This window comes from Panthera tigris, chromosome X, assembly GCF_018350195.1.
Source record: "Panthera tigris isolate Pti1 chromosome X, P.tigris_Pti1_mat1.1, whole genome shotgun sequence".
NCBI lineage: Eukaryota > Metazoa > Chordata > Mammalia > Carnivora > Felidae > Panthera > Panthera tigris.
The window spans coordinates 11,187,423-11,475,780 of record NC_056677.1 but is presented as its reverse complement, the minus strand read 5'-3'; the positions used below and the strand labels follow the sequence as shown (position 1 = coordinate 11,475,780).

The 288,358-nt window shown below is 40.3% G+C and overlaps 2 protein-coding genes and 1 non-coding gene across 7 annotated transcripts; 1 reads left to right on the top strand and 2 right to left on the bottom strand.

Moving 5' to 3' along the window:
- Window positions 1-108,172: 108,172 nt before the first annotated feature.
- Window positions 108,173-108,279, bottom strand: LOC122235655. The gene has a single exon (XR_006213681.1). It is a non-coding gene; the product is annotated as a U6 spliceosomal RNA (small nuclear RNA).
- Window positions 108,280-131,385: 23,106 nt separating this feature from the next.
- MOSPD2 (motile sperm domain containing 2) lies at window positions 131,386-189,529 on the bottom strand. Of its 3 annotated transcripts, none has more exons than XM_042973806.1 (15): window positions 189,269-189,528; window positions 189,040-189,109; window positions 172,708-172,863; window positions 170,529-170,615; window positions 169,165-169,319; window positions 166,406-166,466; window positions 163,676-163,714; window positions 154,461-154,585; window positions 151,005-151,181; window positions 150,260-150,372; window positions 147,693-147,789; window positions 146,732-146,828; window positions 146,237-146,366; window positions 138,382-138,484; window positions 131,386-131,591 (listed from the first exon to the last, which is right to left on the bottom strand). In XM_042973806.1, the coding sequence occupies exons 1-15, from the start codon at window positions 189,275-189,277 to the stop codon at window positions 131,559-131,561; spliced, it is 1,452 nt and encodes a 483-aa protein (XP_042829740.1). In that variant the 5' UTR covers window positions 189,278-189,528; the 3' UTR covers window positions 131,386-131,558. The 3 variants fall into 3 exon arrangements, with proteins under 3 accessions (XP_042829740.1, XP_007090132.1, XP_007090131.1); XM_007090070.3 differs by lacking the exon at window positions 131,386-131,591 and adding an exon at window positions 135,459-136,246 and having other exon boundaries at window positions 189,269-189,527; XM_007090069.3 differs by lacking the exon at window positions 131,386-131,591 and adding an exon at window positions 136,318-137,809 and having other exon boundaries at window positions 189,269-189,529.
- Window positions 189,530-189,767: 238 nt separating this feature from the next.
- On the top strand, window positions 189,768-282,155 carry FANCB (FA complementation group B). 3 transcript variants are annotated; one of them, XR_006213496.1, is made up of 13 exons: window positions 197,592-197,673; window positions 200,320-200,385; window positions 201,599-201,691; window positions 207,007-207,135; window positions 210,661-210,827; window positions 211,394-211,866; window positions 211,985-212,222; window positions 212,740-213,061; window positions 239,799-240,060; window positions 249,375-249,477; window positions 250,083-250,132; window positions 251,147-251,273; window positions 282,113-282,155. XR_006213496.1 is itself a non-coding variant. In XM_042974827.1 (10 exons), exons 2-10 carry the CDS (start codon window positions 197,592-197,594, stop codon window positions 239,970-239,972), a joined length of 2,676 nt encoding a protein of 891 aa, XP_042830761.1. In that variant the 5' UTR covers window positions 189,768-189,851; window positions 197,508-197,591; the 3' UTR covers window positions 239,973-240,076. The 3 variants fall into 3 exon arrangements, 2 of the variants coding, with proteins under 2 accessions (XP_042830761.1, XP_042830762.1); XM_042974827.1 differs by lacking the exons at window positions 249,375-249,477; window positions 250,083-250,132; window positions 251,147-251,273; window positions 282,113-282,155 and adding an exon at window positions 189,768-189,851 and having other exon boundaries at window positions 197,508-198,518; window positions 200,233-200,385; window positions 239,799-240,076; XM_042974828.1 differs by lacking the exons at window positions 239,799-240,060; window positions 249,375-249,477; window positions 250,083-250,132; window positions 251,147-251,273; window positions 282,113-282,155 and adding an exon at window positions 189,768-189,851 and having other exon boundaries at window positions 197,508-198,518; window positions 200,233-200,385; window positions 212,740-213,426.
- Window positions 282,156-288,358: the final 6,203 nt, after the last annotated feature.

Below are 288,358 nucleotides of genomic sequence, written 5' to 3'. Positions count from 1 at the left end.
CTTGGTCTAGAACCTTGCTCCTTAAAGTGTGATTCATGGATCAGAGGCATCAGTGTCACCTGGAAGCTTGGCAGAAATGTAACATCTCAGGTCCCGTGTCACCCCTACTGAATTAGGGCCTACATTTCAGCAAGATACCCCGGCCACTTATGTGAACATTTATTTTTGGAAAGCACCGATCTACACATGATCTTTTAATGATGGAGTTCTTGTCAACCTTTAGTTTTTTTGTTTTGTTTTTTTTAATTTTTTTAACATTTATTTATTTTTGAGACAGAGAGAGACAGAGCATGAACAGGGGAGGAGCAGAGAGAGAGGGAGACACAGAATCTGAAACAGGCTTCAGGCTCTGAGCTGTCAGCACAGAGCCCGACGCGGGGCTCGAACTCACGGACCGTGAGATCATGACCTGAGCCGAAGTCGGACGCTTAACCGACCAAGCCACCCAGGCGCCCCTACCTTTAGTTTTTTTTTAAAAAAATTTGCACCTTTGGGGTGCCCGGGTGGCTCAGTTGGTTCAGTGTCCGACTCTTGATGTCGGCTCAGGTCATGATCTCATGGCTTGTGAGATTGAGCCCCACATCAGTGCAGAGCCTGCTTGGGATTCTCTCTCTCTCCCTCTGTGTCTCTCCCCTGCTCATGCTCTCTCTCTTCTCTCTCTCAGAGTAAATAAATAAACTTAAAAAGTTCTTTCATCTTTTTTTTTTAGTTCGTGGAAGTAGTAATACTTTGTAGTAAAAATTTCAGTAGAACAAAGACATTCTAGTGAAAATATATAGAATTCTTTTTATTGCTTTTTTTTACCCAAAAAGAGTGATACTGTATACATTGTTATGTATCTAGCTTTTATACACAATAACATTAGAGATAGTCTCATCAGTACATAAATCCATCCCAATCTTTCACATGGGCGCATGGGATTCAATTTGCATATATACCATATAAAGCGTTTTCAGTGATAAAATTTTCATTTGCTGAAGTTATTTTTATGATCCCTGTTTTTCTTGGGGAAGCTTCAAGGTCATCATTGTATTCTAGGCTATGGTTAGTCCAAAACGGGATCCCTGGAGTTTCCCAATATTGGCAGTTTCAAAGCACTCATCAGGAAATCATATCATAGAAGCAAATATGGTAGAACTTGAAGTTGGTTTTTGGGGTTTTTTTGTTTTTGTTTTTTTGTTTTTTGTATGTTTTTTGAGTTGCTGAGAGAGTCTGAATCAGCACAGCTTCACCAGGATCCTTGGGCTGGAATCCTCCCATTGCCTTTCCAGATACACATTCCACCTTTTCTCTTCTGCTTTCTGCCATCTTTCTTCCAGTTTAGTCGACAAGGAACCCTGCAAGAGGCTGGAGGCTGGAGGAGTGTGAAATCAGTGTTTTTTCTCCCTGGCTTCCTCCTAGACCTCCACTGAAAGTCAATGTTCTTTCATAGGTGGCTGTTTCTATATGACTCAGCATCTTGTATTCTTAATGTCACTTCATCCTTGTAGACCTAAGAGTGTCAGTGGCTGACCCACACCCAGACCTGTGCTCTGCTTGTTCCTTTGGTCCTTTTGACACACACTCCACAGCTTTGTAAATAATCTCTTTATAAAGAGATTTGCTCAAATTATTCTACATTGAGAGTTGGATTTCCCGTGGGGTCATTAATATGGTCTCTTTCCCTTCTGCACTCCCCAGCACTCCCCCAAGTGACGAATGGACTAGGCTCTACATGCAGGCAATCCCCTTGGTAATGCAGTTTGAGGGATACTAGAAAATATTTTACTATTGGGCCCCAATGACATTTTATCTTTGACTCCTGAATCAGGTAGGATTTTCTGGTCGCGTGTGACAGAAAACCCAACTCACGCTCGCTTGGAACCGAAAGGGGACTAAACTGACTCAGGCACGTGAAAAGTGCAAGGGTCAGTTTTTCAGCCAACTGACAAACCCGGGAACTCTCTCCAGTCTCTTCTTCCTTGTGTTGGCTCATGTTCAGGCTCCCATCGGGTATCAAGACATAGGCTTCGGACCTACATCCTCCTGATTTAAGATCCGCAAGAAGGAGTGTTCTCCAAAAGCTTTAACAGAAGCCTTAACCTTCATTCCCACTAGCTTAACTTGGTCGTGGGCTCATCTCTGGAAGTTAACAGTATGGGCAGGTTCGTGGAAGAATTATGAAAGTTAACATGGTGCCAAGCACTTTTCCCATGTGATAGGCATTACTCTTCTGTCAATTTTACTCAGGAAGAAAATGAGACATAGAAAGACTATGTCCCTGAGCTGATAAGTGGTAGAATGGAAAGTCACACTTGAGTAGTTTCGCTCAGCCCCGAATATAAACCACTATACTCTGTTCACCTTCATGGAGTGGGGTGGAGGCCCCTTCATGTAAACTGCAACGGACTTGGCATAGTGGAAGGGTACTCACCACGGAAAATGTTGGGAATTGTTGCCAAAATTAAAAATTGGATGCCTGCCAGCTGTAATCAGTAAATTCCTACTTTAGCAAGTCACAATATATTCTTAAGTAATAGTTCTCATTTCCACCCCCCCAATCAACACACCTTAAGGCTGCTATATGCTACCATCAGTAAGAATGCTAGTCGCTCACCTTTAGGGGTACCCCCCCCCACACACACACCAAATACTCTGTGTTAAAGAATAACTTTCAGAAAAGGTAAAATCATGACTCTTATACGTATATAAAAATGAACATGTGTTAAGGATTTTACTTAATTAATTCATGAAGAAACTGCAGATATTAAAACCAGTCCAGGGGCGCCTGGGTGGCACAGTTGGTTAGGCATCCGGCTCTTGATCTCAGCTCAGATCTTGATCTCAGGGCCATGAGTTCTGGCCCCACATTGGGCTCTTTACTGGGTGTGAAGCCTACTTAAAAACAAAAACAAAACCGCTCAAAGTAAAAGTCAAAACACAAATTTATATGCAACAAAGAAATTTTTAATTGAATGTGCAAGCGGACACAAAGCTTGTTTTTCCACGAGGGACAAAAAAGTCAGATCTCTATCAGGACAGAATTTGCATATCTATAAAAATTATTTTACATTGGCATTGCCTACCTTTTACAGTATTGTAAAATAGCTCAGAGACAATGGCAAGGTAGAATCTGACAACTGGAAGGGGTACGACAATGCATAGTTGCTCACTGAAAGACAACATTTTCCTACAATTAAAGAAAAATTGTATTTTATTATGGTAAGAACACTTAAGAGATCTGCTCTCATAGCAAATTTGTAAGAGTACAGGTCAGTGTTGTTAACTATAGGCATAACGTTGTATAGCAGATCTCTAGAACTTATTCATCTTACATAACTGAAACTTTATTATCTGTTGGTTAGCAACTTCTCGTTTCTCCTCAGCCCCAGGCAAGCACCGTTCCATTTTCTATGAGTTTGATTATTTTATAGACTTCATATCAGTGGAATCATGCAGTTTTTCTCCTTCTGTGACTGGCTTGCTTCACTCAGCATAATGTCCTCAAGGTTCATCCATGTCACGTACTGCAGAATTTTTTTTAAAGGTTGAATGCTATTCCATTGTATGTGTATACCACATTTATTTACCTATGCATGAACCAATGAATATCTTCGTTTGTTTCTGTCTCTTGGCTGTTGTGAATCGCGCTGCAGTGAACCTGAGAGTGTTAATATCTCTTTGAGACCTTGATTTCAATTCTTTTGGATAAATACCCAGAGGTAGGATTTCTGGATCATATGCTAGTTCTATTTTTAAATTTTTGAGGAACCTCCATACCGTTTTCCATAGTGGTTGCACCATTTCACATTCCTATTAACAGTATGTAAGTGTTCCAATTTCTCTACATTCTTGCCAACACTTGTTATCTCTTGTTGTTTTGAAAACAGCCATCCTAGGAGGTGTGAGGTGATACTTCAACGTGGTTTTGAATCATATAGGGCAGAGATCAGGAAAAGTGACAAATGCAAAACTTCCATTGCCCTCTTCCTATGGAGTCATGGACAGGGTTACTTTCCCAGCACTGGTGTGTGACGATATATATGGAGTATCACCAACCAGGGCAGCTCACTTGAGCTTTGGTGTCCAGAGTTTTTAATGAGGTTTGGTCACAATACTGCCCATGTGGCTGACCTTATATCTTGAGCCCCTCCAAAGGTAGAACTCATACCTCATGGTCCATAGCTCCTATTATAAATTACATTATTAGACTGTCTGTTGGCCAAGGTTCCAAACAAAAATGTCCCAATCAGAGATGGCATTTCAAAGGCCTAGCAATCGCCTCCCAGTAGCCCAAAGGCAAAGGCCAGACCTCTTTTAGGGTAAGGTTAATTCGACACAGCAGGGAATAACCAAATTCTTTAAAGTACTTTAACTCAGGTCTGCAAATTGCAAATATGAGTAGCCATATGAAATGCTCTCACGTGTTACTGCTTACCAAGTGTGATACTTAGAGTTAAGACTTATACATATATTACTCAATATTGGATTGTATCGTTCCATTTTATGAGGTAGATACTGTTAGCCCTGATTTCTGCATGAGGAAATGATACTCAGAGAATTTGGGTAATTTGGCAGGGAATCCCAGTCATTGATAGAGTTAAATTCTAGTATTTGTTGGACTGACCCCAAGCCCTTTCTCTTAACTACAGGATTCCATGCCTTCTAGTTAGCGTGCTGTGAATGAAATAATTCAGGCTAAGGTGTTGGCATAAAATAGGTTTAAGAAAACTAAAGAATTATGCTAGTAAAAATGGCTTCTTATATCCTCTCAACCTATAGATGGTTGATCAAAGAAGATGGCTGATCACTAACTACTTTGCCGGGCACAACACAGAAAGCTCTTGGGCATTGAAATATCAGCTTTGTGGGGAGAGGTGAGCAGAGCATGAAGGTAAAGGGACTGTTTATCTTTTTTCTTGAGCTGTTGGCAGAGTCTCAATTATTACAGAGAAGTTAAAATCTAATCTGTCCTGTGAGGTAGCCATAGTGGGCATTTGTCTGTCTCCATGTGGGCAACTTCAATAGTGTCATTTTCACCTGCCAAACTTCTACAGGGAGATTAGGAGAATAAACAATGTGATGTGAAAGAGCTTATAGCTCTTGTTCATAAAGGTGAGAAATAAAAACAAAGTGTTCTCAGAGAAGCGAGTAAATATGCATGTTGCTCCAAGGTTCATTTTCGCCACTAATTTGTGGGCTGGTAGAATTATCTTGGTGTAGTGTCCCTTTGAATGTCATCTGAATAATACATGATTTTGGTGCTTTTGTTATCTGCACAGTTGTACATCTGAGAGTTTTGAGGGAATGAGATGTTCTCTACTTAAAAAAATAGCGTGAGGAGGCATGCTAACAAGCTGAGCATTCACAAAAATAGATCAGAGATGAAGAAAGCTCTTATTTTGTTTAAGTGCTATTTACAGATATGATAGAAATGCTATGAGAACCTAAGATTAACTCCTCGTCCCAGGACCTTCTCTCTTTTCCAGAAAGAACAAGTCAAAGACACAATGTCTTTGGAATATTCAATACCCATCGCTTAAGCGATAGGCCATTTTTGGAATGGCCAGCACTATCACTAATGACCCTGACTCTGTTTTAATACATAACAATGTAATCCCACATGTTGCTATGATTTGAAACTAGTATTCAAACACTATAATAAACTAGCTGTGATGAGATTATTAGTTTTGTGTTGTTTCATGAGGTTGGTTTTCCTCAGCAACCCCACTTCTGAGAATCGCTCTCATGTATGCACTAGCAAATGTATGAAAAGATATTTACGCCAGGCTATTCACTGAAGCTCTATTTATAATAGCAAAAGACTAGAAACATCCAAATGCCCATCATTAGGAGACTGGTTGAATAAACTAGGATACATCACACAACAGAGGACAGTACAGTTGTGGAAAGGAATGTGGTATATCTCTAAATATGACTTTGGGATGGTTGCCAAGATATGTTACCAAGTGAAAAAAAAAAAGCAAAGTATAAAAAGCAGATACAACATTCTACTAACTTAACGTAAGATAGTAACTACACGTTTGTTTATAATAAGAAAAATAAAAGCCAAATGAAAACTTGTTAAAAGAATGTTACCCATAGAGAGAGAGGGGAAGAGGATGAAACGGGCATAAATATAAGCTAGGCTTCTATAACTAGGCCTTGCTTTGTAGACTCGATAAAAAAAACTTAACCTAAAATAATCGATACGCAGTTTCTTTTTTTCTAAAACTAGTCGCAAATCAGCTTCACTGGGCTTAAACCAAAATGTCAGCAGGGCCATGCTTCCTCTGAAAGCTCTAGCAGAAAATCTGTTTTCTTGTGTTTTCCTGATTCTAGAGCTATATACCATAGCTCATGGCCTCCTTCCTCCATCTTCAAAGCCAGCAGCATAGTATGTTCTAATTTCTGCTTTCGTTGTCACCTAGCCTTCTGCCTTCTGTGTCACATCTGCCTCCTTTTCTTCTTCTTTTTTGTTGTTGTTTTGTTTTAGAGAGAGAGAAAGCACGTGCCAGTGGGGGGAAAGGGGCAGAGGGAAAGAGGGGGAGAGAGAGAGGGAGAGAAAGAATGTGAAGCAGGCTCTACGCTCAGCCCTATGTGGGGCTCAGTCCCACAACCCTGGGCTCATGACCTGAACTGACCTTGAGTCAGATGCTCAATCGACAGAGCCACCCAAGTGCCCCTCTCTGCTTCCTTTATATAAGAACACCTGTGATGGCATTTAGGGCCCATCCAGCATATCCAGGATAATTACCGTGTCTCAAAATCCTTGACTTCATCACATTGGCACAAACCTGTTTTTCCATATAAGGTAACTTCAACAAGCTATAAGGCTAAGTACCTGATATTTGGGGGGGGGGGCATTATTCAGACTACTGCAGAGGATATTAAGAAATTATCTATTAAGAAATACCAGTAAGTTTGATACTAGTATAATGGCTATGTTATCTTCAAAGCTCCTTATCTCTTACAAATTTATAATGAAGCATTTATATATAAAATAGTATGTTGACAGATTTGCTTTAAAATATTTGAGCAAAGGGAGAAATGAAAGAATGGCAGAATGGTGATAATTTTTGAAGCTGAGTGAGTGACATGGGGTTTATGTTATTTTCTCTAGTTTTGCAGATGTTTGAAATTTGCCAATGAAAAAATTTTAAATAAGTAAGTTAATAAATAGTCTTCTTTTCCAATGGTATGTTGTTAACTATTCTGAGGCCATCTATTCTTTTTTTTAAATTTTCTTTTTTTATTTTTTAAAACTTACATCCAAATTAGTTAGCATAAAGTGAAACAATGATTTCAGGAGTATATTCCATAGTGCCCCTTCCCCATTTAGCCCATCCCCCCTCTCAGCACCCCTCCAGCAACCCTCAGTTTGTTCTCCGTATTTATGAGTCTCTTCTGTTTAGTTCCCCTCCCTGTTTTTATATCATTTTTGTTTCCCTTCCCTTAGGTTCATCTGTTTTGTCTCTTAAGGTCCTCATATGAGTGAAGTCATATGAGTTTTGTCTTTCTCTGACTGACTCATTTCACTTAGCATAATACCCTCCAGTTCCATCCACATAGTTGCAAATGGCAAGATTTCATTCTTTTTGATTGCCGAGTCATACTCCATTGTATATATATACCACATCTTCTTTATCCATTCATCCATAGATGGACATTTGGGCTCTTTCCATACTTTGGCTATTTCTGATAGTGCTGCTAGACACATGGGGGTGCATGTGTCCCTTCGAAACAGCACACCTGTATCCCGTGGATAAATGCCTAGTAGTGCCATTGCTGGGTCGTAGGGTCGTTCTATTTTTAGTTTTTTGAGGAACCTCCATACTGTTTTCCAGAGTGGCTGCACCAGCTTGCATTCCCACCAACAATGCAAAAGAGATCCTCTTTCTCTACATCCTCGCCAACATCTGTTAGTTGTTAATGTTAGCCATTCTGACAGGTGTAAGGTGGTATCTCATTGTGGTTTTCATTTGTATTTCCCTGATGATGAGTGATGTGGAGCATTTTTTCGTATGTCGGTTGGCCATATGGATGTCTTCTTTGGAGAAGTGTCTATTCATGTCTTTTGCCCATTTCTTCACTGCATTATTTGTTTTTTGGGTGTTGAGTTTGATAAGTTCTTTGTAGATTTTGAATACTAACCCTTTATCTGATATGTCACTTGCATATATCTTCTCCCATTCTGTCAGTTGCCTTTTAGTTTTGCTGATTGTTTCCTTCGCTCTGCAGAAGCTTTTTATTCTGATGAGGTCCCAGTAGTTCATTTTTGCTTTTGTTTCCCTTGCCTCTGGAGACGTGTTGAGTAAGAAGTTGCTACAGCCAAGATCAAAGAGGTTTTTGCCTGCTTTCTTTCTCCTCGAGGATTTTGATGGCTTCCTGTCTTACCTTTAGGTCTTTCATCCACTTTGAGTTTATTTTTGTGTATGGGGTAAGAAAGTGGTCCAAGTTCATTCTTCTGCATGTCGCTGTCCAATTTTCCCAGCACCACTTGCTGAAGAGACTGTCTTTATTCCATTGGATATTCTTTCCTGCTTTGTCAAAGATTAGTTGGCCGAACATTTTTGGGTCCATTTCTGGGTTCTCTATTCTGTTCCACTGATCTGAGTGTCTGTTCTTGTGCCAGTACCATACTGTCTTGATGATTACAGCTTTGTAGTACAGCTTGAAGTCCGGGATTGTGATGCCTCCTGCTTGACTATTCTTTTTTTAATTCCACTATAATTAACATACAGTTTTATATTAGTTTCAGGTGTACAATATAGTGATTTGACAATTCTATGCACATTACTCAGTGCTCATCATGTTGAATGTACTCTCAGTTTCCTTCACCTGTTTCACCCATTTCCCCAACCACCTCCCCTCTGGCAACCATCAGTTTGTTCTCTATATTTAAGAGTATGGGTTTTTTTTGTCTCACTTTTTCTTTGTTCATTTGTTTTTTTTTTAATTCTACATATGAGGGAAATCATATGATATTTGTCTTTCTCTGATTGACTTATTTCACTTAGCATAATACCCTCCAGTTCCATCCATGTTGCTACAAATGGCCAGATTTCATTCTTTTTTATGGCTCAGTAATATTCCTTTGTATAAATATATACCACTTTTTTATCCATTCATCTATGTGTCCATCTATGGATGGACGCTTCAGTTGCTTCCATAGTTTGTCTATTGTAAACAATGCTGCAATAAACATAGGAGTGCACATGTCTTTTTGAATTAGTGTTTTCATTTTCTTTGGGTAATTTAGCAGAATTACTAAATCTTCTGGTAATACTATTTTTAATTTTTTGAAGAACCTCCATACAGCTTTCCACAGTGGCTGCACCAGTTTGCATTCCCACTAACAGTGCAAGAGGGTTCCTTTTTTCCATATCCTTGCCAGTACTTGTTGTAACATGTGTTTTTGGTTTTAGCCATTCTGACAGGTGTGAGGCGATATCTCATTGTGATTTTGATTTGCATTTCCCTGATGATGAGTGATGTGGAGCATCTTTTCATGTGTCTGTTGGCTATCTATATGTCTTCTTTGGAGAAATGTCTGTTCATGTCTTCTGCCCACTTTTAATTGGATTATTTCGGGTTTTTTGGTGTTGAGTTGTATAAGTCCTTTATATATTTTGGCTACTAACCCCTTATTTTCCAATACTTTCTCCCATCCAGTGGGTTGTCTTTTTGTATTGTTGGTAGTTTCCTTTGAGGTGTAAAAGCTTTTAATTTTGATGTAGTTCCAACAGTTTATTTTTGCTTGGGTTTCCCTTGCCTTAGGAGACATATTTAGAAAAATATTGCTATGGCTGATGTCAGAGAAGTTACTGCGTGTGCTCCCTTCTGTGATTCTTACAGTTTTAGGTCTCACATTTAGGTCTTTAATACATTTTGAGTTTATTTTGTGTATGGTATAAAGAAGTGGCCCAGTTCCATCTTTTTGTATGTAGCCATCCAGTTTTCCCAACACTGTTGAAGAGACTGTCTTTTTCCCATTGGATATTCTTGCCTCCTTTGTCATAGATTAATTGACCATACAATAGTGGGGTTTTTTTCCTGGGTTTTCTATTCTGTTCCATGGATCTGTGTGTCTAGTTTTGTGCCATCACCATACTGTTTTGATTACCACAGCTTTGTAGTATGTCTTGAAATCTGGAATTATGATACCTCCTGCTTTGCTTTTCTTTTTCAAAATTGCTTTGGATCTTTGGGGACCCTTTGTGGTTCCATACATATTTTAGGATTATTTTTTTTTTAGTTCCGTGAAAAATGCTATTGGTATTTTGATGCATTAGATTTGTAGATTGCTGTGCGCAGTATGAGCATTTTAAGAATATTTGTTCTCCCAATCCGTAAGAATGGAATATCTTTCCATTTGTTCATGTCGTCTTCAATTTCTTTCATCAGTGTTGTATACTTTTCACAGTACAGGTCGTCCATGTCCTTGCTTAAGTTTATTCCTAGGTCTTTTATTATTTTTGGCACAATTGTCAATGGGATTGTTTTCATTATTTCTCTTTCTACTATTTCATTATTAGCATATAGAAATCCAATGGATTTCTGTATATTAATTTTGTATCCTGTGACCTTACAGAATTCGTTTATCAGTTCTAGGAGTTTTTTTTGGTGAGGTCTTCAGTGTTTTCTACGTAGAATATCATTTTATCTGCATAGATAGTGAAAGTTTTACTTCTTTCTTACCAACTTGGGTGCCTTTTTTCTCTTTTTCTTGTCTGATTGCTGTGATTAGGACTTCCAGTACAATATTGAGTAAAAGTGGTGAGACTGGACATCCCAGTCTTCTTCCTGATCATAGAAGAAATCTCTCAGTTTTTCACCACTGAGTATGATGTTAGCTTTCAGTTTTTCACATACAGCCTGTATTATGCTGAGGTATATTCCTACTAAACTTATTTTGTTGAGAGTTTTTATCATGAATGGATGTTGTATTTGTCAAATGCTTTTTCTGCATCTATTGAAATGATCATATGGTTCTTATCCTTTCTTTTATTAATGTGATGTATCACGTTGATTGATTTGTGAATATGGAACCACCCTTGCATCCCAGGAATAAATCCTCAGCAGTTAGACAACAAAAAAAAAATAAAAGGCATCCAAATTGGCAAGGAAAAAGTCAAAACTTCACTATTTGCAGATGGCATGATACTACATATAGAAGACCTAAAAGACTCCACCACAAACTGCTAGAACAGATACACGAAGTCAATAGTCACAGGATACAAAAGCAACGTACAGAAATCTGCTGCATTTCTATACACTAATAGTGAAGCAGCAGGATGAGAAATCAAAGAATCAATGCCATTTACATTTGCACCAAAAAACCATAAGATACCCAGGAATAAACCTGACCAAAGAGGTAAAAGATCTGTACTCTGGAAACTATGAAACACTGATGAAAGAAGTTAAAGACGACACACAGAAATGGAAAAACATTCCATGCTCACGGATTGGAAGAATAAATGTTGTTAAAATGTCTATATTACCCAAAGCAATCTACACATTAATGCAATCCCTATGAAAATACCACCAGCATTTTTCACAGAGCTAGAGCAAATGATCATAAATTTTGTGGGGAACCACAAAAGACCCCACATAACCAAAGCAATCTTGGAAAAGAAAAGCAAAGCTGGCATCACAAGTCTGGACTTTAAAGTTCTATTACAAAGCTGTAGTGATCAAGACAGTATGGTACTGGCACAAAAACAGACAGATCAATAGAATAGAATAGAAAACCCAGAAAGGGATCCACAACTATATGGGTAATTAATCTTTGACAAAGCAGGAAAGAATATCCATTGGAAAAAAAGACAGTCTCTTCAACAAATGATGTTGGGGAATCTGGACAACAACATGCAAAAGAATGAAACTGGACCACTTTCTTATACCATACATGAAAATAAACTTAAAATGGATTAAAGACATAAATGTGAAACAGGAAGCCATCAAAAATCCTGGAGGAGAGCACAATTAGTAAGCTCTTTGACATCAGCCTTAGCAACTTCTTACTAGGTATGTCTCCTGAGACAAGGGAAACAAGAACAAAAATAACCTATTGGGACTTCATCAAAATAAAAAGCTTCTGCACAGTGAAGGAAGCAGTCAATGAAACTAAAAGGCAACCTACAGAATGGGGTAAAATATTTGCAAATGATGTATCTGATAAAGGGTTAGTATCCAAAATATATAAAGAATTTATAAAACTCGACATCAAAAAAAACCCCAAATAATCCAGTTTAAAAAATGGGCAGAAGACATGAATAGACATTTTCCAAAGAAGACATCCAGATGGCTAACAGACACACGAAAAGATGCCCAGCATTACTTATCATCAGGGAAATACAAATCATAACTACAATATCACCTCACACCAGTCAGAATGGGTAAAATTAACACAGGAAACAATGGGTATTGGCAAGGATGCAGAGAAAGGGAACTCTCTTACATTGTTGGTGGGAATGCAAACTGGAGTAGCCACTCTGGAAAACACTATGAAAGTTCCTCAAAAGGTTAAAAATAGAACTACCCTATGACCCAGCAATTGCACTACTAGGTATTTACCCAAAGGATACAAAAGTACTGATTTGAAGGCATACATGCACCTCAATGTTTATAGCAGCATTATTAACAAGAGCCTAATTATGGAAAGAGCCCAAATGTCCATCAACTGATGAATGGATAAAGAAGTGTTGGTGTGTGTGTGTGTGTGTGTGTGTGTGTGTGTGTGTACGCATACATACAATGGAATATTACTCAGCCATAAAAAGAATGGTATCTCGCAATTTGCAATGATGTGGATGGAGCTAGAGAGTGTTATGCTAAGACAAATAAGTCAGAGAAAGACAAATATCTTTTCACTCATATGTGGAATTTAAGAAACAAGACAAATGAACATAGGAGGAAAAAAGGCAAACCAAGAAACAGACTTTTAACTATAGAGAACAGACTGATGGCTACTGGAAGGGAGGTGGGGGGATGGTTAAAGAGGTGATGCGTGTTAGGGAGGGCACTTGCCATGATGAGCAATGGGTATTGTACGTAAGTTATGAATCACTAAATTCTACACTTGAAACTAGTATTGCCCGGTATGTTAACTGGCTGAAATTTAAATAAAAACTTGGCAGGAAAATCCCACTTGATTATAGTGAATGATTTATTAATGTATTATTGGATTTGTTTTGCTAATATTTTATTGAGGATTTTTGTGTCTATGTTCATCAGAGATATTGATCTGTAGTTTTTTTTATTGTAATGTCTTTATCTGGGTTTGGTATTAGGGTAATGCTGGCCCTATAGAATGAATTTGGAAGCTTTTCTTTCTCTTCTATTTTTTGGAATAGTTTGAGAAAAATAGGTATTAACTCTTCTTTAAATGTTTGGTAGAATTTACCTGTAAAGCTTTCTGGTCCTAAACTTTTGTGTATTGGGAGTTTTTTGATATTTATTCAATTTTATTTCTGATAATGGGTCTGTGCAAATTGCCAGTTTCTTCCTGACTCAGTTTTGGGAAGTTTTATGTTTCTAGGAATTTGTCCATTTCTTCTAGGTTGTTCACTTTGTTGGCCTGTAATTTTTCATAATACTCTCTTACAGTTGTTTGTGTTTCTGTGGTGTCAGTTGTTATTTCTTCTCTCTCATTTCTGATTTTGTTCATTTGTGTCTTCTCCCTTTTTCTTTTCTTTTCTTTTCTTTTTTCTTTTTTTATGAGTCTGGCTAGAGGTTTATCATTTTGTTGATCTTTTCAAAGAACCAATTTCTGGTTTCATCAATCTGTTCTACTGTTTTTCAGTCTCTAATTCATTTATTTCTGATCTAATATTTATTATTTTTTTCTACTGGCTTTGGGCCTTGTTCTTCTTTGTCTAGCTCCATTAGGTGTAAGGTTAGATTGTTGATTTGAGATTTTTCTTGCTTCTTGAGGTAGACCTGTACTGGTGTAAACTTCCCTCTTAGAACATCTTTTGCTGCATGCCAAAGACTTTGGACCTTTGTGTTTTCATTTTTATTTGTCTCCATGTATTTTTTAATTTCCTCTTTGTTGACTCACTCATTTCTTAGAAGCATGTTATTTAACTTCCATGTATTTGTGCTCTTTCTGGATTTTTACTTGTGGCTGATTTCTAGTTTCATAGTGTTGTGGTCAGAAAAGATATATGATATGAGTTTAATATTTTTGAATTTGTTGAGACTTGTTTTGTGCCCTAACATATGATCTGTTCTACAGGATGTTCCATGTGCCCTTGAAAAGAATGTGTATTCTGTTGTTTGGGGATAGCATGTTCTGAATACATCTGTTGGATAGATCTGGTCCAGTGTATTATTCAAAGCTGCTATTTCCTCATTGATTTTCTGTTTGGGTGATCTATCCATTGATGTAAATGGGGTGTTAAAGTCCCCTACTATTATTGTATTACTATCGATTTCTTCCTTTATGTTTGTTTACAGCTGCTTTATGTAATTAGATGCTTCCATGCTGGGTACATAAATATTTACAATTGTTATATCTTCTTGTTGGATTGTTCCCTTTATGATTATATAATGTCCTTAAAGGCTATTTTGTTTGATATAAGTATTTCTACCCTAGCTTTATTTCATTTACATTTGCATGATAAATGTGTTTCCATCCCTTCACTTTCACTCTCTGCATGTGTCATTAGGCCTGAAACAAGTCTCTTATAGGCAGCATATAGATGGGTCTTGCTTTTTTCTTTTTAAAGATTTATTTTATTTTTTGAGAGAGATTATGCAAGCAGGGGAGAAGGGAATTGGGGGGGGGGAGAGAGAGAGAGAGAGAGAGGGAGAGAGAGAGAGAGAGAGAGAGAGAAACTTAAGCAGGCACCATGCTCAGCATGGAGTCCAATTTGGGGCTCGATCCCATGATCCTGGGATCATGACCTTAGCTGAAATCAAGAGTCGGACACTCAACTGACTCACCCAGATGCCCCAGGTCCTACTTTTTTATTCATTCAGTCACCCTATGTCTTCTGATTGGAGTATTTAGTCCATTTACATTCTAAGTAATTATTGATAGGTATGTACTTATTGCCATTTTGTTACTTGTTTTATGGGTTTTTAAAAATTCTTGTCTGTTCCTCCTCTGGCTTTCTTTTCTTGTGGTTTGATGGCTTTCTTTAATGATATACTTGGATTCTTTTCTCTTTAATTTTTGCATTTCTATGATAGGTTTTTGATTTGTGGTTACCATTAGGTTTATATATAATATCTTATGCAGAGAGAAGTCTATATTAAGTCAATGGTTGCTTAATTTTGAAGCCATTCTAAAAGCAGTAAATTTTTACTCCCTCCTTCCACATTTGAGATATATGGTGTGTCATACTTTACATCCTTTTATTTTCTGAATCCCTTGACTGACTTTTATAGATACACTTGATTTTACTGCTTTTGTGCTTTAACCTTCATACTGGTTTTATAAGTGATTAATCTACTTTTATTATGTCTATATGTACCTGAGAATTTTTTTTCTTTCCTATTTTTCTTACTCCTGCTTATCATCTTTCCACTCGAAGGATCCCCTTAAGCATTTCTTGTAACGCTGGTTTAATGGTGATGAATTCTTTTAACTTTTGTTTTTCCGGGAAACTCTTTATCTCTCCTTCTGTTCTCAATGATAGCCTTGCTGGTTAGAGTATTCTGGGTTGCAGGGTTTTTTCTTTCAGCGCTTTGACTATATCGTGCCACTTCTTTCTGATCTACAAAGCATCTGCTGAAAAATCAGCTGATAGCCCACTGGGGTTTCTCTTGTATGCATCTATCTTCTTTTCTCTTGCTACTTTTAAAATTCTCTTTGTCACTACTTTTTTCCATTTTAATTGTTATGTGTCTTGGTGTGGACCTCCTTGGATTAATTTTTTGGGGACTCTCTGTGCCTCTTGGATCTGGATTTTGGTTTCCTCCCCAAGATTAGGGAAGTTTTCAGCTATTAGCCCCCTTTTCTCTCTCTTCTCCATCAGGGATCCATATAATGTAAATGTAATTGTGCTTGGTGGTGTCACTGAGTTCCTTTAAACTGTTATCATTTTTTATTATTCTTTTTTCTTTTTCCTGTTTAGCCTGATTGATTTCCATTACTCTGTCCTCCAGGTCATTGATCTATTCTTCTGCTTCCTGTAGCCTCTATTTATTCCCTCTAGTGTATTTTTAATTTCAGTTATTGACTTCTTTATCTCTGATTGGATCTTTTAAAAATTTTTTATCTCTTTCTTGGAGATATCCCTGAGATCCTTTACTCTTTTTTTCAAGTCCAGTGAGTATCTTTGTGACCATTACTTTAAAATTTTTTAAATATTTATTTATTATTGAGAGACAGGGAGAGACAGAGCATGAGCATGGGAGGGGCAAAGAGAGAGGGAGACAGAATCTGAAGCAGGCTCCAGGCTGCTCCAGGCTCCAGGCTCCAGCCTCCGAGCCGTTAGCAGGGCTCAAACTCACAAACCACAAGATCATGACCTGAGCTGAAGTTGGATGCTTAACCAACTGAGCCACCCAGATGTTCCTGTGACCATTACTTTAAATTCTCTATCAGGCATATTGCTTATCTCCATTTTGTTTAGCTCTCTTACTGTGATTTTGCCTCATTCTTTCTTTTGGGACATATTCCTCTGCCTCCTGATTTTGTCCCATTCTCTGTATCTGTTTTGATGTGTTAGGAAAGTCAGCTATGTCTCCCAATATTGAAAGTAATAGTCTTATGAAGAAGAGGTCCTATAGCATCCTGCAGTGCAATGTTACCTATTCACCAGAGCCTGGTGCTTCAGGAGTATCTCCTATGTGTGTCCTGTGCATTCTACTGTTGTGGTTGAGCCACTTTTGAGTTTAGCCCAGTCATCTACAATGGCTCTCTTTGTCTGTTGTGCAAGGTATGGTCATCCTGCTATTAAAAGGCCAGTCTGGAGCCACCTAGGGCTTGAGTTGGGTCAGACCAGATGTTTACAAGAACCGTGGTTACGCAGAACTACAGGGCGCTATCCCTGAATTGTACTCTGAGAGGCTTTCATTGGTGGGTAAATCTTGCAGTCAGACCAGATGTCTGCCCCCAGTCTGTTAAGGTTTTCATGACCTGCAAGTACTGGTGTCTCTCTTTGTGCTGCCCCTTGTGAAGTTTTTGTTGATGGGCAGGGCCAGCAGTCAGATCATATGTCTTCCCACAGCCCATTGCTGGGGCTACAGTTGAACTAGTGTGTGCGGTTATCTTCCCCTCTTCCTAAGGGCAAGAGTCACTTTGGAGGGGTGCTGGCCACTCCTGGGGGTGCTTGCACAGTGCCATGCTCTTGGCATTGCTTTAGATGGACTCTTACCAAGTGGGGCAGGTTAGATGGGCTGGATTGGATGGGGCGGATCTGGAGGAGAGCCCATGATGGGGCACATGGTGTTAGCAAGGTATGCACTGGTCTGCTTGTGGGGAGCGACCTGCAGCCACCTTGCAGGAAATCTGGCTGAGGGGGACAGGTTGGGTAGGGCAGATCCACAGGCGGTAGGGAGGTGTGCTCTTCACAAGCTAGGTGGAGAGTGTTGGCATTGGTTCCTGCACCAGCCAGCTCTTTTGTTCTTGCAGAAATCTCCTAGAGATTCCTACCCCTTTGGTGTATGTTCTGAAACTGGTCAATAAATCTCCTTCCCATATATCCCAGTCATTTATCAAACTGCTACTTCTATGCTCAGTGGGATTGTCTGTGATGATTTCTTTAAGGATAGGGGCTCAGTTCCTATTGCCCACCAGCTCTCCCTGAGCTGATTCTGCTGATTTTTAAAGTTTCCCAATGCTAAGCCCCACTGATTGTAAAAACTCGTGAAGTTAAGCCCTGCTGGTTTTCAAAGCCAATGTTATGGGGATTTGTCTTCCCAGTCTGGGTCCTCTGTGTTTGGGGTGCATAGTGTGGCTTCTCCCCCTTGTCTGTGGTGTCCCTCCCTTTTGTGGTTAATCTCACAAGTTAGTTTGGTTCCTGCCTGTGTCTCTGCTCTTCCTACCATTTTTGATGTGGTCTCCTCTCTACAGGTAGCTGTGGAGAGTGTGTTCTGCCAACATTTGGGTCATTTTCTGGTTTAGTTACACTGATGTGGGTATTATCTAGGTGTATCCATGGGACAAGGAAAGATTAGGATCGTCTTACTCTGCCATCTTCCTATTTCTGACTATTCTTAATTGTATTTTTCAAGAGAGAGAGAGAGAGAGAGACAGAGAGAGAGAGAGAGAGGAAGGAGGGAAGGGAGAGAATCTTAAGCAGGCTCCATGCTCAGCACAGAGCCCAACACGGGGCTCTGTCCCACAACCCTGGGATCATGAACTGAGTCAAGATCAAGAGTCAGATGCTTGACCGACTGAGCCACCCAGGTGCCCCCTTAATTATATTCTTAATTAAAAGTCATGTTGCTTCCATATTCCCCTGAGTGAAGTACCTAGTACCATGACTAAAGTGCTGAAGACTGAAGGGATGAGATCTTAATATAGACTTTGGGGACACCCAGGAGCACAATGGAGGGGTACTGGCTTAGATCAGGGGGACCGGTGTGGCTTCTCCCCCCTGCATAACTATGTGACTTGGGCCATGTTAATTAACCTCTGTATGCTTTGGCTTTCTCATCTGAAGAGGGGGTAAGAATATCACCTACCCCATAGGTTTGTATAGGAGAAAATGAGATAATCTGTGAAAAGTGCTTAGCGTTTTGACACTGCCTGCCATCATTGACAGATCCTGGAAAACGTTAAGCATAGCTTCCTAAAACAATCTCCATTTGGCTTCTAGAACATCAGTCTTCTGTGTTTTCTCCTGGATGCTTGGCCGCTCCATTTCTTCCACTGACTTTTCTTTGGATGTTGGTGTTTGTCTTAGTTTGTGTTCCTCTCAAAGTAGAGCTTGAAACAAGAACTTGAGAAAGAGGGCATTTATTTGGGAAGTGTTCCCAGGTTAAGGTTGCCAGATTTAGCAAATCAAAATATAAAATGCTCTGTTAAATTTGTATTTCATGTAAACAATGAATACTTTTTTAGTATTTTTAATGAAAAAACTCTGAGTGTTCTATATGTTATCTGGCAACCTATCCCAGGAGGCATTGTAGAGGATATGAGCAGTAAGGCATAGAAGAAAATCTACTAAAGGGCATGTTAATGAATCATTAAAGACCACTGTTAAGCACCCGAGGCTCAACCCCACCGTGGGTCCTCTGATGGATCATGTAGAATAAGGCTCGGAATAGTCTTTTCCATGGATGGTGGAAGGTAGAAGTTGAGGCTGGTGCATTCCTTTGGAAGGTTGCCTCTGGGAGACTGAATTTTCTAGCACTCTTCTATTTGGGCTGAGAAACCTCTCACAGCTTCAGCCAAGGGCCTGTTGTAGATTCCATATGACCTTGCATTTTTCCTTTGTACTCTTTTTCACAAATGCCATAAATTATTTTTGTGATTATTTTTTGCTGCCCTTACTTCCTTTCATTAAATCAAGCTCTCTGAGAACAGGGCCTTGTCTTGTTCACTGTGATAGCCCCTGAGCTTAGCCATGTCAACAAGGGTTGACGGAAGGAATATGTGTTAGTTGCCCTGTACCGTGGACGTTGTTGACGTAAGAATTTTACTCTTGAGCCCTGAGTGATGCCCCAGATGGGTGGTAGGGTGGACAGTGTCACAAGTACCCCACTGGATGGAAAGAAGCACTCCTCCTAAGCAGCTGAGTGTACCTCTTCCTCTCCTTTTTATCTGCCCCTCAATCTTAATGCCTATCTACCCAACTGGTGAGCTGATATAGACAAGGAGTCTATGTAATCCCACTCAGAATTAAATCTGCGACTGTAACTGTCTTCTGAGCACCTACACAGAGCATGTACCATAGTAAGTGCCATGGGGAGATGCCCACATAAGTTAGACGGGGTGCTCCTCGTCTTTATGAAGTAATCATCGTGTATGAGACATGTGAAAAGCTTTAAAAGGAAGTAGCAGTAAAGTGTATTGATGACCTGTCTCTGTCTTTTCCACCTCCCTGGCAGGTTTATGCACTGCTGCGTGGGTTAATCATCTCTGTCCCACTTCCCAGAACAATTCAGGCCTAGAAAGGAAATACTTAAGCACCTAACTCACGAGGCTGATCTAGCATGTGGTCCCTGTAGGTTCTGTTATTGTCCTGCTGTTATTGGATGAGTGCAACCACAGGACTCACTCATTCTATGGCAGGTCACTTCTCCTTCCCATTGACGTCTAATTGCTGGCAACTGAGTCCCACCCTGAATTCTTCTTTCTGCCTGGCCTCCGTGTTCCCCAGGTCACGGAGTAGTGCTGTGTTGCTTTGATCTCCATTTGTAATCCCTCTTCCAGAAGTCGGTCTGGTTCTCAGCTCTTCTTAAGAAAAGCCTGGTCTTATCCTCCCTGACAATACTTACTACACTAAGTGTCCTGTCATTGGATAAAGCACAACTGTTTACGGACAGGCTCTCAGAGACTTGTGTGAGGAGTCTCCCAAAGATGGAGAGCCAGGGTGACTCATGAAGGACTCTGTCCTCCGGGAAGAGCACTTGTTTTGTGGGTGTGAGCATTTTCCTGAACGGAGGCAGAGGTCATTATGTTCCTGAATGCCATCCACGTCTGGTAGACAAACCTCTTCTGACAGCCCAGTTGACCACTCCTGTACCTGGTCAGGCCCCAGCTTCTGCCCCCACCATAAAACCTACCTGGTGTGGTTTGTGTAAACCTACAAGACTCATTAAGTGGTCTTGAAAGTTGACACCTGGACGTTGTGGGCAAGGAAGAGAGTGGCTGACCGTCGTGACCTGGGATCATTAGAAAAATAGCATATGGGCAGGGAATAAAGATGAGTAGGACTTCCAAAGTCTTACTGAATCACCAGTATTAGGTGCATTCTCTCTATAGCTACAGAAATCTATGAAAAATACACCAGTAACTACTTCTTTCTCTCTGTCTCCCCAATACCTCTGTCAGAAATATTTAGATTCTTCCAGAAGCCTTTTATGGTGAAGCCCTCAGAATTCCCGGAGGCCTCAGCAGTTTTGAAATTACTTGGGAAAGAACTGTTCTCTATTCTGAATTAAAAGGGTCACTCTGTGGTAATGTTTTTCATTATTCTGATTTCTTTTGCACATGTAACATTGTGTAGCATTTCTTTCGCAAACGATCTCTTTGGGGTTTTACATTTATGTGCAAATATTCCACTTTGGGATATGTATTCAACTTATCAATTAAATTTTTGCAGAGCCAAATTAACTGGGCAAACATACAATATACTTGCACATTTCGCTCATGTTAATTATGGTTTCATTCAGCCCTGAACAGGAACATTTGGTTTCCTACCACAGATAGTCTGCAAAACATAGAAAAGTATTAGTTTTAACTTGGTCAATTGCATTTATATATTTCTAGGAAAGATTGTAGAAATATTATCTTATTTCATTTAAATTGAATGCTTTCTTCTGATGATTTTATATGGGAAGACATATTCACCGTGCTGTTTTAATAAAAATTTTCAAAAATATCTACTCTAAGTTATCCCATCTCCCTTCCAGAGAAAATAACTTTACTTAAAGGAATCGAATACTGCAGATTTGCTATTTTCCATTAGGTTTTTTTCTGAACAAGTATATGCTTAATCAAAAAGAGAGAAATGTATTTGCTATTATCATTGCTATATCAATCTCTTTTCTAGGAGTGCCACTTTAAAATGAATTTTTGAGATTTAAATTTCTTTTATTTCTTTAGCTATTTGTTTATTACTTTGAGAGAGAGGGAGGGAGGGAGGGGGAGAGAGAGAGCGAGCGCACAAGTGGGGGAGGGGCAGAGAGAGAGGGAGAGAGATAGAGAATCCCAAGCAGGTACCGCGTGGACAGCGAGCTCAAACTCATGAACCACAAGATCGTGACCCGAGCTGAAGTTGGACTTTTAACTGACTGAGCCATCCAGGCGCCCCCGCATTTCTTATATCCCTGTATGAATTCTTCTAATTCTCACCAACTTCTACATTATATCCATTCAATATTTTACATTTTTACCTGATCTAAAATGATAAGGTAGGAAAACAGATTCTGGCTTTTGTGAAATCTACTCTACCATGCATGAACTGATGATTTGGGATTAAAAATGAAAACCAAAATCACTATTTTGATTTCTTTGCAATGAAAACTATTGTTGAAATTTACTGGTGTATTGTGTATGCACCCCAAACTACTCTATAATATCCAGGAAAAAGGAAATATATTGACATGAAAGATACTTGTAGGACTTGTACCATCTTGAGACTGGGTTATAATGATATGACCTCACTGGGGTCCTCCCAGAAGGATGGAGGAGGCCTGAGGTCATCTGTCAGTGTCTATGGGATCTGGGAAATTCAGAGTTGGCCAACCCCTTTCCTTGTGTCCTGATCCCCAACATGCGTATCTATAGGTGGAACTCCAAAACAAAGGGAAGGAAGGAGGGGAGGCTGGGTGGCTCAGTCGGTTAAGCGTCTGCCTATTGATTTCAGTTCAGGTCATGATCTCATGGTCATGAGATTAAGCCCCTTGATGGGCTCTGAGCTGACAGCATGGAGCCTGCTTGGGATTCTCTCTCTCCCTCCCTCTCTCTCTCTGCCGCTCCCCTGCTCATGCACGCTCTTTCTCTCTCTCTTAAAATAAATAAGCATTAAAAAAAATTTTTTTAAGGGAAGGAAGGAAAATGGCATTGTTGCCTACCAGTCTCCTGCCCTCCTTGCTCCACAACCAGTTCCTTTTGTACAGAGAACGAACAGACACAACAGAAACCCCAAAGAAGGCAAGTGGGATTGACAATTTCCCTCTCCCTTTCTGTAACACTTCTTCCATGCCGAGTCGCAGCCCTGTCCTTGGCACTTGGTGCTTTACTGAAATCATGCTGGCCAGGTGAGAAAGAAGGTTTCATAAAGCTGGCCCAAAGCTCCAGTATGATTTCCAGATAGGGGATGAGAATGCATGCCAGGGAACATAGCATCTCGTCATCAAATGCATCAATCAAAGTAAATCTAACTGTCTGAAGTCTCCTTGGATTTAGTGAAAATCAGTAGCTTACTGTGTGCACACCTTATTTCCTCATGAGCAAGCTTTCAAGCTTCCTGTGGGCCTCTCCCCCGGCCTCCTCTCAGGGCTTGCATTTTCCTTTTGAATGCACCATTTCACTGGAGGTCCGGTCATGCAAGCAGAGTGTTGCCCCACTCTGTTAACCTTGGTGCCATAGGCAAAGGCCCTTCCTCTAGTTTTGCAACGGGCACCTCTTCTGCCCTTCCTAATTAGTCCCTCTCCTCTTCAAACTTAAAGTAAAAAAAAAAATGTTACTATGGATTATTTTTCTTCGCAATGGTAAAGAAACGCTGTCAAACTACTTTGTGGGAGGTGTGAAAAGTGATATGGAGGTATCAGGGAATAATATTCGAGAACTTACAGGTATCTGTAGAGCTTAGCCTGAGATTTTCCAAAAGAGCCTGAGAAAAAGGCTTGTGTGCAGAGAGTTCATTTGAGACCGGATACAAGGGTATTGTAAAGACAGGGGGTTGACAGGGAAATTGGTACATCAGGAAAGGAAAAGCCAACGCAAAGATGTGTTGTTGAGTTGGCTCCTAGTATAGACTCCTCGCACTTGATAACCCAAGGCTCCCCCAGGAGATTTATGAGTTGCATCTCAAAACTGTCTGCTCATGGCACAAAGGAAGGAGCCTTTATTCTTCATTTTCTGACCTCACTGGCCGAGGGTGGATCTATGTGTGTTCATTCCCACACACTTTCTGGTTGCACTGATGCCAGGGCCAGGTAGGTTCCTCTGAATGGCTTATGATGTGGTATCCAGAAATTTTATGGTAGGAATCTTATGGTAGGAAGCAAGAAGTAAGAGACATGACATGTGGCAAGCCACTGTCAGATTTCATCCGTGTAAAACTGCTGGACACCACAGTATAGAACATGTGACCAAAATATGCTTCCTTGGGACTCTTCATTTGTTATGAAAAGCAAGCTGCTTCCTAAACCTAGATCTGTCTCCCCTTTGCAAAAGTGTTTTTGTTAGCTCATAAGGACTCTATCAGAAATTTGCCTTGGAAATTTTCCAAAGTTATCAGAAATTCACCTGTAATATAAAACTATCCAGGGGTGCCTAGGTGGCTCAGTCAGGTGAGCGACCGACTCTTGATTTCAGCTCAGCTCATGATTTCAGGGTCGTGGGATCGAGCCCCATGTCGGGCTCTGCGCTGAGTGTGGAGCCTGCTTAAGATTCTCCCTCTCTCTCTCTCTCTCTCTCTCTCTCTCTCTCTCTCTCTCTCTCAAAAAAAAAAAAAAAAGAAACCACTCCCAATTTGTTCCCATGCCAAACAATGTTCTATATCATCTGTATAAAGTATGGGGAGTCTGGGTGGCTCAGTCTGTTAAGCATCCGACTCTTGGTTTCGGCTCGGGTCATGACCTCGTGGTTCGTGGGACTGAGTCCTGCCTCAGTCTCCTTGCTGTCAGTGTAGAGCCTGCCTAGGATTCTCTCTCTCCCTCTCTTTCTGCCCCTTGCCCCCCCCCCATCAAAATAAATAAACTTAAACTATATAATCTCTATAAAGTGCCATCTCATTATGTCCACTGTTGATGAATTCACTATCATTTTGTATTATTCAGGATCTTTCTGGATACCAGTGGGAGAAACATCATTCAAATGAGGGGAGGCAAAGAAAACAAAAGGGGAGCTTTAGTAGTTTGCATAATAGTTGAGAAATCATAGGGTGAAATAATTTCGGGCTCAGCTATACCCAGGTTCTCAAATGATGTCATCAGATCTCTCACCTCCTTTCCCCTTTATCTCTCTTTCCCTCTTTCTCTCCATGCATTGACTGTCTTTCTGTGCTATTCTTTGCACGCTAACTTCATTCCCTGTTGTTACAAATGGATAGGAATAATAGCCAGAGGCAGCCCAAACCTTCCAACCTCATAGCTTGTGATTCAGTCTTACGTAAATATCTATTTGGCCTTGAGGGTACCTTGATTAGCCAAGCTTGGGTCAAATAGTCCCCCTTGTGGTCCAGGAGATCTAGGCTTGTCAGACCCATCAGAATCATATAGTCTGGGAGACTGGCCTGTCTCAATAGAAAGAGACGTGCCAGGCATTTAAGAATAATGATATGCCATGCTAGCCCATGAGTAAAGCTTCCAGTAAAGCCTTCCTTTCCAAGCCAAAAAAAAAAGAAACTTTTTGTTTTTATTTTTTATCAGTTTTTTTACATAAATAAATAAATGTATTTGCCAGTCTCTTATTTTTATGCTTTTTTTTTTACTACCATTGCTCCTTTCTTTCTCCTCTCAACTTCTGTATTTTTTCTTTACGCTCATGTAACCATAGCAAATATACACATGCATCCCTAGGCATACACAGATTTGTGATTCTTAAGATGAACTCTGCCCCCACCACAAAGAATTATCTGGCCCCAAATGGCAATAGTGCTGATATTAAGAAACCTCAAGATACATACATGTATGTAAGCTTTACTTATTGTTGATACAATTGAGATCATATTAAACCCAATTTTCTGCATTTTGTTTCAATAATACCTTATTAAAATCACTCAGTATCAATTGACATAGCATGAATTAACTCTGCATGATGGTTGCTTAATATTTCATTATGTGGACGTAATCTAATCTGTTTAACCATTCACTCACTGTTAGGTTTCATTGTGTTCTCTGGTTCTGGGTTGTTTTTTGCCCCCTCCATCCTTGTCTTAGTTTGGGAATCCCTGAAGGAAACCCTGAGATGAGGATTTAAGTGTAATAGTTTCTTTTGAAAGTGGAAGCAACACGGTAGGGGAGTGGAAAAGTGAGACAGGGAAGGGAAGACAGCCCATGAAGGGTACACTATCCAGACTGCTATCCCTGTCGACAGTTGGAACTTAATCTCATCGGGGGACTCTCAGAGCCAGTATAGAAAATGTGCTTCAAGATTTTTCTACCCACGGGTGAAGAAGCAGGGGTATTTATACCAAATCACACCAGTGGTTGGTTGGGGGCTACTCCTAGTGAACATTGACTCCCCAGTCCTTTGTAAGCATGACCAAGCAGGCTTCAGCAACGATCTCAAGCAAAGAACTGTATGTACTGTCTATTGAAAGACAGATTGGAGGGCATTGATGAAGTCAAGTTGAGCGTGTAGGGGCTGGACCCTGCTAACTATCTGCTATAATCCATGATGTACATATCATCTTTATTTTTAGTAGTCTAATTACTGTGGGATAATCCTTTAATAAAGGTTTTGCTGGGTGAAAGCATACATTTATATTAATTTTGATAGATGCTAACCGATTGCTTTCCAAAAGAAATGTCATAATTCACATTTCCACCAGCAAGATTTGAAAATACTCTTTTTCCCACATCCTCGCCAGCAAGAGATGTTAGGATCCTGCAAAATTTTTGCCAGTCTGCTAAGTGTAACATAATATCTTATTACTTTAAAAATTATTTTCCTGACTAGTATTTTTATTCGTTGGCCAAGTAGATTTACCGTCCTATAAAATATCTCCTCAGATTCTTCATCTATTTTTTTAGGTTGTTTTCCTCTTTTTGACAATTTTTAAGAGTTCTTTGTGCTTTATACTAATCCACTGTCTTTTCTCTGTGTTAGAAATATTTTTTCCAAGACTATTGTTTGTCTATCAAGACTTTATTAAAATATTTTTATAATACAGAAGATTTTATGGAACATTTTCTAGAAATACTGTATTTTGATCAAAGAGGTCAAAGCGCACTATTATGTACCACCAAGAATTTTTTTAAAAAGCTACTGTCAATTAATTGCTACAACATTTTCTCTTGGAATTAAAGTTTTGCTTACAGAAGGGACAGTGTTTGATCTTTAGTATTGACAATATAATTTTGTGGCACACGGAAGAACACTGGGTTTTGTTAGCACTGCTTACTTGACTAATTCTCTTATTTTTCCTCCGTTAAACTATAGATGGCTGAAAAAGTTTAGCATCGACTTCTGTTCCGAGTCAGCAGGAAATTTCTTACATGTTGATATTTGGCTCCTTAATGATAGTGCTGCATAAATTGGTCACAGTGGCCTCTTCTTCCTTTGAAACCTCTCTCATCTTCCAAGAAATTGGGCAATTTCTTCAGTCTCTGTTGCAGGGCTTGGTGTTGATAGGCAATAGGTTTCATGTGTCTTTGGCAACAAAATGCAGTACGGTTTCACCTACTTGTTAGCATTTTCCTTTTTGGTCCTACAAAGCAGTTGGCTGTTGCTCTGTGTGAAGTGTGGAATCAGTGGTTATATTCCTCCAGTGGTCATGAACATTGCTTCTCTGATGACAAAGTCATGTCCCTACACCATGCCTTTCTATGCACCCGATAACTTTTCATTTCGATCCCAAATCATGGTGCAAACTTCTGAAGTCATTTTTAAAAATGGCAACTCTACTCAACAATACTCAACAAATAGATACCAACAATGCACTTATGTGACTCTGTCAAAACAATATTACTATCAACCGTCATGACCAAGTCTGAGCATGCCTAGACATAAAAAACTATGCCACAAACTGGCAGCTGCATCTAGGTTCAGAGACATGAAATGAGAGGAAATGTGTGCATCTTGGAATCAACAAAATACGGTATATATTTTCTTATCTTCTTTTTTTTTAATTTATTTATCTTGAGAGAGAGAGAGAGAGAGACTGAGCAGGGGAGAGGCAGAGAAATAAAGAGAGAGAGAGAGAGAGAGAGAGAGAGAGAGAATCCCAAGCAGGCTCTGCACTGTCAGCTAGGAGCCCAACAAAGGGCTCGATGTGATGGACTATGAGAGTATGACCTGAGCCAAAACCAAGAGTCAGACGCTTAACTGACTGAGTCACCCCGGCACCCCTTTTCTTATCTTCTTATAATATAAACTATAACAATCACAGCTTAAGCTTCCATGAGGGACCAGTTTTAGCGATAACATCTGTCTTTGTGCTGTATGATAAAACTTGTACTATATGGTAAAACAGATAACTGCTAGGAGTATTAAGATGGATAATGGTGGCCCCAGGTCACGCCGCTTTGGGAATGCTTTGTCCTTCAGTTTCCTATCTTCTTGCGGAATATCAGACAATGAGTCAACACCGCACATAGCTATCTGCGTGGTCCCACTTTTTACATTTAATCTACTGTGGGCTAGAAAAACACAATACCAGGAAAAGCTGCTTTCCAGGCCAGCAGCCTGAGGAAGGACAATCACAGAATGTGGGTAATGTAACAGGATTACAATAGACAGTGGTTATCTCTGAGGGGCAGGAAGAATGAGCATGAGAAGGGGTGAACAGGGACTTTTAAAGTATGAAGTGTTCCCACGTGCTCATCTTTTTGTAATTCTTTATTCCGTGCACACACTTGATAAAATTATTTTGCATCTACTCAATATTTAATAGAAATATTTTTTATTAAATATAATTTATTGTCAAATTGGTTTCCATACAACACCCAGTGCTCATCCCAATAAGTGCCCTCCTCAATGCCCATCACCCACCCTCCCCTCTCCCCCGTCCCCCCATCAACCCTCAGTTTGTTCTCTGTATTTAAGAGTCTCCTATGGTTTGCCTCCCTCCCTCTCTGTAACTTTTTTTTTCCCCTTCCCCTCAATAGAAATCTTTAAGGAAGAGTACATTAGCCGTAGGGGCTATAATTAGTATCATCACTTTCTCTCTGGCCTCACTTTTGACATCTAATCTACTGTGAGCTAGAAAACACACCTGGCAAAGGCACTTTCCAGGCCAGCAACATAAAGGAAAACAACTAAAAAGCATGGGTGTTAGAATAAAACTGCAAAAGCAACGTTTTGTGGTAGTTGTTTGTAACACAGTGGTCCCCTGATGACTTAAACAGGGCTTTATTCCCAGAAGTTCTGACGGTGCTTAGCATACCATAGGTGCTCAATAAGTACTTGGTAAAGGTATTAAAGGGAAGAGTGTCTCTGTGCCTTATTTCATTTGTTTAAATTTGTCTCCCTCACGGACACTTTTAAAGTGACTGCACTGGGTGTTGTATGGAAACCAATTTGACAATAAATTTCATATTAAAAAAAAAGAAGAAGATGAAAAAACATAATAAAAAAATGAAGTGACTACTCTAGATTTTACCTTTTCTTCTTTCCTTCCTCGAGATTTCAAATAATATAACAGTTTTATGGAAATATAACTCATATATGGTACGATTTATCCACTCAAAGGGTACCATTCTGCGGATTTGGTTTTCACAGAGTTGAGTAACCATCGCTGTGAGCAATTTTTGAACATGTTCGTCACCCTGGAAAGAAACACCTGTGTCCGTTTACAGTCACTCTGTATTTCTCCTATCCCCAGCCCTAGACAGGAACTCATTTACTTTCTGCCTCACTCCGTTTGCCTATTCTGAACGTTTCATGAAAATGGAATCATGTTCATCCGTGTTGTAGCATGGATCGGTATTTCATTTCTTTTTATTGCCGAATAATATTTCATTATAAGGGTAGACCACATTTCATTTATTCATTCACCAATTAACGGAGGTTGGGTTGCTTCCACTTTTTGGCTGTTGTGAACAATGCTGCTATGCACATTCGTGTACAACTCTTTGTGTGGACGCACGTTTTCATTTATCCCGGATATACACCTAGGAGTGGAATCGCTGGGTCATATGGTAACTCTGTGTTTACCTCTTTGAAGTATTGTCATCCCACAGGACATTTATGGTAATAGTTTTAGGAAAGGCAGCGGAAAGACAAGGTGAGGGTGATCGGGGTGTTAGCGTAAATGTGAAAAATGACATCTGTTGAACACTTCATTTCATAAATAATAATTGAGCATCGGCCCCATGCCAGGTGCTGATCTAGGTGCCGGGGCTACTGCAGGAAAGGATAGATAACAAATAAATTGGAAATAAATAAATGATGGTCTCGACTAGTGCAAGTTAGTGCAAGTTTATCTTCATTTGAGACCTGAGGAGGGAATAAAAGGTGAGCAATGTTATATCGTTGCGTCCTGCAATTTAAGTGGAAAATAGAGAATACCTTTTAAACCCCTTTAGAAAGTGGCATAAAATGGCCTTCTGTTTGCCTTTGTCTCTCCTTTTTATTTTCTAGGCACTGTAGTCATTACATTTGGTGGGCATGAGCCATCACACCTCTCTCTCTTCATTGTAAAGTGAACTGCATGATTGAGGAATCCTCTCCATTCTCCTTACTGTTTATGTACCCACGATCTGTGGTTGACATTCGTTGGTATGTTGTTTGCAGAAATTCCCAGTAAGAGAGACAAAACAGACTCTTTTTACAGTAGTAGCAAATGCAGGTAATAAAAATACGATGTATTATAAGCATCCATTTTTGTCCAGAGATATAGGCAGAAGGACCAAAGTAATTTTAGGGTTCACTAGCAAGAAAAGATAAGCTTTCTTCTGGGTAGTTTTTGTTTTTTTTTTAATTTTTTTTAATGTTTATTTTTGAGAGAGACAGAGACAGAATGCGAGTGGGTTAGGGGCAGAGAGAAAGGGAGACACAGAATCCGAAGCAGGCTCCAGGCTCCGAGTTGTCAGCACAGAGCCCGATGCAGGGCTCAAACTCACAAGCTGTGAGATCATGACCTGAGCCAAAGTCGGATGCTCAACCGACTGAGCCACCCAGGCACCCCTGTTCTGGGTAGTTGTAAAAAAAAAAGTTAGGTTTCTATCCGATTACCTTACACAAAGCTGATGGTAAAATCTTTATGAAATGCCCAGGATGGTTTGGTTATAGCTGCAGCCTCTGTTAAGCTGTGAAGCTCCATTTAGATGTGGAATTGTCTGAAGGTAAGACAATAAACTGAAAAGTAGGCATGATTCTGTCTTGCTGTGTCTCACACTCTGCCTACTTCCATCCTTTCCTTCCTGCCACCGCCCTTCTCTTCCTGGAATTCGTTTCTACAGAGACCGTCTTGTGACAACACCATGGATTCATTCATCATTCAGTAAAGGTTTATTGAGCATCTTCGAACTTTCTTCCTACATAGATCTCACATTATTACAATGGTGGGGGGCGGAATAAACAAATGAACAAATAATATACATTTTAAAAGATATAAGACATAAAGAAAAACCAAAAAAGAGCAGGATCATGAGGAAGACATTGAGGAGGTGGGCTAAAATTCGGGTTGGCCATGGAAAATGTACGCAGCACCGTTAATTGCCCTCACAGGGGCCAGGCCACCGTCTTCTTTCTTGGCCTGGTTTGCTTCCAAGTCAAGTGGCTGTGTGCTTCAGTGAAAGCCAGGCCCATCTCTACCCCAGGACGTATATATTGATTAGTTTGAGCCAGTTGTGGTGATGGGAACCCTCTGGTCAGTCATTGGTTTCCAAATGGGACGAGTGTAGCGATCTTGGCCTTTGAGATTCAGGGGAAAGTTGGCTGGAGACTGTTGGCCCCATTTCCCTCCATTTTACACAAGGACATAAGGAAAAGAAAGTCTCTGCTTTCAATGTAGTTTGAGAAGTGATGCTTGAAGCTGCCGGAGGCTTCTCGCAGCTGTGAGGGGAAACCTGAGGACGGCAGAGCAAAACCCTGGAGAAAGCCTGGATCTTTAAGACATGTCAGTGAGTTGGTCTGTTGCTTACAGCCTAAGGCTTCTCAATAGAAACAGCCTCCCTGAGAAAATGGCCTCTGAGCGGAGATGTAAATGACAGGAAAGCAATCCAATTGGAAGTGATCGGGCCATGCTCTCCCAGTTCATCACAGTGATCTTCTTCCAGAATACTCCCATGACCAAACTATGGGCAGATTGTCTGTTATGACCCTAGGTATCAAGGCAAGGCTGTGCTCATATCTGCTACATGGAGGAATCCTAAGACCTGGAAGGCTTGGGAGTTGGAATGTGGAACACACTTTCGAGCCTAAAGTTCCCTGACCTGGTGGTTAACCTCATAGTGCTATTGGATCTCCAGCTGCTTCCGGGCTGACTAGAAGGATCCTGTGTCTGGTTTTGAAGCAAGCGCCATGAGTTGGGACCAGTATCAATCCCCATACAATAATACGAGCTTTGAGAAATCAGTCATCATCCATTAGCTGTGGGATGGGCTCTGCTAAGTGTTGCTTCTGTCATTTAGACCATCAGTGGTGCCTTTTACAGATGAATGAGTTGCAACCACATTACTAAGCTGACATCAGTTTTTCACTGAAGTTAAAATTGTTCTCTACTTTATCTATCAATTGATCTATAGATCAATTAATTGATCAATTAATAGATCTTAATCTATACGTTCCATTGTCACCATCTGGTAAAACTACGACTGTCCTAATGTGAGATAAAATAGAGTGCTGATCTAAGGATAGAGGCCTAGGCTAATGGTACCCAAAGGATTACAAGCAGCCATACCTGAAATTGGAATCAAGGCAAGGTCAGTGGCTATAGCAGATGCTGTTAGTGTCCAGGCCATAGCCTTTTGGCCTTCCTTGGAGGTCACTCACAGAGAATTCCCTTACATAAAGAGGACGTAGCAAATGAGGTGAATGAATGAATGCTGATCTACATTTGTACAAACATACCTGGATCATTTAGTGTATTTTCATTATTCATTATTATATGGAAAATACACATATTGACTACCTCTCAAGAAATACTTAATAAAACTACTGAATAACAAATGATGGATAGGGATGAAAATACAAAAACCCAAACTAAGACAAACCTTAGTGGATATACTTTGATGATTATCCTATAAAACAATGTATCTTAATGTCTAAGATCAGCCAGTATTCAGAGATGTTGCAAATTGCCAAATACATATTTGATTTGGTTACATATGTGCTACATTTAAGAAATGGAATGCAAATAAGCAGAGACTAAAAGCTTTTGCTGGCTCTGACATAAGGTACTTTGGCAGGGAAAAAACTCAATAGTGGGACTAAAATAAAGAATTCAGTGTAAATTGAAGAGACTGATCTAAAAATTCAGCTTACGTCATCCTTTAATATAACTCAGTCACCCAGAAGAATATAAGCATTGTAAAGAATACGTTGACTTATTACTCCCATTTGAAAATGAAACTCTCCCACATCACTGCCACTTAAATCCCCCCAAAGCAGCCCAGCATGCCTGATGCTTTAGTCCTTCCCAGTTAGCATCTCAGTAGATTGCTGTGTATTAAATATTGCACAGGAAGTCATTTAATGCATGTAATGAGTTTTTATCTTGTTTACAGAAATTTCCGCCAGCTAATATGTATAGGTAGTAATTGTGATTACAGATGGTGTGGAAATGGAGACATTATGGAGTAGGGAAGTTGATGTATCTATCAACAATGCTCCAAAAGATGAGTAGTCAGCTTGGCTAACTGATTATCCTTTCTTTTATATGCTTAATCTCTCATTCATTTCCTTCCCCTGAATGTTTGTTTTTGAGGACAGCTGACACACAATGTTATATTAGTTTCAGGTGTACAACGTAGTGATTTGACAAAGTTTATACATTATGCTCTGTAAACCACAAGTGTAGCTACCCTCTGTCCCATTACATCACTCTTAGAATATCATTGACTATATTACTGATGGGGTGTTTTTTATTCCTGTGACTTATTCATTCCATAACTGGAAGCCTGGATCTTCCTCTCCCCTTCACCCATTTTGCCCAACCCCCCACTCCCCTGTGCTCTGGCAACCATCAATTTTTTCCCTGTACTTATCGGTCTGATGCTGCCTTTTGTTTGTTTCTTCATTTGTTTTGTTTTTGTTTTTGATTCCACATATGAATTAAGTCAGATGGTTTTTGTCTTTCTCAGTCTGACTTATTTCACTTAGCATAATACCCTCCAGTTCCATCCATGTTGTCGCAAATGACACAATGATATATCTGTTAAAGTGTTATTATCCCAAATACATAAAGAACTCCTACAACTCAACACCAAAAACCAAATAATCTAATTTTAAAATGAGCAGAGGACCTGAATAGACATTTTTCCAAGGAAGGCATACAGATGGCCAACAGACACATCAGAAGATGTTTAACATCACTAACCATCAGGGAAATGCAAATCAAAACCACAACGAGATATTACTTCACAACTGTCAGAATGGCTAAACTAAAAAATACAAGGAACGCGTGCTGACGAGGATATGGAAAAAAAGGAAGACACGTACACTGTTGGTGAGAACGTAACTTGGTGCAGCCACTGTGGAAAGCAGTATAGAGGTTCCTCAAAAAGTTAACAATAGAAATACCACTACTGAGCATTTACCCAAAGAAAATGAAAACACTAATTCAAAAAGGTATTTGCACCTCTGTGTTTATTACAGCCTTATTTACAATAGCCACAGCATGGAAGCAACCTAAGTGTCCACTGATAGGCAAACAGATAAAGAAGATGTAGTGTGTTCACACACACACACACACACACACACACACACACACACCATACACACGAATATTACACAGCCATGAGCTCTTTCCCATGAACTTTTAAATTTCTCCCATTTAAACTACAAGATAATCTCTCAAACTATTATCTCACTCCAGCAGACTCCCAAATTCCCCTCCTATCGCTCATCTCCAAATTCTTGGAGTTATCTGTAGTATCCTAAAGCAGACGCAGTCAGTGCCTCACTCGACTTCTCACCGCGCTCGGTTTCTAGTACAGGCCAGTGGCATCCTACTTTAAGCAGCTGGGGCCTGCCCCCCACCCGTCGGAGGCTGCTCTCCAGTCTAATGCAGGGCACACCAGAAGTGTTGGGGGATTTGTGTCCTTGGGAACATCCCTCAGTAAATGATGGGTGGGAGTTGGAAGAGAAATATGAACTTCCTAGTCCCTGGTGAGATGAGCATACCTCTGAGTTGTGTTCTGCGTTGTCTCCCAGAGACCCCCAGTAGGACTGAATAATAGTTGCCACAGCTATAATATGCTCAGTACCTCATGTTTTACATCTTCCTTCCCTTTCCCTCTTACTTCCCTTCTCCCTTACTGTTGCTTCCCGGGGTTGTCTCCCAAATAAACCACTTGGAGTCAAATCCTGTCTCAGAATCTGCTTCTGGGGGAGCCCAACCTAACACGTACCCATTTCTGTTTCATCACCTCTCATCATTCTCCAGCCACGGCCGTGTGGGTTCTGCCCCATCATGTCACTGAGGACCCTCATGGCAGCAGACGCAAAGGGCATTTTCCATTCTAGTCTCTTAGTGACATTACACAAATTGACTGCATACACCTCTGCTTCTCCTTTTCCTTGTCTGTGTGTTTCTGCCTGTTTCTTCCTTTCAAGTTCATCTAACTGACCATTAAATATTAAAGTTCCTCTAGTCTCAGTTCTACCCCTACTCTTTTCTCACTCTACTCTGTCTCTTTCTCTCTCTCTGGCTGATTTCATCCACATCTTCATCTTCAGTTGCACTCATAAAGAAATAAACCACATTTGTATCTTCAGCCCAAACCTTTAGTCTGCCTTCGAGACCTACATACCTCTTTGCTATCATGAGGTATCTCAAACTCAACCGGAACCAAAGAAAAACGTGGTATTTCCTCCAACACCCTATACTGTCCTACTGATCTCTATCTCAGGGAATGTCACAACTATTCGTCCAGTTTTAAAAGGCCAAACTCTAGTACTTATTCTCAGTTTATTTCATCACCATTCCCTAACACACATGTGTAATCTATCATTAATCTAATTCTTTTTATTTTATCTCTTAAATATTTTTTTTAATTTTTTTAACATTTATTTATTTTTGAGACAGATAGAGACAGAGCATGAGCAGGTGAGGGTCAGAGAGAGAGGGAGACACAGAATCCAAAACAGGCTCCAGGCTCTGAGCTGTCAGCCCAGAGCCCGATGCGGGGCTCGAACTCACGGACGGTGAGATCATGACCTGAGCCGAAGTTGGACGCCCAACCGACTGAGCCACCCAGGCGCCCCTCTTAAATATTTTTGAACCTGTCTACTTCTTTTGTCTCTCCACCATCTCCTAAACCTCTGGAAACACCTCCTAACCTGCTTGCTTACTTCCTCTCTACCACTATCCGTAATGTATTCTCAACAGTAGAGTCAAAATTACAAGATGATTTCCTCACCCTCCTCCCCAGATTTAAAACACTTTAATTTTAAACACTTTAAAATCATTACCTAGGGGCGCCTGGGTGGCTCAGTCGGTTAAGCGTCCGACTTCAGCTCAGGTCACGATCTCGCCATCCGTGAGTTTGAGCCCCGCATCGGGCTCTGGGCTGATGGCTCAGAGCCTGGAGCCTGCTTCCGATTCTGTGTCTCGCTCTCTCTGCCCCTCCCCCGTTCATGCTCTGTCTCTCTCTGTCTCAAAAATAAATAAACGTTAAAAAAAGTTAAAAAAATCATTACCTATTAAATAGACACTAAATCCTTAATCTGTGCTACAGACCCCTGCCTGTATGGCCTGTACCTATTTCTCCATCCTTCTTTGGTCCCACACTTCCTCTTATCTTCCTGATCTGGCTACTGTGACCTTCTTTTGCTCCTTTACGCATACTCCTTGACACGGGAGTCTTCATATACACTCTTTTCTCTCTTAAACACTTTCTCCTCTCCCCTTCATTTGTTTTGTATCTACTAATTTTTCAAATGTTGCTTGGACCGTTACTTCCTCAGGGACATTTTCAGTCACCTCTTCAACCAGGCTAACCCCCCTAAGATAAGTTTCCATCACCTTACCTTGAATTATAATTATTGCAGTTGAGATTCACAGTGATTTGTTCACTCTATGAATAACTGAAACTTAATGAGTGAATAAAAAAAAAAAAAAGTTACATTCCCAAAGCTAGAAGAATTTTGTTATCTCCTGCTGTGGGTTGAATTCTGTCCCCTTAAAATTTATATATAGAAGACCTTAGTACTTAGCCCTTAGTACTTCAGAATGTGTCTGTATTTGGAAATAGGGCCTTTAAGGAGGTAATGAAGTTCAAACAGAGTCATTAGGGTGGCCACAATACAATACGGCTGGTGTCCTTATGAGAAGAGGAGATGAGGATACGAACCACACAGACAGAAGGACAACCATGTGAGGACACAATGAGAAGGTGGCTATCTGCAAGCCAAGGGGAGAGGCCTTAGAAAAATAAAAACCAAACCTTCTGGCATCTTGATCTTGGACTTCTAGGCTCCAGAACTGTGAGGGAATACGTTTTGGTTGTTTAAGCCACCCAGTCGGTGGTGTTTTGGTATGGCAGCCCTAGCAAACTATTATATCTCATCCCTCGAGAACTTTACCTCTATGCCAAATACAGTTTCGACTCTGCCACGATGTTCCCATCTGCTCTAAATGAGGCAGCATCCATCATTATCTCATGTGTTCAGCCTGAAAGCCAATCTTTATAAATCGAGGGATGGAATGACCCGATATGGGTAGAAATCAATAGTAATACAAAAGACAAAGTCTTTTTGACAGTAAAAGGCGGTACTTTTTAACGTAGCTGCCTTTGAGCAACTCACGATGCCTTTGTTGTTGGGGAATTTTGTTTCTCTTTCTTTCCAAAGAACGAACAACACTTTAAAATAAATCTTGTGGCCAGTTAATTGTAATATTTCTACCCTTTCAGTTCATTTTACATAGAAAAGGCGTGGCAACTGGTAAAGTCTCCTGTTTGAAATGATGAGATTCTTTACATGGAAACATGGCATTATTTAGTGGCTGGAGATATGTTTTCTGTTTGTTTAGTTTTAGAGAATATTGCATTTTGGTTTATTAATTTTTATATGATAGCACTCATTGTAGGACTATTCTCTTTGAATATTTTCTATCATTTTTATAAGTAGTGCTATAAATAGTTAATTGCCTAACAACAAACCTAGCCATGTTTGCAAATATGATTAATATTTCTCTGTCTTTCTCGTAATGCTCCATTAACCAGTGCAAAGTAAGTGGCCCTACAGCCAAAAGCCTTTTCCATTAAATGGAAAGTACATTTACTCACTTTGTGAATTAATTAAAGCCATATGGAATTTAGAGCAGAAGATTCTAACTTACACATTTTGTTTTAGAGATTTAGAAAATATAGAGCCATTTGTACCCAACAGGACTCCCATATGCTTTCCTATCTTAAAACTAAAATACAGAAATAAGTGTTTCGGCTTTTTCTCAACAATCTCAGTTTTCATGTGTATGATTATTTCACGTATATGGCCACACGTGCACAATTCCAAGGTATACGTGATTGATAGCAATGAACTATATTGAACATCAAAACCTTTAGATGGAGGGAGATTTGTCAGTGGATTTTCTCCTGATTCCATAAATCTCTCATATTTTAGAAATTTGAGTATGGGAATAGGGTACTGGCTACAATGGGTAGTTTAGGTGACGGATGGCTGTAGCCCTACCCTGGAAGAAATCAGCTGCCTGTTTAAGCCGACAGCTACACCAAGTCAGGCACATAGGTGTTCAGTACAAGGCGCACACATGAGAAGTTCCTTGTTCTAGGATTTGTGTAAAGACACTGTGGTGACATAAGCAATGGAATGTATTGAGGACTTTTGTCCTCTGCATAGCCTTCCTTTCTCCTCAGCTCAGTAACTATTTCCTGAACACCTACTATGGGCGAAGCACACAGAGTCACTGAATTGCATCTACACATTATGATGTGGCTTACAGAGAGGTGGCATTGGTCCTCTCTCACGGCTTGCCTCAAGGAAGGTCAGCTTTAAGGGTTGATGTCCATTTGTTGACATCCTTGAAGGAATCTGCTGGAAGTCACTTGTCTCCGGAAGCACTGTTCCCCATTTCACATGAGAAATTTAAGACCGCTTTGATCTCTTTTCCGAAATTTAGGATATCAATCAGTTCTCAAACTTGAGCGCGCAGGAGAATCACCTGAAGGACTTATTGAAACACAGATCACTGTGTCTCAGCCCCAGAGTTTCAGATTCAGTAGGTCTGGGGTGAAACCCAAGAATTTGCATTTCTAAGAGTTTCAGATTCAGTAAGTCTGGGGTGAAACCCAAGAATTTGCATTTCTAATAAGTTCCCACTTGATGATAGTGTTGGTCTCAAGCCATTATTTAAGAACCACTGGGCCAGGGCATAGCCAGTTCCAAGCAGCCACAGCCCCCATTGTTCTTCCCCAAGCACCACTTAAGGCTCTCTCAGTTCTGTCCCAAAGTCACCTCTCAAGAAGACACATGAACCTCTGAGTTTCATTACCCAAAATCACCTATTCAAAAAGGAAAAGAGAAGCATCATCAGAAGGAGGAGATCTTTTCCACCCTAAGGTCAGGAACACAACAGGGATATCTACTCTCACCACTGTTGTTCAACATAGTACTGGAAATCCTCGCCTCAGCAATCAGACAACAAAAAGAAATCAAAGGCATACAAACTGGCAAGGAAGAAGTCGAATGTTCACTCTTTGCAGACGACATGATCCTCTATGTGGAAAACCTGAAAGACTCCACCAAAAAAAAAAAAATGCTAGAACTAATACATGAATAAAGTCAACATACAGAAATCAGCTGCATCTCTATACACCAATAATGAAGCAACAGAAAGAGAAATCAAGGAATCGATCCCATTTATTATTGCACCAAAAAACCATAAAATACCTAGGAGTAAACCTAACCAAAGAGGTAAAAGATCTGTATGCTGAAAACTATAGAAAGCTCATGAAATAAATTGAAGAAGACACAAAGAAGTGGAAAAACATTCCACGTTCATGGGTTGGAAGAACAAATATTGTTAAGATGTCTTTGCTCCCCAAAGAAATCTAGACATTTAATGTGATCCCTATTAAAATAAAGCCAGCATTCTTCACAGAACTAGAACAAACAATTCTAAAATTTGTATGGAATCAGAAAAGACCTCAAATAGCCAATGTAACATTAAAAAGAAAACCAAAGCTGGAGGCATCACAATTCCAGACTTCAAGCTGTATTATAAAGCTGTAATCATCAAGACAGTATGGTACTGGCACAAGAACAGACACTCAGATCAATGGAACAGAATAGAGAACCCAGAAATGGACCCACAAATATATGGCCAACTATCTTCGGCAAAGCAGGAAAGAGTATCCAATGGAAAAGACAGTCTCTTCAGCAAATGATATTGGGGAAACTGGACAGCGACATGCAGAAGAATAAAACTGGGTCACTTTCTTACACCATACACAGAAATAAATTCAAAGTGGGTGAAAGACATAAATGTAAGACAGGAAACCATCAAAATCCTAGAGGAGAAAAGAGGCAGTAACCTCTTTGACCTCAGTCGTAGCAACTTCTTACTAAGCATATCTCCAGAGACAAGGGAAACAAAAGCAAGAATGAACTATTGGGCCTTAATCAAGATAAAAAGCTTCTGCACAACTAAGGAAATAACCAAGAAAACTAAAAGGCAGCCTACAGATTGGGAGGAGATATTTACAAATGATATCAGATAAAAGGTTAGTATCAAAAATCTATAAAGAACTTACCACACTCAACACCCTCCCCCCAAAAAAAAATTCAGTGAAGAAATGGGCAGAAGACATGAATAGACACTTTTCCAAAGAAAACATCCAGAGGGCTAACAGACATTTGAAAAGATGCTCAACATCACTCATGATCAGGGAAATACAAGTCAAAACCACCATGAGATACCACCTCACAGCTGTCAGAGTGGCTAAAATGAACAACACAGGAAACAACGGATGTTGTCAAGTATGTGGAGAAAGAGGAACCCTTTTGCACTGCTGGTGGGAATGCAAACTGGTGCAGCCACTCTGGAGAACAGTATGGAGGTTCCTCAAAAAAATTGAAAATAGAACTACCTATGACCCAGCAATTGCACTACTAGGTATTTATCCAAAGGATACAAAAATGCTGATTCAAAGGGAAACATGCACCCCAATGTTTATAGCAGCAGTATCGGCAATAGCCAAATTAGAGAAAGAGCCCAAATGTCCATCAACAGATGAATGGATAAAGAAGATGTGAGATATATATATATATATATATATATATATATATATACACACACACATACACACACACACACACATACATACATACATACGTACATACATAATGGAATATTATTTGGCAATCAAAAAGAATGAAATCTTGCCATTTGCAACAACATGGATGGATCTAGAGTGTATTATGCTAAGTGAAATAAGTCAGTCAGAGAAAGACAGTATCATAGGATTTCACTCATATGTAGAATTTAAGAAACACAACTCATGAACATAGGGGAAGGGAAGGAAGAATAAGATAAAAAACAGAGAGGGAGGCAAACCATAAGAGACTCTTAAATACAGAGAACCAACTGAGGGTTGCTGGAGGGGAGTTGGGTGAGACGATGGGCTAAATGGGTGATGAGCATTGAGGAGGGCGCTTATTATGAGCACTGGGTGTTGTATGTAAGTGATGAATCACTGAATTCTACACCTGAAACTAGTATTACACTGTGTATGTTAACTAACTTGGAATTAAAAAAAAAAGGAAGGAGGAGGTCTTCTATTATTGTTTCATTACTAATTGCAGGGATTTATATCCATCTTTAGAAGAATTTGATGAACACTTACTATATGCCAAACACTGTGCTAGGAGTTTGAATAATAATGAGTTAACATACGCTGAGTGCTTATCTGGGTCTTAAACTCTAGCTACAGTCATTTAGATAGATTGTTTCATTTGATCCTCACTCCAGCTCATTTTACAGTATATTTTACATATACATTCTATATCCTGAATGATATAGAAACTGATAACTTACCCAGACACATATGACACAGAGATAGTGAATAGTGAAGCCAAAAATATGAAACCAAGAAAATGTGAGTTCTTAACCATAAAGACATAGTACCTTTCAACATATAGCTATATGTCTGTCTATCTAAATTTCACTTAATCTTAACAAGAACTTTAAAAAGTAAGCATCTGTAGATGAGGCAGCTGAAATTTAGAGACATTAACAACTTAAAAAAATTTTAATATGAAATTTATTGTCAAATTGGTTTCCATACAACACCCAATGCTCATCCCAACAGGTGCCCTCCTCAATGTCCATCACCCACCTTCCCCTCCCTCCCACTAGGGACATTAACAACTTGCCCACAAGGTTAGGGATGGATGGGAACCCTGGCTAGCTGACTCCTGAGCACATGCTTCTGATATATAGAGCATTATATTTGCCTCAGCAGGTAGGACAAGGCATTATCCTCCCAAAGCTCATTGTGTACCCGAGACTTGGCCAAAGGCCCTCTCCAAAGTGGCTGAACTGAAAGCAGAACATGGGTCAGAGCCACAAAAATTCATATCACCTGAACAATGACGTATCCATATCAAAGGGATGGAACAGCTCCTCAAATAGACAGACGGTTGGCCACAATTTCCCTAAGTACCAAGAATTTAGTAGCAGGAACTGTTGGGGGTGGCATTTAAGGTTGGGCCTCTGGTTTCGCTCTTGTAAGGGACCAATTGGACCCACATTTAGATGCATCAATATTCGTGGACTTTCTGAGAGCCGAGTGTAACTTCTTGCAAAATTAGGCACCTTCAATACTGCCCCCTTTAGGAAGGAAGTGCTCCTGCTGAAAAAGTAGGTGACTGACAGCTCACTGCTGAGTCCCTTTCCAAACACTGCCCTAGGCTGAAGAGAGGCACCTCATCCATGGTTATGCTTCCTTGGGGGTTAGGAGGATATCTCCTATACAGTGAATATTGATGCAGGGGCATAAAGGCCCAGCCACGTGGTTATAATTCAGGATATCTTGACTGGGCCATCCCAGCTCCAGAGGGCCTAGGGTGACCAACCATCCTGATTTGCCTGGGACTGAGGGGTTTCCCAGGATATGAGACTTTAAATGTTAAAAGTGGAACAGTCTCAGGCAAACTGGGACAAATTGAATCCCCTAAGAGATTCCCTGGTAACTGAGTCCCATTTTCTCCTTCTGCTCAAGCCTGCTTCCTTCCTTTCCCTCATAAGTGGTATTTCCAAGAGAAGCTCCCAATAATTTCTTACATGCTAACCCCCATCTCAAAGTCTGCTATTCAGGCTTTTCCTAAAACCTGACAGATTTCCCCTAACACCTCTAACATCAGACTTTTGAGGAAATGCTAGAGGGTACTGTCACCTCCTGTAATTGCCCCTCCTTCCCTTACTTGCTTAAGGACCCATAGGAAGAATCTGGAAAGATGGCGTCAGAGATGACGAACAAAACGAGAGCTAACTGGAATTACAGTGAGATGCTGGATTCACTCAGCATCTCCAGTAGTTAAAATCCATTTGTCAGAGATGAAGCCACAATATCTGAAACAGACTGAAGTAAAGCTGATTTGTGCTGTCATGAACACAACTAATTTTAATTTGTGGGGAAATCTGTTCAGATTGAAAGAAATTTTTAGAAGACTCTCTACCCCAAAGTCTAGTCGGTCTGTCTGTCTGCCCTCCCCCCACCAACCTTTTTGCTTTTGTCAGGGCTTCTGCGTTTGCCAGAACTTTTAGCTAATAAAAATATGTTCGCTGAGCCTGACTCCCCGAAGCTGGATGCAGCATTATTGAATTCTAAATTTTGTATAATGTGGGCTATAATCAAGGTGGAGATCCTTACCGAAAAATAATTAGCTTTGGGGATAGAAAGCTCAACAGAAGCATAATAATTAAATTGGCTCTCTGTTTTTATTTTATTGGGCACACTAAGCTATATTGATCTTCTTTCAAACCAGATGCTGATTCATGCAGCCCCTCGCAAATCTCTGCTGAAGTGCTTAGAGAAAAAGGAGTAAACTTGAGAATTCCACCCTGGTACTCTAACCGATTTTGGAAAATTCCAACACTTGGAGCTCCACAGTGCCAGGCTTGGGGTGCTGAACTCCTCCAAGTGGGAGGAGTCGAGTGGAAGGTGGTGGTCCCTTAAATATCTGTGGGTCTCCCCAAATGGACGGAGAATCTCAGAAGAGAACAAGATGGGGGCAGAGTTTCAGTTTTGTAAGATGAAAAGGTTCTAGAGATCCGTTACACAACAGCAAAGATGATTCACGCTACTGAACTGTACATTTAAAAGAGGTAGAAGGGCTCTAATGAGGAGATCTAGGCCAAGCATGAGGCAGCAGATGACCTACTTACTGGTTCTGCTTATAGCTCAGACCTGATCCTAGTGGGTGGCCTGTAGAGAAACCTTGGAATCCTGAACAGCTCCCAATGTCTCCAGATGTTTCTCCCAGACCCACTCTCCGCCCGAATATTCTGACCTTCTGACCTTAATTCCCAAGAGTATGTCTCGACTGTTATTGTTCAGTTTTCACCTCCCAGGACCACCCTACTCCTCTGAAGGTGCCCTCTCCTTGTCTAATGGCCTCTTCTTGGCCCGGCATTTACTTTGTGGTGGATCCCCTGTGTCCATCTGTCTACTGAGTTGGAAGCTACCAGCAGCTCATGCTTTGGCGCCTCTAGATTCCTGGCCTTTCAGAAGGGGGTTCTCTGCCTGAATGTCCCCCTCTCGTCCTCAGGAAGTCAGACATACCCTCTATTTTGTTCCCAAAGCCCGATTTGGACTCTGGCCATGTTCCCTTGTAATTGCCTGTTCATATTTTATCTTTTCGCATTTTTGTCTCCTCAGCTAATACCAAACTGTGAGCAACCGGGGGCCGTAACTAACATAGAGCCGACTAGAAAGCTGTGTTGTTTCTATTTGTATGGTAACATGAGTAGTTTATTTGTGATTTCACAGTTTTTGCTAATACTGATAAAAATGAGTTCATTCTGAGAGAGAGAATTTGGTTGGAGGAAAAGGGATTTTGCTACTGGTTGAGGACCTATCAATTTTAGACGGCCCTGTTCTAATTTTCCATTATCGTAAAGGTATAAAAGTCACTGAATAATTGTCGTGAGGGAATTTTATTGATTGCGCCCAAGAGAAAAGTCTAATAGTCTCCAGGATATAAGTGGGCTGTGGCATCCAACGATTTCTTTTACTGTCATCATACTTTATTCAGTCTCCTTTTTATTTACGCCACTCTTACTAAATCTATTTCTCAAAAGAAAAACACACGAAAGCCGTCAATTGCCAGGAGAGTTAGAGCTTAGCGTTTCCAAGAGTAGAGAATGAACTAGGTAGAGCACAAGATTTTCTTTACCTTCTGCATTTATCAAAGTTCTATCTCTCTGTGCAAAGTTATAATGTGCATAAGACGCACGTGTTTTTACAGACTTGTATAAAAACCACATGTGTGCCCTGCCATTTGCCCCTTTCCAGAGAAGATCACTTTCTCCTCTCCTGGCTGATTTATTTTTATTTCACTATTCTATTTCCCTAAATAACACGTTTCATTAATAATTTCTGCTTCTTGATTTTTCGGCTCTGGCATAATGAATTGACTTCCTGCTGTGGAAAATGAGTGTTTCACATTCTCTCTTTTTCGCAGTGTTCTTATATCTTAATTCCAGTTAGACCAATACTGTTATTTACCTGGTTGTGGCTATCTAAATAGTATACATGGGTGAGCTTTGTAGTCAAATTTTATTACTTTTCCTTTCAAACATTTTTGATTCTCCTGTGATTCATAATCACCTGTTTGTGTAGGAATGCTAAGCTTTCTACATACTTAACATTAAACATGAATTAAACACCATATTTTCTGGCAAGTGTCTGAATCTCCTCTCAAGAGGTCTGGTCACATCAACCGTTTTTGCAATGTTCATTTTTCTTCTAGAAATCTGCTATCTCTCTATTCATATATATTCTCTCTCTCTCTCTCTCTCTCTCTCTCAACTTGTATGTAGAATCTTTTTATATTCAGGATCCTAAATTTCTTGATGATGGGTCCTAGTATGTGTTTATTTTTATCTATTGCCCTATTTGCTTTGTGAGTTTTTTAAATTTGGAAATATGTCTTTTGATTCTGAACATTTTTTTGAATTATTTTATTGATGATTTTTGCCTATTTTTTCCTTTTCTCTCTTCTGGAGCAGCTCTTATTTGGATTTTGGACATGCTGGCCTGGTTCTTTAATTTTCCTTTCTCTCTTCTTTTTCTCTCTCTTTATTTTTTTAAGTTACTTCCTGGAAGAGTTTTTGAAATATATCTCCGAACCCGGCTATTGAGGCTTTCATTTGTGCTACCATTAAAAAAATTTTAAGAGGCGTAGTCATCTTCTGAATGTTCCTTTTTAACAATATCTTGTTCTTGTTTCCTCCTTACACTGTCTTCTCTGGTAAGATTAATGATAGACTTTTCAGGTTTGGGGTTTTTTAATTGCCCTTTCCCTACCTAGCCACTGTAAACTCTAAATGGCTTTTCCTCTGATGTGTTCCTTTCGGTCTCAATATTGTATTTTAGATGTTTTCCTCAGATACCTGGAATTCTTGGTGTCTGCTCACATTTAAGAGTGTGGGATTAAATATCTAATTGGAAGCTCTGGCCAACCAGAGGCCCTCATCTCCCTGGCTGAGTGACTAGCTCAGGAAGGAGCATATTGCCCCAGGTCAGGTTAATCATTATTTTCCTTTGATGTTTAAAAAAAAAAAAAAAAAAAAAACCACTTCCCATCCCTGGTGTTACTAAGGTAGCAGGACATGAGTTGACTTACTGGTGTCATCTTGACCATGGGGAGAACTTTCAAAACATTAAGAGACAGGATGTAGATAACATCTCCTGAAGCCCTGAATCTGATTAATTACTTAATTTCTCTATACCTTCAGCTACTGTAGCCCCCTGGATTTTTTTTCTGCTTATTTTGAGTTGAGTTTCTATGCCTTTCAACGGAAAGGTTTTTGACAAATACAATGTATTTCACAATGTTTCTCTGTCTGCCTGAAAATAATATAATTTGTGCCACCTACAAATGCAAAGGGTCATCAACTATTCATCATTCCCTTCAGGTTTGTCACAATGGCTCATATACTCTGTGAGCACTAATGTGGCATCCAGGCCAATTTGGCAACAGTGAGAATGGAAGATATGGGAACAGACATTAAAATATCATCTGCAAGTAACAGTGATGACAAATTTACATTTTCTCTGAGGGCGAGCTCCTCTCCCTCAAATATCTCATTCAGTTCTGGGATACTCAAATAGGGAGAAATTGTGCCAAAGTTTGTTCTAGGGTTTCTTATTTTTCACTTTTGCTGATTTCCTCTTCATAGTGTATGTATTATGTCTCTTTTTTTGAAGTTTTTCCATACTGAGCTTGTTTGTGATAGTGGTGTGAACATTCCTTATTCGTAATGTCCTTATTTCCCATGTCGCTTGCACAATTTCCAGTTACTCTTTTTAGCAAGTGGGAAATAATTTCTCTGTTCGAAAGCTATGTCATTATTTAGCAAATTCTTGTTTCGAGTCCTCTAAGATAAATGGGAATTTAGAATACCATAATGATACTCACTTCTTCTTCTTCTTTTTTTTTTTTTTTTTTTGAGCCATGTCTGAATGTAAAATACCCTTTAGCTTTTCAGTGCTTCTAAAGATAGCTCTCACAAACTTGACGTTCCTGCAAAATCAGGTTGCTTTGGGAAGCAGTTGCAAGGCTGTGTCTCACACTGCTGTTTCCACGGGGCCTGATGCATTTTCTATGTCCATAAAAAGAGGCCACAGAATAATGACTAGTTTTACTAGGAAACAGTTTTGCCTGTCAAAAATACCTTTAGAGATTTGGGTAATCAATGTGCCTAATTTTGAACACATGGGGGAAATGGTTTATCATATTTATTAGTCAGTTCCATCACACGTGAGCCTCTGGGCATGCTTACAAGACACTGGGGCTGGAAGAAAGAGAAAATCATTCATTGAGTTTCATGCTCTACAGTAAGTATCATAAAAGCAAGGAATATGCTCTTATCTCAGAGCCAAGAGCTGCTTGTAGGGCCTGAATTTTAAAATAAGGAACGGGGCATTTTTCTGTGGGATCCCTCGTTTTATCCCACTTCTTTTCTTTTTGCCTCTTGCCAATTTTTCCATTTTGAATATTTCTTCTTGTTCTCTCTCCCAAAATATGGCTCTGCAGCTAAACACAGATTCTTTTTTTCTCTGAGCCTTGTCTAATTTTAAGATACTTGTTAGCTTTTCAGTCATTTGATCTGGAGGCAAGTACAGTATTCATCTTAATTTTAGGACAACTTGCTGTTATCACTTCAGTGAAACAAAAAAGGAATGGTACATGAGCACAAACACAGATTTCATAATTGAGACAGACTCCCGTCTAAAAGTTTCCATTACCTTTTTTCAAGGATTCTGCAAAGTACCTCTCCCCACCTGGACAATATCCAGGAGGTGGAACGATGAGGCATTAAAAAAAAAAAAATCCATACCTTCTTCTTCCTCTGGATAGTGGAAAGATTGTTACAGAGTGTGATCTATAATGCAATGTAAAATTTCTTATCTTTAGAAAACACAATGTCCATGGACTCTGGCTGTGCAAAAGAAGCAGGTTCATCTACATCACATTGTCCTTATTTTTCCTAGTGGCCTGAAGGCAGGGGGTTTCCAGTTACATGATCATTAGGCTACAACTCTAAGAGTCTGTTTTCCTTGAAGTGACCATGTGGTGGTTAATAAGAGTGATAGCCGTGGCGTCAAGAGGCTGTGCTTCTAGATTTATAAAATTTAGACTGTATCACTTTAAGGTCTTTCCCAGCTGTAACATTTTATGTTGTGCATCAATATAGCTGTGCCCTCTTAGAAGAATATTCTCTCTTTTTTGTTCTTTTCATTTTGGAAGGAAAAAGCCTTATTTTGTGAAAAGACCTTTGTGAACTCACCACTTTATAGAATATGATAAATCCCCATCCTTCAATTCCTCCATTTATACCTCTGTCCTTCCAGGAATAGTGAGAAGGTTAAATCGACTAAACCCTATAATTCTAAGCTTTCTTGGCTTAATGTTCTTACATGGGGTTAAGAACTCTGAACAGCTCTACAGACACTCTCTCATCTTGTTTTTCCAAGAGGATTTTATTCTTGACCTTCAAGAGTTGAAATAATTTGACAATAAAATGTTGAGGATTTTGTAGTAAATTTCTCAACACCACAAATGGTTTTCTCGGCACAGAACTTTCATTAGAGGAACTTCCAGTGTAATGGTGAACATCCTCACAGACAGACATTTTGACTTTCAGTCTGGGATGGTGTATGGGGAGACGTGAGCTGGATTTATGTTTCAATATTAGTAGATAAGTTTCTGCCAGACATTTTTTTTTCTTGAGGTTACAACCATTTTAACATGGGCACTTGAGTTTTATTCATCTCTGAAATCATTCTCATAACCAGTTTATTGAGAAAAGGGTATAAACACGATTGGGTTTATTTTTCCTTCAATCACTATAAGCCATGTGCTGTCATATCTCCCTTTCATGGCAGATCGTGAATCACTTAATGCATCTCTTGGAAGATCCCACTACATCCTGGTGGCTTTCACTTATTCAAGAGCAGCCTACGTTAAAACTTCAATCTCAGACTTGATTTATAACTCACTTCCTCCATTGCTCACAATGTAAGTTTACGCTGGGACCGTGACTGCATCTCATGGGGGAGGAGCTTAGTCAGCTTTGAGATATGGTTTTACCCGCTCCATTTCCAGAACTAACTCTATAGGAAGGGCAAGCAGGAAAGATAAGAAAGGAGACAAGTGTCTCTTGACTTAAAGTGGCTGTTGTCATAATTTCACTGGCTAACACTGTTTGATCATTGATACCCCTGTGGCAAACCTCCAAAGCAGCCAAATACTGGCTCTCTGCCTACAAGATCTTAGGGATGCAGGACTTAAGGGGGTCTCTCTGCAGCTGTGCAAGATCCCAAAGATGCTGAGAAGTTTGGCTTTGGTCCCTTCCAACCTCTCCTTGGCTCCCAGAGCTTCTTGTTCCTGAGGTTGTCTCACTGAGTAGGTAGCCTTCTTGGGTGGAATATCAACAGGATGGATCAAATTCACTTATTGTCTTAGCATGGGTCCCCAGAAGCATATTGTCAGACAAGAAAAGGAGTAGGGAAGTGAAGCAGAGAAGGGAAGACAGTCAGTAAAGAGTATATTAGAAAGCAAGTTACCCCTTTGGGAAGCTGGAGCTCAGTTCCCTTGTAAACTCTGGCAGCTAGTGTAGAATGTGGGTCGTAGAGTTATCCTGTCTGAGGGGGTAGGGAGAGGAATATTATATAGCAGTCCCTGTCAGTCATTGGCTGAGGGTTACTCTCAAGGATGTGAACTTCTCAGGATGTTTGGCCTGTGGGAGAGCTCTTCTTGGGTAAAGAGACACAGATGCTGGGAATTGGTAGTTCCCTTCATGGAGCCATTTCCAAGTTCACACCCACGGGTCTACAGCTGGCCAGGGTGGCATTGTTTTAGGCTGCAGATCTGTGTGGTGCCTGGGAAAGTTCTGTAATACAGGCCTCACTCCCTGGCTCAGGCTAGAGGGGTGGTAGGTTTGTGGGCACATTATCCTCAGGGCAGGAGTTGGAGACTCACAGAGGGGTGAGAGGAAGCACTCAAGGCCCTGTCACTTCTGCCTGTGCTTCCAGTGGCATTGTTCCAGTAACAACTGTCTAGAGAGAACAAAGAACTGGCTATTGCATTCGGTGGTTGAAGATGTCATTGATTACTTTCAAGTGTGAATCTTTGCCGCAACAGAGGAGAATAAGATTTTAGGTAGTGATTAGAAACGTTTAAATCATATTAATTTATTAACAAATAATAAATAGTTACGTAATATTACATGTATTATAATAATTAATTTATGAGTTCTAGTAAAATATTAAAGAGTAATAACTGAGACAGCTGGTGTATGCAACTCTGTTTTTGAGAGCTTGGCAGCAAGAAAAATGAGAAGATTGAACGAGAGCCAGAGGAGAGAGTCAGAGAATATCACAGGAAAGGCATGCGGTTCTTGGATGGAACAGAAGAAAAAACATCAGGAAGACAAAAAGAGAGAGTTTATTAACTCAAAAGAAAATTCCCTAAGAAGGTGAGAGTTCATTCTGCCAAAAGGAACTCTACGGCCAAAAAGCAGAGAATGCCAAATTTAGTGAGCAACCTCCAACATAAAAATACTTTTCTGAGACCTTTTTTGGGAGATAGCAAACTAATTATTAGGTAAAATAATTATTAATTATGTTCATTTTGTCATGAAATGAATATCTGGAAGTTTTCACTCCCTTCGTTTTCAGTGTTCTCTTCCTACACTGTTAATTTGACAAATCAATCCCTGAAAGAAGAAGAAAAACAATGAGTGTGGTAGGCTGAATAATGGCCCCCAAAGGTGTCCACATCCTAATCCCTGGAAACTGTGAATATGTTACCTTACCTTAACAAGGGATTTTGCAGGTATAATTAAGGCTCTTGAGTAGGGGGATTATCCTGGATTATATAAGTGGACTCGGTGTAACCACAAGAGTCCTTATAAGAGGAAGGCACGAGGTTCAAAGTAGTTGTAGGAAGAAAGGCTATTGAAGAGGGAAGCAGAGATGGGATGATACAGCCAGGAGCCAAGGGGTGAGGGCAGGCCTCCAGAAGCTGTAAGAGGCAAGGAATAGATTCTTTCCTGGAGCCTTCCGAAGGGTCCAGCCCTGACCATACCTTGACTTTAGTCCCTTAAGACTCATTTCAGGGGATCCTGGGAAGATGGCGGTGTAGGAGGACGCTGGGCTCACCGCGCGTCCTGCTGATCACTTAGATTCCACCTACACCTGCCTAAATAACCCAGAGAACTGCCAGAAGACTAGCAGAATGGAGTCTCCGGAGCCAAGCGCAGACGAGAGGCCCACGGAAGAGGGTAGGAAGGGCGGCGAGGCGGTGCGCGCTCCATGGACTGGCAGGAGGGAGCCGGGGCGGAGGGGCGGCCCGCCGGCCAAGCAGAGCCCCTGAGTCTGGCTGGCAAAAGCGGAGGGGCCGGACGGAGTGTGTTCCCACAGTGAGCGGGACTTGACATCTGGAAGGTTATAAGCTAACAGTTCTGCTCGGAGAAAGGGAGGGCTGGAGGACAACGGGAGGGAGAGTTGTTGAGCCCCGGACGACAGAGCGCAGCTTGGCGGGGAACAAAGGCGCTCGCCAGCACCATCTCCCTCACCCATCCCCCAGCCAAAATCCCAAAGGGAACCGGTTCCTGCCAGGGAACTTGCTCGCTCCGCGCAAACACCCAACGCTGTGCTTCTGCGGAGCCACCCCTCCGGCAGCGGGTCTGACTCCCTCCCGCTGCCACAGGGCCCCTCCTGAAGTGGATCACCTAAGGAGAAGCGAGCTAAGCCTGCCCCTCCTGCCCCCGTGCACCTTGCCTACCCACCCCAGCTAATACGCCAGATCCCCAGCACCACAAGCCTGGCAGTGTGCAAGTAGCCCAGACGGGCCACGCCACCCCACAGTGAATCCCGCCCCTAGGAGAGGGGAAGAGAAGGCACACTCCGGTCTGACTGTGGCCCCAGCGGTGGGCTGGGGGCAGACATCCGGTCTGACTGTGGCCCCGCCCACCAAAGCAATTTATTCAAGAGAGCACAGGGGAAGTGCCCCGCAGTCCCGCACCACTCCAGGGACTATCCAAAATGACGAAACGGAAGAATTCCCCTCAGAAAAACGTCCAGGAAATAACAACAGCTAACGAACTGATCAAAAATGATTTAAACAATATAACAGAAAGTGAATTTAGAATAATAGTCATAAAATTAATTACTGGGCTTGAAAACAGTATAAAGGACAGCAGAGAATCTCTTGCTACAGAGATCAAGGGACTAAGGAACAGCCAGGAGGAGCTAAAAAATGCTATCAACGAACTGCAAAATAAAATGGAGACAACTATGGCTCGGATTGGAGAGGCAGAGGAGAGAATAGGTGAACTAGAAGATAAAATTATGGAAAAAGAAGAAGCTGAGAAAAAGAGAGATAAAAAAATCCAGGAGTATGAGGGGGAAATTAGAGAACTAAGTGATGCACTAAAGAGAAATAATATACGCATAATTGGTATTCCAGAGGAGGAAGAGAGAGGGAAAGGTGCTGAAGGTGTACTTGAAGAAATAATAGCTGAGAACTTCCTGAACTGGGGAAGGAAAAAGGCATTGAAATCCAAGAGGCACAGAGAACTCCCTTCAGACGTAACTTGAATCGATCTTCTGCACGACATATCATAGTGAAACTGGCAAAATACAAGGATAAAGAGAAAATTCTGAAAGCAGCAAGGGATAAACATGCTCTAACATATAAAGGGAGACCTATAAGACTCGTGACTGATCTCTCTACTGAAACTTGGCAGGCCAGAAAGGAATGGCAGGAGATCTTCAATGTGATGAACAGAAAAAATATGCAGCCGAGAATCCTTATCCAGCAAGTCTGTCATTTAGAATAGGAGAGAAAAAGGTCTTCCCAAACAAACAAAAACTGAAGGAATTTGTCACCACTAAACCAGCCCTACAAGAGATCCTAAGAGAGATCCTGTGAGACAAAGTACCAGAGACATCGCTACAAGCATGAAACCTACGGACATCACAATGACTCTAAACCCGTATCTTTCTATAATAACACTGAACGTAAATGGATTAAATGCGCCAACCAAAAGACATAGGGTATCAGAATGGATAAAAAACAAGACCCATCTATTTGCTGTCTTCAAGAGACTCATTTTAGACCTGAGGACACCTTCAGATTGAGAGTGAGGGGATGGAGAACTATTTATCATGCCACTGGAAGTCAAAAGAAAGCTGGAGTAGCCATACTTATATCAGACAAACTAGACTTTAAATTAAAGGCTGTAACAAGAGATGAAGAAGGGCATTATATAATAATCACAGGGTCTATCCATCAGGAAGAGCTAACAATTATAAATGTCTATGCGCTGAATATAGGAGCCCCCAAATATATAAAACAATTACTCACAAACATAAGCAACCTTATTGATAAGAATGTGGTCATTGCAGGGGACTTTAACACTCCACTTACAGAAATGGATAGATCATCTAGACACACGGTCAATAAAGAAACAAGGGCCCTGAATGATACATTGGATCAGATGGACTTGACAGATATATTTAGAACTCTGCATCCCAAAGCAACAGAATATACTTTCTTCTCGAGTGCACATGGAACATTCTCCAAGATAGATCACATACTGGGTCACAAAACAGCCCTTCATAAGTATACAAGAATTGAGATCATACCATGCATACTTTCAGACCACAATGCTATGAAGCTTGAAATCAACCACAGGAAAAAGTCTGGAAGACCTCCAAAAGCATGGAGGTTAAAGAACACCCTACTAAAGAATGAATGGGTCAACCAGGCAATTAGAGAAGAAATTAAAAAATATATGGAAACAAATGAAAATGAAAAGACAACAATCCAAACGCTTTGGGATGCAGCGAAGGCAGTCCTGAGAGGAAAATACATTGCAATCCAGGCCTATCTCAAGAAACAAGAAAAATCCCAAATACAAAATCGAACAGCACACCTAAAGGAAATAGAGGCAGAACAGCAAAGACAGCCTAAATCCAGCAGAAGAAGAGAAATAATTAAGATCAGAGCAGAAATAAACAATATAGAATCTAAAAAAACTGTAGAGCAGATCAATGGAACCAAGAGTTGGTTTTTTGAAAAAATAAACAAAATTGATAAACCTCTAGCCAGACTTCTCAAAAAGAAAAGGGAGATGACCCAAATAGATAAAATCATGAATGAAAATGGAATTATGACAACCAATCCCTCAGAGATACAAGCAATTATCAGGGAATACTATGAAAAATTATATGCCAACAAACTGGACAACCTGGAAGAAAGGGACAAATTCCTAAACACCCACACGCTTCCAAAACTCAATCAGGAGGAAATAGAAAACTTGAACAGACCCATAACCAGCGAAGAAATTGAATCGGTTATCAAAAATCTCCCAACAAATAAGAGTCCAGGACCAGATGGCTTCCCAGGGGAGTTCTACCAGACGTTTAAAGCAGAGATAATACCTGTCCTTCTCAAGCTATTCAAAAAAATAGAAAGGGAAGGAAAACTTCCAGACTCATTCTATGAAGCCAGTATTACTTTGATTCCTAAACCAGACAGAGACCCAGTAAAAAAAGAGAACTACAGGCCAATATCCCTGATGAATATGGATGCAAAAATTCTCAAGAAGATACTAGCAAATCGAATTCAACAGCATATAAAAAGAATTATCCACCATGATCAAGTGGGATTCATTCCTGGGATGCAGGGCTGGTTCAACATTCGCAAATCAATCAGTGTGATACATCACATTAATAAAAGAAAAGATAAGAACCATATGATCCTGTCAATCGATGCAGAAAAAGCCTTTGACAAAATTCAGCAACGTTTCTTAATAAAAACCCTCGAGAAAGTCAGGATAGAAGGAACATACTTAAAGATCATAAAAGCCATTTATGAAAAACCCACAGCTAACATCATCCTCAATGGGGAAAAACTGAGAGCTTTTTCCCTGAGATCAGGAACACGACAGGGATGTCCACTCTCACCACTGTTGTTTCACATAGTGTTGGAAGTGCTAGCATCAGCAATCAGACAACAAAAGGAAATCAAAGGCATCAAAATTGGCAAAGATGAAGTCAAGCTTTCACTTTTTGCAGATGACATGATATTATACATGGAAAATCCGATAGACTCCATCAGAAGTCTGCTAGAACTGATACATGAATTTAGCAAAGTCGCAGGATACAAAATCAATGTACAGAAATCAGTTGCATTCTTATACACTAATAATGAAGCAACAGAAAGACAAATAAGGAGACTGATCCCATTCACAATTGCACCAAGAAGCATAAAATACCTAGGAATAAATCTAACCAAAGATGTAAAAGATCTGTATGCTGAAAACTATAGAAAGCTTATGAAGGAAATTGAAGAAGATATAAAGAAATGGAAAAACATTCCGTGCTCATGGATTGGAAGAATAAATATTGTCAAAATGTCTATACTACCCAAAGCTATCTACACATTCAATGCAATCCCGATCAAAATTGCACCAGCATTCTTCTCAAAACTAGAACAAGGAATCCTAAAATTCATATGGAACCACAAAAGGCCCCGAATAGCCAAAGTAATTTTGAAGAAGAAGACCAAAGCAGGAGGCATCACAATCCCAGACTTTAGCCTCTACTACAAAGCTGTGAGCATCAAGACAGCATGGTATTGGCACAAAAACAGACACATAGACCAATGGAATAGAATAGAAACCCCAGAATTAGACCCACAAACGTATGGCCAACTAATCTTTGACAAAGCAGGAAAGAATATCCAATGGAAAAAAGACAGTCTCTTTAACGGTCCTGGGAGAACTGGACAGCAACATGCAGAAGATTGAAACTAGACCACTTTCTCACACCATTCACAAAAATAAACTCAAAATGGATAAAGGACCTGAAGGTGAGACAGGAAACCATCAAAACCCTAGAGGACAAAGCAGGAAAAGACCTCTCTGACCTCAGCCGTAGCAATTTCTTACTTGACACATCCCTAAAGGCAAGGGAATTAAAAGCAAAAATGAACTACTGGGACCTTATGAAGATAAAAAGCTTCTGCACAGCAACGGAAACAAACCAACAAAACTAAAAGGCAACCAACAGAATGGGAAAAGATATTTGCAAATGACATATCGGACAAAGGGCTAGTATCCAAAATCTATAAAGAGCTCACCAAACTCCACATCCGAAAAACAAATAATCCAGTGAAGAAATTGGCAGAAAACATGAATAGACACTTCTCTAAAGAAGACATCCGGATGGCCAACAGGCACATGAAAAGATGCTCAACGTCGCTCCTCATCAGGGAAATACAAATCAAAACCACACTCAGATATCACCTCACGCCAGTCAGAGTGGCCAAAATGAACAAATCAGGAGACTATAGATGCTGGCGAGGATGTGGAGAAATGGGAACCCTCTTGCACTGTTGGTGGGAATGCAAATTGGTGCAGCCGCTCTGGAAAACAGTGTGGAGGTTCCTCAAAAAATTAAAAATAGATCTACCCTATGACCCAGCAATAGCACTGCTAGGAATTTACCCAAGGGATACAGGAGTACTGATGCATAGGGGCACTTGTACCCCAATGTTTATAGCAGCACTCTCAACAATAGCCAAATTATGGAAAGAGCAGAAATGTCCATCAACTGATGAATGGATAAAGAAATTGTGGTTTATATACACAATGGAGTACTACATGGCAATGAGAAAGAATGAAATATGGCCCTTTGTAGCAACATGGATGGAACTGGAGAGTGTTATGCTAAGTGAAATAAGCCATACAGAGAAAGACAGATATCATATGGTTTCACTCTTATGTGGATCCTGAGAAACTTAACAGAAACCCATGGGGGAGGGGAAGGGAAAAAAAAAAGAGGTTAGAGTGGAAGAGAGCCAAAGCATAAGAGACTTTTAAAAACTGAGAACAAACTGAGGGTTGATGGGGGGTGGGAGGGAGGGGAGGGTGGGCGATGGGTATTGAGGAGGGCACCTTTTGGGATGAGCACTCGGTGTTGTATGGAAACCAATTTGACAATAAACTTCATATATTGGAAAAAAAATAAGTTAAAAAAAAAGACTCATTTCAGGCTTCTGAGCCAACTTGAACATGCTCCCAATAGTCAAAACTAGAACAATTTGAGCAACAAAATAAATAAAATCATACTAGATTATAACCCAAAGAATAAAATAAATAGCCATGTATCCATAGTGGCATAAATAAATGATCAAATAAATAAACGAGAGAGAAAGGACCTGCCTTCCTCACAGATGAGTTCTAAATAATATATTTAGATGCCCACTCCACCCCAGTGTAGACTGTTTTAGTGACTTGTCCTAATGCCTAGAGAATCAAAAGGGAAAAGTAATAACTTTATAGTGGAGAAACCTAGCAGACAGTACTTTTCCAAACATCAAGGTTAATATCACCAGTGATAAGTCACGTGGACATCATGTGTTCCCTGATGTGATGTGATGTAATGTGATGAAAAGGGCGCTTCACCTCTGTGGTCTTTCTTCCAAAATCTGTATCTCCAGCCCAAATCATGAGCAAACATCAGACAGACCCAAACTGAGGAACATTCTATGCAATATCTAACCAGTAGTCTTCAAAACTGTTAAGATTAAGGAAACTGGGAGAAACTGTCACAGACCAGAGAGCCTAAGGAGACATAACAACTAAATGCAGTGTGGTGTACTGGATGAGATCCTAGAACACAGAAAGGACATTAGTGAAAAACTGATGAAATCCAAATAAAGTGAAAAGACTACAATGGGGAGGGAAAGAGAGATTGGTGATCTGAAGAGAGAGGAACTCTGGATATAGGACATTGTGGTTTTGTTTTATTATTCTTCTTTACAACAGCAACAATAGTCCGATGGAGTAGATTCCCCTTTTCCGTATGTCACAGCACCCCAAGAAGTAAAGGAAGGCAGGTTTTATTGTCTTCTTTTTACTGTATCATGCAATGGCATAGTCCTAAACAGATGAGATATAATATCATGTAACTCATTGAATCCTTGTATAGACCCTATGGAGTAACTAGTTTCATCCTCATTTTCCACAGGAGGATACTGAAGCACAGAGAGGTTGATTGACTTGCTCCGGCTAACACAGCCACGAACCTAAGCAGGGGAGCCTGACCATGAGCAGAGATGGTTGCCTCCAAGTCTTTCCCATAACCACTAAGCTATAGTGCCTTAGGTCTTTGGGCTCAAAGAGGCCAAGTGATTGGCTCAAACTCACAAAACCAGTTGGTTCTGGACTGGGACCAGAGTTGAGATCTCATTCCCAGTCTGCCATTTGCCCCTATTTCCAAACACTACCACTCATACTTGATTTTCCGTTCCCAATGCACAGTGAAATTCTTAGAATTTCAGGAGCCAATCTGAATCTGTTCTCCATGGCCAAAACAGGAACAATTTGAGCAGCAAAATAAAGTAGTATTGGATTATAACCCAAAATATAAAATAAGTGGCCATTCATCTACACTGATACATGATTGACTAGATAGACAGACAGATAGATAGATGAGAAAGGAATTCTTTGACACTCACTCTACCTTAACAACTCAAAAAGAGTGACGAAGTCTCAATTACGTAGATCCGTGGTCCCAGGTTGAAAGCTGAATAGAGAGAAAAACTTTGTCACTGGTTTAGTTTCCGAACAGGATTCGGATGATTGTCTCAGAGACGATGACAATTCAAAATTTCTTAGGCCTGGCAGATATTTTCTTGACAGTTCTTGACCTTTTTTAATCTTTGGGGTTTAGCTTTGTTTACACTGACTTTAATGTCTTTTGGCACCCTTTGGAGTGTTGCTTTAGTGTATGTGCTCTGGAGTGTTGATTGGAACTCTTCAAAATACTTCGTTTTAAAAGAGAAGAAAGACTGCCAAGATTTATAGAGTTTGGGGATGCTTTCATGAGTTCTCTAAATCTTGAAACTCTCTTTCCTAACGTAGTATTCAGATTGAATCTGAAGGAGTATGGATGGCACTAACTGTGACCATATCTTCTTTAAAACTATTGTCAATATCTCAGGGTTTCTTGAGGTTTCCTGGGAAGGGGGTTGAAAACTCTTTAATTCAGAACGTCACCCATTGGATTCATGAATCATTCGTCCGCTGGTTCGAAATACTAAAACCGAGGAGAAGTGTTTCCAGATTTAGTACCAATTGTAATAACATAACATTTGTAAAGGGAATTTGCGTTTCCAAAGCGCTCTTACTCAGGTTTTCTGCTCGCAGTGTCACAAAACCCAGTGAGGTTCGTATTTTATTACCTGTCTTTTGTAAGTGAAGACATTGGGGTCGGACCCAGGTGCACTCAGCCAGTTGTGGGCTAAACTGAAATACCATCATTTCATGTTAAAGTGAAAGGATTGTAGGAGGGAAAAATCTTGCCAACCTGCCAATAATCATCACTTGTATAAGGACTACATATTAATTGATTCTCCCTAGACATTCCACTGCCGTCCAAATAACAAGACACATTTGACAGTGTATTACGGTAATATGAAACAAGATCCATGCTCATAGTGACCATTTGTTATGATCTCACCCACATTTCAGAAGCAGGGAATGAAAAAGTCGTTGTGAGGCAAAAGTCTACCATAACACAGTGAGATAATGATCGAATCTCTCAAGGATAAATTTTTTAAAAAGACCACAGTGCCTTAAAAGTACCTAGCACAAAAATTAGTCGTTGGTATTTTTTTTTTTTTTTTTTTTTTTTTTTTAGTAACCAGCTCTTTTCTTGGCAGAAAAACACTCTAAACAAGGCCAGTTTGGTCACTGAAAGCTAAGTTCTCTCCAAGAAAACCTTGCTTAGACAGAGGTCTGCAACCTCCTTAATCTTGGGGACCACGAGTAGGACTTCACAGGGAACTTGGGGAGCTGTGAGCAGGAAGCCTCCGCAGAGATAGGGAACTGGCAAATTGATCCTGCATAAATTCTACATGGCTCCCCACTGCTTTTCCTGTGGCTTTCAAGACCCCAACAGTCCTTCCCCAAGAAGCCCCCCCCCCAACTCCATCTCCTGCCTACCCACCTTCCCCTCCAATCACTAGTCACATTAGGCTCTCCTCTGTGTCTTTGCACAGCTGTTCCTTTTGAATGGCACACTCCTTCCCACTCTTTGTATGGCTACTCCTCACTTACCCTCTGGTCTCAGTTGAGATGTTCCTTCCCCTGACTCCCCCAATCCGAGTAAGGAATCCTCCCAAGTTCTCCAGAGCACCCCCTATTTTCCCTCTCATAACACTTACCAAAGTGTACCATAACCCCTCGCTGCAATGTCAGCTTCTCGAAGGCAGTAACCCTTGTTACCTTGCTTGTTTGATTTCTATTGCCTCAAGACCTGACACCTGGCAGGTGCTTAGCAAATATCTGTTGATTAAACGAAGCAAAACAAGGAAGAGGAAGAGGAAAGAGGAAAGAGGAAAGAGGGACGAGAGGGAGACTCACTGTTGAAGGACCAGGGTGAAGTGTCCTTGGCAATGGTGTCATACGTCTGAGTGACATCGTCTGTTTCTACACAGAAGCTATGTCACAATATAGGCTTCTTTTCCTTCTTGTAAATGACAAAGATTACATCCCTTCAGTTTCCTTCAGCAATAGATAAGCAGACCATGAGATCCAGCCAAGATAACAGAAGTAACAATAGCCCCTTGCATTTTTATGCCATTTTCAGCTTTTAAAGAGTGGTCACGTAACTCTCATATCAATTCTGGCCGTCAGGCAGACCAAGTGTTATTATTACTCTCATTTTACGCATCAGGAAACTGGGACTCTGCGACACATGACTTGCCTCTTAATAAACTCATGACATTGGCAAGTCAGTAACTAGTTTTTTAAAAGAGGGGCAGTACGTGACGCATTCGGTTAGGGTGGGGGTTTGGTCTTGCACTCCAGCCTCTGGGACTCAGTAGTTGTGATGTTTAATGGCCATGATAAAGTCTTCTTTGCAAGGTTGCTGTGAGTATTGGGAATGAGAAAATTTATTTCCCTTGCATAATACACTATCTGGCACTCGATAATCATTACATTTGGGTTTATATACTGTTTTTGCCTTCATGTGTTTTTCTCTAACTTGCCAATGGGTTGCATAGGTGGTCTCCTGCAGCCCGCTCAGAGTTTGTGACGTTCATTTGGGATAGTACAATCTGTGGGATTAGAGTGAGAGGGTTAATGTAATTTTCTTTGGGCTTGTGCCAGGAAAATTAATAGGGTTGGAAAGTATAAGGTAGGTAGTTATTCTGCGACTTGCCACAGGAAAACGTGAACAGCGTAGGAACCTACAAGCAGGATATCAAGTATCTATCCCCACAATGCTTCCAGAGTGGAAGAAATCCGGTGCCACGTCGTACTGCACAGGGTCTGCCTGTGATCACAACGAATAGTACCAATACCGACCACGTGAACGATGTGGATATGGTTTATAGTCAGTGGGTGCCCAGAAGGGTGAGGGGTATGGTCAGAAAAGACTCATATAACTGTTGTTCATTCATACATCTACTCAACAAATAGTTTTCAGGACCCAACTAAAGACAAAGCAACGTACTAGGTCCTATGGGAGTTACAAAGTGGAATGAGATTAGGGTCCTACCTTTAAGGAATTTACAGTCTCTAACACAGATAAGGTATATTTCTTGAGCTCTTCCATTGTACCAGGCACTGTTCTAAACACTTTCCATGCATTAGCTCTTTTGATCTTTACAACAAAGGAATAGGTCACAGGTCATGACTACAAATCTTATTATACGAAGGGGAAAACTGAAAGGAGGGATTAGGGCACTTGCCTAAGTCCCTGGAACATGTATTCCCAGCTGGGGAAGTGTGCAAAAGTCTCAGGTGTTCAAAGCAGTGCCTCCTACCACAAAGTTGGCACTCCGGGCTCCCAGTCCAGGAAGTTCTACTGACCAGCCGGGGTGGCCTGCAACACCTCTATTGTCGTGGCCAACAAGGACAATCATCACATCTAGAACGTCATCTTTGAGGGCTAATTCCTCCTCTGTTTTGTTTATGTTTTTATTAAATGTTTGCCCAACTGTCTGCTTTTAGAGAATCTATCGATAAAAAGCCTTCTTTTCCCTGGAGTAGAGAATATCGACCTTGAGATTTGTTCTTTCTCCATACTTGCCATCATCAAAACCTTTCAAAATTAATGTACCAAAGAATTACTTGTTTAATGCTCATAAAACCACTTCTTAGGCTATTTGCTTGGAAATGAATTCCATGTGAGGGAATAGGGCAATAGGGCAGAAGGAGAATTTCTTCTAAATATCATATCAAGGAAGTGTTACAAATATTGAACCAGCAGTTACATCAGATGGAGAAATACAGGCCTTTCAAATAATGATGAAAGCCATTTGACGCAGAGCGGTGGAGATAAGTCCAATTGGTTAAACAATTTGAAGATGCAGATGTGTGAGTGACCCTTCAAACATATTTACACTCTGCCTTTACACATGGGAGGAGTTTTATTCCAGTAACCATGGTTACGTTATGTACTACTCAGGTACTCATAAAGTGAAGGAGATGACTGAAGACTAAAGTTAAACGTTACTGAATATACGAAGCCGTGACTGGTACTATAATGGGATTTCCTTTTGCTTTGAACATGTACATTTGCATGGACACTGATTTTATTTCTGTATCCGTGTTTTGCATGGATCAGGACTATACTCTGACCAGGTAGATGATAATGTCTTATAATGTAAAATAGTGGGGCACCTGGGTGGCTCAGTTGGTTCGGCATCTGACTCTTGAGCTCGGCTCAGGTCTTGATCTCAGGGTTGTGAGTTCAAGCCCCGCACCGGGCTTCACAATAGGCATGAAGCCTGCTTTAAAAAATAAATAAAAACTAAAAAATAAAATAGCAAAACTGCTCACAGAAAAAAAAAGTGTACTAACTATGGTGGGATATTGGGAATCATTTGGGGCCGTATAGATAGGGGAGTAAGGGGGAAATCAATGAAGCATAGCATATAAATCTGAAGAAGCAATATAAATCACAGTTATGGATAAAAAAAAAAAAAACAAATACAGGAATTTGTCCCTAGTATAAAGTCATAAGTGAGTCCCAAAAGGTCAGTTGTGTTATTGCATGGTTAATAAATCACACAAGCCTGTGCAGCTAGCGGACGAAGGGTTCCAAGAGCCTTGCTGTCGGAAATGAGCCCATTCTTGTCCTTGCTATGGTTTAACATCCCCTGGTGGCAGTTGTCTGCTCTATCTTAAATATTGATGGAGATGATTCCAGGTTCCATGGATGGTTCTGAGAGTCCTTCTGCTAAGTGGTGCCCCTTCTGTGAACCCAGTATAGGAAAGCTGATTTGAGAGAACACTCAGGTCACAAGGACATACCTTATACTTCTGCTTCTAAAGGTGAGATTCCCTCCCATTTTTTTTTTTTACAGAAGATAAGAGTTTTAGGAAGGCACCTGGGGTGCCTGGATGGCTCAGTCGGTGAAGTGTCCGACTTCGGCTCAGGTCATGACCTCACGGTTTGTGGGTTTGAGATCCGTGTCGGGCTCTGTGCTGACAGCTCAGAGCCTGGAGCCCGCTTCAGATTCTGTCTCCCTCGCTCTCCCCCTGCCCTGCTCACTCTCTGTCTCTCTCTCTGTCTCTCTCTCTCAAAAATAATAAACATTAAGAAAATTAAAAAAAATTTTTTAGAAAGGCCCTTACTATTATCTGAAAGTCTCACTAGTATTTCTCAGTTAATTCTTCTACTCTCTACAATGTCTAGTTTTTAAGAAGTAATTGAATAAAGCACCTGCATAGTAAAAAAGTAAAGAGCATACAGGAGCTTGTGAAGAAAGAAAGGATCTCTTGCCTCACTCCATACTACCATCCATTGATACTCCCTGATGGGACTCTTCCTTTCTATTTCTACTTCTTCTAGTGATGACCTCTGTAATCCTAAGTAACATTCTCGATTTATCAAATTAAGACAATTTTGGGAGCGCCGGGGTGGCTCAGATGGTTGAGCGTCCGACTTCGGCTCTGGTCATGATCTCACAGTACGTGGGTTCAAGCCCCACGTTGGGCTCTGTACTGACTGCTCAGAGCCTGGAACCTGCTTCGGATCCTGCACCTCCCCTTCTCTCCGCCCCTCCCCCCACTCACGCGTGCACGCTGTCTCGCTCTTTCAAAAATAAAGTAAAAACATTTTTTTTTAAAAAAGACAATTTTTGTTGACATTTTCAATGAAACATGAGAATTATCTCATTATAGAATATCCTACACCTGTTTTCCATGTCCCGCATCCAGTGTTTGCTAGTTATGTTACTGTTCTACATTTTTCTCATATCTACCTTTGTAACTTTAAATAATGTATTTACCTCTCTATTCTTGTTCCATCAGGAATAAGAGACCCTGTAGTTAACTTTTCAAATCTTATGTAAGATAACACTATTATGCTCCTGAAAATGGGGGAAATAGCAACAGAAAACAAGTAAAACAAACCTAAAAAATAGATGATATTTTTAACTCCAAGCATAAAAATAATCACATTAAATTTAAATGGTCTATATACTCCAATTAAAAGATAGAAATTGTCAGATTAAATAAACAATCAAGACCAACTAAATACTGCCTACAAGAAACTCACTTTAAATATAAAAACACAAATAAGTTAACAGTAGAATGACAGAAAAAGGTATATCATGATATACCAATCAAAAGAAATATGGAGTGGCTATGCTAATATCAAGAAAAGCAGATTTTAGAATAAGGCATATTACCAGCAATAAGAAGGCCAGTTTTGTAATAATAAAGGGATAAATTCATCAAGTAGATATCACAGTTTTAAATGACCTTAGATCTAGGGGCGTCTGGGTGGTTCGGTCGTTTGAGTGACCAACTCTTGATTTCGGCTTGGGTCATGATCTCTGGGAACGTGGGATTGAGCCCTATGTCAGGCTGCACAATGGTGGTGTGGAGCCTGCTTGGGATTCTCTCTTTCACTCTCTCTCAAAATAAATAAATAAACATTAAAAAAATAAATGACCTTAGATCTGAAACAGAGCTTCAAAATATATGAAGCAGGGGCTCCTGGGTAGCTTAGTCGGTTAAGCATCTGACTCTTGATTTCAGCTCAGGTCATGATCTCATGGTTGTGAGATCAGGCCTACTGTCAGGCTCTACACTGTCAGTGAGATTCTCTCTCTCCTTCTCTCTGCCCCTCCCCTGCTCATGCATGTGTGCTCTCTCTCTCTCAGTAAATAAACATTAAAAAATATATATATATATAAATGTGTGTGTGTGTGTGTATATATATATATGTGTATATATATATATATATATCAAAAATTGATAGAACATCACAGAGAAATACCCACAATTATAGTCAAATTTCAACATACCTCTCTCAATAATCGGTAGAACTATAAGACAGAAAATCCACAGCAAAGATATGGAAGACAACAAACTTGACCCAATTAGATCAACCAACTTGACCTAATTGATAGTTATAAAATACATTATTGAACAAGTGCACATGAAACATTTACCAAGATAGATCATACTTTAGGCCATAAAACAAGTGCCAATAAACTTAAAAGGATTTAAATTGTACAAAGTGTATCATCTGGTCACAGTGGAATTAAATGGGAAGTAAAGATATTTGGAAAAATCCATCAAAAATATCTGGAAACTAAATGCCTTCCTTTGCTAAGGCTGCTGTAACAACAACAACAAAACAAAACAAAAAACAGAAACTGGGAGGCTTAAGCAAAATAAATTGATTGTCTTACAGTTCTGGAGTCTAGAAGTCCAAAATAAAGATGTAGCAGGGTTATTTCCTTCTGAGGGCTGTGAGAGAGAATCTGTCCTACCTCTCTCCTAGCTTCTGGTGGTTTGCCAGCAGTCTTTGGCATAACCCCAATCTTTACATGACTTTTCCTGTATTTGTGTCTCTCTGTCCGAATTTTCCCTTTTTATAAGAACACCATTATATATTGAATTAGGGCCAACATTATGAGCTTATCTTAACATGCTCATCTGCAAAGACCCTATTTCCAAATACGGCCACATTCACAGACACTGGGAGTTAGGACTTCAGCATCTTTGGGGAGAATACGATTCAACCCATAACACTAAATAATACACTTCTAAGTAACCCATAGGTCAAAGAAGAAGTCAGAAAGAATTTGGAACGGAATTGATATGAAAACACAGAGTACCAAAGCTGTGGGATTCTACTAAAGCAGTACTCCAAGGGATATTTTTAGCACTGAACACCTTTATTATTAAAAAGAAATACACGTCTCGGCATTCCTCTTAAGAAACTAGAAAACGAAGAGCAAATACAATCCAAAGGAAACAGAAAAAAACGGTATAATAAGGATGAGCAGAAATCAATGAAATAGAAAACAGAAAAAAAAGCAAAAGCTGGTTCCTTGAGGTTTCAATAAACCTGCAGCCAAACTAATCCGGGAAAAAAAAAAAGAGAATCTGCAGAGGTTAAGAGGATAATAAGAGAATATTACAAACAGTTTTATGACAATAAATTCTGTCACGTAAATAGCATTAACCCATCCCCTAAAGACCAGAAACCCCACTCAGATAAAAAGAAGTAACCCGGAGCACCTGGGTGGCTCAGTTGGTTGAATGTCCAACTCTTGATTTTGGCTCGGGCCATGATCCCAGAGTCATAGGATCAAGCCCTGCGTCAGGCTCTGTGCTGAGCATGGAACCTGTTTAAAATTCTCTCTCTCCATCTGCCCCTCTCCCCCACTTGTGTGCATGCTCTCTTTTTCTCTCTCTAAGAAAGAAATGAAATAAAAGTTTTAAAAGGTAACTAGAAAATTCTAAAAACAATAAGTCACTTTAATAACCATATGTCTATTACAGCAATGACAGTTTTAATCTTAAATAAACACGTTGTTTTCTTTCTCACCGTCTGTTTCTAATGCTCCACCTTTCAAAGAATCCTATATTTCTATTGAATGCCCATGGGTTTTAGGTGCACCGACTTTTCTCTCCCAGTCTCATGAGTCAAACGTGTGAATTAGGACCAGCCAGTCAGAACATGCCATCTTTCCGGCCATCTGTTAACGGATGGGTGCATCCACTATGCCTGCCTGGTCTGAGTGAATCTTCGGCCTTTGGGGGATCTCCAAAACACAAACCGTCTTTCCTTATGGACTGTATGGCATGCAAATGTGAAGCGTGGAACTTCTGTTACCGTTTCGCCACCATAGGGAAAAGCCTGTCTGGGAAGAATGCTGACTCCTGAAAAAGGGAAGGGCTGAGGGAACGAGGAAGAAACGACACCGCAGCCCCGCTCAAAGCACACGTCAAGCATGACATTTAGTCACGTGAGCTCTCTGTCTCTACCGCACTCAGCAGATCATTTTTCTTTGTATTTCAAAGAGAAAACGGAAATTATTAGACAGCCCATCACTAAATTTGCAAACCAAATTTACACTGATGAATTGTCTTTTCCTCTCTAAGCCTCAGGTCTCCCTCATGCTCTGGATCTCTCTCCATTAGCATTCAAACTCACTTACGTATTAAACTAAAAATTCCTCACTCTGTCTGATTTTGGCATCACACTTGCTTTATTTTTATTCTCCCTCTTCCCACCCAAACTTCTCAAAAGACTACTCAATATTTGCCATTCTCATTTCTTCACTTTCCTCCCACACCTCACATGCCCATTCTATAGCTTCCACGTGATTTCTGTTTTCCTTGGATTTGACAGTTCTGATCAATTCCAGATACAATTCCAGGCTTCACATTTTAAGTAGATAATTTAAATATCTTCTACATAAAGTGGTACCTTGTTTCCACAAGACTTGCAGGACGCTGTCACAAAGCAAGTACATCTTTTAGTCTCCCATTGCCCTCCTTCTTTCTTTCTTTCTTTCTTTCTTTCTTTCTTTCTTTCTTTCTTTCTCTTTCTTTTTCTTTTGAGAAAGAGAGAGAGAGAGCATGCGCACATACTCTCAGGAGAGGGGCCCAGGGAAAGGGGGGGGGAGAATCTTAAGCAGGCCCATTAGTCAGTGCAGAGCCTGATGCAGGGCCCAGTCCCACAACCCTGGGATCGTGACCTGAGCTGAAATCAAGAGCTGGGCATTCAACTGACTGAGCCACCCAGGCGCCCCTTAACCCTTATATGTTGAAGTACTTGAGACACTGACCCTGAGCCCTCGTCTCTTAATCTCTACTGTCTTCCTGGATGATCTCACCACTCCCCATGGCCTCATTATCATCTATGTGTCAATGGCTTCAAAATGGTCCTCTCTCCTGAATTCTAGATACATTTATTGTCTCTCAGGCATATTAAGCTAATTATATCTAAACTGGAACTTACCATTTTCTTTTCCAAAATCTGCTTCTCCTTCATTGTTTCCTATCTAAGTAGATGGCCTCCACAAGCTTCCCAAATGCTAAAGGCAGAAACCTAAAAATCAAAATTTGATGGTTACCGCACCCTTCATCAGGCCCTGGTAAGGGAATGAGATAACCATAGCGTAGGAGGTTGCAAACGGAGATGGTGGTTCAGAGTCCAAGATTTTAGAGGTGGAAAAGTTTCAGGCAATGTTATATTTTGACAGGTGACTAAGAGCGTAGAAGGCTTAAGTGGATGCGGAAGTAAGGGTCGCTAGATTGAGAAGGTTAAGTCGGCTACGGGATTAACATATTGGAAGTTTCCACATCTGTCTAGAAAAAAAAAAAAGCTTAACCATCTGCATACATTTAATCAAAGCACAGGCATTAGTTTTTCTTAATTTAACATTTCCTTGGTGCAACATGTTTTGCCGGGACTTAGTGAACACATGGTCCTCAATGACTTCCAGCAATAAATAAAAAAAAAACCTGAGACAAATAGTGACATTCTATACTGTAAAACATTAAAGTGCATACCTCTTTTTCCCAATTAGTAGAAAATGAGTTTTTCCTCCAACCTTGCCCTTTGAAGGTTGAACTTATTTAAAAGCTGTGGTCTCCCAGCAACCATAGCTGATTCACAATTAGTGTGGAGAGCAGATGTGCTTTTCTGAAAAGATTTGAAGTTACTATCTAAGCTTTCCAGAGAATGTTTTTTTAAATATATTTAAGCAGCATATCGCGATCTCAGTTGTCATACTCTGTTCATAATCTTCGTGACAAACCTATTCCAAGTTTCTTGACTGCCCACTCTTGCCTAGCTACCGTGGTAGAACATATGTTTGCTTGCATTAATTCAGGGATTTGCATGCAAATGTGGCCTTCTCTGCCACTCACAGTAACATTTTAGTAAATTGTGACTCATTATAACATTGTGTTCTTCTTGCCACTCTCCTGGTTGATGCACAAGGACATTCTGACTAAAGGCTTACTCTCTTGTTCGGGATTTAGCTTTTAAACTTCTTAACTCAAGAGTCACAGCCTTTGTTGAGAAATCTCCTGTCACACTCAAGGTTGTGAATTACAGTGGGAGAAGAAGCTGCCCAAATGGCATGGTAAAGTTGTGGCCAAGTGTTTTGCTTTCTTTCTTTCTTTTTTTTTTCCAGGCCAGAAATACAAATTCACAAAATTGCTTTTCATATACATCAGTGAGAGGAAGGTCAAAGGTTCTCAAGTTTGATTTTTGTGCCCACCCCGTAGGCTCTAACACTTAGTCGGGGGCTTTCAAATGGACTGAATTTGATTTATTTTCCTCCAAGTAATAATATTACAAGTGCTTGGTCAGTAGTTTAAAGAAATTAATGAAAACATTTCTACACCAAGAATAGGCGAGAGAAGTCAAGTGATTTTCAAAGAAGCTTCAGGGTAGAATTCAAACCTGACAAGGAAATTCATTAGCAAATAAAGTTCTTCTCAGATATTAGAGGTTTCTGGCCCTATTTACTGTTTTTTGGCTCTATTCAGTCGCCTACTTTTTTTGTTCCTTTTATCTTTAACTGGAGTGTTTTACAACCATATTCCTGTTGATAACTCTAACTTAAAAAAAAAAAATGAAACTTTCTTAGTCCTTCTTCTGCTTTGACTCACCTGGCTTAAATTATGAGCACTTTCTCACACAGGCCCAGGGACGCTGAAAGAATTCATTATATATTTATGGCCTAACTAAATTCATCTTTCTGAAATACCAGTGCAATAAGTTTCTTTAATATTTTATCCTGTGATACAATACACAAAATGTGCAAGACACAAATATTTAGTTTAACAAATCACAGATCTCCCTCAATTTCTCATGGGGTTACATCCCAATAAGCCCATCGTAAGTCGAAAATATTGTTAGGTTGAGGGGCGCCTGGGTGGCGCAGTCGGTTAAGCGTCCGACTTCAGCCAGGTCACGATCTCGCGGTCCGTGAGTTCGAGCCCCGCGTCAGGCTCTGGGCTGATGGCTCGGAGCCTGGAGCCTGTTTCCGATTCTGTGTCTCCCTCTCTCTCTGCCCCTCCCCCGTTCATGCTCTGTCTCTCTCTGTCCCAAAAATAAATAAAAAACGTTGAAAAAAAAAAATTAAAAAAAAAAAATATTGTTAGGTTGAAAATGCGTTTAATACACCTACCCTAGTGAACACCACGGCTTAGCCTAGCCTACCCTAAAATGCTCAGAACACACATATGAACCTATAGTTGGGCAAAATCATCTAATGCAAAGCCTATTGTATATTATAGTGTTGAGCATCTCATGTAATTTATTGAATACGGTACTGAAAGTGAGAAACAGAATGGTTGTCAGAGTATCGGTTGTTAACCCTCGTGATGGCATGGCTAACTGGGAGCTGTGGCTTGCTCCTGCTGTCCAGCATCACAAGAGAATATTGTACTACATGTCACTGGTCTGGGGGGGAAAAATCCAAATTCAAGAGTCCAAGTGTGGTTTCTACCAAATACTTGCAGCTTTCACACCATCACAAAGTCAGAAAACCATAAGTTGCTCCATTGTAAGTCAGGGACCATCTGTATCGAAAAACCAGTGTGTCTTCCCCGCAGGTCAAAACGTAGAATGACATCCGCCTCCTAGAAGACCTCCACCTGTCTCTTCCTGATGGCAGTCCTAACCTACCCCTCCTGATGACCGCTATCCTGACTTCTATTGTGTTGATGTTTTGCTTCCTTGGGAGTCGTACGGCATCATTATTATATATCGATAACTATATTACTCTTATTGTACCGTGTAATAATGGATTAATTTTGGCCTGTTTTCAAAATAAGTATCAATGGAACCGTACTCTACATAGTCTGGCTTCTTGAGCTCAGTCTTGTGTTTAAGACTGATCCATGCTCTTTTATAGAGGGGTCATTCATTCATTTTCTTGCTCTATAGTATGGTATGGATGAACTGCATTTGTTTACCAGTTCTGCTATTGAGCCGTTCTTATTTGGGTCTTTCTACTAACAGTGCTGTTGGAAACATTCTAGGGCATCTTGGTGCATGGAAGCATGCATTACATGCATGGGGATGTGCCTGCGGGATATAGACAGCCAGAAATAGATTTGCTAGGTCATGGACTGTGCACGTTTTCTGCTTTCTGTCAGACATCGTTCAGAAGTGAGTTTACGATGTATACTCCCATCAAGAGTGCATGAGAGTTCTCATCGCCCTGTATCCTTGTTAATATGTGGCAAAGCCATATATTGTGAACATTTTTGCCATCCTGATACATGTGTATAATCACATGTTTTATTTCTGTCACTCTGATGCACGTGTAGTGGCATCTCGGGGTGGTTTCAACTCGCATTTACCCAATCTCCAATGAGGTTGAGCATCTTTCCGTATGGTATTGACCATTTGAATTTCCTGTTTGGGTGATTTTCCTGTTTCCCCCTTGCATCGTCTGTGTTTTTCTTATTCATTTGTAAAAGGTTTTTATATATCAATAGGAAGGTTGATCTTAATCATGTAGTTCACTCTCGCCAGACACTGAAGGTAATAATGTGTATATTTTATTTGTATGTACTTTATGGTATTAATTTCCTTAGTGGTTTATAGTGTGCTGCCTGTAAAATTGAAAAAGATTAAGATAATGAAACTAAAATGTATTTAATTTTTTAAAGTAAGCTGTATGCTCAACAAGTGGCCTGAAACTCATGACCGCAAGATCACGATTCACATGCCCTACTGACTGAGCCAGCCATATGCTCCTAAAATTTATTTAACTTTTAACATACATGCTATTTTAAATTTTTTAAAGATTTTCCTTTTAAGTCATCTCCACACCCAACTTGGGGCTCGAACCCACAACCCCGAGAATAAGAGTCACATACTCTACTGACTGACCCAGCCAGGTGCCTCCCTGCTATTTTAATTTTCATGCAGTTCTATTGTCAATATTTTCCTTCTCTTTTTCATTATTTGTAATAAGTTTACTTAGCAATCATTTTATCCCCTGGAAATCTCTATCAATCAGTCCGTCCTCTCTTTCCTGAAGACAAATTAAAGCATATTTTTCAGTGGAACCATGTTTAACAATATGTATAATAATAAGAGAGGAGCCTTCTGAAGTGATTAGCACATAGCAAGAACTCGATACCACTAGTTATTGGACTCTATTTAAGAAGAGCATTAATATTAGTTTTCTGAATCCTGATTCCTTAAAAAGTAATAATCTGTATCTTGTTAAACTTGTAGGAACCAGAACTTTGATTAATCAGAAGACTTTATTTCATCTAAAATATTGCATGTGTGGGGCGCCTGGGTGGCTCAGTAGGTTAAGCGTCCGACTTTGGCTCAGGTCATGAACTCACAGTTCGTGATTTCAAGCCCCATGTCGGGCTCTGTGCTGACAGCTCAGAGCCTGCTTCAGATTCTGTGTCTCCCTCTCTCTCTGCCCTTCCCCCACTCACATTCTGTCTCTCTCACTCTCAAAAAATAAACATTTAAATTTTTTTTAAAAATACTGCATGTGTACTCGCATTCAAAATCTAGAAGAGAAAAATCCTTAAATTGCCTTTTATGTCTGACTTATAAAATTCCATTTTAATACACCTTCAACTATTCTTTATCTTTGCAAGCCTTCTTTGTATTTTTCCTCCTCTGAGCTATATCAAAAGAGGAAGCCTTTATCTGAGATCATTACCAGTCCTCTAGAGGGCTTGGTTTGATATGAAACCCTACCTCCTGTGGTGACTACAAATTGCAGAAATATATCCTTATAAATGAAAGCATAACTCAAATTTCAAGAAATTGTAAGTTTCTGTTCATTTTGCAACTCATCAGGCTAAAAGCTTGCAAGACTAAATACAAAATTTTAGTATTAGCTGTAGAAGGTAATTCTTGGCAACTCTTCCTGAAGATAAAGAATTCTAATAAAGAAGAAAGGATCAGAAGAATTTCTGTTTGCTTTAGAACATACTTTTGACAGGGGCGCCTGGGTGGCTCAGCCAGCTGAGTGTCTCCCTGCAACTCAGGTCATGATCTCACGGTTTGTGAGTTCGAGCCCCATATCAGGCTCGCTACTATCAGCCTGTCAGCGAAGAACCTGCTTCAGATCCTCTGTCCCCCTCTCTCTGCTCCTCCCCTGCTTGCACTCTCTCAAAAATAAACAAATATTTTTTTTTAAAAAAAGAAGATACTTGGGACAGAAAGTATTTTGGGACACCAAGGACTTGGGACACTAAGGGCTCCAGTAATTGATGTCTCAATGCCATCATTTGAAACTGTCCTGGGGGAAACTTCTGGGCTCCAGAACCTCCTTCTATAGCAGTCACATCTTAAGTTGCCCTCGTATGTATTTTATAAAATCTAAATGCTCACGGCTTTGATAGACACCACCAGTCTTGGAGCAGTACAGGAACCTTTCATCACAAATGGTCTTTGAAAATCAAAGGTTCACCATCCTCAGTGTGAAGAACTATAAGGCTAACACCTAAAGGGCTTTAGGAACTTTTTCTGACTTACTACTTTAGCCCTAGGGCACTAGGCTTTTGATTTCTCTTTCTTTTCAGGGAACAAATTTTATAATGGATTTAAATATTATATCCTCATACAAATTCAGCATGACAGAAAATGTATAGAGACTCTTTGGAAGGCTTAGAGTTTCATGGGATCTACCTTATGGCACTTGCTGTTAACAGCATAGTCTGTATTTCCACTTGGAGCTGAAGAGTATGTACTATGATTGTATTGGGCCAAACTCTAGTTGGACACAATCTATTAACAAATGATTAAATTGTGAGGAAACATCGTTGCTGAATTCACATTACTACTCTAGGTTTAGATATGATGTTTCTCATCACGGGAAAAATGTAATGACCCAAAGGCATTCTCCCAATGGTATTCATGAATTACCAAATGAACGTGGAAATGTAATATTAAGGTCATTAATTTAAGTAAGGGTGCTTTTTTAAACAAAAGAAAACTAAAGTTAAGTATTTCATGGTAAATTAACTCACCTACATCTAACGTAACAGCATATATCAAGATCTCTTTTACTAACAAGCAGAGGAAGGCTGCCTATAAACCTTGCCCACAAGGGTCCACATCTTTAAAAAGAAAAGAAAAGAAAAGAAAACTTTCCATGAGGTCCAAGGATAAAGTTAAAATCACAGGCTCTAAGAGTCAAATCATTTGGTTTGAATCTCATTTTCTCTGCTTGATAAGATAGGTCTTCAGGCAAATTATTGTCTTCTGTTATTCTTTCAAAAATATTTTTGAAATACAGTAGAAATATATATGTAATAATATTAAGGCATCATATACTTATTTCTCAAAATAAACACATATGTTAAAGCCTTTGCATATTTTTTTTATTGAAATGAAACTGTGGAGATAAAAGTTGAAACCTCTATGTTCTTCCCCAGGACATCCCTGTCCCCCCCTCTTCAGATGTAAATGATTTGGATGTATATTCTGTTCAAGAGTCTATATTCTATAATAACATGCTTTTGGAGGGCTATACTAAAACAACTGGATATGTAAGACTTTGAGTTTGGCACAAAGTGGGCTTTTGAGCTAGTGGATCGCAGCCTGCTGTGAAGAAGTCAACAATATAGGGGTCAATGTACAGGGGCCATAATTGGCTCACTTATATAACAGTGAGTCAAAAAAAAAAAAAAACCCAACCCCAACAACTGTGCCCTTTCCTTCTTTGTTCATAGTCTCAAACATTTTTGCAAAGTGGTTATTTTCTACACGAATCCCTTTGATGGCTAAGAGCAGGAACTTTGGATTCAATCAGCCTGAGTCTAGTTCCAGCATTTCTATTCTGGCACTTTCTAGCCATGAGACCTTGGGCAAGGTATGTGAACAGTTTACAATTCGATTTCCCTATTGGAAAAATGCAAATAAAAATAGTGACCTTACAGGTCCGATGTCAGAAATAAGTAAAAGAACACACGCACAATATTGGACCAGCGTGAAGAATGTAGTAAGCCCTCAATAAAACCTAACTATTATTGTTTTTATTTTTCATGTATAAGTTCACTGATATGAAGCTGCCATTTTCCTTGCCAATAATGGCCAAATGTCAGCATTTTCATGTAGTTCAACCTAATACACACCAGAAAAACCTCTCTGATCTTGGTACCTGGTGGTTCACCGTACAAGTGTTTGCTCAATGAGCTGGAAGCCAACACCTTTTTTCCTGACCCTTAGCTACATTTATAATTCTTCGAGCCTAAAAGCATTTGTCACCTTGTGCTATTTCTTCTGTGATTGTGGGCAAGCCTCTTCGTGTCAAATACCCACTGTGAGACATGGGACTTTTGCCGCCCTCATCAAGGGATGGGCACACTATAGCCATGGGCCAAACCAACTGCCACCTGTTTTTGTAAATAATGTATTTTTTTTTTTTTTGGAACATGACTATGCTCATTCGTTTATGTATGCTTATGGCTGCTTTCTGCACTGGAAGGGCAGAATTGCGTAGTTGCAACAAACACTGTATGGTTCACAAAGCAGAAAATATTTACTCTTTGGCTCTTTACAACATTTGCTGACCCCTGGTCTAGTGATCTACAAAATAGAGTATACCTCTCAGGGTTGGACAAGATGTTCTACTGCAGTGCAGGGGAGAGAATGATAACTCTTATTTATGGTTATTTTTCTCTCTGTAAAAAAGGGGAAAATTAGATCTTCTAGTATGTCACATATGGGCTCACACTGGCACCCCATTCCTTCTATCCTGTCCCTGTGATATCTGGAGGAAATACTGGCATCCTATTGGGGGGAGGAGTGGACAGTGGCCCGTCTACGTTCATTTTCTTGCTGTCGGTGTGTTGGAAAATAATGGACTTGACAACTGCTAATTCATTGTGTCTACAGATTGTATTATCTAGTGGTAACTAGCTTAAACTCCCCTCCCAATGGACAAGTGACTTTAAAAGATACCAGTAAACAATAATATTAATAAGATAATTCCAATAATGCATGCACCAGGGGAAAAATGAGATCTGTATTGGTCATGGTAGGAATGAAAGCCAATCAAATCTAATTTCAAAAAATTAACTAAAAGAAATGCAAAGTTTCAAGAAGATTACTTGAAATGAATGTTCTCATTCACTGCGATTAAGAACAGTCAGTTATAGAACCAAGCATATAACAATAAGGGGCATGCAAATTTCCCGTTATTCCCCCCTTAGAGCAGTGTGAAATAAATGGAAACTGGGTGACATAAGTCGAGGCCTCTGTATGGTAGAGTTCCTTTGGCGGAGCTTCGAGTAATGCCTGTATTCACCACCCTTTCTGGTGGGGGTGGGGGGCTCTCTTTTCGTCTCACAGCTGGGCTTGTACCTACAATCTCCATATTCATCTCAACCTGGTGAAGTCTCTAGGCCCTACTGCATAATTATTGGGTAATTTTTTTTTTTACTTTTAATGAATTTCCTCCAGGCTCTATCTTAAATAACTCCAGGGGGAGGAAAAAGCTGTAGCTGGTTGGGAAACAGTGTGTTAGAATAGAAAAATCATGCAAGTCTTAGGGGTATAGAATTAACGTAAGACAGCATTTCCCATCTAGCCCAGTACCCACATGTGCCAGTTTCCAGGGTGGAGAACAGAGTCTCGGGCAGCCAGAGACCACATGTTGGTAGCCTCTGGCCAGAGGTAGCCTCTTTCTCTGGTTATCCCAGTTTCCCTTATAAATATCATTTTTTCTTTTTTTTTTAAATTTTTAATGTTTATTTTTTTTGAGAGAGAGAGAGAGAGAGAGAGACAAAGCATCAGTGGGGGAGGGAGGGAGAGAGAGAGACAGAATCTGAAGCAGGCTCCAGGCTCTGGGCTGTCGGCACAGAGCCCGACGCGGGGCTCAAACTCACAAGCCGTGAGATCATGACCTGAGCCGAAGTCGGATGCCCCACCCACTGAGCCACCCAGGCGCTCCTAAATATCATTTTTTTCTATTGTGTCATGATCCAGCAAAAGGTAAGGAAGCAATTAAAAAACATAGGCAAACTTCTGACCTCATATTGTTTGCCTCCTAGTACATAACCATACAAAAAGAAAACACAATAATTTGTATAATTATTATTTAGGATTACATCACTCCTTTTGTGTTAAGTGCTAGGAAAGCATGTAATAAAGATCTAACCTATCTGGGAATTAGGAAAGGGGGTTCTGTGGAAAATACACTTAAAGTGAGAGCTACATAATGAGCAGAAAGTTTTCTGTGTTGAGGGTGGAGGACGAGGGAGGAGTAAGAACATGAAATACCATGGTAAGAATTTTGAATGTTATTCCTAAAAAGAATCGGAAGCCTTTAAAATGTTTAAACATGACCATGTTTGGGTTTTAAGAGGATATCTTTAGTGAAGTCACTGAAAGGGACAAATTATTTTTAAGGAAGACTGGACTGTTTTCGAGCCCAGCACTAGGAGGGGGGCAATGGGGAAAAAGTATAGAGTGTCAGATGTATGGCTGTTGGGACTCAGGACACAAACGTAAAGAAGGAGGTATCAGGAGTGATCCCTGGGTCTCTGACTTTTCCACCCTGGGGGGGTAGGCGATGGTGCATCCCAGAAGTGAAGACTCACTAGGATGGGGGAAAGAGCACATGCCCACTTGGCAACATGTTAAGATTGAGAGGCTTCTGTGACGAGGGATGTACATGGATAAATCAAGCCAGAGAATGAATGACACAGGTAGAAACAGAGAGGAAGAAGAATGGGAAGAAACAAAGAGGAGGGACTAGGCTTCAAGATCAAATAGAGAAGACAAGGGGATTAGGAAGGAGCATCCAGAGCCTTAGAAGTACAACCAAAAAAACTGGCGTTGTGCCAGCAACACGAAGAGGATGTTTTTGGAAGGGAGAGGTCCCCCAAATGTAATGATGCCAAGAGCTCAAGAATAATGGGATCAGAAATTAGTAAATGTTGGGAGTAAATGTTGGACAACGAATGCTGAAAGTTCAAACACAAGATTAATTTAGAGGAAGAGGGGAGGGGTGCGTGGGTGGCTCAGTCGGTTGAGGGTCTGACCGACTCAGGTCATGATCTCACCATTCCCGAGTTCGAGCCCCACGTCGGGCTCTGTGCTGACAGCTTGGAGGCTGGAGCCTGCTTCGGATTCTGTGTCTCCCTCTCTCTCTCTCCCCTGCCCCACTTTCACTCTGTCTGTCTCTCTCTCACAAATAAACATTACAAACATTTAAAGGAAGAGGGGAAAGGGTCAGTCTCTGGAGATGGGAGGCAAGGTAGAAATAGGCTCAAAGGAAGTTCTCTTTCTTGTTTTCCAGATGAGAAAGGCTTGATCATGAATAAAAGCTAAAAGAAAGGTCCTGTGCTCAAAAGACAACTGTGTTCTCTTACTCACATGGGGAGCACTGACCCCCCCCCAACAGCTAGATTAATGTCACCTGCTCCCTATGTATGAAGGCAGGAAATGGGTTGAAATAGTTAAATAATAGCTCATGCTTTCTAGTGTGTGTATATATGTTTGTAATGCCAATCCTCTATTCATATCTTACATCCATTCACTATTCAGCAAATATTTATTGAGCATTTACTAAGTGCCTAACTCTAAGAGAAGCTCGGGCTACAGAGGTAGCCAAAGTCAACAAGCCTCTAGCATAGATTCTTGTGAAGAAGATGGACTGTAGTCAGACTAAAATAACTAACTTTTACATATTAAACTATTATTTAAAATACTATAATAATTTTTATAATGTTAAAAACAAATTTTACCGAGGGTTACGTGCTCTGGAAACAATAGAGCAGGGTAAGGGTGTAGAGAGACACTGAGATGCTGGGGGTAGGAAAATTTGACAAGCAGTGGTCGAGGAAGGTGTTTCCGTAAGTCAGTGTTGGTCAGAGATCTGAATTATAAGAAGGAAGGAGGCAGCCATGGAAGGATGTGGGAAGAGAGCATTCCCAGGAGAAGGACCATAAACATAAGTCTAAGAAAAGTGAGTGAAGGCAGCAGTGTCAGACCAGCGTGGTGCTCCTGCCTGTGACGTACCACGTAAGGTGCAATAAGGGCTTTATTACACATGCTGCTGAGGGTCACTGGAGCGTTATCAGCAGGTCAATGACATCACTTTACCCACACTTCAGTATAAACCTTGTCCAGCTTTTGCCAGCAACACGTTTGCCAATGCCAACTTTAATAAAGGATCAACTTTGTTCCAAGGGCCCAAAGGTCTGTCCTAACAGATTGAACATGGCATTAGACTCCTGCTTTGGCTATTGTTGGTGCACAAAGCAAGGTTATTCTTGAGTGCAGCCTTGGGGAGAGGAATTACGGTATGCGAATGCAATGTGATTTCTGCCTGTTTTCCAACATCCACTGAAAGCAGGCGGTCTGAAGGGTGACATGAGCCACAGGGAACCGTCCTAGTGGTTCTGCATCTGATCGAGGCAACAGAAGCATACCCGCCAGTGTCAAGATGTCCATCAACTTAGACGTACTAATTAACGAGTTGGGGGGAATCCCTTCACAATGGATACATGTATCAAATCATCACGATGTACACCTTCAATACCCTACAATTGTATTTGTCAATTATACCTCAATAAAGCTGGGGGAGTAGAAAGATACCCATCACCTGCTTGCTAGCTGACAGGCAAGGGACGTCCAGGAAAAGAGTTAAACACGACATTGAATTCAACTTGAGATTGTACCTGAATTCCAATGAGGTCTAATCAACCCCAAAAGAGATCCCTGAGACTCCCAGGCCAGGTAGCAGACGTTTCTTAAGCCGACCTCTCCCAGAAAGACATATAAACCAGTGGAGTAGAAATTAGACTTGTGGGCTTTTGGCATCTGGAATACATCAGAACATTTGTAATCATCCCCCTCCCCAACCTGGTTTTGTCTTATTCATTTTGCACAAAAGTTTGCCTCTCACTTTAGATTTAAATCTATTGACGGGAAAGGATGCCTCAGAGCTGGCTTCTGGCATCATTGTGTGGCTTTTGCAAGGGGTTCTCTTTGTCGTGAAATTTCTTCTGGAAAATTACTGGACCTGGAATGACAGAATAGCCCTAGAAATCTCAACAGAGTGCAGAGCGGGCTTGTGACCACTGTAAGTTCAGCCTAAGAATGCAGATAATGAGGAAGCTCTTTGTGCATTGTGAAAGATGACGGTTGGCTTTTAACGTACTGTTTCTTGAGATGTTTCCGTGTTTAACTACAAGACTTGAGGCTTACCGGCCTGATCAGCTCATTTCCAAGAATTGCTTCTCTTCTTTCCTAGAAGAGGAAAAGCACAGTTCTTCAGTTCTAACAGTCCTGATAATAGTCCCGGAAAAATGAGTTTTCTAAGTGCACTGCAAGAAATCTACAAAGGCCAGGGAGAAGGGAAAGTGGGAATCCCAACAAGTAAGGAAGGCTCAGTCCGGCTTTCAATCTGGCCACTCTCATGTTCTATTTTAGAGGCTGCATGGGGCCTGGGGAACAAAATAAATAAATAAATAAAATAAAATAAAATAAAATAAAATAAAATAAAATAAAATAAAATAAATAAAGCCTAGAGAATGCTAAGGCAGAGACCATAATAGGAGAACCCTCCTTAAAGCTAGGACCCTGAAGAGCTGCACCCTTCGAGTTAGGGCGAACAAAAAAAGCCACTCATAATGCAGAGAAGACAGCTCAGAAGTTTTCCTGCCTCCACCTTTTCCTCAGATGGAAGGACTAGGGGAATTCGGCATTTTGATACCATAGAATACCACACAGCAGATCCAATGAACACACTACAGCTACATGCACTAGCCGGGTACGTGTCAAACACATTACACTGCTCAAAAAGCAGTGAGGCACAGAGGAATCCACGTATGATTCCATTAACGTAAAGTTCTGTGATACCAGTCATATTGGATTAGAGAACCACCCTAGTCTACAAAAACCTTATCTCTAAATCAGGTCACATTGGAGGTACTGGGAGTCAGGACGTCAATGTGTCTTTTGGGAGGTATAATTCAACTCAACAGCATCGGATGGTCCCCCACAACAGAAGATTATGTCATCCAAAATGTCAATGGTGCTGCTATTGGGAAACCCAGGGGTAAGGCAGTAAAGATAGGGGCCAAGGGCGGGCTGCCCCAAGATGCGCCATTTGGGCATGTGGATTATTTTGAGCCAAAGGCAGTCGAGACCCTGCAGTCTCAAGAGAAACACTTGCCCCTCTCCTAACTTCATAGAAGAATCTAAATGGGAGGGTCTTTCCAGAATAAGGGTTATTACCAGAGATACATTTTATCTGAGTGACCCATCTCTATGGCAGGACAAACATTTGTTTGCCAAACATTTACTCGTTTTCATCTTCCCTTGAATTGCATTCCTTCCCTCTGAAATCCCAGATGCCTACTCCCTTCTCCTTAGTTCAGAATGACATGTACACCTCGTTGTGCCTGACCGTCTTTGGAATTTCCAAGTCTGTGTGGATTCCCCATACATACACTATTAAATCTGATTTTCTCCTGTTACTCTGTCTCATGTCAGTTTGATGCTCAGTCCGGCCAGAAGGACCTTTGAGGGGACAAAAGTTCTTGCTCCCCAACAAAAGCCAAGAAACGATTACTGTAAAATTCTGAATACCTTTTGGAGGTGGGGGAGTAGAAAAATATGAGACTAGGGAGGGGCACACGGGGCACTTCCAAGATCTTGGAATGTTGTCTATCTGCAGCTCCGTGATGGGTACACAGATGAGTATCTTATTACCCTCAAGTATACTGCTACATTACGTGTACTTTTTGCCTGTAAAATTAAGCTTTTTTCAAAATAATATAATTAAAAAATTAGGATGCAGATAAGTTATGAGGCAATTGACATAGAAGAAACTGAGCCTACTGGGTCTCAGCCAGAAGCCAGAGTGAAAAGGAGACCATGTAGTTTCCCAGGTGTGAGCTACCTGAGGGGTTCTTGTGACTATGCCACACGTGCCGAAGGTTCACAGTTGTTGGGGTTCCCTGATTCTGCCAGACCCCTGCTTTAAGTGGCTGCAGTTTCATTCCTGAGGGAGAGGAGAAACAGCAGCCTCAAGCATGCCTTCCACTGGTGGTTGGATCTTCTCTCCCACACCCTGAGAGCACATAGTACAATGGTCAAGAGCGTGAGATCTGGAGGCAGGCTGCCTGGGTTTGCATCTTGGCTCTGCCACCTGCAGAGTAGTCAAGTTCATCTCTCTGGGCCTCTGTTTTTGCCATTGCAAAATGAGAATATCAGTAGTACTTAAAAATAGGCTTGTTCCGAAGAACGAATGAGAGGATGTGTGCACAATTGTATAACAGGGGTGGCATGTGTTAAACACTTCATAATGTTGGTTTTCAGCATCATCATCACCGTTCTTACCCCTGCCTTGTCTCCGTGGTGACATTACTTGGACAATGTGTGAATCTGGTTTTTCATCATTCTCATTCTTAAAACCCAGATAAGAAGTAGACCTAAGCAACCACTTGACTTCTTGCTTCTTCTTTGGCTCCCTGTATCTCTTCTCTTCGTAGAAGGACTCGCCCAAGGCCAAATGCAACAGTCGTAGCATCAGAAAGGCATAGAGGGAGGGATCCATGAGGAGAAAGAGAATCTCCACTCCTCCACAAACACCTTGCTCTCTGGGATGGGATCGGGGCCATACTGTGTGTCCTTAATGACTAATGACTTCCCTCTGCATATCCCTTACCTTCTGCATCTCCATGAAGGGTGGAGTTGGGATGGTTGCACAGTATATTAATTAAAATGTGGCTACCCGCTGTAACAAATCACAAAAGGTGGATGGCTCAAACACGAAAGAAGTGTATTTCTTTGTAAAGTCAAAGAGAAGTGTTCCCAATCAGCAGGAAGCTCCCCCTCCTTCTGATGACCACACCTAGCAGCAAAGGAAGCTGGGATAGGTAGACTAGGAAGAAGATAATGGGATTTGGTGAACACTGAGCATGGGAAGCAAGAAGAATTGGAATGTGTGTCATTGAATCACCTATGCCCAACGTGGATCCCACATTTTACCGAATTTTGGTGGTTGGAGGGGAGGGGAATGCCTGATTACTTGGAGAATGATTTGCAAGGCTTAGCCCCCTGCACATAATATGGAAGGATAGCCTGTCGGCTGAAAACTGATTCACTGAGTAATGCTAACCAGGATCGCTGAGGGTTCCTTGAATCCAACAGTCCACCCAGAAGGGCACAACAATATGCTATTCTAGGAAATCCTGGAGCCTTTCATGTAGTGAGGCTAGGTAAGAGAAATTAGGATTTCAGTGGTTTCTGGAGCTTCCTTGCCTCCTCACCAGGGACAGGATATTAACACTCTCAATAGGGCTGAATTTTCTGGTACTTCTGCTATGAGTCCAGGCAAGCAGGAGGGTCTCAGCACAACGCAACTTCCCATTTTGTTACTCTTCTTACACTTACTTTTTTTAATGTTTATTTTTGAGAGAGAGAGAGAGAGAGCGTGAGTGGAGGAGGGGCAGAGAGAGAGGGAGACACAGAATCCGAAGCAGGCTCCAGGCTCTGAGCGGTCAGCACACAACCCGACGTGGGGCTCGAACCGATGAACCCCGAGATCGTGACCTGAGCCGAAGTCGGACGCTCAACCGACTGAGCCCCCCAGGCGCCCCCAAGGAGGCATATTTTGTGCCCCACTCTTCTTATACTTTAGATACCTGGCAGCATCAGCACGTCTAGGAGCTGATTAGAAATGCACAATCTCAGGCCCCGCGCCAGACCTACGGAGTCTGAATCTGCAGGTTAGCATGATTCCCAGGCAAATCCTGTGCAACTTAGCACTTCAGAAGTGCTGATTTAGGACCCTGAGTCTTAAATTTGGCTGCACATGGGTATCACCTGGGAAGCTTCAAAAATGCCAACACTTGGATCTGCCCGGGCACGGGGAGTTTCGAAATCTCCCCAGGTGATGCCATTTTGCAGTCGAGTCTGAGAACCACCCCTTTCAAATGGCCAGCTCTTTTCAACCAAACATTCCTCCTTGGTCAGTGTGGGCACTGGTCTAAAGGACATGTCCAGCATCTGTTTGATATCTAACCCAACAGTCCAGATCCATTCACCTTAAACTCAGAAGGATTACGGGTATTGTGTGGGTCAGCAGAGCGGCAGCCGACCGTAAGGTCACAGCTGGGGGCTAAAGGCCACCACAGGCAACCCTGACCCCACCCCCACCTTCTCCTTGGTTGGCACAGGCTCGGATAGAAAAGAGTTTCACGTGAGTTTTTTCCTGTTCCTTTGTATCATTTTCACAGAATATGCAGTTGGTAGCAAGCTCTGATTGGAAACAACCCCACATTTCTGTTTTGAAGTCTGCACAGAAATAGATTATTGGCATTTTGTTTCCATCTGCTAAAGGACATCCCTTCCCTCAATTTCAAGCTCCGCCCCAATCCCATCGTATGCTTAATAACCAATGAAAGAATAAACCTGGGTCGATCGCGTCCGCTTGGTAAAAATGGAAAATGTACAGGAAGGTTGCCCTCGGTATTTGGAACTTGGCCTGCATTTGTTCTTACGTTGTCTTGTCCCGTGTTCATTTTCTTCACTGCAAGCCAGGAGAACCTGGAGCAGTGGTTCACATGTGGACTCTGAGCCAGCATCATCGTTATCCCCTGAGAACTTGCTAGAAACTCAAACTCTTTTCCTATTTGAGGCGGGGCGGGGCTTGGCTAGCCCTCCAGGTGATTCTGATGAACACTCAAGTTTAAGAAACGCTGGCCTGGGGAGGGGGGGGAAGCATCTGGGTGTTTCAGTTGGTTAAGCGTCTGACTTCAGCTCAGGTTATGATCTCTCGGTCCTTGAGTTTGAGCCTGTGTCAAATGTGTCTCCCCCTCTCTCTCTCTCTGCCCCTCCCGTCCCCTCTCAAAAGTAAATAAACATTGAACAAAAAATGAAAAGAAATGCTGGCCTAGAGGTTAAGGGCTTAACTCAGGAAACCAACCAGGTTCTGCTACCTTCTGTCTGGGTGACTTTGGGTAAGTTTTTCAACCTCTGTTTTCTCATCTATTCTGTGGAGTTGCTCTGAGTTTTATATGTGATAATGCAATTTTCACTGATAATCGATAATTTCATTGATAATTTTCAGGCATATAGCCAATGTCCTATGAATGTTAATCATTACTTGCTCTTGGTCATGTAGGTACTCAGGTATTATGTATTATGTTTTCATAACCAAGTTTCTATTGAGCATCTTTCCCATGCTAGTGGGATTATCTTAGGTAACCCACGTGCAAAGTAGGTCGAGGCCCTTCGCTCATCCACAACACGTTCATGATCTAAAGAGGCAGCTAGGAAAAGCAGAGAGTACCTAACTGAGGAAAATAAGAGTTTGAATGGCCTTCCCTTCGGGGAGCCAAGCATGTGTGGAGAAGGCTGGGGAGAGGAATACAGGGTCTGGCTATACAGGTAGTATACAGGAGAACCTTAAAGGGAGCAGAACATGCCACCCCAAAATGTGCCTCTTGGGCAGAAGGATTACTTTGATCTGATTGTTTAAGGAAACCGTACACCCAGGAGAAGTGCTAAAAGCCAAGGAGAAGTTACACTTTCGTGAAGGACCTTTACACGTAGAAAGGAAATGCCCATCTGTAAGGGTGTCGCCCTCTCTGGACCAGGCTGGCTGAATTTTTAGAAACTCTTAGCACTGGTGGGGGTGGCTGAGGCATAAAGAGAGACCCGGGTGTCGGGAGACCCAGAGGAGAGGAGACTAAGAAGTGTGCCTCGGGTGACTTCTGATGGAGGGGACGGCAGGGACAGAAGAGGCTGCCTGTTAGGGTCATAGCACCTGCGAGAGCCTGGATTTCTTTCCTCTCTCTTTCCCCCCCACACACAGCCCTTCAGACCTCAAAAAAGAAGCCTTATCAGTGGAGAAAGGCACTGACTTAAATCCACAGAGCAACCATACCCTTGTTTACTGTGCTTTGCCTGATAACCTCCTATAACTGGCTCACCTCCCCACATCTTTTGTCTTTAGCTGGAAATGATACTTAATGTGGTGTCTTGGGCCATCTGGGGGGGGGTTACTCAGTTTTTCTGGGGTCCTCCCATGTATAGGAAGGTACACATTGATGAGGTTTGGGGGTAATGGGGTTCTGGGGGTTCCAGAACCTATGGCCAAGAAAGAATTCTTGAAGATGTCTTTGGTGCAAAAAGGTGAATTTATTAAAGCACAGGGACAGGACCTGTGGGCAGGAAGAGCTGTCCCAGGACCCTGAAGAGAGACTGATTATATACTATGGAGTTGGAGGAGGTAAAGACAAAAAGGAGACTCCAGAGCAACTTTGATATACTAAAGAGGACTCCCAAGATACCTGAGGCCTTGCTATTATCAAGCTAAGATTGTTTTCCTCTAGTAAGGCATTAACGTCAGGACAGTTGGGTAGGAGTTTCCGGAGAAATGTTATATTGTTTTTATTTGCCTCAAGTATTTGTCACTGGGGTGCAGGTGATAAGGAAATGTAATTGTACCTGCCATCTCCTTCTTGCCTTTGTTCCCCGCATCACTATGGAGGGGAAGGTGATGTTGGGGCTCCAGAAAACAGAGTCTATAGTGTTCTGGAGATGAGTCTGTTAATAAGATTGCCTTTTTTTTTATACATATATATAATTTACAAGACATTTGTAAACTGATGGAGACTCACGTCCCGCATGACTGTGATCTCTATCAGTTAATCCTTTGTTTTCTGTCCTTTCCTTTGTTCTTGGGCAGCCAGGAGTGCCTGAGGAATATCACCCATATCCCACCTGGGGGGTTGTGCTAGCTTGCGCTTGGCCCTCAGCTTGCCTTATGGTCCCTCATCATACATGTTATTAAACTTCTGTTGGTTTTGTAGATGGAAAATTATCGTTCCTACCCTACAAACACAACATACAGTATAAACCGGGAAGCAGAAATTGCAATCCCGGATCAGCCCCACGACCTGGCTGTGAGGCCCCAGGGCCCTTTACTTCTCATCTCTGGACACTGAGTTCCTCATTATAAAGTGAGGGCGCGGCCCAACATTATTTCTGACCATCCTTATAGAGGCCGCTTTTGGGCAACAGGCTTGATCAACGGAAACTTGAGCAAGGCAAAGGGCCCACAGTGACCACTGAGCTGAATGCAAACAGGCTCATTAAGTGACCCTCCTCAAGACAGCTATAAGCCCTAACTGACCAATGGGCTACTTACAACCGGCACAGTTACCAAAAAATGGAAAATTCTATAGGTCCGCATTCTCTCTCACTCTGCCCTGTAACTATAGCCCCTTGACCACGGCCCTGTGGCAGATGGTCTCTCCTTTGCTGTCCTGTCCCTGGCTCCCTTGCAGGGTTTTCAACAAACTTCTATCACCTTTGTTCTGCCTCAGGTGAATTCTTTCACTGCCTGCTAGGCTGGGCCCCATCCAATGGGGACACCTCAGACTCCTGCTCCAGATACCTAAGTTTTAAGACTCAAAGGAAACCAGAAGATGCTGTAACCAAAAGGACCATCCAAAGAACAGGTACATTTATAGATGAAGAATATTAAAATGAATGTGCAAATGGGGACTGTTGTACAATAAAGAATTTGGCTGGACTTTGTTCTTGTAGTTCCTGGGAGGTAACTTCCAAACCCCTTAGAATTTCCTGATGGAAAGGTCTCTGTTCCCTATGGTGGACCCTTGGACCACACCTGGGTTTATGCTAGGAGAGGACTCAAGATGGGGGACAATCCTGTGATTACAGTGACCAAGTGATTAGGGGGCTGGGGCTTTGAAGCAGATGATATCAGACTGACCTCCCAGGAGGGGAGAGGGGCTGGATACCGAGCTCGGTCCTGCAGCCTATGTAATGAGGCCCCAGTCTGGACAGCAGACTCAGATGCGCTTCCCGGTTGGTGATATAGGGGCAGAACAATTTTCCCTTTTCCCTACTAGGTTCTTTGGCTTGTCTGATAATTAAATTGACATATGACAGATGAACAGGAGAGAAACACATTTTGTATGTATGGGATGCCCATGAAAACATGGGACCCCAAGGGCAGTCAGGTAATTGAGACTTAAATAACCTCCTGAGGCAAGGAAAAGGGTAGGGGCAGGGAGATCCGAGGGAAGAAAGGCCATCCACAGGAAGGGAGAGATGTTTGGAAAACAAAGGCTGCCCTATTCAGTTAGGTTTCCACGGGCAGAGAACACAGTCATTCTGTGTTTGAAATCCTCCCAGACCTCACCCTTGGTGTCTGTTCCTTTACGGGTCCTCCCTGTACCCTTGATAAGAAAACTGTAATTAGAAGTATAGAAGTTTCCTGAGTTTGGGGCACCTGGGTGACTCCGTTGGTTAAGGGTCTGACTCTTGATCTCGGCTCAGGTCATGGCCTCAGAGTTTGTGCGATCAAGCCCAGCATGGGGCTCTGTGCCGATGCCACAGAGCCTGCTTGGGATCCTGTCTCTCCTTTCCCTCTGCCCCTCCCCTGCTTGCTCTGTGTGCGAGCGCACATGCGTGCGCGCTCCGTCTCTTTCAAATAAACATAATCAAAAGTTTCCTGAGTTCTGTGAATCATTCTAGTGAATTCTTGAACGTGAGGGGTAGTGGGAATTCAACTTGTACTCAATTGGTCAGCTGTGCAGGTGGCTTGGGGACACCAAACTTGTAGCTGGCATCTGAAGTGAGGACAATGTTGTGTGGACTGTGCCCTTAACCTGTGGTGTCTGTACTAATTTCAGGTGGTTGGCAACAGGGAGATTTTGCAGAAATGTAGAGACAAAACCAGTTTCTTCCTCCATGGGGGAGGGAAGTGGGTGGACCCTCCAGGAGACAGAATTTGCCTGTCTCTAGGCAAGAACTGTTCTGCTCTCAGTGATCTGCAACCTGCAGCCTTGTAGAATAGTCTTCATAGACCCGGAATGCGATAATGGGGAAGGGTAAGCTATAGACCATGCATAGCTTCCCACTGAAGCACTAATTTCTTTACATGTTTACATAAAGAAGAAATGGAACTCAAGATGTCATTAAATCCATTTCCTGCATCTAGGAGAATCTACCATGAAACCAGCCCTTGCTGGCCAGTAAACAATGGTCAAGTCTCCAATTTAAATCTTCAGGGAAGATGAACTCTGCCTCCACTGGCACCACATCCCGACATCACAAACCTCTCAACTAGGAAATTCTGTCAGATGTCTAATGCAGTACAATCCTATGTGCCCTGTTGTCATTAATAATTATGAATTAGTAAATAAATAACCAAAAGTCTCCTGCTCAGTCTCTCACGGATGTTGTGTCCTCCATATAAAAGATGAGCATCTCATCCACAAAAGAATATTCCTTCATCTTCCCTGTCTCCCCATTGCACGTGTGCGCGTGCGCGCGCACACACACACACACACACACACACACACACACACCCTTTATGTTTCCAGCAGTTTGCCTACATTATTTTTCTTGTTTTGCAGTCAGCTGCTGTTGTGTATGTGAAACCAGAAGTTGCTGTCACATAAGTCACCTCATGGGCCTCCAGAGTCAGCGTCTTCCATGTGATTTCAAATCCTGTGCTCATGCGACCTACTGGGGATGTGAATATCTACAAAGAAAGAGGTACATGGGTGTGAGCCCTCAGAGTCATGTGTAAGTCCTCTTTTAAGGTTAAAAAAATACCCAGAAGTGTTCTCCGAGCAGTGGCTCTGAGTGGGGTCTCTGGCACATCAGCATCTTCTGGGAATTTGTTAGGGATGCTGATTCTCGGGCCCCACCTCACACCTGCAGAACCAGAAACACTGGGGCTGTGTTTTACCAGGCCCTCGGGGGGATTCTGGTACACACTGAAGTGTGAGAACCACCTGCACAGATTTTTAACTCTGCTGGAATTTGAAACACCGTCCAGCAAAGCCAGTGTGCGTGACGACGGGCAGTTGCTTCTTGTCTCTCTGTTTCTAGACCTGATCTGGACACCCAGCTTTGCAGGCACGATCTCCTGAGCCTTTAGGTTGAACCTAACAGAGTCACTTGACTCCGTGGTTTCGTCATCCCTTTACCCCCAGGATCGACTGTCCTTTGTGTGAGAAAAGAACCACATAGAGCCAATAGGACGTTGAGCGATGTCCGTTTCCATTCTGAACCAGTGTTTTTTGACTCCACGTCAGCGTCTGCACGCGGAAAGAGCTTCCAGTGGGGGCTCAGCTGGGCAAAACCACCACAGTGTCTCCGAGGTGTTTGAAATGTTTGCTCCCGGATCACTGGGCCCAAGAAAATCTGGGGCAACATCCATCCCACTTGTTTGTCTACCATCGGCCAGGGTTCACAGGGCCCCGGGTACGGGTACCTATTGTTCTTCGCTGTTGACATCCCCTTCCCTCAGCAGAGTGACTCATCTTCTGGCGCTCATCCCTTTCAGCAAGAGAATGGAATTTTAATCACAGCACAAAGCTTACGATTCTCTTTTATGACATTTATTTCAACTTCTTTTCACAAACACCCACCCCCTCAGGAGTTAAGGTAGAGGCAGTTAGAGCTTTGATTCGTTTACCTTTAATTTGCATTTGATGATGGTGTAACGTTTGCCCACTAGGAGGTAGAGAGTTGACGAGTTGAGAGTCACTGTTTTGCATAAGAGCTACTTTGCATCCTGCAGAGCTCACCTGGGAGACTGGGATACGCTGTAGGGGCCTTCGCCGTGAGAGGGGGTGTCTTGGGTTTGGAATACAGCTTTCCCGGTAATGATTTATCTGCAAACCTCCATTGTACCTGGAAACACTTCACCATGTTGTAGGAGTCCTTAGCCCGAACAGAATACTGCTTGCCTGGTGGACTATTTTTGTTAGGATCGTTTGGCACAAAGTTAGTTTCCCATCGTTAAATAAAATTCCACTTGAGCCAATGGTTTTCAAATTTAGCTGAACATTAGAATCAGCAAAGCCTCTTAAGAATCACAATGCTCAGGGGCGCCTGGGTGGCTCATTCCCTTAAGGGTATGACTCTTGATTTCAGCTCAGGTCATGATCTCACAATTTGTGAGTTCGAGATCCACATTGGGCTCCACGCTGATAACACAGAGCCTGCTTGGGATTCTCTCTCCCTCCCCTCCTATCTCTTCCTTCCCCCCCCCTCCCTCCCTCTCTCCCACTATCTCTCTCCCTCTCTCCCACTATCTCTCTCCCTCTCTCCCACTATCTCTCTCCCTCTCTCCCACTATCTCTCTCCCTCTCTCCCTCTATCTCTCTCCCTCTCTCCCTCTATCTCTCTCCCTCTCTCCCACTATCTCTCCCTCCCTCCCTCCCTCTCTTTCCCCTCCCTCCCTCTCTTTCCCCTCCCTCCCTCTCTTTCCCCTCCCTCCCTCTCTTTCCCCTCCCTCCCTCTCTTTCCCCTCCCTCCCTCTCTTTCCCCTCCCTCCCTCTCTTTCCCCTCCCTCCCTCTCTTTCCCCTCCCTCCCTCTCTTTCCCCTCCCTCCCTCTCTTTCCCCTCCCTCCCTCTCTTTCCCCTCCCTCCCTCTCTTTCCCCTCCCTCTCTTCCCCCTCCCTCCCTCCCTCCCTCTTTCCCCCTCCCTCCCTCCCTCTCTTTCCCCCTCCCTCCCTCCCTCTCTCTATCCCTCCTTCTCTCTCTCCCTCTGCCCCTCCCCTCCTTGTGTGCACACACTCTCTCTAAATAAATAAATAAATAAACTTGAAAAAAATCACAAAGCCCAGGTTGCACCTCAGACCAATCACGTCAGACTGTTTGGGGTGTGAGGTCCAGGCATTGGTAGGCATCGGTATTTTTTAAAAGTCTCCAAGAGATTCTAATATGCAGCAAATTTTGAGAACCCCTGACTTAGGCCATTTACATGGCAATTGGATGGGTGGTTGGGAAAGGTTGTGTGGGCTCAGGGTAGACAAATCCATTTTGTAAGATAAAGGGGAACTTGTGCTGTGTACCGGTAATTGTGCTAAGTGGAAAAGTTTCCCAGCCTTAAAAGCAGATGAAGTAACCAGCGATTTTTGGAGAAACTACATGAGACTCTCCCCATTCTCCTACTTGTAAAGTTTTCTCCTATTAAAGAATTCAGTCTTGAATCCTAAATATTTGTGTGCCAAAACATAGCTGATATCTCTGTGAAAGATCAAGTAAGACGAATACCTAAACTAGTGGTCTTCAGTCTTGACTACGTGTTAGAAGTACTTGGAAAACTTGCAAAATCCCTGTGAGCTGGGCACACCCCAGAACAGTCGAGGATAATCAAGTCAGGATCTTTGGATGTTAGGCATCAGGATATTTAAAACCTCTCCCAGATAATTCCAACTGGAAGGTACGGTTGAGAGCCAGTGGCCTAAAACAGTGATCCTGAATTGTTGTTGCCATATGGGAGGAAAAATAACCCCCCTATCCTTCTTAGTTCGTAGCAGAAATCCCTGTAATAAAAGATTAAAAAGAGAAACACACAGAAGTTTATTAACATGTATACCTCGTGTATGTATGGCAGATACTCAAGGAAAATGAGTAACTCCTCAAGATGGCTTCAGCCAACACCTTAAATGCCTTCTTCAGCTAAAGATAAAGAAAAGGCAGTGGGGAGAGGGAGTGGTGAGGCAGGAGGCAGGGAGGCCAGTAATGGGTCATGGGAGATTACCAAGAAAAACAAGGTAGGGGCACCTGGGTGGCTCAGTTGGTTAAGCTTCTGATTCTTGATTTTGGCTCAGGTCCTGATTCTTGGTTGTGAGATTGAGCCCCATGTCAGGCTCAGCTTGAAGCCTGAAGCCTGCTTGGGATTCATTCATTCATATTCATTCATTCATTCATATTCTCTCTCTCTCTCTCTCTCTCTCTCTCTCTCTCTCTCTCTCTCTTTCTCTCTTTCTCTCTTTCTCTCTTTCTCTCTTTCTTTCTTTCTCCCCCCCCCCCATTTCTGCCCCTCCCCGACTTGTGATGCAGACTTAAGTTCTTGCCTTCTCCATTGATAAGAGTTTCTGGTAATTGAGAGCCCTCCTTCTCTTCTTGGCACAGAGGAGGAGATCTCCCTTACAAATGGAGATTTCTTTTACAAAAGGGTAGCTTCTACTTCATTTTCAGAGTTTCTACTATGTCTGCTATTTCTCAAAATAATCAGTTCAAAACAATCTTTATGCCAAAGAGGCACATTTGGGGGTGGCATATTCTGTTCCCCTTCGCTGTATATTAAAATCCCGTGGGAAGGGTTCTCAAAATCCTGATGCCCAGGCCACACTGCACCCTGAGAAAATAAGGATGTCTGGGGGTGGGACTCCGGTACCAACATTTTATAAGCTCCCCAGACAGGACCACTATGCAGACACATTTGAAAACTAGCTGTTAGAAAACACCATCCAAATGAGCAAATCTGAAGATCAAACTGCTTTTATCAAATGATTCATTAATCAGGTGGCATCCCATCTAGCAGGAGTCTCTGAGGAGTTGCACAAAATAGGGGTTTAAAAATTTTTAAGTTTATTTAGGAAAGAGAGCAAGAGTGCGCGCAGGGGTGGGGCAGAGAGAATCCCAAGCAGGCTCTTTGCTGTCAGCGCACGGCCCGACACAGGGTTTGAACCCATGAACCGTGAGATCATGACCTGGGCTGAAATCAAGAGTCAGATGCTGAACTGACCGAGCCACCCAGGCACCCCCAAAATGGAAGGTTTTTATAGGAAGGATGGTGGGAAAAGAAAGTTTTATTAATACAAGAAAAAGCTTGTTTCAGGCAAGGTCACTTTCCCTTAGGGGGAAACACGGGGGATCTTACCATGTAGATAACCTCATCTTCCTTTCGGGTGTGGAGAGGGCCCCAGTGGCAGGTTCATTGGTACTGATAATAAATTCCTGACTCCCCAGTTAAGACTGAATTTCTGGGGGAGGTTGGAGCCATGTTTAAATTAGGTATTAAGCCCTGGGTGAGGCCATTTTAGACCTGTGGTTTTCCTTTCAACACCTCCTAGAAGATTGAAAAGGAGCTTAATGGGGGAAGGAGGGAGGATATATGAAGGCCTCGCAATTTCATCTACCTGCTCAATTTGCTCAAATCCTGTTGTTTCCCGTGAGTAGAAATAGTTGAATCTCTGGCTGGACATTATGCCGGAATATAAAACATCCTGAGAACAAGCTGCATTCTGTTAGTTGGGGATTGAGTGTGACGATAACCCTCCATCAGCCCAAAGTCAGCACCTTTCCTCACCTGCCTTCAGGCTCTATTTTATGAATTCCCATTAAGCTATATCCTTTGTCCTGAAAGAATTGTTCTTAACCTTGGCCGCGCATTAAAACCATGGTGGGGAGGGAAGAGGAGAGATTCTAAATTCTGAATGCCCAGGCCCACTCCAGACTAGAGGAGTGTGGGAATGGGAGGAGACGGTGTTAATACTTTGTTAAATTGAATCTTATACCTGGGTAATTCTAGGTCCGCATGCAGTGGTTTTAACTTACGTTTCCCTGATGGCTAATGATCCTGAATATCTTCGTATGTGCTAATTTGCCATTTATATACCCTTCTTGGTGAAATTATCTGTTCATATTTTTACCCATACTCTGACTAGATGGTTTGTATTTTTGCTTTTGAGTTTTAGCATCCTCGGGTTGTCTAGATACTTCATTAGTTAAGGCATTTGCCAGTATTTTCTCCACCATAGCTTATCCGGCCGTCTTCACAGGAGCAGCCACAGAGCAAAAGCTTATAATTTCGAGGAAGTCCGATCTGTCAGGTTTTGCTTTCATGGGTTGCATTTTCAGGATAAAGTCTAAAAATGTGCTGTTGAGCTCTAGACCCTGAAGACCTTGCCTTATATCTTCTTCCAGAAGTCTTACAGTTTTACATTCAAATGTGTTAAAACATAACTAAAGAAAATAACTTAGATGATCCAAACTTTAATACTTCATAAAGCGGGCTGCCTCATTATGTCAGAACAGAGTTTTGGAGAACGGCAAAAGGCAGAAAGCTTTTCTAGGATAAATAACAAGGGAAAGACAAATTATGTTTGGCTGGGGCCACATGGTCGGTGTTGTTTGGGGTGAGAAGGCCCAGAGTTGGCTTGGCACTTGGGGATTGGCTGACTGGATATATCGCATTTCTAGTGAAGCGGAGTATTTACAAGGACCTGAAAGTTCTCTAAGTTTCCGCTTGCCGATGTGGCAACCCGGGCAGGAGCGACTCCATCTTGAGCCTAGAAATTTATTTCAACAAATCTACACTCCATGTTTAGTTAATTTGCATGTAATATGTGGGATGTAGATCTAGGTTCCTGTTGTGTTTTGGTTTGTTTGTTTTGTTTTGGCCTACGGATGTCCAAATATCAGTATTTTTTAATGTTTATTTTTGAGAGAGCGAGCGTGAGAAGGGGAGGGGCAGAGAGAGAGGACAGAGGATCCTAAGTGAGGTCCATACTGATGGCAGTGAGCCCAATGCCGGCCTTGAACTCATGAACCTCAAGATCATGACCTTAGTTGAAGTTGGATGCACAACCGACTGAGCCATCCAGGTGCCCCAAGCATCAGTGGTTTTTAGCAGCACTCCAAGATGATCTCAATGTGTTAGAAATCTGAACTCTAAGGTGTTGAGCATCACAGTAAGATTAAAAAAGAATGACAGAAGTGCGTGCTTTTAGAACATAGTATATAATGTTAAATTCTTTCATAGCCACATTCATTTCACCTATTTTTAGCTTTAAGAATATATTTAACTCAATATAGCCAAAAAACCATCATCTCAACGTGTAAATCAAAACAAATTATTCTTGTAAACAAATAATGAGACATTTGCTTCTTTTCTGGAATACATCCTTGAAATCTTTTGTGTGCTTTACATTTATAGCACATCTCAGTGGGATTCCCCGCATTTCAGGTACTCAAGAGCCACATGTGAGAAATGGCTACCCAATTCAAAAATACAGTTTTAGGGGCCCCTGGGTGGCTCAGTTCATTAAGTGTCTGGCTCTTGGTTTTGGCTCAGGTCATGATCTCATGGTTCATGAGCTCAGCCCCCGTATTGGGCTCTGCACTGACTGTGCTGAGCCTGCTTGGTATTCTCTCTCTTTCTCTCTTTCTCTATCTCTCTCTCCCTCTCTCCCTCCCCCTCTCTCTCTGCCCCTCCCCTGCTCATTCTCTCTCTCTCTCTCTCTCTCTCTCTCTCTCTCTCTCTCAAAATAAATAAATAAACTTAAAAGATGTTTTAAAAAATACAGTTTTACACAAAAACGGTCTTTTTCCCCACCCCTGTTCTTTCCATGTTGCTGACTGAATGTTCCCGTACAATTTCTACCTGGCACAAATGTAGGACTGCTCATTTCAAACAACACAGGCTGATTGAGAGAACTTTGCTTCTGCTTCTGGAGGGATGAAACCATTCTCTTCTAGACAGATTCACGCCTAGTGGAATGTGCTGTCATAAATGTTTACATTGGACTGACATAGATGGGCCCAGAGCCTTGGAGCCATGATGTCCTGCTGTACTTTGACTCTTAATCTTATTTTCCCACAACTAAAGTTATTAAATTCGCAGGAGTTTGGAGGGTGTTCTAAATTCATGAGGGTTTTGTTTCTGGATGGAGCCCTGCAGCAGTGAGGGTCGGACAAGGTCAGTTTTACGTGTTCTCATTTCAAGTGTCTAAGGAACAAAGAGCTGAGCAGGACTGATTTCCATTCCACAAATGGAAGCAGCCCAGTTTCAATTCGTGTGTCCTTAGCCATATGGCATAGACTGGAATGGAAGTTCTCATCCTCAGCACTGTTGACATTTTGGATTGGATTTTATTGTGGAGCCCAGTCCCGCACCCTGTAAGATGCTTGGTGTCCTCTCTGGTCTCCAGGAGCCACATATTCCACAGGTGCGACAAACCCAAATGGCCCCTGGGGGTAAAAATCATTCCCGGTTGAATTACTGTGTCAGAATGAAAGAAATTTCTAATTCATCTATTGGCTTTTTGGTTTGTTTGTTTGTTTATCTTTGGCCTAATTTGAAGTTTTGCATGACTAACTGCATTCAAGGGGTTAAAAGAGAAACTGAGGCATATTAAAAATGTTAAGAGTTTATTTGAGCAAAAATCACTGAACCAGGCAGTATACAATTTGGCAGTTAGAAAGGAGCTCCTAGGAGCTGTACAAAAGAAAGACTTTTAGCGGCAGAAAGGAGCGGGAACAAGAAAAGTACACTGGCCAAAAAGCAGGTTAGTTACTGCAAGGTTACTTTCCCTTAGGGGTGGCAGGGGGCAGTCAGGCATATTACCTAATGTGCTGACCAGATGATTCCCGACTGATTTGTTACAGAATCATCTATCATAGCTGTTAGCTCAGGAAACAAAGGGGTGAGCCCTGGCCCTGCCTCGGCCAACTGCTCTGTCCTGGGTAATTCTGAGGTGAATTTGCCATTAGAGAAGCTTGTAACTCAAGAGACAAGGGTTTGGAAAAGAGAAAGGGAGAGTTTTATTTCAGGTGCCGGCAGCCAGGGGAGATGGCAGGCTCAAGCCTTAACAACTGAGCTCTCTGTTGGCAAGGTGGGCACGTAGAGTTTTCTAGAAGGACGTTCAGGGGGGCACATGCAAGAGAACAGGCAGGGAGCGTGTGATCACAGGTGGGGGTCTGTGTGTGCTCACCATGTGATCTCAGGCAGGGAAGGGGATGGAATGTGGTCTTCTGGGCTTTCTGTTGCTAGTAGGGCTTTTCTGGCCTACCATTGGGAATGTTTCGGTCATCGTAAAACATCTTTGTCAATCCCTCAAGAACGTGCAATGACAGATAAGAACAAGTGGTTTAGGTACAGCATGAGTTAAGTGGTCTTTTTCTGGTTTTAATTGTTGGGTTCTATAGTTGAGCAAGAGGGCTTACTGACAGATTTGAAGATTGTGTTTCTGGGAGAGCCAAAACTGTAATTAAATCTCCGTTTGGTGATGTAGGGCTTAGCGTAAGTGACTCCATTGGGGGCTCATTGTCCTGTTTTTTTAATACTTGAATAGTATGAGATAGTCTACTCCAATGTGTTTTCCTCTTTGAGGGGGAAAGTATGTTTCTGAAAGTGCATGTGACAGTAGGGACAGGACATCTCTTTAATCATCGAGAAAATGGCACTCTTAATTTCAGGCCATGGTACCATGGACTCCTTGAGACACGGAAATGGGACGGATTCTCATCTAATCTTTGATAGTAGATTTATCATCGAAATAGACTTCTATTTTCTGCTTGATGAATTCCTATTCAACCTGTGAGGCCAGATCAATTGCCTCCTCATTTGTCAAGACTTCGCTAATGTAGGGGAGGAAAAAATTTGTTTTTTCCCTTTTAGGTTCTTGGGCTGATCTAACAATTGACCCAAGGCAGATTAACAGGGGAGAAACAAACTTTATGTGTAGGAGAGCCCCATTAAAAATTAGAGCCCCGGGGCGCCTGGGTGGCTTGGTCGGTTAAGCGTCCGACTTCGGCTCAGGTCATGATCTCACGGTCCGTGAGTTCGAGCCCCGCATCGGGCTCTGTGCTGACAGCTCAGAGCCTGGAGCCTGTTTCAGATTCTGTGTCTCCCTCTCTCTCTGCCCCTCCCCTGTTCATGCTCTGTCTCTCTCTGTCTCAAAAATAAATGAATGTTAAAAAAAAAATTAAAAAAAAAAAATTAGAGCCCCGTAGGCAGTTGAGTAATTGAAGCTTCTGTAACCTCCTGAGCTAAAGAAAGGGGTAGGGGACTGGGGATGAAAAGGGGAAGAAGGGCCATTCACAGGAGTAGAGGGGTGATGTTTGGAAAGTAAGCCTGCCCTGTTACGCAGATGTGTTTCTTAGGTAAAAGGTGGTCTCTTAGAATAGCTCCCTTACTGATACAAATTGAAGCAGTTGAAAGGGAGGTGCAAAGAGCTCTTCCTGAATCTCTTGGGTTTTGATCGCCTTTAGCTCCAAACAATCTTTATGCCAAAGAAACCTATTTTGGGGTGGCAAAATCTGTTCCCTTCACTAATGTCCCAAGGCAGAAAAATGACACCTTTATCGGTCTTCTTGCTTTCTGGCAAAGTTCTGCTAAAGGCATCTATTCAGGATTACGGTCATCCCTGCATAGTGAGTGGGAAAAAAAAAAAATGGTTGCAGGCAGGCGACATAGCAGGTAGAAGCTGCAAGTTGAGCCAGAGGCAAGCCTGATTAACCCAAGAAGCATGTTTCATGTACACACAGACGTGGACAGACCAAAAGTAGTGAGTGGATGCATGCTGGGTACATTGCCAAGAAGCTCTACAAAAAAATCTTTAAAGATTAATAAAGAGGCTTAATGACCTCATAAAGGGAACTCCAAAGACCAAAGTAGTTACGAAACACGGTCATCAGTGCTGCTTGTACCCTTAAGTAAACTGGACTCAATGTTGTAAACTCATGTGATCGGTGACTTACAAGATGTATGAATTGACGTTCATGGTGAGTGTTGTTTGGAGTCAAAGATCTGTGAATAAAAAGTTACTGTATTGATGCTGAACTATTCATTTACACAAAACATGACACTACTGTTACTAGATGGAAATTTGACGGTTTTACTTTTCCGCACTGCACATTGGGGAGAGGTCTAAATTCTCCAAGGGGGTCTGCTTGGCTGAATTGGAGTCTTTGGAAGAACCATATATCAATTCACTTCTACCTGTGATAAAGAACAAGATCCTAAACAAGCCAAATTTTGCCTAAGTACCAGAGACACATTCAATGTACCTTTAAGAAGAAATATTCAATTCACTGGTTCCCCGATTTTAAGGCACTTAAGAGTTTCAGACACTAACGAGGAGGAGCAAAAAGAAGAGAAAGAGGAGGAGAAAGAAGGGGGGGGGGAAGGAGGAGGAAGGGGAGGAGGAAGAGGGGGTGGGGGAGGGGGAGGAAAGGGAGAGGAGGGAGGGAAGGAGGAGGAAGCAGAGGGAAGGGGGATGGGGGAGCCTAAGACTTCCCATCCAGGGCTGAACAGCTAAGCTGCTCCAGATTTTATCTTGAAGTCTACCTTGAACTTCAGTAGTCGTTCTCCCCACTAAGGACAAACAGACAACTAGCAATAATGAGAGAGGCCACAGCACAGGTGTGTGACTGACTCATGGGAGGTCCTCAGGGGCTTCCCAGGGAGAGAATGCACGGATTTGCAGTTACTGGTTTCAGACCAAACTTGGAAATCACAAAGGGGTGAAAATGGGGTGAGTGGAAAAGAACAAATATGTGGGTGATCCGCTTCCGCTGTAGGGCAAATCTACAAATACCAGCTGACCACTCACACTGCGAGAGGCCCTTTGGGAGAACCAAGGATAGGGAAACTGAGGTTCCTGAATATCTGGAGCTTCATGGCCTTAGTTTCCCCGTGGTGCTTCTCGTGAGAACCCTGAGAGGCCACATATGATAGCTTTTGATTTCCTACTCTGCTTGAGTTTCTCATGTACATGACTTTTAATTTGCAAGAGAGGAAGGATGGGTGGGATCACAGCTTCTGGATCCAGTGTGCTTGGGTTTCAATCTTTGCTCTGCTGCTCACTGCTTTTGTAACCTTGACCACGTTCTGTCACCTCTATGTGCCTCCGTTTCCTCACGTGTAAAGAAGCAACAATGACAATGCCTATTGTGTAGGTTTGTTACTGTGATTAGGTGGTTTATTAATGTATCATTCTTATATTACTAATATAGTCAAAGTGCTTGGAACAGTAGCTGGCACATAGAAAGCACTCGAAGTATTAGGTCTGTTAGATCATACCAATTAGAACTTTTATTGTGGAATATAAGCTTTATAACCATTTTAGTCAGCCACCAAAATAAAAACAGTCATCGTCTTTATAAAAAAAGATAATGCCAGGCAGCAGCAGGAGAAGAAAGATTATTTTTAAGAATGGCTTCAGTAAAGATTACAAAGACCTCCTTTACATACAAGAACTTCAGGAAGTATGTTGGGGTCAAGTTAATTGTTCACATACAGATAGGAGCCTGGTTGCCAATGACCATATTTATCTATAAATAGCCAGTTGACCTTGCCAAAGTGAAGAAAACAGATCAAGTCATTGAATGAAGACTGAAATTAAATGATTTCTAGTAGCAAAACAAATAAGCATAAAAAACAGTACATGCATCACTTAATATATTTCTTCTGCAAAACTTGTGAGAGCCTGTCGGAAAAGTTATTTTCCAAGAAGCTTGAACAGCAACTTCAACTCCAAGAAGAAGAGTTTTACTTTAATTCTATTAGAGATGGTGGCCAGAAGGGTCAGTAGGGGAGTTTTTTGTCATGTGAACATCTCAGCACTGCTTTCAAATTAGTACTAACACACATTCTGAATGCGTGATTGAGACACCAAAGAGCTTTCAGAAAAAACTGATGATAGGGGAAAAGAGGCCTGAGATCCCTTGGGGCAGAATAATGATACTGTGCTTCTCCTTTTGTCCTGACATTAAGGGATCAAGGGTGTCAGGAGGAAGAGGGAAGAACCTTTGACCCCAAGAAGAGCGAAGGTTCTTATCAAATCTAACTAAGTAAGCATGTGAGCATGTGACTTTTCTGTTTGTGGTTCTGATGAGAAGCAGTAACTCAACAGCTGAAAAGAGGCAAAAGAAAAAGGTCTTTGGCCATAAACTGGCTTGAGATGCTGAGTTTAGATCTTGAGATCAGCATTTCTCAACCTCGGCACTATTGCCATTTGGGGCCAGATCATTCTGTGTCATGGGGGCTGTCCTCTGCATCGTGGGATGTTAAGTAGCGTCTCTAGTCTTGACCCGCTGAATGTCAGTAGCACCTGCCCCAACTCTCTGCAGTTGTGAGGATCGAAACTGTCTCAGACGTTGACAAATGTCCCCTGGGAGGCAAAATCCCTCCCAGTTGAGAACCACAGCTTTAGATGGTCTGACCCAGGTCAAAAGATATAGAGCAGTGCTTCTCAAATTATCTGTAGGACAAAACAGTTTTGAAAGAATTTCTAATCTGTTGTCAATCAATACATTTTAAAGCACAATAACAATGAATTATTTTTATTTTTTTAATGTTTATTTTTTGAGAGAGAGCACGAGTGGGGCAGGGGCAGAGAGAGAGGGAGACACAGAACCCGAAGCAGGCCCCGGGCTCCGTGCTGACAGCTCAGAGCCCAGCACCGGGCTAGAACTCGCGAACTATGAGATCATGACCTGAGCAGAAGTCTGACGCTTAACTGACTGAGCCACCCAGGCACCCTAACGATAAATTATTTTTAAAAAGTAAAGTAATAAAAGGGCATAAAATACAAACAACCAGGGGCGCCTGGGTGGCTCAGTCCGTTGGGCAACTGAATTTGGCTCAGGTCATGATCTCTCGGTTCATGAGTTCGAGCCCCGTGTCGGGCTCCGTGCTAACAGCTCAGAACCTGGAGCCTGCTTCGGATTCTGTGTCTCCCTCTCTCTCTGCTCCTCCCCGGCTCGTGTTCTGTTTCTCTCTCAAAAATAAATATTTTTTTAAAAATGCCACCATTTTTATGGGTAGAATCAAATGAAATAAAATTATTCTTGAAAGTTAGCAAAAAAGTCTCCAAATGCTTACTCCCATTTCTGGACTTCCCTCATGCGGACCAGTAAAGAGCAGTAGATGGGCCCAGTCCTCAGTAACATTGATTTGGAGGACATTAGACCAGAGAAAGAGAAAATGCATTAAATCAAGTAATCCTTGCAGCAGAGTAAGAACTAGCCCTTAGGTCTTTATACTTCTTATGTTCAACTCTTGTTAGCTCTAAATTATATGATTTAGGTTAGATTTATGTTAGCTTTCAATGCTATAATTTGGAGACTTCTGTTTAATTTTTAAAAGGAGTCAGTGCCTTTTGGAAAGCATGATAGTTCATAGCTGTTATCCATGGAAAAGCTGGCTTGAGGTGCAGCATTTGGCTTGTAAATAGCGCATCATTTCTTGGATTCCTTCGTTGATTGATTTAACACGTATTTGTTCAACAAACCACAGCGTACCAGACATTGGACTGGGTCCTGGGGATCCAAAGAGGAGTGAGCGAGAGATTCCACCAAGGAGGGAAGGTAGTGGCTCCCAGAAAATCTTCCTGGAGGAAGTGATACCCAGTGGGACCCAAGGCATGAATGCATGAATAACCATCCCCAGCGTGAAGCAGGGGAGGCTGAGCAGAGGGTAGTTTGTGGGGGACAGTCAGCAGTTAGTCATGACCCTTCCAGGGAACTGAAAGTAAAATCTGGCTGGAGCTGAGTGGAGAGAAAGAGGCCAAGGTGGTGTTGTAAAAACAACACAGGGATCAAATCATGAAGCCCCGTCCACTCCTGCTAGGCCAGGCATGGTACCGAGGACCGGTAACAATAGCATCACCTTCGAGTTTTCGGAAATGCAGACTCCTGGGCCCTACCCCAGATCTGCCGAATCAGAATCTGCATTTTCACAAGAGCCCCAGGACATCCTTAAGCTCAATAGAGCCTGAGAAGCACTGCTTTGAGATATATGCAGGCTAATTTTTTTTTACTGGCACCTTTATCCTGAAAGATATGGCTAACTAGTCTAAGGTTTTTGGGCGCTGAGTGTTGGCTAAACCAATATCCCCTGGCATCCTTGCCTGCCTTTGCTATAGGTAACAGGCAGATGAGCATGTAGCTCAATGTAGTCTTTTGTAGACCCCTTGCAGCTGGAGAAAGGGCAGAGCAGCTTGCTGGCAATCTACTAGGGTGATTTTTGAGAAAGCTACTGCTTTCCTGATTAAAATAACGGGTATGTCCAGCAGACCCTTTTGCCATTTCTTTCTGCCTTTAATGGGGATGTGGTTCCTTGAGCTGTGGCAGACTTCTGTTCATTTTTTTAATTTTTTATTTATTTTTGAGAATGAGCATGCATGGGGAGGGGCAGACAGGGGAACAGAGGTTCTGAAGCCAGCTGTGTGCCGACAGCAGTGAGCCCAATGTGGGGCTCGAACTCACGAAAGGCGAGATCATGACCTGAGCTGAAGTCAGACGCTCACCTGACAGAGCCACCCGGGTGCCCCCAGCCTTCTTGATCATAGGAGAAAGGCTAGTGCTAGCCCTGACTTGTCGGATGGCAGAACCTAAGCCAGGAGATAGTTCCTCCAGAAACTATCTGTTGGGTTTTTTGTTACTTGCAACTGAACGCAATCCGGGGACTAGCCCAGAATGACAAATCATTAACATATACGTTAGTATTCTGTTAGTACATATACAAAATTCAAAACAATATTTGCTTACACAAGAGCTACATTTGCTGCCTTCTCCCCTACAGAAAAACTCAGTGATCCGCAACCTAGGCGACAATGGCACTTACCACAAAACACCAGGAACTCTGTTTGCAGTCTGCCTTTCTTACTGTGGGACTTCCATCCTCATGATAGTTGTGAAATTCCACTCAGCACATCTGCCCTCCAGGTCAATAGGCCACTTCCTCATTGGTAAGAAGCCTTCCTTGAAGTCCCACACCACACTTCAACATGCCGCGTTGACCAGGCTGCAAAGGAGGCTGTACTGTTGTGTTGTTTTCTGGTTTACCAGTACTAAACTAAAAACCAGAACTCTATGACAAAGTAAGTGGGAGAGAATAGATGCTTGATATCCATATATTTCTTGAAGATTCTTTTCTTAAAAAATATTTTTAACATTTATTTATTTTTGAGAGACAGAGAGAGAATGAGCAGGGGAGAAACAGAGAGGGAGACACGGAATCTGAAGCAGGCTCCAGGCTCTGAGCCGTCAGCACAGAGCCTGACGCGGGGCTCAAACCCACGAACCGTGAGATCATGACCTGAGCTGAACTCAGTTGCTTAACCGACTGAGCCACCCAGGTGCCCCATATATATCGGGAAGATTCTACCACAAGCAAGTTTGCGTTTCAGGAAGGTCATTCTGATAGTAGTGTGGAGAACAGGTTGTAGGGAAGGAAGGCTGGAGGTAGGCCACTGATGAGGCAGTAGAATACTCTAGAGGTAACAAACTACAGACCGTAAGATGGCCAATTCTGGCCCACTGATTATTTTTGTAATTGAAGTTATATGACAACATAGGAAGGCCATAAACTTAGATATTATTTATGTCTGTGTAGAGGAAGAAAATCCCCTTCTCTCTACCCTTCTGAGTTCTTGGCTACAAAACCTATAATCAAGTACAGATCAACAGGAGAAAACAAACAGAAGTTCGATAACATGTATACTTTCTGTATAATGGGAGAGACCCAGGAAAACTGAGTAAAACTCCTTGAAATGGCCCAAGTCACTACTTTAAATACCATCTTCAGCTAAAGATGAAAAAATGATGTTAGAGTTTGGGAAGAAGCCAGTTATGGGAGATTACCAGGAAAAGCACAGTAAACAACAGTTAGATTGGTTAGGCAGACTTAAATTGGTGCCTTCTCCATTTATAAAGGAGTTTCTAGAGATTTAGAGTTCCTCATCTTTTCCTAGTACAGAGAGGGAGACCTTACCAATGGCAATTTCCTTTATAAGTGTGAATGTCCTTTAGAAAAAGGTTAACTTCTGTATTTCCAGAGATTCTCCTGTGTCTACTCTTGCTCAAAAATAATCAGCTCAAAATAATCCTTCCACCAAAGAGGCACATTTGGGGGTGACAAATTCTGCTCTCCTTCAGCTGCATTCTATGACAGCAGAGTTGAGCAGTTTTGACAGAGACCGTCTGGAACTTATAAACTCCCAAGTATTTACTTTCTGGGCCTTGACAGCAAAAACATGCAGACTTCTGCTCTAGAGGAGGGATGGAGAAAATGAACACTTCCAGAAGACATCAAGGAGGTAGAAAGGGCAGGTGATTGTTCAGTGTAGGGGACTGGAGGCAGAGTAGAACTCTGTCTTGAGTAGGCAAAAAGTCTTGAAATCCTAAACCAGGCCCAGATCACTGCCTCGCAGATACACATTTATTTTCACTGAAGTACAGTTGAACGTACAAAATCCTATCAGTTTCAGTCGTACAACATAGTGAGTCAACATTTATAGACACCACAGTAAGTGTAGTTACCATCTGTCACCATACGACATTATTACACTATTATTGACTATATTCCCTATGCTGACTTCTCTGTGACTATCTCTGTGAGTCTGTCTTCTGTTTGGTTTATTTATGTGGTTTTTTTTTTTTTTGGATTCCATGTGAGTCATATGGTATTTGTCTTTGAATAATTTCACTTAGCATAATGCTCTCAGGGTCCATCCATGTTGTTGTAAATGGCAAGATTTCACTTTTCATGGCTGAATGACATTCCATTGTGTACGTATACTACGTCGTCTTTATCCATTCATCTGTCAGTGGACATTTAGCTTCTTCCATGTCTTGACTATTGTAAATAATGCTACAATGAACATAGGAATACACGTATCTTTTTGAATTGGTATTTTTGTTTTCTTCAGATAAATACCTAGAGATAGAATTGCTGGATCATGGGGCGCCTTGGTGGCTCAGTCAGTTGAGCGTCCAACTCTTGGTTTCCGCTCAGGTCACCATCTCATGGCTTTGTGGGTTTGAGCCCCGTGTCGGGCTCTGTGCTGGCAGCTTGGAGCCTGCTTGGGATTCTCTCTCTGCCCCTCTCCATTCATGTTGTCTCTGCTCTCAAGGTGAACCAATGAACTTAAAGAAATTGCTGTATCACATGGTAGTTGTATTTTTAATTTTTTGAGGAACTTCCTACTGTTTTCCATAGTGGCTGCCCTGGTTGACATTAGCACGAGTAGTGCACAATGGTTCCCTTGTTCCCACGTCCTCACCAACACTTGTTATGTCTTGTCTTTTTGATATTAGCCATTCTGACAAGTGTGAGGTGATACATCCTTCTGGTTTTGATTTGCATTTGGTGATCAATGTTGTTTAGTATCTTTTTATGTGTCTATTGGCCATCCATATGTCTTCTTTGGAAAAATGTGTATTTAGATCTTCTGTCCATTTTTTTTTGAACTTTTGAATAAGATTATTTATTTTTTTTTCAAGCTTCTCTAATTTATCTTTATTTTTTTTAATATATGAAATTTATTGTCAAATTGGTTTCCATACAACACCCAGTGTTCATCCCAAAAGGTGCCCTCCTCAATACCCATCACCCACCCTCCCCTCCCTCCCACCCCCCATCAACCCTCAGTTCTCAGTTTTTAACAGTCTCTTATGCTTTGGCTCTCTCCCACTCTAACCTCTTTTTTTTTTTTCCTTCCCCTCCCCCATGGGTTTCTGTTAAGTTTCTCAGGATCCACATAAGAGTGAAACCATATGGTATCTGTCTTTCTCTGTATGGCTTATTTCACTTAGCATCACACTCTCCAGTTCCATCCACGTTGCTACAAAAGGCCAGATTTCATTCTTTCTCATTGCCACGTAGTATTCTATTGTGTATATAAACCACAATTTCTTTATCCATTCATCAGTTGATGGACATTGAGGCTCTTTCCATAATTTGGCTATTGTTGAGAGTGCTGCTGTAAACATTGGGGTACAAGTGCCCCTATGCATCAGTACTCCTGTATCCCTTGGATAAATTCCTAGCAGTGCTATTGCTGGGTCATAGGATAGGTCTATTTTTAATTTTTTGAGGAACCTCCACACTGCTTTCCAGAGCGGCTGCACCAATTTGCATTCCCACAAACAGTGCAAGAGGGTTCCCGTTTCTCCACATCCTCTCCAGCATCTATAGTCTCCTGATTTGAAAAATATGGAACGCTTCACGAATTTGCATGTCATCCTTGCGCAGGGGCCATGCTAATCTTCTCTGTATCGTTCCAATTTTAGTATATGTGCTGCTGAAGCGAGCACTTCTGTCCATTTTTTAATGGGATTCATATTTTTTTGGTGTTGAGTTATATGAGTTCTTTACATATTTTGGATATTAACCCCTTATGCTTAGCAGATATCTTCTCCCATTCAGTAGGTTGCTTTTTTGTTTTGTTGATGGATGGTTTTCTTCACTATGCACAAGATTTTTAGTTTGATGTAGTCCCAACTGTTTACTTTTAGTAAATGCAAGTTTATATGGGAAGGTTCTCATGAGACTTATGGTTTATCATTATGTATAGTCCATGAACTAAAGAACCAGAAAGACTAATTTAGGTTTTGAGCTCTTGGCTTTGATGAATAAAGTGAAAGGGGACCAGTGTCCATTTGAAAAGGGAAGAGGATGGACATGGAGGTGTGGAGTATCTGCAACATGTCAGACATGGTGCTAGAAGTATATTTATGCTACTTGTTAATAGCCAGTGACAATTCTTTTTAATTTTGGTTTTTGATGTTTGATGGTTAAACACATTTTTTAGGTATCAAATAAATTATCTAACGTAAGTTATGGTTTGTTCTTGTTTTGTATCTGTATTAAAGTTTGTAATTAAAAAAATTTAGGAACGTCATAAACTCATTTTTAAAAGTTGGAAAAGAGGGTGGCTTACTCAGTCGAGTGTCCAACTTCGGCTCAGGTCATGATCTCACAGTTCGTGGGTTCCAGCCCCACGTCAGGCTTTGCGCTGACAGCGTGGAGCTTGTTCAGATTCTCTGTCTCCCTTTCCCTCTGCCCCTCCCCTGCTTGCACACTCTCTCTGTCAAAAGTAAATAAACGTTAAGAAAATAATAAAAATAAAAAATAAAAATTGGAAAAGAGAAAACAATGGGAAAAAAGCCATACTTTACCATTAGATACAATTGCTATTAATTCAGTGTCTTCTCTTTTTATCCTCCTCCTTTCCTCCAAAAGATTAAATATTAACTTTTAAATTGTGTTTTTCATACAGTTCCATATACTGCTTTTTCACTCATATCACAATTTTTTTTTGTCATTATCTGCTTTGTATCATTTTGGGTTAAAAAAAAACAAAATTCAACTGACTACATTTTGAAGATCTTACTGGCTGTTTTCAGTGATTCATGAATGGCAGCATCCAGTCTAGCAGATAGAAAGAAACTCTTGAAGATCTGTACAAAAAGAAGGACTTTGACCAGTAGGAGGGAGTATAACTGAGCCAGTGTGAGTTCGCTCCTCGGGGAGTCACTGATACGCCAAGTGGAGCTGTGGCCCAAAGTAAACGTTATCTGTAGCAAGTAAAAGGATCATGGGAGGGGCGCCTGGGTGACTCAGTTGAGCATCTGACTCTTGATTTCAGCTTAGGTCATGATCCCAGGGTTGTGAGATTGAGGCCCACATCGGGCTCTGCAGTGAGAGCGGAGCCTGCTTAAGGTTCTCTCTCTCTCTCCCTCTGCCTTTCTCCCCTGCTTGTGCTCTCTCTCTTAAAAAAAAAAAAAAAGTGTGTGTGTGGTGGGGTGATCACGGGGAATAACTTCCAAAGCCATGACTCACTGAACAAGAGTGGATGGGTTCCTTTTATTTAGGGTTAGGATGAATCTTTAAATTTTTTTAACATTTATTTATTTTTGAGAGACAGAGACAGAGCATGAGCCGGCCGAGGGGCAGAGAGAGAGGGAGACACAGAATCCGAAGCAGGCTCCGGGCTCCGAGCTGTCAACACCGAGCCCGACGCGGGGCTCGAACTCATGAATCGCAAGATCATGACCTAGACCGAAGTCAGACGCCCCAAGGATGAATATTTAGATAGGGAAGCCATGTCATCAAATGCAGAGGCAGGCATAAGACTGAATGCGAACCTTAAGGAAACCTGCCCATACGTACTCCGTATGTTACGTAAATGAGGCTTGTGCTCCTCCTTGGGTGGAGATTTTAATATTATAACGGGGTAGAGGTAATTGTCAGTCATTCTAGAGGTCAGTCCATGGTCCATCTGTTTGGTTCTGTGTCAGGCGTTACGCTCAAACTGGTCTGGGTGGTCTGGGCCCGTTGGAGGTCTTGCCAGGGCCGTCACTGTGGCTTGATGGGTGGTTTTGATTTTCATTTGCCCGAGTTAAGGGATAAGCTGTAAAGAGGAACTTAAGGACAAATGCGGGACAAAGGTTGCTGAGTATAAACAGGTGGGCAGTAAAGGTCAGGTCTTGGGGTCTAGCTGGTGACAAATCCGTCCCTCTAGTTTTATTGTGCTCATTCTTTAGGGGCACGGGGTGAAGGTCTACATTCTACAGCTACTTCGTGCTGGACGTGGGCATGGTCAAAGGAATTGATGGAGGTGCAGAGTTTTTCCTCGGCTAGTCTTAGGTATGTCTGTGTCTCGCCAGCCTTAACCCCAAGCTGCTCATATCCTTGTGTTACTGCCATCTGTAGTTTGATAGCCTCCCTGCATTTGGATACATGATACATACAAATCAGACCAGACAGTGAAATATGCAAGGTCCAAACAGCAGTAAGAGCAGTAGGATTATTCGTGGCCCCAGGAAGGGGAGAAATCATACAATTCTGGGTAAGGCTGTTTTAATAGACTGCCGACCTCATCAGGGGATCTTCCTTTTTGGTTGAGAGTATGTAGCCAGGCTGTCTGATCAGATATTTTTTTTTTTAATGTCGATTTTATTTTTGAGAGAGAGAGAGCACAAATGAGGGAGGGGCAGAGAGAGAGAGAGGGAGACAGAGGATCTGAAGTGGGCTCTGCGCCCAATGCAGGGCTCAAACTTACGAACCGTGAGATCATGACCTGAGCCAAAGTCAGAGGCTTAACCGACTGAGTCCCCCAGGCGCCCCTGATGGAAGATTTTTTTAATAGCTATTTCCACTTCACTTCAAGTGTTAATCCAGGTACAGCATGAGGTATTCATTACTGCACATGCCCCTCCTTCTTCTGCTAATAAGGCATCGAGAGCTAATCGGTTGTCGAGTGCTACATTGGCTAGAGTTTAGGGAAAGTGCTAATAAGTGTTTGAGCGCATTTCCTGTATTTTTAGCTGGAGCTTCGATGGCATCAGTTAGGTTCCTTAGAGTGACTTCATGATAGATAAAACCTCCCCAAGGGGCAGCTAGTCCAACAGCCAATCCAACACCAGCCAGAATCAGTCCTAGTGCTCTTGTTCCCCAATGGGAAGACTGAGTATGATTACGGATGGTAATTCCTCTGGGGCTAATTAGACCCAACGTTCACCGTCCAACAAACTGGACGTTATCAAGGAATACATGAGCTACAGCAAGGAGTGGGAAAATAAAAGTTCTAGCTGGGGAGGCGCCCCTTGGGGGTTTATGATGGGGTGATCCACGAATGGACACACCCTGTAGATGCACAGGTGACGAGGGCCTCTTTTGAGTTAAACTAGTGAAACAGTGTAGGACCCCAGCTTGGAGAGCCTTTGCATGCAGGAGACAAGGGTCCAATCGATGTGACTGCACAATTTACTTTATCCTAGGCCATCATTCCAAATGCCTTGAGTGGTAAGTAAAGCAGCTCCCCAGTAACCCCTGGGTTTTTGATCAGGCTTGTTCACGCTCCGCACTGATTTTCTCCACTGTCCCGGAAGTACTGTGCTATTTCTTTTCTGGATACCGATGAGTTTCATTTGGAGAGCAATTGTCATTAACATTAAAAGTAAGAGGAACTATAGGAGTTGGGTCCTGGTTACCATTACCTATCTTAGGAGTGCGTGGATAGCACAGCTTTTGCTTTGAGGTGCGCTTTCCGTATCCTGTTCTTTCCTTCTCTGTATCATTAATAACTAGAGTAAGATGGACGCTTTTCTCTGTGGGAATTGGCTTAGTTGTATAGCTATGGAAGGGGAGCTTTCAACGGACTTAGGGGAGCTCATGATGAAGTTAATGTTATGGTCATTTTGTATCAGATGGAATACAGGCCATCCAGTTCTGATTTGTGGGTGCTGGTGACGTATCCAACAGTTACTCAGTTCGTTTCTCTTGGCTGTGATCCTTCTGACATCTATGAGGGAGTTAGCTCCCAGGGGTGCTTTAGTGTGTTTATAGCTCCTCGTATCGCTATGATAATAGCAACTGGGACTAACATGAATGCGTTCATTTTATTTTTATTATTTTTTTAATGTTTGTTTATTTTTGAGAGAGAGAGACGCAGAGTGCGAGCTGGGGAGGGGCAGAGGGAGAGGGAGACACAGAATCTGAAGCAGGCTCCAGGCTCTGAGCTGTCGGCACCGAGCCCGATGCGGGGCTCGAACTCGTGAACTGCGAGATCACGACCTGAACTGAAGTCAGACACTTAACCGACGGAGCCACCCAGGTGCCCCAGGACAGTGTTCATTTCAAAATCAGACCAAGGTAGGAGAGATTAGAACATAATCTATTCTGCCATGTACTAACAATAAGCTGTGGCATTTATCACCAACCAGTCACAGAGAGAATGATTTAATCTATTCGATGGGCCTGGTAGCAAACAATAAGGCCGAAGAAACCAGAACAGTGGAACTAGTATTATACAGATGGAGATTACTATAGTTGGAATGTGAGAGCCCTTACTGAATGAGGCTCTCCTTACCTTGTAAGTGTCTCTGGAACAGGAGTTTCAGGTCAGTGAGTGGCTCACAGGAGTATCTGTTGTCATCTGCTACTGTTTAGAATTTCTTCCTGGGCCTCTAGTGCAGATGCCTTTTTTCTCTCCTCTGGTGGATCCAAGGTATGACTCTAATTTTTAAGGAAGAGTGTATGGTTCCTAGTACTAGGCAGGGCCCTGTCCAGATAGGGTATAGTTGATCCTGGGGTGACCCATGTTCCTATGCTTTTATGTACACCCAGTCCCCACGTCCATATGGGTGAAGCTTAATTTCAGGAGGTGAAAACTTTTATATTTGTTGAGTGTATCCACAACCTATTGGAAATTAATTATATGCTTGACAGATCTCTGGAGGTGAGGAGTCAGAGGTTTTTGGAAAGGGCCTCACATAAGTCTTTTCAAATGGGCTGAGCTTTTAGGTTTTGCCCTTCTGGGTAGCTCTCATTCTAGTGAGAGCTGTTGCTAGTAACTTGAACCAATTTTCCTGTGTTTCCTGGAACAACTTTGCCGGGGGCTTTTTTCAGGGTTATGTTAGCGCATTTTGCTTTCCCAGAATATTGAGGCTTCCAGACAGGGTAAAATCTCACCTTGATATTTAAGGCCTTGGCCACCTCAGAAATAATTTTTGATATGAAGGTTGGCCCATTATCATTTTGGATTGATCTTGGCAATCCAAATTGAGGAGCTCCATCCTTTTTGAAGGTCTTTGTTACATTATTAGCTCTTTCCGTCCTACAGGTAAGGCCTCAACCCATCCAGTAAATCTACCTACAAACGCTAAAAAGTATCGAAACCCTCCAGGGACCACTGGCATTACAGTAAGTGCTGTTTTCCGATCTTTCCCTGGCATTGTCCCCTGGATTTGAGCTCCTCTAACTAGAGGGGGTAATGGAGGTCTGGTTTGTACAACATTTGTCTGGCAATAGGCACATTGGTTTGTTATTTTCTCAATAGTTTGTTTTATCCCTTGGGTGCTCATGATCATTATTAACCGTAGGTATAAAGCTTCTTTGCTACAATGGGTTGAGTCATGTGCACTCTTAGGGAGACCCCCAACATTCTGCTTAGGTACCCAGATTCTCCCATTGTTGTTTATCATCCTTTCTCTGATTAGCAGAGCCCACAGATAGCCCAATTTTACAACCTCTTCTGTCTCCTCCTGGGAGCAGGATGGAGTAAACTTCTATAGTGGTAGAGAGGGAGTTCAAAATCTCCTTAGAGTTGACAGCCCTTTTTTGTGGCTGCATCAGCCAGATTATTTCCCTTTGTTACTTCTGAATTGGCTTTTTAATGGCCTCTACAGTGAACCACTGGCATTTCTTTAGGCTTCTGTATAGCTTCTAGCATATTGAATTTCTCTCTTCTTGCCATATTGAATTTCTCTATTCTTGCTGTAGTCCTCTTTCCCTCCATGTGGCTCCATGGCATGAATTACAGAGAAGGCATATTTAGAATCCATGTAAATGGTTACCACCTTGTCTTTACCCAATTCTAATGTTCTCGTTAGTGTGGTTATTTCTGCCTTTTTGGCTGGGCTGCCTGGGGCCAGTCTTTTAGCTTTACAGAGCATTTAGGGACATTACTGCATATCTTGCCCTTTTTAGTCCATTTTCTTCTTTTGTTTATTTTAGAGAGAGAGAGAGAGAGAGAGAGAGAGAGAGAGAGAGAGAGAGAGAGAGAGAGAATGAGCAGGGGAGGGGTAGAGAGAGGGAGACACAGAATCCAAAGCAGGCTCCAGGTTCTGAGCTGTCAGCACAGAGCGAGCCTGACATGGGGCTCGAACCCATGAACTGTGAGATCATGACTTGAGCCAAAGTTGGATGTCCAACCGATTGAACACCAAGGTGCCCCCATTTTTAGTCCATTTTCCATAAAACTGCTGCCATCTGTAAACCAGGTATCTTCTGCAATGGACAGAGGTTCACTCCGGAGATCTTTGGAGCAAGAGTAAATCTGATCAAGTACTTCATGATTGCGGAGTAGGGTGGCAGCTATATCTGGGAGTTATCTATCAGCATGGCCTGATGTTGTAACATTTTCTTTTGGGACAGCCACGGATGTGCCTAGGTTTCCAGAAAACTAGAAACCTGGTGTGGGGTCCAAACAATCATAGGTTGACACATAGTTTTTGTCCAGAGGCACATGACTGCTACAGCTCTTAGATAAGGGAGCCAACCCCTGGCCACCATGTCCAAGCCTAATTTGGGATCTAGCCCAGTTATATAGGCAAACAACAAACACTAAAGACTATCAGAACTAGAATCCAGTATCCACAAAGACGTGTTATTGAAACATAATTTTTCTCTAAAATCACTTTCATTTCCATCAGACAGCCAGATCGAGACTAATCGGTTTGTAAAACAATTCCGGTTTTAGCAAACTTGGCCTAATTATTTGCATTCAGCAAGAATAGCGACCGATCATGTAAGTTTTCCGAACCTGCTTTGCTAGAACTTGTATAAGGAATTTCGAATTGAATCTTTAATAGTCTCAAGGCCAGAAGCCAAACCAAATACTCGCCATCAGGTTTGCCTACAATACCTCTAGATTTGGGTGAATTCCTCTTCTTGGGGTCCCCAAAATATCATGAGGTTCCTGCACTTGCCACGAAGTGCTATTCTTTACTCACCCAGTAAGGCTGCTGGGAACTCTGTAAGCAAGGTATCAGGCCAACATTTCCAAGGGGCTTTATCGGCTCCATAAAGTCAGTCTTAGTTCCTTAAAGCTGTCTGGTCATATCTGAGTATTTCCATGTCTCTCTCAAATATGATAGTCCATTCAAAGCCTTGGTAATACAATCAATATTTCCGATGGTGTCCTGTTACAAGGAGAGCCAGATTTTCATTGAACTTAAGCTATCAAAGAAAGAATAGTCATTGAGAGTTTCAGAATTCTGGAGGGTTCAGGTAGGGAGAAAAGTTAAATGTTGCCATTTGTTCACAAAGGAATATTGTATCATATTTCTATAAATCATAGATATCTTAAGAAAAAGCCTCCTTAAATCTGGATGAGCAATCATTAGAGAACCAGCAATGTTTCAAACAAGAGTCATCAAAACTATAATCATCCTCCTCAATTCATGCAGTCCCGTGTTGCTAATTCTTGTTCTATTTGAATGCAGCTTTTCCATTAGTTCTGGAAATTCTTACTCGGTTTTATGATCTTAAAAGGTATCAAAAACATGTGTTTGTCACAGAGTTCTTTTCATGAATCTCCTGGAAGACAAGATACATTTGGCAAAAGCATCAGAACAATAATTATAAATGACAAAGAAAAACTCAAAAATGGGCATGGTTAAAAATCTGAAGAGTTTGTTATAATGCAATTGACAAGGAAATCTAGTTATTTCTGTGACACACAATACTTCATTAATTAGAATGTCAAGTGATGGCTTTATATAAGAACATATTAAAACTTTAAGGCTTTCATATAATTTCTGGAACAGTTATAGCATTTACCCATGTAATAGAACCTAAGGTGTATCATCATTTGTTTGACCATGTTTCCCATGTAACATAACATACCAAATAAACAAGCCTAATTAGTTAAAGGGCTTCATTTATTTTTTTCCATTTTTAATTAACTTAAAAATTTTTTTAATGTTTATTATTTTTGAGAGCGAGAAACAGAGCATGTGCAGGGGAGGGGCAGAGAGGGAGACACAGAATCTGAAGCAGGCTCCAGGCTCTGAGCTGTCATTAAAGAGTCTGATGTGGAGCTTGAACTCATGAGCTGTAAGATCATGACCTGAGCTGACGTTGGACACTCAACCCACAAAGCACCCAGGCACCCCTAATTAACTTTAAATTTTTAATTCCAATTTAGTTAACATACAGTGTTATATTAGTTTCAGGTATACAATATAGTGATTCAACAATTCCATATATCAACCTTTGCTCATCATGACAAGCTCACTCCTTAATCCCCATCACCTGTTTCACCCATCCCCCCCCCCCCATCTCCCCTCTGGTAACCATCAGTTCTCTGTAGTTAAGAGTTTATTTCTTGGTTTCTCTCTCTCTCTCTCTCTTTTCTTTTTTACTTTGCTTGTTTGTTTTGTTTCTTAAATTCCACATAGGAGTGAAATCGTACAGTATTTGTCTTTCTCTGACTTATTTCACTTACCATTATATTCTCTAGCTCCATCCATATTGTTGCAAAGGGCAAGATTTCATTCTATTGGTTGAATAATATTCCATTTTGTATATATACCACATCTTCTTTATTAATTTATTGATGGACACTTGGGCTGCTTCCAAGGTTTGGCAATTGTAAATAATGCTGCTATAAACATAGAGGTGTATGTATCCCTTTGAATGAGTGTTTTTGTATTTTTTGGCAAATACCCATTAGTGCGATTATTGGATTGTAGAGTAGTTCTATTTTTAACCTTTCGAGGAAACTCCATACCATTTTCCACAGTGGCTGCACCAGTTTGCATTCCTACCAACAGTGCACAAGGTTTCCTTTTTCTCCACATTGCCATCAACACTTGCTCTTTCTTGTGTTTTTTATTTTAGCCATTCTAACAGGTGTGAGAGGACATCTCGTTGTAGTTTTTATTTGCATCTCCCTGGTGATGAGTGATGTTGAGCATCTTTTCATGTGTCTGTTGGCCATCTGGATGTCTCTTTGGAGAAATGGCTATTCATTTCTTCTGCCCATTTTTTAATTGGATTATTTGTTTTTGGGGTGTTGAGCTGTATCAGTTCTTTATATATTTTGTACACTAACCCTTTATCAGGTATGTCATTTGCAGACATCTTCTCCCATTCGGTAGATTGCTTGCCTTTTAGTTTTGTTGATTGTTTCCTTTGCTGCATAGAAACTTTTTGTTTTGGTGTAGTCCCAATAGTTTATCTTGCTTCTATTTCCCTTGCTTCAGGAGACCTATCTAGAAAAATGTTGCTACAGCTGATGTCAAAAAAATCACTGCCTGTGCTCTCTTCCAGGATTTTTATGGTTTCTGGTCTCATATTTAGGTCTTTGATTCATTTTGAGTTTATTTTTGTGTATGGTGTAAGAAAGTGGTCCAGCTTCATACTTTTGCATGCAGTTGTCCAGTTTTCCCGGCACCATTTGTTGAAGAGACTTTTTCCCATTGTATGCTCTATATTCTTTCCTCTTTGTTGGAAATTAATTGACCATAAAATTGTTGCTTTATTTCTGGGTTTTCCTTTCTGTTCCGTTGATATGTGTCTATTTTTAAATTAATTTTTTCTAAAGTAATCTCTACACCCAACATGGGGCTCAAACTCATGACCCCCAAATCAAGAGTCACATGCTCTATTGTATGTGTCTATTTTTATGCCAGTACCATACTGTTTTGATTGCTACAGCTTTGTAATAGAATTTGAAGTCTGGAATTGTGCTACCTCCAATTTTGTATTTCTTTTTCAAGATTGCTTTAGCTATTCAGGGTCTTTTGTGGTTCCATACAAATTCTAGGAATGCTTGTTCTAGTTGTATAAAAAAAATGTTGTTGGTATTTTGATAGGGATTGCATTAAATCTGTGCATTGCTTTGGGTAGTGTAGACATTTTAACAATATTTGTTCTTCCAATCCATAAGCATGGGATGTCTTTCCATTTCTTTGTGTTGTCTTGAATTTGTTTCATCAATGTTTTATAGTTTTCAGAGTACAGGTATTTCACCTCTTTGGTTAAGTTTATACCTAGATAGTTTACTATTTTGGGTGCAATTGTAAATGGGATTGTTTTCTTAATTTCCCTTTGTGCTGCCTCATTATCCGTGTGTAGGAATGCCACAGATTTGTGTACATTGATTTGGTATCCTGCGACTTGACTTAGTTAATTTATCAGTTCTACTACTTTTTTGGTGGAGTCTCTAGGGATTTCTATATATAGTATCATGTCATCTGCAAATAGTGAAAGCTTTATTTCTTCCTTACCAGTTTGGATCCCTTTTATTTCTTTTTGTTGTTTGATTGCTGTGGCTAGGACTTCAAGTACTATATTGAATGAAAGTGGTGACAGTGGACATCCTTGTCTTGTTCCTGCCCTTAGGGGAAGAGCTCTCAGTTTTTCCCCATTGAGTATGATGTTTTCTGTCGGTTTTTCATACAAGGCCTTTATTCTGTTGCGGTATGTTCCCCCTAGACCTACTTTGTTGAGGGTTTTTTTTTTTAATCATGAATGAATTTTGTACTTTGTCAAATGCTTTTTCTGCATCTATTCTCATGATCCTATGGTTTTTTACCCTTTCTTTTATTGATGTGATGTGTCATGTTGATTGATTTGCAGATATTGAACTACCCTTGCATCCTAGGAATAAATCCCACTTGATTGTGGTGAATGATTTACTTAATGTATTGATGATTTGGTTTGCTAGTATTTTGTTGAGGACTTTCGCATCTGTGTTCATCAGAGATGGCCTTTAGTTCTCTCTCTTTTTTTTGTGGTGTTTTATTAAATCTGTTTTGGTATCAGGGTAACTGTCAGAATGAATTTGGAACTTTTCCTTCTTTTTCTATTTTTTGGAAAAGTTTGAAAAGAATAGGTATTAACCCTTTAAATGTTTGGTAGAATTCACCTGTGAAGCCATCTGGTCCTGGAGTTTTGTTTGTTGGAAGTTTTTTTGATTTCCTGTACCAGCAATGTTCTTGTTGGTAATTGGTCTGTTCAAATTTTCTATTTATTCCTGTTTTCAGTTTTGGTAGGTAATATGTTTCTAGGAATTTGTCCATTTCTTCTAGGTTGTCCAATTTGTTGGCATATAATTTTTCATAATAGTCTCTTACAATTGTTTGTATTTTTGTGATGTTGGTATTTTTCCTCTTTTATTTGTGGTTTTATTTATGTGGGTTTTTTTTCTCTCTCTCTCCCTCTCTCTCTCTCCCCCCTCTCTCTTGATAAGTCTGGCTAGAGATTTATCAATTTTATTGATCTTTTCAAAGAATCGGCTCCTGGCTTCATTGATATGTTCTGTTGTTTTTTTGTTTGTTTTTGTTTTTGTTTTTAGTTTCTATATCATTTATTTCTGCTCTAATCTTTATTATTTTCTTCCTTCTGCTCTTTGGGGGTTTTGTTTGTTGTTCTTTTTCTAGCTCTTTTAGGTGTAAGGTTAGGTTGTTGATTTGAGATTTTTCTTGCTTTTTGAGGTAGACCTGTATTGCTATAAACTTCCCTCTTAGAACTGTCAAAAGACTTCATTTGGAGTTCAAATCTTGAAAAGTTTGTTAAAAACCTCAGAAGGTTTTAAAGTGCATGCCTAAATAGGATTACAGATTATTATAAACTTGTATTTACCCAAGATGACAATAAGAGATATTACAGAAGGTAATATAGTTAGCAAAGCTTAACTGCTTTAATATTAAGAAGTTTCAGTGCTCTTATGTAATCAAAGACCTGTTAAAGACAAAACAGAAACAGACTTTCTGGGCAGATAAAGAATAGGCGGGGGAAAAAACCCTTTGTTTACAATTTCTTATCAAGAGCAGACTAATAATCCAAGAAAACTTTGCCTTTTTAATAGAAAAACAGAATTCCAATCTTACACCAGTGTACTTTTAAAATCCATTCATTTCAATCTTAGTCATGACTACACATAAAATTCTTTTCTAAAGCCTTTCATTCACAAACCTTCTACAACTTTCTTTTTACATTTAGATTTTGTCCTAAGCCTCCTCTAAGTAATCAGTTTCATTTTAGGACAAAGTTACTTTCTTTTTTCTCAACAAAAAAGTATTCCCATTCCTTATATCTTATCAAAAACACATCTTTTTTTTTTTTTTTTTTTTTTTACATACAGAGTCACTTCCCTTATTTCTAGCAGTCTCAATTACAGTGAAAACTAAGTAGTAACCAGTTGTGAAATGCCTATTGCACCAGAATTCTTTAGATTGCCAAAATTATGAATATATTTCACAATTTCTAGAAACATGCTTTTTTCATGGTACAACTTTCAAGAAAGCATAAAATATGTTCACTAACAGACCCAAGTATCCTCAGTTTCTCTGTAATAAGAAGCCAAAAGCAGACAAACCTACATTCAGTAATCTTATTTGGAAAATATTTAAATATCCAATGAATTCAACCCAATTTGTCATTTAACTTAGCAAACCTTCAAAGTTTTAGATTACCAAAGATTCTGAAAGCTATTTAAAAGTTTACACTGTGAATGTAACTAATAAATAGAAAAATAGAGTAAATTCAGGTAGAATGAAAGTTTACTATTACATTTGATGTTGATGACTCCCAAAGACATGTCTGTTTTAATTTACCAAAGATTATCCCAGATCCTGTGAACTTGAAAAACATTTGGGTTAGTTTTTATCTTTCTCAGTTTTAGAATACCCAATTTTTTACAACCACTTGTCTTTTAACCAATTACATAGAACTCTTGCCCGTTCCCACTGCATGCTTCCAGTGACCCAAATGGCTGCTGCGTCCATTGTCCAGGGTTGTGAGGGAAGGAGGAGGTACACAAGGGCCAAGCAGCCAGGGTGGAGATTTAAACAGGGAACAACAATAAACAGACCAAACAACCAGGTGGGACTGAGATTTCCTTCAATCACCTAGACCCTAGACTAATCTCTGTTAGACCACTCCCATTTCGCTAGGTTGGAGCATCCAAGCCTCTGAAAGAGCTGGATCCTATGATCTTCTGTCACCTGGGGATGACTGCTTTGTCTCTAATCAATTGTTCAATCCCCCAGAGTATTCTGACTGTTATTCTGGCTTGCCTAGACTTTATGAGACCACCGTAGTTTTATCTCTAAAAGCCATGTCACAGACCTGGCATGACTTATCCCAACAGAAATCCTTCTTAATGAAAGGAATCAGAGTGGCCACTGGATTTCAGGTGAGGACAGAACACCAGGCTGGCAGTCACAAGCATCAAGAAGGGAGAGTCCCTACAAGGAATCTGCCCCTGCCCCCAGTAGCTTGAACAGGTTAGCCTAGGTGAGTTGTTGCTGCCCACTGCTCTATCCTCTGAAAACCAGGGAGCCAGGGAGCAAAACTTCAGAAGGACAGTAGTCCTATCTGGGTCACCAAATTTCTAACCGGACCAACGTGAGCAGGCTCCTTGGTGAGTCACAGATGGACCAGGTAGAGTTGTGGCAAAAAGTCAGCTTTATTTGTAACAAATAAGGAGATCGTGGGGGATAACTTCCAAAGTCATAACTCCCTGAGCAATGACGGCTGGGTTCCTTTTATTTAGGGTTAGGATGAATATTTAAACAGAAGATTCTTTTCATCAGATGTAGAGGGGGGCATGAGGTTGTTATGTAAATGAGGGTTGTACTCCTCCTTGGATGGAGATTTTAATATTATAATGGGGTAGAGGTAATTGTCAGTTACTCTAGAGGTCACTCCATGGTCCATCTGTGTGGTTACGAGTTGGGGGTCATGCTCAAACTCGTCTGGGTTGTCTGGGCCGGCTGGAGATCTTGTCAGGGCAGTCACTATTGGTTTGATGGGTGGTTTTGATTTCCATTTGCCTGAGTTAAGAGATAACCTATGAAGAGAAGCTTAAGGAAAAATGTAGGACAAAGATCGGTGAGTATAAGCAGGTGGGCAGTAAAGGTCAGGTGACAGGAGTAGGAACGAGAAAGTTAGACTAGACAAAAAAGTGAGTTGGTTCTTGCAAGTTTACTTTCCTTCAGGGGATGGGGGATGACAGAGGTGTCTATCAGGAAGATTACCTAACTAGTGCTGATCAGGTGATTCCTGAATGCCTGGTTTAAGATTCCATTTCTGCAAGAGCCAGAATTGTAATTCAGTCTTAGTTTGGTGATGTGGGACTTAGCATAAGCAACTCCATTTTGGTTCTGTTGTCTTCTTTTTAACAGTTCAAAACCATTCTGAGTATTTGTGGGAGGTGCCTGGATTTGCAGCCAAGTGTGAATTTCACAGGTCCCATATTTCCTAAGCTGAAGAGCTGAATCTCTGACATAATATTCTCCACATCCCACTGTCTACTCAAAGGGCTTTTTGAGCCAAAAGCCCTTTCCCGTCCAACCCAGCACTTTTGTCATTTGAGAAGAGGAAATCTAATCTTTGTGTTGGCAGCAAAGACTGAGAGTTGCTGCTTTTGTCCAGTGGCTATTTGTAGAGCCTGTTTGTAGATGTAAACTTGCCCTTCTATTCTCACTGTATGAGTGGCAACCAAAGTTGTTACACTACACACAACAACTCTACTTTCCCATCTGCTTTCTGATGACATTTCTTTGGGCCTATCATAATCTATAAGCCCTGCCCTTTTTTCCCATACTGGGAATACTTGCTAGTTAGCCCTAGTTTCAGGAATCCTTTTTTTATTAGAAAATAGAAGAAAACAGGGGCACCTGGGTGGCTCAGTCGGTTAAGCATCCGACTTCAGCTCAGGTCATGATCTTGCAATTCGTGAGTTCGAGCCCCACGTCGGGCTCTGTGCTGACAGCTCAGAGCCTGGAGCCTGTTTCAGATTCTGTGTCTCCCTCTCTCTCTCTCTCTCTCTGCCCCTCCCTCGCTCACACTCTGTCTCTGTCTCTCTCAAAAATAAACATAAAAAAAAGAAAATACAAGAAAACCAGTTAGTAGAGTTATGGTTTATTTAAAGGAGATAAACAAGAAACAGAGTGATGTCGCAGATCCAGCAAAGCAAAATCCATTTACTTACCACCTAAATGAAACATACTCACTTAATAGGAATGATTACCAGGAGAGAGTCTGGGTAGTAGTTTCTGCTTCCAAGGACCATCCTACTGTGGTAGAAAGTTGCAAACGGCACCTGTTGAAGTATCTTTTATATGTGCTCTGGAGAGCCTCAGGATGTTGAATAATTGGTCCCCAGAATAAGCTCTCTTGTGCTAATGGGTTTTGAACATTAAGTGAATCCATTAATTCTCAGTGGAGCATTAAACATCTGAATTAGTTTTGCAAAGCTAAATATCAAAGTGATTTTTGAAATGAGAATAAACATAGAGCCATTTATTACTAGCGATCACACCAGAAGCTCTAACAACTGAACTCTGCCAAATAGAGGTTAGGGCACACCCTGCATTTTTGACTGTGCAAGATGAACCCTCCACAGGGGTATGCTCCCGCCAGTATGGAAGTGGGTTAACCACTACTGTCCTCAAGCCCCATGCAGGGATGTATTATGGTTAGTGCTTGAAGCTGTTTGCCCTGAGGCATATTTGCTTTTTCATTTATGTAACAAATATTTATTGAGTGCCTCCCCTGCTTCAGATGCCACATTTCCAGGATGAGTTTTGTTAGAATAGGGTCAGTTATTTTCCACATAGGCCGTTTAGAAATTTGTCTCCTCTGTCATTTCAACTCTGAGAAGCCCACATGCTAATAGAACACTTCATCAGCCAGCTCCCAGCATGACACGTCTATGCAAGTGGGAAGAAAAGACTCAGCAGCTGATCTGCAATCCAGCTTTGCCCACCCTGGGGACACATGAAGGAGAAATGACCTGAACAAATCTTAGAGATTGGCTAGTTGGAATCCTTGATGGTACTTGCTAATGGGGAGTCCTTACCTGTGGAATGTTTTTGTCAGGATATACCAGTTTCATGTAGGATTACTCATGGTAAATGCACCTGGAGTTTATGGATATCCGGGACACGACCAGCTGGGGAAATGTCCGTGTTATCTTTTTTTTTTTTAATTTTTTTTATGTTTTATTTATTTTTGAGAGAGAGAGAGAGAGGGAGACACAGAATCCAAAGCAGGCTCCAGGCTCTGAGCTGTCAGCACAGAGCCTGACATGGGGCTTGAACTCACGAATCGTGAGATGATGACCTGAGCCGAAGTCGGATGCTCAATCGACTGAGCCACCCAGGCACCCCCATGTCATCTTTTAAGTTATCAAAGTAGAAGATGAAGTTTCATGACAAAAATATCTCCATTTCTGTAAGTGATGCCTCATATGTTGAATCTGGGCCGGGGCTACCACACCTGAAAGCTGTGATTCCCTGAGCATCTAGAGAACACTCAATAAATGTTTAGTTCACTTTAAAGTATATCCATACATAACATAAATGCCCACAAAATATTTAGCTAACAAAATAAACAGAGCATATAGCTTCTGGTCACAACTGTTGGAGCCAAGGGGTTGATGAGTAGTCAAACAAAATGGGAGGGCCCTTAGGAAAAAGGACTTCGGAATAAAAGATAGGAGTGCTTTTCAAACTTGAATGTGCATGTGAACCACCTGGAGACCTGGGATCTTGTCCACATGCAACTTCTGATGAGGCAGATCTGGGGTGGGACTTGGGATGGTCTTTTCTAACACTTCTAGAAAGCCTTGTTGGCCAAAGTGTGGTCTGGACATTGCAGCAGCAGCATGGCCTAGGTTGTTTGAAATGCAGAATCTTTGGCCCTGCCCCAGCCTTTCCTAACCAGATTTTGGCTCCTTTTTCATCAGATTCCTGATTCCTTTGAACATACTCTTTGAACAGGTCCAAGGACTCCTTATTGATTTCTCTCTAAGGTTACCAGGCTCTACTTCAGAAGTGATTTTTTTTTTTGGCGCCTCTGTATCTCCATCATAATCATTTGGCTTTTCTAAGCTTAGTGCTATGGGGCAACAAAGCAGATTTCTGTCCCTCGTACCTTTCTGAAACCATAAAACTTTGAGCTTTCAGTCCATTTGATTCAAGCCATGTTTGTTTAGAGACTGCCTAGTAAATAGTCTAATACTACGATGCATGCTGTTTACTGGAGGGCAGGAAAACACACTGCTGAATAATGAAGCCTGTGGGCAAGAACAGGAATGTGGAAATTTCACCTATAATCGAGTCCAAACATTAGATTCAGTAGGTATAGCAAGATGTGCTGGGGGTAAACAAAATGCATTTATATGGAGGTAGCTCACAGAGTCACCTCTCTCTCTCTCTCTCCCTTGGGAATCTTTAACAAAAATATATATTGATTTTAAGCCATGAAATGGAAGGGTTAATAGGTACAAGTAGCCAAAGACCATTACCAGCACCATTGAAATTCAAAGATGTAAGTGAAGAAGAAAATACTACTGGCACGAAGTGAGATCCTCAGCGGAATTTCTGTCTTCCAAGAAACATTAAGATGGAAAAGAACACTCAAAAAGGCAATGCCATTAACACAGAGAGGGAAGCAGGCAGAGACGAAAAGGATTATATGCAGTTATGTCCAAGTCTGCCAAGACTTAGGAAATGCCATTAATTTTAAACATACTTACATGCAATGTCTATAATGGAGCCCCCTAAATTAGGATTCTCCTAATGCCCTTGAGATCTTCTTGGATTTACTCTTAGTGAAGGAAAGCCCACAAAGGCCGATGTGTTTCCTGGAGGTGATGACTGCCTATGGGTCATGAGCTAGGCCCAAAGCTGTGTGTGGGTTGGCTAAAATCCAGCTGAACAGAGAGTTGGCAGGCTCTCATGAGCTGCCCTCTGAGTTGCAAACACGTTTCACATATGTAACTGGTCTACAGAAAGATAACAGACAAATATTGGTCCAGACAGGGATAAGAGGGAAGGGAGAGTCTGACCTATGCAATCTGGCCATGAGTAAAATAAAAACTTAGCTGAAAGAACTAAAAAAGAGTGTGGAAATGCAACCCCAAAGAAAGGTCTCTGAGATTGAAGGTAGCTTTTACTTATACACTCTGCCATATTGAATTAAATTAATTTTACAAATGGAAGTTAGAAAGTGAGGGTATGAAGAGCTATACTGAGCTGAATCAGTAAATATCCCCTCCTTTATTTGCAAGTGTCATGGCTTTTTAACTTTTTAAAAATTATTTTGAGAGAGAGACAGAGTGTGTGTGTGTGTGTGTGTGTGTGTGTGTGTGTGTGTGTGTGAGCAGGGGAGGGGCAGAGAGAAAGGGAGAGAGAGAAACCCAAGTGGGCTGGATCATGACCCTTGAGATGAAGCCCGCCACAAGGCTCGATCTCATGAACCGTGAGATCATGACCTGGGCTGAAATCAAGAGTCAGACGCTTAACTGACTGAGCTCCCCAGGTGCCCTGACATTTTAACTTTGAAACCTCACCTTTGGTTCCAGCTTAAATTTCTACTGCAGGCTGGGCTTACAGGCATACAGGATCCCTTCAGTGTATGTTCAAACTCTCAACACCGGGTTTCCAAGTGTGTTTTCAGGACACTTAGTCCCAAATTATATCGCTTGAAAAGAGGATTCCATGGTTTTAAACATTTGGGAAAAACATAATATTCTCAGAGATTGGTCATGCGCATTAGTACACTAATGATTCTGAGAGATTCTATGGGGGAACACTTTAATTTCGCTTAACACTGTGTTTCTCAAAATTATATGACAATGGAAACCGTTTGGCCCAGAGTAAATGATGGAATTAGTGTTCTAGGGTATCTCCTTGGGGAAATGCAGGCTTGCAGGCATAGGAGACAGTACTTTAGAACTGTTGTGGCGCAGTATTGATGGAGCTGTGAGGTGAATAGGGTAAGAAAAGCTGAGGCAAGCTCCGTGCTTATTCAACATTTGGGTGAGCCCAAACACTATCCGGCTCTTCTGTCCATGACTGATGACAGAAGGAATGTCTTTGCGAGGCTTGAAGAGAAAATGGCCTACTGACTTAGAATTTCCGCCAGAGCTGTAGACCAGCTATTCTAGGTTCTTTGAAAACTGTCACTGTCTATTTTACTTCACATTTTCCCTATAGTATCGGGTTATATGCTTTACCCTAAAGCTGTGTTTGGTCAGTGTTAATTCATTGATGTACATGGCGGGGGGCCGGGGGGGGGTGGTATCTAGAAACAAGGGAGGGAAAGGCTACCCTAGAACTTCAGAATAGTCTATTTTTTAAATCCCAGGAAGTAATTCATTCCTTCACCAGGTAGGCTGCACCCATGTGGCAGTTATGTGCTGGAGAATCAATGGTGACTACCATAGTTTCCCTTGTGAAGTTTATAGTGTAATGGGGAGAAATGGATTAATAAGCATCACACGAGTATCTAAATATAAGCTGTAATAAGTGCCATGAAGAAAATGTGGTGGTGTCCTGGGAATTTCTAATGGAACCTGATCACATCCTTGGAATGAGAGATCCCTTTTCCTTCTTATGGAGGTGCAACTGACATAAAACGTTATGTAAGTTTTAGGTGTACAACATAGTGATTTGATATTTGTGTATATAGCAAAACGATCACTACAGTAAGTCTAGTAAATGTTTATTATCACACAGTTACGATTTTTTTCTTATGATAAGAACTTTTAAATTTCCTCTCTTAGCAACTTTCCAATATGCAGTACAGTGTTATTAACTGTAGTCACTATGCTGTATATTATTTCCCCATGACATTTATTTTATAACTGGAAATTTGTACCTTCTAAACCCCTTTATTCATTCTGCCTACCCCCTTACCCTCCAACCCTGGCAACCACCAATTTGTGCTCTGTATCTATGAGATCACTTTTTCTTTTGTTGTTTTTGATTCTTCTGTTTTTAGATTCCACACATAAGTGAGATCACACGGTATTTGTCTTTCTCTGTCTGATTTATTTCGTTTAGCGTAATGGTCTTAAGGTCCCTCCATGTTGTCATAAATGGCAAGATTTCTTTCTTTTTGTTACAGCTGAATAATACTCCATTCTATACACACCATATCTTCTTGATCCATTCATCTGTTGATGGACATTTAGGTTTCCATGTCTTGTCTATTGTAAATAATGCTGCAGTGAACAAAGGGGTGCATGTATCTTCCCAAATTAGTGTTTTGTTTTCTTCAGATAAATACACAGAGGTGGAATTGCTGGACCAGTTGGTAATTCTATTTTTAATTTTTTTGAGGAACCTCCATACTGTCTTCCATAGTGACTGCACTAATTTACATTTCTACCAGCAGTGGACAAGGGTTGCCTTATTTCCATGTCCTCACCAACACTTCTTATGTCTTCTTGTCTTTTTGATAATCGCCATTCTGACAGGTGTGAGGTGATATCTCCTTGTGGTTTTGATTTGCATTTACCTGATGATCAGTGCTGTTGAACATCTTTTTACGTACCTGTTGGATATCTGTATATCTTCTTTGAAAAAATGTCTATGCAGATCTTCTGTCCATTTTTTAATCTCATGGGTTTTTTTTCTTTGCTCTTGAGTTGTATGAGTTCTTCACATATTTCAGATACTAGCCCCTTATCAGATAAGTGATTTGCAAATGTTTCTTCCTTTCTGTAGGTTGCCTTTTCTTTTGTTGATGGGCTCCTTTGCTGTGCAGAAGCTTTTTAGTTTGAGGTAGTCCCATGTGCTTATTTTTACCTTTGGTGTCAAATCCAAAAGAAAAATCATTGCCAAGACCAATGTCAAGGAGCTTACTGCCTATGTTTTCTTGTAGGAGTTTTATGGTTTCAAGTCTTATATTCAAGTCGTTAATCCATTTTTAGTTAATTTGTGTATATGGCCTAAGAGAGTTATTTAGTTTCGTTCTTCTGCATGTGGCTGTCTAGCATTCCCAGCACCATTAATTGAAGAGACTGTTCTTTCCCATTTTTTAAATCTTGGCTGTTTTGTTGTAAATTAATTGATATATGTGTGTATTTATTTCTGGGCTATCTGTTCTGTTTAATTGATCTATGTGTCTGTTTTTATACCAATACCATACTGACTTGATTAGCTTTGTTAATATAGTTTGAAATCAGGAAGCATGGTGCCTCCAGCTCTGTTCTTCTTTCTCAAGACTGGTTTGGCTATTAGGGGTGTTTTGTTGTTCCATACAAATTTTAGGATTGTTTGTTCTATGAAAAATTCCATTGGAATTTTGATAGGGATCGCACTGATTCTGTAGATTGCTTTGGGTAGTAGCAGCATCTCAGCAAAATTAATTCTTCCAAATGATGAGCACAGCATACTTTCCACTTATTTGTGTCTTCAATTTTTTTCATTAATGTCTTATCAGCGTGCAGGTTTTTCTCTTCCTTGGTTATGTTTATTCCTAGGTATTTTTTTGATGCGCTTGTCAATGTAATTGTTCTCATTTCTCTTTCTGATAGTTCACTATTAGTGTATAAAAATGCAACAGATTTTGTATGTTGATTTTGCATCCTGCAACTTTACTGAATTTGTTGATTAGTTCTAACAGTTTTTTGGTGAAGTCTCTCGGGTTTTCTATATATAATATCATGTCATATGATATATAGACATAATGTCATGTCTACAAATAGCAATGGTTGTACTTCTTCGTTTCCAATTTGGATACCTTTTACTTTTTTTTTTTTTTTTTTTTTGCTTTTATTTCTTTCTTCTTCTGGCTAGGACTTCCAATGCTATATTGAATAAAAGTGACAAGACTGGGCAAAGAGATACTTTTTCTCAGCAAACGATGAACTGAGTGAGAGTCACAGTGAGGAGGTAAGCAGGGGAAGGAGGGGGAGGTTGGGATAGAGAATTCCAGGCAGAGATGGGACCCGTTCCACGAAAGGGAGGTATATACCAAACACCTCCAAAGGCTGAAAGAGCCATAACACTGAAGAAAAAGGCTGATAAGTCCAGCTTGACAGAAATGGTTTACTAAGAGGATTTACAGATAGAAGCATGTCTTGGGTGGCAGCAAGACTAGTAGATCCCACAACATCACCTCCCATAAGACCTCCTTTTGTAGCCCTAGAGGCTGGGAAGTAGGTGCTAGGAGACCACACAGGAGGAGAATGTTTGAGAATATGTATGTGTCATAGTCATAGCTCCAAGACAGAGCGAGGACATTATCCCGAGGGTGTACTTAAGGATGTGGTTAAGTAAAGGAAAGAATGTGGAACTGGGGTTGTGCTCTAGAAGGCTTCAGGTCAGGGTGGTCATCATGGTGGATTTGTCCAAAATGGCATTAGTCTGGTTCATACAGGATCAGACCATAAAGAGGGAAAAAGAGTGGGGAAAGTGAGGCTGAGAAGGCAGGCCAAGAGCCAGATCTTCCAGGATTTGGTAAGCCAAGTTAGGAAATGTAATTATGAGCTAAGAGCCATAGAAACCATTTAAGGATTTTCATCTGGAGAGTTGTATGATAGGATGGATGTTGCAGTGGAGAGGGAGAGAAGTGGAGAGTGGATGGCCCCTGTGGGTTCAAGGGTGAAGGTCAGGTTTTTAGCTGGTAAAACTGAATGGAGGGTAGTGCCATTCATTGAGATCCAGACTGAGGAGCAGGTCTTGGGGGAAGATCATGAGTTGTTTTTGACATTTTGTGATGGACATTTGGAACTGCCAAGTTGATGGTAGATACATATCCTGTTCTAGACTTCGAACAGGAGGTCTAGCTAGAATGTCCAAGGGTTAACGGCTTACCAATACTAATTACAGCTCTGGGTATTGAGGAGACCACTTATGGGGAGAAAGAAAAGGGAGCCCAGTTCTTTATTTAAAAAAATTTTATTTCTTGAGAGAGAGAGAGAGAGAGATCAAGCAGGGGAGGGGCAGAGGGAGAGGGAGAGAGAGAGAATTCCAAGCAGGCTCTGCACTGTCAGTGTAAAGCCCAGTGTGGGGCTCGAACTCACAAACCATGAGCTCATGACCTGAGCCGAAAGCAAGAGTCAGAGGCTTAACCGACTGAGCCACCCAGGTGCCCCAAGGGAGCCCCGTTCTAATATTAACATCTTATAGACTTTGTGGAGGAAGGTAAGTCAGTAAAGGACATTAGAGTGTCAGTGGGAGAAGAAAAACCTGACAGTTGGTGTAGCCAAATGCTGCTGTAAGAATTCACTTCAGAGTCAAACTGAAGCAGGTCCATTGGATGAAGTGACAGGAGGTCATCGTTGGAGTTTGAGCCAAGTACTGTTTTTCTGGAGTGATGGGAATAGACATTAAAATGGAGTGAGATAACAGGAACGAGATGGAAGCAGAGATGTGGTGAGGACCCTTCCTGAACAGATTTGAGTTTGGATTTTGGCCTCAACTATATGAACCACCTCATGTATATTGCGTCCTCAAGTTTTAGAATCGAGAGGGTCTATTTGACTTAATGTATGTAGAATGGGAGATGAGAATGCTTTTTTTTCTCATTCTTTCTCAATTCTCTTGTGCCTCTTAAGAGAATCTTGTTGATGGTGATTCTAGTTTTGAAGACACGATACATATATTTACTGTCCTAAATACATTATCTGGTATTAAAATGAAGGTCTGGACTCACCAAGGTAGGAGTTACTATGTCCATCTCTATCGTGGCAACTTTCTAATCAATTTTCAGGGGAAATTCTGAGTATAGTCAATTTTACTCTAAGCACTGACTTTGGATAGAACTCCTCTATAAGATGAACCTCCACCTTTAAATATTTTTGTAATGTTTTTATTTATTTTTGAGACAGAGAGAGAGAAAGTATGGGCAGGGGAGGGGCAAAGAGAGAGGGAGACACAGAATCCGAAACAGGCTCCAGGCTCTGAGCTGTCAGCACAGAGCCCGACGCGGGCTCGAACTCACAAATTGCGAGATCGTGACCCGAGCTGAAGTCGGATGCTTAACTGACTGAGCCACCCAGGCGCCCCGAACCTCCACCTTTAATGACAAAGATCTTAAGGGGTTCAAGTGATCCCAGAGTAGTGAATTCTGAATTTGAAAGGAAGCTTTGCTTTTTATATCAGTTTCCTTTTACCTTCCCTTTTTAGCAACTTTTTACTTCAGTCACATTAAAAAAGTTAAATTTTGTTAGACTATTTTTAATACTATTGTTATTGCTCCTAATAATAACCGCATCCCTCTCCAGTCCCTTAGAAGGAAATAGCTTGAGTCATAGAGTTAGGATATTGGCAAAGTACCCAAAACACATTTTTGACATTTAGTTTATGACAGAGAACAGTGATTTGGTGTTTGGCTCAAAGTTGCTCAAGCACATTTGCCTTATTAGTAGGCAATTCTGGGCAAATTTAATGGCAAATAGTAATTGTACTGAATGAATCTGTAGGCTAGTATTAGAGTGAGGGCTTGGTATAGAAAAGATAGAGGATGTATTAGAGTGGAAACAATAAACAATTCACTTCTTTGATTATCCCAGATCCAGCAAAAGGGGACAGGTATGCTATTAGGACTTTGGAGGTTTCTTGCAAAGAAGACATATATAGAGTGAATTCAAGTCTGAATTTCTGAGGCAATAGCAAGTCTGTGCAAGACAGTTTTAGATGACTTCCAAAAATTAGATTTTTCTACACACACACACACACACACACACACACACACACACTGTAGAATGACCTGAAAATGTGCAGAGGACTTTCTGGAATGATAAAATTCAATGTACTGGAGTTTGATCCAAAGCAAATTGGACAATACAAATGCTGGGAATTGTGATGTAAGTTTCTGTAAGAAAAGGATTTTCCCCCTTTCTTACAGTTTTAACCTTTTTGATGTAGCTACCTTGAGAGAGTATATTTATGTCCAAGAAAGCTTATATAATTAAACTAACTGAAATGAATGGATTATTCTGAAAGAAAAGAGAAAGTTTAAAAAGTGAATTGTTTTTCACTACAGCTTTGCTTCCAAAAGTACACAATTACTGGACCATTGCCCTTGTGCATTAATGTGTCATAAGAATATATCTTGAGTGTTCCTGGTTGAACAAATGTTGAAGATACTGGTTATATACTTTCCCTTAAGTTGGTTTATAAGCGTTTGAATACACATGTGCACTGAAAAAGAAAGCCAACTGGGATAGAGACATACTGTCCCAATGCCTGTCATTCGGTGCCTAACACAATTGTCATTGTGTTTGTCACCTATTTTCTTTCACATGTGGGACATCTGTGAATTCAAACCAGTCAATTAGACTGGGTAAGGTTGGTTTAGCTTCCTGACCCTGTCTTCTGATCTGCAAAATGGGGGGACCAGATTGGATGAGCTTGCAGATTCTACCAAACACATCCTGTGTAACCCTCTCCCCTCAAGAGGGGGCCAGAGCTAGTGAATAAGGTGGGATAGCACTCGCATAAATTAGGTTAGTTTATACAGCAGAAGGGATTTTGCAGATGTAATTAATGACAACATTATAAAGATGTGAAAGATCCTATGTGGTATTTTTGTTGAATTATTACAAATTTAAGGGAAACTTATGGGTGTAATACTGCAACATCAATTCTTTGTGTGCATGTGTGTGTGGTGCTTTGAAGGGGTGTGGAAACAACGGTGGAAAGAAGCATCTGACCAAGTCTTCATCAGACTGGAAGGGATATTCCTCCATAGGATTCAAGACAGCCAAACATCACTGGCCTTCTAAAGTATATCCCTTGACCTGGGCACTAGAATTAAGAGTAGGGTACCAAGGAGGCAAGGGTGGGAATTCAAAGCAGGGGAAAGTTCAGAGAACTGATGATTGGCTTCGAATGAGGTGGGATATTCAGTAAGATGGTCCCAAATGTGGAAAGTTCTAGGAAGCTGGGATGGAAGGTGGTGGGGGCAACATCAGCAAAGCCAAGGCCTGACTCTCCAGGGCTGCTGTACCCATATTATTTCCTCCCACTCATACTCATCCCGTGGCAGAGTACCTGGATGATCAGACTCAGAGATCAGGAAAACAGGCTGAAAGAGGTCAGGTAACATCCCCGAGTAACATCTTCACGTGGCAGAGAGGGAAACTGAGCCCAGACAGTCTTACTACAGAGCCCTCACTCCTAACCACCTTTGCCTCAAATGGAATAAATGAGACAATTTGCATGGTCTCCCTGGGGCAGGGGGAGAAGGGGAGCCCTATGCTTCTGGGGGCCGATGTTGTTCTGACATCAGGAAACCTTGAGTGGTTGGTGAAAACTTAAGGGAGGAGGCCGAAGATGGGTGTAAAGTAACCAGTCTTTTCCTAGCTGGAATTTTCCCCACAGGAGCTCTTGTTTCCTAGAGAATTCTATCTTTTAGGTAAGGAGGGCATGGCCTCACAGTCCTCTGGAGACGTGGTGCTTCTTGGTAGGTCACCATTTTGTTTTTGTAGTTCTATTCTGAATTTCTCCTTAGCGTTTTGTATTTCCACTTCTTTTTCAATCTAGAAGATAGATCTGTCCTATTCATTCCATCCTTATGGCGTGGGAGCTGCCATTTGGGAGTTATCATCCAGTGGTGAGGGGACCACACCAACAATCCCAGGGCCCCTCCCCCAGCACACCCTCACTCCGTGGGTGCCTCGTCACAGGGACTGCCTTCCATATACGAATGAGCCAGGTAGGATGGTCTCTCTACAGCCTGCTTCCTGCTGGTTTCTGTCAGGCAGGAAGGTGTACTAGGATTGAGGGGATGTAGGGCAATTCTGACTCATGTGGGGCAGCTCTAGTGAAGGCTCCATGATGGAGCCCCAAGTCATGTCAATGAGCCCAGTGTTGAGTCTGGGGGAAACGGAGAGCTGCACTGAAGAGTAGCCAGGCTCTGGCCTGGGTTGAGGAGAAACAGGACATACGAAGGACAGGTTTACCCGATAACACAATTGTATCTTTGGAAGCTTACAGCGCTGTCCTTATAAAAATGCAAAGCAGGTACAAAAGAAATTAATGTCATCTTTAAAAGGTCAGAGCGAGCCTGAACATTGATTTTAAGATGCTTTATCAATTAGAGACCAGAGGTTTTTCCTGATGATATTTATTTCATAAATGTAATTATTTTTCTAAAACATATTAAAATAGAAAACATGTTCTTTTGATCAATTATACAAAGAAAATACCAATATAGTAATAAAAATACTGAAAATATATGAAAAGCACCAGAATATTAGAGAAATTACACTGGCAACAATTCTAGGAATATATTTTTTTTGCAATTGTACAATAAAGTGCTATTAAATCCAGTCAAAATTAGTGGAAAGATATAAAAACAGTTATGGTATTATTATGAAATTTGAGGCTAGGTTTAACCGCAGTTGCATTTTTAGGCTACTTTGAGACCAAGCTAATAATATTAATGTTTTCATGGAAAATCTATTGATTTCCATTCTCAAGCGAAAATCTCGATCTTAATGTTGATCCTTGGTAATTTGGTCATGAATAGGTAACGACAAGATAAAAAATAAAATTATTATCAGAGTACTCAAAGTAATAGTCGCACAAAATGTGATAAAATCAAATGAAGACAGAATAAAATCTGATGTAAATAAGTGATTAGTTAAGACAAGAAGTTTAGATGCCTTTGATCTTATAATTTTCAGTAATCTTGCATAGTCACATTTAGTAGACACACAAACGTTAACAAGATATGTTATTAAATTCAACTGGCCAGACATCAGGGAAGAACATTGTAGTGAGTCCACGTCATTTTCGTAGGAAACATTAAAGGGACACTGTTAGGACAATACACTTCCAATTCTGACCAATGATTTCCTCATTCATTTGCTGAGGAACAAAGAACATACACAAATGCTTTGAGATTAGGTCGGGATCTAACATGGAAAGGGAACCGCTGTGCACACACACAGGGAGATACTACGGGGAGTACTTAGGGTGTACTGAAGTCACTTTCACGGCTGGAGTTGGCAGACTGCAACAGAAAAACCCAAATTAAGACCAAGTATCAGACCAGTGTCCTTTTAAGGTTTTATTGCTAGGCCAATTTTGAAGGGACTCTGAAATCACCACTCTCTACAACTCGACTTTGGAATCCTCAGCTTCTCAAGATGAAAGCCGCCAACCCTACACTTCAGAATAAAAAGTTCTCCAAACGTGGCTCAATCAAAACTCAACATTTATTTAACAGGCAGACTATGTTTTCTTTCAGATAGAGTTACATGTGAACCGACGAGAACTGAAAATGGCTGTATGAGTGAGAAAACAAACTGATTTCATCTGCCTCTGCCCCTGCAAGTTGTATCATTTTAGGATTTAGGGACCACCCTCAGGATTACTGTGACGAAGGCAGAGTATCCAGCAAGTGCAACAGCCCTGGTCTGAAGGTTTGTACGAGAGGATCAGGAATTCTAGTTTTCATTCCTAAATGGAGAACCGACACTTGAGTTTTGATTTTTTCCCCCCACGCTTATAGGTACTCCAGTGTTGTGTCAAGTTTCCTTCTTGTGGACGATTTTCACGCGAAACTGAAATGTGAATGAATTCTGCTCTGCATCTCAAAACCAAGGTTTCAAAGAAATTTTAACTCCTGTCATTTAGAAAAAGGAGGATTAGACCCTTATAAGAAATGCAGCATGGGGGTCAGTGTCCCGCCCCAGTGAGCGATGGGAAACTGCATAAAAAAGACTGGAAGAGAGGACCAAGAAAACCCAAGCAAACTTAGTTTCCCAAATTGTCTAAATATGAGTGTTCATAAAAAAGTCCGAGATTAATAAAAGGCAGACTGTTAAGGAAGACAGATAAGAAACAAAGGCTAAAAGGTGGTTTGGCATTAAATTGTTTCACATACCCAAAGAATATTGACTAGCATCTGGAAGGAATTCTCAAAATTACAAAGTCATGTTCACAGAAATTAATCTGTATTAAGTACGGGGTTTTTTTTTTTTTTTCAATATACATGTTCTATATACATAGTATAGAAAAGCTAATAAGTTGGCTCAGCTATAATGATTTTGTCATAAAAAAAAGATTACATTTTTTGGCTGTGACAAAGCTTGTTACTTCTACTTTTCAGTCCAGCTAATGTATACATATAATAAAACAAACTTTAGAAGTATTCAAATCAAAAGGAAAAAATAAATTATATCTAAAGTATTAATTTACACAATGGCTATGCCTTGACTTGATTCACTATAACTATGATCTCTTATACTCAATTTCTCCAGTGTTTCCTCATTCTAACAGAGTTTATTTTCAAGACGCGTATTTGTTCCCCTCTAAGTGTTGCACGTTTCCTTTCAGGAAGCACAGATGTGCAAAACTTTTAGTAACATGAAGTTCTGGGTCCTTTTCCAACTAATGAGCGAAAGAGCCATGTTTCTCACTGAACTCCATTTCTTTAAGTGTACAACAAATAGAAGAAAGACACGACAAAAGCAAGCAAGAGCATTGTTAAGGAAAGCAGCAGCTGCTGGAACCAGATACACCGCTGAACTTGGTCTTCAAGCTTCCTATTGCTTTCTAGTAAACGATTGAGCTAAAGAGGGAAAAAGAAGGATGAAAGATGCATATCAGTAAAACAGTACATTAACCATGTGAACGACAACTAGGAATATTAGAAATCCAAACATTTACAGGATGGGGTCCGTCTACTCTGAACAGCTGGGAGCAGGAAATGCAATGAGGGATCACATCTGTTTGGTGAACAGACGTGCGCCTGCTCACTCTAGTTTTGGAAAGATCTAATTTTCCAGTTGAAAAGGAGCAAAGCAGTCACTTTCTGCAGGTACCAAAGCCAGCGAGTCAGAAAGAGAGTCCCTCCAATCTTTTTCGAATTTAGATGGTACCTCTTCCATGAGATCAAATTCTTGGATACTCTCCAAAGCGCCACACCTCGTCCAAATTAGAATGGCCAGAGCTTTTAAAAAGTTAACACATCTCCAAAAGTAACTCACCGCTCACCATTTCCGATTTGGCTGCCCTTCACAAAGAAAAGAGCATTTCTGTCGCGTCTATGCCAAAGGTTCTCTCTACGTCAGTGGGGGAAAAAGTGGATTTCTAATGTTGGTTAGCATTTACAACTTTGTTTTAGGGAGAAAGAACACTTACTTGTAGATAAAGATCTTCACTGGTTTTATCTGACATGTTAAAAGCATTGTCTTTTAATGTAAGGGTGGTTGGTTTACTGCTCTCAACAATATGGCATCTTAACCTGTGGAAATGCAAAGGAAACAGGATCGTAAAAGTAAACTATAAAATGAAAAAGAGTTAAACACAGAAATCTACATAACAGACATGAAAGCACTCATTCTTCTCCCAGTTACACGTAAGGTAGCAGCACAGCATGTATTCATCTTGGAAGGGGAGCAGAATTTGCCACCCCAAGATACGCCTCTCTGGCAGAAGGATTATCTTGGGCTCGCTATTTTTTGAGAAACAGCAGACATAAGAAAAGCTTTGAAAATCTTTTGTCAGGGACACTGACATTTTTAAAGGTAATCTACACTTGGAAGGGTGTTTTCCTCTGTGTACCAGAGGGGGTGACAAAATCTCTAGAAGGGACCCATCTAAATCTGCTTAAGGACCTTACCCTCGTTTACTGTGATTTTCCTGACCGCCTTCCCTAACTGACTCGCTGATGCCCCAACATCTTGTCTTGGGCCATCTGGGGGAGTTTTACTGTTTCCCTGGGTATGTCCCGTGTATACAGGAGGTATACGTGTTATTCAACTTCTGTTTTCTCCTATTAATCTGTCTTTTATTCCAGGGGGTGGAGGTCTCAGCCAAGAACCTAGCAAGGTAGAGGGAAAATTACTTTTCCTCTCCTACGTTTTGGCAACCTACGATGGGCCCTGCTGGGACACCGTACTCACTTAGGCACCTACAGATGGGATCCTGGAAAACTGGCAGAAGCCAGTGAAGGGTAAAAATTCTTACCTACCAAAGTCAGCTCTTCTAGATCTCACACTAGTGCCAGGTCGAGAGAGGTAAAAATTTCACCTTGTCCCTACCTTTCCAAATTTAGGTTAGCAGAAGAAAAATCGGTCAAATGGGGTTTTCCTTTCCTCTCGTTCTATGTATTGAGAGCTTGGGTCTGTAACCAGCAAGAATATTCTTTTTGGTCTCTGCCGGCTGGTGGATGCACAACACACAAGGTGACAGGCAGCATTCTCTCTGCCGGCCGTGCCAGCTCGCAGGGCAGTTGTCATTTGGGTCCCCAGTCCGTGAGGGGACTTTGTGCTGTCAAAGTCCAATCCAGGAGCACTTCCCTGGTGTCACAGAGCGCAGGGTCTGTGACTGGAGGCCTCGCACATTGTTGTGGGGACACCGGAGCTGCCATTTTCACGACACCGTTCTCCCCACTTGTGGCGAAGAAAGTCTTTGTTTTCTTACGCTCCCTCTCTGAGGGCTTCAGTGTTGGCACCCTCTTTTGGGAAGCCTCTTGGGTCCATGGTTAAGCCATCAAAAGGCCTGTTGGCTTGAGTCGCTATTGAGATTAATATAAGATCCAACTTGTCAATGCCAGATGGTGGATCTTTTACATTTTTAAAGCTTCTATGCTGAAAATACTGTTAGAGAGCTCTCATCCTAAACAATGGTGGTCTTGGTAGCTCTGGAAAGACCAAACTGAAAGGAGAACATGACCCAGTATGGCAGCTGGCCTGAGGAACTTCCTTAGAAAGAAGAGATTATGAAGTTTTCAATCTCTAGTTTCAGAAGATAACCACCTACCAAATTTAGAGAAGAGGTGAAAAGATCAGTCCCCATTCACAGGGACTGTGACTGGCTGCTAAGGGTTGTTCTTCTTATCCATGATTATACTGTAGTTATCAGATAAGCCACATGGTCTCCTGGGGAAAACTCTCCTCACCAGGAACATGACCAGAATTTCTCCCAGGCCCTCCTACAAACGTTCAGGAAATGGATCAGCTGCAGGCTGATGTCTGGGGGCTGATAGAAGCAATAGAACAGGTTGTTTTTCCCCCTGAATTAAATTGGTTCAAGGATGAAGTAAACACTTAGAAAAAGGACGGCATTCAAAGGCCTTTGTTGAATACTTTCTATAAACTTTTTAAAGGCATGCCGCATTAAACCCTAAAGCTCCAGAACATAGAAATCACTTTCTTTCCATCTTAGTTGGAAATCATCTTCCTGATACAGAGCAGACTGAAGAAAATGTAGCTGGATGGGTGGGTCAGTCCCCTGATCCCATTCAGGCTGCAACACAATTATTTGAGGAATTAAAAGCAACCATCTTTGATTTGCAAATCTTTACAAAACCACTAGTGCAACACTGGAAGCAGTTCAAAGTTTGTCTAAACTTACCATCCTAAAACCTACCCTGCCCGCACCCTCTCCCCCAACACCCACCCCCCCCCCCAAGCTCATCTGCAAATACATGTCAGTATTGTGAAAGATCAGGACATTGGAAACAGAAATGTCCTGGGCTCAAGACAAAGAAGGAAAATAGAAACAGTAATTACTGAAGACCTCTGATAATAGGCAAATGTACCCCAAAACGGCTTAAAAAAAAGAAATAACAAACCTTGATACTTTGTGCCTTTCGGGTAAAAATTTTCTATCCTCTAGGACCTGATAGCTAGCTCTTCGAAATACAACTTTAGGGTAAACTTATTCCAACTGCCAGAAACGCAATTTGGACCTAAATGTTCTTTTACAAACTAGTGAGTTTTGTGTTATTGTACCTGATTCATGGCTAAAATTCTAGAGCTAGATACCTCAAAAGTCTCTGAGTCTATATGTTTCTGTGTGTCTATATATGTTATGGATGCATAATATTTTTCTACTTCTGGACGGTATTGCCAAAATTAATTTGTAAAAGCTCTATCTGACTGGCTTAAAGAAAAATAAGCACTTATCAAATTAAGTATTCCTAAAACTCTTAGAAATATAGAAACTAACCCAAGTGTCTTTAAAGTTCCTGTGATGTGGAGTAATCTTAGGTAAAATAAAAGGTGGTCAAGTGTGTTGGTTTAATTAAAATAGGCACGTCTTCAAAGTTATCGATATTAGATATAATGCAGATATGCAACTTTTTTCTACTTGAGTTTACTATTCAAATAGGTTCACGTTTTTAGGTAAGTTGGGTAAGAGTTTTTAGGTGAATTTGTGTACTTAAAAACAGCTTTTCAACTCTGGTAACTTGAGTTTTGCTAAGTAAAATAGGAAATCATTTCCAAATAAGATAAAATATTGAAACATTACTGAGCACAGGTTTATCTACTTTTGGCTTCTTATTACAGACGAACTAAAAATATTTAGTCTGTTAGTAAACCTATCTCGTGCCACACTGAAAAACTGTACCATGAGGAAGCATATGCTTCTAGAAATTATGTATCCCTGAATTTGCCAATCTACAGAATGCTGGTGTTAAATGACCACAATTGTTTACTACTTAATTTTCACTAAAAATTATTGTTTCTAAGAATTCTGATTCATATATGTAATTTACTAGAAATAATGGAGACGACTAACTCCACGTGCAAGGAAAGTAGGATGTGTTTTTAGCTGAGGAAAGGTATGGGCACGTATTTTTCTTAAGGGGAATAAAAGTAATTTTATGCTGAATTAAAGCTGGTTATTTCTGAGTAGGGAAGAAAGCAAAGAAAACTTCTCTTTGTGTAGTCAAGCTGGCCAAGATGGAATTTGTTACGAGGGTTATAAAAATAAGCTTTCATACCAATAGTGTACTTATGTAAAACTAAAAGTTAACATCTGCTAAAAGGACAACATTTTCTTGGACTATCAGTCAGCTACTGATAAGAGACGGTGAAAGGTTTTTCTTTAGCTTTTAAGTAATGTGCCTAGAAAGCAAAAATTGTGTGTTTTATCAATAATTTCCTGTGCTTCATGTTATCTTTATCATCAGGTATTTGATTGCTTAGGAAAATAGTCTTCTAAAGATCAAAAGAGCTAAGTTTTACTCACAATGATGTAACTTTCTGCATTTGCCTTTGACATTTTATTGTTACTATGGTTAAATGGATAATTAAGTATTATTTCATGATGATCTAGGATTCTATTCAGTCAAGTGTCTAAAACCTTCTGACATTTTTGACAAACTCCAACTCAAATTCTAACTGAAGTCTTTTTGACCTTGAACTATCTCTGGAATTTTTCAGAGGGCCTCTGGAATGTATGGAAAGATTAGTTTTATAGCTCTTTTTATAAGAGAGAACAAATTAGGCTTATTTACTATGTTAAGTTACATGGGAAGCACTGTCAAATAAGTAATCCTAAACCTTCTTTAGGTTGTATTTGTATGGATATGTTATTAACATAAGTGTTCCAGAAATCGTATAAAATTCCTAGAAATCGGCTATGTTCTAGTATAACGTTATTGTTTTAATTCTAGTTATTATCTTACAATGTTGTATGCCACAGAAATAACCAAATTTCCTTGTCAAAAGCCTTATAATGAACTCTCATCAGGTCTGCAACCATGGCCATTTTTAAGTCTGTCATTTATAGCAGCTATTGTTTTACTCGGATCCTTTCGCAAATGTGCTTCATCTTCAGAGATTCATGGCAAGGACTCTGACAGGTACTCCAGAAAACAGGTTTCTGATGACTTTAAGATCATAAAACTGAACTGGTAAGAATTTCCAGAATAAAAAAGCTGGTTTCAAGCAGACCAAGAATTAATAACACGGGAGTGAATGAACTGATAATTCTACTGTTTAGGACTTTAATGTTTTGTTTTCCGAGGTTTAAGGAAATACTCTACTCTTTTCTCATAAGCTATGATTGACAGAACTATACCTTTGTAAGCAGAATTGAAACAAGTTTTCTCCCTCTGTGGTCCCTCCAGCATTCAGAAACTCAAAGTATTCTTTCATGGAAATACGGTTTTTTGTTTTGTTTTGTTTTGTTTTTTTTTACATCAATTCAGTAAGAATCTCTTCTCCTTGGAAGAGGACACAATTGGAAGCATGGTTATATTACTAAGGCTCTGACTTGAATGTCTTATTTGAAAATGGTATGCATAAAAATCAGGTATGAACAGACAGTTTTAAGGGCCTAAGACTGACTTTAGGGACCCAATAAAGCCCCTTGCAAAAAATGGACCTGTAACCTTGCTTACAGGCTTCTGGATGGCCTTACCAGGTAAGGAAGGTCCCTTACCTTGGCAGGCTCAGGGGCTTCAAGAAGAGAAGAATTCATCTAAATCTGCATAATAACCTTACCCTTGTTTACTGTGCTTTTCCTGATAACCTCTCATTACTGGCTCCTCTGCTCCCACACCCACTCCCCCCAGTCTTTCTTCTTTCACTGGAGATGGTATTGAAGGTGGGGAGAGGGAAAATTATTTTTCCTTCCCTGCCTCTTCCTACTTTATTTTTCCATGTTTATGTTGAGAGAGCATGAGAGCAAATGGGGGAGGGGTAGAGAGCGGGAGAGAAAGAGAATCCCCAGCAGGTTCTGCGCAGAGCCCTCGAACCCCGGTGAGATCATGACTGGAGTTGAAATCAAGCGTTGGGCGTTTTACCACCAGAGCCACCCGGGCGCCCCACTTCCTACTTCTTAGTGCATGTGTAATAACACAAGCAATTACAGATACTGCTCAATAACCTACGGGAAGTTTATTTTATAGAGTAATCAGTTCAACCTACCCGATCTTCCTACTTATTTGAAGGAAACCACCCTTTCTAGGTGGGAGTCAGTGCTTTACTCGGGCCTTCAGTACCAAACCACCAAGTCTCCCTCTTTCTGGGAGGTAAGTGATCCTCTCTTGACTTCTAGAAAACCAAACTATGAGCAATTAATTAAAAGAAAAAACCCTGCTTTTGAGGGCCTGTTTGCAAAGAACTTCAAATTAATCTCCATCTTTTATAGCAGTGTTACATAACCTTTCCATTTGTTTTCAGAGCCATGCCTTTGACAAAAATAAACTTGGCTAAAAACACAAAGTGGAGGGTGTCACAACTTGGGAATTTACTCCATCCCAAAACAAGTCAACCCCATCCCGAGCCTTAACCTGTATCTGGGTTCCTTCCTCCTTCCCGAAGAAAGCTGACCCTTACCTTGGATGTAAGTCTTGTCCCTTCAGCCTTGTCAGAAATTTCACTACTGGTGATTTACCCTGTCCAGGTGGCCTCTCCCATTGAAAAACCCATGCCAGACAACTGCTTCATCAACACTACATTATTCCTTCCTCCAGCAAGACTACTCTCTAGAACAGTCATACTACCTCCATTTCTTTGGCACCTGGCTCCTGCCAACTGAAACTACCCCCCACCCCCCAACCAGGGTGGGCAGTGATGACTTCACTGCCAACACCTCATCCTTCCTGATTGGCATGGAAACACTTCCTAGCACTGGTCCCTTCCTCTTTCGTCAAATGCTCTTCCTTGGACATTTGATGACACAGCTCACCTACTGCTTTCCCTCCTGAGTCCCTGCTGGATTGTCCTCCTCTGGCCACGAAATAATTCTCTAGGCTGGGTCTTACCCCTCTCTTGCTGGGACAGCTGAAATAAAGCTTGTTTTCGTAGGCCCTCTCCTGTCCTCCTCCCCTCTGACAAGATCACTTTTTGCAGGCTTGTTCACAAAGGTAGATCAGGTCAGGTGGACTGCTCTCCTATCTGCCTCTGTCCAGCCTTCTTCCCACCCTGAGTCCTGTCACTCTTCCCTATGCGGTCCAGCCACATGTGTGTTCTTTCAATTGCTTTTGAACAGTTAACTCAACCATGACCGTTACTAGGTTTTCCAGCTTCTCATTTATCAAATGGGATAAAGAACTATTTACCTCCTAGGGTCATTTGAATGACTAAGTGAATAAATAAGAGTAAAGCACTTAAATAAGAGCCCGCTGCCAGCCAGTCCTGTTTTAAGTGTTAACTCAGTATCAGTCTTTCACTTGGGTCTGGTCTACACTGTTTTCCACACAGCCCCCAGAATAATCCTTTAAAAAAAAATAAGCCAGATCGCTTCCTGGATCTGCTGAGCACCAAGGGTAGTTTCTCCTCTTAATATCAGAAGTCCTCGCTATGGCAATCATTTGCATTCCTACTATCTCTCTGACCTCATCTCCCGCCAAGCTGCCCTTAACCTCCTCGCTGTTCCTTACACAGGCCCAGCACACTCCTTTTTCACTTGCAGTTCCCTCTTCCTGGAAAGCACTTTTTCTAGTTCTATCTATATGGCTTACGCACTCTTTTCCTTCAGGGCCTACAAAAGTGCCATCGGAGTGGCCATTCTTTACCCACCAGTCTTTGTTTTGGGGGGCTGTCCTTTGCATTGTGGGGTGTACGGCAGCATCCCTGGTCTCTACCTGCTAGATGCCACAGTACCCCAATGCCCACTTGTGACAATGAACAATGTTTCCCGACACTGACGAGTGTCCCTGGGAGGCAGAACTGGCACACTCCAAAAGAAAACCACAACACTCCTCTCTGTTCTCCTTTTCTGTGTATCTTTGCATGCACATACATACTTGTATATGCCCATGCAGTCCCAGGTTTTCCCCCTAATACATCATAGGTACCTTTGTGTATCAGAACAAGAGACTTCCCACACTCTTTTGAATAGCTGCAGAGTACTCCTGCATACATTCAAGTGCGTCTGACCGTTGCTTCACTGGTGACCATTTAGGTTTGTTCTTTCCCACTTTTTCCTAGTACAAATCATGCTGCAACACACACATTCTAGGACACAAAGTGAGTGCTCCTATAAAGGGAACGGCCGGGACAGAGAGATCTAGGTTTGTAATTTTGGACACATCCAGGTTCTTGCACAGTCCTGTAAGCAAGTCCCTGCTTGCAACCTCCTTGAGAAACTCCAGATCTCATTCCTGGGTACCCCAGAGCCCCACACAGCTCAGGGCCCACACTAGAAGCCTAAGTGTCTGCCAAATGCTCGAAGGAAGAGACACCTGCCTAGTCCATGCAGGCATAGCTTTCTGATTCTTCCCATCACATTTGAGAATCTGTAAGAAGCATACCTATGCTCCATCACTTTGTTTCTGGGAACCTCTTTCCAGAACTGAGTCAATTCTGCTGGGCCCGTGCCAGATGACTGTTCCATTTCTGCAGCCATTATCAGAAAACGGTCTTGGGCAGAGACTGTTAAACCTGCATTCCAAAAGAGTAACTTGTTATATAAACAAGCCTTTACAAAAGTTGGACATGTTGGTTTAAGGCATTATTCTAGAAAACAATGGAAAAAGGACAATATGGAACCACCCTAAAAAGGAAAACGGTTTTCTAAAAATTCAATTTCAACAGGCGTCAGTTTAAACAATTTTATGCATTAAAAAACCATTCTAGTGAGACCCATTTACCCATTTCATTTTGCACACGAGAAAATGGATGCCTAAGAATGCAGCGACATGACGTGTTGACACTCGGATTTCCGGCTTCTAGTCCAGCTCTACGGACTCACCAACCAGCCCCAGGTACCCCAGCACACCCTCTGAGGCCATCACGTGACAACTCACCCCCATGGGGAGACACAACTATGTCAACTGAAGCTCCAGGGTCACAACTGCTGTTGCTTGGCTTGACTCTGTATTTTTCTGGAGCAGTTGTTCTCACCTATTTATGAATAGAGTAATCACGTAATCACTAACAACATAATGATAAAACTGATCTTGGGGGCGGGGGGGGGGGGGTAAACGGCTTGAAAGTGATTTTTAGAAAACTAGCAGTTAATAATAAAGTCTACAAAACACCCACGGTGGTCAGGCATAGAATGTATCTTTTCCCATCAACAGGAAAACAGTATCTTTATTTTTTAAAATCTCTGCTAATCTTGGAAGTCCAACTGTCACTCAGCCTTCCTTTTCAACAAAACAATCTGTGCAGTATCCTATCTGGCAATTGCCTAAATTTAATAACACAAATTCTAAAAAACCGTATTAGGACTTGTTATAATAGCGTTGTCCAATTAAAAACACTAGAAAATCAAAGAAAATATCCTAGTGGTTCAATCTAAATTAAATAGATGATCTAAGGAAATAATTTCTACAATATGGGGCAGTGGCAGACTCGGTCATTAGGTTAGTATCCAGCATAAACTACATCCCAAACTATATCACACTTGGGGGAAAATGCACTCTTGATTTTATAGTTTTATTTTTTTTGCTATTATTATGAATTATTTATATGATGAAGAGTGATTTTCCTTGAGTTTTTATTTACAACAGACATTAAAGCCTGAGATTAATTTGGACATTAGCCTATTACGGCTCATTAAAGATTGAGATACAGATCCCAGGGAAAATTTTAGATAAGCTATGCCATGTGGTTAAAACTAGAAGGCAGTGTAACATGCCTAAAAACATCATATATAAAAACACTGCACAAGTTACAAATCCTCAGTCTTTCGATTAAAATGTCTGAAATCACTTCCCATATCCAATTTCCACATATAATCTATTAGATCTTTCAGATACTTACCTTAAACGCCACGATGTTTTTAGTTACATTTGTCAACACTATTAAAGTTTTCTTCTCTCCAGATTCTGTACTTCCAAAATACAGTTCTTCTGCTGGGCTAGGTGGTGACAGAAACATAAGGCGTTTGTGTTATTCAGAATAAATGATAATCTAATCATTAGCTGGAAGAAAAGCATTTAATATTATATGCTCATTTGTATAAAGAGATTTCATCAAAAAAAAAAACCCTACAAAACAATTACCTAATATAGTTTGTGTTTTCATCTTACTAATTGATTGCATGCTACTTAAAAGTCCTATGGTTGGCTTCCCCAAGATCAAAAGCTAAATAGAAAAGGACAGAAGAAAGAATAGGATGATTCTGGATTAGCCTATAATCAGCACCATCTAAAGGTGCATTTAAACTCTTTGGAAGGTTACACATAATAAAAACAGAGAAGAAGCTGGCACTTCAACTTTAATTACAAACAGAATAGAATGGGGCATAATTTTATACACCAACAGAGAAAAGTCTAACGTAAAATGAATGATCATCAGGAATGTCTTGAAGTAACAGACTAAGGTCTTACTATGTAAAGGCTTTTTCTAAGTAATATGGAATACAAAAAATTTGGGGTGGGAAATATTTGTCAAACAGTAAAAGCAGTGAGCCTCAAAATACAAATTTTACTATTGTCACTGTAGAGCATGTGAACTAAAAGACTAAAGCAACGTTTTATGTAGTTTTTATTTTTTTAATGTTTATTTTTGAGAGAGACAGAGTGTGAATGGGGGAGGGGCAGAGAGAGAGGGAGACACAGAATTGGAAGCAGGGTCCAGGCTCTGAGCTGTTAGCACAGAGCCCCAAGTGGGGCTCGAATTCACGAGCTGTGAGATCCTGACCTGAGAAGTTGGGACGCTTAACCGACTGAGCCACCCAGGTGCCCCATTGTGTAGTTAAATTTTTTTAATGTTTTATTTTTGAGAGAGGGTGCGAGCGGGGGAGGGGCAGACAGAGAGGGAGTCACAGAATCTGAAGCAGGCTCCAATCTTTCAGCACAGAACCCGATGCAGGGCTCGAACTCACGAACCGTGAGATCATGACCTGAGCCAAAGTCGGACGGTCAACCAATGGAGCCACCCAGCAGCCCCTCCAATTGTGTAGTTTTGTTACATGAGTCAAACTGTATCACGTGCCTCCAAACACTGGGTAGAGGAGTGTTTTTGTTTTAGATAAAAAGGTGAATTGTTCAGACTGTCCTTGACCATATACGTAAGTAGATTCATTTTATATCAGGAATGTCGGCATATCAGAGATACATTTGGAGAACACATATTTTTAAGGACATGCTCTCCTAGGAGGGCTCTGCTCATCTTTGGACAAGACAGATTAGCACAGCTGCTGGCTTACTTTTAGAGCCCATCTGAAATATAAGACAGAAAAGACCAGAAGGTTATGAATCTCAGAAGTACTCTCAATAACCACGAGACTGATGGGAGACAGCCGCTATTGGGGCACCTGTGCCTGGAGGAGAGAGAGGTGCTGTGACTTTCCTGGGGGCAGAGGCAGGGGATGCTGAGCCCAGACCACAGCCTTGGAAGCTGCCCTGCCCTATCCTTCCCTGGCCAGCTCTTGAAGCTGACCCTCGACATTCATGAGCCAAGATCTAGGGTGTCCACAAGCCTCCAGTGAAAAGTGTGAAACTTCTAAACCATTATAGGGAAAGACGAGAAACAAACTCCACAGGGGGGAAATGGCAAAGAAAACCCATGACCAGCAGAATATACATGTGGGACCCCCCCCCACCCAGAAATACACAGATGGTTGAGATAATCCAAATATAATAGTAATCCCAATGTATATAAACAAATCAGTCTTCTCAATTAGAATATCAGTCTTTTTTAAAAGTCTGACCATACTGGTCATAAGAGTCATACCTAAAACAGTTACACAGAAAAATTTCAACTATGGGACAGAAAATGATACATCAGGTCATCACCAAAGTTGGCATGGCAGTATTAACATAAGGCCATATAAATTTATCAACTAAAAGCATCATTAGTGAGAAAGAGATCTTTACGTAATGATAATTACAAACAATCCTGAATCTCAGGCTGAGTAACCTAGAAACAAAAATAGAGATGTGCTGAAATCAGGCTTTGGTAAAAGACAAAAACAAAACAACCCCCCCCCCCCTATTTTTCTAGTCCAGCTTTAGCTTTTAGAAGGTCAAACTGATAAGTGCTTAGTTCACTGTCATCTCTGGCATCCTCAAAGTTGTCCAAGTCAAACACTATCAGTAAAATGAGAAAAATATATGTCATTCAGATTAACTGTTAATATATGAATATTCACTTTTATTACCTGATGTGAAATGAGGGCCCTTTAAACACACTTAATGGAATAACAAAAAGGTAGCTAACAATGTCTACTCTGTCTGGAAACCAAGGTGAGTCTTTGGATAACCTTTAATTAGAAAACTTGTATACTGTTTTTCAAAATGTGGAAATAAATACATTTTCCCTCAAGATGATCAAGACAGATTATTAAAAAAAGCATAGCTAATAAAATCCTCAACTATGATTACCTGATGTGTAGTAAGGGCCCTTTAAACACACTCAATGGTTTTTTGAAAGCTTTCATTTTAGAATCAACCTTTTCATTTTCCTCTGCTTTGGAAGTATGTTCGGTAACGTTAATCTAAAGACCAAAAAAATATGAAGAGAGAAAGATAAAGAAATTTAGTTTCATACTGACAGCTGGGCAGTTCATTAGGTGAAAAAGTAAACACAGTGATTCAATCCAAATTACAATCTTTAACATAAGCTTATTACACCTAAATTACGTATTTGACATATATTAACATGACCATTAACATATACTTGGATGCCTACGACAGGTAAGTCACTACAGAAAATGTAACATGGGCTTTCCCTTAGGGTCTTTAAATCTGTTCTAAATTATAACATTTATCCCTCTATCAAGCCCCGATGACTCATAAAAAGATAACTAAGTGCTCCTTCCAAAACTGAAATAGAGGAAGTAGATAAAAGATTTTAAACTGACTACTTTTATCCGATAAAAAATAGTTTTGATAACACAATTCCTAAGTGCATTTTGCCAATTTTTATACCAATGCATGAAATCGGCCTTGTCATACACCATAATGACACTTCTGGTTAGCCAGTGACCTCCTTCCTCTTTCTTTCCACAGACAAAATGTTGAAGGACAGGAAGTTAAATGAATTACCCAAAATCACATAGCTAGCTAGCTGCAGAACGGCGGACAGGCCACAGCTTTTGACTCAAATTCATTCTATTGTTAAGATTACCTTTTTTAGAAGAGCTGTTTGTTCTTCGCTGGAAATTGTTTCCAAGGTTTCTTTGCCATCACTCTCTAGATCTTCTTTACTTGAAGCTTCATCTTCACTGGCAATAGGTCCATTTTCACACAATGGTGTCTGGAAATCATCATCTACTAGCGGTGGGTAGCTATACTTGAAAGGATCCTAAGAGAAAGGAATTGTATAACAGCCTGCTGAGAGGTGGGCAGACAAATAATTCTCTCAAGTTAAAAATCCACTCTCCGGGCCAACAAGCAAACCAACACAAAAAAACAGACTTAATTAGTGAATTTTTTTTTTTAAAGGAAGCATTTCAAAACACAAGGGAAAGGGCAACACGTGGTGTGGGCAACTGATTAGCCATCTGTAAAAAAACCAAGTTGGATCGTGAGCTCATTCTTTGCACCAAAAAGAATTTCAGAGGAATAAAAACTTGAAAGTATGTATTTTTTTAATGTTTATTATTTTTTTAGTAAGCTCTACACCCAACATGGGGCTCGAAACCATGATGTTGAGGTCAAGAGTCACCTACTCTTCCAACGGAGTCAGCCAGGTGCTCTGGAAGTGTAATTTTAAAAAACCATATAAGCTTAAAACAACAACAACAACAACAACAACAACAACAACAACATAAGCTCCAGAAAAACACAAAGAAGGATTAAAAAAAAAAACAAAAAACAGGGGCACCTGGCTCGCTCAGTCAGTAGAGCCTGTAACTCTTGATCTCAGGGTTGTGAGTTCAAGCCCCACATTGGGTATGGAGCCTACTTAAAACAAATACATTAAAAAAAAACAACAGGAAACAAAACACAAAACCTAAGTAGTGAAGACCTTTCTAATCATAGCACAAACACAGAACCCAGCAGGCATAAAAATGCTGATAAAAAATGAGCACACTAACATGAAACATTTCTGAATGACAGAAAACAAAACCCAACACTCAACTCCCCCTCCCGAAAAAAAAACCCGCAAAAAAGTTTTTTTAAAGCCACAACGAGAAAAATATGTATCACATGTATCAGAAACAAGACAGCTTTTGTTCATATATACAAATCAAGAAGAGTGATAACAGAATTTTAAAAAAAGGAATGATACAGAATTCATAAAGAACAGACTACCTTTTAAATCATAAAAAAATGCTTGACATCACTTACAATAATAGAAATGCAAATTCAAACCACACTAGAATATTTTTCACCTGAGACTGTCAAAGGTTACAAAAATGAGAGTTTGTGCTACTGGCAAGGGTGTGGTTCAAGCATTGCCACATGTTACTGGGAGATGAGCACAATCTCTTTAGAGGGAAACTGGAGCTCACCTTCTACTTACACTGTTGAATCCATGTACCAAGATATTTACAAGGATATTCACTGTAGCACTCCTAATAATGGCAAGATTAGAAAACAACTAACAGTCCTTCCAAAGAGAACTGATTAACTACATTATGTTAAATCTACACAATGGAATATTCTGCAATGGTTGAAAAAATCAGGTAGACCTCTATGAATCAATATGGCATAAACTAACAAGAGATGAAGTGGGAAAACCAGTGAAACAACATACTGTATGTGACTGTTACGTAAAAAAATAAAATGGACAGAATATTTCCAGGAGAGAAAATGTGGACACAATGGTGGCCTCTGGAGAGTGGCAGTGGGCAGTCACCGGGGGAGGGACACATGCTTGGCACTATACTGCTGTAGTTTTCAATCTTCAGTATTGTTTGCTTTTAAAAAAATCATGTATAAGTATTACTTTTGGGGAAAAAATTATGTGAAAGAATATTAGTCCTACTATAATTCTGAGCAGTCCTAAAAAAATATACCATTAACAACAGAGAAGGGAGATAACCTTTTCTACTCCTAAAAGTAAAAATAATTTTTAGTAGGGGCGCCTGGGTGGCTCAGTCGGTTGAGCATCGGACTTCGGTTCAGGTCATGATCTCGCGGTTTGTGGGTTCGAGCCCTGCGTCGGGCTCTGTGCTGACAGCTCAGAGCCTGGAGCCTGCTTCGGATTCTGTGTCTCCCTCTCTCTCTGTCCCTCGCTCACTTGTGCTTTGTCTCTATCAAAAATAAATAAATGTAAAAAAAAGTAATTTTTGCTAGAGGCTATAAATTTTAAAGTTTATTTATTTTGAGAGAGAGAGAGACAGAGAGGGAGGGAGGGAATATGAATCCCAAGCAGGCTCCTCACTGTCAGCCCAGAGCCCGACGCGGGGCTCGAACTCACGAACCCATGAGATCATGACCTGAGCCGAAATCAAGAGTCAGACGCCTAACCGACTAAGCCACCCAGTCACCCCTAGATGCTATTCATTTTAAGATATAACAATTCTAGGGACAGATTATTAAAAACAAATCAAATATCTAGTTTAACTAAAGGTAGTATGTGAAATGAACCATACTGTGTTTTTCTAGGTTAAAATGTAAAATATAAAGCTTCAAAATAGGAAAGCAGCAAATTTCAAATTAAAAATACTGGTTCAAGTTTTTCTAACCAAAGAAATCTAAAGGACACAGCAAAACTTTTCATCTTCCCGGTCACTTGATTCTGGTTGAATCCAGTTTTGCCAAGTAGGCAGTATCTGAAGTAGATTGGAAAAATCAAACAAAAGAAATTTTATCAATCAGGTTAACCCAAAGCATACCAAATCCATAGGTTCCATAGTTTATAAATACACAATACACAGTACGTTTCATTATCGTGTAGTGGTAAAAATTTAACACATACCTAGTTATCCCCGGTCTCTTATTTTTAAGTACTAATACCATTTCAAAGAAAGGTGATAATATATATTATCTTTGAAATTAAAAAGACTGTTAAACAGTAAACAACTGGAAGCAAACTGAGACACGTGAAAAAAAAATTCAGTAACTCACGGTTCATATCTAGACACAGGAATACTATGTAGCCATAAATAAGAGTAAAACAGCTTTTCATATTGATGTGGAATGATCTCTAAGACATGTTGTAGAGAAAAAAGTAGGAGGCATAAGGGCGTAAAAATACACTACTTGTTTAAAAGCGATGAGAGGGAGGAAGAATTACATCTCTATTTGCTTGTGTGTGTTACATATATACTGTATTGCTTATGTAGGCAATACGGGTTCCTGGAAATAAATATAAGAGATGGAACTGGGGAGAAGAGAGTGATTGGGATAGCAGTAGAAAGACTTTTTACTGAATACCTGTGTCTGAATATTTGTATTGAATACTGAATACTTTTCAGTCTAGAACCATGTAAATATATAACCTACTCAAAATTAAAATTTAACAACTCAAAAACTTACATAAACATGTCTATCATGGTGCTATTCTGGAGTATCTATGATCTTTCTTTGCACGTTAAGATACTGCTGCTTCTTGTCCCTTAAGGCAAGAACACGGCTTCATGTGCCCCGATCCAGTCTTATTTTAGAAACATACTTCAAGCACTATACTTACAGTTCCACCCATGTGGGGAGGCAGGTATTCTACACTGACATAGTCTTGGACTTCATTTTTACTTGCAAACTTCAACAAACTCACTGCTTCTGGTCCAAGCCAGGATTTCACAATTTTGAAAGCAGCTGAGGAAAAAACAGTCACTTCATTAAATCCATTGTCTTTCTCAATTAATTTATTGTGTGTGCTAATGCAAGTCTTCTGATATCAGTTTGGGCTAAACTCTGTCAACAGGTATCTTTGTGGGTTCCAAATGTTCCAGGAAGAGTCAGGAAGACTGAATCACCTTGATGTGCACCAAGAAACTTAACAGAGTTTTGGCCTCTCTACAAATCTGTCAATGATCCCAACCGCTAAGACTCCCAGACACGGAATCAAATAGTACTGTGATTTGAGGGATAACTATGCAAGAGTATGGAAAGAGTCATTTTTCCTTACACTTCTGATAAACGCCCAACCTGAAAGACCTCCTCAAATGGGAAGTCAAGAAGAGAAAGCAGTGGCTCTCCTTATTTATGGGTTTGAGCTACACTCAGACTTCCATCCCAACCCTAAACATCTCTGCCTTTCTCCCAAGCCCTGCAGCTTATTTAATTGTGAGGAACTCATGGAATCTGCAAGAATAAACCGTTATCAAACACAACTGTTTAGTAATTACAATCTTGTTCTTTCATGCCATTCTAATTTAGATTTAGTTTTTTTTAAACCTTGTTTCCATTCTGACATTCTAAACACATTTTAAACAAATTAAAAGAGGAATCCTGCATTAAGTTTGCAAAAGCATCAATGAAAAAACATCAGGAAATCAAACAGTATGATAAAAATTAAATCCAGGTTCAGGAAACTGCATTTTTAGTTTGGCTAATTATGCTTAAATTTTATGTAATATTTACATTTTCCTTAATTTCGATTTAAAAAGTCTGTGAGATGACGTATTTGAAGCTAGGTTACTTGAATTAACTAAAATGCTAAATCTGATTTTTTTATAATAGCTTTATTGAGATAATAATTCGCATACCATAAAATTCACCCCTTTCAAGTATGCACATCGATGGTTTTTGGTGTATTTAGATAGTTTTATAACCATCCCCACTACCTAATTTTATTTATTTTAGACAGAGAGAGAGAGAGAGAGCGCACGCACATGAATGGGAGAGAGGAACAGAGGGGGAGACAGAGAGAGAGAGTCTTAAGCAGGCTCTGCACTCAGCGCAGAGCCCGCCGTGGGGCTGGATCCCATGATCCTGGGATCATGACCTGACCCGAAAGAGAGTAAGATGCTCAAACGACTGAGCCAGCCAGGCACACACCCCCCACTATCTAATTTTAGAATGTGTTTGTAACACCAAAAAGAAACCCCTATCTATAAACAATCTCTCTTTACCCTCCCTCTCCCATTCCTGGGCAACCACTGATCTACTTTCTGGATTGGCCTGTTGTGGATATTGCACATAAATGGAATCATACAACACGTGGTTTTTCTAACTGGCTTTGTTCACGCAGAATGTGTTCAAGGTTCCTCTGTGATGTAGCATGTATCAGTACGTAATTCCTTTTTATGGCCGAGTAATTTTCCGTTTTATGGATCTACAACATTTGTTTATCCATTCATCAACAGATAAACATTTGAGTACTTTCCACTTGACTATCACGAAGAATAGTGCTATGAAGACCTGTGTGCAAGCTTTTGTGTAGACACGTGCTTTCAATTCTTTTGGGAACGTACCTAGGGATGGAACTGCTGAATTATATGGTACTTCTATGTTTAACTTTTTGAGGAGCCGCCAAACTGCTTTCCAGAGTGGCCCCATCATTTTACATTCTCACCAGTAACGTATGAGGGTTCCAATGTCTCCACATCCTCAACACGTCTTTTCGATCACAGCCATCTGAGCTGGTGTGAATTAGTATCTCATTTGGTTTTGACTTGTAGTTCTCTCATGACTAATGATGTTGAGCATCTTTTTATGTGTTTATTGCCCATTTGCCTATCTTTGGAGAAATGTCTATTTAAATCTTTTGCCCTTTTTAATTGGGCCATTTGTCTTTTTATTGTGGTGTTGTAAAAGCTATTTATATATTCTAGACATAAGTCCCTTATCAGATGCACGATTTGTAAATATTTTCTTCCATTCTGAGAGCTGTCTTTTCACGTTCTGGCTGGTGTCGTTTGAAGCACAAAATTTGAAATTTTAATGAAGTCCAATGTATCTATTCTTTTCTTTTGTTGCTTGTGCTTTTTTTGGTGTCATATCTAAGCAACCACTGCCTAATGCAAGGCCACAAAGATGTATTCCTATGGTTCCAAGGTTTACAGTTCTAATTCTTATATTTAGGTCTCTGATCATCCATTTTGAACTAATTTTTGTATGTGAAGGGAGGTAGAGGTCCAACTTCATTCTTCTGAATGTGGATAGTCAGTTGTCCCAGTATCATTTATTACAAAGACTATTCTTTCTTGAGAGAGATCTTGGGAGACAGTGGCAGACTAGGAGCACCGTAGGCTCGCCTCGTCCCACAAACACAACTAGATAACTACCAAATCATCCTAAATGCCCCATCAATCGATCTGAAGACTGGCAGAACAAACTGCAACTAAAGGTAGAGAAGAAGCCACATCGAAGAAGGTAGAATGTAAGGAGACCTGGCTTGGGAGAGACATGGATCACGGCTGCTTCAGTGGGAAGAGAACCTCAGTCACGGAGAAGGGCAGGTTAGAGAGAGAGAGAATGCGTGTGCGCGACAGAGAGGCAGACAGACCAGCACACAGGGGAGCACATGGGGAAAACAAACATGTACAGCAAATGGCTTGGAAAGTGAGAGGGCCTGAATTTTGTGAGTTCTCACAACCAGTGGGGCTCAAAGCCTGGAGTTTTAAAGGTCAGCATGCTTGGCTCTGGGAGAGCTCAGAGGACACTGGGGCTCTTCGTGGAGAGAAGGCAGGGCAAACAGGCCGTGGACATACAGCGAGGAAAAAGTGATCTGAAGAGCGCCTGGGGCACAGAGTGCAAAGGTTATTCGCTCATCTCGGAGCAGGTTTCCGAGGGGCAGCATTCATGAAGAGATCCCTTCTGGAACAAAGAAACTGCCAAGTATCATTTCATTGCCCCGCCCCAGCGGAAGCCCAGGGCCACCTGTAGGAAGCAGTGCAGTGCTGACACTTGCTACTTAATTTGCTTACACCAACCTCCTCCACATCGCTGCGCTCTAGAAGAACCATCCTTCCCGGTCACGCTTGCCTAAGTCCCGGGTCAGCAGGACCCTTTCCCTAGAGGACCGGCCCAAAGCCCTGCCAACATGGTGTCTCCTGACCCAGGAGTTTTGTGAGGCCTCGGATCTGGTAGTGGCAGCAACAGGTCTCATTTCACAAGCAGACCAGAGCATACCTAGTTTAAATGTGCCACATTCAGGCCAGACACCAAAAACTGCCCAAAGCAGGCAAAGAGAGTCTCTGCAAATGACTGGCCCGAGGATAAAGCAGCCAGGACACAACAGCAGAGCACACAGAGCACACACTGGAGACAGTCCCAGGAGCACCGGGCCCGGGACACTTAGACAGCAGGGCACCACGGGGCCTCTTCTTCATAAAGCCATCACCCTCAAGGACAGGAGATGGAGCTGCCTTTCCTAACACACAGAAACAGGCACCGAGACTTGGCCAAAATAAGAAGACAGAGAACAGGACAAGGCCACGGCTATGGCCAGAGATCTAAGTGAAACAGATATAAGTAACGTGCCTGATGGAGAATTTAAAGCACTGATCGCAAGGATACTCACTGGACTTGAGAAAAGAGTGGAAGGCATCAGTGAGACCATTAACACAGAGATAAGGAATAACAAAGCAGAGATAAAGGGCTCAATAAATGAAGTGAGAAACACACTTGATGGAAATGAACAGCAGCAGGCTGGAGGAAGCAGAGGAACCAATTCGTGACCTAGAAGATGGAGTAATGGAAAATAATCAAGATGAACAAAAGAGAAAAAAAAAAGAACTACACAAAATGAGAATAGACTTAGGGAACTCAGTGACTCCATCAAACATAATAATACTTATATTATAGGAATCCCGGAAGAAAAAAGAGGAGAGGGGGCAGAGAATTTATGTGAAGAAATAATAGCTGAAAACTTCCCTAATCTGGGGAGGGAAACAGATACCCAGATCCAGGTGGCACAGAGAACCCCCCCCCCCAAAAAAAAATTAACAAAAGCAGACCCACACCAAGACATATTGTAATTAAAATGGCAAAATATGCTGATAAAGAAAGAATATTAAAAGCAGCAAGACAAAAGAATATAGTTACATACAAAGAAAACCCCATAAAGGTATCAGTGGCTTTTTTGGCAGAAACTTTCTAAGCCAGAAACGGGTGATATGATACATTCAAAGTGCTGAATGAGAAAAACCTGCAGCCAAGAATAATCTATCCAGCAAGGTTATCATTCAGAATAGAAGGAGAAATAAAGAGTTTCCCACACAAACAAAATCTAAAGGAGTTCATGACCACTAACCGAGCGAGCCCTGCAAGAAATATTAAGGGGACTCCAAGTGGAAAGGAAAGATCGAAAGTGACAGTATAAAGGTAGGAAACACGAAAACAGTAAAAATGAGTATTTCTGTAGGAAATCAGTCAATGAGCTCATAAAATAAAAGGATGTAAAATATGGCAACATATACCCAAAAGAGGGGGAGTAGAGGAGGAAAGAATGGGTTCAAACCTAAATGACCATCAACTGAATAAAGGCTGCTATATGCAGAAGAGGTTATATATAAACATAATGGGAACTACAAATCAAAAACCACTAATAAATATGGAAACAATAAAGAGAAAGAAATCCATATATACCACTAAAGAAAACCAGCAAATCATGAAAGAAAGACAAGAAAGGATCAGAGAAAATCTGCAAGAACAACCACGAAACAAGTAATAAAACGGCAATAAATACATGACTATGAATAATTTCATTGAATGTAAATGGACTAAATGCTCCAATCAAAAGACACAGGGTGACAATGAATAAACAAGACCCATCTATACGCTGCCTACAAGAGACTCGTTTTAGACCTAAAGACCCCTGCAGATTCAAAGTGAGGGGATGGAGAAACACATTTGTCATGCAAGTGGATGTCAAAAGAAATCTGGAGTAGCAATACTTATATTGGACAAACTAGACTTTAAAACAAAGACTGTAACAAGAGATGAAGAAGGGCATTATATAATCATAAAGAGGATAACCCAAGAAGAAGAAATAACAATTGTAAATATTTATGCACCCAGCATGAAGCTCCCAAGTACATAAAACAGTTAATAAGAAACATAATGGAACTAACATAATAATATAATAGTAGAGGATTTTAACATCCCACTTATATTAATGGGCAAATCATGTAAACAGAAAATGAACACAGAAACAATGGCTTTGAGTAATACACTGGACCAAATGGATTTAACAGACATATTCAGAACATTCCATACTACAACAGCAGAATACACATTCTTTTCGAGTGCATATGTAAAATTCTTCAGAAGAGATCACATATTAGGCCAGAAAACAAGACTCAACAAATTCAAGAAGATTGAAGTCCTATCATGCATCTTTTCTGACCACAGTGCTATGAAATCATAAGTCAACCATAAGAAAAAATTTGGAAAGACCACAAGTACATTCAGGTTAAATAACATGTTACTCAACAATGAATGGGTCAACCAGAAAATCAAAGAAATACAAAAGTACATGGAAACAAATGAAAATGAAAACACAAGGATTCAAAACCTTTGGGACACAGCAAAAATGGTTCTAAGAGGGAAGTTTATAGCAATACAAGTCTACCTCAAGGCAAGAAAATTTACAAATAAAAAACCTGACCTTACACCTAAAGGAGCTGGAAAAATAACAAAGAGAACCTAAAACCAATAGAAGGAAAGAAAGAACAAAGATCAGAGCAGAAACAAATGATATAGAAATGAAAACGAACCTAAAAAACAAAACCAAAAAAATAATATAACAGATCAATGAAACCAGAAGCTGGTTCTTTGAAGAATCCAGTGAAACTGATAAACCTCTAGCCAGACTTAACAAGAAAAAAAGAGAAAGCATCCAAATACATAAAAATCACAAACAAAAGAGGATAAATAACAATAAACACCAAAAAAATACAAACAATTATAAGAGAACATTAGGAAAAACTATATGCCAGCAAATTGGATGACCTAGAAGAACATTCCTAGAAACATATAACCTACCAAAACTGAAACAGGAATAGAAAATTTGAATAGACAGATTATCACCAAAGAAATTGAATCAGTAATCAAAAACTTCCCAGTAAACAAAAGTTCAGGACCAGATGGCTTCACTGGTGAATTCTACCAAACATTTAAAGAAGAGTTAATAATTATTCTTAAACTTCTCCAAAAAAACATAAGAAGGAAAATTTCCAAATTAACCCAATGAGGCCAGTATTACCCTGATACCAAAACCAGATAAAGATACCACTAAAAAAGAGCTACAGGCCAATATCACTGATGAACACAGATGCAAAAATCCTCAATAAAAAACTAGCAAACCAAATTCAACAATACATTTAAAAAAAATCATTCACCACAATCAAGTGGGATTCATTCCTGGGTTGCAAGGATGGCTCTATATTCACAAATCAATCAACGTGATACATCATATCAATAAAAGAGCCATATGATCATTTCAAGAGGATAGAAAAAGCATTTGACAAGGTACAACATCCATTCATTGCTAAAAATCCTCAACAAAGTTAGTTTAGAGGGAACGAACATACCTTAACATAACGAAGACCATATATAAAAACCCACAGCTAACATCATACTCAACGGTGAAAAACTCAGAGCCTTTCCCTTAAGGTTAGGAGCAAGATAAGGATGTCGACTCTAGCCACTTTTATTCAACATAGTACTGGAAGTCCTAACCACAGCAATCAGACCACAAAAAGAAATAAAGGGCATCCAAACTGGCAAGGGAGAAGTAAAACCCTCACTATTTGCATATGACATGATACTATATATAGAAAACCTAAAAGACTCCACGAAAAAACTGCTAGAATTGATAAACGAATTCATTAAAGTCACAGGATACAAAACCAATGTAGAGAATTCTGTTGCATTTCTATACACCAATAAAGAAGCAGCAGAAAGAGAAATTAAGAAAACAATCCCATTTACAACTGCATCGAAGATATTAAGATACTTAGGAATAAACTTAACCAAAGAGGTCAAAGACCTGTATTCTGAAAACTATAAAACACTGATTAAAGAAATTAAAGATGACACAAAGAAATGGAAAGAAATTCCATGCTCATGGATTAAAAGAATAAATATTGTTAAAATATCTATACTACCCAAAGCAATCTACACATTTAACCCAATCCCTACCAAAGTACCAACAGCATTTTTCACAGTAGAACAAATAATATTAAATTTGTATGGAACAACAAAAGACCCTGAAAAGCCAAAGCAATCTTGAGAAAGAAAAGCAAAGGTGGAGGCATCACAATTGTGGACTTCAAGTTATATTACAAAGACGTAGTGATCAAAACAGTATGGTACTGGCACAAATACACACACACGTTGATCAATAGAACGGAACACAAAATCCAGAAACAAACCCACAATTATATGGTCAATTAATCTTCAACAAAGCAGGAAAGAATATCCAATGGGAAAAAGATGGTTTATTGAAGAAATGTTGGGAAAACTGGACAGCTACATGCAGAAGAATGAAACAGGACCACCTTCTTATACCATACACAAAAATAAATTTAAAATGGATTGAAGACCTAAATGTGAGGCCCTGAAACCATAAAAATCCTAGAATAGAATACAGGCAGTAACTTCTGTGACATCAGCTGTAGCAACTTTTTTTCTAGACAGGTCCCCTAAGGCAAGGGAAATAAAAGCAAAACTAAACAATTGGGACCACACCAAAATAAAAAGCTCTGTACAGCAAAGGAAACAATCAACAAAACTAAAAGGCAAATAATCTGCTGAATGGGGAGAAGATATTTACAAATGACCTATCTAATAACGGGTTCGTATCCAACATATATAAAGAACTTCTAAAACTCAACACCCAAAAAACAAATAATCCAATTAAAAATGGGCAGAAGACATGAATAGCCATTTCTCCAAGGAAGACATCCAGATGGCCAACAGGCACATGAAAAGATGCTCAACATCACTCATCATCAGGGAGATGCAAATCAAAACGATAATGAGATACCACCTTATACCTGTCAGAATGGCTAAAATAAAAAACACAAGAATGAGCAAGTGTTGGTGAGGATGTGGAGAAAAAGGAACCCTTATGCGATGGTGGGAATGCAAACTGGTGCAGCCACTGTAAAAAAGCAGTATGGAGGTTCCTCATAAAGTTATAAATGGAACTACCCCGGGGCGCCTTGGTGGCTCAGTCGGTTAAGCGTGTGACTTCGGCTCAGGTCATGATCTCATGTTTCATGGGCTTGAGCCCTGCGACGGGCTCTGTGCTGACAGCTCAGAGCCTGGAGCTTTCTTTGGATTCTGTGTCTCCCTCTCTCTCTGCCCCTCCCCTGCTCCTGCTCTCTCTCTCTCTCAAAAATAAATACACGTGAAAAAAAAAGAAAAAAATGGAACTACCTATGATCCAGAAATCACACCACTATTTACCCAAAGAATACAAAAACGCTAACTCAAAGGGATATATGCACCCTGATGTTTATAACAGTATTATATAATCACATTAGAGTTGGTAAAGAATGTTTTTCAATGCTTTAACAATTTTTTTTTTCACCACAAAATGTATCATGACTGTCTTATTAAGTGACTATAGCAATTTGGAGTGCATTTCAGATTCATCCCACCTTCTTCCTCAATGCCCGAAACCCATGAGAAAACCTAGCCAAGGCCTATGTTCGGTGACATACCCCATCCGTGTGTGACAAACTGAGGCTCCTGGCTCTAGTTTCACCTGAATGGTTGAACATCTTGATGCTGTTTTTAGAGAAGACTAATGTATATCCCCAGAGCCTGGGGCAAGAATGTTAACTGAGTTTGCTTAGGAATCGTCTTTGAATGTTCCAGCTCCGGCCTCTTAAAGAGCATACAACAAGCACAACGTAAATTTTTTTTAAACAACCACAGAAATATGGCTACATTGGGAAAAAGGAAATCAGACATTTTGTTTTAGCGAAGTATAAATAATATACTCACCATTCATTATCCAAGGCATGTCAAAGATCACCATTTTTGCTTAAAGACAAAAAAAAAAAAATTCAATGAATGTGATTTAGTATCACTATAGTATCATCACTTATACCTGGCCTAGAAAAAGCTGGTGATCTAAATGTAACTAAACACTGAGCTGGTTGACTCAGTTCTGATTCGGTGACGTGTGAGTGGTGCTCAAACCAAATTAACTTCTCACTGATGAGGGGCCCGCTCAGGGTGGCTTTTGGGAAATCAACAATACGCTATCATTGTCCTTTGGCAAACAGTCTGTTCTTTTGTTCATTTGTGGCTTTTGCTGTTTGCAGAAAGGTACAAAATAAATAAGTGGGTAAGCGGAGTCTTTGGATGTGGTATGTCATATTAGTGCTGATGTACAGTGAACTTTAGGAATGACCTCAATGTAATTTATTGGTTCTGATAATTTTCTTTTTTTTTTTTTTTAATGTTTATTTATTTTTGAGACAGAGAGAGACAGAGCATGAATGGGGGAGGGGCAAAGAGAGAGGGAGACACAGAATCGGAAGCAGGCTCCAGGCTCTGAGCCATCAGCCCAGAGCCCGACGCGGGGCTCGAACCCATGGACCGCGAGATCATGACCTGAGCCGAAGTCGGACGCTTAACCGACTGAGCCACCCAGGCGCCCCAAGTTCTGATAATTTTCTAGGGATTACATTGTAAAACCACTTACATGTTTTCCCCTCACCCCAATTTTAATGCATCATTATGTTTTAAGAAAGGCAAATTACTTATACTTTTCTTCATATTATGAGCCCCAGGAAGCCAATAATTCCCAAAGTATACAGAAGTATTATTTGCATATTTAGAAGACCTAAACAGCCCTATTAACAATTACAAGAACCAGAAATCACAAAGGGAATTCTTGATACCTAATTCATTCTATTCCAAATGAATCAAAATGTAATTTCATTCTTCTCTGAGCAGAGAAGCTCCTAGAATGGTTATATTAATGTAGGACAAGTAAAGTACATGTAAGAAACAAGGTATCTTCAAAGAGGTACCCTGGAGCTTAATAACCTCAGTCTTCATCTGTGATATGCCTAAAAAGATCTGGACTTAAGATTTTAAGAAATAATGGTTGTATTTCATGACAGATTTTGAAGCATAACCAATTTAAGATTCTATAAAATTTAATGTCTGCAAAATTACATTATGTAGGTAAAATATATGCATTACCTCTAGTTAATTGGAATGAAGTGTTTCAATTCATCTTTATATAGGCCCATGAATTCATTAATAGTTTTCTCAAAAGAATCTTAGATGTGTTTTGTAAGGTAATAATGGTATTTATACTATTGATAAATGGCTCTTCACAAACTTAGATATTTCAATAAACAAGTGGATATTTTATTTTCATGTTTTACATAAGAGGAACAAACTAACCATATGGGGTAGTGACGCCCTATTGACCACTGATTGGCACTGCTCAGTAAAATGAATCGGGGTACGTGGTGGATCCAGGAAGAACTCAGAAGGAATAGCAGATCCTCCAGGTTTCCCAGACCAAATAGTCTCTTTACCTAAAAAGGTTCATGAGGACCCTCTCTGAAGACATGAGAGCATAGGGGTAGGAGTGGCAGTGATCCTCGAAATCCATCATGCTTTTTGTCTGCTCCTTACTTCACATTAATAATATGAAAGCACATCAAAGTAAGATGATTTAGGGGTTTTATGCTTTTGCATCACCTAAGTCATGAGTCCCCAAAGGCCCTAATTATGGTATCTTCCAGGGGTGTGCCCAGGCAGACCTGTGAGTTTCCATTTTCTGATATCCTTGTTGTCTCTCTCCTGCGTTTTTTACTTTGAGCCCACTGGAATTCAAATATATGACTGTTGGGGCGCCTGGGTGGCTCAGTCAGAAGCATCAGACTCTTGGTTTCGGCTCAGGTCATGACCTCATGGTTGGTGAGTTTGAGCCCTACGTCTGGCTCTGTGCTGACAGCGAGGAGCCTGCTTGGGATTCTCACTCTCCTTCTCTATCTCTCCCTCTTCCCTGCTCTCACACGCACACGTGCCCTCTCTCTCAAAATAAATAAGTAAACATTTAAAAAATACATAGATATGACTATTTATGTGGGATAGTGTCTTCATTTCTCCAGAGGCAAACCACCATATAAATCCAAGAAATCAATGAATCAAAATGGGTACCTAAGATTTACGTGTTCTTCATTCAGGTAATTAATGCAAGAATCACAAAAACAAATTCTAAATTCAAATGTAGTCTACTGTTTTCTTAATGATAGTTTTTAAACAGCAATTAGTAATACAGTGTACTTTATGCATGAGTACTGCTTATCACACATATACTTTATTTATCAGTATTGTTTATCTGTTTCTTGCATGTAAGAAGTTCCATATAATAAATATCATTTTAAATGAGTTTTTCACTGAAAGATGAATAAAAATGGGAAATCTTGGAAATAAAGGTATGTTTTATGTCCCCATGTATGTGTGTGTTACAGGACGCCGTATATACAGTTTCGAATTTAAATTCTTAAAACTGTAAAGGACAATGATTATGAAAAATTTCCTTTATGTCTACTAGGATACGCACGTAAACTTCTATGCACACATTTAAGTTCTTCGTCAGAATATAAAACTTCAGGTATTAAAGTCTATAGTAACATAAAGCTATCTCAGTCACTGCCTATAGTTTCTACACATTATATTTTTATAAAGGAGTAAGTTACTTACAGAGGTATTTAGGGTAATAAACCTTAAAGCAGTTGATGATAAAGCGCACAAAGTCCATGTCCTAAAACACAGATTATACATTTAAAGCTTTAAGACTATCCACATTAGGGAGCTTTAAATTGCACACTTCTAAAGGTGATAAACTATTAAATACAAATGAGACAATTATTAAATTGTGTAAAAAATAAGCTCATATATAAATATATTCTCAGAGGCTAAGGTTTTAAGTCATTAAGCTACTTATAATAATCAGTCCTAATATCGAGTGAAAGAATTCAGACACTTAAACATCATTCATGTTATTTCCAACTAGTGAGATATGCAGGCTAAGGTAACATGGCATTATAAAGCAGATCGAAAGCAATCCCTACAGAGAAATTCTAAAAATCCGTTGAACAGTTAAAGAATTACTGAAACGAGCATACTGTTTACAACTTTACTACTTGCAATGATGATACATATAACCTATCGATTCTGGTATATTCGCTTTTTACCCCTGATTTCTACACCTTGTAATAGCTTTCGTAAAATACGTTTTATCAATCTCTTACACAACAGCTAATCTGATCATACTGGTGTGCTGTATGTACTTCGCTGCTAACTTCTTTCCTCTTATTTAGAGACCCAGAGGCAGAATTTTTTAGTTTACATTCGAGTGTTGTTCATGGACTCCAATCCCTGGAAAACTTTATGAACATAACTGTCTGTTGCTTCTCCTGCACCGAACACAGCCAACATGAACTTTGGTTATGAGGGTTACTATTCACATGGATCATTTCATTCCGTGTCATTCCCTGGCCGCAAGCTGATTTACTAATCCTGACTGGCCATCTTAGAAGGGCTGTAGAACGAAAGATAACTGTGCAAATTTAAATCCATCAGTTACTGAAAGGTGAGCTGTCCCATAGATGAGTCTATAAAGTCATTCCTAGCATGTGAGTTAGAGTATCTTTAACTTCAGCAAACTGAAAAGTAAGCACCTTTAACTATCTTCAGTATTCATTATGGAATAAACCCTAGTATATAATGGTAACTTTATAACTAATCGTTATATCCATTGTGCACCGAGGTAAATAGTTTGTATTTAAGAGTCAAATATCTCGAAATAACTAGTTATATACAAATTTGGTTACCTGTGTATGATCTGTGGCCCCCAGAGACTCTGCCAAAAGTCTTTATCTAAGATTCTTGCTTTCATCTTTTAAATGGATAGCCTTGCGTATAAAATCCCAAGTTACTGCTAATTCAAGTGGATTCGATGGGATGCCACTGGTGAAGTATATTAGTGGGTGCTACATTAAAAAGCTCCATGAAACCTGGTGCTCTGCATTCTGTGAGGATGTCTTCAAGGACTGTTTATTATCTTGTAAAATGTCCTCCCTTTGGGGATCCAAGAAATACTTTTCTTTCTAGTTCAAGTATCAGGAATGAATACACTTCTCCTAAGACACTGGTTTTAAAGTGTGGCCACTGAATAATTTTAAATGATTCCATTTCTTTCAGGCAGGCCACTGAAAGACTGAAGCCCGATTAGTGGCCCAACTCTAACAAATAACTTTTAGCTTTTTTTGCCTTGTAATTCTGCATACATGTTTATAAGCCAACTTAAATCCTTTGTGAATCATGAGGAAGTCATATATAAAAATATCTAAATTAAGGGACACCTGGGTGCCTCAGTTGGTTAAGCGTCTGTCTCTTGACTTCAGCTCAGGTCATAATCTCACGATTTGTGAGACTGGGCCCTGTGTTGGGCTCTGTGCTGACAGCTCAGATCATGATCTCATGGTTCATGAGTTCAAGCCCTGCATCAGGCTCTTCGCTGACAGCACGGATCCTGCTTTGGATTCTGTCTCCCTCTCTCTCTGCCCCTCCCCAGCTCACACTCTGTCTCTCTCTCTCTCTCAAAAATAAACTTTGAAAAAAAATTTAAAAAAAAATAGATTTCCAGAAGTTAACCACCAGGCAATGAGTACGAATATGTATACTTTAAGGTTCTTAACATACTTTGCCAAGTGGATTTTCGAAAAGGTTTCAATGTCGCCCCAGGGAAGTGTGTGGATGCTCCTTCACCGCTACCAGAAGGAGCTAAGGTTTGAACGTAAGAGACAACAACAGCTATGATAAATGTGCCAAAGTCGCCCCATCACCGCTGAAGGGTTTGTAGTTACCGCTGAGGTCACGCAAGGACCCCAATTAAAGACTGGTGGGTTTTACTTATTTTTTAAGCTTGGCAAAATCCCCTGAAGAAAACGGGTCTCCAAAGCTAACCAAATCAAACAAAAACCCCAACGAGGTGACCAATTGCTGTATGTGCAAAAGTCAGGTGAGCACCTAACAACTGCCAAGCATCGTATGAATCTGATGGTATTAAAGAGAGCGTACCTTACTTCACTCCCTATTTGAGTGTATTACTCTGTGCCAGGCACAGGGTTACGTGCCGCAGGATATTAATTCTGACAGAAGAGTTCACTGTTACCACTTCTGCTCATGACCCTGCCAGCCTCGATGTCCTACCTTGACATTGTGTGTATCAGACGAGGAGCATTCCTAGGAAGTACACAGTTTCAGTGCCAAACACCGAAGCAAATTTATTTCTCCACAAATCCTATTTCATGTCTGACTTCACTCACGATACGGAAGGCAAAAAATAAATCCCAAACATAACTTGGTTAGCTCAAACTTGCAGCGATGTCTGGTTGGGAGGAGTGGCAGGGAGAACATAATGATAAATAAGGCTTTGGAATTAAAGAAATGCTTACTATGCTATTTATTCCAGTTTCTGACAGGTCAAACATCACTGTTACAGGTTTCCCATTTTCTCTTTTAGCATAACGTTCCAACCAGAATGCGATAAGCTTCTTTTTGTCCAGTGTGGTTTTATGGTCTTTTATGTGATACTTCACCCTGATCCAGACTTTTAACAGAACACGGGATAAAAATAAGAAAAATATTTGTCATTATATTATTTTATGCATATATCATTCCTATCCCTTGACATTTTTCTTCATTTACAATAAATTTTCTTTCTCACGTTAAAAACATCGCTTCCTTCTTTTCAACGGGAAATAGCGTGCACTTGGGAACCTTAGGGAGGAGCAGAGATGTAAACTATTCTCCCCTCGTAGGAAATAAACAAACTTCCCTAGTAAGTAAAGGGGAAGAGAAAATACAACAAACAATATTTGGTAATAACCTAAAAGTACTCTTCACCTTGCTTAACCAAAAAGCAAGCCAGTGGTTCTCTGGAGCACTAGAAAAGACCTTCCATGCGGAGGAGCAGCTTAGACAGAGGCCGGAGTCCAGTCAGGGCTGGGAGCCGCAAACCACTCAGAGCACTGTGGCTGGGACAGGCTGTGGCGAGTGCTGGGAAGAGGCGCTAAGGAGACAAGGGCTGGGCTGAAAGGGCTCCCAACGAAATGCTAAGGTAGCTGGGGCCCGGGGATGGTGTGGGGTCACCACTCCTCGTGGAGAGGCAAGGTACTTGAGATCACCCAAGGGGACTGTATTGCTGTAAAGTAAAAGACGCCAAGCAAGGAATGAAGTACGGGACGCATGTGGAAAGGACAGCGGAATGACAGGAATGAGGAATGAAGGCACGGAAGGAAGGACTGCCAGCGAAAGGAGGGAAATGCTAGAATACTGTTAAAACTGGACCAGACTGCATGCCGCATAGAGGGCAAGCAAGCCAAGCGCTCAGGGTGGGGCTCTGATGTTCTTGCCAAGTCCCAGCCTTGGCACCAACCAAGCTGGATTTAGGGTCGGGGCGAAGGGGGGAGGGAGAGGGGTAACGAGGGGGTCACCGGGACAGCAGGGGTGGTCCTTACCGCTCCTCCTGCTATAGCAGATTTCACAAGAAGCTAAGGGGAGAAGGTGGGGGCGGGGCCTTGAAAAGTCCATTCAGCAACCCTTAGCGACTTGAAATTTGCCTTTACCGTTTTAACATAATGCCAACAGACCACACAATGAAGTGTCTGACGCTGTGTCAACACGGCCCTAATGATCCCCAATTGTAAGGAACTTGATGTGTGGTACATACGGAGAAGGTTCTGCCTATTATTAACTCAGCTGACATAAATGCATCTCAAAATCTTGACAAGCCAGTACATCAATTCAATATACTTACACAACTTGTTGCCTTCTTTGTCATAACCGTGCAGATAAATACCACCTATTTCCAATAACCATCTGGGAATGGAAGATTCAGTGAGGTCTAAAAAAGGATAAACCTGATGAGTAACTTAAACTTAGGAGCGTTTTAAAAAGAAAACTTACAATGTAGGAGCGCCTGGGTGGCTCAGTCGGTTAAGCGTCTGACTTCAGCTCAGGTCATGATCTGACGGTTCGTGGGTTGGAGCTCCACATGGGGCTCTGTGCTGTCAGCTCAGAGCCCACTTCAGATCCTCTGTCCCTCTCTCTCTGACCCTCCCCTGCTCATTCTCTCTCAAAATAAATAAACTTAAAAAAAACTTATAACATAAAGGTTAATGTTATATAGTAGGTCTGATACAAAAAAAAAAAAGACAAGCTTATTCAGACATCTGGAAAGAATCTCTGGCAATAAAAATTTTTGTTCCTTACTAACTAAACAAACCAACTAAAGACATGGATGAGAGAAATGGGGAAAAATCCATTTCCCTTGACACATCAGCCATTATTATATGGACACATTTCCATGTTTTGGTTGTTTCATATAATAACTGTCAACAAATACTATCACTATTGGGACAATTTCAAGATAACATGCTAGTAAATATCCACATTATAGTCTCAGAATTGATTTAAAAAATCACTATGGCTTCTCTAGTAAATTATTTTTCTGTAAAGTTTGATATCACGTAGAGTCTAACACATTTTATAATCTTAGGGTGAGTGGAAAATACTTCAAAAAAAAAAAAAAAGCTAGATCCTTTAGCAGGACAAACAAAACAAGGTCTGCCCAGTCTGTAGTGAGGTTAAGAACTGACACAGCAAGGCAGCAAATGCCAAGGCTTTTGTTTCATTCACCCTGAGAACTTTCCAAGATTCGTTACCTTTTTTCTGTACCATTTACTGTATCTCTGCTATTTGCCACTGGAAACTAGCAGTTCTATATAAGAAAAAACTAATGTTGAGTTTAAAAGTTTATTCTGTACTTAAATAATTTCTATTTCTTTGCCTGAATTTTAAATGCATCACTGTTCATTGAAATGACCTACAGTTTTTACATTTCCAATCAAACTATCTCTTAAATACCACCCTCTGCCTCCTGGATTCTTTCTACAAGTATGAAGACTGGGGAGAGTATCTGCTCTGGATTTATTTGTTGACTTTTTTTGTCTTAACTTTCCAGACTCACTCACTCCAGAGTCTGTTACTCTCAAGGTCAGGAAATCCTTCTCAGTACCTCATCAAAACCACTAGTTATGGGGGCACCTGGGTGGCTCAGTCAGTTAAGCGTCCGACTTCAGCTCAGGTCATGATCTCACGGTCCGTGAGTTCGAGCCCAGCAATGGCCTCTGTGCTGACAGCTCAGAGCCTGAAGCCTGCTTCGGATTCTGTGTCTCCCTCTCTCTCTGACCCTGCCCCGTTCATGCTCTGTCTCTGTCTCAAAAATAACCAAACATTAAAAAAAAATTTTCAAAAACCGCAGTGGTTATGCCATATTCTTTGTGTTAAATTTTTAGGACAGAAATCATGGGTAATTTTCCTGCAAAGGGTGCTTCATCTACTTGGAAGACTATTTAAAAACCCCTTCCAGGACTTAAAACCCATTTTTGGGGGAAAAATGTCCATCTAGAATTGGGTCTTGAAATCAAGAAGTTAAGCAAAGGCTGCTATAGGCATCCTTGGGGATAAGCCTGTTTTAGGGATCCCCCAATCATTTAGTAATGCAACAGGGAGCATCTATTAGCACAAGGAACTCAGGGACAGAGAAAGACAATAAGGCAATAATGAAAAACAAAAAACAAAAAGACCCAAACTAAGAAAACAGTATCTCCTTACCTCTAGGCCTAGTAGTGAAGATGCTGTCTTGCTATTGTTCAATGGTACCCAACTAAATAAGCACCGATTAACTCTGTTCGGGGTCAAAGGATCTGAATGTAATTTTGCTCTCCAGTGATCTCATTCCCCTATGAATGATACTGCTTTTAAGACATTCATAAGATGCTCCCCGTCAAAGTGTTAGTGGGTTGTTATAAAACACTCTATTTTGGTGTTTTTGATGATTGCCAAAAATATCTGCAAATACACTATTTGATCAATGTAAAACTAACACTTACGCAGGGCACAGTATATTGTCGAGGTTAAATTGAACGGCTTACCATTGACAGACATTTCTTTCCTCCACTGAAAACTCTCATCAAGCATCTTCAGTGTTTCATCGACATTATGATGCCTCCAAAATAAGTAACTTTCAACCCAGTTATCATCTTGTTGTAGCCTTTCAACATCACGTGGATCATATTTATCTGACTTATCTAAGGAAAAACAATAATAAATGGCCAAGTCAGATAAATTCTGCACTGAGGAATACCAAACGCTAATGCCAAAGGAGAAGAAAGATGTACAAGACAAGGCTAAGCTCCAGAAGATAGCTACTTGAAGGGTGCAGTTCAGATGAAAATGCAGTTTAAAGGATTGATGGCATTTGTAATTGAGAGGAGAATAAAGTTATCCAAGGATGGCAAGTTTACTTTAAATGTGCCACAGTAGAATTAAAAAATAAGACCACAGTCAAATATTTTGCTGTTTAATTATGTTACCTGAACTTGAAATCCTTACCCTAGTCAATGAAAAGATGAAGTTTTTTATGTAAAGAAAAAAAATTGTGCTCAAGAAGACATTTGTTTGGCAATGCTTGTTGAAAAAATGAAATACAAAATGGAAAACCGACCACGTGTGCAGCAGTCAACGTTTCCCATAATTGACTGGAGTAACTGTTTCCAATAATTTCCCATCATCCACCTGCACATGTGCTATGGTACCTTCCACATTTTGGTCCATTTTTCTGTAACTGACCCGTGTCTCCTCACAACCAGCTATGCACATCCAGGTTCTGCCATTCTGCAAGACTTCTTTCAAATGCTTCCTCTTCCACAAAAATTTCCCTGAGCCCAGAAGTAATTCCTTCCCTCCTGGGAACAGCTACAGGACTTAAACTGGGCTTTTTTTTTTTAAAGGCACTTAGCATGTTTTCGTTCCGTTCAGAGTTACTGGCATACATGCTGTATCTTCCCACACAGGGACTGTGTGTAGCAGCACCATCTATCCATTTTAGGAGTCCTCCAAAGCAGACTACACTGGTGCCAATGAAAAGGCCTCCAGGAAACATTTGTTGAGCGAATCTGTTCCTTCTCTATTTTTATTATCTCAGCTAATGGTACCCTCCCAGGGGCCCAAGTGAGAACTTCAGAAAATTCCCTGGCTCCTTCATCTCTATTTTTTTTTTTTTTTTTTTTGCATCTGGTTAGACTCTAAGTTTTATAGATTCTCTCTCCTCGCTATTTGCTCTGCCTTATTTCAAGTCATCAGAGGTAACAGCCGAAAGGGCAGGAAAATACAAAGTGCATTCAAAGACTCTTCCTTGAGTCTCAATTTCCTTATCTTTAAACTGCTTTAGACGATCACAAGGTTGTGTGAAGATCAGATGAAAATGTATACAAGAAAGTACTTGGGAGCTTAAAGCACTATAAAATGTAATGTAAGATTAGACCATAAGCCATGCACTTGTACAGTGTCACCTTGGAGGTGGTTTTCAATTTCTGGACTCTATTTTTCTAATCTATACAATGGCCGGTTCTGTAGTAGGTAAACTTTGGAAAATGCTTTTTAGCTCTGCTACTCAAAGATTTGTCAGTATTCAAAGTACAAATTTTCTTTAGTTCTGATTTATAAACATGAGCCGGATAGGAGAGTTTACATGGTTTAGCCTCAAGAGGCCCCTGCGAGCAGGTGTCCCCTGAAGAAGCACCATCCAGTCCGGCCACTGGACAGCCCTCTCCACTCAACCAATACAATGTTTTCCCTGAAATGACAGGCTGACTTCTTCATTTCCAAGAACACTTCTGCCAAATACCCAGGTCTGAATAACTACAGTTTACTCGCCATGAAAAATGTGACTAATTCAGGTGGCAACTCGAACGCGCAGGAGTGGTTAGTGTGTGCGGCCCAATTTTGTCACACAGAATGTTAAAAGGACATGTACTGAGGGGCCAAGGCTTAATAAAGTTGACCGCTTCATCAGGGACTTTCTAAAACAAAATTGGCTTCTGCTTTTTTTTTAAATTGCGAGCACCCACAATGAAGACTCCAATGACCCCTCGTCTTGATGGGCACTGAGGAGCCAGCACTTTTCCCCACCACTGCTTCTGTGTAATCAGCTCAAATGTCAACATAGTGATAAAGACACACGGCTTCTCAGTATTGTTATGAAGACAGTTGTGACCTCACAGGTTCCTGCAGAGTCGTGGGCATCCCCAAGGGTCCAAAGACTAAACTTAGAACCACTTACCTAGAACAATGTGGCAAGCGGTAAAAACTCAATAAATAATAGCCGCGGGGCGCCTGTGTGGCTCAGTCTGTTAAGCGTCTGACTTTGGCTCAGGTCATGATCTCGCGGTTCACGAGTTCGAGCCCCGTGTCGAGCTGTGTGCTGACAGCTCAGAGCCTGGAGCCTGCTTCGGATTCTGTTTCTCCCTCTTTCTCTGCCCCTCCCTTGCTCATACTCTGCCTGCTCTGTCTCTCTCTCAAAAATAGATAAAACATTAAAAAAAATAAAAAAACAAAAAAAATTAGCCATAATAAGTATAAAACATTATTGTTATTATCATTATTACTACCACTGCTGCTATTACCACTAGGGATACCATAAAAGAGACAGTGCCTGTTACTAAGAAATTTAAAACGGACTGCTTTTGGATAGCTTTTAGGGATGCAGGTCTCTGAAGTTAGAAATCTCTATGTTAAAATGACTATTATTATCAGAATATGTATTTGCTTGTGAAATGCTTGTTCAGTATTTATCCCTAGACAGACGCAGAAAAGAGAGAGCAAGGAAAAGATGGAGAAGGAAAAGATTGGGGAGGGGGTCCCGTGGTGGTGGTGGGAGGGAGAGACGTGGAAAAGAAGTCCAGCCAGAAGAGGACAGAGAGGAGGACTGAGGCAAGGAGGGAGGAGAGAGAGAGTGAGAGAGAAAAAGAGAGTAACCTGGGCATTCAAGGGAAGGAAAACCTGGCCTGGGACTGCAAGGCCACGTGTAATAAGTGTGTTGATGACAACATAATTTGCTGCTTTCAAATACTGCACTCGGGCAACTGAACCTGCAAGTGTGAGGTAGTTTTCAGAAAACTAGTCCTGTGGCAAAAAGAGACATTACAGGAATAAACTAAAGATGTACACTCAAAAGGAAACTACAGCTCCCAAAACACATATTTGTGTACTCACATGTCTGCCCCCCACCTACTCAGGACACTGTTTTGAGAGACTTTTACCTCTTGATAATTAAAGCATAAAGAGGAAGAAGAGATTAGTTTTATACACATACAGGTACGTATACATATATATTCCCATAATACCTTTCATCTTTCTGTGAACCACTGAAAACTTTCATCGCAAACCAACATTAATCTTGGGCAGTGGGTTCTATCTATTTATTTATTTATTTATTTGAGAGAGAGAGAGAGAGAGAAAGTACATATACTCGAGCAAGGGAGAAGCAGAGAGAGAGAGGGAGAGAGAGAATCCCAAGCAGTCGCCGCGCTATCAGGGCAGAGCCCAACACAGGGGCTCAATCTCATGAACCACGAGATCATGACCTGAACCGAAATCAAAGAGTCAGGCGCTTAACTGACGGAGCCACCCAGGCACCTCTAGAACTGTGTTTTAAAAGTTAAAAAAACACGAAAAAACGTCTCGCCAGATTCAGTATACAGGGCAGAGTGATGGAGTCTGAAGACCCATGCTATTAACTACGTAGAGGGACCGAGCCAGCCGCTCTAGGCCTGATTTTCTTCTCGGTGAAATAGAGATGAGGTCTGTCTACCCATCGTCCTATGAAGATCAAGAACATCCCCCAAAGTTTAAATAATATATAAATGAATTGTGATTAATGTAAGGTAGAATTATACCCATGAATAGAAGACTAAATTCTCACTGACCTATTAGTCAGTTGAGAAAATCTTAGGAGTATACTGTAGTGATTATAAATGTGCCTGCAGTTTAGATAAAGGTTGGAAAAAATACAAAAGTATTCTGATAATGAAAACTAGAGGACAGTTATGAACTGGACAGCATAATGATGTTCGAAAGCAGCAAATACATAGCTGTGAAACATTATAGTAATTTAGAACCTCTTATTTCTCCAGGACTTGGAGCACTGACCAACTTGAAAGTCCTGGTAGGGCCCTGGAATGGCATCTGTATTAGCTGGACCATTTCTACTGGCTGGACTGCGTTAGTGTCAACAATGGGAGCCATCAAGCTGAAATAACAAAATATTCCCTTAAGGCCATCCTCTGTTAGTAGGCCGCAACCTACCCTAAATCTCTGCTTTCCTATGAAGCTATCTGGTGAGAGACTGAGAAGCAGGTGATCTCTTAAAAAAGGGATTAAGCCACTGGCCTATACCAGTAATTCTCAAACTTCAGCACCAGTCAGGATCATCAGGGGGGCTTGTTTAAAAAGGAATTATTGGACCCCACTCCCAGAGTGCCTAATTCATGGGTGGGAACCAAGACTCCATATTTGTACCAAGTTCATACAGGATTCGGACACTGCTGGTCCAGAGACCAACATTTCGAGAACCACCAGTCTATTACAGGTGCGGGCAAGCTTTTGGTATAAGGGCTAGATGGTAAATATCCAAATACCTTAGACTTTCAAGGCCACAGATGGCTGCTGTTGCTGCCTTTTTTTTTTTTTTTTCCAGCAACCCTTTAAATATACAAAAACCATCCTCAGCTGGAGGCCTATAGAAAAAACTTTGGTCTGTTGTAGAGAGGGGAGGAGCTTTCTATCTTAGATGAGATATACCTTCGTTTATTCAGGTCTTCTTTTGATGTTTAGTAATATTTTATAGTTTTCTCAAAAAAAGAAAAAATGTTGCAAATGTCTTCTATTAGATTTAGAGGTTTCTGTGTTGCTATCTTGAGCCAATAATAACAAGAAAGGCAAACTTCATACCTCTTATTTTCCTTGCCATACTGATAACTAGGTTATTTTATATACTCTAGAATTTTAGAAATAATAGTGAAGATCACTGTCTTGCCCTTGACTTTACGGGAAGTATTTTCAAGTTTCACAATTAAACATAACATTTGCTGTAGGTTTTTAGAAGATACACTTACAGAAAGTTTTCCTTTGCTAAAAGTTTTGCCTGCTTTATATAAAGTTGAATTATAGCCAGTGTGGTTTCTATCTTTATTGAAATAAACATTTTCCCTCATTTTGTTAATGCATACATATTTGTATTTGCTCAAATAAGTATGGAAAAAAGAGAAAACAAATTCAGTTAGATCAAGGGAAAAGGGAAGGGACTGATGAGGCACATGAGGTGAAAGATGTCTGATGTTTACCTTTTTTTTTATTTTGAGAGAGAGCACATGGGAGGGGCAGAGAGACGGGGGGGGGGGGGGGGGGGGGGGGCGGGGGAATCCCAAACAGGCTCCTCACTGTCAGCATGGAGCCCAAAGCAGGGCTCAAACTCACAAAACTTGAGATCATGACCTAAGCCAAAATCAAGACTCAGATGCTTAACCGACTGAGCCACCCAGGTGCCCCACAATGTTTACCTTTTTATGTGATTTTTATTGGTGAACTGTACCTAGTCAAAAATTTTATTGGAAAGCATTTTTTTAATGTGGTAAATTCCTCTGCTGCATTTTCTGATCGTGACTCATCTTTGCATTCCTGGGACCAGCAAAACTGCTTGGGCCTCATGTGTACGTGTGTATCTCTGTGATGGGGACAGTGGTAGAAATCTATGGCTCCCAACTCAACTTCTTGAATACTCACTGTTCTATTTATGTTTTTTACTTCTAATTGAGACAATTTGAGGTCATTTTTCTTTTCTCCAGAAAGCTTTGCACTTACTCTAAGTTTTATACCTTACTATGATAAGGCTGGTGATTGTATTCTCTCAGGATTTTTAAAAAACTCTCCACCACATCTATAATTCTGTCTGCTGTTCGCTCCCAGTGTAAGTCTTTGCATTCATCCCTTTCTATTAATCAGTCATCCTAGGTTTGTCTGTTTCACCAGTCCTTTCAAAAAAACAGCTTAGGGCACCTAGGTGGCTCAGTGGGTCTGACTCTTGGTTTTGGCTCAGGTCATGATCTCCAGGTTCGTGGGTTTCAGCCGCGCATGGGGCTCTGCACTGTCAGCATGGAGCCTGCTTGGGATTTTCTCTCTCTCCCTCTCTCTCTCAAAATAAACAAACAGACATTAAAAAAACCCAGCTGAAGTTTATTCTACTATCTTCTTTCCTATACCATGAATATCTGCTCCTATTGCTTTCCTTCTACTTTCTCTGTAAATTTATTCATGTTCATTTTGTAGCTCCTTGAATTGAATCTATTGCTGATTTTTATGGGGGCCTTGTTTTCTAATGAATGAATGTAAGACCACAGATATTCTGCTCAGCTTTAACTATTTAATAATTTCCATTGTGATATCTTCTTTAACCAATGGTTATTTAGCAGAGGTAAGAATTACACACATTACTGGGAAGTTGTTAACCCGTGGGTTATTTAAAGGTATGTTATTTTTGTTTCCTAACATTTGATTTTTGAGTACCTGTTTGACTTTTTTTCTTTTTCTCTTTTGTTTTTTTTGGGGGGGCTGAAACCCGGGATTTGTGACTTCTAATATAGTTGCTTAATGGCATGAAAACACGGTGCGTGTGATCTAGCTGCTTTGGAATTTCTGAGACTTCCTTTATGACCTAATATGTGGTGAATGTTTGCAAAAGCTGCAAGAGAACAAATATATTTTCTTTTTTTTAAGTTTATGTATTTATTTTTGAGAAAGAGAGCACAAGGGAGGAAGGGACAGAGAGAGGGGGACACAGAATCTGAAGCAGGCTCTAGACTCTGAGCTGTCAGCACAGAGCCTGACGTGGAGCTCAAACCCCCAAATTGCGAGATCATGACCTGAGCCGAAGTTGGGTGCTTACCGACTGAGCCACCCAGGTGCCCCTATATTTTCTAAAGTATATACATTCTCTATTGGGCAGGAGAGACTATACATTTATACACACACATATACATATATGTATCTATGATCAACTTTGCTCGTTGTGTTAAATGAAAGTCTAAAGTCTTGGGGAGCCCAGCTGGCTCAGTCAGTAGAGCATGTGACTCTTGATCTCAGGGTCATGAGTTTCAGCCCCACGTTGGGGGTAGAGTTTGCTTAACACAACAACAAAAAAAACATTTTTCATAAAATCTAACATCTTAAGGCTTTCTTGCCTGCTTGTTCTGTGTATTTGTGAAAGGTTTGTTAAAACCATTCAACATGTTTGTGGATTTCTTGAATTTCTCTCATAATTCTGGGAGCGTTTGCTTTATGTATTTGAAAGCTATATGGTGAGACACTATTTTATGTTGTTAATTCCTAAATGTAATACCTTTTCAGGGTTCCATTTATCAACAGTAGAATCCCTTTTGAAATGTACTGACGTTTTTCATTCTAAATATTTCATCTAACAAAAGTGCAGCCAACACAGTATCACTTTTGGTTAGTATTTGTTTTGGACACTTTTTTCCATCTCCTTATTTTCAAGTTTTCTGCATTAATTTTAATAAATTTAATAAATTAATATAGTGTTTTGTAGGTAGAATGCAATTAAGATTGTAAAAATCTGCTCTGTTAATAAGTATAAATTGGTTTACATTTATGGTAAGGTGATAAAGTTGGGGTTATTTTGCTGTCTTACTCTCTTTTCTAGTTCCTATGCTGTTTTTCTCCTTTCACGCTTCCCGCTGGAGAGATTCACCTTTTCATCCCTCCATAGCTTGGAAATTAAATATTTATTTCTGGAGCTCAGTGGTTACCCTTATTTGAAATATTCACATTTTATTGACAAAATCTACAGTTAATTATCTCTACCTTCCTTCTAAATAATTCAAGTCCTTCCAACCTCCCTACACCTGCTAATACTGTTAAAAATTTTTTTACTATTAACATGTAGATTTTTTTTTCTTTACTGATTTATTTACCCATTTCTTTGCTTTTCGTTGTTTCTGGATCTTTCTGCCTCTTTCTGGGTTCTATATTCTTATTCATGAAGTAGTCTAGTAATTTTTTATTAGAGATGGACTGTCATTCTTTGCATATCCTAAAAGAATTTACCCTCACCTTTGACTAAATATTCTAAATGGGCAGTTACCTCCCTTAGCATTTTCAGGAAATTATTTCACTGTTACCTGGCATTAATTGCTGCTGAGGAGAAATCAAATAGCAGTCTGATTTCTGTTCCTTTGCAGACAATCTGTCACTTCTTTCTGGTTGTCTGTTTTTTTTTCTTTGTGGTGTTTTGACAGTTTCACTATGATATGCCTAGGGAATAATTTCTTTTTCCTTCATGATGCTCAGATCTTATTATGCTTTTTTAACCTGAGGATTTATTGTTGTTTTAAGTTTTTTGAGAGAGACAGAGAGAGAGAGAGAGAGATGGAGAGAAAGAGAGAGAGTCCCAAGCAGGCTCCACACCGTCAGCGTGGAGCCCAATGTGGGGCTTGAACCCACAAACCGTGAGATCATGACCTGAGCCGAAATCAAGAGTCAGATGCTTAACCGACTAAGCCACCCAGGTGCCCCACACCGGAGGATTTAATGTCTTTTTTAAACTCTGGCAAACTGTCAACTATTTTACCTTCCAACAGCACAGTCTCTTTTTCCTTCTGGAAGTCCTATTAAATGTATATGGGGTTTCTCATGTCTTTTATTTTCTCTTACACAGTTCTGATTTTTTTTCCTCCAATGATCTGGGTATAGAGTAATTGCCTGTACAATAACTTAAAAACTGTCTATGAATGTCCTATGTCAGTGAATATATAGCAGTATAATGGGAAAAGAAAATCTTCTGCAAGTCATGGCCCTACTACTATATATAAAGTAACTAATGTCAAACACGTTCTATACATACATGCCAAATCTCTAAGGTCAACACAAATTCTGCTGAAAACAGTTTGGATAGAAATGTAGCAAATTTTTGTCCTCCCTTTCCTGGATGAACAACTGCAAGGGGGAAAAAATTATAATTTCTGTGAGCTCTACTCCATCTCCTTGAGATCTAATCAAACCAAACTCGAACGAGAGATTAAAATTTTCAGCGATGAAAAATCATTCATGCACTCCACCACCCAGAGGACACAGATTTGGTAAACAGACCCCTCTTTGCATGCAAGCTTTTCAAATAGTTGACTAAATACAAGTGACATGTTAGGAATGACAGTGTACTAGTCATAGTCTCTAAAGGTGCATAATCTCACTATACATTTGGGATGAACATATATGAAGAAGAGAAGGTATCAACAACTTAAAGAGATGAGTTAAAAAAAAAATATTTGCCAAGCACTGATCAAAGTTATTACTGAGAATAAAGATTCACAAATCAGCAGGTCTATCAATTCCCTACCCCGTCACCCATTTACCGCTCAGGTCTCCCTGCAAAGTTACAACCTTATATTCTCCACGACAGGGGCTTGGTATTTTTAGATATGGAAAACAAGGACAAAAATTGACAAACTCTTAAAATCTTTTCCTCTTATTCTGATCATGACAACGTTAAAATGTTAACCTTGAGAATGTTATAAACGTGGAACAAAATTTAAGAAACTTCAAGTGTCTATCTGCCTACCTTTTAAAGGCCTCCACTCTTGGAGGTTAATACATAACTCATTAGTTATGAGGACTAATTAATCTGTGATCTCCCACCATATGCTAGCTCAAAATGGAGCTGGGGTATTACAGATACAAAGAGTCTCTCTCCCTCTCTTTCTCACCCACCCACCCCAAGAAATTCCAAACTAATCTAGAGATAACTTATTGAAATTAGTGAGAGCTGGTAAGGTTTTTAAATTCAATATCAATGTAAAAAAGTCAAAAGTACTTTCTGCTAACCAGAAACAATCATTTAGAAAATTCTTAAGAAATACCATTTAAACAACCACAAACACATAACATGTAAAGTATCTGGGAATAAATTTAACAAAAGTGACTTAACTTCTATGGAGAAAATTATAAATCCTTCAACAAGGAAGTGTTTAGCAGAGATATACCAGGTTCTTAGATAGGAAGACCCAATCATGATGAGGTCAAGTCTCCCAGAACTGGTCTTCTGATTTAACACAATTTTATTCAAAATCCCAATGTCAGTTGTGGGTTTGTTTGTGTTTTTTTGCAGAAACATGATAGGCTGATTCTATAATTTACATGGAGGAACAAAGGGCCAAGAAGAGCCTGAAGAAGTGATTTTCACAGAAGCAGAAACCAAATGGCCCATAAAGATAGGAAGAAATGCTCAATCTCACTGGTACTCAAAGCAAGGCAATTAAAACCACAATGAGCTATCCCTACACCCTAATCAGATGGGCAGCAATTAACAACAAACACACACCAAATTTTAGAGTGGGGAAAAACAAGGGCATTCACAAACTGCTGGTTTAAATGAAAACCGGCGCAATCACTTTGGGAAACTGTTCAGCATTACCGAATAAAGTTGAACAGGTGCCTCATCTATGACCCACACATTTTGCTGTTGGGCGCAAACCCTACAGCAGAAAGTTCTCAAACTTCACGGTCTCAGGACCCCTTTAATACTCTTAAAAATAACTGAGGGCTCTAAAGGGCTTTTTAGTTTATGTGGATTATACGCATAATTACTCCATTAAGTATTAGAACTGAAAGTTTTACACATGACAACACAAAAGCACATGTTCTATCAGCTGTCAGAGCAATGACATCATCACATGCCATGTGACCTCTGGAAAATGCCACTGTATGCTTGTGAGAGAAGGACAGTGAGAAAGGAAAATGATGTTTTGGTGTTATTGTAAAAGTAGTTTTGAATTCTCAAGCTCCTTGAAATGGTCTCCAGGAACTACAGTTCCTGGGCCAACTCTGAGAACTGATGCCCTAGAGAAAGTCTAGGCATCAGAGATCTTTAAGACTCTTTGGGCTGCCTGTGTGGCTCAGTCGGTTAAGCGTCCAACTTCAGGCCATGATCTCGAGGTTCGTGAGTTGGAGCCCCGCGTCGGGCTCTGTGCTGACAGCTCGGAGCCTGGGGCCTGCTTCGGATTCTGTGTCTCCCTCTCTCTCTCTGCCCCTCCCCTGCTTGCACTCTGTGTGTGTGTGTGTGTCTCTCTCTCTCTCAAAAATAAACATTAAAAAAAATTTTTTTTTTAAAATTTTTTTTTTTTTTTTTTTGAGACAGAGAGAGACAGAGCATGAACAGGGGAGGGGCAGAGAGAGAGGGAGACACAGAATCTGAAACAGGCTCCAGGCTCCGAGCTGTCAGCACAGAGCCCGACGCGGGGCTCGAACTCACGGACAGTGAGATCATGACCTGAGCCGAAGTCGGACGCTTAACCGACCAAGCCACCCAGGCGCCCCAAAAAAATTTTTTAAAAAAAGAATGTTTGGAGCAGCACTGCACATAGTAGCAAAACTTAGACACAACCCCAAATCCATCAACTGGTATTTTCATTCCATGCACTATTACACGGGTATAAAAAGGACTCAAGCACACTTAACGTTTGATAATACGGATGACTCCTGAGTTAGAGAAGCAAGTCATGGAGAAATACATTCATCTTCTAGAGTTTAAAAACAGGTAAACTTAATAAAGGACTGATGTGGAATACGTCACAGGTGGTAAAGCTAATGAAAAGCAAGAGAATGAATAACAGCAAATGCAGGACAAGCAGCCGCCCTGAGTGGCAGGGCTGGGGGTACACAGGAAGTTCTGTTTCTTTGGCTGAGTGGAAGTGTATAGGTGTTTACTCTATTCATGATTTATACAATTTGTACTTAAAAGAGATTTCAAATTATAAAAAATAATAAGCCAAGACAGGGGCGCTTGGGTGTCTCAGTTGCCTAAGCATCCAACTCTGGATTTCGGCTCAAGTCATGATCTCATGGTTTGTGAGTTAGAGCCCCGCGTCAGACTCTGGGCTGACAGTGCACAGCCTGCTTGGGATTCTCCCTCCCTCCCTCGCGTTCTACCTCTCCCCCACTTGTGTGCATGCATGCGCTCTGTCTCTCAAAATAAACTTAAAACAATAATAAGCTAAACAAAACAAAAATTAAAGGACTAGAAAATTATCGGAAAGAAAATTATTTAACAGCAATGAAAGAAACCACAAAGGAATGGATAATTTTGAATACATTCAAAAAATGAAAAAAGTGAAAGTGAAACACACAAGTCCAAACCAATTTTAAAAGCCACAGTGATGAAAAAAAAAAATTGAAACTACAAATCGATGTAAATATATGAAAAGTAGGTTACTCTCGCTAGTAACCAGATGCAAACTAAAATAACCATCAGTTAAGAAATGATGACACTACACATGGGGAAGGCTGTGGGAAGACTAACACTTTCACACGTGGTGGTGGGAATAAATCTTGGTGTGACTTCTGGGGAGGAAAAGTTAGCACGCAGATGAAGTGTCTTAAAAACAGTCATACTCTTGAAACCAGTAATTCTACTTCTAGACATGAATCTTAAGGAAGCAACCTGAACTACCGTACAAAAAGCTGTATTAACAACTGGAAAGAATCTACATATCCAAATAGGGAGTATTGAAGATAAAAGAAAATTATCTTTTACTTAGGGGACTAAGTATTAAATGCTTACTTCATCCATACGGGGAAATAAATTTGATCGTGTCAATAAAACAATGCAAAGTACACACACAATAGCCGGTTAACTACTTTCTTAATGCATGGAAAAAAAAGACCAGAAAAAAACTGCATCTACTGTTAGCAGAGCCATCTCTGGATGGTAAGCTTATGGAATGACTTTTTGGTATGATCCAAATTCATTTAAATAAATTCACACATTTGGGAAGTCAAGAAACAAAGCTAAAATAAGAAAACCCACCAACCTTTCAAATGTTCTCCAAACTCACTTGGGTACACACACTTTGCTTTTGCTCAAGGCTCTCCAGGGTACATTCCCACTGTTTTTAGCGGATGTGCTCACCCCCCACCAAAGCTCATCAAAGCGGACTTCCCATGGCTTCCCCAACATGCCCTGCGCCTTCTCACTACAGCTCAGACTATTTGATCCATCTGGATCACTTTCTCCACCGGGCCAAGTTCTACCGTCTTCCAAAGTGCATGAGAAACACCACGTTTTCTATGAAGTTTTTTCTCACTCTGTCCTAACCCAATCACCCCGACCAGATGTGATCTTTTTCCTTGTCTTTGACTTCTACAGAAATTTTAGCACCCTTATTCCTCTTGACACAATTTGCCTGAACTCTAATAGCCTGTTTTAACGCCTCTACTGGATTGTAAGTTCAGGAAGGGGCTCTATCTGTCTTCAGTTCTTTTTCTAATATTGACACACTGCTTCCCAGAAATAAGCACATAATGAGTATTTGAGGAACCAAATAAATGACTGTCACAAGGGAGTAGTCTCTTGCCTTGGCCACAAGAAGGAGGAAGACAGAACGGGAAACGTTTCTTATTTGAGACTTAGTGTGGAATTTCTCACAGAAACAATGACAAAAAAAAAGGACCATTTGTAATGCATGAAACAATTATGGACTTTTATTCTTTTTGCCAGCCACAAATCTATCCATAATTGGTAACTTAATTTCCATGGAAACAAAAATGTGCTTGGAATTCCCAAGAACCTACCTCCAAAAGAGTTTCTGGAGTACAGCCAGTGCTTAAAGTGACATATTTGCAGATAATATTTTCCTTTAGGAAAAATATCACATTTGTTTGCTTAAGTCAGCCTTAAGTCTCTTCTGAAAACATTGCTAATGATAATAGGGTGAAATGAAAGACAGAGATAGAAGAAAAGTGCCTGTTCTCTAAGCACTTAATTTCTAAAAAGTAAACCTGAAAGGGCAAACACAAGCAGATCAAAAACCCCTTTTTACCACTTTCCTACTTTTCCTTTACCTGATGCAGTATCTCAGGAAACTCAAACTTTGGAAAATCTTTAAAGATTTTTATTTTTCCTTTCCCATGCAAGTCTTTAAATTAATTGACTTAGTATTTACAACAGCTGTGCAAGATGCCCCACTCACACGTCACGTGTATTCACACATACCCAAGTGTGTATATTTAAGGACAAAACCCTGCCTATAAAGTGCTTTACTTTGAAATAATGCTTGTCTTTATGAAATGTATTGTGAGGGCTGTTCTTTGTCAGATTTTGGCGGGGGTGGGGAGCCAGTTCGGACTACTCATAATGCAGACTTGGATTAATCTCCCCATGTATACATTTAAGCATTGCTATATTGAGTATATCTTGAAAACTGTGTTAGGTATACTGAGGTGAGTCAGACCCTGCCCTCCACGTCCACAGGTTGCCCTAGACCCAAACACATTCCATCGGACGAAATGAACAGTAAGCGAGTAAACAAACGAACATGATAATTACAGGTTATGGTAAGAGCTGTGAAGGAGACAAACAAGACAGGGAGGCTATTTAATAATCAGGAAAGGTCTCTCAGAGATATTTAAACCAAGATGGGAAAGAAAAAAAAAAATGGTCCCAGCCATACACACTATCTGGGCAAGAGCCTTCCAAACAAAGAGAAGTGGAGAGCTCCCGAGATAAACACAGATTCAGTCTGTTTGAAGAACATAAGAGATGCAGTGTGGCTGGTTGTGTTTTTCAAACTGTGGGTCGCGTAGGTTGTGATGTCAATTTTGTGGGTCACTGCACCAGGGAGTCGTAGGTTTTCAGAATAAGTATTCTTGAATGAACTTTTGCTTCGGTTATGCGTTCATGCATAGTAGATTGCAAGATGTGATGTTTCTGACTGTGGGCAGTGGTGAAATCTGTACTAAGCGAAGACAGTAGTTACGGATTAGGATGCGGGGGGCAGCAGCTACAGCATGCAGGGCCTTGCTGTGTAGGCCACCATAAAGAACCGAGATTTTCATTCTAGACACAGTGGGAAGGTACTGAAGGGTTTCAAGTTGGGGAGTGACACGATCCAATTTGACATGCTGGTGTTGCCAAAGATTTTCACTGTAGTGAAATTGAGAAAACTTGAGCACAAGCCCAGGCCTAGCCACTAACACCAAGGATTTGGAGCAAATCACTTAATCCCTCTAGCTCTTTCTTCATTTTAAAAATGAGAAGGTTGGACCAAGATGACTTTTGAGATCTTGTCTATTGCTACATTTCTCTGACTACACACACACACACACACATCCTGCTTCCTCCTTTGGGTGAGTACATGGCTATTGGGGAGCCACGAGCACATTAGGTCAAGTTCTGGATTACTTCTTAAAATACTATAAACCATGTGACTGTAAGAATTACATCTCTACAGAAAGCAATTTCAGAATTATCTCTTTACTGGAACCAGCTATATTATTAGACATGAGATCTCCGGGCTAAAAGTGAATCGAGTGCTTTTGCAACTCTCTAGTGCAAAGTTTGGGATGTGAAGAAAATTGACAGGGAGGATGAAAAAAGATTTACTGACCAGGTTATTTGGAACACATTTCCTTATTTATTCTAGGTCATCAACTGACATTTAATCTAGGGCAGTCTAAAGTTGCAGAGAACCTCTGCTGAGCCCTCAAGATGCAGAAGCTTAACCCCTTCCACAGCAGTCAAAGTGATTATGCAGACAAAACAGTTGTTGAGAGCTTGCAATAGGTTAACCCCATGGTAGACAGTTTGATATGTGCTTTTTCAGTTAATCCTCCTAACATAATTATTCACGTTTCACAGATATGGAAACCGGGGCTTAGAAAAGACAACTAAGCTATTAAGTGGCAGAGTCAGGATTCAAATATTTATTCCACGTTTATAACACATTATCCTGTAAGTTTTTAAAAATCACTGTACAAGGATTAAGCCATCAGTTTCAAGTATCTGGGACATCTGTTCAACCACATGAACACATAATATTCAACCAATGAATCAATTCTGGACTCACAGGTACTTTGCTAGGTACAGTGCGGGATGACAGAGAACTTGTTCCAGCACTGGAGGGTCTGCTCCGTGGGTAGCATACTGGGTAGTATGAAGTGGAATTAGGCCAAGTATCCAAGGAATTTGTATCCCCAATTAAGTACACGTGAATAGCATTACGGCAGCTTCCACGTTTTTTTCTCTATTGTTGCTGGTGAAAGGTCAGCACAGAAACTGTACGGTGTCACCCGTGCCGTGGGCCTTGCAAGTGTCCTCCAAGTTCCATAAACTTGAGATGCTAGAAACTCACCAATTTCCAACTTACATTAACCCTTCAGGAAGCAATGGGCATATCACCTGCCCCATTGGAGCCACCGTGCATGGGATGTTAGGAGAAGAAAACCTTGGAAACGTGCAGGGCCTCATCCCTGTGAGGGTCGAAAGGGTCCCTAAAGCCTCCCACAGAGACGCCCGCAACACCTTCGGAAAGTTGGGGACGCTCATTGCCTACCTGCCTCAACACCGAGAACGCGGTACCCACCTGTCACATAATCAGCTTCGAATCTCCGTCGGGTCTCAGAGACGAGCTTGGCTTTATTCTGGGTGTGACACTGAAAGGGAGACACGAAGGGACGCTTAGACACCACGCACACCATCCCGCTTCCCTTCAGCCCAGCCCACCTGCACTTGGGGGCACGGCCCCCGGACTTCAGAGGAAGCTTCCGGATCTAGGGGGGGGGGGAACGGCAGCAGTGCAGTCGGCTTCTCACCTCGGCCATGGTCGCGCTCGTGGACGTGACTTCGATTGCCGTGGCCACTTCCCCACCTGTCCGAATATCTCATCACTGGCCGGGAGGGCCGGGAGGTACAGAGGGAAGGGCGGGAGGTGGAGACCGTCGCGTGACACCGGGAGGCGGGCGGAAGCGTCGCCGCGCTGCCCAATCTGATGCGGCCGCTTGGGTCTGGAGGCGGGACCAGGCGCTTAGCTTGGCTTTCCATTAGCTTCTGGTGCGGGCTCCGCTCCCTCAGACAGCCCCTGCACTGCGGACCCGCCTCCGCCTACCGCCGGATCACGGGAGCTTACAGCGCCGAGCTCCGCCCGAGCAAGCTCCGCCTGCCCCTCTCTTTCACAACCTTCCCTGGAGGCCCCGCCCCCTCAGCCTCCCTTGGCAACCGTCTCCGGGCATGCTCCGCAGGCTCCGCGCGCCCCGCCTCCTCTGCTCCCGACGCAGCCTCCGGCCCCGACCTCCCAGGATGCAGCGCGCGGGCGGGAGGTTTGGAGCCGAGGGACGCTGCGCCCGCCTGGGGCGTCGGGAACGTGGCGCCTGTCGGACTCAGGACGCGCGGGCTCAGGTATGGCAGGCGCGTCGTCCCACACCTTCCCCTGGCCTTCGCGGGGCCGGGCGGCAGAGCTGGGTTGGCCCCCCCTTGTGCCCTCTTTGCGGAATAAGGGGATGGAAACGAGCTTGCCGGGGCCTATGGCCGTCATTCTGTGGAATGATGACTAGATTGTAAGTGCTTGCCGTATTGGATTATTTCGCTTGAAACTTTCTTCACCGCGCCGCATCTTTCCCACTTGGAGTGTGAGAAATTTACCACGGGTTATGTTTTTGAAACCTTTAAACTAGAGCAGTTATAGAAAGTTAAAAGATGTAAAGCACCTTACAGTTTATTAAGGTAGTTCTCAACCGGGGGCAGTTTTATCTCCTAGGAGACATTTGGCAGTGTCTGGAGACAGTTTTGGTTGTCATAATGGGGCAGGGACCAGCTACTGGCCATCTAGTGGGTATTGCTAAAGAGCCTGCAATGCATAGGGCAGCCCTTACGACAGTTACCCAGGGCAAAATAACCTTAAGGGCCAAACTTGAGAAAGATTTAGGTTTATAGGGCCCTGGAACAATTTTATGATTGTCGGCCAAAAAAATGGAAAAGAAATCGTTTTGTGTTCGATAACGCTGCCTTTTTTAAAAAACTGAAGGATCCTGAAAACTACAAAGAAATGCCCCCATATTTCCACCATCTATAGTCAACCACGATATCTAGCCTTTTTTTTTTTTTTTTTTTTTTTTTTTAGTGTGTTAAAAATGTGTTTGGGGAAAAATGGACACCTTGTTTAAAAACTAGTTGAATACATTGTTTAAAAATAACATTTCAGCTCTAGCTACAGCCCCCCTCTGGCTCCACTCCCCTACCCTGATACCTATCTCCTCCAGAATAAACAGTCGTTGGAATTTGGCATGAATCTTTACAGAATCTTTGCTTTTTACATTTTGGACCAGGCTGCCTGGGTTTGAATCCTGGCTCTGTTACTTCCTATTTGGAGGTCTTTGAGAAGGTCCTTAAATTCCATGCCTCCGCTTCCCCATCTGTAGAAGGGGATTATATTGCCTGTAGTATAAGGATGTAGCGAGGAATAAGTCCAAACTGCTTAGAGTAGCACCTGGCACAGAGAAGCACTCCAGGAATGTAGCAATTGTAAGTAAACAACAACAACAAAAAACCCAATAATGTTTTATGTGTTTTGATTTAGATAAATAATGTACTCAAGTATATATACATTTTTCTGTAGCTTAATTTTTTTCATTTCGTTTTTGAAATCTAGCCAGGGCGGTATATGTAGATCTGATTCATTCCTGTTAACTATAGTATGATATTCCATCTGTATGTATTCATTACCCTATTGATGGTCATGGAAGTTTTTACTTTTTTTCTTAATATTACAAATAACAGCACAGTGAACATTCTAGAGCAATGTCTTTGTGCATTATTATGTAGGATTATTTCTCTGGGTTCATGTCTACAAATGAAATTGATGGATGTATGTATTTCAGGTGACTGACAAATTGCCTTCCAAAGTCATCTCTCCCTTTAATTAAGAACTCATAATTATCTCCTAACTAAACTGATGGCTTTGCCTCCATTCTTACCTTCCACCATCGTCAGCACTGTCACCAAGGTCTTTATAATTCAGAAGTGTAGTTCCGTGATTTCTGTTTTTGAAACCTTTCAGTGGATTATCATTGCTTAGAGAAAGTTAGAAGTAATGACATAGAAAACCTTTAACTTAGTCTTTCCTAATCCTCCTAGTGGATCACCATTCCCCCACTTTCACCTACATTTCAGATGCACTAACGTGTTTTGGAAAAGGGAAAATGGAGCTTGGTTCTGGGTAGGCTCCAACAAATGATTTCTAGTTAGAGAGGTAGGAAAACGTATTAACAGCAGACCTATTCTGTAGCCAAGTTGATTTACTTGGGTAAATGTTCTATACGTTGGGAAAAGTACATCTATCGGTATTATGCTTATAAAATTATGTTTAATATTAGGTGAAATTTTTAGTGGGGTGTCTTAATTCTACCTTTTTTTTTCAAAGATACTTTCTGTTGGTCATACTTGATACAGTTTCTCAGAGACATTTTTAGATTTTATCTGCAGATAATATGCTCTTTTAGGACCTTCCTCAACCAGACAGGTAGTTTATTTAAAGAGTTCTGAAATTTATGACACCCAGAGGAATTTATTAGCATTTAAAAATAACATTGTTTATTTGATAGGAGGCTGGGAGGGAAGAGTGGATGAGGGTGATAATTTATTGCCAATCTACTATATTTCTGTTAGTGTGTATTATTTCCCTAGTATACTCATCTGTTTTCATTTTATGTACAAAATATACATAGTCAACTTTGATATATGGTAATACAGAACAGGAAACGCTCAAATTAATTGTGTAGTATTTTATAAATAATCTGCCCCCCCACTGCTCCCATTAGCTACAGTGGGAGATAAAACTTAACTGGTTTTAGTTAACCTGTTTTTTTTTCTCTTGTAAGGGTGTAAGGCACCACAGTGTAAGCCATTATTGTAAGGGTAAGTAAGTAAAAATTCAGATGACCTAGAGACTGGAATAGTAAGCCTGGTGCCCTGATAATCAGGGTTTGATTAATCAGAGCTTGTTTATATTGGTTTTAGAACTTCTAAGTTGAATCTTATTTTCAGTTGTTTCCAGATTATTTCTTTTAAAATTTTTTTTTAAAGTTTATTTATTTTGAGAGAGAGAGAACATAAGTCAGGTAGGGGCAGAGAGGAGAGACAGAATCCCGGGCAGGACCCACACTGTCAGCACAGAGCCTGATGCAGGGCTCAAACTCACAAACTGAGATCATGACCTGAGCCGAGATTAAGTTGGACACTTAACCAACTGAGCCACCCAGGTGCCCCTGTTTCCAGATTATTTCTTTGTAAAAAAAAAAAGAAAATTACCATTTATTCCATAGACTTAAAGGTTTGTTTTATGAACATATGCTAAGAACTTTTAAACAGATGTTGCATTGGTATAAATTAAAATAGATGTACATAGGTATGTGAATTCAATAAGTCTTGAAGATGATAGAAAGTTTGAGAAAAAAATTTATCTTCATAAGTAAATATATTAATAACTTCTAATTTTTAACTCTTAAGGTGATCCATTTTAAATAACTTATTTAAAGTGTGCGTGCTTTTGCAGTAGTATTTAAAAATAGAGACATTTCATGTTACAGTCATTTAAATCTATTTGAATCCGAATCCATGAGAATAAGTTTTCTTTTTGCCAAGAGCTCATGCTAAAAGCCTGTTGGATTAGGATTATAACTGGGCTTTGAATGCCATAATAAACTTTATAGCAATGGTTTGCAACCTTTATCTCAACATCATTCATATGTTCAATACACAATGTTTAGCCTCTATCTTTCCAGGTAGTAACTTAAGGATCATAGATCTATTGAGAAAGGGGGAGAAGGTACATGCAAGGTTTTTGAGTTAGGGGACAGTTACCAGATCAAGTTTGTGTTTTTGGACAATAACTGAAGTAGCATAAATAAATTAATACATTGGAGGGGAAGAGAGACTAGAGTAAGGAAGACCAATTTAAGAAGATTTTACCTCAGCCTCAGTGAGAGATGAAAGCCTGAACTACCATAGTGGCAGTTGGAACAGAGTTGGAAGATAGTGGTTTCTAGGTTAAGGAACTTGGTGATAACATTAAAAGAACAGAATGTAAGGGGTCTGATTTTCTTAAAGTCATAACTTTATTAAGGTGCAACAATACATACTCTAAAGTTAGGAAAGGGGGAGAGTCTGCTCACCATTTAGTAGTCAGATTCTCCTTCTGTCATACTTGGATATTGGTGAACCAGAGCACTGTGTTGATTAAACATTAGTTGTGATACTTAATACTAAAATCACAAATGTTAGTATGTTTGATGGAGTCACTGAGTTCCTGAAGTCTCTATTCTCATTTGGCATAATTCTTTTTTCTTTCTTTTGTTCAGCTTGATTGCTTCCCATTACTTTCTTCTAGATTACTAATTCGTTCCTCTGCTTCTTCCAGCCTACTGTTCATTCTATCAAGCATGTTTCTAATTTCCTTTATTGAGCCCTTGTTCTCTGTTATGTTATTACTTATCTCTGTGTTAAGGGTCTCACTCATGTCTTCCAAATTCCTTTTCTGTGTAGAAGTTACTTTTGGTTATTTTTAGTACGATTAAGAAAAGTGAAAAACCTTTCATGTAAGTAGGTAGTAAAAGACAAGTTCTTAGATCTTTATCTCAGATTATGTCATATTAATGCTAATATATATATATATATATCTCATTTAATGCTTGAAAAAAGGAAACTTTTTTAGAAATCTAAAAGACCTGACATGTCTGTGGGAAATTTTAAATCAATTATTACTCATATATTTTGTTGTAATACAATATTTATTTCTTTAAACTAAAAGATAGTTTCATAAGTAAAAGCCACACCTTTGATTTACCTACTTAGCTTCTTTACTGAGACAGCTGAAACTACTTTGTAATATTACTGTCCCAGATCTTTGCATTAGTTGCCTAACAACAAACCAGTAAGCCAGTGACTTCTGCTAGTTTGTATTATCATACAGTATCTCCAGTTACTTCAAGTAATAGGTTTCATGAAATTCTCAAAAACAGTATCATCAACTTAAACAATTACCATGGAGCTATGTATTTATCTGTTACTATATGACAAATTATTCCCAAACTTAGCTTAAAACAGCAAACATTATCTCAGAGTTCCTGAGGATCAAGAATTTGGGAGCAGCGTAGCTTGGTTGATCCTTCTGGCTCAGAATCTCTCCAAGGGTCTGAATCATCTCAAGGAGCTGCAAGATCTGATCCCAAGAAGGCTCACTCACATGGCCATTGGCAAAAGGCTGAGGCCTTGCTAACTGTTGCAGGAAGCATAGTCCCTTGCTGTATGCACCTCTCCACGAGGATGCCTGAGTGTCTTAATATGGCAGGTGGCTTTCCTCATTGCAGGTGATCCAAGGGGCAGGTCAACGAGGAAGCCACAGTGCTCTCTGACCCAGTCTTGGAAGTCTCAAATTGTCCCTTCTGCCATATTCTCATGGCTAAGAGTGAGTCATAATGACCAGCCCTCACTGAGGGAGAGGAGAATTAAGTGCCACTTCTTAATGGAAGGGATTTCAAAGAATTTATGAACATTGTTTAAAACTACATCCAATGATGTATTTGGAAATTCGACAATAAGCTATGGCATCTCCAATTTGAAAGTAGTTGCTGACTAATTTAGTCTGTTTTAATAGAATTGCCCCTAAATTAAAGTTATTTCTATAAAATGCTGCCTTAAGTTAAATTTTTAGATGGTTCAGTGATACTTTTTTTCTATTTGAACTCTTGGTAGATTTTTATAATAAAAGAACAAGACCTAAGCCTTTGGAGTTTCTCATTCAACAGAGGAGAACATTATTGCTTAATTGCATATGACCTAGTTTTATATCTGAAATGGTTGAATTTCCTGGTGTAAATGATCTGCAAGTAGAAAAGAAAGAGTATGAGTTAGAGTTATTTATAGCGGAGAGGGACCTTTCAGCGTTCCAAAACTGTTAGTATGCGACTGTTCTGATGTTTCCAAGGTTAGGTACTATAGAAACCAGAGCTGGCCATGATGGTGATGATAATGATAATGGTAGCAGCTAACCTTTATTGAGCACTTTCCATGTGCCAGGCTCTATTTTAAGTGGGTTATATTAGTTAATTTAGTACCTTGTGAGGTAGTACTGTTACTACACCCTATCTATCATCTGTGGATACCAGGCACAAGGGATTACGTAACTTGCCCAAAGTCATGCATCTAGTAAAAGGCTGGCCAGGCCCACCATTCACATTGTTGTCTAGGCTCTGCAGCGATGTACAATTCATAGCATATGCTGAGCATTTGGTAGCTATTAAAGAAGTGAGTCTGCATATATAGCCACTGAGTAAAGATGAACATCTTTCTCTTACATGTTGTGTTCTGTGTAGGGGGTGTTCCTTTGTTGTTGTAATTTTTTCTGCAGTTAGATTTGGCATGTTTTCTTTTTCTAACTTTATTTTTATTATTTTATTATTATTGACATGTTATATGTTTTAGGTGTACAGAGTATTGATTCAACAATTCTATACATTATTCAGTGCTCACCATTATAAGTGTAGTCATCATACAATGTTATTTCAGTATTATTGACTATATTCCCTAGACTGTACTTTTCATTTCCGTGACTTATTTATAAGTTAGTACCTCTCATTCCCCTTCCTCTATTTTGCCCTTTTCCCAATGACCTCCCCTCTGGCAACCACCAGTTCTCTGTATTTAAAGAGTCATGTTTTTGTTTGTTCATTTTATTTTTTAGATTCCATGTATAAGTTGAATCCTATAACATTTATCTTTCTCTGTCTGACTTATTCTACTTCATATAATATCCTCTAGGTCCCAGCTACCCATCGATAAATGAATGCATAAAGAGGATATGGGATGTGTGTGTGTGTGTGTGTGTGTGTGTGTGTGTGTGTATAAAACATAGATATATATATATAGATATGTATATAGATAGATACATATAAATGGAATATTACTCAGCCATAAAAAAGAATGAGATCTTGCCATTTGTGACACCATGTGTGTTCCTTTGTTCTTAATCTACTTTGCTAATTCTCTCAGGTTGCCTTACTTATAACCAGTGTTCAGAGTACGGGGGATGCATGCCAGGACAGTGTGGTAGTTAAAAGTGTAGGCTCAGCAGTCAGAAGCCCCTCTTCTGAATCTAGTGTCATTGCCAATTAATTTTGTAACCTTGGAAAGTTTTCTGACCTTTGTTTCTCAGTTGAAAGATGTGATGATAAGAATACTTTAAGAGAATAGTTGTAGGCATTAAATGAAGTTACGTATTGTATCTGGCATATAAACCTGAATAACTGATAGCTATTATTTAATTCTTATGTTTATTATAATGTTACTAATCCTGTAGTTTTTTCTACTTGGAATAGGAATAGTGACTCCCTTAAGGTCAAAGCTGCACTGTTTTTGCAAAGTAAGATTTAAAATTGATTTCTATTACTCTTATGGTGAATTTTTTAAAACCGTGGTATGGTGTCTCCTCTTTTTCTTTCTGGGCTTTTCATTTTTACTCTAGAGTCTGTATGAGCTCCTGTTTCAGGGAAGCAGGACCCCAAGGGCCTGGGCTGTGGTACCAGTCTAATTTGAATCATTGACTCATTGAATTGTCATTGTAGAGAGGCTAAGGCTGAGAGGAAAAAACCAGGTTTGAGTCCACAGGGTAGAAAATGGGGGAAAAAAGAAAATGGGGAAACCAGATTAGGTTGGTAAGTTTGAAAGAGAGACAAAAGTGGAACCCTTAAGAAATTCCCTGAGCCAGAAAGAATGTCTTCAGGCACTTTCAATAGACCACCTACAGATTCTAATAGATGCTGTTAACACGTTCAGTTATCTTTTGTGATGTGGCTATTTGCATCGTTTGCAAACTGTGTTTTTTTTAACGTACAGAGATAATATTTGGGATGGGGCTTTTTGATAAGCATAATGTTGTTAAGATAGCATAAAGAGCTTAAAAATATTCATAAAATTTGTAGCTATCTATGTGATATTTCTCTAACAAACATGTTTTCTTTTCAACTGTCTACTTGATGGTAGTTTTCCTCATTACATTTTTAGGCTTAAAAGCATCAATTGGAATCAATTTGCATTCGAAAATTGGACCAACACGAAGACTTGATATTGTGGAATGACTAGAAAACAATGTCATCTAACGAACAAGAAAGGCTCTTGTGTTATAATGGGGAAGTCCTTATTTTTCGATTGTCTAAAAGAGATGTTGCAGGTAAAGGGCCTGCAGAAATACCCATATTACAAGTCAGGAGAATGGTATTTGACAGAGGAGCAAGAGCTTTTATTCAGAAGTCCACTGGATTCTTTATGCTAAAGGAAGAAAACTCTCATTTAAAAATTGTGTGTTGCAACTGTGTGTCAGATTTCAGAATTGGAATTAATCTTCCTTATGTTATGATACAGTGCAATAAAAAGAACACTTTCAGATATGTTCTTCTGTTTCTTCACAGTACCAATAAATTTGAAAAACGTTTGAGTTTTAGACTAAGCCATGAGTTGAAGGATGGTGTAAGGGTCCTTAATGGCCCTTTAGTTTTATGGAAACGTGCAGAAAAATTCTACTGTATCTCTTCTCTAAATGGCAAAGTTATGACTGTGTCTGTTAATTTTTCCTCTGTTCAGTGGGCAGGGGAGATTGAAAATCTAGGTATGGTGTTATTAGGACCAAAGGCATGTTTTTTATCTGAGGAAGGATGCACCCAAAAGCTTTCAAAATCGGATTATGCAATTTGGAAGACCACATTTTGTGTATACTCCCTTGAAAATGAAGAAGTCATAAGTGATGCATACATTATCCCTCCTGCTTATAGCAGTGTGGTAACTTGTGTGCATGTCTGTGCAACTGAGAATGTCAACAACCAGTTAAGAATGTCTCTGATTGCCCTTACTCGAAAGAATCAACTGATTTCATTTCAAAATGGGACGCCAAAAAGCGTGTGCCAGCTTCCCTTTGGAGATCCTTGTGCAGTTCAGCTTCTGGACTCAGGTGGAGGAGAGCTTTTCATCGTATCCTTTAAGTCCAATGACATTTGTGCTGTTTGGAAAAAGAACTTTCAGGTATAGTACTTAATTTCATAATCGTTCAATTGGCGTAGTCTTGGACCTATTAAGTATTTATATGTTTCACAGAGCTTATCCTGAAGTCTTATTATCCAAATCAATTATTAGTACTGCACTTAAAATCAGGTATGGTGCATCATTCTTATTTCTTAAAGTTTTCCAAATGCTACTTGATGAAGGTTTTGCCTTGCTGTTTTGAGTCATAGAACCTTTGAGTTGTTTGGAAGGATATAGATATATAGCTACAGTTATTGCGTTATTTATTTGTCTTTTAATATAACTATTTCTAGTTTTTATTAATGTGACAATTAGATGGGCATTTTTCTAAGTTTAGTTATTTGAGAGAGTGAGTGGGGGAGGGGCAGAGAAAGAGAATCCCAAGCAGGCTCCCATTATATCAGCACAGAGCCTGATGTGGGGCTCAAGCTCACGGACCATGAGATCATGGCCTGAGCAGAAATCAAGAGTCAGATGCTTAACCGACTGAGCCACCCAAGGCACTCTGAGAGAATTTTCTTTTATCGGCTACTGGAAAACTTAAAAGTGTATATATGCCTTGCATTGCCACTCCTATATTTCTTTGGGCAACACTCTTCTAGAGCTGTAGGTTGTAAATGTGTGTGTGCAAGCATGAGTATATAGCTCTATGGTATTTGCATGTTGAGCACATTCTTATTACTGTCTTCATATAGTTAAGTGCACTCCGTGATACTCGTGGTGAGGGTGGGAGGAAGGGAGGATATGGGTATACAAATAAGCTTCCTCCCTGCATAAGTGAAAAATCACAGCTTTGGAAATTAGCCTTATGTGGGGCAGACTGATATATGGTTATATAGATTGAAGTCTTATAGTCTTACTCTAATACATGCCACCCTCTGTCATCTAGATGATGTATCTGCACTGATGCCAGGATTCTGAGTGGGAGTTTTAGCTTTTCTGCCTGAGGAATAAGGGGTATCTGATCCCTATGCTATTAGTTTCTGGGGGGCCGCTCTGGAAGCTTTAAGCTTTAGGGACCTTTATGGAGTTGTCTTGTGTTTTAAACTTTGGGTCTCATGATTTGGTATAGACTGATCACAACTTTCCAGTGGGCTGGGATGGTTCTAGGTGCCCCACTATTAGGATCCATCCCCTTTTGTGTCCCTAATAGTGGCTATGTTCTCCACCAAGGTTTAGGGTATTAAGTTCATCTTGACTCTTAAAAGTTAGTCTGCTTTGAGAGCTTTTGAGTGTTTACCACTACCTTCTAGTTACCTAATGCAATTGAATTCCTTGTGTAATTGGTCAGATCACAAATACATACCTGCTAAGGCTTATGAGAATGAGGGTCATCGTTGAACGTGTTGGAGAAAGAATCTTCACTAGAGTTATTCATGAGAAATGTTACAATTTCCAAAATTGTCATGAGAAGTGTTCAAATTTATAAATTATAATAAAATTTTAATGTAGAAATCAGGAACATGACAGACCCTGGACAAACATTGATAAAATATTAAATTTACGTATCTTGGTATTTATAAAATTGTTGTTTAACTTCCTATGTTTTCTGATCTCCCAATATCTTTAGTTTTTAGTGTTGACACTACCATTTTCATTACTTGTTTATAAGATTGAAGATGACACATTACACCTACATGCAACAAAAGGATTTAGTTTATTTCACATCTGATTTTTTTTCTTTCTCTATTCCTTCTTTTCCACTCTCTTTCAGGTTGCTGCTAAGTGGGAAAAAATTAGCTCAGTACTGATAGATGACTTCATAGGAGCTGGAACTGAACAAGTACTGTTACTTTTTCAGGACTCCTTGAATTCAGATTGCCTGAGTTCATTTACAGTAACAGATCTTGGCAACATAAACTATTCAGTAAGTTATGTGTACTTTTTATATATTACTTTAAGAACCATTTTTGAACATTGGAGCACTTTAAAGCTTTGACCTAGCATTTAAATATTTGTAATTTCATACAGTAAACTCTTTGAACTTTAAAAATAGATTGACTTTTTAAAATTATACATTGAATCTCCTTTCAATAAATGTTACACGAATTGACTATACTTTTTAAAAATATTTATTTATTTTGAGAGTGAGAGAGAGCGTGCATGCACATGAGCAAGTGGGGGAGGGGCAGAGAGAGGGAGAGAAAGAATCCCAAGCAGGCTCCACACTGTCAGGTAGCACCAGATGCAGGGCTCAATGCCACAACCATGAGATCATGACCTGAGCCAAAATCAAGAGTCAGACCCTTGGGTCACCTGGGTGGCTCAGTTGGTTGAGTGTCAGGTCATGATCTTGCAGTTTGTGGGTTCAAGCCCCACATCAGGCTCTGTGCTGACAGCTTGGAGTCTGGAACCTGCTTAGGATTCTGTCTCCCTCTCTCTCTGCCCCTCCTGCACTTGCTCTCTTGCTCTCTCTCTCTCTCTCTCTCTCTCTCTCAAAAATAAACATTAAAAAAAAAACCAGTTGAACCCTTAACCGACTAAGCCACTCAGGTGCCCCCAAATTGACTATACTTTTGATATAAATTTGAAATATAGTATATCTGGTGTTCACTCACGTGATAGTAATACTGTAAGTTGCCTTTATTGTTGCTTCTGAAAATTCACATTTTATACCGATAAACATGATAACATTGGATTAATTAAGGAATAAAAATGAAACTGCTCTATTAAAAGAAGTAACACTTCATAATATCTTAAGATCTTGGGCAAAAGGGAAATAATACCCCTGAAGTTTCAGACCTATATGAAATATCTGGAAAAAAAAATCTGAGTCTTGGTTTTTTTTCTTAATAAAATGAGGACAATTCCTATTTTCTCTAGTTGTGGGATTTTATAAAAAATCTAGTAAGCTGATACTTTTTGAAGCAGTATACAAGTGTTAGGTCAGTGGTGGTAGTAATAATAGTCATTTTTTTCTAGTTACAAGAAATGATGGGGAAATACATATTTTTTTGTCTCATGTAAGAGTGTGTAACATGGAAAACTGCCCTTTGGATAAACTTTGTGTTCTGTTAATCCTATGAATTTTCAATTTATTTCAAAATTTCAGTTTTAGTGTATTTTTTTTTATTTCTTAGAGTGAAACATTGGATTGCAATGAAGATGACTTATTTGAAGACAAAGAAGGGGATCATTATTTGATGATTCCACCTCTGGAAAGAAGATTGAAAGTTGGTGTCTGTTTGCTTTTTGTTTTTACTTTTTTGGGTTAGTGATATTCTAAATGAAGGAAAGAACATTGAGAGAAAGGATCTCAATGTATAAGCAACGCAGTGATTGGGAAAAAATGGTATTTCAAAGGATCTTTACCTTTTTAGTACCTGTGTAAAAACTATTATGGCATTACTTATAAATGTATTATCTAAAAATGATACCTTTTTGTAGTAAGACTAATAAGACTTATGAAACATACGAAGCTCACTTTTGAAAACACATTCTTTCTGGTCTTAAGGATCAGCATGCCATAGTATCTCTTTTAAAAGAGAAGCAAATATGATGAATCATAACATGTACCAAACATGAACAGTTTACCCTCAAATTTTCCCTACAAAGCTCTCTAAGGGAGTTTTTGTTTTTTCCAAATATATGAAGGTAATGCGTATTCCTTATAAAATACTCAGACTGTTCAAAGAAATATTAAAAAGAAACTAATAATCACCTATGATTCGGCTACTGAGATATAACCAATTTTAACACTTTGCCATGTATATTCTTGTAGATTTTTTAAGTGAATATTTGTAAATTTAAATAGAAATTTGATATGATGCATGTTCTTTTGTAACCTGCCTTTTTTCATTCATAAAAATTTTTAAATAGAAAAGTTCAAAGAATAGTATTGTAGTTATCTCTAGTCCTCACGTGGATGTTAACTATTGGTACTTTAAAAAAAATTCTGTTTGCCTCGTCTATGCTTTTGTGTACATATGCACGTATGTATCTACAGTTTTGCATAACCATTTAAAGCTTGCAAATATTGTAATACTTCACTCTTATGTATTTTAGCAGGAATTGCCTAAAAAATAAGGACATACTTGTATGTAGCCATACCATACTATTGTTACAGTTGGAAAATTAGTAATAATCTTTTAATCTTATTTACTATTCTCTCTGTATTCAGATGTCTCTAAGTGCCTCAAAAATGTTTTTTATATATGCTTATCTCAGGGTCTGGTCAAAGTTTACACTTGCAGTTGATCATTGTATGTCTTTGTTTTTTTATCTAGAATAATGCCCCTCCCCACTTTTTTACAATGAGACTAATGAGGAGGCGAGGCCAGTTGTCCATCTTTTTGGATTTATCTGTTTCCTTGTGTTGTCATTTTACTTTTTTCTCTGTCCCTGGCAAACTTCTTTCCTAAAGGGCCATATAGTAAATATTTGTACTTTGCAGGTTCTTCAAAACATTTTTGTAACTATTTTAATTATTGTGAATTTACTAAATGCTTATTGAGCACATATTAGATATGCATGTTGGCAATAGACAATAAAATATCATAGTGGACATGGAACCAAAAAGGAAAAGATTGATTACATTAAACCTTTTGTGCCCTGGGGGTGCCTGGGTGGCTCAGTAGGTTAAGCAGCTGACTTCTCAGGTCATAATCTCGCAGTTCATGAGTTCAGGCCCCACATCTGGCTCTGTGCTGACAGTTCAGAGCCTGGAGCCTACTTCAGATTCTGTCTCCCTCTCTCTCTGCCCCTCCCCCATTCATGCTCTGTGTCTGTCTGTCTCTCTCTCTCTCAAAAAAATAAACATTTAAAAAGTTAGAAAAAACCTTTTGTGCTCTGAATATATAAAAAGACAAATTATGTAAATAGTTATTGTAACAAGCGATGAAGGATTAATTTCCTTGGGACGTTTGGGTGGCTCAGTCAGTTGAGCGTCTGACTCTTGATTTTGGCTCAGGTCATGATCCTAGCTAGAGTCATGGGCTTGAGCCCTGTGTCTGGCTCTGCACTAAGTGTGGAGCCTGCTTAAGATTCTCTCTCTCCTTCTGCCCCCTCCCCCTCCCTCTCTCTGTCTCTTAAAAAAAATGATTAATTTCCTTAATATGAATATGCATTCAGAAACAGTATTGCTGAGAATGTAAAGTGGCTCAACCTCCTCAGAAGGAAAGTTGTTACAGCTATTAAAATGTGGACAGGACTTTTCTTCTTACTCTCGCCATTTTACTTCTAGAAATCTGTCCTAAGGATATACTTGTACAGTAAACAAAGATGATTTTATAGGAATGTTTATATAGTATTTATAGACAACAAAATTCAGTCTAAATATCCATCATTAGGAGTTTGGCAAATCAGTTATCATATACCTGAACTATGGAATACCATGAAGCTATCAAGAAGAATAAGGTAGATCTTTATACTGAGTTAGAAATGATGCCAAAATAATTTAATTTATGAAAGCATGACTTTTAGAAATTCCACCTCTGGTAATGTGTCACCCACTTTATTTGGACCAACTCTTCTGATAAAACCAAGTTAAAATCATAGTTGAAATATGTCTTTAAAATCTCCCTAAAAGCTTCAGAGAGGTGAAAATATAAATTACCAGGCCAAGCTCTAAAGGCTGGAACCCAGAGAGAACCCAGAGAACACTGATACTGCTTTTGCCCTGGGAGCATTTGTGTTTAACCTAAAGCAGTAGTACCCTAGGCAACTGGCAGAAACAAACACAAAGTCCTCTCTCAAAACACACATTTATCCATGGCCTCTTATAAATCTCACAAGTAATTTTTCAAAGAAAATGAGCCACCCACAGAATAACTAAGCACATAAACAAGGCATCATGAGCAACTATTCACTGAAAATGACCGAATAGCATTTCTATGAACTAAAAAATACATTGAAATAAAAATGTCTCATCAGATGACTTTAACAGCTGACTCAAAGAGATACAGAGCAAAGAAGCAAACCAAACTATGTTACAAAAATTATTCAGAAGGTAGCACAGAGTCGTTGGAGGAAAATATTAAAAAAAAACACACAGGGGAGGCAGGAACATATGAAAGTGAATAAGACATAGTTGCATGTCCATTTTATTTCAAGTATCCACACGTTATTACTAGCTCTCAATTTGGATAAAAACATTTCCAAGTGTTGGAAGGCCTTTTAGAGATTAACAAGTCTTCCTTCCCCCTCCCCCATTTTATATATGAGGAAGCAAATAGCCAGAAAGGTTAAGTGACAGGCAGAACTTGAACCAGCGTCCGTTTCACCGTTCTTTCCCTTATAAAATTTGTTTTCCAACCGAACGGTTGGAAGGAAACAAGTTGGAGGGGAAACAAGGAGACCAGGACCTTGGAGAAACTTGTGCATGTGTACAGGAATGTTCACAGCATCACTGTTTGTAATAGCCTATGCCTGGATATAATCCAGATGTCCATCAGCAGAAGGATGGAGAAGTGAGCTGGTATGGTCACATGATGGAATACTACAGAGCAATGAAAGTCTACAACTACTAGTGACAAATGGGATGACTCTAAAACCTGGTACATACAGAATGATTCCATTCATAGAAGGTTTCAAAGCAAAACACACAAAAAACTAAAAATACTCTTTAGGAGTTACGGTGATGGTAAAATTATGTAGACAAACAAGGAAGTTACCTTAAGAGGCCAGGGTAGTGTTGCCTCCGTTGGAAAAAGAGGAGTTGGTGACTAGGGAGGGTCCACAGGCAGCCAACTGCGTATGGTTATTTGGGTGTTGACTTCCTGATTAGTTTGTAAAGTGTTTTCTGTATTCACTCTTCTCCATGTATAAGAGAAATCGCAATAAAAACAAAAAAGCAAGGTCTGGTGTCTTGTAGCACCCTATGTGCCTGTATTTGGTTTGGGGTGGATTTTACTTCCTTAGAGTGAGGAGAAAGAGAGCATTCCTTAACATAAGCATGGAAAGGTTCTAGAAAGATAAACAATATGTTGGCTGTACAAATGGGATTGAGGGTCTAGAAAGGGAAGTTGAAATGTATTTTTATGCTGTTTAAATGTGCTATCATGTGGTTATTTTTATAGTTTTATAATAGTACTTCACAACATAGAATATTTGAATAATCTAATGATTCACTATTTAGTCCTGGAGTTGGGGGCGGTGCATATTGAAAGTAGGGAAGAGAGAACACAGGTAACTTTTGAGGGTACCTTCATTGTCAGTCTGCGTACATATTCCTCTCTTCTACTCCCTACCCCTCCAGCATTCTCCAGTTAGACTCTCCCCCTCTGACGTGTCCAGCTCCCTCTCCCTAAGTCACAAATTACTCAGGGAGTGAGTGATACAGTGTGAATAATGTGGAGCCCTCAGAACTAGGTCAACAGATGGTTTTTAAATAATAGCTAGACACTTTACCTACTTTGTGCAGTGAGGTAAGATATAATTCAGTCTTTACTTTCTAACTTCTGTTCACCAATAAAAAGTTAGGGAATTTACCTGACTTTAACTGTAATTTGAAAGAAAGGAATTTAAAAACAGGATGCGTTTTGTTTTCCAGTATAGAAAAACATGTTACATTAAAAGCTGGATTAATACTTCAATAGTCTCAGGTATCCATCTGAAATGAAATAGCTTCTGTAAGTTCAAAGACATGACTTTAAATTTTCAGTAGCAAAATATATTTCATGAATGTTCCATCTTTAGTAGTGAAATCTATTTATCTGGTATAATAAAAGGAATGGATTGCTCTTTGCCCAGTCTTTGTTTTCTGTAGTTAAGAGTTGACCCCAGCACTGTTTATTAGCACAAAATTAAACTTGTAACAGTTTGGGGGCTATGTGTTATCTTTAAAATTTGCTATAGGGGCACCTGGGTGGCTCAGTCAGTTGAGCGTCTGATTCTTGATTTTGGCTCAGTTCATGATCCCAGCGTCATGGGATCAAGCCCTGCATTGGGCTCTGTGCTGAGCGTGGAGCCTGCTTAGGGTTCTCTCTCCATCTGCCCCTCTTCCCAGCTTGTATGCCGGTGCTGTCTCTCTCTCTCTCTCTCTCTCTCTCTCTCTCTAATAATAAATAAATAAATTTGCTATAGATGTTATATTAAACAGGATTTCAAATAGTATCAAATTAAAAGTGACCATTTCTACTCATAATGATGTCTTTGCTTTTTGAAGCCGAAATTATTTCAGCAACGAGAAAAATAGTTTTCTTGTGGGGGATAGGAGTGTTGGTAGGCCTTAATTTTTATTCATATGGATTACACATTCATGTTCATATTGATTGATTACTTAATTCAGTGGTGAAATGCATGCTAATACATTGGCATTCTCTCAGTTTGATATATAAACTCTGTTGCAGTTACTTGCTCTGTTTTTTCCTTTATAATTACTTAACATTTACAAAGAAAATAGTTTTGCTCTGAGAAGTATTCTCTGCTTTTCTACGGAAAGATGAATTAATAAACGAATTTGGAGAAAGTACTTTCTGAATTAATGGTATTGTCAGACTTCATTTGAAATGATGTCTCTGGCAATGATTTTTTTTTTTCTACTTTACAGGTTGGATTGGCTTCTATTCAGGAATTAAAGCAGCATCTCTTGCTTAAGGAAAAAATTATTTCAAAATATTGGAAAATTTTAATAAACCTGATTCAAGGGAAAGATGAAAGTACATCAGCTGCAGAGAAGGTAAAATTCATCATGTGACCATTGTATCATTTTATGAATTGAAAATCTACAAGCTATTGGAAGTCATTTTTTTTTTTTTACTTTTTAGTTTTTTCCTTTTTTAAAAAATTTAAATTTTAGTTAACATAAAATGTAATATTAGTTTCAGTAGTGGAATTTGGTGATTCATCACTTACATATGACACCCAAGTGTTACAAGTGCCCTCCTTAGTACCCATCACCCATCTAGCCCATCTCCCACCTACCTTCCTCTGTCAACTCATAGTTTGTCCTCTGTCATTAAGAGTCTCCTGTGGTTTATTTCAGTCTCTTCTCTTTCATTCCCCTGCTTCACCTATATTTATCTGTTTTGGTTCTTAAATTCCACATAGGAGTGAAATCATATGGTATTTGTCTTTCTCTGATTGACGTATTTCGCTTAGCATAATACATTCTAGTTCCACCTACTTCATTGTAAATGGCAAGATTTCATTCTTTTTGATGGCTGAGTAATATTCCATTGTATGTATATGTATGTACGTGTGTGTATATATATACGTACATACCTACATACCACATCTTTATCCATTCATCAGTCGATGGACATTTGGGCTCTTTCCATAGTTTGGCTATTGTTGCTAATGCTTCTATAAACATTGGGGTGCGTGTACCCCTTTTGAATCTGTATTTTTGTATCCTTTGGGTAAATACCTAATAGTGCAATTGCTGGGGTGTTGGGTAGTTCTGTTTTTAGTTTCTTGAGACAAACGTCCATACTCTTCTCCAGAGTAGCTGCACCGGTTTGCACCAGTTGCACCACCAACAGTGCAGGAGGGTTCCCCTTTCTCTGAATCCTTGCCAACACCTGTTGTTTCTTGTGTTGTTCATGTTAGCCATTCTGACAGATGTGAGGTGGTATCTCACCATGGTTTTGATTTGTATTTTCCTTATGATGAGTGATGTGGAGCATCTTTTCATGTGTCTGTTACCCATCTGGATGTCTTCTTTGGAAAAGTGTTTATTCATGTCTTCTGCCCGTTTCTTCACTGGATTATTTGTTTTTTGGGTGTTGAGTTTGGTGAGCTCTTTATAGATTTTGGATACTAACACTTTATCAGATATGTTGTTGGCAAATATCTTCTCCCATTCTGTAGGCTGCCTTTTATATTTGTTGATTGTTTCCTTTTCTGTGCAGAAGCTTTTTATCTTGATGAGGTCCCAATAGTTAATGTTTGCTTTTGTTTCCCTTGTCTCTGGCACCATGTCTAGTAAGTTGTTCTGGCCGAGGTCAAAGAGGTTTGTTTATCCTCTTTGTGTTATCCTCTGGGATTTTGATGGTTTCCTGTCTCACATTTAGGTTTTTCATCCATTTTGAATTCATTTTTGTGTATGGCGTAAGACAGTGGTGCGGTTCCATTCTTCTGCATATTGCCATCCAGTTTTCCTAGCACCATTTGTTGGAGAGACTGTCTTTTTTCCGTTAGATATTCTTTCCTGCTTTGTCAAAGATGAGTTGATCATATAGTTGTGGGTCTTGAAGAGTTATTTACATTGGAATATTTGGATATATTGGAAAATTCCACTCAATGGAGGCAAGGAGCAAAGTGGCAGGGATTATAATGCTGGACTTTTGTGACTTAAAAATATTTGATTAAGGAGTCAGTATTTTACCAATTTGCAAATTATTCTTAATCTATAGGATACTAAAATCCCAGTTGTCAGGAGCCTTGGGGAACAAGTCCTTTTGTTTAAAAGATTTAACTATTAAACATTTTTATTTGTGTAGTTTCAATAGAAATCACCCCTAAGTGAATTATATATTTTCTGACTTCTTAAACAGAATATACTGAGCATTATGTAACCTTTTATTAATGAATACATAATTTCATCATTATAATAATCGTTCTTTTCATCTATTGCAGTGTTCATTTCTAAGGCTATTTATTCTTGTAGTTAATGCCCCCAAATTGCTGTGCTTTTTTAGTGTTTATATCTGCTTTTTATAATTTTACTCTAATGTTCTTTATAGTTGACCAGCATAAGAACCTCTTTAGGTTCTTGCAATTACTTATGTCAATACGGTAGTGTAGAAGGTTACCAAAAACTCCTTCAACTTCATAAAAAATAGTATTTATGAACATTAGTTCCATACAGAGAAAGACAGTGTAGTAAAATTACAAATAAATTAAGAAAAGCTGGACATGGAGAAACTTGATACTACATTTTACTCCCTCAAGTCACCTTAGTGCCTAGCTTGGAATTCCTTCTAGATTGACCAGTCTTGCAGCGGTCTATGCCTTGTGTCTGTATTTCAGTCTTAGCAACATGAGGACTTGGGTCCAAAATATGATTCCATTAATGTAAGAATCATAACAGAAGCACAGCATGTTGCTTTTCTGTATTACTGTTCTAATCTCTTGGGAAAGCTCATGAAAGTCATTGTTAAAAGTCTCCCCCATGTCCCTTTCCCACCTCATACCAGTGATTTTGCTAGTATTAGAAAAGGGGAAGAAATGTTTCGAAATTAATGCACTGAAATAATTATGTGCAAGGCACCATTTTGGGCTGTTTACATGATTAATTTTAAAAGCAATTCTGGCAGGCAGTAAAAATTACCCCAGGTTTCAGATGAATGGCCTGTCTCAAATCTCACAGCTCCTGGCAAAGGTATCAGATTCCTAGAAACTTGTTCAGCCTACTATAATGTAAGTGTATCTTATTACATATTACAGACGTTTTTTCAGTAATTACCACATAGAGGGGCAGTATAGAGTAATGGTTAAAATAGGACATGGGCTCTGGAACCAGTCTACTTTGGTTCAAATCCCAGCTCTGCCACTTGCTAGCTGTGTGACCTTAGCCTCCTATCTTCCTTACCTGGAAAACGTACATAATAATACTACCTAACTAAGGTACTGGGGGTTTTGTGAAGGTTAAGCAGATTGAATCCTGAGTAACACTGAGAACAGTGCTGGACACGTAGTAAGCATTCAGTAAGTGTTCTGAATCATTATGATTATTATTTCTCCTCCTCCCACCATTTCTATTGTTGTTATAAATCGATATATGTGTGGAAGTGAGTGAATGTGGCCTGGACTTTAAGAGTACAATTTTAGCCATGATTGATCAGCAGTCTAAAGATTTTTAATCAGGTTTATTTGTACAAAATTTTACAGTTATCATTTTAGTCTAAGTCACTTTAATAATCTTTGGATTGTTCTCAGCCCACCCAGGACATATATTATCAGGTTATTTTGGACTCCAAGTTTATATCTTTGCTGGCTCTGTGTTGGATACCCCATCTTGTTTCCAGTCAGGCCATGCTTCTTGGTCTCAGTAGATAGTTTATTATATATAGGTTCTATAAATTTTGTTTTAGTGATTTATATATAGCCTATAGTATAAAATGGTATGGTGCAGATGACAGTGTATTTTAAAATATGTAAGCTTTAAGGCCCGACTGAAAGCTGATTTACATTATTTTTTTAGTTTTGCTACATTGGTAGTTTTTTTGGTAGTAAGTTATTAAACATGTTTTTCTTTAAGGCACATCTTGTTACTCTTTGTGGTAAAGAAGAAAACCCTGTCTGCACCTTTGAGGAAAAGATACCAGATGATTTTCAAGATTCAGAACGGCTAATAGAGAAGATATGGTACCGTGTAATAGATGATAGCTTGGTTGTTGGAGTGAAAACGACATCTTCTTTGAAGCTGTAAGTATCATGATAACATTATCTTGATGGTCTAGAATAGCAGTGTCCAACAGAAATATAATGTTAGCCACATAAGGAATTTTAAATGTTCTAATCAGCCATGTTAAAAATGTAAATGGAAACAGGTGAAATTAATTTTCACAATATTGTATCCAAAACATTATCATTGCTGAGGGGTAAACAATGTTCAATATTAAAAAGTAGAGTTTATTCAAGTTATTTAGGGGAGTATAGAATACAATTTTTACTCTAAACGGGGGGTGGGGGGGGAAGAAAGCTACCTCAAAAATAAAATCCAGCATTATTTTACTGTTCCTTTCTCCTAAGGAAATTATTTTCCTGAAGTTCAACGTATTTACAGTGTTGTTGGCTTTCCTATTTCAAGAAATGTGCTATTACAGGATCTTTAAAAATGTGTTTGGTTTTTGCACTTAATTTTTTGATAATTTGAAATGATACTTTCTAGGAAAAGAGAGGATATAGTTTTGTTATTGTTTGTGTAGCATTTAATCATCTCTTTGATTCTAAAGAATGAGCTTTTGGACTCAACTCTGGATTTTTTACAGGTCCCTGAATCATGTGACTTTATCACTGGTAATGGATCAAGCTCATAGCTCCAGCTGTCGACTTATTAAGTGTCACAATAGGGTGATCAAGTTGAGTAGGGATTTTCCCCCAGCATCACGCTCAGTGCCATGTGAAATAGGATCAGAGGCAAAAAGGATCAAGTTGACTATTGATAGTGAGGAAGAGGGAGAGGAAGAGGAAGAAGAAGAGGAAGAGGAGAAGGATGAGGAAAGCTCTGCTGGAGAACAAGCATCTGAGAAAGAGTGTGTGCAAGTCATTACTGCTGTAACACCTTTTTCACCACTTTTAGCATTCATTGATTTCTGTTGCATTGTGCTGCTACAAATTAGGGAGAGGGAAAATGGTAACTCTTCTGAAGATCATTATATTTGGTGTGGCAGACTTTTCATAAGTCTAGAAGATCTTTCAAGTAGGAAATACCTGCTGACATTTCCAAAGAAGAAACCTATAGGTAATTTTTGTTGGTACTTTTTAATCATATACCTAATTGAATTAGAAAATTTTAAGAACTCTTTCGATTTGATAATGGACAGTTTAATGACAGAGCTTGTGACATGTTTTTCTCATAGAACACGTGGAAGATCTCTTTGCACTTCTCACAGCATTTAACAGAGCTTGTTTTCAAATCACATCGCCCAGCTATTCTCTGACTTCAATGAAGACGTGGCTACTAGATCACATGAAATGTGAAGTAATCCAAGAATTTCCAGAAATTTGCTTTTGCAAAAGGCCAGGAAGTTTCTATGGCACACTCTTTAACTGGAAACAAAGAACACCATTTGAAGGGATTTTGATAGTCTATTCCAGGTAATGCCCATCAAATTGGAATATGTCCAGAGAAGTTAGTGCATATGTGTGTGGTCCAAGAGTCATCTCCAGAGTAGATATCTGTGTCACTGTGGGACACGTTCAGGTCATTGTCTGGGATAGCATGAATGGACACAGGTGGCCTCATTTAGAAACTGAAGCTTTTAACTTCATGTTTGTTTTTGGCTTTTTTTTTTTTTTTAGTCGGTTAGGACCTAATAGTTATTTTAAGATTTCTACTTATCTTTCCCCGACAATGAAATTTTAAAAATAGAATACTGATGTTATTACTCAGAGAAAAAAATGTCATCAGGAAGCAATTGATTAACATTAACGGATTGGTATAGGATATGTATATTTGATTGCTACAATCTGAATTATATCAAAAGATCACATGCAGGCAGTATTGGTTCTATTCATCAGTAGATGAATATTAAGTGATTACTACAGTAAGTTGTACACGACTGCTTTGTGCTGTCCCGAGTTTTGTAATATTGTGTTTGTTTTTTTATTTCAGGAATCAAACAGTTTTGTTCCAGTGCCTTCATAATCTCATCGGAGCTCTCCCTATAAATTGTTTCTTGAAAAAACTAAAATCAGGAAGTGAGGATTTCCTAATTGATCATTTGGCATCATCTTTGGAGAAGGAATTGGTTATCCTTGGTTCTCTTTCTTCTGCCTTAGTTGAGGTTGAAAACAACTTGGTGCAGAGTTGCGAAGCAAGCAAAGAAAAGAGTAGTGGTGTTGTGGCTGCTTTATCAGACAGAAAGGAAAACATCCATCCCTACAGAAAAGAATTTCAGAGAGAAAAGACACAAACGTTGGGGACGAACCTAAAAGTGAGTGGTGCTCTTTATAGAGAAATGACTTTGAAATTAGCTGAGGTTCAGCTGAGATCAGACCTTGCTGCACAGAAACTGGCTGGTTTATAATTACCATCTCAATTTGATTATATTTTGAAATATGGTTTCTCTGCCAGGACGTTTTGGTTCCACATTTGTTTTAATTTTACATTCTGTGCTTCCTTTGCAAAAATAAAGATCGAGGCTTTACCGGCGGTGCACAGAACAGCACGCCTTAGAACAGCAATTGTCAGCTGGGGTCATTTTGCTTCTCTCCACCCGCATCCCCCACCTAGGGATTTGGCTGTGTCTGGAGAGTTGGTGGTTTTTTTTGTTTGTTTGTTTGTTTTGGCTGTGAGAAGTAATTGGGGGTGGGGAGGGTGTGGCAGGGCTGCTATTCGCATCTCGCATCTCGTGGGTGGAGACCAGGGGTGCTGCTAAACATCTTACTCTGCACAGGACAGCTCCCACGACAAACAGTGACGCTGCCCCAAATGTCAGTAATGCCAAGGACGAGAAATCCTACTTAAAGTTACCACTTAAGTGAAGACTGAAGTGATCTAACAGTATTCTGGTCCAAACCTTTAAAAAAGTAAATGGTCCTTTTATTGTATCCTGTTTAGTAGAACCTAGCGTATAAAAATCCGCTTCAAACAGATAAACAAGGTTGTTAGGATTCACAAGTTTCTGTGGAAACTGAAATGGCAGTGTCTAGGTGAGACCATTAAAATGAAAATCTTTGAACCCCTTGTTAATTTAAATTTTATTAGAAAGCTCCTCGGAAATTGTGTAAGTCTATAGAAATATGAAAATTTTAGGGCATTTCTCTGAAAAGCATATTTCTTTCAAAAGGCTAAACATACTTCATACACCACTCTTTAAAAAAACTGAAAATGGCTTTAAGCTGTTTGTAATTCCAACTCCAGGCCAAGGTAAGATACAGAATTGTAACTAAAGTAACTTAAAGAATATGACGCTCCCTTAGGGACTGAGAAATTTCAAAATAAGTGAAAATTCACTTAACAGTTAAAAAGTGATTTTTAAGAGGTCCAGTGAGACATTTCAAAGGGGTAAAGATTCAGCCTATTCTTTTTTGGGAAAAATAAGAATTCTGGAGTAATGAGAGAATGTCAGGAGAGGGGAAGACACAAAAGGGCATGGGCCAAAAAGTGTTTTGGATTCTTTTCTCTCTAAAATGTTAAGTGAGATGGAAGTTTTGATCTCACTTGAAAGAAACAGATGATGATAGAAAGTGGCATTTCATGCTTGCAGCTCTGAAGTGCTAATTTCCACCATGCCTTCAAAATGCTTGTACCTCATGATCTGGTGACGCAGATGGGTTTAGAAAATATAGGTTATAACTTTCTTGTCTTGGTTTTTATGATTGTCCATATAACATGCTACCTCTCGTTTTAGTAATCCATTACGAGTGGAGATAGAACCCTTCAGCTCTCTTTCAGGATTAATTATGGAAGTCTGGAAGCATTATGTGTCAGAAGATACATTCAAACTGCCTGTGACATGTTCTGAAAGAACAGCCATGTATAAAATATAGGAACTAAATTGTAAAATGGAGGCTGTCAGAAAGTAAACAATTTAATTATAATAGTTAATTGCTAGGAAAGTTAGGATAATTGAAGAAAAGCATGTTGCTTATTTTTTTTATCTATAAAAGGAACCAAAAAGCATTACTCTATATACACCAAAAAACCTCTTTGCAAGTGAGTTTTGTACTCCAGTATATTTTTTCTACTCACTACATACAAGAAAAGGCAAAGTTGCAGCGAATGATGCCCTTGCCACTCTCTTATGAGTCACTAGTGTTTGTACCTGTAAGCACATTCTTCTGACCACTGCCCTCTTGAATCTGAGGGTACCCTCAACAACGCTTCTCCCAAATCCACACTGAAGTGAAAATGAGCTTTGTTTTAGAATGGAGCATGCCACAGTTTTCAGACACCAGACTTTCTGTTGTCCTCCTGATCCCTTACCTAAGGAACATGTGCAAGCCAGCTTATGTAGGACCTTTTTCTGTTCGGTGATTAGGTTGAGGGAGGGGGAAGAAAGGTAACATTAATTAACTGCCAACTATATGCCAAACAGTAAGCTAGAAACACACATACATACAAATATCCATATCCATACATATGTATGCTTAAATCCTTCACAGCAACCCATAAAGTAGAACTATTAGAATTGTCCCCAGTATGAAAAAAATGTTAGGCCAAATTAAGGGTATGCATGCAAACAACTTGATACTATATACCCTTGTTACAAATATCTTCAAAATGAGCAGCTCCTTTTAGAATTCTAATAATATATAAATGAATCTTTTATTGTTCTGATAACATCTCTTTATACCATATAAAATTGACTACTCAGTTTTTCTCAGTCTTTTTTTTTTTATTGTCAAGTTAGCTAACATACAGTGTGCTCTTGGCTTCAGGAGTAGATTCCCATGATTCATCACTTACATACAACACCCAGTGCTCATCCCAACAAGTGCCCTCTTCAATGGCCATCACCCATTTTTCTCCACCCCCCTTACCCCTGTCAACCTCAGTTTATTCTCTGTATTTAAGAGTCTCTTATGGTTTGCCTCCCTCTCTATTTGTATCTTATTTTTCCTTCCCTTCCCCTGTGGTCATCTAAGTTTCTCAAATTCCACATATGAGTGAAATCATATATTTGTCTTTCTCTGACTGACTTGTTTTTCTTAGCATAATACCCTCCAGTTTCATACACGCTGTTACAAATGGCAAGGTTTCATTCTTTTTCATTGCCAAGTAGTATTCCATTGTGTATATATACCACATCTTTATCCATTCATCAGTTGATGGACATTTAGGCTCTTTCCATAATTTGGCTATTGTTGATAGCGCTGCTATAAACATGGGGGTGCATGTGCTCCTTCGAATCAGCACTCCTGTATCCTTTGGATAAGTTCCTCACAGTGCAATTGCTGGGTTGTACGGTAATACTATTTTTAATTTTTTGAGGAACCTCCATCCTGTTTTCCAGAGTGGCTGCACCAGTTTGCATTCTCACCTACAGTGCAAGAAGGTTCCCGTTTCTCCACATCCTCGCCAACATCTGTTGTTTCCTAAGTTGTTAAATTAGACCACTCCGACAGGTGTGAGGTGGTATCTCAATGTGGTTTTGACTTGTATTTCCCTGATGATGAGTGATGTTGAGCATCTTTTCATGTGTCTGTTTGCCATCTGATGTCTTCTTTGGAAAAGTGTCTATTCATGTCTTCATTTGATTAATCCATTTCTTCACTGGATTATTTGTTTTTCGGGTGTTGAGTTTGGTAAGTTCTTTATAGATTTTGGATACTAACCCTTTATCTGATATGTCGTTTGCAAATATCTTCTCTCATTCCATCAGTTGACTTTTATATTTGTTGATTGTTTCCTTTGCAGTGCAGAAGTATTTTTAGCTTGATGAAATCTCAATAGTTCCTTTTTGCTTTTATTTCCCTTGCCTTTGGAGACATGTCAAGTAATAAGTTGCTGAGGCTGAGGTCAAAGAGGCTGCTGCCTGTTTTCTCCTCTAGGATTTTGATGGTTTCCTGTCTCACATTTAGGTTTTTCATCCATTTTGAGTTTATTTTTATGTATGGTGTAAGAAAGTGGTCCGGTTTCATTCTTGTGCATGTTGCTGTCCAGTTCTCCCAGCACTGTTTGCTAAAGAGACTGTCTTTTTTCCATTGGATACTCTTTCCTGCTTTGTCAAAGATTGGTTGATCATATATTTGTGGGTCTATTTCTGAGTTCTCTATTCTCTTTGTGTGGTTTTTTAAAATTTTTTAAAATTTTTAAATATATTTTTGAGAGAGAGAGAGAGAGATACAGAACGTGAGTGGGGGGGAACGGGCAGAGAGAGAGGGAGACACAGGATATGAAGCAGGCTCCAGGCTCTGGGCTGTCAGCACAGAGCCTGACGCGGGGCTTGAACTCATGAATGCGAGATCATGACCTGAGCTGAAGTTGGATGCTTAACCGACAGCCACCCAGGTGCCCCTGTGTGTCTGTTTTTGTGCCAATACCATACTGTCTTGATGATTACAGCTTTGTAATACAGACTAAAGTCAGGAGTTGTGATGCCTCTAGCTTTGGTTTTCTTTTTCAACATTACTTTGGCTATTTGGGGTCTTTTGTGGGTCGCTACAAATTTTAGGATTATTGATTCTAGCTCTGTGAAGAATGCTGGTGCTATTTTGATTAGGATTGCATTGAATGTGCAGATTGCTTTGGGTAGTATTGACATTTTAACAATATTTGTTCTTTCAATCCATGAGCATGGAATGTCTTTCCATTTCTTTGTGTCTTTCTCAATTTCCTTCATAAGCTTTCTAAGGTCATCGGCATACAAATCTTTTACCTCTTTGGGTAGGTTTATTCTTAGGTAGTTTATGGTTCTTGGTGCAATTGTAAATGGGATTGATTCCTTGATATCTCTTTCTGCTGTTTCATTATTAGTATATAGAAATGCAGTTGGTTTCTGTACATTGATTTTATATCCTGCGGCTTTGCTGAATTCAAGTATCAGCTCTAGCAGTTTTTTGGTGGAGTCTTTTGGGTTTTCCATGTAGAGTATCATGTCATTGGTGAAGAGTGAAAGTTTGACTTCTTTGCCAATTTGAATACCTTTTATTTCATTTTGTTGTCTGATTGCTGAGGCTAGGACTTCCAACACTATGTTAAACAATAGTGGTGAGAGTGGACATCCCTGTTGTATTCCTGATCCCAGGGGGAAAGCTTTTTTCCCCATTGAGGATGATGTTAGCTGTGGGCCTTTCTTATATGGCTTTTATGATGTTAAGGTATGCTCCTTCTGTCCCGAGTTTCTTGAGGTTTTTTATTAAGAAAGGGTACTGTATTTTGTCAAATGCTTTTTCTGCATCTATTGACAGGATCATTTGGTTATCCTTTCTTCTGTTGATGTGTTGTGTCACATTGATTGATTTGCAAATATTGAACCAGTCCTGCAGCCCAGGAATGAATCCCACTTGATCATGGTGAATAATTCTTTTAATATGCTGTTGAATTCGATTTGCTAGTATCTTGTTGAGAATTTTTGCATCCATGTTCATCAGGGATATTGGCCTGTACTTCTCCTTTTTAGTGGGGTCTTTATCTGGTTTGGGAAATCAAGGTAATTCTGGCTTCATAGAATGAGTCTGCAAGTTTTCCTTCCGTTCTATTTTTCGAACAACCGGAGAAGAATAGGTATTAACTTTTATTTAAATGGTAGAATTCCCCTGGGAAGCCATTTGGCCCAAGGCTCTTATTTGTTGGGAGATTTTCGATAACCGGTTCAATTTCTTCACTGGCAATGGGTCCGTTCAAATTTTCTATTTCTTCCCATTTGAGTTTTGGTAATGTGTGAGTGTTTAGGAATTTGTCCATTTCTTCCCGATTGTCCCATTTGTTGGCATATAATTTTTCATAGTATTCTCTAATAATTGTATTTCTATGGTGTTGGTTGTGATCTCTCCTCTTTCATTCGTGATTTTATCTCTTTGGGTCCTCTCTTTTCTTTTTGGGAAGTCTGGCTAGGGGTTATCAATTTTGTTTATTCTTTCAAATAAACAGCTCTTAAATTCATTGATCTGGTTTTTTTGGGGAGGGGGGATACTACATTGTTTATTACTGCTTTAATCTTTATTATTTCTCTTCTGCTGGCTTTGGGATTTCTTTGCTGCTGCCTTTCTAGTTCCTTTAGGTGTGAGGTTTGGTTCTGTATTTGGGACCTTTCTTGCTTCTTGAGATAGACCTGGACTGCAATGTAGTTTCCTCTTAGGACTGCCTTTGCTGCATCCCAAACGGTTTAGACTGTCATGTTTTCATTTTCATTTGCTTCCGTATATTTTTTAATTTCTTCTTCAATTTCCTGGTTGACCCATTCATTCTTTAGTAGGATGTTCTTTAACCTCCATATATTTGGGGGCTTTCCAAATTTTTTCTTGTGCGTGATTTCAAGTTTCATAGTGTTGTGATCTGAAAATATGCACGGTATGATCTCAATCCCTTTATATTTGTTGAGGGCTGTTTTGGGACCCAGTATGTGATCTATTTTGGAGAATGTTCCATGTGCATTCAAGAAGAATGTGTATTCTGCTTTTGGATGAAAAGTTCTGAATGTGTCCGTTAAGTCCATCTGGTCCAATGTGTCATTCAGAGCCATTTTTTCCTTATTGATTTTCTGCCTAGATGATCTGTCCATTACTGTAAGTGGAGTATTAAAGTCCCCTACAGTCATGGTATTACTATCTATACATTCATTTATGTTTGTGACTAATTGATTTATATATTTGGGTGCATAAACATTGGGGGCATAAACATTTATAACTGTTAGCTCTTCTTGATGGATAAGCTCCTTCATTATGCTACAGTGCCCTTCATCTCTTGTTACAGTGTTTGTTTTAAAATCTAGTTTGTCTGATACAAGTATGGCTATTCCAGCTTTCTTTTGACTTCCAGTAGCATGATAGATAGTTCTCCATCCCTTCACTTTCAGTCTGCAGGTGTCCTTAGGTCTAAAATGATTCTCTTATAGGCAGCATATAGATGGATCTTGTTTTTTTATCCATTCTGATACCCTGTGTCTTTTGGGCATTTAGTCCATTTACTTTCAGAGCGATTATTGAAAGATACGGATTTAGTGTCATTGTGTTATCTGTAGGTTTTGTGCTTGTGGTTGTGTCTCTGGTCCTTTGTAGTCTTTGCTGCTTTCCACTCACAGAGTCCCCCTTAGGATCTCCTGCAGGGCTGGTTTAGTGGTCATGAACTCCTTTAGTTTTTGTCTGGGAAAGCCTTTATCTCTCCTTCCATTCTGAATGACAGCCTTGCTGGATAAAGGATTCTTGGCCGCATACTTTTCCTATTCATCACATTGAATATTTCCTGCCACTCCCTTCTGGCCTGCCAAGTTTCGGTGGACAGGTCTGCTACTACCCTTATGTGTCTTCCCTTGTAGGTTAAGGCCTGTTTGTCCCTAGCTGCTTTCAGAATTCTCTTATCTTTGTATTTTGCCAGTTTCACTACGATATGTTGTGGTGTTGACCTGTTTTATTGATTTTGAAGGGAATTCTTTGTGCCTCTTGGACTTGGATGCCTGTTTCCTTCCCCAGATTAGAGAAGTTCTCAGCTCTAATTTGTCCAAATAAACCTTCTGCCCCTTTCTCTCTCTCTTCTTCTTCTGGAACTCCTATGATACGGATATTGTTTCATTTCATGGAATCACTTAGCTCTCTAATTCTCCTCTGGTGTTCTGGTAATTTCCTTTCCCTGCTTTTTTCAGCTTCATTATTTTCCATATTTTTTTCTTCTGTTTCACCTATTCTCTCCTCTGTTCCTTCCGTCCTCCTTGTCATTGCATGTAGTTATTTTGCATCTAGTTTATAGCATTTCTTAATTTATCAGGACTATTTCTTAGGTCTTTCATCTCTGAAGCAATAGATTCTCTGCGGTCTTCTATGCTTTTTTCAATTTTGGCTATTTAGTCTCATGACAGTGATTATAACTTCTTGTTCAGATATATTGTTTATATCTGTTTTGAACAATTCTCTGGCTGTTATTTCTTCTTGGAATGTCTTTTGAGGAGAATTCTTCCGTTTCATCATTTTGCCTAGGTTTCTGTCTTTTATGTCTTTTAATAGCTTGTTATGTGTCCTGTACCTGCAAGAACTACTGTACTACAAAGGGGTCATACCCTGTCCAGGGCCTGGCACTCCAGGAAGTGTTTCTGGTGTATGTTGCGTGCACTCCGTTGTTGTGTATATGGCTGCTCTACCCCACTGGTCAGTCCTCTGCAGAGCTCCTCCTTGTTTGTAGTGGTAGAGTGTTTGGACCTTCCACCAGGTGTGATTTGATTTGTTTGTTGAAGTAACCCTGGAAAAAAGAAAAGGGGAGGGGACATATTAAACCGCAGGACAGTTGTCTGTTTGCACCTGCGACCTGTGGCTGTGCTGGACTGGAGGAGGGCCCATCTGGTTCTGTCAGTGTCAATCTCACTCCGGTAAATAAGTGGGTGCCAGGCTCGGAGGGGCAGAGTTTGGTATAGACGGGTCCAGCCTCCACTGGGGGCCGTGTCCTGCTCTCTGAAGTCCCACGTTGTTGGTGATGGGGAGAAAAACGGTAACACACCAATCTCTCCTCCCCAGAGTGGGTGTCTCAAACCACACTGTTCAGGCAGCCCTCACAAAGTAGCACGGACGGCTGGCTTGTGCTGCTCTAGTCTTCCGGGCCCCCTAGACACTCAGCTGGGATTCAAACCCTGATGTCTTAAAGGATCCCGCCCCACGCGGACCCAGTTCTGGGGCAGGGCCCCTCCACCCTGCCGATATGGCTGGCGCCTGCAGGGTCTTTTATCCTTGGGTGGGCAATACGCCCTCTTCCCACAGTACTCGAGGGAGGGACTGTGCTCTCCCAGTGCGCCCCTGAGATCACTACCATGCCCCGGGCCAGCTCCCCTCCCCACAGGCACACACTCAGAGGGACTCTGGTCTGGAGAAAGTGGCACACTTTTGAAAACTCTGATCTTCAGCTCCTAAGGCTGTTTGCAAAGTTGAGACTGGTACTCTCCGTATTTTTTGCTTCCCATTCCAGGGTCTGGAAAGGTTTTTCTCTTGTCCTAGCACAACACTGCAATCCACACCTTCTCTTTCTCTCCCTTTTGTCATTCCACAGAAGGGGATCCCTCCCCTCCGTGCCCATGCAGTTTTATGTCCCCCAATTTGCATACACACACCTCTGTCCCACCACGCCATCTCCCTCCACTTGTGGAGATTTTTCTGTCACTCTGCAGTTTGATTTCCTTGGTGTTCCAAGTGTTTTGACTTCAATACAGCTGTATTTGAAGGACGAGGGAAATCCCAGTCCCCCTACTTCACCATCTTAATTCCTCCAGTTTTTCCCAGTCTTGGAAAGGGAAAGATCTAATTAACTTACTTCTTTGCTGGCTCTTCCCAATAAAAGCAAAAAAGTCAACTGTCCAGGCTAGAAACCTATGTAAAGCTTGCTCTCTCTCTCTTCCTCTCTCCCCCTCTCTCTCTTTTTGCCTAAAACTTGGACAATACCAGATACTGAGAGATATCCTTTCCCTTCCTTGTACAGAAAGTTGTGGCAACATTACTTTCCATTCTAAGAATTTGACAGTGAAAACGATTTCTTGGGTAACTCCATCTTCTGGAGAAAGGCGTTTCCTACTAAAGCCCTTTTGGTGCAATGGAAAGAATGCTGATCCGTAAACTGTGTACTTAATTGAATCCTTTGTTCTCTTTTCCCTTTTTGAGTTTCCTGGATCTGTTACTTGAATTGCTTTCTGCCTCAACAAAATAGCCCTCTCTTATCAAATCCTACTGTGTTGAGTATCTTTCCCTGTGCTAATGGTCTGGCTGCTTTCTGGGATCTTCTTTCAAAAATCTTGTCTTGCCTTTTAATTCAGTAGGGTAGCAGGTGCTGTCGGATAGTGAGTGGTCGTAAGGGCAGAAAGTCAGAAACCTGTGCCCTCACCGTTCGCATTTTCTTGTGCTACACTTGGGAACAGCTGCAGTGGACAGAAATGCTTCTGTCCATGACTGAAGTCGACATAATGGTCCTGAGTTCAGCTAGGAAGATTCTTTAGCATCTTAAACTTTATCTTTATCCATTTCATCTCAGGAGCAGTCACTTGCCCCAGAAGTACAAGCAGTGTTATGGACCAGTACAGCATGCCGTTAGTAATCAGCTAAACACTTAGCACTGGATACCAAGTCAGTCAGAAGTGGGAGAGAAGTGTAATGCGCTCTGCTGATGGCCTTTTCCTCGTTGATTTCGTCCTTTTCTTGTAGCAGAACTCTCACTTTGTTCAAGAAACTTCTTTCCACTGTTCATGTGATTGGAAAGGTGGACCCCACCCCCAGTTCCAGAGGTTCCTCCTGACTAGAGGAAGCCATTTAATGTAAGACGTTTGCTTGGCAGCTGTTACCGCTCTGGGGTGGGCACAGGTCCTCAATCGGGAAAAAAAAGTTCCTTTTGACAGAAATCAAGGTTTTGATTAATCGCACCTGCGAAGATTCCTCACTGTTAGACGTGGGAAAAAGAATTCCAGAGGACAGAACTCACTGTGGCCTGTGTAGACTCCCAGGACAGGAACAGTTTCCCGTGGAAGCAAGACACTTGTAACTGCTAAAAGAAAACTGGGGCCCCACACACTCCTTTCCTTTCTGAGCAGTGGCCCTCTGCCTTCTTTCCTGGTTTTTGGTTTTGATTTTTTTTTTTTTTTTTTGGTTTAAACTCAATTTCGTTTGTACCTGATAGTAGTTTATATCTGAGATAACTTGCTTTAATTTTCAAAAAAAATTCTTTGTATTTTCTCTGTTCCTTAGCTGAGCTTCTGTCTGGCATGACCCCAGGCCACTGGTTTAATTAGGCTTTCCTCAGTGGGTTAGAGGTATATGTCTGATTATTTAACCTCTTTCTCCAGATTTCCTGTCTTATTTTTTAATCAGATTTTGCTTTTTATTTTTAATTTAAAAAAAAATTTAAGTATAGTTGCCATGAATGTAAAATTATACATGTAAGTGCATATTTCTTATGTTTCTTAGGTATCAGGAGAATTAAGACTTGCAATTCTCTGTCGTTGTTTTTATATCCTCAGCTATATCCTTTCCAGTAGGAAGGAGAGAAATCTTGGTCAATTCTGACTTTCTAAGAGTCTTTGTGCTAGGAAAAACAGGTTGGATATTCTGGGACTGTTTTGGAAATACAGCAGTACTGCTGTGTCAGAAGAGATGCACACCATTATTACTTTTTTTTTTTTTTTTTTTTTTTTTTTTAATTTATTTTTGGGACAGAGAGAGACAGAGCATGAACGGGGGAGGGGCAGAGAGAGAGGGAGACACAGAATCGGAAACAGGCTCCAGGCTCCGAGCCATCAGCCCAGAGCCTGACGCGGGGCTCGAACTCACGGACCGCGAGATCGTGACCTGGCTGAAGTCGGACGCTTAACCGACTGCGCCACCCAGGTGCCCCACCATTATTACTTTTGAGCTCGTAGCTTTTTCGAAGGTAACAAAGGTACTAGAACATGAACAGTTGCCTTTTAATACATACTAGGGAACAAAATATAAGCCTTTCTAACCATTCTAACCTCATTTAAAAAACAAGATGTTGGGAATTTTTAGTGTAGTTTTTGTAAACCTGATGAGGTGTTTTAAGGTTTAGAATGACCCAGTAATTCAGTTATGTTAAGTTCAATAATATAATCTTCTTATAAGTTATCCAAACAGGAAACGAATAGGCTGTGACACTCGAAAAATTCTGGTAAGTGTAGTAAAAGCATGGGGAGTGGGGGCCAGCAGTAGCATCTGAAGGGAGCCAAGACCAAATGTGCTCTTGATCATCTGCAAAATCTTCAGAGAAAATGAACATGTAGTACATGTGTTGACCCAAAGAAGGGGACGTGGGGTTTGGTGTGCAGGCTGGTCTGGTGTTTCCTGGAGCTGGTGCCGCCTGGAACAGGAAAGAGTTAGCCTGCAACTACAAATAGTAGGAGCAATAATAATAAACTATTTGGCTTCTACAGTTGGTTTGTAATAACACAGTGCCATGTCATCTGACAGTTTTAGGTTAACCAGATGCACCTATTGTTAGAAAAAGATTACAAGAAATGTACAGTTCAATAAAATTATAAATTTGTTCATATAATTGAATTATCAGGGGAAATGTGTTCCATGCTATCCTCAGTCCTGTAATGGACAAGTTCTTAGAGTTGATTGGTGGCCCCGCCTGAGTTTTATCTTTTGACTGCTGCCCTCCAACTCTATTTAAATCCCTGAGTCTCTCTTCCTTATTTTCTTTCAGCTGTTTTTGTTAGAACTATCACTCTCCAGACATATTGCCATTTACCATTGCTCACCCATAGTCGGAAGTCTCTTAAATGAGTCAGTTCCTTAAATGACCCTTAAGTAACTTCTCTTTGAGCCGTCTCTAGGAGGTTTTAAGGTTCTCTGAAGTGTTTGTTGTTGGTAGGGAATCACTGTGGTAGAGGGTGGAATCCCACAAAAAGTTGAGATCTGTCTAGCCTAGAAGACATGGTTTTATTCCATAGGAGTACTACATCACTTGAGAAGAAAAGGGGTAGAATTCTGTTTTCTCTTTTAACTGTTTCCGTGCTCTAATCCTTCCAAATGACATGCCAATAGAAAACATTTCGTCTCTTTCAAAATGTCAGTGCTGTATGAAGTGGAAGGGGATATGGAGATCTTTCATTCAATCATGTGTTTATTGACATTTTACTGAATACCAGGTCATGCCCAGGTGTATCAGCACGTGCTGGGGATATAAAGATGAATTCAAAACCTTCTGGGCACTGTGCTCATTAGGGGCACCCTCTGGGAGCAAGAGTTCTTAATTTGGGGGAACAAGACTTTTTGGGAATCTGATAAAAGCTAAGAAGAGTATTCATGTCGGAGGTAGCTGTGGATTACAGTGCTATTGGAATTTTGCCTGATTCAGGGATCATCTGCCAGACCTGTTCATGCCCCATAAAGAAAGGTGCACAGAGAAATTTATACATGAAGAAGTTCAAACCAGAGCACTTGGTCCAGTAAAAGGTGTCTAAAATACTTAAATCATGCAATTTTGAAAACCTTATTGACGGAAAACTTGGTTTTATTATATTGGTGAACCCATAAAATAATTATATTCAAAACCCTTTTTTTTAAGTTTATTTTGAGAGAGACAGAGATAGCATGAGTGGGGGAGGGGCAGAGAGAAAGGAAGAGAGAGAATCCCAAGCAGGCTCCACACTGCCAGTGCGGAGCCAGATGCAGGGCTTGAACTCAGGAAACGGTGAGATCATGACCTGAACCGAAACCAAGAGGCAGAGGTTCAACCAACTGAGCTACCCAGGCACTGCTCAAAACCCTTTTAGAATCAAAAAGAAGAAAACAAATTTGTTGTGAAAATTAAAGTAACACATCTATGTATGTTAAAGCAATTTCCTTAAACTGATTATCTGAATTATTTTGCCTATTGCAGCAAACACATAACATTAAATTTACCATCTTAATCATTTTAATTGTATAGTTCAGTAGGGTTTAGTATGTTCGCATTGTTGTGAAACAGATCTCTAGAACTTTTTAATATTGCAAAACTGAAACTCTGTACCCAGTAAACATTAATTCTAGCTCCTCCTCTCCCCAGCCCTTTGTCTACACTTATTAATAATTCTCAGCAATGGTTGTACATAAGAACCACCTGAGGACTTCTTAGAGTGATTGGCTGATCCTGAGCCCCACCCCAAAGATACTGATCCAGTTGTTCTAGGTTCTGCCTTGGGCCTTGGCATCAGTGTAAAAGCTCCCCAGGTGGTTCTGACATACATCCAGGGTTGAGAGCTACCACTTTACTAGAAGCAGCAAATTAGCTTGACCCTTTCAGAGGGCACAGTTTCACAGATTTTTCTTTGTCACTGGAATATTTCTCTTAACAATGTAATATCACCTTGTTTCTCAAGCTTTAATGTACATATAAATCACCTGGGGATCTTGTTCAACTCTACTTTCCGATTCAGCAGGTCTAGGGTGGGGCACGAGACTGCAGGTCTAATAATCTCACAGATGAGGTTGATGCTCCTGGTTCATAGACTCCATTCAGATTCAAGGGTGATAAGCCACCCTATGGTATTGTCAAAGTCCAGGCTTTTGTGTTGGGAAACATTGAAGTTTTTAAATATAGTTTCGTTGTCATGCCATATATTCTCACAGTCAGATATATTTTTTGAATGGATAAGTACAAAGTAATCCATCTCTGCTGGCATTGTGCTCCTACTGATACAAATTCTGCACAGAAGTATTGCCTTGTATGATCTCTGTTCCAAAATCTTTGGTGATGAAAGGAAAACCAAAGGATACCTTAGACTCTTACTTGCTTCTTTGACATTTTCTAATTTAGGTTATCTTCCATGCTTTCTCTCCACAATCATTGTGAAAGGATATCTTTTCTTTAATTCCTAATGATGAAAAATTACTTTGAATACTGAAACAATGGAAAGATGATTGTACAATGCCTAATGACACCCTTCATCCATTAGGACTTATATTGAAAGAATACCCAACTCAAAACAAATTGATCAGTGAGGGAGATGTCCTGGTTATTATAACTGGTGGGTGCTGTGCAAGCTTGAGTCTGTTTGATTCAGCAGCTCAGCTGGGTATCAAGGATGTTCTCATCTTCATTCTAAGATTGGCTCCCCACACAGTACAGAAAGGCTGCAACACTTCCAGAATACACATCTGTACATCACTGCATCCAGAAAGAGAAAGCTTACAGAAGAGCGAGGAGCCTTCTTTTCCAAAGGAAAATCTTGCCTCATGTCTTACTGCCCACATTTAGTCACACATTCAGTCCTGAAATGGTCGATGGCCATGTGAATACCCTGTATGAGTTGGCTTTGGCCTGGGTTATAAGAGAGAGACTTTTCACTGTTTGCTACTACTTAAATGGTTTTATGTAAGCATTTGTTACAGGTTGAATCATGTGCCGCCCAAAAGATACATTGATGTCCTAATCCATGGTACCTCAGATTGTGACTTTGTTTGGAAATAGAGTCATTGTAGAGGTGATTGGTTGAGATGAGATCATACTGGAGTAGGGTAGGCCCCTAATCCAATATGACTGGCATCTGTAGTTTACAAGATGTGAAGACCTAGGAAGAACTCAGTGGTACACTGTGGGCAGAGATTGGAGTTACGTAGTTGCAAGCCAAGGAATGACGAAGATTGCCAGCAAACTACCAGAATCTAGGAAGGACTCTTCTACGGATTTCAGAGGGAGCCTGACCCTACCTACTTCTTGATTTCAGACTTCTGACCTCCAGACCTTTGAAACCATACTTTTCTGTTGTTTTAATCCACTCAGTTTGTGGCATCTTGTTTTGGCAGCCTTAGGAAACTAATGCAAGACTTATCTATTACATTAGTTTTAAATTAAAAAAAAAAAAAAGGGTGGGGCGCCTGGGTGGCTCAGTCACTTAAACATCTGACTCTTGGCTTCAGCTCAGGTCATGATCTCAGGGTTTGTGAGATCAAGCCCTGTGTCGGGCTCTGGGCTGACAGTGTGGAGCCTACTTGGGATTGTCTCTCCTTCTCTCTGCTCCTTCCCTGCTTGCTCTCTTTCTCTCTCTGTCTTTCTCTCTCAAAATAAATGAACATTAAAAAAATGAAGGGTATTTTGGAGGAAGCAAGGTAGGCTATTGTGAAAGCCATGAAAAAACAGCAAGATGTTTGCATAGACTAAAGGCAGATGGTTGTCAGTGTTAAATATTCTGTCCTAAATATCTTAATTTTATCAAGTTTTTTTTTTTCCATTTTCATTGCTACCTCCCTATTCCATGCTGCCATTATTTCTCACCTGGACTTATTTCAGCAGCTTTCTAACTTGCCTCCACGTTTTTACTCTTGCTTCCTTCCAGTGCTGTTCTCCAGACAGCAGCCACAGTTGTCAAAGCACAAATCTGATCGCAAAAGCCACTCATCATCTTTCCATTCTTTCGGTGTTCATTCAGTAGCTTCCCATTACTTGTAGAATAAAGATCAGAATCTATATGTGGCATGTATGGTACACTGGTGTCATCTAGCCTACCTCATGACTTTAGTTAGGATTCTCTTCTGTCCCTGTTGACAGTAGTCATTGACATCCCATCGTTTCTTCAGGCACAGCATTGTGCTTTCTGCGTCAACCTCTGCACATGCTGTTCCCATTACCTGTGCTGCTCTCTTTCCAGTCCTACTTTCATTCACCTCATTTCATGCTCAATCACCCTTCAGATCTCATTTGAGATTAATTTACTTGCTCATAGAAACCTCTGACCCTCCAAGACCAGGTTAAGTCCCCCTGGTATATACACTTTTGTAGTACACTATGCTTCTTTCCACTGACTATAATTTAATCACTAACTAATTATAGGCAGGTACTGTGGTTAACTCCAATTTGAAATCAGGACTGTTAACTCCAAAATGTAAAACCTTGTACTCTTAGCTTCCTCATGGACAAAGTCCATTTTCTGTCTCAATCAACTTGATGTCCCATCTAGCATAGTACTTTCACATAATTGGTACTTAACTAATATTAGCGTGTTTTTTTTAGAAAAAAGAAAACATGAATGAATGAAATGTAGTTTTAAGAAATTTAAGTTAAGAGCAAACCTTGGTGTGTTTGTATGTGTGTGGTAAAGGGGAGGATTTCCATATTACATGTCACATTGAGAAGCTTGTACTTAATTCTTTAATCAGTGGTTTTTAGACTTTGAAATGCAGTGTCTCAAAATTTAAGAAGTATGAGCTTAACAACAGAGGGGACATAGCAGAATGTAGAATTAGTGAGCTGGGATATGGGTCAATGGAAAATAACTCAGACTGAAGCAGAGAAAAAAAGAGTAGAGTATAACAGACGTATGAGACATACTCAAATAGTTTAATATTCATATAATTGAATTCCAAGAGGAAAAGAGATTGAGACAAAAACATGATTTGAAAAGTTGAGAATTTGGTTCAAACTGTTGAAAGATCAACCAAGAGATTCAAGAAACTCAGAAAACTCCAAGTAGGAAAAAAAAAGTAGGAAACCACATGCGAATGTGGAAAAACAGCTGATAAACAGGGACAAAGTCAATTAGAAAACGTTAAAAGTAGTTAGAGAAGAAAGGTACATTTCCTTGAAAAGAGCAACAGTATAACTGACAGCCACCGAAATGACTGAAATCAGAAAGCAATGGCATTTCATTTTTAAACTGCTTATAAAAATGAGCATAGAATTCTATATGTAGCAAAAATGTACTTCAAAAATGAAAATAAAGACATAGAATTTATTGCTAGCAGGCCTACTCTAAAAGAAATATTAAAAGGATTTCTTCAGGCAGGACCAAAATGAAACTGTATGGAAACAAAGATGCAGAGGGAATTGAAGGACCTATGAAAAGATACATAATGGGTAAATTCTACATGAATAAATATTGTATAAAACAATAATTGTCATGTCTTGAGTTGAAATCATTTGTACAACTTAAATGCGTGACAACAGGGGAGTGACGTCACCAAGATGGTGGAACAGGAGACCCAAGTCTCCATACCCCCACAAAGAACAATAACCAGACAGCTATCCACAAGTGAAAATAGCTCTGGAAGAGCTCAGGAGTCCACTTAAGAAGCCTCAGCAACACAGGTGCCCTGCTCCTGCACGCTGCCAGCCTGACTTCTGTCACTACTGTTCACGTGCCTGCAGCTAACCCCCGTAGCCATATGAGTGCACAGTGACAGCTGCCTGTGTACCAGGAGATGGTCCTGACCCGTCATAGGTTCTACACTGTCTCCTGCACTAGTGGTGAGCCTCTGCAGCTGTGCACCTATATGCTGCTTGCTTCAACTCTCATCATTGATCCCCACTGCTGTCTGTCTGTCAGCCCCTATAGGAGCAAGAGTGCACATCAAAAGCCTCACAGCTGCTAGGGCACCAGGAGCCGGCCCTGACCCGGTCACAGGCCTGTATCAACACGTATGCCTGCGGCTAGACCCTGCAGATGTATACCTGCACGCCAATGGCCCTGATTCCTTTCATTGAACCCTGCCGTCATGTGTGTACCTTTGGCTAGCATCTGCAGTTATGCAAGGGCACACTAAACACCCTGGGACCCTCCAGATACTTATGTGTTCACAGTTGGTCCTGGCCTCTGAAATTGGCCTTGGCCCTTGCCACTGCTTGTATGCCTGCACCCGGCCCCTGCCACCACACAGGCACCTATAGCCAGTTCCCACAACTGATCATGTGCACGCCACCAGTTCTGCTCCCTTGCCTCTGGACTTGGAGGTTCCACTAAGGAACTCAACACCCATTGTAGCCACCACAGACACCTTGCACCTCTCACTGCAAAGGATCATACAGTTGTCAATGTGGAAAACAGCTGCCTGAGCTGATGAGACACCACCCCGCTGCCCAGCCCCAGAGGTACCACATGCCTCCACGCTTGGAGTCCCACACACTAGACCAAAGGCCACAGCATGCTCCGGCATGTCTTGACCTACAGATGAAGGTTTTTTCTTAGCTAAAGTCAGTCCATAAAGTCTGGAAGAAGTGATTGCTTCAAACGTATAGACACATACCACAAGGCTACATGGATTGCTGTGAGTCAGGGAAACATGACAACACCAAACTTCACAATAAACTTTCCATAACTGACCTCACAGAAATGGAGATCCACAAGTGTCCTAACAAAGAATTCAAAGTAATTGTTCTGAAGAAACTCAGAGAAGCTCACAGAACTACAAAAGAACACAGATAGAAATTCTAACAATCAGGAAAACAAAAGAACAAAAGGAGAAGTTCAACAAAGAGAAAACATTAAAAAGACTAAACATTTTGGAGCTGAGGAATAAAATGAAAATTTTAAAATGCAAAAGAGAGCTTCAATAGCATACTCAGTCAAGCAGAAGGAAAAAAAAAATCAGCAAATTAGAAGATAGGCCATTTGAAATTACCCAGTCAGAGGACAAAAAAAGAATGAAGAAAGCCTACGGGACTATCGAACAACATTAAGTGAAACTATGTTCACATTATAGGAATCCTAGAAAAAGAATAAAGAAAGGGGCAGAATGCTTGTTTAAAGAAATAATGGCTGAAAACTTCCCAGATCTGGGGAAAGATATGGGCATACAACTCTATGAAGCTCAAGGGTCCCCCAAGCAGTTTCAGCCCAATGGAGACTTCACTGAGATACATTATAATGAAGCTGACAAAAGAAAGGAAGCTTGTCACATACAAACCCCGCCCCCAGGTTCGAGGGAACCTCCCTATAAGGTATCAGCAGATTTCTCAGCAGCAACTCTGCAGATCAGGAAAGAGTGGGATGATATATTCAAAATGTTGAAAGGAAAAAACTGCCAACCAAAAATACTTTATCCAGCAGTTTTCCTTCAAAAATAAAGGCTAGATTGTTACATTCCTAGACAGACAAAAATGAAGGGTATTCACCACTACTAGACCTACCTTACAAGAAATACTGAATACCTCAAGTTGAAAGGAAAAGATAACTAGTGACATGAAGTCATATGAAAATATAAAACGTACTGGTAAAGGTAAATGTATAGTCAAATTCAGAATGCACTACTATTGTAATAGTGGTGTATGAATCACTTATAATTTTAGTGTAAAAGTTAAGGGACAAAAGTATTAGAAATAACTAGCTACAATAATTTGTTAATGGATACAAAATATAAAAAGATGCAAATTGTGACACCAAAAATATAAATTGAGAATAGACTGTTAAAAATATAAAATGTTTTATGTAAGCCTCATGGAAACCCAAAAGCAAAAACTTATAGTAGAAACATAAAAAGATGCAGAGAAGGGAGTCAAAGCTTATCACAATAGAAAATCATCAAATCACAAAGGGAAAAAGCAAGAGAGGAAGGAACAAAGGATCTATAAAACTTCCAGAAAATGGTGGTCAAAATGACAATAGTTGAGTCCTTACCTATCAATAATTACTTTAAACAAAAATGGACTCAATTGTCAAATCAAAAGATGTAGAGTGGCTGAATGCATAAAAAACAAGACCCGACTATATGGTGCTTACAGGAGACTCACTTCAACTAAGGACACGTTTAGGCTGAAAATAAAGGGATGGGAAGAAAGGTACTCTGTGTAAATGGAAACCAAAAAGGAATAGTGAGAACCACACTATGTCAGACCAAATATAATTTAAGTCCAAAATGTAGTAAGAGACCAAGAAAGTCTCTTCTGACAACCTCTTCCGAAGGTCACTCCTGAACTACCAATAGGTCAAAGGTCATTATATAATGATAAAGGGGTTAATTCATCAAGAGAAAGTAACAATAGTAAATATATATGCACCCAACGTCAGAGCAACTACATATATAATTATTAGCAGATCTAAAGGGAGAAATAGAGAATACACTAATAGTAGAGGACTTCCATACCCCACTTTCAACAATGGATATATCATCCAGTCATTAAGCAAACTTTGAGCCTGAACTACTCATTAGACCAAATGGACCTAACAAACATGTGGAAAATCCCATGCAACAAGAACAGAATAAAATTCTTCTCAAGGGCTCATGGAGCATTCTTTAGGATAGATCATATGTTAGGCCACAAGTCTTAACAAATTTAAGAAGAATGAAATCATATCAGTGTCTTTTGACCACAATGGTATGACTAGAAATAAATAACAAGAGAAAATCTGGAAAATTCACAGATAGTGGAGATTTAACAACACATTCCTGAACTACCAATAGGTCAAAGGAGAAATCAAAAGGAAAATTAAAAAATATTTTGAGACATACAAAAATGGAAACATAAGATTCCAAAACTTGCAGGATGCATGAAAAGTAGTGCTAAGAAGAAAGTTTATAGCAATGAGTGCTGACATTAAGAAAAAATAAGGATCTCAAATAAACAACTTTATACCTCAAGGAACTAGAAAAAATGAGAACAACTATGCCCAAAGTTAGTAGAGAGGAAGAAATAACAAAGATCAGAGAATAAATAAATGAAATAAAGACTAGAAACACAGTAGAAAAGATCAATAAAACTAAGAGTTGGTTTTTTGAAAAGATAAAATTGGCAAACTTTTAGCTAGACTAAGGATAAAAAAGAGGAGACTCAAATAAAATGACAAATGAAAAAGGAGACCTTACAACTGATGCCACAGAAATAAAACGGATTATAAGAATCTACTCTGAACAATTATATGCCAACAAACTGGATAGTGTAGAAGAAATGAATAAGTTCCTAGAAATCTACACTCTAACAAAACTGAATCATGAAGGAATAGAAAGTTCAAACAGACCAATAGCCACAGTGAGGATTGAGTAAGTAATCAAAAAACCTCCCAACAAAGAAAAGTCCAGGACCAGATGACCTCACCAGATGACCTTTAGTACCTTAAATACTAAATATTTAAAGAAGAATTAACACCAAACTTTCTCAAACTCTAACAAAATATTGAAGAGAAGGGAACACTTCCAAACTCATATGAAACCAATACTATTCTGATAAAGCCACACAAAGACACCACAAAAAAACTACAGGCCATTGTCCCTAATGAATATAAATTAAAAAACCCTCAAGAAGATACTAGCAAACTGAATTCAGCATCACATTAAAGGATCAAACACCGTGACCATGGGATTTATTCCTGGGAAGCAAGGATGTTTCAACATCTGAAAATCAATTAATATAATATCCTCATTAACAGAATGATGGATAAGTATCACACGATCATCTCAGTGGACACTGAAAAAGGATTTGACAAAATTCAACATCATTTCATGATAAAAACTCTCACCAAAGTAAGAATAGAAATAAATGACTTCAACATAACAAAGGTGATATATGACAAAGCCACAGCTAATATCATCCTCAACAATGAAAGGCTGAAAGCTTTTTCTCTAAGATCTGGAACAATACAAGAGTTCCTACTGTCACCACTCCTATTCAAGGTAGCACTGGAAGTCCTAGCCAGAGCAATTAGGCAAGAAAAAGAAATAACATTCAAATTGAAAAGGAAAAAGTCAGAGTATCTCTGTTTGCAGTAACGTGATCTTATATATATAAAAATACAAAAGACTCTACTTAAAAAAACCGTTAAAACCAACAAATGAATGCAGTAAAGTTGCAGGATACAAAATCAACATACAAAAATTAGTTGCTTTTCTATATACTAACAACGAACTATCAGAAAAAAGATATTAAGAAAACAATCCAATTTTTAATAGCAACAAAAAGAATAAAATACTTTGGAATGAATTTAACCAAGGAAGTGAAAGATCCATATACTGAAAACTGTAAAACATTGATGAACAAAATGAAAGAACTCATAAATGGAAAGATATTCTGTGTTACGGATTGGAAGAATTAATAATGTTAAAATGTCTGTTCTACCCAAAGCAATCTACAGAATCAGTGCAATCCCTATGAAAATTCCAATGGCATTTTTCACAGAAATAGAAAAAAAATTCCTATAGTTTGTATTGAGCCACAAAACACCCCCAAATGCCAAAACAATCTTGAGAAGCAACAAAGCTGGAGGCATCACCCTTCCTGACTTCAAACTATATTACAAAGCATAGCAATCAAAGCTGTATGATACTAGCATAAAAACAGACATTTTGAACAAAGATGCCAAGAAATACACAGTGGGGAAAGGAAGGATAGTTTCTTCAATGAATGGTGCTGGGAAAACTTGATAACCACATTCAAGAGAATGAGATTGGTCACTTATTTTGAACTATACACAAACATCAACTCAAAGTTAAAGACTTAAATGTAAGACCTGAAACTGTAAATCTCCCAGAAGAAAACATAGGGAAGACGTTCTTTGACATTGGTCTTAGCAGTCATTTTTTTGGAATTGATACCAAAAGCACAGACAACAAAAGCAAAAATAAACAAGTGGGACTCCATCAAACTAAAAAGGGAAGCTAAGGAACCATTAACAAAATGAAAAGATAACATACAGAATGGGAGAAAATATTTGCAAACCATAGATCTGATAAGGTGTCAATATCCAAAATTAGAAGGAACTCCTACCACTTAATTGGAAAAAATCTGATTAAAGATAAACAAAGGATCTGAATGGACATTTTTCCAAATAAGGCATACAAATGGCTAACAGGTGCATGAAAAGGTGTTCAACTTTTTCAATCATCAGGGAAATTCAAATCAAAACCACAAGGAAATAGCATCTCATACCTGCTAAGATGACTGTTATGAAAAAGACAAGAGATAACAAGCATTGGTGAGGATGTGGAGAAATGGGAATCCTTGTTCACTGTTGGTGGGAGCATAAATTGGTACATCCACTATGGAAGATAGTATGGAGGATCAACAAAACATTAGAAACAGAAATTAATTAAAAATTTAAAAATCATATGATCCAGCAATCCCCACCTCCGGGAATTTATATCCAAATGATATAAAATCACTCTCTCAAAGAGACATCTGCAGTCCCATTTTCACTGCATCATTATTCACAGCAGGCGAGATACAGAAACCATGTAGGTGAGTTCTGGGCTGCAAGTCCCTTCAGAGAGTTGCAGTGGATTGGTTGTGCACTGTCTGGTGTGAAGATAGCTTTCCTTTTCCCTTTGGGGACTGCGAGGTAAGGCCTTTGTAATTCTCTGGTTGGGCCTGAAAAATCACACAGGTTTTTTGCCACAAGTTGGATTCCTTAGTTTCCATTGTAAAATGGGGACTATAAATGACAGTATACATATAAAATGTTTAGGAAACACCTGACATGTAGTAAACTCTCAATAAGTGTCGGTATTGTTATTTTAACGTTACCATTATTATTATCTTTGACTTAAAACTCCTTGTTGTGATCTTGCATTCTGTAGTAAGAAATATATATATATTTGGTCTTTGTCCCCATTTCTGGCACAGAGCTTCTGTGCTTCCAATTCCAAACCCTTGGAATTTCCTGTGATGAGAATGATGAAGGGTTTTTTTGTTGTGTTAATGAGGTGACTTTTGGACTTAAGGATGTCAGTGGAGCCAACTAGGTGATTAGAGGGTTGGAATTTTCAGTCCCCCCTACTGATTTCCAGGGAGGGAGAGACGGGCTGTAGATTTTGTTCAATTACCAAGGACCAGTGCTTTAATTAATCATGCCTATGTCACAGAGCCTCCATAAAAACCCAAAAGGAATGAGTTCAGAGAGCTTTGGGGTTGTTGAACACATGGGGATTTGTGGAGATGACATGGTCAACACTACAGATGACATGACACTATATACAGAAAATGCTTAAAGAGCACCAAAAATCTAATAGAACTGATAAATGAATTCAGCAAAGTTGCAGGATATAAAATCAATATACAGAAAATCTGTTGCATTTTGAGATACATTGATAATTGATACATTGATAATGAAGTAGCAGGAAGAGAAATTAAGAAAACAGTCCCATTTACAATTGCACCAGAAAGAATAAAATACCTAGGAATAATCTTAACCAAGGAGTTTGAAAGACCTTTATGCCAAAAACTATAGAAACATTGATGAAAGCAATTAAAGATGACACAAACAAATGGAAAGACATGCCATGCTCAGATTGGGAGAACCAATATTGTTAAAAGGTCCATACTATCCAAAGCAATCTACAAATTTAATTCAATTCCTATCAAAATACCAACAACATTTTTCACAGAACTAGAACAAATAGTCCTAACATTTTTATGGAACCACAGACGCTAAATAGCCAAAGCAATCTTGAATAAGAAGAACAACACTGGAGATGTCACAATCTCCATTTCAAGATATACTACAAAGCTATGATAATGCAAAAACTATGGTACTGGCACAAAAAGAGACACACAGATGAATGGAACAGAATAGAGTCCAGAAATAAGCCCACATTTTTATGGTCAACTAATCTATGACAAAGGCAAAAATAAACAATGGGAAAAAAAACAGTCTCTTCAAATGGTATTGGGAAAACTGGACAGCTACATGCAAAAGAATGATACTTGACCATTTTCTTACACCATACACAAAAATAAACTCAAAATGGGCTAAAGACTTAAATGTGAGCTCTGAAGCCATAAAATTCTAGAAGAAAACACTGGCAGTGACTCTCGACATCAGCCGTGGAAACATTTTTCTAGATATGTCTTCTTTGGCAAGGGAAACAAAAGCAAAATTAAACTATTGAGACTATTCCAAAATAAAAGGTTTTGTACAGTGAAGGAAACCATCAAAAAATGAAAAGATGACCTACTGAATGGGAGAAGATATTTGCAAATGATATATCCAATAAAGGGTTAATACCCAAACGATATGAAGAACTTAACCAAAACATACAAATAATCCAATTAAATATGGGCAGAGGAATGAACAGACATTTTTTCCAAAGAAGACATACAGATGGCCAACAGACACATGAAAAGGTGTTCAACATCACTAATCATCAGGAAAATGAAAGTCACAACAACAGTGAGATATTACTTCACACCTGTCAGAATAGCTCAAATCAAAAATACAAGAAATAACAAGTGTTGACCAGGATATGGAGGAAAAGGAAACCTTGTGCACTCTTGGTGGGAATGCGAGCTGATGCAGCCACTGTGGAAATAGTATGGAGGGTCCTCAAAAATTTAAAAATACAATTACCATACAGTCTAGTAATTCCACTACTGGGTATTTACCCAAAGAAAACAGAAACACTGTTTCAAAAAGATACGTGCATCCTTATGTTTATTGCAGCATTATTTACAATAGCCAAAGTATGGAAATAACCCAAGTGTCCATTGGTAGGTGAATAAAGAAGATGTGGTGCGTATATACAATGGAATATTACTCGGCCATAAGAAAGGATGAAATCTTGCCATTTGCAACAACATGGATGGATCTAGAGGGTACTATGCTAAGTGAAATAAGTCAGTGAAAGACAAATACCATATGATTTCTCTCGTGTGGAATTTTAAAAGCAAAAATGAACAAAGATAAAAGAGACCAAACCTCAGACTCTTAACTATAGAGAACAAACTGGTGGTTGCCACTTGAGAGGTGGGTGAGGGGATGGATGAAACAGGTGAAGGGGATTAAGAATACACTTATTTTAATGAGCACTGAGTAATGTATAGAATTGTGGAATTATTGTACGCATGAAACTAATATAACAGGATGTTAATTATACTTGAAAAAGAAAAAACCCAAACGCACATGCCCTTTGACAAAGAAATTCTACTTCTAGGAATTTTTAAAATTCCTGAGATATATTTGCAAACTTGTATGTATGTGTATGCATGTGTGTGCACACGTACACAGTTGTTTACTTTGCCATTTTAGTAATGTCAAAAAAATGAGAACTGAATGGAATTGGTTAAATAAATTGCACGCTTCCATTCAGTGGTGTTCTACGTACCTGTACAAATGGAGGTTGCTCTCTATGCAGTGACATGGAAAGATATCAACATTTTTGTTCAGTCAGGAAAGCAAGATACAGGATATGTATGGTGAATTACCTTTTGTGGTAGAGACTGAAAAAATGTGAGTATGTTTTCCAGCGTGCTTACATTTGCATATATCTGGACAGCTGCATAGGAAACTTTGGGAGGCTAAGTAATGGCCACTATGGAATCTAGAATCTACGATGGCATTTCTATGGCAAAAGATGTGATTAAGTTAAGGAGATCATCTGGATTATGCAGGTGGGCTCTAAATGCCCTCACAAGCACATTTGTAAGACAGAAGCAGAGAGTGATTATACACAGAAGAGGAGAAGGCTCTGTGGCCAGGGAGGCAGACATTGTAGTGAGGCAGCCACAAGTCAAGGGATGCCAGAAGCTGGAAGATGCAAGGAGCAGTTTCCTTTAGAGACCTCTGGAGTGAGCGTGGCTCAGGCGACATCTTGATTTCCTCTCAGTGATACTGAGTTCAGACTTCTGGCCACCAGAACTTTGAGAAAATGAATTTCTGTTGTTTTAAGATCCTGAGTTTGTGGTACTGTGTTGCAGTAGCCGTAAGAAAGTAGTTCAGAAACTAACAAAAGTAATTACTTCTTTGGAGAATTAGGTGATTGAAACACAGTGGTGGTAGCCAGATTTTTCATCAGTGATCTTTTTATAGTGTTTTGTTTTTTACAAGATGAATGCATTTATGTTTTCAAAATGTAAACTGTTAAAACATTAATCTCTCATTCAATTCAAAACTTTCCCCCTCTTCCCAGCTCTGGCCTGGCCCCCAGTTCTGCAGAGCAGCAGTAAGGAAGAGGAATAGGCTGCATTCTGGACCTTCCCGTGCTCTGCTGTCCTGGCCGGCGCCTGACACGGAGACTAGCGGGATAGAGCAGTCCCTCTGCATTGGTAGCTGTTGGTACCTCTGTCACAGAAGCACATCCTAAATGGAGGTTCGCTATTTCACAGCTTGTGTGTATGAGCTTTTTGGAGATCTTTCTGGAGGCCTCAGCAGTGCCACATTTCACGATCAAGGTGAGAAATGACTTCTTCTGACTTCTTTAACTCCTGGCTTTTGAATCTTGGGAAGCAGTATCTAGTATCTTTTCCCATACTGAACAGTGGATGCCTTCTCCTCTTAATATTTACACAAACAAAGGAATTCAGTAGATTTTGCAGAACAATGAAGATCAGTTGCAAGGTCACCACCCACCACAGGCACTCCATTCAATGTCTGCCTTAACAGGCAATCTGTTACACAAGCAGTCACAAAGTTCTGCCATTTTGATTTCAAAGTATTTCTCAATTCCATTAATTTTCTTGGCCACTACCTTGTTCAGGCCACATCTTTCACTTGGATTATTCTGGCAGCTTCCTAACGCCACCCGCCTTTGTTACTGCACTCCAATCCACTCTCCAGATGGTAGCCAGAGTACTCTTTCCAAACACAAATCAGATCACGTCACCTCTTTGTTTAAAACAAGTCCAGTGCTTCTCATTGCCCTCCTAGTGAACCCTTGACGTAATTTTACAAGACCTTCATCATCTGGCCTCTACTTACTTCTCCAGCCTTATGTGATCTTCCCTTGCCTTCCCTGCCACCTACCTGTCCCTTTCCTTCACTCCTAGTCCTGTCCTCGTGTCTTCCCAAAACAGTTTCTTGCTACCCCCTTGACCTAGTTTGAAGGAGGAGAGAATGTCCCCATGACAAAGAAAAGAAAAATGCCAGGATGCCCTCATTTCTTCTCACTTTGAAAAATTGCATCTCTTCTTATTTTTCTAGTATTCTCCTAAATAAGCTGGAGGTAGCTGGTGGTCACTGAACCAGTCACTTAGATGACTAAGTCATCACCTGTCTTTATGATGACGAGGCACTAGACACCCGTGGACCTCAGCTCTTGGAGTTTCATGGGCCCCGAGCTGATTAAGAAAAGCCCCATTTAATATCACTTTACATTAGTTTAACGTGGCCTGGTTATGTGACTATATAAATTTGTAGCAGACTAAAAGAGAACTGGAATAAACACCTTTTAAAATAACTAGGCTAAATAGATAATAAATTATATTAAATATTCTTATTCCCTGTTATGTTCATGTCATAGGTTATAACTATATGTCAGCTGTATAAGAGAGGGTTAATTTGTTAGCAGCATTTTCTGAACAAGTGTTTTAAAACATAATGAAAACAAGAAATTAGACACTTTTATTCCTGCTTTACTGGCCTTTATCAAGCTAATACCCTCACCATGGAACTTCACTTTCCATAAGATTTTTTTTTCTCTCTCTTTTAAGGATTTTCTGTAATTGAGACACATAACTTATTACTGAACTGTGGTGTGATTGTAGTGTATTTCAACTACATTTATGTAGTAGTTTCTTACCTAAAAATAATATTTCAGTCATTGTAGACATGATGAAGTTTTGAGAATCAAAGCTGCTTATGGTACAATATCCTAATTTTCTATATCTCCTTTATTCTTTGTAGTAAGAAGAGAAAGTTATAGTAGACCAAACTTACTATGACACCTTTAGTAATGCAATGAATAGAATATTTTAGACACTCTGAATATATATCTAAAATCCATGATTGGGACGCCTGGGTGGCTCAGTCGGGTAGGCATCCAACTTTGGCTCAGGTCACGATCTCACAGCTCTTGAGTTTGAGCCCCGCGTCAGGCTCTGTGCTGACAGCTCAGTGCCTGGAGCCTGCTTCGGATTCTGTGTCTCCCTCTCTCTCTGCCCCTTCCCTGCTCATACTCTGACTCTCTCTGTCTCTCAAAAATGAATAAACACTAAAAAAAATTTAAATCCATAATCAACATTAATTTCAGAAAATATTAAGATTCTCATCACTTGGCTTGACATACTTGTGGAATTCTTTTGAAGAGGATTATATAGCTAAGAAGGGAAGAATGCATACAGTATAAAATCATATTTAAAAACTTTTTACATCATTTTAGACTTCTTAAGAGTTGCAAAAATAGGACGGAGTTCCAGTGTACTATTCCCCCAACGTCTCCTTATGTTAACATCTCTTATAATCATAATAAAATTCATTCTAACAATAAAAACACTATTTTCATATAAAGATCTGTATGCTGGGATTATTGCCATCTGTCTTTCTAGTTATCATTTTTTAAGTTTATTTATTTATTTTGGGAGAGAGAGCGCGTGTGCACACGCACGAGTAGGGGAAGGGCAGAGAGAGAGGGAGAGAGAGGGAGAGAGAGAGAGAGAGAGAGAGAGAGAGAGAGAGAGAGAATCCCAAGCAGGGTCTGCACTGTCAGCACGGAGCCCGACTTGGGTCTCAAACTCACAAACCACGAGATCATGACCTGAGCTGAAACCAAGAGTTGGATGTGTAACCAACTGAGCCACCTAGGTGCCCCTCTAGTTATCTTTTTAAATTTTTTTTCTAGTTATCTTTTTTAGATTTAAAGTTCAAGAAGGTAAAATATAGGTCGAATTGTATTTGTGCCCTAGCAAAGGTTATTTATTACCACCACTCTACTTAATAGTTCAGTTATTTCTGATACTATATTTTATTAGGTTTCATTCATTTATGTGATGTTTTTATTCTGTACCTCCTATGGATTAAACTCTTACAAAGCCCCTGCTCTCAATGAACTTCCCTTCTAGGTGGGAAACACAAAATGATAGAACAAATGAGATGGACGATTACAATACCAACATGATGGATGTGATAATGCAATACAGTTAGTTCAATAGTTAAGGGAGCATGAAAGACATGACTCTAGTCTAGTCTTGGAGAATCCACAAAGAGTTTCAATGAAGTGGCTTTAATTTGTGACATGAAGGAGAAGTAGGAAGTATACCAGTAAAGAATGGAAGGAAGATTACTTCAAGCTGGGGAACAAGAATGGGAAAGGCTGGGAAGTGAGAGATGGGGGAGGGAAGGTGAGAGGGGGAGAGAGAGAGAGAGGGAGGGAGGGAGGGAGGGAAAGGGAGAAAAGTCTTTGCCAAAAAGGGCAAGTAAATTAGGAGGATAGGACTAGGAGAGAAGGAAAGGGACAGGTGGGTGGTAGGGAAGGCAGGGGAAAATCACATAGAAAGCTTGAGAAGTAAGTAGAGACCAGATGACGAAGGTCTTGTAAAATTACACCAAGCGTTCACTAGGAGGGCAATGAGAAGCACTGGACTTGTTTTAAACAAAGAGGTGACGTGATCTGATTTGTGTTTGGAAAGAGTACTCTGGCTACCATCTGGAGAGTGGATTGGAGTGCAGTAACAAAGGCGGGTGGCGTTAGGAAGCTGCCAGAATAATCCAAGTGAAAGATGTGGCCTGAACAAGGTAGTGGCCAAGAAAATTAATGGAATTGAGAAATACTTTGAAATCAAAATGGCAGAACTTTGTGACTGCTTGTGTAACAGATTGCCTGTTAAGGCAGACATTGAATGGAGTGCCTGTGGTGGGTGGTGACCTTGCAACTGATCTTCATTGTTCTGTAAAATCTACTGAATTCTTTTGTTTGTGTAAATATTAAGAGGAGAAGGCATTCACTGTTCAGTATGGGAAAAGATACTAGAACACCATACTGCTTCCCAAGATTCAACGTTAAGGAGACCTGTAAACATAGGCCAAAAAGACCTCTTTGAGAACTAGGCGTAAGGTGGGCAGTGACATCTTGTGAATATAATGACTGAAGAAAGGGGGCTGCTGAGTAGCCCCCGAGACGACGGTTTTGGAGTTTATGGAGAAGGGCTGGTTTGGGCACAGTCTGCAATAGTGCTGGAGGCTCCTTCAGGCCTAACTTCCTGGTCTGTTGTGGTACAGGATGTGGCACTCCTCAGAACCTGAGATGGGTGCTTGACCAGTCTTTCCAGCAGCAGTCAACTGTACAGGACCTGTTCACAACAGCAAAATTGTATGAGAACTCTGTCAGATACCAATTCTCTAGTTGGTCCTCCACTTACATGAAGAAGCAAAGCCATCCTTCCCACCCCGATCCTACTCCTTGGATTGGGTAATCCCTGGAGGTCATGGTCAATTATGGGAAGATGTGATGTAGAGGGAGGAAGTAGACTTGCTGCTACCAGGAGGAGTGGAGTCTTGAATTTATAGTGGTTCTTATCTGTATTGTGCCCAGTGATGGTGAAAGAGGTGATACTGGTTCTATTTGGGTGTTCGGAGTGAAGGAGAAGGAGGAGTCGAGGATGTTTCTTAGGATTTTGTTTTGGGATCTGGGTCAACAATGACACCAGTCCCAGATGTATGGAATTCGTTCCCCCTCCCTATTCTACACTTGGCTGGGCTTGTATGTCTTTATGCAGGCACTAGACAATAACTAACATTTGCGTAGCAGTTTCCCATTTATCAGGAGCTTTCCCACACATTATTATATGTGATGATACCCAGCTCCCTGAGAAGTCCACCAGGAAATCCACTATTTCTCTTTCTCATGATAAGGAAATGAAAGCTCAGAGAGGTGGAATGACTTGCTCAAGGTAATAGAGCTAAGAATTCCAGCTCTGAACCCATTTCTTGTAATTCATTCATTCTCTTGCTCATTTGTATATTCATTCTTTATTTCTTTTTTTATTTTTTTTTAACTTTTTTTTTAATTTATTTTTGAGACAGGGAGAGACAGAGCATGAGCAGGGGAGGGTCAGAGAGAGGGAGACACAGAATCTGAAACAGGCTCCAGGCTCTGAGCTGTCAGCACAGAGCCCAACGTGGGGCTCGAACTCACCGACCGCGAGATCATGACTTGAGCCGAAGTCGGCCGCTCAACCAACTGAGCCACCCAGGCGCCCCTCATTCTTTATTTCTTACACAAGTGTTTTTTGTGTGCTTCCTACACCAGTTGGTGGGCTAATCTCCGGATATATAAAGATATGCGTGATATCCACCCTGCCCTGAAGGACTTGCACAGGCAGATGTGTTCATGCGTAAGAAAAATGCAAGCAGATTTCTCTAAGAGAGGAGGGGTGTTGTAAGGGCACAGAGAAATTCATGTGAGGCAACTCTATTTTCCCAGAGTTGGTGTTTCAACTGGCACATGGATGACGTATAGGAGATGTCAGATGGAGGAGAAAGAAAGACACTCCAGGCGACTGCTTTTCCTTATTGTGCATTCCATGGTTCTCAGATTTCAGAATCTTGAATGTCATTGAGAGAAGTGTGAAGTTAATGAGACCAAGTTCTATCTTTTATGAAAAATTTAGGAGGAGAGAGCTAAGGATTGAATTGAGGGAGAGCATTGTTTTGTGCAAATGATTAGATTTAATGAGTAAATTCTTCCTTAAAGGTCTTTTTTTTTTTTAAGTGAATTATGCAATAGAAAGAATTATATTTCTAAAATGGGTAATTTTCTCTATTATATTTCATGGTTTGAACTCAGAATACTGCGTTGTCCTTCAAATTACAAGGGCAGGGAAATAGAGGTGTCATAACTAACAAATATAAAATTGCAGTTGTTTGCCAGAGTAGCGTTAAAAATGTGTTGTTCGAGCAGGTAAAAATATGGTGGTCCTTTTGATCCTTCATGGAAAATACTGTGACATTTCTATGGAAAGAGAAGTTACAAAGTTAGACCTTTCTATCCTAATTCAATTTGAGCACTACTCCTTTCAAAAGTTAAATGGTATACTGTATCATCAGTTCATATCGAACTAAATGTCTTCTGAACTTTCTTGCATCGTAATTTATGTTTTTTCTCTGCCTCTACCCCCATCTCATGGCAACAGCGTATGGGTGAGAGATCAACCCCAACTTCCCTCCCTGAACTCCTACACTGCCTCCAGCACCGTCACTAGTATGTACAGGAAGATATCTCCATTACCCCATCTCCACCCAGCCCCAACTTGTCTTTTCCAAGATAGGATCTATTTACTTTGTTATTGTTAGGAAAAGTAAGATCTTCCTTGAAGAACATTTTTATAAACGGCGAATGAAACTTCAAGGAAACAGGATAGAATTTAGACTGATCTATTGCCAAGGCCAGAACACTGTCGGTGACACTGTACAGGACTCCTATTGTGGTGTAGGACAGAGGCGCTGCTGCAGGCAGGCCATCTGGAGTTCAGTCCTGGCTGCGAGCCTAGCAGTGCACCCTTCCAGGGCATCCCACCTGGCTTGTATCTAGCATGTGAACACCTAGGCCTTTGTCTGAATAAATGTTGGCTGAGTGAATAAGGCCATGGAACAGAGCTCACCTGTCTGGTTCAGTCTCTTTGCCCATTGGAAGCATTCCTTTGAAGACTTCTCTGTCCCTAGAAATGTATTGTTCCTGGATGGCCCCTTTTCTTTTCACCCTACAGACCTCCCTGGGTGATCTCGCTCAAATGGTTTGACCTATCATCTATTTATTGGTAAATAATAAATTTAAAATTTATAGCCTCTTTTTCTGTCTCCTTTCCCCTTCCCTCCCTTTCTCTCCTGTCTGCTCCCCTTCTTCCCCCGCCACCCACCCTCCTCAACTCTTGTTCTCCATAATAATTGACCCATTACATTCCCAAGAGTTCAACTGTTATCTCAAGAATCTGTGAAGTCCAGGGGCACCTGGCTGACTCAGTCAGTAGAGTATGTTGTAGAGATTACTTCAAGATAGATAGATAGATAGATAGATAGATAGATAGATAGATAGATAGAAGCAAAGTCACAGAAATGTTCTTTTAAAACAAGTCTATGAGGGGCGCCTGGGTGGCTCAGTCGGTTGGGCGTCCGATTTTGGCTCAGGTCATGATCTTGCGGTCCATGAGTTCGGGCCCCACGTCGGGCTCTGTGCTGACGGCTCAGAGCCTGGAGCCTGTTTCAGATTCTGTGTCTCCCTCTCTCTGACCCTCCCCCGTTCATGCTCTGTCTCTCTCTGTCTCAAAAATAAATGTTAAAAAAATAATGATAACAAAAAAATAAAAAAGATTAAAAAAAAAAAAAAGTCTATGAGCTCCTGAAAACCACTCTGGACTTGAGCCAGGGTTCTTCTTTGTCCCACCTATTCCTCAGTCTTGTCAGTTCTTCTAGCCAGCAAACAGCTTCTAACATCATTGCTTCTGCCTCATTCTTTCGTCCTGCCTCCACCTCCAGACCTCCTTATTTCAGAGCTTATTCACTGTGATAAACTGTCCATTTGTCTCCCCGACTTTGTTATATTTTTTTTCCTGTTTTGATTTCGCTATTCTGTTATAAATTAGTCTCCCTAGAACTCTGTTTTCATCATGGTATCTTCTTCTTTCTTGGCAGCTAGTATAGAGTGGCTCTGTGCTCTGTACTAGTGCATACACATTTTCCCTCCGAGTACTCACAGTCTGCCATCCGTGGGCCTCCTGTCACCTGGCAACCCTGCCTCCCATCCCTGAAACTCACCTCTAGACCTGCACAGCCTCACACGTAGCCAGTAATCGCATGTATGATTGAACCCTTGGAATTTGTCCTGTAGGCCTGAGGAATTGAGCCTTTAATTTATTTCATTTTAATTGCTTGACATTTAGATTTAAAACTGAAGCAGTTTGTTACTATGGATGTGAACATTAGCAAAATGATTTTTGGTATTTGATTCATTTACTGGAAAACTTTTAAGTATGTTTGGAACAACTTGGGTATATGAATTCATCTTTTCAATTAAAAGTTATATAATATCTAAGTGTAGATCAGATGTTTCTGATGAATTTAGCATCCAAATTGAGATATGCTCTAAGTGTGAAATACACCTTATGGGGTGCCCCGGTGGCTCATTCCTTAAGCGTCTGGCTCTTCATCTTGGCTCAGGTCACGATCTCACAGTTTGTGGGATCAAGCCCCACGTCAGGCTCTGCACTGACAGCATGGAGCCTGCTTGGGATTCTGTCTCTCCCTCTCTCTCTGCCCCTCCCCAGCTCATGCACACACCTGTGTGTGCACACGCCTGTGTTCACTCTCTCTCAAAACAAATAAATAAACTTAAAAAAAAAGAAATACACATTGAATGTCAGAGACTTAGTATGAGTAAAAGAATGTCAAGTATCTCAATAGTTTTTGTATGTTGAGTATTGTATATTGAAATAACATTTTGAATATATCAAATTTGAGAAGATATATTTTTATTTTTATTTTTTTAATGTTTACTTATTTTTGAGAGAGAGAGAGCGGGGACCCAGGCGTCCCGAGAAAATACATTTTTAAAATCAATTTACAGGCATACTTCGTTTTACTGTGCTTCACAGATATTGTATGTTTCACAAAGTGAAGTTTTATGGCAACCCTGCACTGAGAAGTCTTTTGATGCCATTTTTCCAACAGAATTTGCTTGGCTTGTGTCTCTGTGGCACAGTTTGGTAATTCTCACAATATTTCAAACTTTTTCATTATTATTCTATTTGTTATGGTGATCTGTGATCAGTGATTATGACTCACCAAAAGCTCATAGGATGGCTAGCAATTTTTAACAATAAAGTATGTTTCCATTAAGCTTTGTACTTTCTTAGACATAATGCTGTTGCATACTTAATAGACTACAGTATAGTGTAGACATAACTTTAATACGTACTGGGAAACCGAAACATGTATTTGACTCACTGTATTGTGATCTTTGCTTTATCGTGGTAATCTGGAACTGAACCTGTAGTGTCTCTGAGGTATGCCTATAATCTGCTGCATTTTGCTTTTCTTAATGGGGCTACTAGAGAATTTTAAACTACATGTGTGGTATGCATTATATTTTTATCAGACAGTGCTACTCTAGAATAATTGGGCCATTTTCTGTATTCTCCCCTCCCTTCAACTTAGATTTTTCAGGGCAGGCTAAATTTTTAATATTTCCTGTAACCACCGTCTCCTACTTCTTCATAAATAACTCGTACTTGTGAGATAACCCGTACAAATGAATGCTTTAGAAAATGTGCTTGAGGCTTCCATCCCTTTCAAGTGTTTTCTCATCTTGTTCTTTGCATCTGAGGCATCTTTGTTTTCTTTTCCAAAGTCTGTATATTCTCTGGGTCCAACATGGGTGACCTGTGCCACCTTACCTCTGTGCATCCTTGACCATTTGCCATGGGTTGATGTTTCTTATATCTCAATTTCCAGAGCACCTAGAGTTAGTTTCCACATCCTAAGACTCGTTGCCACACCCCACACTGCTTTGCATTGCTCTGATTTCTTACATGTAAATTGTTCCTTCCCTTCCAGACGGCTTAGTCACTTGAGTCAGGCATCATGCTTTCTCTCTTCTTTGACACACCTACCAGATGTAAACTATTTTTTTTTTTTTTTTAGAAACACAGAAGCTCAGTAAGGATCAGTTGATTAGTAACTCAGTGCAGGAAAATTCGGTATAGTCGAAGTACATCCTTATTGAGTTTCCAAATATTAAATTTGGCAATTTTAATTAAGAAATATGTTTATATTTTTTAAGATGTGCCATTGTGGAAGAAGAGCTTGCCATCAAGTCAGCCAACTAAGGCTTTAGTTCCACTTCTTCTCTGGGCGCCTAGAAACCAGATTGGCTAATCTCTAAGGTATATTGCAAATTACATATTTTATAAGTCTATGATGGAAATCTTTCTCAACTGCTTTACACAGTACTCTGAATTTTTTAAAATAGAACATGCTGAACAGAAATTAGCATTTTTTAAAATGTCAGAGTCATTATTAGGAATGTCAATTATTATGCACTGACAGTGTGATGCAGCCAAGGGGTTATTGTGATATGTGGGGCTGCTTACTCTCCAGAGCATGTGGTTTTTATTTTTTAATTAATGTTTGCCATTTAATTTCCTCTTTTAATGTCAGACTGTCACCCGTCACTTATTGCTGGTGCCAGTTCTGCCTGTATTAATACCTTTCCTGTCCTCATTACACCTAATTTGGGACTTCTAACCTAAGGTTGTTTGGGGGAACCCAGTAATGATAAGCTTGTTTGACTTATGTCTGAAATTGGTCATTTAGTCCCTCAGCAACCATTTACTGGGTGCCTGTACCTGCGTGTGAGGCTCCAGATGGTGCAGGGGCTAAAGAATTAATAGTTTATGAACTCTCTTGATAACCTTGGGGGATTTCCCAGTGAGAAAAGTATCTGAACTTTAGTGCAGAGCTTCTGAAGGATTTTTTCTTCACTTCTCAGTTTCCAGTCCCTTTCCTGATGGCCAAGTTTCCCAGACAAGACACCTATAGGTAATACGGGACTTAATAATAACAGTGCTTAATCAACAAGGGAAGGAACTCTCCCAAGAATAAGCAAAGAGACACATGAGAAAGGGCAGAAAGTCCAGAAATAGATTCCATGTATATACGGGAACTGGGTTTATACAGAAGTAGTTTTCCAAAACAGAGAGAAAAGGATGAGTTATTTATTGTCTCATTTAATTCTTACAATAAGCTTGTGACCCAGGTAGCATTCTTCTCCCCATTTTATAGATACAATAAAGGAGGGGTTCGGAGCCTTGCCCAAAGTCTCAGTGATAGATCTGGGATCTGGGAGAAAAAGCATTATTTTTGGTCTATTACTACCCATGCTCATACTGGGCTATTTCATGTGTCAGAGGATCTGAACCCTTCATAGTGGTCAAGGAATGCAAATAGAAAAGCACTTCTCAACCAGTTCTCAATTTCACCTCCCCGGGATATTTAACAACATCTGGAGACATTTTTGGTTTGACAACTGTAGTGGGAGGGATGCTCTTGGCATCTAGGAAGTGGAGACCAGGGAGGCTGCTAAATGTCCTGCAACAGAGGACAGCCCCCAAGAATGATCTGGCCCAAAATGTTGATAACGCCGAAGTTGAGAAACCCGACAGTAGAGAGAAGAAAACTCAGAGCCCTTCACTGGTAATGTGGGTTGGATTAAAATAAATAGTGCATTTGACATCTGTTTTTTATTCCTTTTTTTTTTTTTTTGGTCATACCATGCTGAAGCAGGAAACAAGTGGGAAGAGGATGGGAAAAAGCTTCTTATGCTTAGAAATACCTGGAGACATTGTCATTGTATCCTTCCTATAGGAATACAAGTAAAATCTAAAGATCTGCTATGTATGTGTGGTAGACATTACTAATATTTGCCACCAGGATTTCCGATCTTTTTTCTTGTGGTTGGGGGCACATGCCCTCTTGAAGTTACATGTAGTCATGTGACTGAAATGTGAGTTATGGATGGAAGCCAGTCTATGATGTTCCATATTCTCTTCCTAGACCACAGTAATCGTGGGAGTGTATGTTGGGATGGAGAAACCAAAAAATCTAAGCAGTGTGGAAAACTGTGCCAACACGTGGAGAACAGCAACCCTGCCCAGTCTTCGAGATCTGCTAAAGACTTTGAGTAAGAGAATCTTTTGTTGTTACACCACTGTGAATTTTGGAATTATCACTGTAGCATATCCTAACTTATCCTAATATATCCAAGTTAATTAGCAAGTAGTTTGCAATTCTCGAACCCAGAAATTTCCGGGATGTTACTTCTGCCTTTGGAATCAGGATATATTAATATTTCATATACGTATTTATTCACACTGCTTTCGCAAATTCTGATTAGCACTGAGGTCCTAGCAAGATGTTAGTCTTTATAAAACTCCAGTGACTGTGCAGTAAGCACCAAATGTTCTCACATATCGTTGTTGGGTCTGTATGTGAAAGCATATTTTTTTAGGCTTTGGAAATACATTTTATGTCTGAAATGATTTCTTTCGGCATTAGAATACGTTCTGAATTGTGACATCCCCAGCTTGATGACTTTTACCTGTTTATTCTATAAATTCTATTATGTAAGATATAAGGTAGATTTTACTTAGTTTCCTGAATTTCTTGATTAGAAATTGTGAAGATTCTAGGACAGTGGTAATCAGCCTCTCCCTCTTCTCTTCCAATCACTTTACTCTTTGTTTCACCGTAATTTGAATCAAAACTATATCATTATTTCTCTGACCTTTTGGAGACAATACACCTTAGTCTCAGAATCCAGAGGCTAGAGACCAATCTTTTCTTTTCAAGTTATCACCAGTACTTTGGTAACATTACATTATCTCTACAATCCAATGTGAGTTTTACCACCCCCCTTCCAAAAGTGTAATCATTTTAACTTACATCTAACATGGTCCTTACTGAATTTATTTACCTACTCAAGAGCATTTATGTACTTCACTGCAATCTTATAACTTTATTGAATGAGCGATAACCTTAATCTCAGGGTCAGCTGCCTGGAAATCCCCCAACTTTCTGCCTTCTAGGTGCTGTGTCTCTTTTCCCTTTGATGTCAGGTGAACTTCCCTGGGACACAGTCTCTCAGGCAGTAGAAAATTTAACATGCTTACCAAGATGCCTGGGCAGTTCTCTGCATCTCACTTTCTTGTGGTCAGTCCACACTGTGGCCTGTTGCCCTGTTACCCCCTGGACCCTGTTGGCTGCTGTCTTCTCTCCATACCACCTGTGATTTCTTCCTTCCTGTATCACCTCTAGCTTGGAGTACTCTTTTACACTACCCCAGAGTGCTCCTGTGACAGATTTCCATGGGGGGTTCAGGGGGAACACAGGGGTATCACAGCTCAGAATAGTCAAGACAAGTCATATAAAATGGAATCTTGGGTACTCCAGTTCTCAAGAATCCCTTGGCCAACCTCATCACTGGGAATCACTCAGTGGATGTGTTTCTTCTCTAGCCACAGCATGTCACCTGATACCGGGCCTTCTTTCACTATTGTACTCTCCTCACATATCCCCTCCTCTCCTTTCTCAGAGCCCTCACTCGCTCTCCATCAAACTCTCCTTTGAAACCCATAATTGCCCTTACTCTAGTATGTCCAACAGTTTGACTTTCCCAATCTTTAACTCAACCCTGCTGCTGCTTTTTCATTTTATAAACTTCAGCCAGTCATTCTGCCAAACAAAGGCCATCTACTCTGGGTATATACCCTTTACAAACATAGGCTTTCAGATTAGCATTTTTTTTAAATCTGTCACATTGTTAGGATTGAGAATTCTTAATTTCTCAATGAGGAGCAAGCAAAATAAAATATCAAGGTATTTGAGAAGCCTAAGAAGGAGCAGACAAGTTTATGGGCAACAGTAGCAGGTGAGAGTACAGGTATGTTGTTGAGTTGTAGCTGACAGGATCAGAGCGGTCAGAATTGGCCGTGTAATGGAGGCTCTCGGGAAGTATCACGTGGACCGAAGGAAGCTGTTGAACGATGTAAAGGAACAGAACATCATGCTCCAAACAAGAATGATCACTCTGGCTTCAGTCAGAAGGCCCCAGTCAGAGTGGAATGAGTGAGAACAGTTATAAGACCTTTACTCCAAAAGGAAATCTAAAATGCCTGGGCTGAGGCAGGACAAGGGTAGTGGGGTAAAATGCATTTGAAACTGTTAAGAAGGTGGGATTCAAGGAGTTTGGCAGCTGGGTGGGCAGACAAGTCAGTGGGAGGATGAACCTGGCTTGAGCAGTTGAGGGGGTGACGGTGTGCCCTCTAAGATGAGGGGATGGGGAAGAGGAGCACTTTGGGGTGGGGGGGAGGAGAGCAGAGATTCAGTCATGCCTGCAGTCAGTCTGAGGTGCCCTCATGAAGATGTTGAGTAGGCAGCTGTAGCCTGACAGGTGCCAGCACCCACAGTTTTCAATGCTCTTGAGGATCATGACATTGCTAAAGCACCAACATAAACCAAGGGGTAAAAGATTGGTGTTTCAGAGTGAGTCAGTGGTCTGTGACTAAGACTCAAACATCTCCTTTTTGTGGGATGAGGAGAATGCAGGAAGGGTAGGCTCCGAGACAAAGGGGAGAGGTTGTGGCCAGTAAGGTGAGAAGGGGGAGGTGACAAATACAATGGAAGCATGTGGGGTTTGAGTGGCCAGAGGGACATGCAAAAGCCACTAGAAACTCAGGACTGGGCTGGATTAGGGAAACACAAGTCTAGTCTGTTTTGCCAAGTTGCTGCCTTTGATTTCTTAGCTCTGTTAAATGGGCTGGAACTGAAAAGCAGACCTTAGCATTTTCAGTTTGCTCTACTTTCTACAAGGCACCCTGTCACAATTGGCAGAGGCAGGTGGCCCTTTAATAATCTGCAGAGGGTTTGAAGTGAGTAATAAACTTGGAAAAGGAGGATGAAATCTAACCCACGTCAGCAGAATTATAACTTTGTTGTCCCTACCATGGATGAAAACCAAGCATGGTGTTTGAAACCAGAAGCATGCTAAATTTTTGCTTCTTACACTTTAATTTTTTATTTTAATTTTTCTGATGTCTATGTGATGTTCCCCACTACCTTCTATCCCCCCAAAAATCTTGGCAAGAGTGTCTTCTCCCTAACACTCCTCTGCCACCCTCCAGACTCCTGTGCCATGGACACCCACCCAAAGAATTATTACTAGGTAATTTAACTGAAAAAGGCGTTTCAAACTTTCTTCTTTGGTGAAGAAACACATGGTGGTCATTTAAAAACATTGAGCGGCTAAAGGAATTCCAGAGGTCTTTCAGACAATAGATTAAACTGGAGTCTTGTTCCCCAATAACATACGCTAGCACCAAGTTTAGCGCTGAAATCCAAGTTCCGTCTGTGCTTTGCCCTGGCACCATACCTGCCTGTGCTTAGTCGACAGGTCTCAAAATCCCAGGGTGATCTGCATATCTTGTCCTTAGGAATAAAAGCCACTCCCTTTAGGTGAGCTCGAGCCTGAATTGTTCCTAACAAAATCCTTTTGGTGTATACAAAATAACAGGTTTCTTGGAGTCGAGAGACAAATTCCTGAGGTCAAGACCACAGCGTGGCCCCATTGACTCTTTTCTACTAATGCAGGCTCTCAAAATGAAGCTTGGTTGTCGTATACTGGCACGAAGACAATTTACTCAAGTCTCAGCAGTAGCTAGATCTGAAGATACCAGCACCAGTGCCCTAATTTTTCCACAATGTGTTGCATTTGGTGCAAAAATCCTTTCTTTTTGAAATACTTCTCCAAGGTCCATGGTAGAAACCACGGCCTGCTGACTTTAAAGGAGAGGGTTGATTGAAAGCCTGTATATTTCTTGGGTTGTTTGATTGCACTTCAGCTTAGAAACCAAACGGAAGAGGTTATCAAATGCAGTTATCTAACATCTTCATTCACCTGTGTGTCTCCAGGCACACTAATTCAATATGGCCAAACTGAACTTATTATCTCTGCTCACAGTGTTGCTGTCCTCCTCCTTTCCTGTCCTGATGGCTAGTACTGCCATGTCCCCCAGGCACCCAGTTGAGAAGGATGGGAGTTATCCAAGACATGTCTTGCTTCTTCACCAGTCTCCAAATTCTCTTGACTTCTGCCTCTACCATCTCTTATTTCCTTTCTCTCCTCTGCTTTCCCACCACTTTAATTAAGGTCTCCACCATGTCTTACATGGTCTACAGTAATAGTGTTCTGTTGAATTTTACTGCCTCGAAACAGCTTACCACCCCCGATCTCAGCAATTGGCTTTGTCCTCCTTACAGAATGCCCCTGCTGTGTTGCAAATCTGATTGTTTTCTTACCGCTTAAGACCCCTCAGCGATTTCCCATGACTCCAGGATGATGTCTGAACCCTTTAGCATAACCTCCAAGGTATTCTCGCTATGGCATGGTCACTACCTTCCTTCCTTACTCCATGATCCACCATTGTGCTGTGTGACCCCATGTTTCAACCATATCATATGATGCCATGTGATAATCCTGTAACATACCAAGTTCCACGGGCTTGCCATTTGTTTCACGTACCCTGCATTTTCCATTCTCTCTGCCCTGAGTGTCCTTCCTCCTCTCCTCTGACTGGGGAAACTCCAGGGTGTGTTCATGTGTATTGGATCATAACCAAACTGTGTATCCATCTGGGGGTCATGTTTTTAAAAGTCTGAAAAACATAGGTCTAGGGCATGATCATAATTTCTAAATCCCCTTTAGTCTAAAAATGACCACTGCCCCCTTGCACAGTACACAAGCATGTATGAAAAAACAAGAGAGAAAAGTTTCAGGAAACAGTTACCTTTACTATATGGCAGGCATGCTCATATTTTCTATTCTAATTAGACTATCCCATTCTGTTTTGTTTTGTTTTGTTTTAAATTCTGGTTGTGCTTACTCTTGGCCCTACCAAGAAACAGCTGTTTGTAAGAGGGAGCTATGCATGGTTGGTGGGATGGGTATCAAGCTGATGAATAGAATTCCTTGCATTTTAAAGAACCAAAATTGGTGTGAAAAGCAGCTCAATTCTGATTCTTCCAAGAGCTGAATGAAGTCGCCTGATTAACGGAGCATGAACTCAGAGACCGGAATGGCCGATGACCATGGAGACCCAGTGATTTTGGTTTTAGGGATTTGGAGGCCCGTGTTATGGCCTCATCATTTGAGAATGCTTCCAGCAGCCACCCTGGGGGTCAGCGAAATCAGTGTAGCGCTTCTGCTTCAGTTGTTCCCGCTGCTCTGGTTGTTCTCTGTGCAGAGCAAACTGGCTGACAATTAGCAGCTGAGCCTGTAAACAAAGTCCGTGCAGAATTTCAATCCCTTAGTAATGAGCAGTGATGTTTGTCAAGAGAACACTGTTGTTTATTCTATTGGATTTCACATGCAAAAGTATTATTTGGTATTTTTGCAACCAGGAAAGAGGGAAGAGAGGAAGTTAGAGATCTAGGCAGATGCAAACAGGCCAAAATGGCAAGTAATAGAACTTTCACATATGTCTTAAGCCAAGTTTTAAGTGAAATTATTTAATTATTTAGTTAATTTAATCTAATTGTTTATTAGATTAGAACATTTATCTTTTGTTCCCTCAGCAGGTACAAAATATAGGGAGGTTCAAGGCAAGGGGAGATTTCAGCTTAGTCAGTAGCTCTTTTCAGTACTTCCTGGATTTGCTTGGTAGGGCTGTTGTATGTAACAAAGTTTTACAAACTAGGTGGCTTGAAACAATAGAAATGTATTCCCTCATGGTTCCAGGGGCTAAAAGTCTGAAATCAAGGTGTGAGCAAGACCATATTCTCTGAAGGCCCTGGAAGGGGATCTTTCCTTGCCTCTTCCTAACTTCTGGTGGTGTGCGGGCAGTCCTTGGTTTCCTTGGCCTATAGATACATCACTTCGGTCTCTGCCTCCTCCTTCTTCACATGGAATTTTCTCTTCGTGTCTCTGACTTCCTGTAGTGTTCTCTCTGTCCCTCTCACTACAGGCTGATAGTGTTTTTGCTGGTATAAAATTCTCAAAAGTTTGTCAGTTTTCTGGTGAAATTCATGGGAGTCCTATGCATTAGACATGAGGATCCTCCACAGATCCTTCCTGAATGACCCCATCACTATTCCTGGCTTCTGCCAGGATGATTGATTGAATCCACAAATCACATGTCCAGTCTCTTCAACAAACTATTATCTATTATCCAGCCACACCCTTGGTGTTCTCTCCAGAGCACATTTTCTCATCTTTTGCTATCTGAATAGGCTGAGAATTTTTCAGAGCAAGTGCTGGTCCCTTTTGGTTTGACAATTCTTTCTCAATCTGTCCCTTTCCTTTAGCATTTTATTATAAGCAGCAAGGAGAAACCAAGCCACATCTTCCACACTTTGCTTGGAAATCTCCTCAGCCACATATCCAAGTTCATCACATGTAAGTTCTATTTGGCATGAAACTCTAGGATATGATTCAACCAAGTTCTTTACCACTTTATAACAAAGATCAACTGATTGTACATGTTAATCACACCTACAAAATACCTTCACATAAACATATAAATCAGTGTTTCATTAAATAACTAGTTACTATAGCCTAGCCGAGTTGATAAATAAAACTAACCATCACACCCCCAAAGTCAGACTTGGTCACATTTATCAGTAAGTATCTGATATTTTATAAGATAAAGTATTGCTTGCTTGTGCTTTTATTTGTGAGTTTTAGGCTTTATACTTAAAAGTCTTTTGTATTTGTTTTATTTTATTTTTTATTTCTTCTTTTTTTTTTTTTTTTTAAGAGAGAGAGAGAGAGAGCATGAGCAGGGGAAAGGGAGAGGGAGAGAGAAAGAGAACCAAGCAGGCTCCACACTGATGCGGGGCTCGATCCCACAACCCTGGGATCATGACCTGAGTTGAAATCAAGAGGCCGGTGCCCAACTGACTGAGCCACTCAGGTTTTATTTTAAATCCTTGCTTTGGAATACATATGGTTTTGAAAATGCTAGTTATTAAATGCTCTCCTGTTAAGTATCATGTCTCTATATAAAACATTGCTTTGTTGCAGTAAGAAAAGTATTTTGAATTTTTAAAATTTCTTTCATGAAATTGAGTTTTTTATCACATGCAGTTTTCATACCCACGTGCATGATATGGTGCAACATTAGGGCTGGCAAAACACAAATTACAGGGCTATGTGCTTTCTTGTTAAGGGCTTACAGCATCAAGAGACACAAGAGTGGATCCAGATGATAGAAGAAACCCTTGTGTACCTATTGGAATCACCTGGAGAGCTTTTAAAAATCCCAGACCCATTAAATCAGAAGGGCTAGGGGTGGTAGATAGGTGTTAGTATTTGTTAAAGTTCCCTAGGGGCGCCTTGGTGGCTCAGTCAGTTGAGTGTCCGACTTTGGCTCAGGTCGTGATCTCACAGCCCGTTCTCACGGATCAAGCCCTGTGTCAGGCTCTGTGGAGACAGCTCAAAGCCTGAGCCTGCTTTGGATTCTGCATCTTGCTCTCTCTCTGCCCCTTCCCCACTTACGCTTGCTTGCTCGCTCTCTCTCACAAAAATAAATGAACATAAAAAAATTAAAAAAAATAAAGTTCCCCAGATGTGATGGTTTAAAAATATACCTATAAATCCTTTGATACTCCTTTCTCCAAGAAGTGAAAGTTAATTCCTCCCTCAATGAGAGGGCTGGACTTAGTGACTTGTTTCTAACAAGAGCATACGGTGGCAGGGACTGTGTGTGACTTCTGAAACTAGGTCATAAAACACTTTGAGGCTTCCTCCTGGCTTTCTGTCTTGAACCACATGCTTTGGGGCAAGTGGGCTACCATGGTCATGACACTCAAGCAGCCCTAGAGAGTTCCGGGTTATAAGGAACTGGGAGGCCTCCTACCAATAGCAGCAAGGAACTGAGGACTTTGCAATGGTTAATTTTATATATTGAAGGGAAGGAAAAATTCTTACTCCATCTTTCAAAGTCTTCCAGCTGGACTGAGAATTAAATTGACATGAGACAGACTAACAGGAGAAAAAACCCCAAGTTTTATTATGTGTGCACACAGGCCCAATAATTACATTGAGACCAAAGAAATGACCAAAGCAGGCAGGTTTTTGTACTTTTTAGGCAAAGAGCCAATAAATCAGAGGAACTGACAGGACAAAGAAAATTTAACTTTGGGGTCTTTGATTAGTAAGGAATTCTAAACAATTTGGGCTGGGGTAGAAAATTAGTAAAAAGTAGCAAGGGTTATTTATACAGCTTTCTCAGCCCTGAATTTCCTATCTCTGGTGATGAGGATGTCTCTTTACCTCCTGATACAGGGAGGGTATCTTTCACATGAGAGATTTATTTCTTGCTTTCAGGGGGACAAAGGAGAGCCTGAGTGGCCTTCTTGTGCAGGTTGTCTCTTAAGTAACTTTTCCTTAACATAATCAGTATGTCAAAGTGGCACATTTAGGAGCAGGCTGCCCTTGGGCCCTACAGATTCAATTTAACTGGGCCACAGGGTTTCCGGACATTCGGACAAATACTATTCTGGGTGTGTCTGTGAGGGTGTTTCTGGATGAGATTAACGTTTGAATAGGTAGACTGAGTAAAGCAGATTGGCCTCCCTAATGTTTACGGGCCTCATCTAATCCATTGAAGACCTGAATACCACAAAAAGACTGAGTGAGAGGGAACTCCTCTTACCTGAGTGCTTGAACTGGGACATCAGTCTTTTCCTGCCTTTGGACGTGAACTGAAATATCTACTGTTCTTGGGTATCAAGCCTGCTGGCTTTTGGACTGGAATTGACACCATCAGCTCTCCTGCTTCTCAGGCTTTTGAATTTGGACTGGAATCACAGCTTTGGCTCTCCTGGGTCTCTAGCTTGCTACCTACAGATCTTGGGACTTCTCAGCCTCCATAATCATGTAAACAAATTCCTTATTTTATATATATATATATATATATATATATATATATATATATATATATATATTTATATTTATATTTGTATCCTATTGAATCCTCTTTGGAGAAGTCCGTCAAATCAGCCTTCTGTCAATCGCCATGTAAGAGAACCATCTTGGAAGCCCCATTCAAACCTTCAGATGACTGCAGCCCAGGCTGTGGCAACCTCATGAGAATTGCTGAGCCAGAAACTTGAACTAGGCTATTCCCAAATTCCTGAGCCATAGAAACCGTATGGGATAATAAATTGTTCATTGTTTTCATCTACAAAGTTCTGTGGTAATTTTTCACATAGAAGTAGATTAGACCACCCTAGGTGATACCAATATACGGCCAAGCTTAAGGAGCACTGCCTTACTCTTCTGTCTAAAAATCATGAAATACTTGCCTTTTAGGTACTCATAGGGATCTTTAGCACTTATTTGTGTTGTGAAAGATCTGTCAAATGTCTCACTGAAGCAACAGATCTGTTGCGCTAACTCTTCTGCACTTCTCAATAATTTCCAGTTTCGTCCTTATGTCCAGTCACATCCTCCATCAGTGAGCTTCAGACCTGGACCATGTTACATTGACCTGGCCCTTTTCTCTATGCACTTGACTTCCCAGCTCCAGTGATTCTGGTATCTTATGTTTGGGTGTAGACATCTTTGTGTTTGGGACAGGGTAAAAGCCCGGTGAAAGACAGAGTATTGTTCTCAATGTCTCTGCTTATTTGCACCTTTCTTCTTTATTTTCAGAAGAAATTCCCACCGGAAAAATAACGGAAGCCACTGCACACAAATTCCCTCAATTTTCTTGCCATCATGCTGCTTTTGTGTGCAATCTTTTCTGTCCTCTGGCTGTTGTTCTTGAAGAGTTGCTGTTCTTCTTTTCATGGGCGAATATTCCCACCTCTGTTCTGCGTCTTCACTGCTCCCCCATCTCCTAGCCTCTTCTCATTGAAACTACTCGTAACTTAAGGATTAGACTCTTTCCTCAGCTGAACTCTAGACTTCTAGAAAGCAAGAGGAGTGTCTAATTGATGAAGATTCATTGAATATAGGAGTGAATACATTACTTTTGAAAATACAGGAACACTTAAAAATAGAGTTATTCTTTGTCCACGTCTACCCCCAAATTTGTATTTCGTTTCATCGAAAAGGAAAACTAAGATGAAAGTTAGAGCCTCTTTTCCAGAGATGTAGTGAAGGAAGCTACTGGCTGGTGGTAACTACCAGTTTGGCAATGTAATGGCCATTTCACAACATTTAAAGCATTATATTGAAACAAGAAGCCGGAGATTCAAGACATTTTTTCTCTTACTGATACCTGAGTATTCTTGATTTCTCTTTATTTTGTAGAGTCAGAAAGGCATGTCCACTCAAAGAGCCTAATGAAATTTTCTGTAGGAAGCAGAATAACAGCCATTATTGGGTGTGAGGATCCCTGTAGCAGGGTGGCTGCCTTTGCTCTCAGTCATACCCTTCATTATATTCTCCTCTTGGAATGTGAACTGTATACTGAGTACATTGGATTCTTGCCTTGCCCCCAATATCGTGCCTATTTTCTCTATACTCCACAGGCCTGTTGTTTGTTTTTGAAAACTCCATCCACTGCCATGACTTAGGGTCAGTAAGACACAGGAAGGAACATGGACTTTGTATTTAATGAGAGTTAGTTGAATGCTGCTTCTGCCATTGATTAGCTATGTGGCTTTGGGGAAGTTTTTTGGTCTTTCAAAATCTCTTTTAAAATTAAAAAATGTCCTCATCAGTAAAAATAATGCATAGGTCAGAGTTGTCACGGACATTGGATGAGATCATTTTAAAAACATTTGTTATGGTGGCAGTTTTGTTGCTTTCCATATTCACAGGTGACTTCCTAACATACATAGTCCCAGTTTTCTCCTTAGATCCAAATCCATGATTACAACTGCATATCTCAAAGGCACCTCATAAAGGTATCTTCAACACAGTGATTCAACCCATATCTTTCCTTTCATCCTTTCTTTTCTGGTGTTCTCTAGTTTAATTAACAGCAACGTCATTCAGCTCTCCAACCTAAAAACCTTTGCATCATCATCCATCTTTCATCTTCGTCCCCCTCAGTCCCCAGGATCTATCAGTCAACAAACTGTTGATTCTGTCTTGATGGTACTTTAAAAATATAACCTGTCCTCTTCCTCCCTATTCAACTGCTTTAGTTCTGACTCTTGATCCTGGGCCTGGGCCATTGCCTGGGCCATGTAAACAAAAGCATTTCATTCATTTGCTTACCCACAAGACACATTTTTTTAAATTTTTTTTAACGTTTATTCATTTTTGAGACAGAGAGAGACAGAGCATGAATGGGGGAGGGGCAGAGAGAGAGGGAGACACAGAATCGGAAGCAGGCTCCAGGCTCCGAGCCATCAGCCCAGAGCCCGACACAGGGCTCAAACTCACGGACCGCAAGATCATGACCTGAGTCGACGTCGGACGCTTAACCAACTGAGCCACCCAGGCGCCCCCCACAAGACACATTTGTAACAGTGTTCTAGAGGACCCCACAGCCCTTGTAGCTTCTTCAGATCCCCCACAGTGCTTGCCAAGGACCATGCAGTTGATGCTGTGGACCCCAGTAGCCTGAGCCAGTGAGTCACCACAGCCCCCACACCCAGAGTCTCCACACACCCCTTCAGTTGGCACCTTGCATTACTAGACCCAGCGTCACAGCCTACTCCAGTGTGCCTCCACCCACTGGTGAAGGTCTTTCCTTGCTAAAGTCAGCCCATAAAGTTTGGAAGAGACGACTGCTTCTTCAGCCGTGCAGATATGTATAGAAGGCTACAGGGATCACAAAGAATCAGGGAAATATGACTCCACTAAGGAAACACAGTAAACTTTTAGTTCAAATTGACCCCCAAAGAAGTGGAGATACATTAATTGCCCCAAAAAGAACTCAAAATAATTGTTCTAGAGGTTATTAGAGAACTACAGGACAATACAGTTAAACAATTTAATGAAATCAAGGCAATGATATAAGAAAAATTAGAAGTCTAACAAAAAGATAGAAAACAGAAAAGAACCAAACAAATTTTTGAGCTCAAAAAACAAAGCCTGAACTGAAATTCCTTAGAGAGCCTCAACAGCAGACAGGACCAAAGTGAAAAGTCAGTCAGCTCAAAGACAGATCATTTAAAATTGTCCAATTAGAAGAACAAAAAGAAAAAAGAATGAAAAGAAATGAAGGAAGCCTATGGTCCTTAGGGACACAATTAAGAGAAATAATCTATATATCATTGGAGTCCCAGAAGAAGAAGAGAGAGAGACAGAAAGCTTATTTTATTTTACTTCATTTATTATTTTTTAAAATTGATTTATTTGTGAGAGAGAGAGAGAGCACAAGCAGGGGAGGGACAGAGAGAGGTGGGGGACAGAGGATGTGAAGCCGTCTCCATGCCCACAGCAGAGAGCCCAATGTGGGGCTTGAACCTAGGAACCATGAGATAGACGCTTAACTGACTGGGCTACCCAGGTGCCCTCAGAAAGCCTATTTTAAAAAATAGTGGCTGAGAACTTCCCAAACCTGGGAAGAGACTTGGAATCTAAGTTCATGAAGCTAATAGGCACCCACCCCCTAAATTTGAATCCAAAGCAATCTACTCCAAGACCCATTATAATAACACTGTCTGAAATCAGAGACAAAGAGAAGTTTTAAAGCAGCAGAAAATTCTCTCACACAGCTGAGCCCATATAAGGCTTTTAGCAGATTTCTTAGTAGAAACCTTGCAGGCCAGGAGAGAATTGCATGATATATTCAAAATGCTTAAAGAAAAAAACCTGTCAGCCAAGAATAGTTTACCCAGTAAAATTGTCCTTCAGGAACGAAGGTGAGATAAAGACTTTCCCTAACCAACAAGAGCTGAAGGAGCTCATCACTGGACCTGCCTTAAAGGAAATGCTGGAAGGATTCAAGCTGAAATGAAAGTACACTAACTAGTAATACAGAAAGGTGAAAATATACAACACACTGGTAAAGGTATGTATATATAGTCAGATTCAAATACCTTCCTGAAATATGATGGGATGTTTACCACTTAACTGTATTATACAGATTAAAAGACGAAGGTATTAAAAATAGCAATAGCTACAATAACTTGTTAATAGGTGCACAATATAAAAAGATGTAAATTGTGGTATCAAAAAGCTAAAATGTGGGGGTGGGAGTAAAAGGAAAGAGTTTGTATGCAATCAAAGTTAAGTTCTTAGCAGCTTAAAATAGGCTGTTATACTTATAAGATGTTTCGAATAAGCCTAAGGGGCCTGGTGGCTCAGTCGGTTAAGCGTCCGAATTCGGTTCAGGTCATGATCTCATGGTTCGTGGGTTTGAGCCCCACGTTGGGCTCTGTGCTGACAGCTCAGAGCCTGAAACCTGCTTCGGATCCTGTATCTCCCTCTCTCTCTCTGCCCCTCCCCAACTCGTGCTCTGTTTCTGTCTCAAAAATAAATAAACATAAAAAATTTTAAACATAAAAAAATTTTAAACAAATAAGCCTAAGGGTAACCACAAAGTAAAACCCTATGGTAGAGAGGTACAAGATTAAGAGAAGGGAATCAAAGAATACCACTACAGAAAATTACCACTTCACAAAGGAAGACAGCAAGAGAGGAAGAAAGGAACAAGGGAACTACAGAACAGCCAGAGAACAATTAACAAGATGCCAATAGTAAGTCCTTACCTATCTAATTATTTTCAAATGTAAGTGGAGTAAATTCTCTAACTCAAAGGGCACAAAGTGGCTGAGTGGATTTAAAAAAACCAGACCTGAGGATATGTTGCTATGGAGTCTCACTTCAGCTTCAAGGACATGATAGGCTGAAAGTGAGGAAGGGTATTGCATGCAAATGGGAAACCAAAAGAGAGCAGGGTAGCTATACTTATATCAGACAAAACAGACTTTGAGTCAAAAACTGTAATAAGAGCAAAGAAAATAATTATATAATGATAAAAGGATCAGTTTGTCAAGAGGATATAACAATTGTAAATACATACCCACCTAATATTGGAACACCTAATACCGACAGAGCTGAAGGGAGTTGTAGATGAGAATACAATAACAGTAGGGGACTTTGGTACCTCATTTTCAAAACAACCTAAGTGTCTATTGATGGATGAATAAATAAAGATGTGGTCTAAATGTATGCAATGGAAGATTATTCAGCCATAGAAAGAAGGAAATCCTGCCTTTTATGACAACATGGATAGACTCTTATGCTAAGTGAAATTAGAGAAAGCAAAATACTCAATGATCTTATGTAGGGAATCTAAAAACATTGAAATTGTGGAAACAGAGTGGAATGACGTTTGCAGGGGCTGAAGGGTGGGGGACATCAGGAGATGTTGGTCAAAACCTACAAATTTATAAGCATACATTAAAAGATGAATAAGTTCTGAGGATCTATTGTACAGCATGGTGATTATAGTCAACAATGCTACACTGTATTCTTGAAAGTTGCTATGAGAGTAGAGGCTTAATGATCTCACCATAACAATGGTAGCAAGAATAACAAAATGGTAATCATGTGAGGTCAAGGATATGTTAAGTAACTTTATTGTAGTAAACATTTCACAATGTATGCATGTATCAAATCATCACTTTAAACTTACAGAATGGTATATATCAATTACATCTCAAGAATGCTTAAAAAAAGAAGTCTATTCTTAAAAAAAGAATGCTTAAAAAAAAGAATGCATGTTAGAAAAAGCCTGCACTTTAGATTCCTTATCCAATAGCATAGGCTCTAAATAGCACATTTCCTTTTCTAATTTATAGAATCATAAATGGAAATATTATTTATGATACAATGTGTACATTACTTCCAACTTACTTTTTGTGTTTTTAACTCGATGAATTATAACTCCTTTTATAATGAGGCAATATGTTTAATTTTTAAAATTATGCATTGATATTGAAACCCAGTTCCTGATTTCTGTTGGCCAGCAGGGTTCAATGTATGTGATCATTCCAGAAAACCACTTAGCTTCAGGGAGGAACAGGTCAGCCAGGTGGAGAAGGAGAATCAGGTTCTAAGCAAAGTAGGGCATGATAAAGTGGCTTTCATGAAGAGCCTTGCTTTGTCTTCAGATCAAACATATTCAGCATCTTGAAAAAGTCCTCTCACTAATTTGTGCACATATTTCTTTTGAGATTGATGCTTTTGGAAGGAAAGTACCAATGACAGTGTCTGAGGGCAGTGCTTTTAGTAAGATATTCCTGACCCAGTTAAAGAATCTCAGGTTTCAAGGAAAAACCCATGTTCCCAATTTCCCCGGCAGGTCTATGACACATTTGTAGTGAATTCATTACAATTTTTAAACCTTTTCCCATATAAAATATTATGAATATAAATGTATGATTTGGAGGTGTAACACAATTGTCATCCATTTTGTTTTGTTTTGTTTTGTTTTTACTGTTCTTACCCTAGGCAGAATGGAGGCTGTTCTGGAAATCGGACTGTTAAAATGTCCTTTTTTCAAGTGTCAACAAATGTAATTGGTTCTTATGAAAGAGGACATGGTATCTTAATGGCTGCATTAGGAAGGAAAGGTATATTAACAATTGAGAGGATAATAGGAGGGTTTACCATTGCCTCAAATATAATGAACACACAGAACACACCTTTAGGCAGTCTCCATTCTAGTTCTAACCATTGAGTATTGCAGTTTTCCCACCCTTTATTTAGGGGGAGCAGAGAAACAACAGGACAGTCTCTCACCCTCAAGATGTCTACCTTCTGTGTACTCTGTAGATGTCTCTAGTACCCAAGTCATCTCCCTTGCCTACTTCTAATTTCCACCATAGCTGTGTTGCATAGTTCCTTGTGTTGGGGAGCATGAATGCCTTTTCCCCTTCACAGGAGCAAGAACGCTTGTCCCCTTCAAGCTCCTTCTAGCTGGACTAAGAAACAAATTGACATTGATAGGGAAAAATCTGTTATATGATGGCCGCAGGACTGATAAGGGAATTTCAGTCCCTGCCTGAAGACTTCCCATCTGGGCTCTTCTTCCCACCCTGTTTGCCTCAGGCACCAAATTACTACTAATGAGGGATTCGGAAGTAACAGACTATAAATTGTCCCCTCTGTTGATGCTCTGGGCTCAGACCTCTGGAGAATGATCTCCTCTGAGCCCACTGGTGTAAAATAAACCTCCTGCCTTCCAAGATCTCCGAGTACTGCTTGGTTCTTCTGCCAGGTGATCCAGACCAGTTTCTGTAACATTATAAGACAAATTAAGACAAGAAAAATCAAGTTTAATAGGTGTACGTGTGGGGAATCCATATACACGGAAATTCCAGAGTCAGGCACAATGAGGTCTAGATGTCATCCTGAACTAAGGAGAAGGGGTAGGGAGGGATCTAAGACTTCAGAGGATAGGAATGCACTTCACAGGCAATGAGAAAAGCAGATGTTTGGTGATTAGATGTTTGCCCTGCCATACACATGGGTCACTCAGATAAAATTTCTCTCTGTTAATAACGCTTATTCTAGAAAAGACCCCCAATTTAGATTCTTCTGTGTGGTTAAGGGAGGGACAAAAGTTTTTCTTGAGCACATAGGGTCTCAAGTACCTTCAGCTCAAAATAATCCGCCTGCCAAAGTGGCACATTTGGTTGGGGTGGGTGCCTGTCTTGAACCCCTTCACTTGCATGCACAGATTTGCCACAAAAGTGTCTGTATTAGTTTCCTGGGGCTGCTGTAACAAAGTACCATGAACTTGGTGGCTTATGTAATAGAAATGTTTTGTCTCATACTTCTGGGAGGGTGGCAATTTGAGATCAAGGTGTTGGCAGGCCATGCTCCCTCTGAAGATGTTAGGGAAGGCTTGGTTCCAGACCCCTCTCCTAGCTTCTGGCAGTTTCTTGGCTTGTGGCAGCAGAACTCCAGTCTTCATATAATATTCTCTTTGTGTGTTTGTATCTGTGTCCGAACATCCTTGTCTGGGTAAGGATAATGTTCATCTTGGATTAGGGTCTGCTCTAATGACCTCATTTTAAACCTTAAACTCCCCTTAAACCCTTGTTTTTGGTCTCATGGCCTCGGCTTTCTCTCCTGTCTCACTTCCCCTGTGTCTTACTACAACTTCTTGGGATCTGCTCTCACGCAAACTACCAACACTCTGCTGAGATTATCTCCTGTCTCAGACTCTGCTTTTGAGACAGTCTAAACAGCTGCTTTCCTTATCTTAAGTAGAAAAAGTAAGTAATTCCCTAGAAGATTGACTCTCACTTCAAGTTATACATGATAGTAGTACCTATGGTTATGATATTACTGTCACCATACAACACTATTACAATGCCATTGACTATATTCCCTATGCTGTACCTTTCATCCTCATGACTTACTCATTCCATAACTGGAAGCCCGTATCTTCTACTCCTCTTTACCCGTTTTGTCGATCCCCCCCCCCACCTCCCTCCCGTCTAGCAACCATCAGTTTGTTCTCAGTCTGTTTCTGCTTTTTTAGTTAGTTCGTTTGTTTTGTTTTTTTAGGTGCCAGGTGTAAGTGAAATCATATGGTATTTGTCTTTCTCTGTCTGACTTCATTTAGCGCGATAACCTCTAGGTCCATCCATGTTGTTGCAAATGGCAAGTTCTCATTCTTTTTATTATTTATATATATGTGTGTGTGTGTGTGTGTGTGTGTGTGTGTGTGTATTTACCACATCTTCTTTATCCATTCATCTATCATTGAACACTTAGGTTGCTTCCATATCTTGGCTACTATAAATAATACTGCCATAAACATAGAGGTGCATACATTTTTTTGTATTAATGTTTTCATTTTCTTTGGGTAAATACGAAGTGGTGGAATTACTGACCATATGATATATCTATTTTTAATTTTGGGGAGAGCCTCCATGCTGTTTTCCACAGTGGCTGTACTAATTTACATTCCCACCTGTAGTACATGATGGTTCCTTTTTCTCTGTATCCTCACCAACACTTGTTATTTCTTATGTTTTTTATTTTAGCCATTCTGACAGGTGTAAGGTGATATCTCATTGTGGTTTTGATTTGCATTTCCCTGATGATTAGTGATGTTGAGCATTGTTTCACGTGTGTGTTGGCCATCTGTATGTCTTTGGAAAAATTCAGGTCCTTTGCCCATTTTTTAAATTTGGCTATTTGGGTTTTTTTGGTGTTGAGTTGTATTAAGTTCTTTATAGATATTGGATATTAATTCCTTATTGGATATATCATTTGCAAATATCTTCTCCCATTCAGTAGGTTGCCTTTTCATTTTGTTGATGGTTTCCTTAACTGTGCAAAATCTTTATTTTGATGTAGTCCCAATAGTTTGTTTTTGCTTTTGTTTCTTTTGTCTTAAGAGACCTATCTAGAAAAGTATTGCTATGGCTGATGTCAAAGAGATTACTATGTTTTCTTCTAGGAGTTTTATGATTTGGGGCCTCATATTTTGACCTTTAATCCGTTTTGAGTTTATTTTTGTGTATGGTGTAAGAAAGTGGTCCAGTTTTATTCTTTGGCATGTAGCTGTGTAGTTTTCCCAGCACCATTCATTGAAGAGATTTTCTTTTCTCCATTGTATATTCTTGCTTCCTTTGTCATAGATTAACTGACAATATAAGCATGGGTGGTTTTTTTTTTTTGGCCTTTCTATTATGTTCCAATGATCTATGTGTGTCTTTTTGTGTCAGTACCATACTGTTGTGATTATTATAGCTTTATAGTATGTCTTGAAATCTAGGATTATGATACCTCCAGCTTTGTTCTTCTTTTTCAAGATTGCTTTAGCTATGGGGTCTTTTGTGGTTCATTACAAATTTTAGGATTATTTATTCTAGTTCTGTGAAAAATACTATTGGTATTTTGATAGGGATTGCATTGAGCCTGTAGATTGCTTTGGGTAGTATAGACATTTTAACAATATAAATTCTTCCAATCCATGAGTATGCATGTCTTTCCATTTGTTTGTGTCATCCTCCATTTCTTTTTTTTTTTTTAATCATTTAAGTAATCTCTGTACCCAACATGGGGCTTGAACTCATGATCCTGAGATCAAGAGCCACATGCTCTTCTGACTGAGCCAGATAGGTGCCCCTCTTCCATGGCATTGGTGTTTTATAGTTTTCAGAGTGTAGGTCTTCCACCTCCTTGGTTAAGTTTATTCATAGGCATTTTATTCTTTTTAGTATTTTATTCTTTTTAGTATAATTGTAAATGGTATTATTTTCTTAATTTCTCTTTATGCTACTCCATTATTAGTGTATAGAAATGCAACACATTAACAGAATAAAGGATAAAAATTGTATGATCGTCTTAATAGATGCAGAAAAGGCATTTGACAATATTCAATATTCATTCAGGATAAAAACTCTCAACAAAGTGGGTTTAGAGGGAACATAACTCAACATAATAAGGCCATATGTGAAAAACTCACAGCTAACATCATACTCAATGGTGAAAAACTGAGAGCTTTCCTCTAAGATTAGGAACAAGAGAAGGATGTACACTCTTGCCACTTTTATTCAACTTAGTACTGGAAGTCCTAGCCACAGCAGGCAGACAAGAAAAAGAAATAAAAGGAACTCAAAATGTTAAGGAAGAAGTAAACCATCACTCTTTGCAGATGACATGATACTATATACAAAATGCTAAAGACTCCACCAAAAGACTATTAGAAGTAATAAATGAATTCAGTAAAGTTGCAGGATATGAAATTAATATACAGAAATTGGTTGTGTTTTCTCTAATGGCACAGATTTTTGTTCAGTGTGTTAGTGATCTATCCAAGAACCTAGAATAGTGCCTGGCACATAGTAGGCTTTCAACAAACACTTTTTGATTTAACAAATGAATGTATACATGCTTAAAAGATAAGAAATAATTCTGTCTCCTTGCCTTCTGTTAGAAAACCGCCTAAAACCTATTAATAATAGTGCAATTATACATGTCAAAGAATGTTCTAGATTGTTTACATATATCCATGATCTAATTTAGTTTTTACAATATCCCTGTAAGGTAAGGAAACAGAGGCTTTGAGAAGTTTCATAATATTGTATTACCACAGAGCTAGCAATTGACCCAAGCATGTCTTAACTATGTTGCCTCTGATGAACATAACTGCGGTGTTAATGCTATAGAAAGTGAGGATACAAAGAGTTCTAGTCTCTAACTATAAATTAAGCAATCATCTTGCAAACATCATAAACAAAAGATGAAGGACTCAATCAAAGGTATTTCTAAACATTGAATCTGATAGAGTGTGATGACCCATCATAAAATCAGAAAGAAACTTCATTTCTCCCTTTTGGGTTGTTGCAAGTCTGCTGGGAGTGAATTTTATTAAACTGAAATTACTTTCACTGTCATAATTCCTTATGTTATTAAGTGTGATTATTGTTAGCTTTTTTTGTCCAATTCATTCTTTCTGAGAAAATAATGTTCTACTGAACAATGGCATGCAAATAAAATCTTCTTGTGAAATGTCAGCTCCCTTTAACAGCCTGAGACAATATATCCCAGAGGGTTAAGTCAAGGGCTCTGTATAAACTGTGTGGCTTTGATAAGTTCCTTACCCACTCTAAATTCTAGGTTCTATATCTGTAAGATGGGATCAAAAAAGTACTTAGCTCATAGTGTTGGGGGTTAAGTGAAATACTGAAATCAAAATGCTTTGCACAGGACCTGACTCTAAATGTAGAATAAAATGGGAAATTAATAAATATAAGATGAAAAAACTGAGATCCCATGAGAAATACAATAGAAACAGAAGTTGAAGGAGGTACAGTTAAAATAAAGCTTAACACTTTTAGGTTAAAAGGTGAGGTTTCTATGTATAGAAATAGTGTCACTGCCATGACACCACCACCGTCCCGATCACATTGAAGAAAAGTCCTTTTTATAATGGCACAATACTGTTACTTGTTTGAAGAAAGATCACTTTTGCTGGGGTAGGGACGGTTTCTCTGGGTCTTAAGACACAACAAAGAGGGCGAAACTTGCCAAGATCATTTGTGTTTCTTCTTATGTGAGTTAGGGCCTCACCATCCTCTACAGCTGTGTTGTCCTACATGGTAGCTGCCAGCCTCATGGAGCTCTCGAGCACTCCAAATATAGGTAGTACAAGTGAGGGACTGAATTTTAAATTTTATTTCACTTTCATATGTTTAAATTTTAACGTCAAGAGCTCCCTGTGGCTAGTGACCACCTGACTGGACAGCACTGTGCTTTGGCATGCTGGGGATGGGACTTTGCTAACCTTTGTCAGCTGTTAGGCTCTGCCCGTGGGGGGCACTAGACGGAGACTTCAAGTTTGGGAGAAGGGCCTTGTTCCTTCCTGTCCACTTCTGTTCCTGCCAGCTAGTATCACCACAGCAATGGCTCTTTACTTTTGCCAAACTTCCAGGACTAGCCCAGCTGTGCCCCTCAGAGAGGCCAGGACCAGCTGGGCAGTGCCCCTCCTCTCCCCCAGGGCTTTTCCTCCAAACCTTTAAGTTCCAATTACCCAAACCTCTTACACTGGGGTGGGTTGCTGCTTCAGTTTACTCTTTTTGTAAAAAATGTTTATCCATTGAAAAATTTTTTAAAATTTTTTTTTTATTCTTGAGAGGGAGAGTCACAGAATCTGAAGCAGGCTCCAGGCTCTGAGCTGTCAGCACAGAGCCCAACATGGGGCTCAAACCCACAAACTGCAAGATCATGACCTGAGCCAAAGTCAGATGCTTAACTGATTGAGCCACCCAGATTCCCCTTCTTTCTGCTAATTCTTAACCTCACCTTTTAACCAAAAAGTTTTAAGTTTTATTTTAACTGTACCTCCCTCAACTTCTGTTTCTTATATGGTCACTATATTCTTATATGGTCAACTATTGTATTTCTCCCTGGATCTCAGTTTTTTCATCTTAAATTTACTAATTTTCCATTTTTCTTTAAATTGGGTTTTTTTTTAATTGGGTTTTTAATTGTTACTATTTTTATTTTGTCTTTTGGTTTTCTCCTATCTTACTCTTGGTTTCCTCATTTAAAGTCTCATTTGTTTCATTTTTTTTTTCTTTCTGTTGTTTATACTGGGTAGGTTTATTTAAAAAAAAAACTTTAAAGGAGTCTTAAAAATGTTTTAAAAATTTTAAAAATTACAAAAAAAAACATTAGCTTTCTTTTATTTTTTAATTTATTGACTTAAGTCTCTGCTTCTTTTTCTTTTCCCTTGTTCTCTTTGTTTCATGTATGTTTTAAACATGTTTAAAATTATAGTAAGATACACTTAACATAAAATTTACCATCTTAACCATTTTTAAGTGTATAGTTCAATGATATTAAATACATTCACACTGTTGTGCATCCATCACCACCCTTCATTCCTGTAATTCTTTTCATTTTCTAAAACTCAAACTTTATTCCCATGAAACAATAACTCCCCATTCTTCCCTCCTCCCAGCCCCTGGAAACCACCATTCTACTTTCTGTCTTTCTGATTTTGACTACTCTAAGTACCTTATATAAAGTGGAATCATCCAGTATTTGTTTTTGGGTTTGTGTGTGTGTGTGTGACTGGCTTATTTTACTTAATGTAATGTCCTCAAGGTTCATCAATGTTGTATCATATTATAGAATTCTCTTCCTTTTAAAGGCTGAATAATATTCCACTGTAGATATAGACCACATTTTGCTTATCCATTCATCCATCAATGGACATGTGGGTTGATTCCACAGTTTAGCTATTGTGAATAATGCTGTGAGCATGGATGTACATCATATATGTTTTAAGTGACTTTTTATAAGCACAGCAAGAACTGAGTGAGTCCCAAAGGGCACTGAGGAAAGAACACTTTAAATGCTGATTTTCTTTCTCTGGCTCCCCCTAACGGATCCCCCAGCCTTGGTGAGGGATGTTCTCCCAAGAAATTCATCATGTAATGACTGAGGCCATATGAAAGTTACCATTCCTTGGAATCATAATCCCCATTTTGCCTTTGACCCATTTTCTTCATGGGCATATTTCTACATTGTGACATTTCACATCATCTAACTCACTAGGCTGTAAATCTGTGGCCTAGGAAATATATTATCACTGGATCCTGGACAAATCCTTCCGGGTTTACAAACCTGGAGAGCTTGACACTAGGGAGTGGCAACCAGGGCAAGGCTGATTTCATGGTGCTCTCAAGTGGGAATGAACTTCTTGATACCAGTGGAGGCCCAATAAGAGATTATATTGCCACTTCTTGGGCAATTTTACCCCAGTCTGCTTTCTGCCTACTAATTTGGAGGCTCTTTCTTTTCACTTTTTTTTTATCAGGGCCATGGAAAGGCTCTTTTGAGGTAAATTTGTCCTCCCTTTCCTTGCCATGAAGGCCAAGGAGAAATGGGTGAAACAGGAATTAGCATTAACAGGAGTTTAAAAATAGTTTATATTGTATTGGGGAGGTTCTTTTATTTGTCAGGTTCCATTCTTGGCAACTGATGTTAAGGAGAAAGACCAGACCCTAGCACTTTTATATAATAGGTCCAAGATGCCACAGCTCCCACCTGAGGGTCAGGAAAAGTCATCTCCGCATATCAAAGCTTCTGGGGCAAAGCTTTTAGAGACTTTTTTTTTACCATAGTCCTTGTAGTGTGTGCTGCCCGTTTTCCCTTCAGGACTGAAGCCCATCTCCCCATGAGCTGAATACTGGTGGCTCACAGTTCACAGTGGGAATCTCTCTTTGGGAATTTCCCTGGGCTGAATTTCCCTGGGCTGAAAGAGTCACTGCGTAAGGGTCACACCCCTTCCCTGGGGGCAGGCACAGTTGTTGATTAGCTGATGCAAGAGTAGAAAGATCTGGCCCCCTTACTTCAAGGCAGGACAACTTGAAGGGCAATTTCAGCTGCAGAGCTCTCCAAGTGGGCTCAACTGAGGCCATTGTTGTGAAAACTTAACTTCCCTCTGTGCCCAAACCTGCTTTCCTCCCACCCTTATAGGTGTTTCCAAAAACACTCCTACACCTAAGAGATTTGGTGCCAGGAGTGATGAGAAGAAGCTCACTCTAAAACAGGATTTGGGAGGTGGATTACGCACCCATCACTGGGGGGCAGTGAAGCACGGACAGCCTCTGGCATACTGTAGCCCACAGGTTATTAAACCTTTCCAGGGTGGCAAACTGGGGCAGAATACTTTTTTCTCCTCCAGCCAATAGTAGACAAACTAGGGTTATTTCACACCATAACCCTGACAGAGAAGTGCTGGCCTTCTGAGAGAGGAAGAGGACTGTATCCCAAAGTTCTTGCAGGATCTAGCCAACAAATGCTGTTAGGATCCAGAAGAGAACAATGGTACTGAGTCTTGAGGTGCTGGATCAAGGGGAAGCGAGCCAAAGTTGGATCAAAGAGAGAGTATTGATTTGGGAACACTCTCCTGTGGTGTAGGATTTGACATTCTGACAAGGATGCAAGGAGAAGACTGTGCTGACATACAATTATGATAACTCTTGGAAGCTTGGAGAAAACAACAGTCTGCACCAAGTCAAGTAAAAATGGCAGAATTGCCATAGCAGGTGGCGTAAGCAAGAACCAAAAGGCTCAGAGAAAGGGGCACTCTGGCCTGGATATAGTATGTCCGACTAGAAAATCCACTAGTGATGATATTCCTAATCCCCACAGCCTGTGAATATGTTACTTTACACAGCAGATGTGATTAAATGAAGGATTTTGAGATGGAGTGATCATCCTGGATTATCTTGGTGGGCCCAATGTAATCACAAAGGTCTTAATAAGGGAAAGAGAGAAGCAGGAAAGTCAAAGAAGGAGATGTGATGACAGAAGCAGAGGTTGGGGTGACAGACTTGTTGATTTTGAAGATGAAGAAATTGGCCATGCGCTGAGGAATGCAGTCAGCCTCTGGAAGCTGAAAAGGCAAGGAAATGAGTTCTCCCTTAGAACCTTCAGAAAGGAGCACAGCCATGCTAACATCTTCCTCTTGGCCTAGTGAGACCAATTTCAGACTTCGGACGTCCCGAACCGTAAGACAATAAATCTCTGTTGTTTTTAAAAACCTAAGCTTATGGTAATTTATTACAGCAATGATAGGAAACTAATAGTAATACAGGCATGTATTGCTAACATAACATGTCTGTGTCCATTGGCATTTGTAACTGTTGCATTCATGGTAATAGGGTAAAGTGTCCAACCCCTCCAGGATATCTTCTCTTGTAGTTGTGCCCCAGCCTTTCCATACTGAAATATGTGTTGTTTTATTGTGAATTATATTTTTTATTCTTCCTGTATACACTCTTCCTTTTGGGTTCAAAATCCTCAAGATCTCTTCCCACAAATATCTCCCTGATCTTTGCTCTTATGGTTTAATGAATTCCTAAAGATCTTCCATTATATAAGCCTTCTCTTCCTGAGTTTGATCCCACACTCAGCTCTCCTCCCAGGGCATGCTGGAATCTGATTATGGTGACTGACTGAGTGACACTGACTGGTGGGGCACACAGTAGTAACTTTGTTCTGTAAGGGTACACATTCAGGCCAGGAAGTAACAGTTTCTCTAAGCAAGAGCGGGAGAACTGCTCTGCAGACACAGGAGACCCAGTGGGAAGCTCTTCCTAAGGGGTTGGGAATTTAGGGTACTCCTCAAAGTGTTCCAGATATTTCCCTTCAAGTTGTTGGAATTGTACTCTTTCCAGGGCGCTGCCTTCACTCACATCAAAGGCCTGGAAGGGCTATGAATCCTACAGTGGATACTGCCATTCCGCAAGCAAACTTGGATGGGGTCAGACTCACAGTCTGAGTTAGGTTTTTGGGTATTTGATTCCTACAGCCATAAGAGAGAACATTATTTAAAAATCATGTTATGGAAAATCTTTGATCTTAATCTGTGCCTTGAGGTAAACGTTTAGGCATATGAGGTGTTTGTCCATGCTTTAAGTTCTGCACTGCCATCAGGAGGAGCTATCCAATTTCATGAGCTGTTTCAGCCCTGCCTAGTCTGAACCACTGGGTCCCTGTATCAGATTATGGACAGAAGGTTCAGTGTGTGTCCCATCCCTGCTACTCAGAGTATGGTCTGCAAACCAGCAGCGTGGACATCCCCTACGAGCTTGTTAGAAATGCGGCATCTTGTGCCCCATCCTACATGATGCTGAATTAGACTTGCATATTAACAAGATCCAGGGTCTGTATGCACATTAAAGTCCGAGAAGCGCTTTACACACTGTCAGCCAGGTCAACAAGGCTAAGTTCAGAGTTTAGCTTCTCACTATCTCCTGGCTCTGCATTCCCTGAGGTTTTCGGTTTGAATCTTCAAGACCTGGTCCTAGCCTCAACATATTCTTTACCCTCTCAGAGTTAGGCTAGGGGGAAAGGGTACCATGGTCCCCCCAAGAAGCCCTAAAAAAGGGCTAGTTACCTCTCAGTAGTTCAACTGGGCCACACATTATTTCTGAACCAATCACCGGGGCCAGAGAAAAGAGATACACTGACCGGGATTGCAGGCTTCAGTGCCGTAATGAGGAGTAACATCCAGTGAGAGATGCCCAATGAATATTGTCCGAGAGTAACTGATAGCATATTCCAAGAGAATAGTGGGGACTTTATGAGTATTGTTTTACTAGAAAAGCAAATAAACTCTGGGCCACACAGGATAGCGGCTGTTTACTATGCATCTCCCTTTGAGTTTTTGTGATGGCTCCCAAGGAAAGTGAGTTCTCGTTCGCGAGAACTCTGCCCTGTCACTGAATGTCCCCTGCCCTGCTCAGCTTCAGACAGTGATAGTTTCCCTCATTCTCGTGAAGTGAAACCTGAGTGGAGCATTGGTGCCACAGCTGGCACTCTATCTTATTGCCTTTCTTCCCAGAATGAGTTGTTGGGACTCCTCCTCTGTTGCGTGAACAGTCTCCTCTCCCCTGCTGGTGAACTCGTCTTAAGACCTGCAGACTTGACCTCCACTCTGGAACTGCTCAGGAACATCCTCCATCCATCTACTTAGACCTACAGCTGCAATTTTTTATTTTAGGAGTTTGCTTTCCACATGACCAACATTCCTTTCCGGATATGGAGCCCACTGAATAAGGTCCCCAAGATGTTGGCTTCATTCTGGGTTTTTACCTTCCCAGCCTGTGGGCGACCTAGCTTTTAGAATGTTCATCCCCTCAGATTTGTAATTTTAGGCTCCCAGAGAAATAACACAGAAATCAAGGTTATTATCAACGTTAGTGAACACTTTTTTTTTTCCTGTGCCACATTCCCTCAACCTACCTGTGATAGCATATACCGCTCTGCTGGAAGGTTCCCCGGGATGGCTGGTACCACCTCTTTGCTTTTCTGTTTCACAGCTTCACCAAAGTGGAGGAGCTTTACCGACCCACAGCTAGGGCAACTTAAAGCGAAGAGACTGTAGCCAGGAGATAGTGACCCAAGCCTCCTATTCTTCACAGGGGCGTTTCTGAGGCATATTCTACCAGTTTCTCAGAGGATCCCCAGTGGGATAGAGCCCAGCTGCCTTCAGTAACCAACACAATAACACTTTGTAGGGTTTTCTCTTTTTTTTTTTAGATTTTTATTACATTTCTTTATTTTTGAGAGGCAGAGAAAGACAGAGCATGAGGAGGGAGGGGCAGAGAGAGAGGGAGACACAGAATCCGAAGTAGGCTCCAGGCTCTGAGCTGTCAGCACAGAGCCCGAAGCTGGGCTTGAACTCACAGAGTGTGAGATCATGACCTGAGCCGAAGTCAGACACTCAACTGACTGAGCCACCCAGGCAGCCCGGGTTTTTCTCTTTTGTACCCTCTCTCTCTCTCCCCCTCTCTCCACCCCTTTCTCTCTGTCTCCTTCTCTCTCTCCCACTCTCCTATTCCTTCACTCCTGCATCCTGGGGCCACCTCCCAAATAAACTACTTGCACCCAAGCCCTTGCCTCAGCCCTGGTTTGAGGAAACCCAAGCTGGGACACCAGGTTCTCGAACCAAACCCACCCCACTACCTATTTTTATATAACCCACTAGTGAGCGGAGAATGATTTTTACATTTTTGAGTGGCTGAAAAAAAATGAAAAGAAGACTATTTTGTGACACATGAGAAGTATATGAAAATCAAATTTCAGTGTCTGTGAAGTTTTATTGAGACATAGCTATACCCATTGGTTTATGTATTATCTGTGGCTGCTTTTGCACCACAATGCAAGGTTGAGTAGTTGTGACAGAAACTACCTGGCCTACAAAGCCTAAAATTATTACTGACTCTTGCTTGCCCGTGATTTACGCAATAAGCATCACATTGAAATTGAATTGTAACATTATCTATCAAGTATAGACTGAACTCTAACCTTCCACATTACATCAAAATAATTTTCTTTCAGAATATTTTAGACACTTAAAAAGTTTAGCAGACATTCTTCTACCTGATTATCATTAATAAAACTTACTTTTTTGACCTCAGACTAAGAGTTAATGTTGTAGGAAATCCTCTTCTGGTTACATACAGAATATAGAGTTTAAAAATCCAGAAAACTGGGGCGCCTGGGTGGCTCAATCAGTTAAGTATCTGACTCTTGATTTTGGCTCAGGTCATGATCTCATGGTTCATAGGATCGAGCCCAACGGGCTCTGCGCTGACAGCGTGGAACCTGTTTGGGATTCTCTCTCCCCCTCCCTCCGTGCCCCTCCCCTGCTCATGCTCTCTTTCTCTCTGAAAATAAATAAACAGTTTTTAAAAATCCAGAAAACTGGGGCGCCTGGGTGGCTCAGTCGGTTAAGCGTCCGACCTCGGCTCAGGTCATGATCTCGCGGTCTGTGAGTTTGAGCCCCACGTCAGGCTCTGTGCTGAGAGCTCAGAGCCTGGAGCCTGTTTCCGATTCTGTGTCTGCCTCTCTCTCTGACCCTCCCCCATTCATGCTCTGTCTCTGTCTCAAAAATAAATAAACATTAAAAAAAAATCCAGAAAACTATTTCAATTTTTAACTTTAATGTTTACTCCTTAATCTATCTAGTGCTTGGAACATAGTAGGCAGACAGAGAATAACAATAAACAAACAAAAAATGACCCTAATTTTCTGAGATACCAAGTAGTTCTCCTGTTTCATGTTAGAAAATTACCTTGTTATAAAGACAAGTGTTTCATTTTGTAAAATAAGTGGTCCCAGGCCACAGGGAAACAAGCTTCCTTTTTATGGTTGGCCATAATCACAGTTCAAAGTCATTTGATCTATTCATGTATTTCTAGAGCAGGAAGCCCCTTTGTACACAGAAAGTAATCAACACCTAAGAATTTTTCATTTTCCTTTATTACATTTTGCTGTACTTGCAAGTTCCCCATTATTTAGTAACATGCTTGGAAAATGTCTAATAAATTACATTTAGTATCCACTAAGGTTTATTAATGTGGCCAATTCTATTTCATGTGGAATGCTCTCCCCTACTGAAAATACTGGTAATGGTTTTCTGTTGTTCACAGGCTACATCCAAATTCCTTAGTTAGACTCATCCTGGGTGTGGTCTATCTCTCTGACCTTATCTCCCACTATCATCCAGCTAAAGGTCTTCTTACTCAAAGGAGCATCCCCAACCTCTTTAGCCTCCAAGATACCTCTTCTTAGGCATTAGGTTTCCCAGATGGAGACTCGGAGACTCGGACACAAGGATTTGTGTGGAAGCGATTTCTTAAGGAAGTGCTCTCAGGAGGAAATGCTGAGGGGGTGGAGTAAACAGGATAGGGCGGAGAGTGGTTGCAGGTACAGCCCATGAAGTGTCCCTCAGCCTGACCCCACAGGGGAACCCTGGAGTGTAAGTTACTCCTCGGTGCTCGTCTTGCCTTGAAGAACAGCACCTGGACTTCTGTACTCCCGCGGTGCTGAGTTAGTGGCTGAGGGCTGCTCAGAGGCAAATAGAACGCCAGGGACTGTGGACTTGCCATGCATGTGGGCACACTGGCTCTAAGCATGTAGGAAATGTTTTGAACAAAGTCCTAGGTACATGCTGTCTCGAGCAGAAGCACACCGAAGCTAGTGAAGGGTGCATGGAAGCAGGAAGAAGGATCTCAGTTTCTGTCACCTGATCTCCTCCAGCATATGCTTGCCGTGTGCATGTACCACCTTGTACTTCCAAATACCATGGGAACGAGAGAGCCCTGGGAGTGAATCTCGGCTTCCTACCCTACCAAGGGACCCGAGTCATGTGTCTAAACTTCTCTTAGTTTCTTAGGTTGTGCTTCTTTAAATGAGCATAGTTCTATATACCTCAGAGTATTATTCTGCAGATTAAAGAAGACACCTGGGAAACTGGTACAAGATAGGTCTTCCATGGATGTCAAATCTGAAATCGTCCCACTTTGCTAGTCTCTGGCAGCCCCTTGCTCTCTGGCCATAATGTAGAATTAGACTCTATTGCATGGCACAATGGAATGAATTATGAACTTTTCTATTTAGTACAAGATAAGCTCCATTACAAATGGCGCGTCATGCCCTAGTTGAGTTAAGCGGGAGTTTTCAACCTCCGTTGACATTTTGGACTGGATAATTCTTTGTAACGGGGGGCTGTTTTGTGCACTGTAGGATGTTTAGCAGCACCCTTGACCTCTACCCACTACATCCTACTAGCACTCCCCCGAGTTGTGACAACAAAAAGTGTCTCCATACATTTCCAAATGTCCCCTAGGGAGCGAAATCACACCTGGTTGAGACCAGTGGATTAAATAAATTCCTAGGATCCGGTGCAGGGTTGATTTCAGTCTTGGAAACCATGTAGGTTGATTAACAGTAGCATCTTTTTTAAAAAATTGTTTTAATGTTTATTTATTTCTGACAGGGAGAGACAGAGCATGAGCAGGGGAGGGGCAGAGAGAGAGGGAGACACAGAATCCAAAGCAGGCTCCAGGCTCTGAGCTGTCAGCACAGAGCCTGACGCGGGGCTTGAACTCACAGACCGCGAGATCATGACCTGAGCTGAAGTCAGACGTTCAACCGACTGAGCCACACAGACGCCCCAACAGCAGCATCTTTTAAATGCCAGGAATATGTTCCTCCTTTCCCTCTTTAAACAATAGAATTTTTCATGCATGGTTGTTTTTCTTTGTTTTGGACGTTCACAGGTAAAAGGGAGGAATCTCACATTATCCAAATGCAAGAATTAGAGGAGCCATGCTCTGAGCAATATGTGGGTCTCAGAGACCCAGATGTCCCACATACAGTCTTATCCCAAGTCTCTGAAGAAATCAGGATTTGAATACAGACTGCCTTGCTCAATGGTAAGCAGCCATTAGAAGACTATGATACTGGGTAATGATTGTTTGCTACGTAACATTTTATTGGGGACCAGAGGAAGAGAATGAGTATTATTGGCTAAGGCAGGATGTGCCAATCTCTTATTTAAAAGGAAAGGTTAACAGTGTTTTGTGACTGTGATTCTAATGAGACATATCGAGGAGCGGATGTTTCCATACAAAATGCTGTCCAGTGTTCTTATCTTTGTAAGACCTGTGTGTTACAATTTCAACTTGTTTCAGTCATCCTTGTCGAGGAGAAAGCCAGACTAGTTGAAATCATCAAATTACTGTAATTGTGACTTTATACTAATCCAGTAATTATCCCCTGAATTCAGTTTCAACACTGAATATTTATATCTCTATTAGGGGCAGAGAGAATTGAAAAAAATATTGAGTATTGCAAATCATAATCTCAGGAATTTGGACTGATACAAAGGCATTACCTTTCCATCTTAGAAAACTAGTTTGCTCTTTTTAAGCTCTCCGGAAGTGATGAAAGCTGACTCTCAGCAGGTGCCCTAACAAGTAGATCCCTGGGAAAAATCAGCGAATTTCTACTACAACAGACCTTTTATTCAAGACATACAAACTTCCAGTTATAAAATAAATAAGTCACGAGGATATAAAATATAGCACAGAGAGTATAGTCAATAATACTGTAGTAACTTGGTATGGTGACAGTTCGTAAGTACACTTATCGTGGTGAGCATTGTGAAATGTATGGAAATGTTGTAATGATTGGTTTTACTTTTGTAAACCCGCTTTTAGATTCAGCAATGCCTGCAAGGTCTGGAAACAACCCATTGTTGGTGTGGGCTGAAGCAGGAATACCCACAGAGGTCAGCACACACGGCGGTGTTGCCTGACCGTTCCCCTCTAGGCACCTTCCGGTTACTCTGAGCCCACCTCGCATGGGCAGCCAGGAGTCCTCCTACCTTGGTCCCTCTTTCTGCTGCTTCTTTCAGCCTGTCCCCTCAGTTTCACCCCTCTGATGACCCAAAAGGCCACCCAGTGTGGCCCACATGACCAGTTTTCACCCCTTGTATTACAACTTCCATTTTGCCCAGAATCCTTCTTCCATCCAGAGTGGCACCGCTACAAGATGGGCACCTATCTCTCTTGCTGATATTGATCAGTCCTCACAGGTGTCCCTTGATTTTTTCTTATGAGTAACTGTTTTAGTTTGGTGAAGTGATTGTCAAGCTTTATTTTAGCATCTAAGTTTCCCCCTTGAATAAAAACAGCTAAGCGGTCCCTCTATGTGAAATAGAAAAATAGACGCATACGTTGCTCCTAGAGAAGTGGGGCTGGGGCACAGGGGCCGTCTCAGCTGGTCTTCACAGCTCCCTTCTCAGCTGAGGCACTCCAGAGCCTGGAGCTTCCTGTTCAGTAGTCCTGGTGAATCACTCGTCTAGTTCAACCTCTCTACTTTATGAAGAACTTAGGCCCAGAGAGTTATAGGTGCGAATTCAAAGCTTCATTGCTTGTTTCTGACAGAGCCAAGATTTGAACTGGCCTGCTGCTCCTTCCCCAGTAGCCCTCCCAACCATCCTGGCCAGATGTCCAGCGGGTGTTTTTAACAACTCGAAGCAAGTAGGCATTTTCCCTAGGATCGGTCCGAACTACTTGCTTTTATCATTGTTGATGAACTAAAAAGCGCTCCGAAAAGCCACCGCATCCAAGCTGGTGATGTGCAGCCTCTCACACCATGAGGAAACCACTCTTTTTCTCATCTCTACTTTTCCTGTGATCGCAGAACCCTTGGCCCCTCCCTGTCTCCCCGCCACCCCAGTAGCTTTGAGAGCGACTAGGGCATATAAAATGTGCCCACCAACAGATCACCAATTGTATTCCCCTTCTGACAACGCCCAGCAGGCCTGCTGGTCTCAGGCCCTGTGTTCTCCCAGCTCAGCTTATGGACACGGGTGACCTGTCCACCATACGGCGCTGCTCCTGTTTGGAGAGCTGGTGTGGAGTGGATGGAGAATCTCTCTTTCCTCTGTCATCCTCCATATAGCAGCATCTTGTGCCCTGGAGATTTCCAGAGTTTTTGATGATTGTGACCACGAATCCTCCACAAGGCACAGCCATTTGTCCAATAGTAGGTGCTCAGTAGAGAGATAACTCTGAATAACTGGTTTCACGCGATACTCGAAACAGCCTCGACCCTCTGATCATTATAACTGGGTAAAGGGATCAAGCTGGTTGTGCAGGACTTCCTTCTGTTTTGCTTTAGGAAGTTCTGTCCCGGGAGTTCCCTTGATTCCTCAAAAAACGTGGGGGGATTTCTGGCAGGCTTACCACAGCGGGCCCACAGACGTGCACAGACACTCTCAATTCCCCTTGGCGATCCGGTAGAAGCTCCAGCTGAGACTCCACCATGCTATAAAAAGTAATTCCTACAGCTGAGGATTTGTCTACAAGTTGGACTTCTCTCTAGCCCACTGAGAAGGTCCAGAATAGGTACCTCCCTTTCCAAGCTGCTTCCTCTCCGTGCCAGGATTCCCACGTGTCCTCCTAACACCATCTCCTGATGCAGCCTAGTTCTTCTGAGGTTCCTCTGCCCCGCGCTGACTGGCCAAGCAGGGATCGTTTTGAAATGCAGAGTAAGGAGGGCAGGGAAAGGTTTGGCAGTAGGAAAATCTGCAAGTGTAGAAAAGAGAGTTACATTTTAATTAGTGTTAAATAACAGTTCACAGTTTATAAAGGCTTTTATATATACACATAACGTACTTAGCCCTCAGACTTGGGCATTGTTCTCCGCATGAGGTTTCAGGTTCTCGGAGAATACCGTGCCACGAAAATGTTGTATGTCCTCAGAGAAACTGATATTCACTCTCTTTAATGAAAACCAAATATATGTGACCTCATTTTTCCCTTCGTGCCCTGGCTTTTAGGAACCTCAGATTCTAATATGATGAAAACGAATGGCTTATGTCAACCTCTATAGTTAGCATGCTTTTTCCTTTTTCGTTGATCTGATTCTTCCCAGCTTCACTTCCTCTCTTTTCTTTCTTTTTCATTTATTCATTTCTTTCTTTACCCATATGTACCCTCCTTAAAAACATTTGAAACAGATTATGAAAACTTATACCAACTGGTACCAAAATAAAAAGATTGGGTTAGAGGAATGGAAATTACAGAGTGGAAATAGAAAAAGGCCCTAAAAGGGAATGTACTAGTTTATAGACAACAAAGAGACATGGTCAGAGCTCTAGGAATTGGGTCCTTAGCTACCTGTGAAAGGATAGGAAAGAAAATAAATACATATGAGAACATTTGTACTTTTCCTCCGGGTTAGATACTTTGAATCACAGGCAAGTGTTCACTACTCCCAGGTTATAAAGAAACTGGCCCATTTTTTTCCTCTAGTACTTTTAAGATTTCATAATTTTACCTTTAAATCATTGATGCATTTGGAGTTGACTTTGCTCACAATGTAAAGTGGAGAGCCAGTTTCATCTCTTTCCACAGGGCTGCCCAGTTGTCCCTACATTTCTTAAAACATCCAACTTTACCCAACAGGTTTGAGACACCCCTTCTAGCTTATACTAACTCCATGTGTATTTCCATCCTATATTTCTAGGCTATTCAGTTACGTTGGCATTTCTAGTTGTGCACTAGTTCCATATTTTTAATATGAACATTATAGATATGTTTTAATATCTAGTAGCATTTGTCACTCCTCATTGCTTTTATTACTTTTCAGGTGTTTGCTTAACTACTCTTGTCTATTCTCTCATTTAATTTTACAATTAGCTTGCCTAGTTCTAGACAAAAAATATTGGCATTTATTGGAATCTCATTAAATTTATGAAATATAATATAAAAATTTTTGTGGTTGCTTCTATTCTTTCATATTGATCTATCCTAATTTATCTAACCATTATGCTCTTTTGGGACCTTTACATTACAGGCATTGATTGTGTTGTCAGGTCTTTATTTGCCCTCTTTCCTTTGGGTAATGCTCCTTTCTCAGTCTAATCCTATGACTTGGTTGAAGGACATGAAACAAAGAACCTCATTACATCCTGGTAGCTGGTTCAACAGACAGACCGGTGACACAGGCCTAACCAGTTAGATTCTTTCTCTGGGACCTCTTTGAATTGGGAATCTCATGGTAGGGTGAGGAGATGTGAAGTTTTTAGCGTTGAGTTGTAAGGACGGAAGAATGGTTTCGCTTCATGGACAACACAGCAAGAAAGAAAAAGGCTGACATCAATAGAGTGTTCTAGTGACATGGATCTCCTGCTTCACATATCTCTAACTAGAATCACACTCTTGCTGGTTATGAGAGCTAAGAATCCCATTTTGGTAAAGATAGTTTTTCCCTTCAGTTTTATAGAGGCATGATTCACAAATAGAAATTATATATATTTAGGATGCACAGTGCACTGATTTAGTATATGCATACATTATAAAATGATTACCACACTCAAGGTAACAAAGACATCCATCACTTCACATAGTTACCATTTGTGTGTGTGTGTGTGTGTGTGTGTGTGTGTGTGATGGGAACACTTAAGATCTCTTAGCAAAGTTCAAGTATACAACGCAGTATTATTAACTGTAGTCACCATGCTGTACGTAGAACCTGAGAACTTATTCATCTTATTACTGAAAGTTTGTACCCTATGACCATCATCTCCCTATTTCTCCCACTGCCTAGCCTCTGGCAGCTACTGTTCTAAATTGTTTCCATGAGTTTGACTTTTCTAGATTCCATATACAAGTGAGAATATACAGTATTTCTCTTTTTGTTTGGCTTATTTCACTTAGCCTATCCTTCAGATTCATCGGTATTATCACAAATGGCAGGATTTCCCTCTTTTTATGGCTAGATAATATCCCCTTGTGTGTATATAACACATTTTCTTCGTTCGTCGGTTGGTGGACACTTAGGTTGTTTCCATATCTTGGCTGATATGAATAATGCTGCAAAGAACATAAGAGTGTAGATATCTCTTTGATATACTGATTTCATTTCCTTTGGATATATACCCAGAAATGAGGTTGCCGGATCATATGGTGGTTCTACCGTTCTACCGTTTTTCATAGTAGCTGCACCAAGTTACACTCCCACCAACATTGTATGAGCTCTCCCTTTCCTTTGGATCCTCGCCAACATTTGCTAGCTTATCTTTTTGGTGATACCCATTCTAGCAGGGGTGAGATGATATAAAATAGTGTTAATTGAAGTAGGACCGAACAATACAAAAGATACTTTCACTCCTTCCCTCTCTCCCTCCATGCCTTTGTTTAGATGTGAGGAGCTTACTGAGTATTGAGTATCCTCTAAATTTCAGTCGTGGCCTTTCTTACCTTCCTGCACGTCAGCCAAACTGCTTTAGGACTACACCTTTGCCTTTCTTGCCTTTGGAACCTCTTCCAAGATTCCCAGATCCTCCTTTTTTCTAATTTGAATAGCGCCATTATGATACTTCACCATTCGTAGGAAGTATGTTCAGAGCCTTCACAAAACCCCACCTTTGCTAAGTTGAAATGTTTGTTCGTGCTTCATTTTGAGCTGAAGTTTTTGTACAAGGCATGTCTATATCCTAGAACTAGCTCTTCAATCATCACTGATGTTTTAGGTTTCACTTGATTGCTGTTTTTCAGTTTTTTTAATGTCTTCGTAAATTACTATATGCTGCATAAGATTAAAGACAAATGGAGGGTGGGCAATGAAAACACATGACCAGCTAGTTTCACACATTAGCCCAATGATGCATCTTTCACCTGTCCTATGGTCTTGTGATAACTGCTTTTTATATTACCTTACCTGAAGACAATTAACCGTTGTTAGAATTACACAAAGCTTTGATTGTTAAGTCAGCAGGATTTTGCTTCATTTTTTTCTGTTTTTCATTTGTTTGCATTAAGTATTAACTTGCAATTTTGTTTTTTTGAGGGAAGAACACACATCTAATTCATCCCCCATATCACTCCCAGGTGCTTACTAATTTATTTAATGGCCGAATGAATTTCTTATACACAGTTTTTCACAAAGCACCTGGCACAGTGAAGCACTCAATAAAAATTTATTGAATGAAGTATGAATATATGAATGAG

Bases quoted from the DNA above. Each gene is read 5' to 3' on its own strand.
- MOSPD2 (XM_007090069.3), bottom strand. The intron at 170,616-172,707 runs GTAAGCCGTTCA...ATCCTTTTTTAG, and splicing joins GAAAGAAATGTCTGTCAATG to ACCTCACTGAATCTTCCATT. The intron at 151,182-154,460 runs GTAAGTATAGTG...CCTTTCTCTTAG, and splicing joins CTCCCCACATGGGTGGAACT to GATCCTTTCAAGTATAGCTA.
- FANCB (XM_042974827.1), top strand. From the start codon at position 197,592: ATGTCATCTAACGAACAAGAAAGGCTCTTGTGTTATAATGGGGAAGTC. The intron at 200,386-201,598 runs GTAAGTTATGTG...TTTATTTCTTAG, and splicing joins TTGGCAACATAAACTATTCA to AGTGAAACATTGGATTGCAA. The intron at 207,136-210,660 runs GTAAAATTCATC...TTTTTCTTTAAG, and splicing joins GTACATCAGCTGCAGAGAAG to GCACATCTTGTTACTCTTTG.